Source organism: Salmo salar, chromosome 26, assembly GCF_965601325.2.
Source record: "Salmo salar chromosome 26, fSalSal1, whole genome shotgun sequence".
Lineage (NCBI taxonomy): Eukaryota > Metazoa > Chordata > Actinopteri > Salmoniformes > Salmonidae > Salmo > Salmo salar.
This window is the reverse complement of record NC_138316.1, coordinates 2,282,331-2,552,500: the sequence shown is the minus strand read 5'-3', so window position 1 is coordinate 2,552,500 and position 270,170 is coordinate 2,282,331. Positions and strand designations below refer to the sequence as shown.

At 41.8% G+C, this 270,170-nt stretch overlaps 5 protein-coding genes and 1 long non-coding RNA gene across 16 annotated transcripts in view; 1 reads left to right on the top strand and 5 right to left on the bottom strand.

The window, feature by feature from the left end:
* The window catches only part of ogdha (oxoglutarate dehydrogenase a), a 71,283-nt gene extending 57,190 nt beyond the window's left edge, over positions 1-14,093 (bottom strand). For 3 of the 6 annotated variants that reach the window (XM_082969329.1, XM_014174866.3, XM_014174868.3), the window contains exon 1: positions 10,607-10,721. The gene's annotated coding sequence lies outside the window, so the exon portion shown is untranslated. Of the gene's footprint in view, positions 1-9,551; positions 9,569-10,561; positions 10,579-10,606; positions 10,722-14,075 lie in introns of those variants that run through there. The other 3 variants (XM_014174867.3, XM_045708711.2, XM_082969328.1) reach the window with 3 other exon arrangements.
* A 12,733-nt stretch (positions 14,094-26,826) lies between these two features.
* Positions 26,827-130,913, bottom strand: adam9a (ADAM metallopeptidase domain 9a). 2 transcript variants are annotated; one of them, XM_014174863.3, is made up of 23 exons: positions 130,481-130,913; positions 121,290-121,393; positions 117,477-117,535; positions 103,202-103,280; positions 81,036-81,112; positions 66,159-66,375; positions 65,994-66,059; positions 62,543-62,614; positions 57,763-57,932; positions 57,298-57,379; positions 44,960-45,093; positions 44,532-44,703; positions 43,575-43,667; positions 38,952-39,147; positions 38,630-38,735; positions 38,316-38,499; positions 37,954-38,034; positions 37,753-37,858; positions 37,248-37,389; positions 36,053-36,131; positions 32,207-32,236; positions 29,280-29,347; positions 26,827-29,178 (listed from the first exon to the last, which is right to left on the bottom strand). In XM_014174863.3, exons 1-23 carry the CDS (start codon positions 130,563-130,565, stop codon positions 29,118-29,120), a joined length of 2,463 nt encoding a protein of 820 aa, XP_014030338.1. In that variant the 5' UTR covers positions 130,566-130,913; the 3' UTR covers positions 26,827-29,117. The 2 variants fall into 2 exon arrangements, with proteins under 2 accessions (XP_014030338.1, XP_014030339.1); XM_014174864.3 differs by lacking the exon at positions 32,207-32,236.
* Positions 130,914-139,475: 8,562 nt separating this feature from the next.
* Positions 139,476-152,127, top strand: nudt18 (nudix (nucleoside diphosphate linked moiety X)-type motif 18). Of its 2 annotated transcripts, XM_014174859.3 has the most exons (4): positions 139,476-139,666; positions 142,452-142,635; positions 150,099-150,312; positions 150,677-152,127. In XM_014174859.3, the coding sequence occupies exons 2-4, from the start codon at positions 142,486-142,488 to the stop codon at positions 151,276-151,278; spliced, it is 966 nt and encodes a 321-aa protein (XP_014030334.1). In that variant the 5' UTR covers positions 139,476-139,666; positions 142,452-142,485; the 3' UTR covers positions 151,279-152,127. The 2 variants fall into 2 exon arrangements, with proteins under 2 accessions (XP_014030334.1, XP_014030333.3); XM_014174858.3 differs by lacking the exon at positions 139,476-139,666 and having other exon boundaries at positions 149,927-150,312.
* fhip2b (FHF complex subunit HOOK interacting protein 2B) lies at positions 144,415-165,546 on the bottom strand. Of its 3 annotated transcripts, none has more exons than XM_045708371.2 (17): positions 165,289-165,546; positions 163,806-163,884; positions 163,434-163,603; positions 163,242-163,346; positions 161,783-161,902; positions 161,314-161,529; positions 161,002-161,198; positions 157,537-157,654; positions 157,358-157,434; positions 156,284-156,476; positions 155,903-156,075; positions 155,564-155,704; positions 155,250-155,340; positions 154,997-155,140; positions 154,624-154,764; positions 154,418-154,518; positions 144,415-152,933 (listed from the first exon to the last, which is right to left on the bottom strand). In XM_045708371.2, the coding sequence occupies exons 3-17, from the start codon at positions 163,551-163,553 to the stop codon at positions 152,807-152,809; spliced, it is 2,064 nt and encodes a 687-aa protein (XP_045564327.1). In that variant the 5' UTR covers positions 163,554-163,603; positions 163,806-163,884; positions 165,289-165,546; the 3' UTR covers positions 144,415-152,806. The 3 variants fall into 3 exon arrangements, with proteins under 3 accessions (XP_045564327.1, XP_014030330.1, XP_014030331.1); XM_014174855.3 differs by lacking the exon at positions 165,289-165,546 and adding an exon at positions 164,840-165,055; XM_014174856.3 differs by lacking the exons at positions 157,358-157,434; positions 157,537-157,654; positions 165,289-165,546 and adding an exon at positions 164,840-165,055.
* A 579-nt stretch (positions 165,547-166,125) lies between these two features.
* On the bottom strand, positions 166,126-263,304 carry si:dkey-220o5.5 (actin filament-associated protein 1-like 2). Of its 2 annotated transcripts, XM_014174854.3 has the most exons (17): positions 263,096-263,298; positions 222,677-222,789; positions 211,473-211,601; positions 205,283-205,366; positions 205,064-205,146; positions 188,488-188,584; positions 187,856-188,067; positions 186,569-186,745; positions 185,945-186,037; positions 185,715-185,805; positions 175,197-175,408; positions 173,744-173,853; positions 173,361-173,481; positions 172,817-172,895; positions 168,110-168,276; positions 167,083-167,193; positions 166,126-166,923 (listed from the first exon to the last, which is right to left on the bottom strand). In XM_014174854.3, exons 2-17 carry the CDS (start codon positions 222,708-222,710, stop codon positions 166,897-166,899), a joined length of 1,827 nt encoding a protein of 608 aa, XP_014030329.1. In that variant the 5' UTR covers positions 222,711-222,789; positions 263,096-263,298; the 3' UTR covers positions 166,126-166,896. The 2 variants fall into 2 exon arrangements, with proteins under 2 accessions (XP_014030329.1, XP_045564405.1); XM_045708449.2 differs by lacking the exon at positions 222,677-222,789 and having other exon boundaries at positions 263,096-263,304.
* Positions 263,305-264,311: 1,007 nt separating this feature from the next.
* On the bottom strand, positions 264,312-268,617 carry LOC145864200 (uncharacterized). The gene is made up of 3 exons (XR_014382778.1): positions 268,384-268,617; positions 267,893-267,973; positions 264,312-267,070 (listed from the first exon to the last, which is right to left on the bottom strand). It is a non-coding gene; the product is annotated as an uncharacterized LOC145864200 (long non-coding RNA).
* Positions 268,618-270,170: the final 1,553 nt, after the last annotated feature.

Genomic DNA, 270,170 nt, shown 5'->3' with positions numbered 1-270,170 from the left:
AATTGAGTTTAGAAGTACAACTGAAGCACAAAGAAATTGCAAACATTTAAAATCAACATTTACAAAACTCGGCAAGACAATTCTGCATTAACCTCTTACATCTAGACGTTCCGCTAGCGGAACACCTGCTCCAATATCCAATGATAGGCGTTGCGCGAATTACAAATTCCTCAAAAATACAAAAACTTCAATTTTTCAAACATATGACTATTTTACAGCATTTTAAAAGACAAGACTCTCCTTTATCTAACCACACTGTCCGATTTCAAAAAGGCTTTACAGCGAAAGCAAAACATTAGATTGTCAGCAGAGTACCCAGCCAGAAATAATCAGACACCCATTTTTCAAGCTAGCATATAATGTCACAAAAAACAAAACCACAGCAAAATGCAGCACTAACCTTTGATGATCTTCATCAGATGACACACCTAGGACATTATGTTATACAATACATGCATGTTTTGTTCAATCAAGTTCATATTTATATCAAAAAACAGCTTTTTACATTAGCATGTGACGTTCAGAACTAGCATACCCCCCGCAAACTTCCGGGGAATTTACTAACAATTTAGTAAATTACTCACGATAAACGTTCACAAAAAACATAATTATTTTAAGAATTATAGATACAGAACTCCTCTATGCACTCGATATGTCCGATTTTAAAATAGCTTTTCGGTGAAAGCACATTTTGCAATATTCTCAGTAGATAGCCCAGCCATCACGGCTAGCCATTTAGACACCCACCAAGTTTAGCCCTGACCAAAGTCAGATTTACTATTACAAAAGTTTGATTACCTTTGTTGTCTTCGTCAGAATGCACTCCCAGGACTGCTACTTCAATAACAAATGTTGGTTTGGTTCAAAATAATCCATTGTTATATCCAAATAGCAGCGTTTTGTTCGTGCGTTCAAGAGACTATCCGAAGTGTAAATAAGGGTCACGAGCACAACGCATTTCGTGACAAAAAAATTCTAAATATTCCATTACCGTACTTCGAAGCATGTCAACCGCTGTTTAAAATCAATTTTTATGACATTTTTCTCGTAAAAAAGCGATAATATTCCGACCGGGAAAGCGTGTATACGTACAAAGAGAGAGAAAATAAAAGCATGGGATCCCCTCGTGCACGAGCCTGAGTTTCATAGTACTGTAACTGGCCACTATCCAAACGCGCTACTTTTTTTCAGCCAGAGCCTGCAAAGCCACGATTCAGCTTTCTGAGAGCCCATGGGAGCCGTAGGAAGTGTCACGTAGCAGCAGAGATCCCCTGTATTGGATAGAGATAATCAAGAAGGGCAAGAAATGGTCAGACAGGGCACTTCCTGTAAGGAATCTTCTCAGGTTTTGGCCTGCCAAATGAGTTCTGTTATACTCACAGACACCATTCAAACAGTTTTAGAAACTTTGGAGTGTTTTCTACCCAAAGCTAATAATTATATGCATATTCTAGTTTCTGGGCAGGTGTAATAATCAGATTAAATCGGGTACGTTTTTTATCCGGCCGTGAAAATACTGCCCCCTAGCCATAACAGGTTAACACTGCATTAACACGACATCCCCGTTATTTGCAAGAGGAAGCGACGCAGGTACAGAGGACAAAGAGCCGGATGTCTGGTCAGGACCCGGAGAAGGCGAGTGGGACAGCTGCCGTTACAATACTACTCGCCAACGTGCAATCATTGGACAATAAATTAGACGAGGTACGAACACCCTACCAACGGGACATCAAAAACTGTTATATCCTATGTTTTACGGAATCGTGGCTGAATGACGACATGGATATTTAGCCATCAGGATATACGCTGCACCGGCAAGATAGAACATCACACTCCGGTAAGACGGGGGGAGGGGTGTCTGTGGATATTTGTAAACAGCTGGTGCACGAAATCTAAGGAAGACTCTAGATTTTGCTCACCCGAAATAGAGTAAATTGTGATAAATTGCAGGCCACACTACTTGCCTAGAGAGTTCTCAGCAATACTTTTCGTGGCTGTTTATTTACCACCACAGACAGATGCTGGCACTAAGATCGCACTCAGTCAGCTGTATAAGGAAATAAGCAAACAGGAAACCACTCACCCAGAGGCGGCGCTCCTAGTGGCCGGAGACTTTAATGCAGCGAAAATTAAATCAGTTCTACCAAATCTCTATCAACATGTTAAATGTGCAACCAGAGGGGAAAAAAATTCTAGATCCCCTGTACTCCACACACAGAGACGCGTACAAAGCTCTCATATGCCCTCCATTTGGTAAAGCCGACCACAACTCTATCCTCCTGATTCCTGCTTACAAACAAATATTAAAGCAGGAAGCACCAGCAAAATGGTCAATAAAAAAATGGTCAGATGAAGCAGATGCTAAACTACAGGACTGTTTTGCTATCACAGACTGGAACATGTTCCGGGATTCTTCCGATGGCATTGATGAGTACACCACATCAGTCACTGGCTTTATCAATAAGTGCAACGAGGACGTCGTCCCCACAGTGACAGTACGTTCATACCCCAACCAGAAGCCATGGATTACAGGCAACATTCGCACTGAGCTAAAGGGTAGAGCTGCCGCTTTCAAGGTGCAGGACTCTAAACCGGAAGCTTACAAGAAATCCTGCTATGCCCTGCGATGAACCATCAAACAGGCAAAGCGTCAATACAGGGCTAAGATTGAATCATACTACACCGGCTCCGACGCGCATCTTATGTGGCAGGGCTTGCAAACTATTACAGACTACAAAGGGAAGCACAGCCGCGAGCTGCCCAGTGACACGTGCCTACCAGATTAACTAAATCACTTCTATGCTCGATTCGAGGCAAGAAACACTGAGGCATGCATGAGAGCATAAGCTGTTCCGGACGACTGTGTGATCACGCTCTCCATAGCCGACGTGAGTAAGACCTTTAAACAGATCAACATACACAAGGCTGCGGGGCCAGACGGTTTACCAGGACGTGTGCTCCGGGCATGTGCTGACCAACTGGCAGGTGACTTCACTGACATTTTCAACATGTCCCTGATTGAGTCTGTAATACCAACATGTTTCAAGCAGACCACCATAGTCCCTGTGCCCAGGAACACAAAGGAAACCTGCCTAAATGACTACAGACCCGTAGCACTGACGTCCGTAGCCATGAAGTGCTTTGAAAGGCTGGTAATGGCTCATATCAACATCATTATCCCAGAAACCCTAGACCCACTCCAATTTGCATTACGCCCAAACAGATCCACAGATGATGCAATCTCTATTGCACTCCACACTGCCCTTTTCTACCTGGACAAAGGGAACACCTATGTGAGAATGCTATTCATTGACTACAGCTCAGCGTTCAACACCATAGTGCCCTCAAAGCCCATCACTAAGCTAAGGATCCTGGGACTAAACACCTCCCTCTGCAACTGGATCCTGGACTTCCTGACGGGCCGCCCCCAGGTGGTGAGGGTAGGTAGCAACACATCTTCCACGCTGATCCTCAACACTGGAGCGTGCTCAGTCCCCTCCTGTACTCCCTGTTCACCCACGACTGCATGGCCAGGCACAACCCCAACACCATCAAGTTTGCAGATGACACAACAATGGTAGGCCTGATCACCGACAACGACGAGACAGCCTATAGGGAGGAGGTCAGAGACCTGGCCGGGTGGTGCCAGAATAACAACCTATCTCTCAGTGTAACCAAGACTAAGGAGATGATCGTGGACTACAGGAAAAGGAGGACCGAGCACGCCCCCATTGTCATCGACGGGGCTGTAGTGGAGCAGGTTGAGCGCTTCAAGTTCCTTGGTGTCCACATCAACAACAAACTAGAATGATCCAAACACACCAAAACAGTCGTGAAGAGGGCACGACAAAGCCTATTCCCCTCAGGAAACAAAAGATTTGGCATGGGTCCTGAGATCCTCAAAAGGTTTTACAGCTGCAACATCGAGAGCATCCAGACCGGTTGCATCACTGCCTGGTACGGCAATTGCTCGGCCTCTGACCTCAAGGCACAACAGAGGGTAGTGCGTACGGCCCAGTACATCACTGGGGCTAAGCTGCCTGCCATCCAGGACCTCGATACCAGGCGGTGTCAGGCGAAGGCCCTAAAGATTGTCAAAGACCTCAGCCACCCCAGTCATAGACTGTTCTCTCTACTACCGCATGGCAAGCGGTGCCGGCGTGCCAAGTCTAGGACAAAAAGGCTTCTCAACAGTTTTTACCCCAATGCCATAAGACTCCTGAACAGGTAATCAAATGGCTACCAGGACGATTTGCATTGTGTGCCCCCCCAACCTCTCTTTTTACACTGTTGCTACTCTCTGTTTATCATGTATGCATAGTCACTTTAACTAGACATTCATGTACATACTACCTCAATTGGGCCGACCAACCAGTGCTCCCGCACATTGGCTAACCAGGCTATCTGCATTGTGTTCCACCCACCAACCCCTCTTTTTATGCTACTGCTACTCTCTGTTCATCATATATGCATAGTCACTTCAACCATATCTATATCTTTAACCATATGTACATCCTACCTCACATCAGCCTGACTAACCTGTCTGTATGTAGCCTCGCTACTTTTATAGCCTCGCTACTGTATATAGCCCGTCTTTTCACTGTTGTTTTATTTCTTTACTTACCTTTCTTCACCTAATACGTTTTTTGCACTATTGGTTAGAGTCTGTAAGTAAGCATTTCACTGTTGTACTCGGCGCACATGACAAATAAACTTTGATTTGATAAGTTTAACTTGATATACGTGGAGGAGACTTGATCTAGCTAGACCGATTGTTTAAAAAAGTATTGATAGGAGAGAATGCAATCGGATCATCATCTAATTGGCCTTCACATAACTCATAGAAATTCCACGCGCACGGGGATATTGGACATTTAAAGCAAGTCTACTGGAGGACAATTTATAACTGCATTTTTTCCAGTACAATATAAACTCAGCAAAAAAGAAACGTCCCTTTTTCAGGACCCTGTCTTTCAAAGATAATTCAGAAAAATCCCAAACTTCAGATCTTCATTGTAAAGGGTTTAAACACTGTTTCCCATGCTTGTTCAATGAACCATAAACAATTAAACAATTAATGAACATGCACCTGTGGAACGGTCATAAAGACACTAACAGCTTACAGACGGTAGGCAATTAAGGTCTCAGTTATGAAAACATAGGACACTAAAGAGGCCTTTCTACTGACTCTGGAAAAACACCAAAAGATGCCCAGGGTCCCTGCTCATCTGCGTGAATGTGCCTGAGCCATGCTGCAAGGAGGCATGAGGACTGCAGATGTGGCAAGGGCAATAAATTGCAATGTCCGTACTGTGAGACGCCTAAGACAGAGCTACAGGGAGACAGGACGGAGAGCTGATCATCCTCGCAGTGGCAGACCACGTGTAACACCTGCACAGGATTGGTACATCCCAACATCACACCTGTGGGACAGGAACAGGATGGCAACAACAACTGCCCGAGTAACACCAGGAACGCACAATCCCTCCATCAGTGCTCAGACTGTCCACAATAGGCTGAGGGAGGCTGGACTGAGAGCTTGTAGGCCTGTTGTGAGGCAAGTCTTGATCAGACATCACCGGCAACAACTATGGGCACAAACCCACTGTCGCTGGACCAGACAAGACTGGCAAAAAGCGCTCTTCACTGATGAGAAGCGGTTTTGTCTCACCAGGGGTGATGGCCAGATTCGCGTTTATCGTCGAAGGAATGAGCGTTACACTGAGGCCTGTACTCTGGAGCTAAATTGTTTTGGAGGTGGAGGGTCCGTCATGGTCTGGGGCGGTGTCACAGCATCATCAGACTGAGCCTGTTGTCATTGCAGGCAATCTCAACGCTGTGCGTTACAGGGAAGACATCCTCCTCCCTCATGAGGTACACTTCCTGCAGGCTCATCCTGACATGGCCCTCCAGCATGACAATGGCACGAGCCTTACTGCTCGTTCTGTGCGTGATTTCCTCACTGCCAGTGATTTCCTGCACTGTTACGCACTGCCAGCGAAAAGCCCGGATCTCAATCCCATTGAGCACGTCTGGGACCTGTTGGATCAGAGGGTGAGGGCTAGGGCCATTCCCCCCCCAGAAATGTCCGGGAACTTGCAGGTGCCTTGGTGGAAGAGGGGGGGGGGGGGTAACATCTCACAGCAAGAACTGGCAAATCTGGTGCAGTCCATGAGGAGGAGATGCACTGCAGTACTTAATGCAGCTGGTGGCCACACCAGATACTGACTGTTACTTTCAATTTTGACCTCCCCCCCTTTGTTCAGGGACACATTATTCCATTTCAGTTAGTCACGTCTGTGGAACTTGTTAACCTGTTGGGGCTAGGGGGCAGTATTTGCACGGCCGGATAAAAAAACGTACCCGATTTAAACTGGTTACTACTCCTGCCCAGAAACGAGAATATGCACATTATTAGTAGATTTGGATAGAAAACACCCTAAAGTTTCTAAAACTGTTTGAATGGTGTCTGAGTATAACAGAACTCATATGGCAGGCCAAAGCCTGAGAAGATTCCATACAGGAAGTGCCCTGTCTGACAATTTGTTCTCCTACTGTGGCATCTCTATCGAAAATACAGCATCTCTGCTGTAACGTGACATTTTCTAAGGCTTCCATTGGCTCTCAGAAGGCACCAGAAAGTGTAATGGGGTGTCTGCAGTCTCTGGGCTAAGTACAGCAGCTCTGTACAGTGACACTGGAGATGCGCATTCATGAGAATTCTCCAATTTTTTTTTCTTTCAGCCTTTGAATGAATACAACGTCGCCCGGTTGGAATATTATCTCTATTTTACAAGGAAAATAGCATAAAATTTGATTTTAAACAGCGTTTGACATGCTTCGAAGTACGGTAATGGAATATTTTGAATTTTCTGTCACGAAATGCGCTCGCGCGTCACCCTTCGAATACTGACCTGAACGCACGAACAAAACGGAGGTATTTGAATATAACTATGGATTATTTGGAACCAAAACAACATTTGTTGCTGAAGTAGAAGTCCTGGGAGTGCATTCTGAAGAAGAACAGCAAAGGTAATCCAATTTTTCTTATAGTAATTCTGAGTTTAGTGAGCGCCAAACTTGGTGGGTGTCAAATTAGCTAGCCTGTGATGGCCGAGCTATGTACTCAGAATATTGCAAAATGTGCTTTCGCCGAAAAGCTATTTTAAAATCTGACACCGCGATTGCATAAAGGAGTTCTGTATCTATAATTCTTAAAATAATTATGTTTTTGTGAACGTTTATCGTGAGTAATTTAGTAAATTCACCAGAAGTTTGCGGTGGGTATGCTAGTTTGGAACATCACATGCTAATGTAAAAAGCTGGTTTTTGATATAAATATGAACTTGATTGAACAAAACATGCATGTATTGTATAACAATGTCCTAGGAGTGTCATCTGATGAAGATCATCAAAGGTTAGTGCTGCATTTAGCTGTGGTTTTGGTGACATATATGCTTGCTTTGAAAATGGCTGTGTGATTATTTTTGGCAGGGTACTCTCCTGACATAATCTAATGTTTTGCTTTCGCTGTAAAGCCTTTTTGAAATCGGACAATGTGGTTAGATTAATGAGAGTCGTCTTTAAAATGGTGTAAAATAGTCATATGTTTGAGAAATTGAAGTTATAGCATTTGAGGTATTTGCATTTCGCGCCACGCGATTCCACTGGCTGTTGACTAAACATCCCACCTTGCCCAGGGAGGTTAAATTAGGGTCTAAACCATCTGACACAGATGGCTTTTTGGAGTCAAGTTTAAGGAGCTCCTTCAGCACCTCGGACTCAGTGACCACCTGCAGGGAGAAACTTTGTAGCGGGGCAGGGGAAAAAGAGGGAGGAGCGTCGGGCCTAGTCGCATTAGAAGGGGTGGGAGATGAGGAAATGTTGGACGGGCAAGTAGGCATAGCTGAGTCAAATAGGAATCCTAACTTAATGAAGTGGTTATTTAAAAAGCTCAGCCATGTGCTTCTTGTCAGTAACATCACATCAACTTTAAGGGACATAGGCAGCTGTGAGGAGGAGGGTTTATTCTTCAGCTCTTTACCCGTTTTCCAGAACTTCTTGGGGTTAGACCCACAGAGAGAGAACTGCTCCTTAAAGTAACTAACTTCGGCCTTCTGGATAGCGTGAGCACACTTATTTCTCATTTGCCTGAACGAGAGCCAGTTTGCCTGAGTATGCGTGTGCCGAGCCTTTCAACAAATGCAATTATTGAGGTGGAGTAACTCTGCAAGAACATGGTCGAACCATGGGCTTAATCTGTTTTGAATTTTCTTTATGGGGGCATGTTTGTTAACAATACCACTGAAAATGATTTTTAAAAAGGTCCAAGCTGATCATATACCATTTTACAGAGGCCAGTTCATGACGGAAGGCTTGCTCATTAAAATTTGACAAATCAGGACAGGTTGTTTCACTGAGCAGCCATTACGAACACAGGCTGTAAAACAGTGATCACAAAGGTCATTACAGAAAACACCAGACTGATTATTTGTGAGGATAACATTGAGGAGAGTAGCCTTTTCTGAGTGTTTGGAGTCACACCTTGTGGGATTGGTAAATAATCTGAGAAATATTTAGGGAGTCCCATTGCTTTAGGACTTGGTCAGGTGGTTTAAGCATGTCACAGTTTAAGTCACCAAGCAGGACAAATTCAGACTTAGTGTAGGGGGCCAGTAGAGAGTTTAGGGCATGTAAGGTACAGGCCGGTGCTGATGGAGGACGATAGCACCCAGCAGCAGGTAAGTTATTTGAAAGTTTAATGCATAAAACCAGCTAATCACATTTTTGGTGTACAGACTTGGTGGAGACAACCGAGCACTGAAGGTGATCCTTGGTAAAGATTGCCACTCCCCCACATTTGGAAGCTGTCTTGCCGAAAAACGTTATAAGCAGAAAGGTTAACGTCAGTATTCAAAACACTTGTCTCAGTAATGACCAACACATCTGGATTGGAGCTGTGAACACACTTTCCATTGATCCATTTTAAGTAATACGCTTCTAGTGTTAACGTGCAGGTCCAAAATAAAATACATACTGAACATAGTGTAATACAAATGGGCTAAATAACAACGGGATTTAAAATGTATAAAGTTGATATAATAGCAATATTATTATACATCATGTTTTGTTATTTTAATTACTGTTACCATAACTCCTGTAATCCTTCATTTTAATGCTGTTAAAAAATATATTGTCAATGCTATAATATTATTTGTGCTATTAAGGCTATTCACTTTGATATTGTTAAACAAAATTTAAAGTCTGCTAACATTTCGTAATAAAATGTTGTGTCGGCCATTTGTATATCTTTTATAATCTTTGCGTGACTTATATTTTGAAGGGAAATCGCCAAGGTCAGCGCTTTATTCTTGCAAGGTCTTGCTTATTCTTGCTGGCTTCTCAGAGGTCATAGCAGGTGTAGAATGACGCCTACGCAGAGTCCCTACTTCCGTTTTTCAGGGGAAACGGAAGTTGCAAAATACTTAGAGATATTAGAGAAATGAGATGGACACCACATTGGATATGAATGGAGAACCATAACGCCTCACCAAGCAGACTGTTGATCAATCGCGTTCACATCGTCATGCTGCGTCACTTGGTTGATAAGATAATCGTCAGGCACTCACTTCTCAAAGTCAGGCTATGGATCAAGAAACCTGCCCATTTTCCTCAAAAGTAGGTAATGTCACGCCCAATTGACTCCCATTCCCTCCTTGAAGGAGAGCTCGCTTTGTCTCAAAATCTCCCAGAATGCACCGCTCAGCCCGTGGCCGACGCATAGGCAAAGTACACAATGGGGCGGGGGCTTGTATGATTCAAATGAAGTTTCCCCATCTCCTCAAATGTATCTCTGACAGTAACCCTGAAAACCGGATGTTAGCGCTTTTGTGGAACCGCATAGGTTACCATACTTCAAACATTCTCCACTCCCCTTCATCGCCCAATGCGAACCCGCCCAAGTTATTTTCTGAGGAGCCCACTGGTTCTCTAAACGAAATCCCGGTTAAAAATAGTACCAGACCATGTACCAGTCGTCCTGCAAAACGTCAATCACTTTATCGTTTAAACATTGGTTTCCAAAAATATTTCTAGCTAACTAACAAGCTAGCAAATGTTTTATTCTCACAACTGTTGATCTGTATCTTCATATGAGTTATATAGTCTACTATATAACTTGACTATGTTATTAAACAAAGAGGCGAGGGACCTGCTTCAATTACATTCTCACTCACACCAGATAACTAGCTGGCTAACGATCAAGCTACTACGCTAGCTAACCAACGTCGTTACCTAGCTAACTTGTAGCCACTAACTATTAACGTTAGTTATCTACTATGACTGACCACAAAACATAACGTGTGAATGTTTCTAATTAAAAGATACAATTGGAAAATGTGGGAAAAAATATGACTTGCTAGTCTCTTTTGATTCGCTAGTTTAGCTAACGCTAACTAGCGAGCCAACTCCTCGAGAAACCCTGACGTTAGTTAAGCTAACGTACTTTATGGCAGCGACTGCTGTACCGGGTGTTCCTCGTTCAAACATCAAAAGCACTTACTTCAAATATCCAGTCGTTTAAAGATTTAAATCACGGCTCACCCACCTCTGTTCTGCCGCGTTGCCCTCTGTCTTAATGGAAATGACAGCGAGTAGCAACACCAAAAGCAACTGCGGTGTGAGAGAGACACCTATGTGAAGCTAGCCACAATGAGGATTGGCCACAGTAGTGCAATTTGCGGTGTGCCTTCAAAATAAAAGTTACTCATTGAAAGTGATGCAAATGATTAGAAAAAGTGGAATCATGCCATATTTGGACTAGAATATGCTAAACAAGGTTGGAGTGTTGTATAAATTCAACAAAAGATAATTAGTTAATTTGACAAAAGAAATCACACTGTGGCTGTGACTTCAGAATTGCATTGGGGGCATACTATTTCACTGCACAACCTTACCTATGGATTGTGACTCAATGAAAATAGGTATCATTCTACTCAGTGGCACACACAGAACACAACTGTGAACAATTTACACAAATATTAGCGTTGTAGCTCTTATTGCGGGACCTTTGATGTGGGAAATCATCTCCCCAGTCAGAATATTGTGCATATTGACATTCATATTGCACTGTACAGCATTACCTATGGATTGTGGATCAATGAAATGGGGTATCATTCTACTCAGTGACACCCACAGAACACAACTGTGAACAATTTACACAAATATTAGCATCGCAGCTCTTATTGCGGGACTCTAAAACCACTGTGAAATAAACCACAATCTTACCAGTTCTACCAGTCAACCTACTATTTTCAGTTTTATAGCTAATCTCATGCTATTCTACATATTTTGCGATGAGGTTGAGGGAAAATGTTGCTGTTTTAAAGCTAGAGATCCTATTAAATTACTAAACCCTCAAAGTACCAGAATGGGTTGAAAATGGCAGCCATATTGGTCAGAGAGAAATCCAAACCAGTCTATAAAGAGTTTATACAATGTTCTGTCTAAATAGCCTCTAAAATATATGTAACAGATCATGTCTCAATTTTTGTTTGTTTACTTGGAAAGCTGAGAGTGTTGAGATATGATACAATATCAGTACTTATTGCATTTACAACTTGTCTAAATCCTACAATCTACTGATTTCAGACAGTGTATGGCTGTGGATTGACTGCATTGTTTGAATGTAATGTCATATCGGAGGTTAATGTTATGGAATCATTCCTCTAAAACTGTCTGGCTAGCTAGCTAACAAATGTTACACGCCTCGGACTGAGACGTGGTCAGCAGATAATAAACCTGAATTAACAGGATAAAATGATGAGACAGAGAAACTTTGTTGGTGTTCAGTAGTAGGCACTCTCCAAGATTGATTAAACTATATTTTCTTCATATTTTTGTTGTCAAAATCAATTATAAATTACAACTCTATCGTAGTATTAAATCTTCCCATTCCATATTCCAGTATCCCCAAAAATAAATGGTCACAGGTTCAAAAACAATACTTCTACACATTCAAATTATGCAGTACATTCAGAAAAGATTCAGACCCCTTGACTTTTTCCACATTTAGCTATGTTACAGCCTTATTCTAATTTTTTTTTTTTAAATTGCTCATCAATCTACACACAGTATCCCATAATGACAAAGCAGAAACAGTTTGACATTTTTGCAAATGTATTAAAAACAAAAAAACAGAAATATCACATTTACACAAGTATTCAGCCCTTTACTCAGTACTTTGTTGAAGCACCTTTGGCAGCGATTACAGCCTTGAGTCTTCTTGGGTATAACGCTACAAGCTTGGCACTCCCGTATTTGGAGAGTTTCTTCCATTCTTCTCTGCAGATCCGATCAAGCTCTGTCAGGTTGGATGTGGAGCATCGCTGCACAGCTATTTTCAGGTCTCTCCAGAGATGTTTGATCGGGTTCAAGTCCAGGCTCTGGCTGGGCCACTCAAGGACATTCAGAAACTTGTCTCGAAGCTACTCCTGCATTGTCTTGGCTGTGTGCTTAGGGTCATTGTCCTGTTGGGAGGTGAACCTTTGCCCCAGTCTGAGGTCCTGAGCGCTCTGGAGCAGGTTTTCATCAAGGATCTCTCTGTACTTTGCTCTGTTCATCTTTCCCTTGATCCTGACTCGTCTCCCAGTGGCTGCCGCCGAAAAACATCCCCACAGCATGATGCTGCCACCACCATGCTTCACCGTAGGGATGGTATTGGCCAGGTGATGAGCAGTGCCTGGTTTCCTCCAGATGTGACGATTGGCAGTCAGACAAAAGAGTTCCATCTTGGTTTCATCAGATCAGAGAATCTTGTTTCTCATGGTCAGAGTCCTTTTAGGTGCTTTTTGACAAACTCCAAGCGGGCTGTCACGTGCCTTTTACTGATGAGTGGCTTCAGTCTGGCCACTCTACTGTAAAGTCCTCATTGGTGGAGTGCTGCAGAGATGGTTGAACTTCTGGAAATGTTTTTTTGGTACCCTTCTCCAGATCTGTGCCTCTACAAAATTATGTCTCAGAGCTCTACGGACAATTCCTTCAACCTCATGGCTTGGTTTTTGCTCTGACATGCACTGTCAACTGTGGGACTTTATATATTAACTGAATTTACCACAGGTGGACTCCAATCAAGTTGTAGTAACATTCCAAGGATGATTAATGGAAGCAGGATGCACCTGTGCTCAATTTCGAGTCTCACAGCAAAGGGTCTGAATACTTATGTAAATACGGTATTTATGTTGTTTATTTTTCATACATTTGCCCAAAAATCAAAAAAACTGTTTTCGCTTTGTCATTATGGGGTATTGTGTGTAGATTGATGAGGACATTTTTTTATTTAATCCATTTTAGAATAAGGCTCTAACGTAACAAAATGTGTAAAAGGGAAGGGGTCTGAATACTTTCTGAATGCACTGTATATAACTTACTGTACCATCAGTGTCAATCTCGAAAAAGATGTAAATTACTGGAGGCCTTTGCTACACAATGCTACAACCATTACACTATAAACCCCCAACATGTAAGCTAACATTGACCGAAACCAACTAGCCTAGGGCTAGCTAGAGCCCAGCCAAGCTAAATTCGGTAAGCATCATCTAGCGAACTGTTAAAAGTTATTTCTGTACAAATATCAACACTTTACCACATTTTATTGTCACATCACAAATATGAGCTAAAACGATGTTTTAAAAAAAGTACAAAAAGTTCAGACGCCAGCAGTCTATGGCTGTATCACAACCGGCCGGGATTGGGAATCCCATAGGGCGGTGCACAATTTGCCCAGCGTCGTACGGGTTTGGCCAGTGAAGGCCGTCATTCTAAATAAGAATTTGTTCTTAACTGACTTGCCTAGTTAAATAAAAGTGGGACTTTTTTTTTTAATCCTTTCTTACATATAAACCATTATCAACCTAGCACACCTCCATTACTTACAATGGGGAAAATACCAACAAGTTTTTCACTCAATTAAAACTCTCTCCAGTTGCCTTCAAACATCACCAAACTTATGGACTATGTACTTAACCATGTAACCTCAATATTTTGAGAGTCATATTGCACTTTTGTACATTACATACCTGAATTAACAGAATAAAATGATGAGATGGAGAAAGGTTAGAGGTGTTTAGTAGTAGGCATTCTCCAAGATTGAAGAAGAACCTCCAAGCAGTGTTGCCAACTCCTTAGTAAGGAAAGTAGCTATTGGCTGTCCTAAAAGTCGCTAAATGACGTCATCACACAATTTGCATAATTGGCCATGTGCATGTAATTGTGATGGACGCTGTAGGAGAGAGGAATAACATCGTGGGAGAGACAAAAAGTGAGTAAAAAACACCCTAAATATGTTTATAACTGCAAATGAACTTTCTTCTGTCGATTCTTGTTTTTTTTTTATGTCACAATTCCAACCCTACTCCTTTATCCGGGACTAGCAAAAGTGACCCAAAAGAGACACTCTGGCGGAATTACTTAGTTTTTTATTTTATTGTTTTTTAGTTTAGTTTTCTTAATTTGGTTTGGTTTTTAACCTTATGGTCCACTTAGGAGCCTACAACAAGTCACAGTAAAACATGAACATTTTTAACCATAACATTTTTTACATTTTTTTGTATACAATCTACATTAACAATCTAAATGGACCAAAAAGAGACAATAGAAAAAACAGTCAATGGCAATGTGAGAACATTATGGTAACTAGTCTGGCCGTAATTCAGGTTAATTGTTTTTTTAAAATGTAAACCAGGGCAGGATCAGACAGCAGCGGCTTCCCGCATGCGCGAGGGTGGGGCCCACGGCAGCACCCGCTGCTCGTTGAGAAGAGTAAGAACAATACGTGCTTTCACGTCCGAGTCTCCAAAAGTCTCCAATAACACCAGAAAAAGTCAATTTGTCGCTAGTCGCTTTTTTGAAAATGTGTCGCTAGAGGGGTCTGAATACTAACTAAATATAAGTTGGCAACACTGCCTCCGAGGCCTCACAATCTCACTAACGCTCCCATTTGACGTCACAGCTCCCCCTAGTTGGCAGTAATCATATACATTATACCTAGGAGGCCTAGAAAATGATACAAGGGATGGCCCCATAAAATAACAAACTAAATAAAACATAAAAAATATGACAAACATTCAGTGCAGATATATTCTCCATATGAAGGTTCATGTCCATCCTAGTATTCTAATTTCTATACCTCCAAAATAATACTTTTATGTGGGGAGCTGGGTGCTCCCAAAGCCTGTGGGTTCCACCGCCTCACGGGGGCTGCTGGGGTCTGTGGTACACAAGTGATGACACCCACAGTTAACACAAATATTAGCATCGTAGCGTGTTTAGTATTATCTAGAACCATTTGGTTCACTTTCAATTAAGGACTTTTATTTTATAGGTGCATTGCAAATCCCACTATTGTGGTTAATCCTTATTGTGGCTATTTTAACATAGTGCCACCAACACTTGAGCCAGGCAAGAAATTGCCAAGAATTGGGATTTGTGGGCCCCTGAAAGAGCCTTTTCTTGAGAGTAGTGATTAAACAACACAATTTCACACTCAATTCATGCAAATACAGTACCACTCAAAAGTTTGGACAAACCTACTCATTCAAGTTTTTTTAAATGTGTTTTTACTACACTGCTCAAAAAAATAAAGGCAACACTAAAATAACACATCCTAGATCTGAATGAATTAAATAATCTTATTAAATACTTTTTTCCTTTACATAGTTGAATGTGCTGACAACAAAATCACACAAAAATAATCAATGGAAATCCAATTTATCAACCCATGGAGGTCTGGATTTGGAGTCACACTACAGGCTGATCCAACTTTGATGTAATGTCCTTAAAACAAGTCAAAATGAGGCTCAGTAGTGTGTGTGGCCTCCACGTGCCTGTATGACCTCCCTACAATGCCTGGGCATGCTCCTGATGAGGTGGCGGATGGTCTCCTGAGGGATCTCCTCCCAGACCTGGACTAAAGCATCCGCCAACTCCTGGACAGTCTGTGGTGCAACGTGGCGTTGGTGGATGGAGCGAGACATGATGTCCCAGATGTGCTCAATTGGATTCAAGACTGGGGAACGGGCGGGCCAGTCCATAGCATCAATGCCTTCCTCTTGCAGGAACTGCCGACACACTCCAGCCACATGAGGTCTAGCATTATCTTGCATTAGGAGGAACCCAGGGCCAACCGCACCAGCATATGGTCTCACAAGGGGCATGAGGATCTCATCTCGGTACCTAATGGCAGTCAGGCTACCTCTGGCGAGCACATGGAGGGCTGTGCGGCCCCCCAAAGAAATGCCACCCCACACCATGACTGACCCATCGCCAAACCGGTCATGCTGTAGGATGTTGCAGGCAGCAGAACGTTCTCCACGGCGTCTGCAGACTCTGTCACGTCTGTCACATGTGCTCAGTGTGAACCTGCTTTCATCTGTGAAGAGCACAGGGTGCCAGTGGAGAATTTGCCAATCTTGGTGTTCTCTGGCATTTGCACGGTGTTGGGCTGTAAGCACAACCCCCACCTGTGGACGTCGGGCCCTCATACCACCCGCATGGAGTCTGTTTCTGACTGTTTGAGCAGACACATGCACATTTGTGGCCTGCTGGAGGTCATTTTGCAGGGCTCTGGCAGTGCTCCTCCTTGCACAAAGGCGGAGGGAGCGGTCCTGCTGCTGGGTTTTTGCCCTCCTACGGCCTCCTCCACGTCTCCTGATGTACTGGCCTGTCTCCTGGTAGCGCGTCCATGCTCTGGACACTACGCTGACAGACACAGCAAACCTTCTTGCCACAGCTTGCATTGATGTGCCATCCTGGATGAGCTGCACTACCTGAGCCACTTGTGTGGGTTGTAGACTCCGTCTCATGCTACCACCAGAGTGAAAGCACCGCCAGCATTCAAAAGTGACCAAAACATCAACCAGGAAGCATAGGAACTGAGAAGTGGTCTGTGGTCCCCACCTGCAGAACCACTCATTTATTGGGGGTGTCTTGCTAATTGCCTATAATTTACACCTGCTGTCTATTCCATCTGCACAACAGCATGTGACATTTATTGTCAATCAGTGTTGCTTCCTAAGTGGACAGTTTGATTTCACAGAAGTGTGATTGACTTGGAGTTACATTGTGTTGTTTAAGTGTTCCCTTTATTTTTTTAAGCAGTGTATTTTCAACATTGTAGAATAATAGCATCACAACTATGAAAAAAAACCTATGGAATCTTGTAGTAATCCAAGAAGTGTTAAACAAATCAAAATATATTTAATATTTCAGATTATTCAAAGTAGACACCCTATGCCTTGATGCTTTGCACACTCTTGGCATTCTCTCAACCAGCTTCATGAGGAATGCTTTTCCAACAGTCTTGAAGGAGTTCCCACATATGCTGAGCACTTGTTGGCCGCTTTTCCTTCCCTGCCATCCAACTCATCCCAAACCATCTCAATTTGGTTGAGGTTGGGTGATTGTGGAGGCCAGGTCATCTGATGCAGCACTCCATCACTCTCCTTCTTGGTCAAATAGCCCTTACACAGCCTAGAGGTGTATTTCAGGTCATTGTCCTGTTGAAAAACAAATGATAGTCCCACCAAGCGCAAAAACCAGATGGGATGGCGTATCGCCGCAGAATGCTGTGGTAGCCATGCTGGTTAAGTGTGCCTTGAATTCTATAATAAATCACAGACAGTGTCACCAGCAAAGCAACCCCACACCATCACACCTCCTCCTCCATGCTTCATGGTAGGAACCACACATGCGGAGATAATCCATTCACCTACTCTGTGTCTCACAAAGACATGGTGGCTGGAACCAAAAATCTCATCAGACCAAAGGACAGATTTCCACCGGTCTCGTGTTTCTTGGCCCAAGCAAGTCTTCTTAATATTGGTGTCCTTTAGTAGTGGTTTCTTTGCAGCAATTTGACCATGAAGGCCTGATTCTCGCAGTCTCCTCTGAACAGTTGATGTTGAGATTTGTCTGTTAATTGAACTCTGTGAAGCATTTATTTGGGCTGCAATCTGAGTTGGAGTTAACTCCAATGAACTTATCCTCTGCAGCAGTGTAACTCTGGGTCTTCCATTCCTGTGGTGGTCCTCATGAGAGCCAGTATCATCATAGCGCTTGATGGTTTTTGTGACTGCACTTGAAGAAACTTCCGTGACATTTTCCAGATTGACTGACCTTCATGTCTTAAAGTAATGATAGACTGTCGTTTCTCTTTGCTTATTTGAGCTGTTCTTGCCAAAATATGGACTCAGTCTTTTACCAAATAGGGCTATCTTCTGTATACCACCCCCACCTCGTCACAACACAACTGTTTGGCTCAAATGCATTGAAATTAACTTTTAACAAGGTACACCTGTTAATTGAAATGCATTCCATGACTACCTCATGAAGCTGGTTGAGAGAATGCCAAGAGTGTGCAAAGCTGTCATCAAGACAAAGGGTGGCTACTTTGAATAATCTCAAATATAAAATATATTTTGATTTGTTTAACTTTTTTGCTTACTACATGATTCCATATGTGTTATTTTATAGTTTTGATGTCTTCAATATTATTCTATAATGTAGAAAATAGTAAAAATTATGAAAAACCCTGGAATGAATAGGTGTGTCCAAACTTTTGACTGGTACTGTATGTACAAAAGGTATTTCAGCAGATTTTGTATGGCTTAATTCGTGTGAAATACACACTTTTTTGTGTGACTTAATTCGAAGGAAAATGCAAATTTTTGTGCATTCGTAGGAAAATACTTTTTTGGTTGGCAAACGTAGGAACAATCTTTTGAAAGTTATTGGAGCAATGCATTTTGGGCAATGGTGTTTTCGAAAAATTTTTGTGTGTCCCACCTTTATTTATATATATAAAAAACGTGTTAACAACCCAGTATTATTAATCAACCAGGTCGTCCCCTAATTACTTATAATATAATAGTAGACTTACAGTACGTAAAAAAATATATATATTAAACCCAATGCTGTTTTCTATGCTTGTTTTCGCTTAATACTTTGGGATACTGGTGCTATGTCAGATTTTATGGGTTGTCAGGAAGGAGTAAACAGCTGTATTTCTCCGTTTCTTTGTGTGGTATCAATGAAGGTATTTGATTGGGGAATTGGGATACATTTTCATGATCTGATATTAATTCATAAATAAATATGGGGAAACAGTAGACTTATGATCAATTAAGGCATATCAATGCAGTTAAACAGGTTAATGTAAAATAATGAATTATGTTGGCTTAAATTTATGGCACTTCCAAGGCCGTTTCATGATGATTATTACAGTCGTGTCAATCATATTTTTTACTTAGGCTACTGTAACAAGGCATTTGCCAGCATTGTAGGCCTACTGCCTCTGCCCAGAGACCAACTAGGATTTCATGGCAATGGCTGTTCGAGCCCACTGCGCCACTCGGGAGGCCATCCATCCTGTTCTGATCTAATGAGATGGAAGTAGGATTTTCTACGGCCTAGAATTGAGGCCTTTCCCAGTCATGAAGGACGAAGCTAGGCCCCTCTTAGTTCTCATTGGCGAAGAGTGAACTCAAGTTGGGGTTATGTCAGACTCTCTTATACCACTTTGCCCAACATGTTATACCCCATAAGTTGTAAATAAACCCTTATAAAGGTGCTATAACTTCTATCATTATTATATGGCTTCAGACTGATCATTTCTCACTGGAAATTGCTGCTGACATTTAACATAGCTTAGGGTTAGTGTATTTCATTTATTTCAGACTCTCCTATACCATTATTCCCAACATCCTATACCCCAAAGGTTGTAAATAAACACTTTTTAAGATGATATAACTTGTATCATTAATATTGGTCTATAAAACCCAGGCTGGGCATTTCTCACCACTTATTTACGGAGAGAAATAAGAGCCTTGCTCTCCATAAAGTGTCAATTTATTTACCGTAGTGTGTTGATTAATTATTGCTTTCTTCAGTGAAAATACAAAATATGTATACAAATGCCAAATATACCAAAAGCTAAATCAAGCAGAGATTTATGACTATTTAATCATTATTGAAACATGCAAACTACAAACATTTAACTAGCTAATAATAATGAATACATGAAAACTAGATACAAATATTGTATAAAAAATAATTAATACAAAAGTTGGCTATAACATGAGTATAAACAAAGTGAGTGTGTGTATCTTTATTTTTACTCCAATCTGGCAACCCTCATAAAATTCAACATAGCCTTGTATAAAATGCATAATGAAGAAAATTGTGTAATGTAGACTCCACGAAATATGTAATGCGTTATGAAGAAAATTGTGTAGGCCTACTGTTGCCTACAGGAAAAAAAGGGTCTTTCTGACGACAAGTGCACCAGTTATCCCAAAGTATTAAGCGAAAACAAGCATAGAAAACAGTATTGGCATTAATAAACAAAACAACAATGTAAGGCTACTATTATATCATAGTTATTTTGGTGACAACCTGGTTGATTAACAATATTGTGTTAACACGTTTAAAAATATATATATATAAATAAATGTGGGACACAAAAAAATGCAGTGTAGAACATCATTGCCCATCATGCATTGCTCTAATAACTTTCTAAATATTGTTCCTTAGTTTGCCCCACAAAAATGTATTTTCCTATGAATGAAGTCGCACAAAAATGTGTCTTTTCCTACATATTAAATGGCATAAAGATGTGTGTCTTTTCACATGAATTAAGCCACACAAAAAAGCACAAAATCTGCTGAAATACTTTTTGTACATATTTGCACAAATTGAGTGTGATATTGTGTATATGCTTTTTATATATAGGTTGGAATAATACTGTGAAATCATCATAATGCTCTTTTAGTGTATGAGCTGAAAGACCACCTGAAATTACATGGGTTATCCCAATAAGTTGTATGGACTCACTCTGTGTGCAATAATAATGTTTAACATGATTTTTGAATGACTACCTCATCTCTGTACACCACACATACAGATAAGTGTACCTCAGCCGAGCAGTGAATTTCACATACAGATTCAACCACAAAGACCAGGGAGGTTTTCCAATGCTTCGCGAAGAAGGACAGCTATTGGTAGATTGGTCAAAATTTTTAAAAAGCTGACATTTAATATCCCTTTGAGCATAGTGAAGTTATAAATTACACTTTGGATTGTGAATCAATACACACAGTTACTACAATGATAAAGGCGTCCATTTCCTATTTTTTATATACAGTTGAAGTTGGAAGTTTACATACACCTTAGCCAAATACATTTAAACTCAGTTTATCACAATTCCTGACATTTAATCCCAGTAGAGATTCCCTGTTTTAGGTCAGTTAGGATCATCACTTTATTGTAAGAATGTGAAATGTCAGAATAATAGTAGAGAGAAGGATTTATTTCAGCTTTTATTTATTTCGTCAGAAGTTTACATGCACTCAATTAGTATTTGGTAGTGTTGCCTTTAAATTGTTTACCTTGGGTCAAATGTTTAGGGTAGCCTTCCACAAGCTTCCCACAATAAATTGGGTGAATTTTGGCCCATTCCTCCTGACAGAGCTGGTGGAACTGAGTCACATTTGTAGGCCTCCTTGCATGCACACACTTTTTCAGTTCTGCCCACAAATGTTCTATAGGTTTGAGGTCAGGGCTTTGTGATGGCCACTCCAATACCTTGACTTTGTTGTCCTTAAACCATTTTGCCACAACTTTGGAAGTATGCTTGGGGTCATTGTCCATTTGGAAGATCTATTTGCGACCAAGCTTTAACTTCCTGACTGATGTCTTGAGATGTTGCTTCAATATATCCACATAATTTTCCCTCCTCATGATGTCATCTATTTTGTGAAGTGCACCAGTCCCTCCTGCAGCAAAGCACCCCTACAACATGATGCTGCCACCCCCGTGCTTCATGGTTGGGATGATGTTCTTCGGCTTGCAAGCCTCCCCCTTTTTCCTCCAAACATATTGATGGTCATTATGGCCAAACAGTTCTATTTTTGTTTCATCAGACCAGAGGACATTTCTCCAAAAAGTCCGATCTTTGTGCACATGTGCAGTTGCAAACCGTAGTCTGGCTTATTTATGGCGGTTTGGAGCAGTGGCTTCTTCCTTGTTGAGAGGCCTTTCAAGTTATGTCGATATAGGACTCGTTTTACTGTGAATATAGATACTTTTGTACATGTTTCCTCCAGCATCTTCACAAGGTCCTTTGCTGTTGTTCTGGGATTGATTTGCACTTTTCGCACCAAAGTACATTCATCTCTAGGAGACAGAACACGTCTCCTTCCTGAGCGGCATGATGGCTGCATGGTCCCATGGTGTTTATACTTGTGTACTATTGTTTGTACAGATGAACATGGTACCTTCAGGCATTTGGAAATTGCTCCCAAGTATGAACCAGACTTGTGGAGGTCTACAATTGTTTTTCTGAGGTCTTGGCTGATTTCTTTTGATTTTCCCATGATGTCAAGCAAAGAAGCACTGAGTTTGAAGGTAGGCCTTGAAATACATCCACAGGGACACCTCCAATTGACTCAGAAGCTTCTAAAGCCATGACATCATTTTCTGGAATTTTCCAAGCTGTTTAAAGGCAAAGTCAACTTATTGTATGTAAACTTCTGACCCACTGGAATTGTGATACAGTGAATTATAAGTGAAATAATCTGTCTGTAAACAATTGTTGGAAAAATGACTTGTGTCATGCACAAAGTAGATGTCCTAACTGACTTGACAAAACTATAGTTTGTTAACAAGAAATTTGTGGAGTGGTTGAAAAACGAGTTTTAATGACTCCAACCTAAGTGTATGTAAACTTCCGACTTCAACTGTATATATTTCCTCGCCGAGGTTGGAATAATACTGTAAAATTATCATAATGTACTTTTAGTGTAAGAGCTGTTTGAAAAGACCGCCTGAAATTACAACTTGCTTGGGTGTGTTTTTTTTTTTTTTTTTACCATGAACAAAGAGAGTTTTCCCAATAGGGCACCGACGACCAGTTCCAGTAAGAGAATTCTCAATGTAATCACCCGTTGTGATAATACATATTAACGATAGCGATATTACTGTGCCACAAACATTTCATTTTATCCCGAGATTGCAAGATAATTTGCATGTTGATGTAGTGCCCATCGGTTATGAATATTTCTGCTTCTGTCGAGAATTCATGTTCTTACCATCAGTTACTGGTGCAAAGAGCACCAAAAAACGACGCTAACCATGAGCGGTGGTCTGCATCGTCCAAGTCACGTGATCCGCGAGCGACTGCATACGTGTGCGCCAACAGCACGTCACTTGCATCTGCCCCGTGATCAGATACAGCAGCTTTTGCACCGCATTGTGTGCTCGCCAACAGATCACGTGACTTGCATCTGCACTGTGACTGGACAACAAAGATCTCAATGCAGTGTGAGAGAAGCAGTTTGTTTGCCTCCTAACTCCAGTTATGTGCACTACACAGTCTTGTTGTACCCTATTTTTAAAGGCGATTTCTAATACACAGTCTTGTTGTACCCTATTTTTAAAGGCGATTTCAAATCATTTGAATTAATGATTCACCCGAGACTCGGAAGAGAAAAGGTTGAGAACCCCTGGTCTATGGTCCAGAAGACTGCAGACATTTAATATCCCTTTGAGCAGTTATTACACTTTGGATGGTGTATAAATATACCCAGTTACTACAAAGATACAGGCGTCATTTTCCTAACTCCGCTGCCGGAGAGGAAGGAAACAGCTCAGGGATTTCACGATGAGGCCAACGGTGACTTAAAAAATGAAATAGTTGCAAAACTGCAAACCCAGCCTACAGTGCCTTTAGAAAGTATTCACACCCCTTGACTTTTTCCACATTTTGTTGTGTTACAGCCTAAATTTTAAATGGATTAAATGTAAATTTGTGTCACTGATCTAAACATAATACCCCACAATGTCAAAGGGGAAATATGTTTTTAGAAATGTTTACAAATTAATAAAAAATGAAAAGCTAAAATGTCTTTCTTATGGCAAGCCTAAATAAGTTGAGTAAAATGTGCTTAAGACGTCACATAATACGTTGCATGGACTCACTGTGTGCAATAATAGAGTTTAATTAACATGGTTTTTAAATGACTACCCCATCTCTGTACCCCACACATACAACTATCTGTAAGGTCCCTCAGTCAAGCAGTGAATTTCAAGTACAGATTTAAGACTAGGGAGGCTTTCCAATGGTTCACAAAGAAGGGCACCCATTGGTAGATGGGTTAAAAAAAAAAGCAGACACTGAATATCCCTTTGCGCATGGTGAAATTATTAATTACACTTTGTATGGTGTATCAAAACACTCAAAACAACATTGTAGTAACTCCACAATATTCACCTAATTGACAGAGTGAAAAGGAAACATGTACAGAATATAAATATTCCAAAACATGCATCATGTTTGCAACAAGGCACTGAAGTAATATTTTCCTGAATACAAAGTGTGGTATTTGGGGCAAATCCAATCCAAAACATTACCGACTACCACTCTATATTTTCAAGCATAGTGGTGGCTGCATCATGTTATGGGTGTGGTTGTAATCGTTAAGGACCTGGGAGTTTTTCAGGATAAAAAAGAAACGGAATGGAACTAAACACAGGCAAAATCCTAGAGGAAACCTGGTTCAGTTTGCTTTCCACCAGACACTGGGAGACAAATGAACCTTTCAGCAGGACAATAACCTAAAACAAAGTTGTATGCACAGAATCGTCTAGAATGCCATTGTATGCTGAGGCACTAAGATTTCCCTTCACTGGAACTAAGAGGCCTAGCTCGAACCATGAAAAACCGCCCCCGGACCATCATTTCTCCTCCACCAAACTTTACAAATTGGCACTACGTATTGGAGCAGGTAGAGTTCTCCTGGCATCCGCCAAACCCTGATTCATCCGTCGGGCTACCAGATGGTGAAGTGTGATTCATCACTCCGAAGAACGCGTTTCCACTGCTCCAGAGTCCAATGGCGGCAAGCTCTACACCACTCCAGCTGACGCTTGGCATTGAGCATGGTGATCTTAGGCTTGTATGCGGCTGCTCGGTCATGGAAACCCATTTCTTGAAGCTCCCGACAAACAGTTATTTTGCTTATGTTGCTTCCAGAGGCAGTTTGCAACTCAGAAGCGAGTGTTGCAGCCGAGGATAGGCGATTTTTACGTGCTACAGCACTCGGCGGTCCTGTTCAGTAAGCTCGTGTGGCCTACAGTACCACTTCGCAGCTGAGCTGTTGTTGCTCCTGGACGTTTCCACTTCACAATAACAGCAGTTATAGGTAACCGGGGCTGCTCTAGCAGGGCAGAAATTTGACGAACTGACTTGTTGGAAAGGTGGCATCCTATGACGGTGCCAGGTTGAAAGTCACTGAGCTCTTCTGTAAGGCCATTTTCTCACAATGTTTGTCTATGGAGATTGCATGGTGGTGTGCTCGATTTGATAGAAATCCAGTAATTATTAGGGGTGTCCACATACTTATGTATTCAGGCCACTTCACTTTTCCCACATTTTGTTACACTACAGCCTTGTTCTAAAATGTATCGTTTTCCCCCCTCATAAATCCACACAAAATACCCCCCATAATGACAATGCAAAAAACAGGTTTTTAGACATTTTTGCAAATGTTTATAAAAACATCTGATAAACCATTTACAAAAGTATTCAGACCCTTTACTCAGTACTTTGAACACCTTTGGCAGCGATTATAGCCTGGAGACTTTTTGTCCTTACGGAAGGTTCTCCCATCTCCACAGAGGAACTCTGGAGCTCTTTCAGAGTGACCATTGGGTTCTTGGTCACCTCCCTGACCAAGGCCCTTCTCCCCCGATTGCTCAGTTTGGCCGGGCGGCCAGCTCAAGGAAGAGTGTTGGTGGTTCCAAACTTCTTCCATTTAAGAATGATGGAGGCCGGTGCTCTTGGGGACCTTCAATGTTGCTCCTTCGACCTCATTGCTTGGTTTTTGCTCTAACAACTGTGGGACCTTATATAGACAGGTGTGCGCCTTTCCAAATCATGTCCAATCAATTGCATTTGACACAGATGTACTCTAATCAAGTTGTAGATACATTAAGGACGGTCAATGGAAACAGGATGCACCTGGGCTCAATTTCAAGTCTCATAGCAAAGGGTCTAAATAATTACGTATCAGTTGTTTTTTTATATACATTTGCAAAAATATCAAAAACCTGTTTTCACTTTGTCATTATGGGGTATTGTGTAGATGGGTGAAAAAAACATGTAATACATTTTGAATTCAGGCTGTAACAACAAAATCTGGAATAAGGGGCACGAATACTTTCTGAAGGCACAGTATATGGGGAAATCTTGTTTGATGAGAATGTAGCAGCCTGGATAGGCCTAGTCATCTAAAGTAAGCAAACAAAAATGTACAATATGCATTATCATGGAATAACCGCACACATTCAGCGGTGTGAGAAAGGGCCTTCTCAGTCATTAATATCATAGACATGCTTTTAGTACAAAGCTTAAAAAACATATTATGTTATACATTTAAACGACGGCTGCATTTATGTGAGTATGTGGATTTTTATTTCATATGCATTACAAAAATCACCTCCACCTATTAGTCCAATCAAGGCAGCCATGACTTTCTTTGAATCACAAAGTGTCAGACATTTTCACGATTGCCAGCTATCACATCATCATAATCATATACAGAGAACCTGGAAGATGTAGGAAATGCAGTTCAATCAGGCCAATCAAATCATTTTCACATTCTGCAAACATAAAACGTGAAATGTCAACCACATACGTACATGATCCTCAAACAAACATTTGTTAAAAGTCTACTTCAGCATGTGGCCTACTAAAGTATGACATGATGACATTGGTTCTTGAAGAAGTCAGTCTTTATTGTGGCTAAGGAAGTTGGTTGTTGTATGCAGCATCAAAGAGGTGGGAGGATTGCCATATTGCTATAGGATGCCTCAGTAACGTTTATGCAGGCAGTGTCTTTCAAATGTCTGAGACAGGATGCTTCTAAAGCCACATGACCTGCTTCCTTCCCGTCATTGGAAAATCATCATGTCCGAATATACAGTAAACACATTTCAGAACGTTCACCAGTTTTCAATGCATAGGCCATTGACCTCGATATAGTTTCTCAAAATGCAAACATGGCATGATCACATGAAATGTTACATAGCCCTTAAATATTTACTTATTTTATGTAATAATTTTTTCAAACAAATCAGGGATACAACGAAACCAGTCAAATAAAATGGACACACATTAAAGTGGCAATTAGCAGTTGAAACAATAAAGCGATCAATGGGTATATATCATTAATTCATAATTCAAAAAATGTATGTAGCTTGGGTCTAAGGGAATTCCATAGCGACAGCTTGCGAGATAAGTCATGCACCAATGACGGTACCTGTTGGGGCTCCCAAGTGGCGCAGTGGTCTAAGCCACTGCATCTCAGTATTAGAGGCGTCACTACAGACCCTGGTTCGATTCCAGGCTGTATCGCAATCGGCAGTGATTGGGAGTCCCATAGGGCAGCGCACAATTGGCCCAGCGTCGTCCGGGTTAGGGTTTGTCCAGGGTAGACCGTCATTGTAAATAACAATTTGTTCTTAACTGACTTGCCTAGTTAAATAATGGTTAAATAAAATACATTTAAAAAACCTGCTAGCAGCTTGTGTCCTGCTTCCGAAATGGCATCCGTAATCGGTAGATGGTTCTGATTGATTATTCAGTTTTCTGCGATGCAAACAGTGACCAAACTATTAAATCCAGTTTTTAGATGCTACCTCCCACCTCCTCAAATCAAAACCAATTATGGATTCTATATTGTGTTCTCATTTTGCGTGAACACATGTCTGTGTTTCACACCTGTCTGTCAAGCTAATCAGCCACACAATATAGGCACCATGTGGGAAGTTGAGGGAATGTGCGCGCACAAAGCGAGAACAAAACATTGGCATCCATATTAGATTTTGATTTGGGGAGGAGGGTTAGCATCTAAAAATGTGATTTGCTAGTTTCTTCACTGCTCGGCGATGCAAACGGCAACCTATGAATCAGACCCATCTACCGATTATGGATGTCATTTCGAACACCGTCACGCATGCTGCTAGCATGTACGGTCATTGGACCAGGGTTTATCTCACAAGCTGTCGCAACGGAATGCCCTTAGACCCGGCTTATTAATCAAATGATTAATAAAGGTGTCTAAATTTGGGCAATCCATTGGGGGTAATGGCTAAATTGGAAAATATAAGTATCCAATAAAATGTATTGAATAGAAGAACTGTAACAAAAGGGACAGGCTATGAATATCTGTATTGGGTGACCAAATACAGAAACCATTTATCGGTCAAAAGGTCCAGGCATAGTCTAGCTCATCATCCAATATGTTCACGATATCGTCTTAATTTCCAAAAGGTGAAAAATGAAGATAGAAATCCAGCATGTTTTTTAAGCTAAATTAACGGCAACATAAGATTAAGGTTGTAAGAGCAACATTATTGTACTGTATGGGACACACTTATAAGACAACTAATTCAAACCAGATTTAATACTGCAAAACTTTAAATATCTGCGGGTTCTCAAGTGATGAAAGGCTGCATATTACCATTAACCAAGTGAAAATAAAAAAACGTTTTATGTTAAACTCATGTGGTCTGAATCTGATTAAAGCATCTGAGGAGTCAAAAATGTCTTCATGGAATAAAGTACACAAATCATCATCATACAGTAGGACCAAAGAGAGGGTAAACTGCAGGCAGTATGATCCAAACCAGGTAAATGTCTGCAGTATCAGTTAAGCCGGCGCATGGATTACATTCCCACCAGCACCATCAGGTTTGTCTAAAATGTTAATTAAAATGTTTTACTTAACCAACACAAACTCCCCACTATGATCATCAAGGGCTTGCATGTCATCTTTACATTCCTATGACAGTTGCTCAAGGAGAAGTGAAGTGTATGCAATTGGTAGCAGGGGTCTTATATAGCCAAACATCATCTCTGCTTCTTGCAACAACAACAAAAAAGACCCCTTGGAGTGGATCAGAAACTGGTCCAGTTCGTTTTACAACTCTGTATTGCAGGTGTGCCTCTTATGTCAAGTGACTGCATTTCATGTGTGGATTTTGGCTGACCGCGTTTCCATGGGCTAGACTGGGGGTGGGGGTGCAGGTCTTTGAGGCACAAGTTGTGTTGCAGCAGGTGTTGGTCTAAGAGAAAAATAAACAAACATTTGTAAATTAAGGGCTGACGCTTACATCATATAAAAAGGTAGGCCTAATGAGTAGTAAGTAGCAAGTACAATCTTTACCTTGAATAGGGAGGAGGTGGTCTGACAACATAAGATGGCACAGAGACGGTCCTGCTCGTCTGCACAACCTGCAATGAACATAAATATCACTCTCAGTGGAAGGTAACACCAAAACAACTTCAGCATAACAATTGTGAGCCTATGTATGGGGTGCAGGTAATGGCAGCTGTGGGTGGGTGTGAGTAGGGTTAGGAATCATAACTGAGGAAAGATTGTAATGCAGGGATGAATACACATGAGTAAACTCACTAAATAGTAGGATTCCCCAACTAACGTTCAATAAAAACAACATACCCTCAAAACTCCTATTATTTGTCTATTTCAAGTTTACTAACATATTTGACTCTTATGTGAACAAAAAACTCCATTCCATCATGATGAACAGAAAGTCTGCAATTTATGTGAATAAATGTCTATATCCTGCTTTGAATTTGCCCTGAAAATGTGCTGCCATTTTCCACCACAGACAGAAGAGGTGGCGGAGAAACAAAAATGGTGACAGAGCAGAACACCGATAAACACAAAGTATACACAAAGTAACTTGCTGTGATCTTACCACCAAACCTGGGTCAAATATACTGCTCAAAAAAATAAAGGGAACACTTAAACAACACATCCTAGATCTGAATGAAATAAATAATCTTATTAAATACTTTTTTCTTTACATAGTTGAATGTGCTGACAACAAAATCACACAAAAATAATCAATGGAAATCCAATTTATCAACCCATGGAGGTCTGGATTTGGAGTCACACTCAAAATTAAAGTGGAAAACCACACTACAGGCTGATCCAACTTTGATGTAATGTCCTTAAAACAAGTCAAAATGAGGCTCAGTAGTGTGTGTGGCCTCCACGTGCCTGTATGACCTCCCTACAACGCCTGGGCATGCTCCTGATGAGGTGGCGGATGGTCTCATGAGGGATCTCCTCCCAGACCTGGACTAAAGCATCCGCCAACTCCTGGACAGTCTGTGGTGCAACGTGGCGTTGGTGGATGGAGCGAGACATGATGTCCCAGATATGCTCAATTGGATTCAGGTCTGGGGAACGGGCGGGCCAGTCCATAGCATCAATGCCTTCCTCTTGCAGGAACTGCTGACACACTCCAGCCACATGAGGTCTAGCATTGTCTTGCATTAGGAGGAACCCAGGGCCAACCGCACCAGCATATGGTCTCACAAGGGGTCTGAGGATCTCATCTCGGTACCTAATGGCAGTCAGGCTACCTCTGGCGAGCACATGGAGGGCTGTGCGGCCCCCCAAAGAAATGCCACCCCACACCATGACTGACCCACCGCCAAACCGGTCATGCTGGAGGATGTTGCAGGCAGCAGCACGTTCTCCACGGCGTCTTCAGACTCTGTCACATCTGTCACGTGCTCAGTGTGAACCTGCTTTCATCTGTGAAGAGCACAGGGCGCCAGTGGCGAATTTGCCAATCTTGGTGTTCTCTGGCAAATGCCAAACATCCTGCACGGTGTTGGGCTATAAGCACAACCCCCACCTGTGGACGTCGGGCCCTCATACCACCCTCATGGAGTCTGTTTCTGACCGTTTGAGCAGACACATGCACATTTGTGGCCTGCTGGAGGTCATTTTGCAGGGCTCTGGCAGTGCTTCTCCTGCTCCTCCTTGCACAAAGGCGGAGGTAGCGGTCCTGCTGCTGGGTTGTTGCCCTCCTACGGCCTCTTCCACGTCTCCTGATGTACTGGCCTGTCTCCTGGTAGCTTCTCCATGCTCTGGACACTACGCTGACAGATACAGCAAACCTTCTTGCCACAGATCGCATTGATGTGCCATCCTGGATGAGCTGCACTACCTGAGCCACTTGTGTGGGTTGTAGACTCCGTCTCATGCTACCACTAGAGTGAAAGCATCGACAGCATTCAAAAGTGACAAAAACATCAGCCAGGAAGCATAGGAACTGAGAAGTGGTCTGTGGTCCCCACCTGCAGAACCACTCCTTTATTGGGGGTGTCTTGCTAATTGCCTATAATTTCCACCTGTTGTCTATTCCATTTGCACAACAGCATGTGAAATGTATTGTCAATCAGTGTTGCTTCCTAACTGGACAGTTTGATTTCACAGAAGTGTGATTGACTTGGAGTTACATTGTGTTGTTTAAGTGTTCCCTTTATTTTTTTGAGCAGTGTATAAAAGTCAAATACTTCCAAATGAGGTGCGCTTGTTTTCGCTTTGACTGTACACTTTTGGGACTATTCCATTGGTATAATTGTACCAGGCAAACTAAATCATGTGCAGCTCAAGTACTTTAAAGTATTTTTTATATATTTTTAAGGATTTTCTGTATTTTATTGTACAGAGGAGAGATAGTGGGAAAGATGGATGTAGTGTGTGTCAGAAAGGCTTGGGCCAGATTCGAACCCATGCACATATGCAAACGGGTGTTGGTGGCAGCGGAACTAACTGCTAGGTCACCGCAGACATGATAACTAAAAGTTTTTTACATTTGTACGTGACCTAGGTTTGGTTACAACATTGATTGGTATGGGAGTAAATGACTAAGGTTAGGATAGAATAGGACAGCATGCGCCCTACAGCAGAACAGTGGCAATTAAAAACTCCTCAGTTGAAAAGGCCGTGCTGAGCCATGTTGCATTACTGCTGTGTTGCTGCCACTCCAGTGGGCTGAGAGAGAATCCTCTATTTAAGTTGGGTACAGTAGATGCCAAAACATTTAGCATGTATAGTTACATAAGCACATTCCTCATTTTAAACTTTTCTATAGAAGAAAAGCCCAGAATAACACAGAAAGCCCAGAATGGTGTTCAAATAGTGGTGTTCAAATATTTGTGTTGTGTCTTATTCAGCAGAGCCCCAATGATTGGTAGAAAAGAAGAATAAAAGGGAATACAGAAGCAATGCCCCACAGACCCTCTTAAGAACAAATTAGAGTATTTTACCTCCTCTGGTGGTAATAACTGAGCTTGGTGCTTTACATGGGGAAAGAAGAAGGAGCCTCGTCATTACCAAACAAAGCATCCATCAATACAGGTCTGCATCACAAATGGCACCCCATTTAGTGCATACAATTTGACCAGGGCCCATAGGACTCAACCAAATGTGTGTGTAGGGACCCTGATCAAAAATAGTGCACTATGGTATAGGAATTAGGGTACTATTTGGGACTCAGATTATGTCTATGACTTTCAAGACAGTGAATATCACCAAGACCTGGTCACACACTCAAGTGGCTAAAAACAGAAATAGTGGTTACAGTAAACATGCCTCAACTTAACATAATGTTGCTACAATGGACTCCTCCGTACATGGTAAAAGAGGTTGCTTTCAGCAGGGGTAGGAATCGGTTCAGGGAACAGAACCGAGAAACGGAACAACATTTTTTCAAGTAACAGAACCAGAACGAAAGCGATCTATTCTGTTACGGAACAGAACTTTTATTTTAAAAGAATGGGAACCAGGTAATAACGTTATTTCATGTTCTGCAACAAAGTGCCTATGCAAAGCCCTCACTGTCATTAAGAAACTTATTCCAGTGTCTTCGAAAACTCTAGGCGGCATTATGGTGTAATGTAATCACATCAATTATGTCACATGCGCCGAATACAACAGGTGTAGACCTTACTGTGAAATGCTTACTTACAAGCCCTTAGCCAACAATGTAGAGTTTTCTTAAAAGTAAGGTAATATGTACATATAGGTATAGATACTAAACAGCGAGTAGCATCAGCGTAAAGGGGGGGGGGGGGGGGGGGGGGGTGGGCAAATAGTCTGGGTAGCCATTTGATTAACTGTTTAGCAGTCGTATGGCTTGGTGGTAGAAGCTGTTAATGAGCCTTTTGGACCAAGACTTGGTGCTCCGCTACTGCTTGCCCTGAGGTAGCAGAGAACAGTCGGACTCGGGTGGCTGGAGTCTGACAACTTCTAGGGCCTTCTTCAGATCGCCTGAAATAGAGGTCCTGGATGGCAGGAAGCTTGGCCCCAGTGATGTACTGGGCCGTACGCACTACCCTCTGTAGCGCCTTGCGGTCGGATGCCGAGCAGTTTCCATACCAAGCGGTGATGCAACCAATGAGGATCTTTTCAGTCTCCTGATGGGGAATAGGCATTGTTGTGCCCTCTTCACAACTGTCTTGGAGTGTTTGGACCATGATAGTTTGTTAGTGATGTGGACACTAAGGAACTTGAAGCTCTCGACCCGTTCCACTACAGCCCCGTCGATATGAATGGGGCGTGCTCGGCCCTCCTTTTCCTGTAGTTCACAAACAGCTTCGTCTTGCTCACATTGAGGGAGAGGTTGTTGTCCTGGCACCACACTGCCAGGTCTCTGACCTCATCCCTGTAGGCTGATCGGTGATCAGGCCTACCACTGTTGTTGTCGGCAAACTTGGTTGTGGAGTTGTGCGTGGCCACGCAGTCGTGGGTGAACAGGGAGTACAGGAGGAGACTAAGCACGCACCCAAGGGGCCCCCGTGTTGAGGATCAGCGTAGCAGAAGTGTTGTTGCCTTCCCTTACCACCTGGGGGCAGCCTGGCAGCAAGTACAGGATCCAGTTGCAGAGGGAGGTGTTTAGTCCCAGGGTCCTTAGCTTAGTGATGAGATTTGAGGGCACTATGGTGTTGAACGCTGAGCTGTAGTCAATGAACAGCATTCTCACTTAGGCGTTCCTTTTGTCCAGGTAGGAAAGGGCAGTGTGGCATGCAATAGAGAATGCATCATCTGCGGATCGGTTGGAGTGGTATGCGAATTCTAGTGGGTCTGATGGTGTTGATGTGAGCCATGACCAGCCTTTCAAAGCAATGTTGACCTGTTTAAAGGTCTTACATCGGCTACAGAGAGTATGATCACACAGTCATCCAGAACTGCTGGGGATCTCATCATGCTTGGTTCAGTGTTGCTTGCCTCGGAGCACAGAAGGCACTTAGCTTGTCTGGTAGGCTCGCGTCATTGGGCAGCTCGCGGCTGGGTTCCCCTTTATAATCCGTAATAGTTTGCAAGCCCTGCCACATAAGACAAGCATCAAAGGCGGTATAGTAGGATTCAATCTTCGTCCTGTATTTACGCTTTGCCTGTATGATGGTTCGTCGTGGGGGCATAGCGGGATTTCTTATCAGCGTCCAGATTAGTGTCCCACTCCTTGAAAGCGGCTGCTCTAGCCTTTAGCTTGGTGCGGATGTTGCCTGTAATCCATGGCTTCTGGTTGGGATATGTACGTACGGTCACTGTGGGGACGACGTTGTCGATGCACTTATTGATGAAGCCGGTGACAGATGTGGTATACTACTCAATGCCTCCCAATGAATCCCAGAATACATTCCAGTCTGTTCTACAAAAACAGTCCTGTAGCTTAGCGTCCGCGTCATCTGACCGCTTCCGTATTGAACGAGTCAATGGTACTTTGTGCTTGAGTTTTTGCTTGTAAGCAGGAATCAGGAGTATATAATTATGTTAAGATTTGCCAAATGGAGGGTGAGCGAGAGCTTTGTACGCATCTCCGTGTGAGTATTTTCTCCTCTGGTTGCACTTGACATGCTGTTAGAAATGAGGTAAAACGGATTTAAGTTTTCCTGCATTGAAGTCCCCAGCCACTAGGAGTGCCACTTCTGGGTGAGCATTCTCTTGTTAGCTTATGGCCTTATACAGCTTGTTGAGTACGGTCTTAGTGCCTGCATCAGTTTGTGGTGGTAAATAGCCAGCTTTGAAAAATAGATGAAAACTCTTAGTATATAGTGTGGTGTACAGTTTATCAAGAGACTTCCTTAATATTAGAGATCGCGAACCAGCTGTTATTGACAAATAAACACAGACCACCCCTAGTCTTTCCAGAGGCATGGAAAACCCAGCCAACTGTATATTATCCATGTCCTCACTCAGCCAAGACTTGTTGAAACATAAGATATTACAGTTATTGATGTCCCGTTCGTAGGATAGTCTCAAATGGAGCTCATGCAGTTTACTCTCCAAGTGATTGCACGTTCACCAGTAGGACAGTAGGTAAAGGCGGATTATCCACTCTCCGACAAATTCTCACCAAGCACCCAGATCTGCGGCCCGTGTATCGGCGTCTCTTCTTCATGCGAATGACGAGGATTTGGGCCTGGTCCGGAAGGAGCGGTAAATCTTTCACCTCCGATTCATTAATGGAACTGAGAGTCATGATCAAGGGCTAGCTCTAGTCCAACATTAGTTAAGCCAACGCTCTGAAGTTCAAAGACATTCAAAGTTCCTTCATAGAAGCCGCTCCTCCGTAGGTATAATTCCGTGGGTCTAATTCAGACTTGGCATGTCATAACAAGATGCCCAGCGCTTCATACACAGAGCGCTCCTCACCCGCAAAATTTCAGTCGCACCCTACGCAAAACACTTGTCTGTCCAATGCATGTACATAGCTTTCCCGCTCCATAGCACGCTGATCTATCCATTGGTGAAATAATTGAATGTCATCTAAGTGAAGAAAAAAAATTTTTTAAAAAAGGAACGATATAAACTTACTTTTTTGGTGTTTAAACCATTTCAGAACGGAACAAAAAAAAAGTAATGGTACTGTTCAGAACAAAATGAATGGAAAATTATTTTGGTTGCAACCTCTGCTTTTCAGACAACCTGGGGCACAGCCCGTTTAATGTTTCTCAATCAAAGACAGATAGATGAGATACAGGGAGAGAATCTACTAGCCTCAAGTCTGTCATTTATGGGTTAGAGAATTATTTTAAAATTTTGGTGGTTTTAAAGATTACATCCATGCCACCATGAAACTTTCATGGGAAAGTTTGGTGACTGAGACTCACTCTGTCTTTGACAATGATGTTGGGGTTGGCTCTTGGAGGAGGGCCTCGGCTAGTGTTCGCCTGAGGTCTGCTGTCGGCCCTGTGCACAGGAGGTAAAAAACAAACAAGCATTTCCTATTATTTAGTTTTATGTTCATTTCAGATACAAATGCAAGATCTGTCATTCTCAGTAGCTAGGTTTCCATCCAATTGGCAACAGATTTTCATGCAAATATTCTAGAATCTGCATAAAGAAAATATGACCATTTTCCCACCAGTGGTACTTTTCCACTAAATAGACTTGTTGGGGATAAAAATGTGTGTGATGGCGAAGTTCACACAAAATGTACTTTCTCACTCAGGTTTTCTTCTACAGAATAAACATATAAAGTTCAATGTGTTTCCATCACGTTTTCAACTGTACTGAAAGTTTTGTAACAAAATCTGTTGCGTTAAATAGAAAATGTGCCTACTCTGGTCTTGGCACCTGCGCTCTAGTCAACAGCTTGCAGATACAGTGCGGGTAGGCTGTGAGGGTAGGCTAGTCTACATGACAAGATTATTATGGATAAGAGCAAGAATATTTTTATTTGTCAAACAGCAGTCAAGCATTGATCATCATGTCACCAGTAGAAGACCCTCAATATTTTTAGGAAAGCGGCATTAAGCTCATCACCGTGCCACCATGTCGAACGAACAAATCATCTGTTGGCATTAATAAAATTATACCGAAACTTCCTGTTTCCATCACAGCTGTCGTGATTATGTTTTTAAACGACATGACTTTACTCGCTTCAAAATTGGGGATGGAAACGTGGTTAGTGACATCAAGTCTGACAAGTGGTAGATCTGTTCTATGTGTAATATTTGTATGCTTGGCCTTGCTTCCCCATAACTTTCGTTTTTGTTTCTTTGTACATCAACTTCAAAACAGCTAAAAATATATTTTTTGTTATTGAACACATATTTCACAGTGGTTTAGATGGTACAATGATTCTCTACACTTGCTTGTTGTGTCATATAAGCTGGAATCAGGCAGAAACTTCAAAATTTTTAAAACCAGTAATCGTCAGAGCTAAATTCTACATATCGCGTCTTTAAAGTAAGTCAAGGGCAATCATGAAATAAATATGGTCTATATGGCAAAGGAATTCGGTGTATAGAATAGAATAACATTTGGGACGCAGACTAAGAGAAGTTGATGAAGTGGACTCACTCGTAGCCCTGGGATCTTTTCCTCCTGCAGAAGCGCCTCTGCAGCTCATTCCTCCTGAAGAAGACGAAGAAGCCCAGCGCCATCAGAGGCAGTACCAGAAAGAAGAAAACCAGCAGCCCATCCCTTGTGGAGGTGTCCTTGTCTGTAGGAGGTAGGAACCAACAGTCAGGGGAAGGGACCAACAGTCCAAGTCAACCTGTCTGACAATACTGTACTTGAATGTATCCTAGGAAATAACATAGACTGACACAAGGTCTTGCATCTCAACTGGCTTCAAGTAGCCTCTTATTGTCCTCTTTGAAAAATCTATTTTTAATCTGGAGAGGTAAGACTAAATGAGTAAATTCTCATTAGGCCATATTGCTTACACTCATTTGGTATCCAAAACACACAGATGTCTTCAGATCATAGCAGGTAGATTAGGAGAAGAAGATTCTTCTTTAGACTATGATTCAGATGCGCCCATGGAGTCTGCTCTTAGAGGGCCTTTGTGCTGGTCACTCACCGTTCCACGTAGGGCCGCTGTCCACGCTGCCGCCGTAACCTTTAGCTTCGCAGTAGGGCGGTGCCCAGCCGTTCTCACAGTGGCAGTTCCTGTTACTGTTACACACCTAAAAGCGGAAAAGGCAAGCGTATTAGACAAAGCCCAGACACCTGTAGGACACACCCCGGGAGACGATAAATTTAGTAGTAGTGAATGACCTACCCCGTGACTGTGGCATTTCTTCTGGATGTCACAGTCGTAGTTGAGCACGTCGGCGCTCCGACAGTCGTAATTCAAACAGACCTGTGGAGCGATAACGTGAGAAGTCGCTCAGTGAAACGCTCCTACGAAAATGGAGAACAGCGTACCTAATTCTGTACGCAGACGCAAATAACTGCATCTGGGCTTTGCAACTACTGTATCGCCCGGAAATGGTCTCTAACAAAGATGATAGACTATGGAATTGAATGGAATTTATTTGGGTGAAAAAATTATACAATGTACAATGGCTCCCCAGAGGATAGCTCCTAAAACCAACCCGTTTCCAAAGTGGTCCTGCAACTGGTTCGACTGGCTCCTCTTACCTTGTTCTCCCCACACTTGGTCCCCTCGTTCACCATGCCAGGGTCTGGAACGTCCGACCCCAGCAGAAAGTCAACGCCCCAGCACTTGATTCCGGCGATGGGCGTCTGGATGATGGAGGGCTCGATGCCAAAGACGGTGACCGACTGGACGTTCTCACACTGCAGCTTCCCACACATGGCATTCCTATACAGAGTGACAGACGGGTGCACACACAAGTACACATTTTCCTCATGCCGTCAACATACATTGTTGACAACTGTATTTGCTGTCGATTATACATTGACAAGAATGCAAGTCACAGAATTTGTCTGACCTGCTCTCACACTTCTTGTAGCCATAGTTCTGGTAGCCGCAGTTTCCAAAACGATCCCCCTTGGAGTTGACATCTTTGAAACACACCTCTGGGGCAGCCTTTGCCTCTGTACAACAAGTGGGAAATGGATGAATTTACAGTACAGTGTCTATTGGTTTATTTGCACTGATTTGTCTATAAATATTGTACTACCAGGAGAAAGAGAGTAGGAACAGCAGGGAGAACAATTGTACCACCAGAGGGCACTCATAAGCAATGGTTCTGGACATTGTGATTTAGAAGGCAGCAGAATTCCTCTTATGCAGAGCAAAGGGGAACTCACTTGGGCCAAAGATAGCCCGGCATTGTCCATCGTAGTGCTGGCACTTCCCATTGTAGCAGTAGGCCTTATCCACTTTGCAGGGATGGCCGTTCTGCTTGAAGACGTCGCTTGGACACAGTGCAGATGAGCCGTTGCAGTACTCCGAGAGGTCGCACTCATCATTGCTACCTCTACACACTGAGCCCCCTGGCAAATACTAAGAGAGTAAAGACATCACATGAACAGTGTGAATATTAGACCTGGGTTCAAACTGTTCAAACTAACTTCAGTACTTTAGCTGGGCTTGACTGAGTTTGCCTGCTGCAATGAAAAAAATGTAATAGTTGCAAAACTGCAAACCCAGCCTACAGTGCCATCAGAAAGTACTCACACCCCTTGACTTTTCCCACATTTTGTTGTGTTACAGCCTGAATTTTAAATTGATTAAATTTAGATTTGCGTCACTGGTCGACACATAATACCCCACGATGTCAAAGGGGAAATATGTTATTAGAAAGGTTTACAAATGAATAAAAATGAAAAGCTGAAATGTCTTGAGTCAATAAGTATTCAACACCTTTGATATGGCAAGCCTAAATAAGTTGAGTAAAAATGCGTGTACGAAGTCACATAATACGTTGCATGGACTCTGTGTGCAATAATAGTGTTTAATTAACATGGTTTTTAAATGACTACCCCATCTCTGTACCCCACACATACAACTATCTGTAAGGTCCCTCAGTCAAGCAGTGAATTTCAAACACAGATTCAAGACCAGGGAGGTTTTCTAATGGTTCGCAAAGAAGGGCACCCATTTGTAGATGGGTAAAAAAAAAGCAGACATTGAATATCCCTTTGCGCATGGTGAAATTATTAATTACACTTTGTATGGTGTATCAATACACTCAGTCATTACAAAGATACAGGCTTCCTTCCTAACTCAGTTGCCGGAGAGGAAGGAAACCGCTCAAGGATTTCAACATGAGGCCAATGGTGACCTAAAAACAGTTATTGAGTTTAATGGCTGTGATAGGAGAAAACTGAGGATGGATCAACAACATTGTAGGTACTCCACAACATTAACCTGCAATAAGGCACTAAAGGAATACTGAATTATTTTTAGCAAAGAAATTCACTTTTTCTCCTGAATATTAAGCATTATGCTTGGGGCAAATCCAATACAACACATCACGGTGTACCAGTCTTCATATTTTCATGCATGGTGTTGGCTGCATCATGTTATGGGTATGTTAGTCATCGGCAAGGACAAGGGAGTTTTTAAAAAATATACAAATAAACAGAACAGAGCTAAATACAGGCAAAATCCTACAGGAAAACCTGGTTCAGTCTGCTTCCCAACAGACACTGGGAGACACATTCACCTTTCAGCATGACAATTACCCAAAACACAAGGCCAGATATACACTGGAGTTGCTTACCAAGACAACATTGAATGTTCCTGAGTGGCCTAGTTACAGTTTTGACCTAAATTGGCTTGAAAATCTATGGCAAGACTTGAAAATGGCAATGATCAACACCAACTTCAAAGAGCTTGAAGAAGTTTTTAACGAATAATGGACAACTATTATAAACTCAGCAAAACTCAGGATCCTGTCTTTCAAAGATAATTCGTAAAAATCCAAATAACTTCACAGATCTTCATTGTAAAGGGTTTAAACACTGTTTCCCAACCTTGTTCAATGAACCATAAACAATTAATGAACATGCACCTGTGGAATGGTCGTTAAGACACTAACAGCTTACAGACGGTAGGCAATTAAGGTCACAGTTATGAAAACTTAGGACACTAAAAAGAGGCCTTTCTACTGACTGTGAAAAACTCCAAAAGAAAGATGCCCAGGGTCCCTGCTCATCTGCGTGAACGTGCCTTAGGCATGCTGCAAGGAGGCATGAGGACTGCAGATGTGGCAAGGGCAATAAATTGCAATGTCCGTACTGTGAGACGCCTAAGATAGACTTACAGGGAGACAGGACGGATAGCTGATCGTCCTCGCAGTGGCAGACCATGTGTAACAACACCTGCACAGGATCGGTACATCCGAACATCACACCTGCGGGACAGGTACAAGATGGCAACAACAACTGCCCGAGTTACACCAGGAACGCACAATCCCTCCATCAGTGCTCAGACTGTCCGCAATAGGCTGAGAGAGGCTGGACTGAGGGCTTGTAGGCCTGTTGTAATGCAGGTCCTCACCAGACGTCACCGGCAACAACGTAGCCTATGGGCACAAACCCACCGTCGCTGGACCAGACAGGACTGTCAAAAAGTGCTCTTCACTGATGAGTCGCGGTTTTGTCTCACCAGGGGTGATGGTCGGGGTCACGCTTATCGTCGAAGGAATGAGCGTTACACCGAGGCCTGTACTCAGGAGCGGGATCGATTTGGAGGTGGAGGGTCCGTCATGGTCTGGGGCGGTGTGTCACAGCATCTTCGAACGGAGCTTGTTGTCATTGCAGGCAATCTCAACGCTGTGCATTACAGGGAAGACATCCTCCTCCCTCATGTGGTACTCATTCTGACATAACCCTCCAGCATGACAATGCCACCAGCCATACTGCTTGTTCTGTGCGTGATTTCCTGCAAGACAGGAATGTCAGTGTTCTGCCATGGCCAGCGAAGAGCCCGGATCTCAATCCCATTTAGCACGTCTGGGACCTGTTGAATCAGAGGGTGAGGGCTAGGGCCATTCCCCCCGGATAGTGTTACTTTTGATTTTGACCCCCCCCCCCCTTTGTTCAGGGACACATTATTCCATTTATGCTTGTCACATGTCTGTGGAACTTGTTCAGTTTATGCCTCAGTTGCTGAATCTTATGTTCATACAAATATTTACACTTGTTAAGTTTGCTGAAAATAAACGCAGCTGACAGTGAGAGGAGTTCACAATCCAGGTGTGCAAAGCTCTTAGAGACTTACTTATCCAGAAAGACCCACAGCTGTAATCGCCAAAGGTGATTCTAACATGTATTGACTCAGGGGGTTGAATACTTACCTAATCTAGATTCAGGTGCATCGTAAAGTATTCAGACCCCTTCCCCTTTTCCACATTTTGTTACGTAATAGCCGTATTCTAAAAAAAATGGCCCTCTTCAATCTACACACAATACCCCATAATGACAAAGCCATATTTACATAAGTACTCAGACCCTTTGCTATAAAATAGGAAACTGAGCTCAGGTGCATTCTGTTTCCATTGATCATCCTTGAGATGTTTCTACAACTTGATTGGAGTCCACCTGTGGTAAATTAAATTGATTGGACATGATTTGGAAAGGCACACACTTGTCTATATAAGGTCCCACAGTTGACAGTGCATGTCAGAGCAAAAACCTAGCCACAAGGTCGAAGGAATTGTCCGTAGAGCTCAGGATTGTGTCGAAGCGCAGATCTGGGGAAGGGTACCAAAAAATGTATGCAGCATTGAAGGCCAAGAAAACAGTAGCCTCCATCATTCTTAAATGAAAAAAGTTTAGAACAACCAAGACTCTTCCTAGAGCTGGTTGCCCGCCCAAACTGAGCAATCGGGGGAGAAGGGCCTTGGTCAGGAAGGTGAACAAGTACCCAAAGGTCACTGATAGAGCTCCAGATTTCCTGTGTGGAGATGGGAGAACCTTCAAGAAGGACAACCATCTCTGCAGCACTCCACCAATCAGACAGATATTTAATGAAGTCCTGAGCGCTCTGGAGCAGGTTCTCAGACTGGGGCGAAGGTTCACCTTCCAACAGGACAATGATCCTAAGCACACAGCCAAGACAACACAGGAGTGGCTTCGGGACAAGTCTCTGAATGTCCTTGAGTGGCCCAGCCAGAGCCGGGACTTGAACCCGATCAAACATCTCTGGAGAGACCTGAAAATAGCTGTGCAGCGACGCTCCCCATCCAACCTGACAGAGCTTGAGAGGATCTGCAGAGAAGAATGGGATAAACTCCCCAAATACAGGTGTGCCTAGCTTGTAGCGTCATACCCAAGAAGACTCAAGGGTGTAATTGCTGCCTAAGGTGCATCAACCAAATACTGAGTAAAGACTCTAAATACTTATGTAAATGTGATACACACACACACACACACACATATATATAAAATAGAACAAGTTTTTGCTCCGTCATTATGGGGTATTGTGTGTAGATTGATGAGGGAAAAATAAATGTAATCAATTACAGAAAAGCTTTAATGTAACAAAATGTGGAAAAAGTAAAGGGGTCTGAATACTTTCTGAATAAACTGTATATTAGTGTTTTATTTTCCATAACTAAAAAGTTTAATATTTTCTTCCACTTTGACAGAGTATTTTGTGTAGATCGTAGACCAAAAATTATAATTAAATACATTTTAATCTCACTTTGTAACACAACAAATGGTGGAAAAGTCGAGAGGCATGAATACTTTTTGAAGGCACTGTATCTAGCAAACTAGGTAGACGAAAGCAAACGCTATAAGTATTTGAAAAAAGCTTAATAGTATTTAATTATCCAAGTATGTGGTGAATATTGCTGCTGTTCAAATTCCTTTCTTTCTAGTCTGTCCCTAATTTGTAGTTCATGTAAAAAAAATCTGATGGTTGACTTGGTTTTTAATACCAATAACATAGACAGCAGTGCTACACTAAATGGAAGTTACCTGACAATTTTTACAGCACACTCCATAAGCACACTGTGCTCCACCCTTGAGCTTGCAGGTCTTGGCTTCACAGCACGGGTCCTTCTCACATTCCTGTAGGGGGAGAAACAAACACCATGAACAATCAGTGAGCAGGAGGCCACCATCACAGACTATTATGGCATTCTTCAAAAATACTGCTGTAGTCCGAAACGGCACCCTATTCCCTATATCAGGGATCGTCAACTGGCGGTAGTAGTTCTGAATGGGGTTAAGGAGAAAAAGAGCAAAATGTGGTCTTAATTAGCTGGCTTGCTTAGCTAGCTAGCTTCTCTAGGCTACTCCAGTCAATTCAGGCACTGTTATATGGGATGATAAATAACATTGTGGCTGCTACAAGTTAGCTAGTCTTGGCTGTAGCCGATTAGCGTCTCACTCTCTACGTCTCACTCTCTACATGTTTTTTAAAGTAATCAAAGGTCCCATATTCATAGCACGCCTTGTGACTTTACAAACTTGTTGAATGCATTATGCAGTATGTTTTGTTTGTGTTTTAGATGATGTTGTGACCAGTAGAAATGAATGGTAAATAATGTATTGTGTCATTTTGGAGTAACTTTTATTTTACATAAGAACATGTTTCTGAAAACTTCTATATTAAATGTGGATGCTACCATGATTACAGATAATCATGAATTAATCTTGAATAATGATGAGTGAAAAAGTTAAGAGGTCATACCCCCAAGATATGCTAATCTCTAACCATTGCCAATAACAGGGGAGGTTAGGATTTTTGGAGGGTATGATATTTATCCCTCATCATTCATGATTCTCTGTAATCATGGTAGCACTTTAGAGCCCCGTCTATGGGCTTATCACCATATCAGGGTTGGAGTATATTCCATTTCAATTTAGTCAATTCAGGAAGTAAATGGAAATGATACCAACGTTGCACCATATCACTTTGCAATTCGTCACCTTGTCTGAGCCACAGTCACACTCCTCTCCCATGTCCACCAGTTTGTTGCCACAGTAGGGGGCGCTGTAGGCCTCTTCCGGACGCGGGATGTTAAGCAGGCAGCTGCCCCCCGTGTTCAGGATCATCTTCTCAAAGTCATCGGCGCTGCAGCTGCTGAAGTTCCGCGAACCACTGAGAGGGGGTAAGAGACAGAAGAAGCTGGGTTAGTACCAGGATATGTGATGGTGTAGAGTGAGGTTTCCCCGAGACGACACTGATGCATTTTCCCCACTAATGGTTAAAGCTAGGATTGGGGTTGGGGAAGCTGATCCCAGATATGTTCTTTGGGGAAACTTTGCACCACAGCAATATTTCACCCTCCTTATGTAAGGACAGATCACCATGGGAAAAGTGGTGAAAATAGTCTTGAGGGTTGAGGAAAACTCACGTGGCGCCCGAGTTCATAATACAACTGGTGACCCCGCAGTGGCAGTTACGCCCGTCGTCGTGGTTCATGCCCAGGTTATGGCCCAGCTCGTGGGCCACGATGGACGCAAAGGACGGGATGTTGTTGTTGGTGAACTGAAGGCAGAGAAAGACATAGAACGCTCATTAGAAATCAAATGAGGGCTATAGGCTAAACAGCGTGGACACACAATTAATACATCCCAAATGGCACCCTATTCCCTATATAGTGCACTAAATTTGACCAGGCTCTGGACAAAAGTAGTGCATTACATAGGGAAAAGGGTGCCATTTGCGACACACACCATGCCCATCTTTACTCTAATAGCGTGTAAGACCAGTTCAACTTGACTTGGGTGTTAAGGGCTGTCCACACCAAGGACGATAACTATAACAATAACGAGTGAACAAGAGTGTTCACACTACAACGATAACTACAAAAGCAGTTAAGAATGATAACGAGAGCCAACGTTTGGATCACTTTCAGAGAGATTCTTTCCCTGTCCCTCCGACAATAAAACATTGACAACCAATCAAAAATGCGTTCTATTGAAGTGTTCTTTGTTGTAGGTGCGCGAGGATGCTCGAAGAGGAGAGAAGCAGAGTGCACGGTTAGCTTGCCTGAATAACTGGGCATGTGTGAGCATATTGGTGGCCACATTAATTACAGGACGACTTGGGAGAATGATGATCCACAACAAACAGCGCATATCAGTATGAGAAGGACATATTTTCCAATGTTATCTGTTAACACTGATACAGCCTGACAAAATACACCCTGTCTGGCTTTAGCTAATGTGCCTTCCTATACCTTGTAAACTGTATAGAAAATACCCATTACTGATCCAAATAGTTGCCAAATCAGGCATAGACTAGATCAGTGGTTCCCAACCTTTTTTAGTTAGTGTACCACCAACTGAATTATACTCTGCCCGGAATACCCCCATGTGTGCATTTGACCAGCAAGTCTATGGTCTCATGAGTCTTCTCAACTACCCCCTGTGGACTGGCCAAGTACCCCCTGAAGTCCTAGTACCCCTGGTTGGGAACCACTGGGCTAGATTATTATTTTGAAATGAAACATGCATTCAAAACAGGGCTTTTTTAGCAGTAATTGAAATGATATTTGCTGCAGGTTACAGCCCAGACTAGAATTGTTTTACTCACAAAAAAGTATTAAAAGAAATAGTATTATTGGGGCCTCCCGAGTGGCGCAGCGGTCTAAGCCACTGCATCGCAGTGCTAGAGACATTACTACATACCTGGGTTCATTCCCGGGCTGTGCCACAACCGGCTGTGGGAGTCCCATAGGACGGCGCACAATTGGCCCAGTGTCATCCGGGTTAGGGGACAGTTTGGCCAGGGGGGCTTTATTTGGCTCATCGCGCTTTAGCGAATCCTTGTGGCGGGCCGGGTGCCTGCAGGCTGACCCCGGTCGCCAGTTGAACAGCGTTTCCTCCGACCCATTCGTGCGGCTGGCTTCCGGGTTAAGCTGGTGGGTGTTTTGGAGGACGCATGACTCCACCTTTGCCTCTCCTGAGCCCCTTGGGGAGCTGCAGCAATGTGACAAGATTGACATTTTTGTTGCATTATTTTTGTTGCATTATTGCATTGTTCTAGCCTAGTCCTTTTCTTGTCCCTAAAAAGTTCAATCAATTGGAGAGATTTTTGAGCTGGATGCCCACGGGACTGGGAGCGTAGCCTGGGAAGTGCACAGTCCAGTCTATCCTAGGCTACCTGTCACTTCATCATCTGATTAAAACAAATATTTCACTGTGTAAATTCATTGGGTATAGACTATTCAGTGCAGTATTAGGGCTAATATTTAGCTAATGAATAATGGGTTGCATACGCTTCTAACTAAGGCTACACATCTCTAGTATGTCTTCAAGGTTATCTTTGCGCAATTATGCACCTGGCCTCTCCACTACAGCTTTTCCTCTTTAGTCTTGGAGTCCCAGGAAAAGCCAGACTACAATAGCTTGTTGTACACTGATTTGAAGCATTTTATGTACTACTAATAGTCTATTGAGGAGAAATTCCAGCTTGTTCTTGCTTGCTGAATGTAAAATACAGGAGCCAAAATAACTGGTGGGGAGTTTTGAAAGGAGAGAGAGCGCGCGATAGTGTGATCAAAATACACAACATGTAGCCTGCTAATGTACTGAACCTTTTTGGACCTTGTAAACAGTTGAGAATAGACCCATAACCGATCCAAATGGTTGCATAATCAGGCCTAGGCTGTATGCATTTATTTCAGCAAGAAGCATTAAAAACAGGATGTTCGGGCAGTTATTCAAATGTTCCTACATCACTGCAGTTTATATATAGCCCTAGACAATAATTGTGTACTAACTTGATAACAATAACACATTCCTCACTGAACTGTAGCCTAGGTAGAATAATGTTACTGCCTAAAAACGTAGGCCTAATCAATAGTGGAGCTTTGATTCTTGCACTTTGACAGGTTAATATTTTTAGCACTATTAAGCTTCTTAATTTGGCTACACAACTATAGCCTCCATCTTCCAGCTGTTACAGTGCACAATAGGCTATAAGCTATGGACGCAAGACTCTTTACTATAGTAAGTGCACGTTATTCAAACTGATGCTGTGTATGTATGAATTTCTGTGGGCCAAAAATAGGCCTATTTTAACATTGAAAATGATTTTCTCTATTAAATTGAAATATCCATATGACATTGTTACTTGCAAGGATATACCATGACATTTATAATGATTAATTTAATACAACAAACTTTTCAATGTAGTTTTTAAGACATGCGCCCCATAAAAAAGCCTGGCAGCTGTCCGGCAGCCTTCAAGTGTGTAGCTTGTTGTTTATCTTGGCCAATCAAAGCAGCAAAAAGAGTCTCAATGTGTAACAAGTGTAGTGAGAGTTCATTAATGCAATGCAAGACGGAATAAAATTACAGAGTTAAAGTTAGCGAAATGAGAAAGAGTAGACTACAACGAGCAACCTTCAGGTAGGCTGTTGTTTTATTTGAATGGGGTTAAGGTCTCCATTGGCTACTCCAGTTAATACAGGCACTGTTATATGGGATGATAAATGACACTGTCTGCTACAAGTTAGCTGGTCTTGGCTGTAGCGTCTCACTCTCTGCCTCCGTCTGCTCGCTCCCATCTCACCAGGCACCTTTGCAGCAATAGTGCACCAGGCTCTTCCTCACGTAGTAATGCTCAGGTTAAAAACATACATTAAAAAAACATGTATTTTGAAGATCCGGATATCCAACAAAAATTCATGATACTATTTGAATTGTGAAATTATTTTAAATCCTCATCCCTACTCCGTTCTTGTGAAATTCCAGGAAAAGCTATAGGCTACAAAAGCCATAGGACGTTTATTTCATGTATTTTTTATTCTAGACCTAATAGCCTTCACATGGAGAGAAGCAGGCTTGCTGCTGTTAATTGCTGAATGTAGGCCAAATGAAGTCGGGGATCACTTTTGGCTAGGGATAACATTTTAGCATTGCAAATGGTTGCACAGACAGAGAGATGAGCACAGTGAAAAAGATCCAAAGAAATTGACAACCAGTAGAAAAATAGAAATTACTTGCAAAAACACTTGAGCAACGAGGAAATCAGTAACGTAAAAAAGGTGGAGGCTAAACAGCATTTGTTTTTGAATTGCAAAACTTTCCTATAGTGTGGATGCTCGCCAACGTTTTATAGTTAAATTATACCTATCATTATAGTTATCATCCTTAGTGTGGATGCCTGCAAAAAATAAAGGCGTCAGTTTCTATATAATGAAAGGCTGCTTAGTATCTATCGAACAAGAAGCAACTACGCAGAGACATGCACGGAGTATGAGGTGAGGATATTAAAGGAATACTACACTCAAAAACTATGCTAGTATTTTGTTCATCAGTCCCCCGAAATGTTGCATGTCAGCAGTCAAGATGGAGCACTTTCAGTACAGAGAAATAACAGGTATGAGATGTGTTTTACATGATATGATGCATTTGGGAGAGTAATCAGTGGAGTCCCAAAGGAGCAACTGTTAACTCGAAATGACACAATGACAAGGTTCCAGTTTAACAAAGTTTACTATACCATATGAACACACTACAAGGTAGCCATCGCACTCCAGGCTAGGTCCATCAACAGCAAGGTGCACTCTTGACAGAGTGATAGCCCCGTAATAACAGAAATATAGGGATACTTAAAACATGAATTTAACAATCTCCCACTTTTCTTTAAAGACAAATAAAACAACATAATTAAATGTCCAAGGTTATTCAAGTTCCCCATTACAAATGGGTTGTGTGACAAAGTTTTTATTTGTATTACTCAAGCCTGTAGACAAGACCTGATGCTCCTTTTTCAGTCAGACAGTCAGCAAGCTGTTTCTTTGAGGTTGACCACAGAATCCGCTGGGTTCTCTGTGCTTGAATAAGTTCCTTGTTGCTGCTAATCTCAAGACGAAGTCTTTTCTCTGTGACAGACTTGGTTGACTTCACAGCATCAACTAATGAGTAGTTGTCAGTGACACAAACTACAGGTAGAATGTGCCATTTTGTCTCACCAGTGGTAAGCTCTGAGAACAGAGTTGCAAGAAAGATAGCATTGTCAATTCCATCCGCAAGAGCAAGAGTTTCGAGGAAGTGCGCTTCGGACAACCCTTCTGATCCTTTTTGACTGCCAACAGATAGGTGAGAATCTTCCTCCTTCACCCAGATTAGATGTCCACCTTCTGTGCCTCCATCTGTAAGGTTCCCTAGGAAAGCATCACTGAAGTCAACTAGTTTCAACTCTTTTCCAACAAGCTGAAACTTTAGTCACTTGTTGTAATTTCAGTTTACGAACAACTTTGTTTGTCTCATGAATGGTTTGTACAGTGGCGTGTTGTGTTAGATGCCAAGTTGCAACCAATCAAACATCAGGTCTACTCTGTCTAGCAACCCATAGGACAATTTCTATCTTTGACCTCAATTGATCAGCTTCAATTCCACAGAGGGGGGAATTCCTTTGTACGGCTCTTGAAGAATCTATGTGGATGGGTTGAAGATTCTTGATATAGCTCTCCTGTTGCATCAGTATTGCTCCATCAACTGTAATAAACTCTATGCCAACATAACAAAAATTATCATGCTCCTCATGGCCAACCTGGAAAACAGCTTTGAGGTGTGGAATCACAGTTTTAGCAAAGGTCTGTGAGCCACCCCAGATAAAGTCATCAACATGACAGGCAAGTACTCCAGTCACATTGCAGTCTTGATCAAGCCAATAGAAGACTGCAGGATCCACTTGTGACATTTTTTCACCTGTATTCAGCATTGTTGCCTTGACTTTGTTGTACCAGTAGAGTGATGCATCTGCCAGGCCATTCACACACTTTTTTAGTTTCCACAGTGTTCCTTCGCTCTTAGCTTCAGGCTTTCTTTTTTTGTTTTCTTTTTGCAGTTTGCTGCTCGTCCAATGAGGGTTGCTGTATGTGGAATACCACTTTCTCTGTCCATGTATTTAACAGTTTGTCCAGTTTTCAGATTGGAACAACCATGTTGTCTTAACACATGTGGCTGTTGTTGAATGTTTTCCTCATTTGAACGCTCAACAGTATTATCTGTGGCATGGTTGAAGGTCTCTGCTCCATTTCCTGTGTCAGTTTCAGTATCCATATCATTGGATGCGACATCCGGTAGGTTTGTGTCTGTTACTGTGTCCTTTTTGTCATTTTCATTAGGAGACAGAGGGGCTGTTGCTTGAGAATCAGTCTTGTTGATCATTTACTTTCCGCAATCTTGAGTGATGCACCCTGACAATGGTGCGTCCGTGCCTCACAAATATCACCACACCATCTTGGCCAATGTCTACTCCTGGTCCTTTCCACTCGACAGTCAACTCGTTTATAGTACACTTGGTTTCCAGTTTCGTACATCTCATTTTTACATGGACTCTGTGTGATGTCTTTGTCTAAAATGTTTACACAATAGTGGCCTGAGGTAGTACGTTCAAGAGTCACAGGTTGTTTAAACATCACTGCCTTGTCATTTTTTATGTCTACTACAGCCCCTGCCTTCTTGAGGGAAGCTTTGCTTAATAGTAAGGGGATATCTGTAGGGACCACCTCTGTTTCAATGTGACACTTAGTCTGACCAATTTTTGCTGGTATCTTAACTCTCTTGGTAGAATGGACGATTCTCCCATCTCCAAATTTGAAAGCTCTGTTGCTTGGTGTGTCAAACATATTTTGTACTTCTTTCATATTTAGTTCACTGACATAGCTATCAAGCCATTTTGCACCACACACTGTCAGCATGCATGCAGTATCAATCACAGCAGACTCTTAAGGATTCAACTATAAAAATCTCAGTATCAGAAGCAGATTAGTTTGAAAACAGTGTAATGTTACACTGCTCTTCCTCTGTTAGTTTAACTTGTTCATTTTTATGAGGACAGTCTTTAACCCAATGATAAGTGCTTTGACAAATAGCACATTTTGATCTCCTTTCATATTTGTCCAGTGGATTTGTGCCGGGCAATGGCGCCCCCTTCTGGTTGTCTTGAGAACATGACTTGTTGGCGCCTTTTCTCCGCTGCTGTGTAATATGCTGCGTCACTCACTTGCATTCCATCTGTTATTGGCGCGACAGATGTCTTTTCACCAAAAATAATTTTTGGTGCCGACTTCATTGATGCAAAAGTCAGCACAGTACAAGCAGTCAAAGGCAACTGTTTCTCCCTACCATATAGACAGGCAGTATCTAGCAACTTGAAAGCTAACACTGCATCCGGGAGAACCATGTTGTACTTGCGCATCCTATTGTACCTCTGTTCGAAATCAATGATGTAGTCCGTCATTGTAACCGAAATATCTCTCGTAACACTGTCACTGTTTGAATATGCCTCGTAGGCATGGTCTTTCTCTTCTTTAACCTGTTGGGGGTAGGGGGCAGTATTGACACGGCCGGATAAAAAACGTACCCGATTTAATCTGGTTACTACTCCTGCCCAGTAACTACAATATGCATATAATTATTGGCTTTGGATAGAAAACACCCTAAAGTTTCTAAAACTGTTTGAATGGTGTCTGTGAGTATAACAGAACTCATATGGCAGGCAAAAACCTGAGAGGATTCTATATGGGAAGTGGCCTGTCTGACAAGTTGTTGTTCATCTTGGCTCTTTTTATTGAAGACTGAGGATCTTTGCTCTAACGTGACACTTCCTACGGCTCCCATAGGCTCTCAGAGCCCGGGAAAAAGCTGAACGATATCGAGGCAGCGTCTGGCTGAAACACATTATCGCTTTTGGCAAGTGGCCGATCAGAGTACTATGGGCTTAGGCGCGTGCCCGAGTCGACCCCATGCTTTATTTTCTTTCGTCTGTTTACCTAAATGCAGATTCCCGGTCGGAATATTATCGCTTTTTTACGGTTGACATGCTTCGAAGTACGGTAATGGAATATTTAGAATTTTTTTGTCACGAAATGCGCCATGCTCGTAACCCTTATTTACCCTTTCGGATAGTGTTTTGAACGCACGAACAAAACGCCGCTATTTGGATATAACTAGGGATTATTTGGGACCAAACCAACATTTGTTATTGAAGTAGAAGTCCTGGGAGTGCATTCTGACAAAGAACACCAAAGGTAATAACATTTTTCTTATAGTAAATCTGACTTTGGTGAGTGCTAAACTTGCTGGGTGTCTAAATAGCTAGCCCTGTGATGCCGGGCTATCTACTTAGAATATTGCAAAATGTGCTTTCACCGAAAAGCTATTTTAAAATCGGACATATCGAGTGCATAGAGGAGTTCTGTATCTATAATTCTTAAAATAATTGTTATGTTTTTTTGTGAACGTTTATCGTGAGTAATTTAGTAAATTCACCGGAAGTATGCTAGTTCTGAACGTCACATGCTAATGTAAAAAGCTGGTTTTTGATATAAATATGAACTTGATTGAACAAAACATGCATGTATTGTATAACATAATGTCCTAGGTGTGTCATCTGATGAAGATCATCAAAGGTTAGTGCTGCATTTAGCTGTCTTCTGGGTTTTTGTGACATTATATGCTAGCTTGAAAAATGGGTGTCTGATTATTTCTGGCTAGGTACTCTGCTGACATAATCTAATGTTTTGCTTTCGTTGTAAAGCCTTTTTGAAATCGGACAGTGTGGTTAGATTAACGAGAGTCTTGTCTTTAAAACGGTGTAAAATAGTCATATGTTTGAGAAATTTAAGTAATAGCATTTCTAAGGTATTTGAATAACACACCACAGGATTCCACTGGCTGTTACGTAGGTGGGACGATTTCGTCCCGCCGGCCCTAGAGAGGTTAACCTGTTGGGGACCCCTTCCTGTTCTTATCCCGTTAACGGGATTGATTTTGACAACAGCCTGTGGAAAATCAGAGCGCCAAATTCAAAACAGCTAAAATCTCATAATTCCATTTTCTCAAACAATCAACTATTTTGCACCATTTTAAAGATAAACTTCTCGTAAATCCAACCACATTGTCCAATTTCAAAAAGGCTTTAAGGCGAAAGCAAAACATTAGATTATGTTAGGAGAGTACATAGACACAAATAATCACACAGCCATTTTCCAAGCAACTAGATGCATCACAAAAACCCCAAAACACAGCTACCGTAATTTACTGCAACTTTTTTCCCATGCTTTGAACATCGCGGCTTAAACAATGACGCGGCTAATATATGGATTTTTCCCGCTTAACCTCTTACATCTAGACGTTCCGCTAGCAGAACACCTGCTCCAATATCCAATGATGGGCGTGGCACAAAATACAAAGTCCTCGAAAATCCGAAAACTTCCATTTTTCAAACATATGACTATTTTACACCATTTTAAAGACAAGACTCTCCTTTATCTAACCACACTGTCCGATTTCAAAAAGGCTTTACAATGAAAGAAAAACATTAGATTATGTCAGCAGAGTACCCAGACAGAAATAATCAGACACCCATTTTTCAAGCTAGCATATAATGTCACAAAAAACAAAACCACAGCTAAATGCAGCACTAACCTTTGATGATCTTCATCAGATGACACTCCTAGGACATTATGTTATACAATACATGCATGTTTTGTTCAATCAAGTTCATATTTATATCAAAAACCGAATTTACTAAATTACTCACGATAAACGTTCACAAAAAACATAATTAATTTAAGAATTATAGATACAGAACTCCTTTATGCAATCGCCGTGTCCGATTTTAAAATAGCTTTTCGGTGAAAGCACATTTTGCAATATTCTGAGTAGATAGCTCGGCCATCACAGGCTAGCTATTTTGACACCCACCAAGTTTGGCACTCACCAAACTCAGATTTACTATAAGAAAAATTGGATTACCTTTGCTGTTCTTTGTCAAAATGCACTCCCGGGACTTCTACTTCAATAACAAATGTTGGTTTGGTTCCAAATAATCCATAGTGTTATCCAAATAGCTGCGTTTTGTTGTGTGTTCAAGACACTATCCGAAGGGTAACGAAGGGTGACGCGCCCGGCGCGTTTCGTGACAAAAAATGTCAAAATATTCCATTACTGTACTTCGAAGCATGTCAAACGCTGTTTAAAATCAATTTTTATGCGATTTTTCTCGTAAAAAAAGTGATAATATTCCCGACCGGGAGTCGTTGTTTTTGTTCAAAGACTGAAAATGTAAACATGGAGTCGTCTCGTGCACGCGCGCACCAGTCTCATTGTTCTCAGATCGACCACTTACCAAATGCGCTACTGTTTTTCAGCCATGGCCTGCAAAGTCATCATTCAACGTTCTGGCGCCTTCTGAGAGCCTATGGGAGCGTTAGAAAATGTCACGTTACAGCAGAGATCCCCTGTTTTGGATAGAGATGATCAAGAAGGCCAAGAAATGGTCAGAGGGCGCTTCCTGTTTGGAATCTTCTCAGGTTTTGGCCTGCCAAATGAGTTATGTTATACTCACAGACACCATTCAAACAGCTTTAGAAACTTTGGAGTGTTTTCTATCCAAAGCTAATAATTATATGCATATTCTAGTTTCTGGGCAGGAGTAATAATCAGATTAAATCGGGTACGTTTTTTATCCGGCCGTGAAAATACTGCCCCCTATCCATAAGTTAAAAAAAAAAATTCTTCCAAAAAAACACTGTGACATGCTCAGTTTTTTGGCGGCATGAAGCTTTCATTAGACCAATGAAATTGCCGAACGGGTTAAGGTCAAACAACTTTTTTTTTTACTGTTTAGATTAAATCGAGCGCTCTCAAACTTCCCATCATTCTGATTACGGTAGTCATTTTGTCACCCTCATCATGGCAAAGACACGGAGAAATGCATATGATGCAGCTTTCAAGTTGAAGGCGATTGATCTGGCTGTTGGAAAAGGAAATAGAGCTGCTGCACGGGAGCTTGGTCTTAATGAGTCGATGATAAGACGTTGGAAACAGCAGCGTGAGGAATTGACTCAGTGCAAAAAGACAACTAAAGCTTACTGCTAATTTTTAATTTTTTGTTACAAGCCGTGTTTCGTTAAAGCCTATTTATATTTGTTACAAGCCGTGTTTCGTTAAAGCCTATTTATTTTTGTTACAAGCCGTGTTTCGTTAAAGCCTGTGTAAAGTTAATTTGTTTCAATGTACCGGTAGGTACCTGCGGCTTATAGACTGGTGCGGCTTATTTATGTTCAAAATATAAAAATAAAAAAAATTCAGTGGGTGCGGCTTATATTCAGGTGCGCTCAATAGTCCGGAAGGTACGGTAAATTATGCACTAACCTTTAACGATCATCAGATGACACTCCTAGGACATTATGTTTCACAATACATGTATGTTTTGCTCGATAAAGTTAATATTTATATCCAAAAACAGCATTTTACATTGGCGCGTAATGTTGAGAAATGTTTTCCCTCCAAACCTCCCGATGAATCAGCACAATGAGCACACATATTACAGAAACACTCATGAAAATGTTTGATCAATATAGAAGTGTTATGCACAGAATTATAGATACAATTCTCCTAAATGTAATCGCATTGTCAGATTTCCAAAAAGGTTCACGGTGAAAGCAAATTTGCAATAATCTGAGTACAGCCCAGATGACACTAACAACTAGCAAATAGAAAACCGCCATCTTGGAGTCAATAAAACTAACAAATTACATTATAAATATTCACTTACCTTTGATTATCTTCATCAGAAGGCACTCCCAGGACCCCAGCTCCACAATAAATGTTCGATAAAGTTAATTTATATGTCCAAATAATCAATTTTGTTCGCGCATTAGGTTCACTAACCAAATCCACAACGCGCATGCTTACTTAGTCCAGACAAAAAGTCAAAAAAGTTATACTACAGTTTGTAGAAACATGTCAAACGATGTATAGAATCAATCTTTAGGTTGCTTTTATCATATATCTTGAATAAAATTCCAACCGGACCTATACGTTCTCTTTAGCAGTGAATATGAACTCAGCTCGCTACCAAGTCATTGCGCGTGACTGAGCCCATGCCTTGTAATGGGACACCTACTTCCTAGGGCTGTAATTCCCATCAAATTCACCATAGAATCCTCAAACACTGTTCGAAAGACTGCTGACATCTAGTGGAAGCTTTAGGAAGTGCAAAATGTACTCTAACTCACTGTATACAGTCAAGGCAATCACTTAAAAACTACAACCACAGACTTTCCACTTCCTGCTTGGAATTGTCTCAGGTTTTTGCCAGCCATATGAGTTCTGTTATACTCACAGACACCATTCAAACAGTTTTAGAAACTTGAGTGTTTTCTATCCAAATCTACTAATAATATGCTTATTCTAGTTTCTGGGCCAGAGTATTAACCTGTTCAAATTGGGTACGTTTTTCATCCGGCCGTGAAAATACTGCCCCCTAGCCCCAATTAAGAAATACAGAATCCAGTGCTCTGATCAAAGTTCCCATACAATCATCCTTGTTCAAATCCTCAAATTCCAGTGCTGTATCTCTCGCTCTTCCCTCGAGCGATAATACCACCGCAAGTGCTTGCTTTTTCGCATCCAGATTAGTAATCCGTGTCCAGATTCCAAGTTCATTTTTCCAACTTTCATACGACCTCTTTTCGTCGAAGCGAGGTGGCACATTGTAGTTATTAGCCATCCTCTGCTACCAATGTTAACTTGAAATGACACAACGACAAGGTTCCAAAGTTTAATATACCATATGAACACACTACAAGGTAGCCATCGCACTCCAGGCTAGGTCCATCAACAGCAAGACTTCCTGCGCAGGCGTACACCTGACAGAGTGATAGCCCCATAATAACAGAAATATAGGGATACTTAAAACAAGAACTTGTCAGCAACTTACTGCGTTGATCCCACCCCCGTGACTCCGCGAGCAGACCGTGCTGACAAAGGCCATCCCAGCAGTGCCCCCAAAGCTCTTCTTCCTGGAGAGATGAAAAATACAAAGAGACTATGTTGCGAGAGACATAATAAACCCAGTGATAAATTACTATTTTGTCTCTCCTGGGCCCATGTTCATCAAGTGTCTCAGAGTAAGAGTGCTGATCTAGGATCAGGTCCCCCTGCCCATGTAATCTTACTTATTATGATCGTAAAGGCAAGACTGGTCCTAGATCAGCACTCTGACTCAGAGAAGCTGAATATGAACCCTGTATTCTATGAGGTTAAAGGATAACTACACTCAAAAATGATTAATACAATATTTTTTTTGAAGGCAGCAGTTAAGTTGAAGCACTTTCAGTAGAGAGAAAAAAACTGATGATGATGTATAATGCCTCATATGATGCAAAACTGTACAGGGACTCACAGAATGAGCTGGGCGCTGTCATGGCGTCGCCGTGGCACCAGCTCCTTCTCCCTCCACTGGACAAAGCGGCTGAGCACCTCCCCGGCGCTGCCCTCCATGCTGATGGGGTTCCCGTTGGCCCAGATGTCCAGGCCCACTAACACCACACGAATATTTAGCTCCACGTACATCTGCATGTTACAGAGAAATGGGAAGAACGTCACAAATTGAGACAGATCTATAGACACACCTAGGGTGTCATTTTCGTGCTAAAAATACTGTGTCATGACGTGGCCCTCTTTGGGTATAGCGAGTACCCTCCCCTTCTCTCCCACCACCTCTCTCGCCCTCCTACCCAGGTTCTGTTATCTCAGGTCATAGATTCCTGGAGGAGACTCCTCAGGGCCAGGCAGTATAGAGAGAGAGAGTTTCACAGTAGAACAAAGGAACTTCTTTCTACATCACAGAACTTGAGAACTGAACAATATCCATGTTTTGGAGAATGTGTAAACGGTCGGTGGAGAAGATAGCTACGACCTTTCCGTTTTGTTTCATGTTGTGACCTCATGGAAAACGATACAGCCACATTACCATAACTCTGTTTATACAGGAGCCTCCGTTATGAGGTTTGCATCTAATTATTGTATAAAATGAATGAGTAAAGATGAAACTATTTGTGAAATTAAGTAACGTGATTTTAAACCGTTAATGTGAGAGAATTGTATTCCCTTTAAAGTTTAACTAAGTCATTGGCCAGGCCCCATGAGCACAGACATTGATCTGGCGTCATGGGACAGCCCTTTTCTAGTGTTCTGAATAAAACCCCCACCTGAAGAAATCCTCTTTAGACCACGCGTACCTCAGTAAGCTGAGGGGGCGAAGGTTTGAGTAGAGACCACAAAAAACTTCAGTAGAAGCTAAGGTTGTAATGGTTGTTTAATTCCTAACCATACCACATGGAGCATTGGTGACACTGGTGGAAATGGTTAAACTCTGAGACTATCGATACCGACAGAATAAGAGCAAATCTTCGATACTAATTACTAGTCCGCGGCTAGGAATTATGTACCATGGATTGCGAAGACCGACAACCGCCGAAACATCTATTCTATAAGAACATTTCTGAATGGGACTCTAAAGTATCCATTCTAACCACAAAAGACTTCTTGGAAGCAGATGGAGAGACGAGCGGATTAACTTTCCAACAGAAAGACAGACGATTCCAACAGAGATCTCTGACGACACACTGAGCGTAAATATATATTGATTGCAATGATTCCCGAATGAGTGAGCGTTCATGTGCAAAGGATTAGCATTTCAATTAATGATTATCAACTGTGTAGTGACTCTTGTCTTTCACGCCCTTCTCAGTCCACACCCACTTCCCTTTGTCCACCAAGCCATCATATCAGCTTAGCCCACTAGAGAACCTCCCCTATCATTTCCTTGTAACCATATCTACTGTTTGTTTATGCATTTCTGTGATTACTTAGTTGGTTAGTAAATAAATGATTAAGACAATTGATTTATGGATGATTTATAGTAAAGGCTGGGTTTGTGCAGATCACCAACAATTTATGATGTTTGGAATGAGACTAAAGAATAATTCATTAATTAGAAGACTAATTGACCAGATATTAAAATATCTGAAGTTATATTAGGAAAATTATAACTTTGTAATCTGAAGATTTTCCTTAGTGCCCCGACTTCCTAGTTAATTACATTTACATGATTAGTTTAATCATGTAATAGTAATTACAGAGAATTGATTTGATAAAATAACAGTCCTCACTTTAATGATGCCAAAGACATGACAACTGTTAACCTTTATCTCATAGTGTGATCAAGAATTAAAATGAGGCAATTTTTTACTATACTAGCATTTATTATTTTATTTATTTATTTTATTTCACCTTTATTTAACCAGGTAGGCAAGTTGAGAACAAGTTCTCATTTACAATTGCGACCTGGCCAAGATAAAGCAAAGCAGTTCGACAACATACAAAAACACAGAGTTACACATGGAGTAAAACAACATACAATCAATGATGCAGTAGAAGAAAAAAAATAATAAAATAAGACTATATACAATGTGAGCAAATGATGTGAGATAAGGGAGGTAAAGGCAAAAAAATGCCATGGTGGCAAAGTAAATAAAGTACAGCAAGAAAAACATTGGAATGGTCGATTTGTAGTTTGAAGAAAGTTAAAAGATAAAATATAAATAATATGGTGCAAAGGAGCAAAATAAATAAAATAAATAAATACAGTAGGGGAAGAGGTAGTAGTTTGGGCTAAATTATAGATGGGCTATGTACAGGTGCAGTGATCTGTGAGCTGCTCTGACAGCTGGTGCTTAAAGCTAGTGAGGGAGATAAGTGTTTCCAGTTTCAGAGATTTTTGTAGTTCGTTCCAGTCATTGGCAGCAGAGAACTGGAAGGAGAGACGACCAAAGGAGGAGTTGGCTTTGGGGGTGACCAGAGAGATATACCTGCTGGAGCGCGTGCTACAGGTGGGTGCTGCTATGGTGACCAGTGAGCGGAGATAAGGGGGGACTTTACCTAGCAGGGTCTTGTAGATGATCTGGAGCCAATGTGTTTGGCGACGAATATGAAGCGAAGGCCAGCCAACGAGAGCGTACAGGTCGCAGTGGTGGGTAGTATATGGGGCTTTGGTGACAAAACGGATGGCACTGTGATAGACTGCATCCAGCTTGTTGAGTAGGGTATTGGAAGCTATTTTGTAAATGACATCGCCGAAGTCGAGGATTGGTAGGATGGTCAGTTTTACGAGGGTATGTTTGGCAGCATGAGTGAAGGATGCTTTGTTGCGAAATAGGAAGCCAATTCGAGATTTCACTTTGGATTGGAGATGATTGATGTGAGTCTGGAAGGAGAGTTTACAGTCTAACCAGACACCTAGGTATTTGTAGTTGTCCACAAATTCTAAGTTAGAACCATCCAGAGAAGTGATGCTGGACAGGCGGGCAGGTGCAGGCAGCGATCGGTTGAAGAGCATGCATTTAGTTTTACTTGTGTTTAGGAGCAGTTGGAGACCACGGAAGGAGAGTTGAATGGCATTGAAGCTCGTCTGGAGGGTTGTTAACACAGTGTCCAAAGAAGGGCCAGAAGTGTACAGAATGGTGTCGTCTGCGTAGAGGTGGATCAGAGATTCACCAGCAGCAAGAGCGACATCATTTATGTATACAGAGAAAAGAGTTGGCCCAAGAATTGAACCCTGTGGTACCCCCATAGAGACTGCCAGAGGTCCAGACAGTAGGCCCTCCGATTTGACACACTGAACTCTGTCAGAGAAGTAGTTGGTGAACCAGGCGACGCAATCGTTTGAGAAACCAAGGCTACTGAGTCTGCCGATGAGGATGTGGTGATTAACAGAGTCAAAAGCTTTGGCCAGGTCAATGAATACGGCAGCACAGTATTGTTTCTTATCGATGGCGGTTACGATGTCGTTTAGGACCTTGAGCGTGGCTGAGGTGCACCCATGACCAGCTCTGAAACCAGATTGCATAGCGGAGAGGGTGCGGTGGGATTCGAAATGGTCGGTAATCTGTTTGTTGACTTGGCTTTCGAAGACCTTAGAAAGGCAGGGTAGGATGGATATAGGTCTGTAGCAATTTGGGTCAAGAGTGTCACCTCCTTTGAAGAGGGGGATGACAGCAGCTGCTTTCCAATCTATGGGAATCTCAGACGACACGAAAGAGAGGTTGAACAGGCTAGTAATAGGGGTTGCAATAATTTCGGCAGATAGTTTTAGAAAGAAAGGGTCCAGATTGTCAAGCCCAGCTGATTTGTAGGGGTCCAGATTTTGCAGCTCTTTCAGAACATCAGCTGAATGGATTTGGGAGAAGGAGAAATGGGGGAGGCTTGGGCGAGTAGCTGTGGGGGGTGCAGTGCTGTTGAATGCAGTAGGGGTAGTTAGGTGGAAAGCATGGCCAGCCGTAGAAAAATGCTTATTGAAATTCTCAATTATAGTGGGCTTATCGGTGGTGACAGAGTTTCCTATCCTCAGTGCAGTGGGCAGTTGGGAGGAGGTGTTCTTATTCTCCATGGACTTTACAATGTCCCAGAACTTTTTAGAGTTGGAGTTGCACGAAGCGAATTTCTGTTTGAAAAAGCTAGCCTTGGCGTTTCTAACTGCCTGTGTGTATTGGTTTCTAACTTCCCTAAAAAGTTGCATATCGCGGGGGCAGTTCGATGCTAATGCAGAACGCCACAGGATATTTTTGTGTTGGTTAAGGGCAGTCAGGTCTGGGGAGAACCAAGGGCTATATCTGTTCCTGGTTCTAAATTTCTTGAAAGGGGCATGCTTATTTAAGATGGAGAGGAAGGCATTAACATAAGAGTAAAAAAAAAATACATAAAGCCCCTCTTTATAATGCAGATTGTTAAAGAAAAGTTTCAATCACGCTGCCAGATTATAATGAGGTTTATAGTACGTTTTGCACTATGCACAATTCCTATGCAATATGAATAGGTCCCGTGTGGCTCAGTTGGTAGAGCATGGTGTTTGCAACGCCAGGGTTGTGGGTTCGATTCCCACGGGGGACCAGTACGGGGGGAAAATTTTTTATGAAATGTATGCATTCACTACTGTAAGTCGCTCTGGATAAGAGAGTCTGCTAAATGACTAAAATGTAAAATGTTGCATCTAAACACAATCTTTTCTTGGAATTGGCTTGTTTGGTATTGCAAACGTTGACTGCAACTCATACCATACTGAGTCGGAGGGTATTTCACCCTGATTGAGCACTTGTAGTATGCATTCTTTTTTGTATACTTACACTGTCAATGTAGTTTGCAAGATGAATCATCTCGTCTCGCACTGCAGTCTCATTCCTGTGCATGTAGGTGAACTGTAGAGGGAAAGGACAGAAGTGAGCATTGGCTAGAGTTTCCTGAAGGCCTCATTCAAAAAGTCTAAAACGGATTGGGCCAAAAGTTCTTAAGCCCAATGGATATTTCAACTAGCCTGGGCATCATGTTTGTGCAATCATGCCACTCCTTGTCATATCTTTGGCATATGGCAAAGAGTGGAATGATAGCAAAAATAGGTCTGGTACCCAGGCTAGATTTCACACAGGCCATCAAGAAATGAAAAGATCAAGGGTTTTTTCTTGATCAAAAAGGGGATTAGGTGGTGGACGTGGTAATGGGTGTGGTCAGACAGTCGCAGCCGAGGACGGTCAGCTGTCCGTCCTGTCTCCCTGTAGCGCTGTCTTAAACGTCTCACTGTATGGACATTGCAATTTATTTCCCTGGCCACATCTGCAGTCCTCATGCCTCCTTGCAGCATGCCTAAGGCACATTCACGCAGATGAGCAGGGACCCTGGTTATCTTTCTTTTGATGTTTTTCACAGTCCGTAGAAAGGCCTCTTTAGTGTCCTAAGTTTTCATAACTGTGACCTTAACTTCATCGGGGTAGGGGGCAGTATTTTGACGTCCGGATGAAGAAGGTGCCCAGAGTAAACTGCCTGCTACTCAGTCCCAGAAGCTAAGATATGCAGATTATTAGTAGATTTGGATAGAAAACACTCTGAAGTTTCTAAAACTGTTTGAATGATGTCTGAGTATAACAGAACTCATATGGCAGGCAAAAACCTGAGAAAAAATGGTTTGTAGTTTTTCAAGTGATTCCCTATCCAGTATACAGTGTCAATGGGGTAATTTTGCACTTCCTAAGGCTTCCACTAGATGTCAACAGTCTTTAGAACATTGTTTCATGCTTCTAGTGTGAATGGGGAGACAATAAGAGGTCCTGGAGTCAGATGACAAAGAATGACATCAGTGGCGCGCACTCCCGTGAGAGTAAGCTGTGTTCCTTTTCTTTTTTGAAGACAAAGGAATCGTCCGGTTGGAATATTATGGAAGATTTATGATAAAAACATCCTAAAGATTGATTCTATACATCGTTTGACATGTTTCTACGAATTGTAATAGAACTTTTTTGACTATTCGTCTGAACTAACTGCGCAAGCACAGTGGATTTGGATAACTCGACTGAACGCACAAACAAAAAGGAGGTATTTGGACATAAATATGGACTTTATCGAAACAAATTAACATTTATTGTGGAACTGGGATTCCTGGGAGTGCATTCCGATGAAGATCATCAAAGGTAAGTGAATATTTATAATGCTACTTCTGAGTTTTGTTGACTCCACAAAATGGCGGGTTTGGTTTTGTGACTGAGCGCCGTACTCAAGATTATTTCAAAGTGTGCTTTCGCTGTAAAGCTTTTTTGAAATCTGACACAGCGGTTGCATTAAGGAGAAGTGTATCTATAATTCTTTGAATAACAGTTTAATATTTTATCAACGTTTATGATGAGTATTTCTGTAAATTGATGTGCTCATTTACCGGAAGTTTTGGGAGGCAAAACATTTCTGAACATTACACGCCAATGTAAAATGGGGTTTTTGGATATAAATATGAACTTTATCGAGCAAAACATACATGTATTGTGTAACATGAAGTCCTATGAGTGCCATCTGATGAAGATCATCAAAGGTTAGTGATTAATTTTAGCTGTATTTCTGGTTTTTGTGACACCTCTCCTTGCTTGGAAAATGGCAGTGTGGTTTTTCTTGTCTCGGCGCTGTCCTAACATAATCTAATGTTATGCTTTCGCCGTAAAGGCTTTTTGAAATTGGACAATGTGGTTGGATTAACGAGAAGTCTTTAAAATGGGATATAATCGTTGAATGTTTGAGAAATTTGAATTATGAGATTTCTGTTGTTTTGAATTTGGCGCCCTGCTATTTCACATACCCCAGAGAGGTTAATTGCCTACCGTCTGTAAGCTGTTAGTGTCTTAACAATCGTTCCACAGGTGCATGTTCATTAATTGTTTGTGGTTCATTGAACAAGCATGGGAAACGGTGTTTAAACCCTTCACAATGAAGATCTGTGAAGTTATTTTGATTTTTACGAATCATCTTTGAAAGACGGGGTCCTGAAAAAGGGACATTTCTTTTTTTGCTGAGTTTATTTTTAAACAATACAGATCTCGTACAACGCTGTGTACCACCTCCTTCACAGAACAGAGCAAAATGTCTCTAACCAGATTAGAAAGAGGAGCCGTATCTCAGACTGGCCAATAAAAAGCTAAGATTAAAATGGGCAAAAGAACACAGACACTGGACAGAGGAACTCTGCCCAGGCCAACATCCCCTTCACTGTTGACATTGAGACTGGTGTTTTGCGGGTACTATTTAATGACGCTGCCAGTTGAGGACTTGTGAGACATCTGTTTCTCAAACTAGACCCTCTAATGTACTTGTCCTCTTGCTCAGTTGTGCACCGGAACCTCCCACTCCTCTTTCTATTCTGGTTAGTGCCAGTTTGCGCTGTTCTGTGAAGGGAGTAGTACAGAGCGTTGTACGAGATCTTCAGTTTCTTGGCAATTTCTTGCATGGAATAGCCTTCATTTCTCAGAACAAGAATAGACGGACAAGTTCTAGAAGAAAGTTAATTGTTTCTGGCCATTTTGAGCCTGTATTCGAACACACAAATGCTGATGCTCCAGATTCTCAACTAGTCTAAAGAAGGCCAGTTTTATTGCTTCTTTAAATCAGAACAACAGTTTTCAGCTGAGCTAATACAAATGCAAACGGGTTTTCTAATGATCAACTAGCCTTTACATTTTTTTTAAAACTTGGATTAGCTAACACAACGTGCCATTGGAACACAAGAGTGATGGTTGCTGATAATGGGCCTCTGTACGCCTATGTAGATATTCCATTCAAAAATCAGCCGTTTCCAGCTACAATAGGCATTTACAACATTAACAATGTCTACACAGTATTTCTGATCAATTTGATGTTATTTTAAACGGACAATTTTTTTTGTTGCTTTTCTTTCAAAACAAGGACATTTCTAAGTGACCCCAAACTTTTGAACGGTAGTGTATATAGGTACATTATCTTATCTAAATAATTTGTTAGATTTGAGTAGTTTAAGTTTACACTGAAATCTTTCTTCCATAAAAATTATAATTAAAAAAATAAATTGTTTTGTTTTACACTTTATTGATTAAGACAGCCCGAAAAAACAAGTATGTGTAACTGCAGTCCAATATTGCGACCGGAGTTTGGGCGAGTGGGTGTATGGAAAGCGAATCAGCTAATTGGACAGATTTGTTGTCACTCAAGACCGTTTTGTGTGGTAAGAGATTTTAAATGATGTATAAAACACAGTCGTCTAGGTTTATCAGTCATTGGACATTCACTCACCCTCTCATTATCCACCACCAGGAGCAGCTCTACATAGTGTGGCTGGAGCAGCACTGCCCGCTTTCTCTGAAGGGAGAGAAAGCACATACAGTACCATAAGCAGATAAATCAGCACGAAGGCACAGGCACACTTAGCACGCACACATACACCCTGTGGTAACTCACCCTGAGGAGGTGGCTGACAGGCTGTTTGTGTGTGTCAGAGTGGGTTTGATGGTCTGAGTGGTCCTGTTCAGATGGGGCTAGTTGTTCCGTGTGTGGAGTGCCACACACCAGCGGCTCCGACACCACGTCCTCCAGCCGGTACACTAGGTGCTGGAAGTCCGAGGAAGACACCAGCGGCTCAATCCCATAGCTGGAGTTGTCCATGCGGAGCACCCCTCTGGAGGTTCAAACACAAAAGGCTGATCACACCAGGGTCATAAGGGGTCAATATTATTCATTATAAACTAAATGCTGATTGGTTAAAAGGCTGTGAGATATCAGATTGTATACCATTGGTATGACAAAACATGTATTTTTACTCTTCAAATTATGTTGGTAACAATATTATAATAGCAATAAGGCACCTCGGGGTTTGTGGTATATGGGCAATTTACAACGGCTAAGGACTATTTCCATGTACTCTGTGTTGCATCCTGCACAAGAACAGCCCTTGGCCGTGATATATTACCCATATACCACACTCCCTCTAACCGTATTGCTTAATTACACCATGGCATTGTTGAATACTCATTTCTGATGGGCTTGAATGGCATTCGAGAGCGTCCATTTTGTCCCTATAATGCATGCTATATCAGCATGGTAGAATTCAATGGCTATAGCTCATTGTTACATGTTCAATGTTTGAGCTGTTTTTGAATGCAAAAGTCAAAATGAAAACATTGGCTTTGTTGAAGTAGATGTTCATAATAGCAAACTAGGACTGATACTTTGGTTAGCTAAACTAGCAAGTCTGTTTGTTTGGTTACCAAGGCAACTACTGCAGCTATATAGTAATCTCGCAAGCTACTTCAGTGGATGTTGACAAGTCCGGGTAGTCCAGTAGGGGAATGGCACATACATTTAGAACAGAATAATTGGCCGTTTTAAGAGGAAGGTTAGTACAGGTTCTTTCCTAAAGATAATCAACTAACAATCATTTAAGTAAAACGCAAAATGTTCCACACCCACAAAACATTGCCTAAACTGGCTTGTCCTTGCTGTGATACGAAAGCATGATCATATGTTGTGTGGGAGGTAGGTGAAAAGGACAACAACAAATAACAGCTTGAAAACTGAGCCTGTTAATTACAATTTAGGCCAGGCACTACAAACTGAAATTACATTTTTGCCTCTACCTATACATTATGAGATTTGTTGGTATTCTGGTCCATTAATTAGTATTTTTCAAAAAAGTACACATTAAAAAAGGTCAAACACTTGATGAAAATGTATGTTATCTTTAGTTAATCATACAATCATCAACATTTTAATGAATGTTAAACACTTTAAAATGGACATCAACTCAGCAAAAAAAGAAACGTGCCTTTTTCAGGACCCTGTCTTTCAAAGATAATTCGTAAAAATCCAAATAACTAAACAGATTATTGAAATCTTCAGGATTGACTGACCTTCATGTCTTAAAAGTAATGATGGACTGTCGTTTCTCTTTGCTTATTTGAGCTGTTCTTGCCATAATATGGACTTGGTCTTAAACCAAATAGGGAGATCTTCTGTATACCAACCCTACCTTGTCACAACACAACTGATTGGTTCAAACGCATTGAGGAAAGAAATTCCACAAATGAACTTAACAAGCACACCTGTTAATTGAAATGCATTCCAGGTGACTACCTCATGAAGCTGGTTGAGAGAATGCCAAGCGTGTGCAAAGCTGTCATCAAGGCAAAGGGTGGCTACTTTGAAGAATCTCAAATATTATATGTATTTTGATTTGTTTAACACTTTTTGGTTACTACATGATTCCATGTGTTATTCTCATAGTATGATGTCTTCACTATTATTATTACTACACTAGAACACTAGAAAAACCCTTGAATGAGTAGGTGTGTCCAAGTTTCAACTGGTACACCACACACACACAAAAAATTGGGGTCACTTAGAAAAGTCCTTGTTTTTGAAAGAAAAGCATTTTTTTTGGTAAATGACTATTGTAGCTGGAAACAGAACATTTTTTATGAAACATCTACATAGGCGTAGAGGCCCATTACCAGCAACCATCACTCCTGTGTTCCAATGGCACGTTGTGTTAGCTAATCCAAGTTTATCATTTTAAAAAGGCTAATTGATCATTAGAAAACCCTTTTGCAATTATGTTAGCACAGCTGAAAACTGTTGTGCTGATTAAAGCAGCAATAAAAATGGCCTTCTTTAGACTAGTTGAGTATCTGGAGCATCAGCATTTGTGGGTTCGATTACAGGCTCATAATGTCCAAAAACAAAGACTTTCTTCTGAAACTCATCAGTCTATTCTTGTTCTGAGAAATGAAGGCTATTCCAAGAAAATGCCAAGAAACTGAAAATGTTGTATAACGCTGTATACTATTCCCTTCACAGAACAACGCAAACTGGCTCTAACTAGAATAGAAAGAGGAGTGGGAGGCCTCGGTGTACAACTGAGCAGGAGGACAAGTACAAGTACATTAGTGTCTAGTTTGATTAACAGACGCCACCTCACAAGTCCTCAACTGGCAGCTTCATTAAATAGTACCCGCAAAACACCAGTCTCAACGTCAACAGTGAAGAGGCGACTCCGGGATGCTGGCCTTCTAGGCGAGTTCCTCTGTCCAGTGGCGGTGTCCTTTTGCGTATCTTAATCTCTGATTTTTATTGGCCAGTCTGATATATGGCTTTTTCTTTGCAACTCTGCCAAGAAGGCCAGCATCCCGGAGTCACCTCTTCACTGTTGACGTTGAGACAACATTAACAATGTCTAAACTGTATTTCTGATCAGTTTGATGTTATTTTTATAGACAAGGACATTTCTAAGTGACCCCAAACTTTTGAACGGTAGTGTATATATTCTTATACTAAAATGGATAAAAAAAATATTTTTTCCTCATCAATCTACACACAATACTCCATAATGACAAAAGCAAAAACAGGTAATTATTTTGCGCTAATTTCTTATATAAAAATATTATAATAAAAAAATGAATTTAATATCACATTTACATAAGTATTCAGAGCCTTTACTCTGTACTTTGTTGAAGCACCTTTGGCAGCGATTACAGCCTCACGTCTTCTTGGGTGTAACGTTGCAAGATTGGCACAATTGTGGAGTTTCTCCCATTCTTCTCTGCAGATCCTCTCAAGCTCTGTCAGGTTGGATGGGGAGCATCGCTGCACAACTATTTTCAAGTCTCTCCAGAGATGTCCGATCGGGTTCAAGTCCAGGCTCTGGCTGGGCCACTCAAGGACATTCAGAGACTTGTCCTGAAGCCACTCCTACATTTTCTTGGCTGTGTGCTTAGGATCGTTGTCCTGTTGGAAGGTGAACCTTCGCCTCAGGATGAGGTCCCGAGTGCTCTGGAGCAGATTTTCATCAAGGATCTCTCTGTACATCTTTGCCTCGATCCTGACTTGTCTCCCAGTCCCTGAAAAACATGCTGCTTCCCCGTAAGGATGGTGCCAGGTTTCCTCCAGACGTGACGCTTGGCATTCAGACCAAATAGTTCAATCTTGGTTTCATCAGACCAAAGAATCTTGTTTCTCATGGTCTGAGAGTCCTTTAGGTGCCTTTTGGCAAACTCCAAGCTGGCTGTCATGTGCCTTTTACTGAGGAGTGGCTTCTGTCTGGCCACTTTACCATAAAGGCCTGATGGGTAGAGTACTGCAGAGATGGGAGAACCTTCCAGAAGGACAACCATATCCACAGAGGAACTCTGGAGCTCTGTCAGAGTGACCATTGGGTTCTTGGTCACCTCCCTCACCAAGGCCCTTCTCCCCTAATTGCTCTGTTTGGCCGGGCGGCCAGCTCTAGGAAGATTCTTGGTGGTTCGAAACTTCTTCCATTTAAGAATGAGGGATGCCACTGTGTTCTTGTGGACCTTCAATGCTGCAGACATTTTTTGGTACCCTTCCCCAGACCTGCGCCTCGACACAATCCGGTCTTGGAGCTCCAAGGACAATTCCTTTGACCTCATGGCTTGGGGGGGTGGGGGGGGTGTTTATAACTGCTTTTGCTTCGTCATTATGGGGTTTGAACCCTGCTCTCCGGTGGGGAGGCCTATTTGAGAGCACCTTGTTTTACTACTAAACCACAGGCTTTGAACACCGTCCTGGTAATCTTGACAGCTTAAATCCCCCAACCTCTCAAGTCCAGTGTTGTCACTTTTTATAACCGAACACTAAAAAAAGTAATTGTTCTTGCAAATTTGCTGCAAACTACACTGAAAAATATATGCGCAACATGCAACAATTTCAGTTCATATAAGGAAATCAGTCAATTGAAATAAATTCATATTCATAACGCTATGGATTTCATATGACTGGGAATACAGATATGCATCTGTTGGTCACAGATACCTTAAAAAAAAGGTAAGGATCAGAAAACCAGTCAGTATCTGGTGTGACCTTGTGCAGTGCGACATCTTCACATATAGTTGATTATGGCCTGTGTAATGTTGTCCCACTCAGCTTCAAAGGCTGTGCGAAGTTTCTGGATATTGGTGGGAACTGGAAAACGCTTTCGTACACACCAATCCAGAGCATCCCAAACATGCGCAGTGTGTAACATGCCTGGTGAGTATGCAGGCCATGGAAGAACGAACATTTTCAGCTTCTAGGAATTGCGTACAGATCCTTGCAACATGGGGCTGTGAATTATCATGCTGCAACATGAGATGATGGCGGTGGATGAATGGCACAACAATGAGCCTCAGGATCTTGTCACGTTATCTCTGTGCATTAAAACTGCTATTGATAAAATACAAATTGTATTTTGCAATTGTTGTCCATGGCTTATGCCTGCCCCATACCATAACCCCACCCTGTTCACAACATTGATATCAGCAAACCGCTCGCCCACATGACACCAGACTCTATGTCTGCCATCTGCCCTGTACAGTTGAAACTGTGATTCATCCGTGAAGAGCACACTTCTCCAGCATGCCAGTGTCTATCGAAGGTGAGCATTTGCCCACTGAAGTCGGTTACGACGCCGAACTGTAGTCAGGTCAAGACCCTGGTGAGGACGATGAGCATGCAGATGAGCTTCCCTGCAAGGATTTTTGACAATTTGTCAGAAATTCTGAGGTTATGCAAACCCACAGTTTCCTCAGCTGTCCTGGTGGCTGGTCTCATATAATCCAGCAGGTGAAGGGGCTGGATGTGGAGGTCCTGGGCTGGTTATACATGGTCTGCGGTTGTGAGGCTGGTTGAACATAATGCCAAATTCTCTAAAATTACGTTGGAGGCGGCTTATGGTAGAGAAATGAACATTAAATTCTATGGCAACATCTCTGGTATACATTCCTGCAGGCAACATGCCAATTGCACGCTCCCTCAAAACTTGAGACATCTGTAGCATTGTGTTGTATGACAAAACTGCACCTTTTAGTGTGGGCTTTTATTGTCCCCAGCACAAGGTGCACCTGCGCTTCTTCATATGCCACACTAGTCAGATGAATGGTTTAACTTGTTAATGTGCAATATGTGTATGGAACATTTCTGACATCTTTTATTTCTCCTCACGAAACACTACATGTTGAGTTTATATTTTTGTATAGTATAAATAGTGTGCAACAAAATGTCGGCAGAAGTTTCCAAATGTATGCCACTAGTCGTGAATCTGGGGCACACGTGGCAACAATATGTATTGCCACTTGCAGGAAACATATCCCCAGAAGCCATTTCTTGTGAACACGAGTTTGAAAACCAGTAACTGTTAACGACCAGTCAGGTGGAGAAGAAAAATTTGTTGGAAACTGCAAACCAAGCTAGCTATCTAGCTACCTACCGAAGTTGTCCAAGTTATTCAACTTCCAAACAACTCTTAAATTGTGTTAGCTAATTGATACGTGGCTAGCAATGTCATGTTTTATGGGATAGAGTGCAACACTTTTTGTTGCTATATCAATCTGTCACCACCACTAACTGGCTAGCTAGTGTTAACATATTTGAAGTTTCAAATGTTATTAGTAGTATGTAAAGATATGCATGGTATACATCGTCCAACAAAATGCGTTTTTGCAGGTTCCTCAACAACATAAATTATGAAAAATAAGAATACAAAATGTTGCAAAATGTATGTGATAGCTAGCTTACTCACTAATGATTTGCTTAAACACTGATATTTGTAGGTGTTAAGTTGCTGTCTTTTAGCTAATACCAATAATATGCATGCCAATATGCTAGTGTCACTGTTCAGTAGCATGTTAGCTAGCACAACAGCTAAGGTAGCAACAATATGAGCTGACTTGACATCAAAGCAAACTTTCACTTTTGCAGATGGATACTCTCCCCCTACCTGTGGTGTTGGAAGAGGCTGTATTGGGAAGAGGATGCATCAACACCCTGGAAAAAAGCTTGTGACGCACTTACTCTGAACACGTTTTTGAGTGATACAGAAATGTGTGCACCAGGTCATGGCTTCTTGCATGCTTGGCCAAGCTTGATAATGTAAGTAAATGCAAGTATCTCATAAATGTAGCCCATACATCCATTCTTTGTAACAATTAGATATTTTATTGCTTTAATTAAACTAGTAGCTAGCGCATCTTGATCATGTGTTGTTCCTTCTCTCTTACTCGAAGCAATCAGTTTCAAGGCAAAAATTCAGATTGAGGCCTTCAATCAAACAGAGGACAGAAATGTGTGCACCAGGTCATGGCTTCTTGCATGCTTGGCTTTGAAATGGAAGTCAACAATACATTTTTGAAAAATAATATGAATTGCCAAATTAGGCATAACTCATTGTCAGGAAGAAGAGACAACTAGAAGACAACTGGCTCGTAATGATGAAGTCCCCAGTCTAGATTGAAGATCATAGTAAGTTGATTTGTTTGAATCAATTGTGTTGAGGCTTGGCTGGAGAAAAATCTTGTATACTCTCTAGGAACAGTTGGCCACACATTTAAAGGTAGATTTAGTAGGCCTAAGTCCCAGTTTATGCTAGATACATTGTTTGTTTATATAGCATTCATACAAGGCAGAAACATTATTTACTTGCTGAAAAATATGTAGAATGCCAGTTTCAGTGAGAAGCATAGCAACATCAAGGCAACTTTGTAACAGGTGACCCCGTTTTTCCAAAGCCAAACCCGCCCATTATCCTCTGAGATGCAAAAAATATAAAACGTTTTCAGTAACTGATTTCAGTACCCTAGTGTTGTTTTTGTGTTTTCTGATTGTTTCTCAAGGACTTCCAAAGTTCACTCAAAAAGGCAATAGTTCTGAACTGGGTTTGATTTTGTCAATTTGGTTAATTCTCTTGTAAACATCCATTGGTTGAAAGCTCATTGCTCAGTTATCACTTACAGTGGGGGAAAAAAGTATTTGATCCCCTGCTGATTTTGTACGTTTGCCCACTTACAAAGAAATTATCAGTCTATAATTTTAATGGTAGGTTTATAATGAACAGTGAGAGACAGAATAACAACAAAAAAATCCAGAAAAATGCATGTCTAAATTGTTAGAAATTGATTTGCATTTTAAAATGAGGGAAATAAGTATTTGACCCCTCTGCAAAACATGACTTTGGCAAAACCCTTGTTGGCAATCACAGAGGTCAGACGTTTCTTGTAGTTGGCCACCAGGTTTGCACACATCTCAGGAGGGATTTTGTCACACTCATCTTTGCAGATCTTCTCCAAGTCATTAAGGTTTCGAGGCTGACGTTTGGCAACTCGAACCTTCAGCTCCCTCCACAGATTTTCTATGGGATTAAGGTCTGGAGACTGGCTAGGCCACTCCAGGACCTTAATGTGCTTCTTCTTGAGCCACTCCTTTGTTGCCTTGGCTGTGTGTTTTGGGTCGTTGTCATGCTGGAATACCCATCCTCCTTCCCTGGCTGAGGGAAGGAGGTTCTCACCCAAGATTTGACAGTACATGGCCCTGTCAAATGATGCGGTGAAGTTGTCATGTCCCCTTAGCAGAAAAACACCCCCAAAGCATAATGTTTCCACCTCCATGTTTGACGGTGGAGATGGTGTTCTTGGGGTCATAGGCAGCATTCCTCCTCCTCCAAACACGGCGAGTTGAGTTGATGCCAAAGAGCTCCATTTTGGTCTCATCTGACCACAACACTTTCACCCAGTTGTCCTCTGAATCATTCAGATGTTCATTGGCAAACTTCAGACGGGCATGTATATGTATTCTTCAGCAGGGGGACCTTGCAGGCGCTGCAGGATTTCAGTCCTTCACGGCGTAGTGTGTTACCAATTGTTTTCTTGGTGACTATGGTCCCAGCTTCCTTGAGATCATTGACAAGATCCTCCCGTGTAGTTCTGGGCTGATTCCTCACCGTTCTCATGATCATTGCAACTCCACGAGGTGAGATCTTGCATGGAGCCCCAGGCCGAGGGATATTGACAGTTCTTTAGTGTTTCTTCCATTTGCGAATAATCGTACCAAATGTTGTCACCTTCTCAGCTGCTTGGCGATGGTCTTGTAGCCCATTCCAGCCTTGTGTAGGTCTACAATCTTGTCCCTGACATCCTTGGAGAGCTCTTTGGTCTTGGCCATGGTGGAGAGTTTGGAATCTGATTGATTGATTGCTTCTGTGGACAGGTGTCTTTTTTACAGGTAACAAGCTGCAGTTAGGAGCACTCCCTTTAAGAGTGTGCTCCTAATCTCAGCTTGTTACCTGTATAAAAGACACCTGGGAGCCAGAAATCTTTCTGATTGAGAGGGGGGTCAAATACTTATTTCCCTCATTAAAATGCAAATCAATTTATAACATTTTTGACATGCGTTTTTCTCTATATTTTTGTTGTTATTCTGTCTCTCACTGTTCAAATAAACCTAACATTAAAATTATAGACTGATCATTTCTTTGTCAGTGGGCAAACATACAAAATCAGCAGGGGATCAAATACTTTTTTCCCCCCACTGTAGCTCATGTAAATTCTGTAGTGCCTTTAAACATTCTAAGGTCAACGTTCCCATAAAGTGGTGGGGAGAAGTCTACCGTCTCCAGAAGCGTCTTCACCATTCATTTTGTGTATGCAGGTTCACGTAAACATTTAATATTGATAGTTACAGCTGATTTCGGGATTGTATATAGATTCACTCTCATTAAATATTTGTCATCTAATATATTAGTTTCAGTCTCTGAATTGTTTACTCAAACTTTATAGGGCATAAAAACTACAATCTGTGTCCTGAATTAGCCTAGTGTGCATGTGCGCCCAGCTAGATCTTGTTTCCCCGGTTTTCCCCTCACTAACTTCATTGCCAAACTTAATAAAAACTGCACCCTCAACTTCAAAACTCCTTTGCTAGTTATACAATCGTGTAAGTAAAGAAATGACTGGAAAGAAACTTGAAAATTGTGTATTGTTTTGTTGAATAGTCATGACTGGTTCGAGCTATCTGTCATGTCATAAGACAACAGTTGGGAAGGATATCATTGCTACTTAACACAGATCCAAGTTCAGTGTTGAGATACATTGGCGTAGGGTTAGCTGGACGTTTCTGACTTGTCTTGGAACTGTGGTAACGGGCAGCCTCTCCCCGCTTGGCTCGATGGGACATGTAGTGATTTTCCCAACACAGCCAGATATGTACAGTCTTGTACCCTTAATCCTTTTTAAACTGACTATCGTATTTGTTGATTAAATCAAACTATTACTATAATGAGTAATTCAAGAATGGGTTGGGGTTCGTTCCTTGTTCCTTTTCAATCATTGGCTAATTGGTGAAATTAGCTTTCTGACAATATCTTTAATTAAATCATACAAAAACCTTTATTAATGCAATTGCAGACAGAAGTTGACAACAGAAACATACGCATGTTTCCGAGTAAGTTCTGCATAAAAGAAAAGTTCCCAAGTTATTTTATTAAACCTGAAGTCCAGCCCTAGTGATGTCACTGCCTACGTCATATTTTACTCATGAGACCAAAACCATGCCTACTCAAAACTAAAACTCTTGTTTATATAGCCATCTGCAGGTTTTCCTACTTACAAAGCATGTAGAGGTCTGTAATCTTTATCATAGGTACACTTCAACTGTGAGAGACGGAATCTAAAACGAAAATCCAGAAAATCACATTGTATGATTTTTAAGTAATTAATTTGCATTTTCTTGCATGACATAAGTATTTGATACATCAGAAAAGCAGAACTTAATATTTGGTACAGAAACCTTTGTTTGCAATTACAGAGATCATACGTTTCCTGTAGTTCTTGACCAGGTTTGCACACACTGCAGCAGGGATTTTGGCCCACTCCTCCATACAGACCTTCTCCAGATCCTTCAGGTTTCGGGGCTGTCGCTGTGCAATACGGATTTTCACCTCAGGTCTGGAGACTGGCTAGGCCACTCCAGGACCTTGAGATGCTTCTTACGGAGCCACTCCTTAGTTGCCCTGGCTGTGTGTTTCGGGTTGTTGTCATGCTGGAAGACCCAGCTACGACCCATCTTCAATGCTCTTACTGAGGGAAGGAGGTTGTTGGCCAAGATCTCGTGACACATGGCCCCATCCATCCTCCCCTCAATACGTCGCAGTCGTCCTGTCCCCTTTGCAAAAAAGCATCCCCAAAGAATGATGTTTCCACCTCCATGCTTCACGGTTGGGATGGTGTTCTTGGGGTTGTACTCATCCTTCTTCCTCCATACACGACAAGTGGAGTTTAGACCAAAAAGCTCTATTTTTGTCTCATCAGACCACATGACCTTCTCCCATTCCTCCTCTGGATCATCCAGATGGTCATTGGCAAACTTCAGACGGGCCTGGACATGCGCTGGCTTGAGCAGGGGTACCTTGCGTGCGCTGCAGGATTTTAATCCATGACGGCGTAGTATGTTACTAATGGTTTTCTTTGAGACTGTGGTCCCAGCTCTCTTCAGGTCATTGACCAGGTCCTGCCGTGTAGTTCTGGGCTGATCCCTCACCTTCCTCATGATCATTGATGCCCCACGAGGTGAGATCTTGCATGGAGCCCCAGACCGAGGGTGATTGACCTTCATCTTGAACTTCTTCCATTTTCGAATAATTGCGCCAACAGTTGTTGCCTTCTCACCAAGCTGCTTGCCTATTGTCCTGTAGCCCATCCCAACCTTGTGCAGGTCTACAATTGTATCCCTGATGTCCTTACACAGCTCTCTGGTCTTCTTACTGGTTGGTAGGTGATCAAATACTTATGTCATGCAATAAAATGCTAATTAACTACTTAAAAATCATACAATGTGATTTTCTGGATTTTTGTTTTAGATTCTGTCTCTCACAGTTTAAGTGTACCTATGATACAAATTACAGACCTCTACATGCTTTGTAAGTAGGAAAACCTGCAAAATCGGCAGTGTATCAAATACTTGTTCTCCCCACTGTATATTGTTAATCTATAGTCTAGGACCTTATAACTGTGAGGGCGGGGTCTTATAACCCCTACCCTTCTATTAATACAACATAAGCATAATCAATTATTATAATACATCAAACATATGGACAGCCCCTATCATGACCCCTATGTGAACCCCTTACAAATGTCATGAGTTAATTGACATGATAAAACTCTACAGAGAGCCAAAGACTACAATAAATGGCTAAATTACTTCCAGGAAAGAAGAGCAACAGAGCTACTCCTAACCACTCTATGATGTTCACATTTCTCTCATGTAAATGTTTGCTCGTAAAAAGATCAAACAAACAATTTATTTGGGAAGTATCCAGGCTTTGCTCTTTTCTTCATTAGCATGCTGATGATTTATTTGTATCTGTTAAGACATTGAATACATGGATCCCGAATGGCCCTTCGGTCTAAGGCACTGCATCTCAGTGCTTGAGGCGTCACTACAGACACCTGGATTCGAACCAGGGTATCACAACCAGCCGTGATTGGGAGTCTCATAGGGCGGCGCACAATTGTCCCAACATCGTCCGGGTTTCATTGTAAGTAAGAAATTGTTCTTAACTAACTTGCCTAGTTAACCTGTTAGGTCTAGGGGGCAGTATTGACACGGCCGGATAAAAAACGTACCTGATTTAATCTGGTTACTACTCCTGCCCAGTAACGAGAATATGCATATAATTATTGGCTTTGGATAGAAAACACCCTAAAGTTTCTAAAACTGTTTGAATGGTGTCTGTGAGTATAACAGAACTCATATGGCAGGCAAAAACCTGAGAAGATTCCAAACAGGAAGCGGCCTCTCTGACAAGTTGTTGTTCATCTTGGCTCTTTTTATTGAAGACTGAGGATCTTTGCCGTAACGTGACACTTCCTACGGCTCCCATAGGCTCTCAGAACCCGGGAAAAAGCTGAATGATATCGAGGCAGCCTCTGGCTGAAACACATTATCGCGTTTGGATAGTGGCTGGTCAGAGTACTCTGAGACTCACGCTCGTGCACGAGATGTATTTATTTTCTCTCTCTTTGTACGTATACAGGCTTTCCCGGTCGGAATATTATCGCTTTTTTACGAGAAAAATGGTGTAAAAATTGATTTTAAACAGCGGTTGACATGCTTCGAAGTACGGTAATGGAATATTTAGATTTTTTTTGTCACGAAATGCTCGTCACCCTTATTTACCCTTTCGGATAGTGTCTTGAACGCATGAACAAAACGTCGCTATTTGGATATAACAATGGATTATTTGGGACCAAACCAACATTTGTTATTGAAGTAGAAGTCCTGGGAGTGCATTCTGACGAAGAACAGCAAAGGTAATAACATTTTTCTTATAGTAAATCTGACTTTGGTGAGTGCTAAACTTGCTGGGTGTCTAAATAGCAAGCCCTGTGATGCCGGGCTATCTACTGAGAATATTGCAAAATGTGCTTTCACCGAAAAGCTATTTTAAAATCGGACATATCGAGTGCATAGAGGAGTTCTGTATCTATAATTCTTAAAATAATTGTTATGCTTTTTGTGAACGTTTATCGTGAGTAATTTAGTAAATTCACCGGCAGTGTTGGTGGGAATGCTAGTCACATGCTAGTCACATGCTAATGTAAAAAGCTGGTTTTTGATATAAATATGAACTTGATTGAACAAAACATGCATGTATTGTATAACATAATGTCCTAGGTGTGTCATCTGATGAAGATCATCAAAGGTTAGTGCTGCATTTAGCTGTCTTCTGGGTTTTTGTGACATTATATGCTAGCTTGAAAAATGGGTGTCTGATTTTTTTCTGGCTGGGTACTCTGCTGACATAATCTAATGTTTTGCTTTCGTTGTACAGCCTTTTTGAAATCGGACAGTGTGGTTAGATTAACGAGAGTCTTGTCTTTAAAATGGTGTAAAATAGTCATATGTTTGAAAAATTGAAGTTTTTGTATTTTTGAGGTATTTGAATATTGCGCCACGGGATTACACTGGCTGTTGAGTAGGTGGGACGCAAGCGTCCCACCTAGCCCATAGAAGTTAAATAAAGATTAAAAGAAAATAAAAATAGTTTAGTATATTTACTATGTTTAGTTCTCTGTGAGAAGCAAGTTCATTTAAAATAAAGGTCCATCCATTTTAAATGTTACATTGTTTTTGTGCATCTCTGAGTGATGTTCTATCGATTCCCTGGGTCATTTCATGTATATCCGAGTTATTGGCAATCAAGCAGGCAGAAATCCGTCTCTCACTACACTGGAAGTGAATAGGAACAGCTTTTAGATCGTGAAAAGTCTCAAAAAACATGTCAGATTTCAATACTGGCCAATGTCGTCATTCGGGAGGATGTCTTCTCTCGAATGAACCATTGATCATACTTTTGCAATATTCCTACCTCGAGAAATGTGTAACTTAACGGCGGGTCAAGCTCATTTTTCCTATTTGGTCGGCCTTTTAGTCCAGGGTGCATTGCATGATGCCGTTGCCTGAGATATTATAGAAAGGAGATTGGAGATGAATGAAGGAACGCATAATGCCCCACCCAGAAGACTGTCGACCAATGGAGTTCACATTGTCATGCTGCGTCACGCAGTTGCAAAGCTGCGTCACGCAATCCCTTCTCAAAGTCAGTGTATATGTCGAGAAACTTGCCTATTTTCCTTGAAAGTACATAATGTCAAGATTGCAAAGCTATACGATATTACAGATAGCAAGTTAATTATCTCATGAAAGATTTATAACGTTGTACTTTTTGTTGACAAAATTTGAACTAATGTTGGGTTCTTGAGCTAACGCCCAATAGACTCCCATTCACTCCTTGAAGCTCCTTGTCCCAGAATGCACCGCGTGGCCCATTGACGTAGCATGGGCAACGTTTCCCATCTCCTCAAACATATATCTGCTGTTGCGAATGTTAGACTCCACTCTGAGGCACATTGATATACTGATTGAACATTGTGAGATTGTAGACTTAAATTAATAGTGCAGTTTGTTTAGGCGATTTTACCACTAACTAGCTACTTTACATGTTGATATTGTCTTTGGTATTATTGTGTGTAGCTACATTTGCTAGCTAGCTAGTCACCTAGCCAGCCCATAGAGAGAGCATTGCAGATTTTGTAGTCAACTTGAGCTGCAGATTTCTACAATGATTTTCCATGATGCTACCAACCTTATTATAAAACGGCAAAATGAAAAATTTGTTCACAAAAAACATTGTTCTCACAGTGTTATTTAACACTTCAAGTTAAAGGAATGATTGGTTTTGGGTGGATTTTTCCTTTAAAGTTATGCGAGTTGGTTTGTAGATACGACATTTCAATATTGTTAATACACAAAGTAACCAAAAACCTGATCTAATTTGCATATCCATAATGAGTTTGCAGCAAATTTTCAGCAAACAGAATGTTTGCCACAAGTTTACCCAGAAGTTGCCCACAAATTTGCCGCAAAACTAATTTGCATGTAACAATATGAGCTTACCCCAAATTTGCGGCAAATTGGCCAAAGATTGGCCAGAAGCCTGTTTTTTTTAGTAAGGGTTACCTTAGCCCAAAGCAGATACTCATGGCCACAGATGATCCCTCCACGTCCTCCACATAGCCCCGATAGTGACAGTGATCCTGCGGAAGGGATAAGAGAATGGCGGCTCAGTAATGTCTTAAAGAGTCAAACAACCACATGTATCAAGAGAGGCTATAGGGGAGATGCTAGAAGGCAAAGATGACACCCGGGCCCCTACATGAGGTAATGTCAACCTGGCAAGGACATTGTCAGGTTGACTCAAATTGCGTTGCAAGTTATATCATCGTGTTAGCCACAGTCAATTTAAGAGCCTAATTGCTTGTGAAAGAAAATGTGAAATCTTTGGGCGAGGTGATGAATCTTGATTTGGTGCAGCGCCAGGCAAGCGCGTCACTCAATGTTGACGATTCAAGATGGGGCTTACATTTACATTTTAGTCATTTAGCAGACGTTCTTATCCAGAGCGACTTACAGTAGTGAATACATACATTTCATAAATTTTTTTCATACATACTGGTCCCCCGTGGGAATCGAACCCACAACCCTGGCGTTGCAAACACCATGCTCTACCAACTGAGGTAGAGATTTGGTCCTGAGTTCATGTCGAGCTTGGCAAATAAATTATGAGGCCTACTTCTAACCCATGCACATATTGCTGAGCAATGTCCTTTTCAAGTTAGAAATTATTTTAAAGAAGTCAATTGAAATGGTTTCACGTGGACTGACAGTGTTGTAAGGGTTAATTGAGGTCCAATTTAAATAGCACCATTAAACATGTTTGGCGTTTGTCTGTAATCTCCCCCTGGCTATCTATAGGGAAATGCTGTGTCCTATCCCTTTAAGCATTCTTGGCAGCACCCTGCTCTCTAACAATAGCATGAGCTAATTGTCTTAGCCTTGATGCCTAACATGTAGAGAATTAGAACTATGGGACCTCACTGAAACGAAGTAAAGTAACAAAAGGCTCAGAGAGTTTCCTCTCAGAGTATAGGGCAATCGGATGGTATGGTAGGCTCATCAAGAATTCTGTCCATCCCCTATCCATATAATCTTAAAGGCAAAACGGATCCTAATTCTTACACAGACACTTTAGGAATATACACATGACCAAATGTATCAAGACACCTGCTCGTTGAACATCTCATTACAAAATCATGGGCATTAACATAGAGTTGGTCCCCCCTTTGCTGCTATAACAGCCTCCACTCTTCTGGGAAGGGTTTCCAATAAATAGTGTAACATTGCTGTGGGGACTTGCTTCCATTTAGCCACAAGAGCATTAGTGAGGTCAGGCACTGATGTTGGGCGATTAGGCCTGGCTCGCAGTCGTCGTTCCAATTCATCCCAAAGGTGCTCGATGGGGTTGAGCTTAGGGCTCTGTGCAGGCCAGTCAAGTTCCTCCACACAGATCTCGATAAACCATTTCAGTATGGACCTCGCTTTGCACACAGAGGCATTGTCATGCTGAAACAGGAAAGGGCCTGTTCCCACAAAGTCAGAAGCACAGAATCGTCTAGATTGTCATTGCATGCTGTAGCATTAAGATTGCCCGAACCATGAAAAACAGCCCCAGACCATTTGACCTCCTCCACCAAAATGTACAGATGGCACTTTGCATTCAGGCAGGTAACGTTCTCCTGGCATCCACCAAGCTCAGATTTGTCCATCGGACTGCCAGATGGTGAAGCGTGATTCATCACTCCAGAGAATGTGTTTCCATTGCTCCAGAGTCCAATGGCGGCAAGCTTTACACCACTCCAGCCTGACGCTTGGCTGCTTGGCTTTGGAAACCCATTTCATGAAGTTCCTAATGAACAGTTCTTGTGCTGTCGTTTATTTCAGAGGCAGTTTGGCATTTCGGTAGTGAGTGTTGCAACCGAGGACAGACGATTTTTTACACGCTATGCACTTCAGCACTCGGCAGTCCCGTTCTGTGAGCTTGTGTGGCCTACCACTTTGTGGCTGAGCCGTTGTTGCTCCTTGACGTTTCCACTTCACAATAACAGCACTTACAGTTGACCGGGGAAGCTCTATCAGCACAGACATTTGACGAACTGACTTGTTGGAAAGGTGGCATCCTATGACGATGCCACATTGAAAGTCACTGAGCACCTCAGTAAGGCCAATCTACTGCCAATGTTTGTCTATGGAGATTGCATGGGTGTGCTCGATTTTATACACCAGTCAGCAACAGGTGTGACTGAAATAGCCGAATCCACTAATTTGAAGGGGTGTCCACATACACTATATATTCAAAAGTAGGCCCAGGTCACTAAGTAAACAACACCAACATGACTAACTGAACCACCCCATAAATATCTTAATCTAAAGCACTGATTAGAGCTGACTGACCGGCTGAAATCCTTCTCACACTTTGCCTGCCAATCTTGAGACCTGACCAGAGAGAGGGGGCAAGAAGAGCTGAACCCTCATCCAGCTGCTTTAAAGGGCCATTACAAAAGCAGACTGTGCAGGTCTGGGGCAACGCTACCACATTAAAAGGGATAGTTTGGCGATTTTGTATAGTCACATGTTTTTATTTCGCATTGAGGTCAAGAGACCTCTTTTTACAAGGGAGACCTGAAAGACATGTTAGATATGAAACAACTAATTATGTAAAATTACTAGGAATATCCCTTTAAATGAGCCAAACCCAGGAAGCATGACTGGGGCCCCATCACTCTCAGCCAGGTCACAGTGATAGCTGGCATGTGTAATGCCTAATCCTACCTGAGCATGGCTTTCAATGTAAACATACACACACCCCTGCTGACCTATCCATGTCCAGGTTAAGCGTCCGGGGTGAAAACGTTTGATTAAAAAAAAGTTGTGTGAGGACAAAACTAAGACCTTGGTAAACTTGTTAAATATAGAGTGATTAAATAGTTATTAAAAAGCGAGAAAAAAAACGTGCAGGTAGCAACAAACAGTACTGCAGTGCGGAGACAACGCGGAAGTGCGTTGCTTCACCAGTCACGTGATCCAACAAGACAGTGAGGCTAAGATACATAATATGCACACATATTTATATTGACTCTACACACACATCCACATACGATCATCATATACAGTGCATTCGGAAAGTATTCAGACACCTTGACTTTTTCTTGTTGTTTTGCTTCTTCTCAGCTGCATTGTTTTTTCTACAGGTTATGGTCAAGAATATCAAAAGACTGCACTGAAATCTAACAGTACAGCTCCCACAATCTTCTTATTCATTTCTTTCAACCAATCATTTGTGTCAGTGCATTACATGTAGAGTGCACTTCTCTACAAGCACGCTGAAAGTCTTGTTTACAGAGAAATAGCACTGTATTTCGTCAAACAATTTTTCCCAACAGTTTGCTAAGAGCTGGCAGCAAGCTGATAAGTCTGCTGTTAGAACAAGTAAAGGCCGCTATACCACTCTAGGGTAGGGAATTACTTTGGCTTCCCTCCAGGCCTGAGGACCAAGTCTTTCCTCCAGGGTCAGATGAAATACTTGATGGATAGGAGTGGCTAGAGAGTCAGCTACCATCCTCAGTAGCTTTCTATCTAAATTGTCAATGCCAGGAGGTTTGTCATTATTGATAACGTTACAAAATTGCAATGCTTTTCTTATATTATTAGCTTTTGTATGCATGAATACGATGGCTAACTGTTCGTTGTTGGCACCTCGTGCCTAAGTTTGCCCACTTTGTCAATGATTTTTGAGATGAATAAGCCATCTAATTCGATGAAAGATGGAGTTGAATTATGGAGTTGAATTGTATGTATATATATATGTATATGTATGTATATATATGTATATATATGTATATATATATATATACACATTCATACATGAAGTCAGAAGTTCACATACACCTTAGCCAAATACATTTAAACTCAGTTTTTTACAACTCCTGACATTAAATCCTAGTAAAAATTCCCTGTCTTAGGTCAGTTAGGATCACCACTTTATTTTAAGAATGTGAAATGTCATAATAATAGTAGAGTCATTTTTATTTCAGCTTTAATTTCTTTCATCACATTCCCAGTGGGTCAGAAGTTTACATACACTCAATTAGTATTTGTAAACAATTGTTGGAAAAATGACTTGTGTCATGCACAAAGTAGATGTCCTAACCAACTTGCCAAAACTATAGTTTGTTAACAAGAAATTTGTGGAGTGGTTGAAAACAAGTTTAATGACTCCAACCTAAGTGCACGTAAACTTCCAACTTCAACTGTATACACACACACACACACACACACAGCAAAAAAATAAACGTCCCTTTTCCAGGACACTGTCTTTCAAAGATAATTCGTAAAAATCCAAATAACTTCACAGATCTTCATTGTAAAAGGTTTACACACAGTTTCCCATGCTTGTTCAATGAACCATAAACAATTAATGAACATGCACCTGTGGAACGGTCGTTAAGACACTAACATCTTACAGATGGTAGGCAATTAAGGTCAGTTATGAAAACTTAGGACACTAAAGAGGCCTTTCTACTGACTGAAAAAACACCAAAAGAAAGATTACCAGGGTTCCTGCTCATCTGCGTGAACGTGCCTTTGGCATGCAACATGGAGGCATGAGGACTGCAGATGTGGCCAGGGCAATAAATTGCAATGTCCGTACTGTGAGACGTCTAACACGGAACCCAAACCGGCTGTGCGCGTGCGCCATCGTGCATACATTTATTTTGTCCACGACACGCAAGTTAAAATATCAAACAAACTCTGAACCAATGACATTAATTTGGGGACAGGTTGAAAAGCATTAAGCATTTATGGCAATTTAGCTAGCTAGCTTGCTGTTGCTAGCTAATTTGTCCTGGGATATAAACATTAGGTTGTTATTTTACCTGAACTGCACAAGGTCCTCCACTCCGACAATTAATCCACACATAAAATGGTCAACCGAATCGTTTCTAGTCATCTCTCCTCCTTCCAGGCTTTTTCATCTTTGAACTTATATGGTGATTGGCATCTACACCTTCATAGTATTACCACGACAACTGGCAACAGAGTTCGTCTTTCAATCACCCACGTGGGTATAACTAATGAAGAGATGGCACGTGGGTACCTGCTTCTATAAACCAATGAGGAGATGGGAGAGGCAGGACTTGCAGCGCGATCTGCGTCAGAAATAGGACTTGCAACGCAGACGCTCGTTGACGCGCAATAATTGAATAACATAGATTCCTACATTTATTTTTGCAACACGAGCGGTGTTGTCAGGGTATAAGACAGGGCTACAGGGAGACAGGACGGACAGCTGATTGTCCTCGCAGTGGCAGACCACGTGTAACACCTGCACAGGATCGGTACATCCGAACATCACACCTGCGGGACAGGTACAGAATGGTAACAACTGCCCAAGTTACACTAGGAAAGCACAATCCCTCCGTCGGTGATCAGACTGTCCGCAATAGGCTGAGGGAGGCTGGACTGAGGGCTTGTATGCCTGTTGTAAGGCAGAAAAATATTTGTTTTACATTAAGAACAAAGAAATATTTTTTTTACAGCCTATTTACTGAGGGTGCCATATTTACTGAGGGTGCCAATACTAGTGGAGGGCACTGTATTTCTATTGCTTCTTAAATTCTGTTTGGTGCCTAACGTTTTAAAAGTAAGGAGAAGTGTGTGTATGTGTGTTTGTGCGAGAGAAAGAGTGGTGTTCATGAGCGAGGGCGAGTGTGTTTGTTAACTGAAGAGTAAAGAAGTTTTCATCCAGTGTTTCTCCTTACTGACACAATGACATGCAGATCATTATGCATGTATATCACAGAAGGTTGGTGGCACCTTAATTGGGGAGAACGGGCTTGTGGTAATGGCAGGAGCAGAATGCTGTCTATGTGTTTGATGCCATTCCATTTGCAATGTTCCAGCCATTATTATGAGCCGTCCTTCGTTCAGCGGCCTCCACTGATGTATATTCCTTCCTCCATTCCTCCAGTGAAATCACAGGTAGGCCTTTGCAAATATTAGCAAATCAGCCATTCTACGCAGTATTCTATAATACACTTAACAGTGTGAAGTTAAATTCAATGTGTTGTATCAAGTAGAAATGTGAATTTCAGTGACAGGTTTTTGGAGAACGTTTAGAAAACGTGAACAAGCATCCAGGGGATGGGGTGAAACAAGCCACTGATTTATTTTTCACGGTGGTATCGCGATACTACTCGGTATCGCGATACTACTCGGTATCGCGATACTTGGCCTGATATTGTATCGTTTGATGCAATCACACCTCTAAAAACAAAAAAACATTTGTCACAAGAAATTAGCTCCCCGATATACAGAAAATACCCAAGCCCAGAAGCAATCTTCCAGAAAATTGGAATGAAAATGGCGCTCCACCAAACTGTAAGTCGTCCAACAAGCTTGTAAAGACAATGCCGTGCAATATGGAAGAGCCCTCAATGCTGCTCGATCAGCCTACTCTTTCAACCTGATTGAGGCTCATAAAAAAATAATCCAACATTTATTTTCTATACTGTCGCAAAGCTAACTAAAAAGCAGCATTCCCCAAGTGAGGATGGCCTTCACTTCAGCAGTGAGGAATTTATTAAACTTCGATGAAAAGATCATGAAATCAAATTTTATTGGTCACATACACGTGTTTAGCAGACGTTATTGCGGGTGTGGCGAAATGCTTGTGTTTCTAGCTCCAACAGTGCAGTAATATCTAACTAGTAATATCTAACAATTTCACAACAATACACACAAATCTAAGTAAAGGAATTAAGAATATATAAATATATGGACAAGCAATGTCAGAGCGGCATAGACTAAGATACAGTAGAATAGAATACAGTATATACATATGAGATGAGTAACGCAAAATATGTAAACATTATTAAAGTGAATAGTGTTACATTGTTAAAGTGGCCAATGATTTCAAGTCTATGTATATCGGCAGCAGCCTATATGTGCTAGTAATGGCTACTTAACAGTCTGATGGCCTTGACATAGAAGCTGTTATTCAGTCTCTCGGTCCCAGCTTTGATGCACCTGTACTGACCTCGCCTTCTGGATGATAGCGGGGTGAACAGGCAGTGGCTTGGGTGGTTATTGTCCTTGATGATCTTTTTGGCCTTCCTGTGACATCAGATGCTGTAGGTGTCCTGGAGGGCAGGTAGTTTGCCCCCGATGATGCGTTGGGCAGACCGCACCACCCTCTGGAGAGCCCTGCGGTTGCGGGCGGTGCAGTTGCTGTACCAGACGGTGATGCAGCCCGACAGGATGCTCTCAATTGTGCATCTGTAAAAGTTTGAGGGTTTTAGGTGACAAGCCAAATTTCTTCAGCCTCCTGAGGTTGAAGAGGCGCTATTGCGCCTACTTCACTACACTGTCTGTGTGGGTGGACCATTTCAGTTTGTCCGTGATGTGTACGCCAAGGAACTTGAAGCGTTCCACCTTCTCCATTGCAGTCCTGTCGATGTAGATAGGGGGTGCTCCCTTTGCTGTTTCCTGAAGTCCACAATCATCTCCTTTGTTTTGTTGGCGTTGAGTGAAAGGTTATTTTCCTGGCACCTCACTCCCAGAGCCCTCACCTCCTCCCTGTAGGCTGTCTCGTCATTGTTGGTAATCAAGCCTACTACTGTGGTTTCGTCTGCAAACTTGATGATTGAGTTGGAGGCGTGCGTGGCCAAGCAGTCATGGGTGAACAAGGAGTACAGGAGGGGGCTGAGCACACAGGGGGCCCCAGTGTTGAGGATCAGCGAAGTGGTGGTGTTGTTTCCTTCCTTCACCACCTGGGGGCGGGCCGTCATGAAGTCCAGGATCCAGTTGCACAGGGCGGGGTTCAGACCCAGGGTCTCTTAGCTTATTGATGAGCTTTGAGGGTACTATGGTGTTGAACGCTGAGCTGTAGTCAATGAATAGCATTCTAACATAGGTGTTCCTTTTGTCCAGGTGTGAAAGGGCAGTGTGGAGTGCAATAGAGATTGCATCATCTGTGGATCTGTTTGGGCTGGACGCAAATTGGAGTGGGTCTAGGGTTTCTAGGATAATGGTGTTGATGTGAGCCATTACCAGCCTTTCAAAGCACTTCATGGCTACGGACGTGAGTGCTACGGGTCTGTAGTCATTTAGGCAGGTTGCCTTTGCGTTCTTGGGCACAGGGACTATGGTGGTCTGCTTGAAACATGTTGGTATTACAGACTCAATCAGGGACATGTTGAAAATGTCAGTGAAGACACCTGCCAGTTGGTCAGCACATGCCCGGAGCACACGTCCTGGTAATCCATCTGTCCCTGCAGCCTTGTGTATGTTGACCTGTTTAAAGGTCTTACTCATGTCGGCTACGGAGAGCGTGATCACACAGTCGTCCCGAACAGCTGATGCTCTCATGCATACCTCAGTGTTGCTTGCCTCGAAGCGAGCATAGAAGTGATTTAGATCATCTGGTAGGCTCGTATCACTGGGCAGCTCGCGGCTGTGCTTCCCTTTGTAGTCTGTAATAGTTTGCAAGCCCTGTCACATCCGACGAGCGTCGGAGCCGGTGTAGTATGATTCAATCTTAGCCCTGTATTGACGCTTTGCCTGTTTGATGGTTCATTGCAGGGCATAGCTGGATTTCTTGTAAGCTTCCGGGTTAGAGTCCTGCACAGCTTTACCCTTTAGCTCAGTGCGCATATTGCCTGTAATCCATGGCTTCTGGTTGGAGTATGTACGTACAGTCACTGTGGGGACGACGTCTTTGATGCACTTATTGATAAAGCCAGTGACTGATGTGGTGTATTCCTCAATGTCATCGGAAGAATCCCGGAACATGTTCCAGTCTGTGATAGCAAAACAGTCCTGTAGTTTAGCATCTGCTTCATCTGACCACTTTTTTATAGACCTAGTCACTGGTGCTTCCTGCTTTCATTTTCGCTTGTAAGCCGGAATCAGGAGGATAGAGTTGTGGTCGGATTTACCAAATGGAGGGCGAGGGAGAGCTTTGTACGCGTCTCTGTGTGTGGAGTACAGGCGATCTAGAATTTTTTTCCCCCTCTGGTTGCACATTTTACATGTTGATATAGATTTGGTAGAACTGATTTAAGGGAATAACTGATGAATTTTCAAACACCTGTTAAAATATGGTCGTGTCAGTAAAAAGCGTAATTAAATTGTTGCCAACAGCACAGTTCCAGTCACCAACGCTCTGGATAACATGAAAACAGACTAACCAGCTTTGCTAGGGCGAGTAAAATGGTCAGAGGGAGGTTCTCTCATTTGTGTCTGGAAGTAGCTAGCAAGCTAGCCAATGTTTGCTTGGGTGCTTGACTGCCATTGTGAGGTCAGAACATTCATATCAACCCTACTCATCAGCCAGAGTGTCCGGTGTGCATGCTCAACGGCTCCGAGAGCAAAACACTCTGAATTTACGAACGGACAATATGACAGCACAGTTGCAGTCACCAACGCTCTGGATAACATAACAGTCTAACCAGCTCTGTAAGGGCGAGTAATGTTCAGTGAGCTGTTCGGGCATTTGCGTCTGGAAGTAGCTAGCAAGTTAGCTTGGGTGCTGTTAGTACAGAACGCTCAGATAAACCTTTAAATAGATGGGTGGGACTAAAACTTAAGAGGGTGTGAACGATGCTGAATGGGTGTAGACAAGGAGAGGCTCTCCAGTAGTAGTATCAAAACATTCAAAGGTCATTTTCTCAAAAGTGTGTTTACAAGTTTATCAACTTTCAATCCAAAATTACTTTCCCATTGTTCCTCAACTGTTGTGTATGATATACAATTTCCTAGCTCTGTGTCTCTACTTTTATCCAATGTAAAAAACATCATTTCAAATTTGGTTACTTAAGACCGATTTGAGCCGGATGGTCACATTTCTTACCTCTGTGTAAGGTTTGTTAAAATAACAAAACAATACGAAGTAAACAATCACACGTATAGCAGAATTTTCCCTCTCAATTCTTTGACTTCATTTAAAAATGTTCTCATTTGTCTCGCATTTTCACTAACAAATGTTAAGACTATCAAAAAGAATGAGAGCTGAAATACTATAATTAGGGTGTCCAATCAAAAACACATTTTGACCAATGGGTAAAATAATATGGTCATTGTGTCGATAATCCTCTAAGACTAAATGGTCCAAACCTCATGTCTCGAGCATAATCCGTTCAAAAGTTATTGGAGTTTTTACCCTTGTAGGATGGCCAGAATTATGGTGAATGGATTTCAGAGAAAAAAATTATAATGCACCATGTCAGCTGTGTTGGATTCTGTGCAAGAATTAAAGTCTACTGGCTACCTGACAAGCTCACTTTCCCGTTACACTAATCTTTCTTCTCGAATCCGCAGGACAAACTATAAAAAGGTAAGATGGATATCGATTGAGACATTACATATAGCATTTTAGTATATGCTTTTCATATTAATTAGAAATTCCTGTAATTCTTAGATTTCTCACAAAAACAAGCGTATCTCTGAAATTTCAACGGAGCACTGAGCATATACCAAGCTTTTTAATTATTTTCAAAGCCTTTTGCATTTAATTCAGCTCGTGTCATGCACATTTTTCGACCCCCAAAAACAACTTTGACCACAAAATGTAAAATCCTCAAAAGTTGTTACAAGAAACTTGCACTATGTCAGAGCTTGGTATTTATTATCAGATGGATAAGAAATTAGGTTACGAAATCCGACTTTTTGGATATAATGTTAATGATACAGTATATTAGAGAAAGACCCCACTGAACGATATATGAATAATCATATTTGTCTTGGTAAAATGTATAACAAAAGGAAGTTAAGTTATCACCAAAGTGTGTTTTCACCCACTCTGGGTAGACATCCTACTATAGCACACTGACAGTATCCAACACAAACATCTATTTCTTGATCATGATCAACCTTGTACTAATATTTCGCCCCAGATCCAGTGATGAGAAAATACCCCCTTAACATTCATGACTCTAGTTTGCCGACAACTTAATCGAAATTAGATTCCTTTTTGTGGCACAAAAAAAGTAAGTCGTAGAGCAGGGAGACATTGCTAATTTCTTATGTGCATAGTTATGGAACATATGAGCTATATCAAGGGAAGGTATCCAAGTTAAAGCATTACAGGAAAATCCCTCTTTTCCAGACATCCTCCATTGACTTCTTCCCAGTAATACCAAAACAAAAAGTCCTCCAGCATGGCTGTGGAAAATGTATTGTATAATAAAAAATAGTGTGTCAGAATATAGTAAGTATAGGCCACATTCACATTTTGTTCACAGGAGTATGTCATTTTTAAACTGCCAAAGTGAAAAGGTCAGTATTTAGCACTGTACACTATGTCTAAATCTCTGCGCTTTGAGATGTTTAAACAGAACAGACAACTGAAAAATATCCTTAAAAAAAAAACCTAGTCGTATGTTGCAACTGAGAATGTCTCATTGCCCTGCCCAGTGTCTATAAGGTTCTCCAGATTTTGATAATAGGAACAACAGCCTTCTAGAACAGACAGAAGATGGCCATTTTTGTCATTCTAAGCTCTTGCTAACATTTTCACGACGGTCTGCACAATTAGATTAAATCGCTCATCCTCCGATGCCCTTATGGCTCAGGAATCATAATTTGGTTGCTTTTGAAATGTAGGCAATGGCATTCATGGAGGCATCAAACAGACCAGTTCCAACACAGGCTTGATGTAGAACTGAATGAGATTGGCAATACAAAAAAAATGATAGGCCATTTCTTGCCTCCTGCTGTGAACAAAGGAACATGTGAGACTCCTGATTGTCAATTACAATAACATTTGACTGACTTGATCACAACAGTACTGATTTTAATCTAAATATTGAAGTGTGTTTCCTGTTACTCAGCATTTGTCATTAGACAACGATGTCACAACATGCCAGTATGACCATGATCCTTTAATCCAGATCCACAGACACCATTTCTGATTGGCTCCCTGGGGATCCTGAGTCAGACAACGGGGGATCATGACAACCGGACAGCACAGCCTTCTACAGTCCCACCCTCTAGGGGTCAAACAAATGCCAAAGAATCTACAAACGTCCTGTCTCATCTCTGTAATGTCTTATGATATACTGTTAATGTGGCAAGATTACCATTTCTGTGACCTTCTCAATGTAAAACAAATGCAGAAGATGGACGTCTTCACACACCACCCATATTTCATCTGTCTAGCCAAAAAGGAGAGAAAGTGCTGGGGATGGTCTAGTTCTATTCTATGTCCCTCTCCATCTCAATCACTTCTTCAGTGTATTCATCAATAAAATAGACTACACATTTAAAAAATGTTTTACCGTAAATTCCGGACTATAAGCCGCAACTTTTTTCCCACGCTTTGAACCTCACATCCACAGTGACGTACATGTCATAATGCCAGTATCAAACGTTGGCCCAACGCATCATCGGCGGCTAATATATGGATTTTTCCCGCTTTCAATATTTTTTCTCCCAAAAAAACACATTCTGTGACGTGCTCAGTTTTTTGCCGGCATGAAGCTTTCATTAGACCAACGAAATTGCCGAACGGGGTTAAGGTCAAACAACTTTTTTGTTTACTGTTTAGATTAAATCGAGCGCTCTCAAACTTCCCATCATTCTGATTACAGTAGTCAGTTGTCACCCTCATCATGGCAAAGACACGGAGAAATGCATATGATGCAGCTTTCAAGTTGAAGGCGATTGATCTGGCTGTTGGAAAAGGAAATAGAGCTGCTGCACGGGAGCTTGGTCTTAATGAGTCGATGATAAGACGTTGGAAACAGCAGCGTGAGGAATTGACTCAGTGCAAAAAGACAACTAAAGCTTACTGCTAATTTTGAATTTTTTGTTACAAGCCGTGTTTCGTTAAAGCCTATTTATTTTTGTTACAAGCCGTGTTTCGTTAAAGCCTGTGTAAAGTTCATTTGTTTCAACGTACCGGTAGGCACCTGCGGCTTATAGACATGTGTGGCTAATTTATGTTCAAAATAATATTTTTTTTTTTAATTCAGTGGGTGCGGCTTATATTCAGGTGCGCTTAATAGTCCGGAAATTACGGTATTTAAAATTAAATATTTTAAAGGCATTCCTGACTGTACAGTAGGTCTGTCTGTAAGCCAGATGGTTACATCATCTTCCCAGAACTGCTGCTCTTAGTCATGATTTTTGTGAGCTAAGTCTGGACTCAATATGAATATGCAGAGGGGTTTCCTTGCAGTGCTTAAAGTAAGAACGCGCTATACGCTTTCTTCTGCAAAATGCATACATTTCCACAAAACATAGCTGATACCAGTACTAAAATGTCAGCGTCATACAGGAAGTAAATCAGAGCTGAACGTCAGCAGTAAATAGTGTGGAGGACAACTGAATGATGACGTGATGAATGTGTGTCTTTAACCCAACACAACTCCCTTCCTCCATCAGAATGGGAGTTGCTTCCGCCTGTTCTGGCTCCATCCAGACAAACAAGAAATTAATAGTGATGCACCGATATTACATTTTTGGCCGATACCGATATTTTCCTTGCCAAAAAAAATGATCGCTATAACCGATATTTACAATTTTAGCGTCCTTTTTATGCATTCTAGTACAGTTAAACACACACACACGGATGCAGCGGTCTAAGGCACTGCATCTCAGGGCAAGAGGTGTCACTACAGTCACTGATTCGAATCCAGGCTGTATCACATTTGGCTGTGATTGGGAGTCCCATAGAGCGGCGAACAATTGGCCCAGCGTTGTCCGGGTTTGGCCGGGTTAGGCCATCACTGTAAATAAGAATTTGTTCTTAACTGACTTGCCTAGTGAAATAGAGGTTACACACGCCACACTGACCAAAAAGTTATTTTGTTGGCATTTACGTATGTCCCCATTTCTTTCACTTACTAGCTGTGCTGTTTGGTTGTTCATTTGTTCAGTCGTTTCATTCTCAACCAGGATTTCTATGGAACGCCGTTTGGGTCTTTACATGTCAAAAAAGATATATTAACAATAAGCTTGTTGACCAATCAGGACCTGAAAATGACTGCACATAATAATTGAACACGTTCATACATTGTTTACGTAGTTATTACACATTAATTACACCATCAATCGTATTTTATATGTCACAACGATTCATCGATACGTATGCTATGATGCTGGTAAAGTTCTCTCGCGCACCTACAGTGCTGGTCATAAAAAAAAGCTTGCTAGCTCATGGATGAAAACAATGTTCTTCCCCAAAAACATAGCAAAACGACATCTGTTTCAGTAGGTATATAGTTAGCCAATTTATAAGACAGTTCTTATTTGATTAATGGTGGTCGGACCTATCTACGTGAAGCTAGCCACAATAAGGATTTGCCACAATAGTGGACTTTGCGGTTAGCCTTCAAAATAAAAGTGTGTCATTGACAGTGATGCAAATACATACAAATAGTAGAATTAAGCAATAATTGAATAGATCATGCTAAATGAGGTTGGAATGTTGTTATATAAAAATCAACAAAAGGCAATTTGTTAATTTGACAAAAGTCTTGAAATCATACTGGATGTATTATACTTTAGAATTTCATTGGGGGCATACTTATATCACTGTACAGCCTTACCCATGGATTGTGGATCAATGACATGGGGTTTCAGTCTACACAGTGACACCCAAAGAACATTAGCATTTTAGCTCTCATTGCGGGTCTCTGAAACAACCGTTTATTGAGCCACATTTATTGTCAACCTATGTATATTGAACACTATTCCCGAGGAAAAACAATACTGCGCGGATATTTTGGAGTCCGATAACTCTGAGGACGTTGGGAAAAAAATATCTTGGGTATTGAGTAGAGGTCGACCGATTATGATTTTTCAATACCAATACCGATTATAGGAGGACCAAAAAAGCCGATACCGTTTAATCGGACGAGATATATATATATATATATATATATATAAAATAATGACAATACTGAGTGAACACTAACTTTAACTTAATACATAAATAAAACCAATTTAGTCTCAAAATAAATAATGAAACATGTTCAATTTGGTTTAAATAATGCAAAACACAATGTTGGAGAAGAAAGTAAAAGTGCAATATGTGCCATGTAAAAAAGCTAACATTTAAGTTCCTTGCTCAGAACATATGAAAGCTGGTGGTACCTTTTAACATGAGTCTTCAATATTCCCAGTTAAAAAGTTTTAGGTTGTAGTTATTATAGGACTATTTCTCTCTATACCATACCTTTGACTATTGGATGTTCTTATAGGTACTATAGTTTTGCCAGCCTAATCTTGGGAGTTGATAGGCTTGAAGTCATAAACAGTGCTGCGCTTCAAGCATTGCGAAGAGCTGCTGGCAAACGCAGGAAAGTGCTGTTTGAATGAATGCTTACGAGCCTGCTGCTGCCTACCACCGCTCAGTCAGACTGCTCTATCAAATATAAAATCATAGACTTAATTATAATATAATAAACACAAAGAAATAGGAGCCTAGGTCATTAATATGGTCAAATCCGTAAACTATCATTTCGAAAACAAAATGTTTATTCTTTCAGTGAAATACAGAACCGTTCCGTATTTCATCGAGCGGGTGGCAACCCAAAGTCTAAATATTGCTGTTACATTGCACAACCTTCAATGTTGTCATAATTACGTAAAATTCTGACAAATTAATTACAGATTTTATTAGGAAGAAATGGTCTCCACACAGTTTGTAACGAGCCAGGTGGCCCAAACTGCTGCATATATCCTGACTCTGCTTACACTGAACGCAAGAGAAGTGACACAATTTCCCTAGTTAATATTGCCTGCTAACATTAATTTATTTTAACTAAATATGCAGGTTTAAAAAATATATACTTCTGTGTATTGATTTTAAGAAAGGCATTGATGTTTATGGTTAGGTACATTTGTGGAACGAATGTGCTTTTTTCGCGAATGCACTTTTGTTAAATCACCACACATTTGGCGAGATAGGCTGTGATTCGATGATAAATTAACAGACACCTCATTGATTATATGCAACGCAGGACAAGCTAGTTAAACTAGTAATATCAACCATGTGTTGTTAACTAGTGATTATGTTAAGATTGATTGTTTTTTATAATGCTAGCTAGCAACTTACCTTGGCTCCTTGCTGCACTCGCGTAACAGGTGGTCAGCCTGCCACGCAGTCTCCTCGTGGATTGCAATGTAATCGGCCATAATCGGCATCCAAAATTGAGTAGACTGTTAACCCATTTCATTGATCCCCAATCCTTAAGTAAACCTGTACAATGCAATATGAATGTCAATACACACAATAGGCTGACTGGGGAGGTGATTTACACATTCATGCGAAAAGAGCTACAACGATAATATTTGGGTAAACTCTTCACAGTTGTGTTCTGTGGTTGTCACCGAGTAGACGGATACCCCATTTCATTGCTTCACATTCCAACCTTGTTTAACATTATCTAGTCTAAATATGGCATGATTCCACCAATTGTAACCTTCAGCATCACTTTCAAAGAGGTACTTTTATTTTGAAGGCAAACCACAAATTACACTATTGTGCCTAATCCTTATTGTGGCTAGCTTCACAACACATAACCCGGTCAGGTCGAGCCTCACTAGCCAGATGAAGCTAGCTGCCTGCTTATAACATTAGCTTTGGGCAACAGGGTTAAGTAGCAGGCTAGCTATGTATTTTCATGAACTGAAGTTCATTTGGCGAACAACAAGTGGCTACCTAGCTAATAATTAAATCACAAGGTTCCTAAATCATTGATAAGAATAATGAAAACGAGTGCAGTTTCTACTGGTCATTGTTTTCAGGCTGGTTGTATTGGTGCTAGCTCGGTACCAAGCTAAAGCTAGCTAGCTACCTAGCCCAGAAGTTGCGGACAAACAAATAACGCTTTATTACCAACGCGGTATTGTAAACACATCGTTCGTGGCTGATGTTTGCAGAATTTTTTGTTCAGCGTTGACAGGGCTACTGATAGTAGTGGTGGCACTTGGCTTGCACGTGCAAATAGTTTTGTCGTCAAATAGTGTATTTGACGTGGATCTTTTTTGACACGCAAAGACCCAAACGGCGTTCCATAGTATGTCGTGAAGCTAATAGCATTGACGCTATTACTGTAACTCCGGTAGGGCAACATCTGAAAAATAGCACACTGTGTACCGGTGCTCGACCATTCATGAAAGCCAACTTCACCCACGATAGAGAACGGGTGATTGTCAAGGGCAATGAATTCCATTATCTTGGCGTTAATGGATTTCGCCTTTGAGTTGTCTCGCTGAAATGTTCTTACTCTTCCAAATGACTGCTTGACTGCTCCATCCACACAGCAGACATTGTTGGCTAGGTTAGGAATGCTGTGCTGCAGGTGTAGCGCAACATTTTACGTGGCGTCATTACGTCGTGTATCTACATTATATAGGTATGCACGTCAGCTTTGACATCGGCGTTAAACTAGACATAGGCCGATACCGATGTTGGCATTTTTAGCTAATATAGGCCGATTCTGATATGTTCACCGATATACCGTGCATCCCTAGAAATTAACACCAATTAATTAGTGGATAGAACTATTTAATTGTACCTTCACGATCCTGACAGGAGGGCTGTAACAGTCTTGTAGTGCACAGGAGACCCAAGTTCAACCCAGTCGGTCTCATACAAATAGGACATCCAATCAAAAAGACTAAGAAGTCATTGTGGATGGTTGTACTGAAGTGACTGTTTTTATGGGATAGTAGGATCATTTTAACATGAGTTCCTGTTTCAAAGAAATATAGTTATCCATTAAATCACAAAACAGGTTGGGCAGAAAAGGCCATTTCCACAGCACACGTTTCTATACAAGGCAGTCGCAAAGCAGTCAATAAAAAGCTATGAGAAAGAAGTGCATTTGAGAGACGCTAAATGGGTGATACATTGTCAGTGCCCTGTTGGGTTAGGTGATATGAGCATACCGGTATTATCATATATCCATGATATCTTGATAAATGATAGTCAGGTCCAAAATGATTGGCACCCATTATAAAGATGAACAGAAAAGACTGCATAAAATAAATAAATAAATTCAAATACAACTGCTATGAAAACAGAGCTCTTTGGCCACACATACCAGTGGTGGGTTTTGGGTTGAAAAAAATATGCATATGCAGAAAAGAACCCCATACCTACTATAAAACATGGTGGTGGATCTTTGATGTTATGGGGCTATTTGGCTTCCACTGATCCTGGGGCCCTTGTTAAGGTCAACAACGGCCTAATGAACTTTTCCCAGCATCAGGACATTTTATCCAAAAACCTGGTTGCCTCTGCCAGGAGGCTGAAACTTGGTCATAAGTGGATTTTCCAGCAAGACAATAACCCCAAGCCCACATCAGCATCCACAAAGAAATTATTAATTGACCACATAATCAACATTCTGCAATGGCCATCTCAGTTCATAAGCGCAGACAAAGCATATCAAGGATCTGGTTAGATTATGTTTGGAGGAATGGTCTAAAATCCCTCCCAATGTGTTCTCCAATCTCATAAAACATTATAGAAAAAGGCTCAAGCTATTCAAAACAGAAGTATTAGTTTAAGAATATAATTTCCCAAATTGTTTGAGCATACAATATAGCTCAGCATCTGTATTATATATTTGCGCCAATAATTCTGGACCTGACTGACTATACATGCACACACACACACACACACACACACCCCGAGGAACACTAGGAACGTCTGCTTTTTCCATGACAGACTGACCAGGTAAAAATCTATGATTCCTTATTTGTGTCACTTTTTAAATCCACTTCAAAATCAGTGTAGGTGAAGGGGAGGGGACAGGTTAAAGAAAGATTTTTAAGCCTTGAGACAATTGAGACATGGATTGTGTGCCATGGAAACCCATTTGAAATATAACATTTCCCTTCACTGGAACTAAGGGGCCTTGCCCGAACGAAGAAAAAAACGCCCAAGACCATTATTCCTCCTCCACCAAACAATACAGTTGCCACTATGCATTGGGGCAGGTAGTGTTCTCATGGCATCCACCAAACCCTGATTCAGACTGCCAGATGGTGAAGCGTGATTCATCACTTCAGAGAACCCGTTTCCACTGTATACCTCCACTACACTACTTTGATACACATCAGTAGGGATTAAGGAGTATAAGCAATGCACACTGAAAAAAAAGTGGGTATACGGATTATACCTGCGTCTACAACACTGGCCCTTCGCGTTTTTACAAAAAGTGCACTCTCCTACATGAGTGCGCTGGTATTACGGTTGCTGTCCTTTCAGAATCAAAAACCTGTCACACACTGAAGGCCTATTGGTTCGCCACTGTGCAAACATGTCTATAATAACAGATAGGCTGTTAAGATATTCATGTTTCAAGAAAGGAGTATATACAGTGCCTTCGGCAAGTATTCAGACATTCACTTTTAGCACATTTTGTTACGGTACAGCCTTACTCTAAAATGGATTAAAAAAAAAAATCCTTAGCAATCTGCACACAATACCCCATAATAACAAAGCGAAAACAGGTTGTTCAACATTTTTTCAAATGTTTTAAACAGAAATACCTTATATAAATAAGTATTCAAACCCTTTGCTAAGAGACTCGAAGTTGAGCTCAGGTTCATCCTGTTTCCATTGATCATCCTTCAGATGTTTCTACAACTTGGATTCCACCTGTGGTAAATTCAAATCAAATCAATTTGTCACATACACATGGTTAGCAGATGTTAATGCGAGTGTAGCGAAATGCTTGTGCTTCTAGTTCCGACCATGCAGTAATATCTAACAAGTAATCTAACCTAACAATTTCACAACAACTACCTTATACACACAAGTGTAAAGGAATGAATAAGAATATGTACATAAAAATATATGAATGAGTGATGGCCGAACGGCATAGGCAAGATGCAGTAGATGGTATAGAGTACAGTATATACATATGAGATGAGTAATGTAGGGTATAAAAATATAATATAATTATATTATATAATACATTATATAAAGTGGCATTGTTTAAAGTGGCTAATGATACATTTATTACATCAATGTTTGGCTAGAGTTGAGTCAGTATGTTGGCAGTAGCCACTCAATGTTAGTGATGGCTGTTTAACAGTCTGATGACCTTGAGATAGAAGCTGTTTTTCAGTCTCTCGGTCCCCGCTTTGATGCACCTGTACTGACCTCGCCTTCTGGATGATAGCGGGCTGAACAGGCAGTGGCTCGGGTGGTGGTTGTCCTTGATGATCTTTTTGGCCTTCCTGAGACATCGGGTGGTGTAGGTGTCCTGGAGGGCAGGTAGTTTGCCCTCGGTGATGCGTTGTGCAGACCTCACTACCCTCTGGAGAGCCTTACGGTTATGGGCGGAGCAGTTGCCGTACCAGGCGGTGACACAGCCGGACAGGACGCTCTCGATTGTGCATCTGTAAAAGTTTCTGAGTGTTTTTAGTGATAAGCCGAATTTCTTCAGCCTCCTGAGGTTGAAAAGGCGCTGTGTGGGTGGACCATTCCAGTTTGTCCGTGATGTGTACGCCGAGGAACTTAAAACTTTCCACCCTCTCCACTACTGTCCCGCCGATGTGGATAAGGGGTTGCTCCCTCTGCTGTTTCCTGATCATCTCTTTTGTTTTGTAGACATTGAGTGTGAGGTTATTTTCCTGACACCACACTCCGAGGGCCCTCACCTCCTTCCTGTAGACCGTCTCGCCGTTGTTGGTAATCAAGCCAACCACTGTAGTGTCGTCTGCAAACTTGATGATTGAGTTGGAGGCGTGCATGGCCACGCAGTCGTGGGTGAACAGGGAGTACAGGAGAAGGCTGAGAAGGCACCCTTGTGGGGCCCCAGTGTTGAGGATCAGCGGGGTGGAGATGTTGTTACCTACCCTCAGCACCTGGGGGCAGCCCGTCAGGAAGTCCAGGACCCAGTTGCACAGGGTGGGGTTGAGACCCAGGGTCTCGAGCTTAATGACGCGTTTGGAGGGTACTATGTTGTTAAATGCTGAGCTGTAGTCGATGAACAATATTCTTACAAAGGTATTCCTCTTGTCCAGATGGGTTAGGGCAGTGTGCAGTGTAATTGCGATTGCGTTGTCTGTGGACCTATTGGGGCGGTAAGCAAATTGGAGTGGGTCTAGGGTGTCAGGTAGGGTGGAGGTGATATGGTCCTTGACTAGTCTCTCAAAGCACTTCATGATGACAGAAGTGAGTGCTACGGGGCGGAAGTCATTTATCTCAGTTACCTTAGCTTTCTTGGGAACAGGAACAATGGTGGCTCTCTTGAAGCATGTGGGAACAGCAGACTGGGATAAGGATTGATTGAACATGTCCATAAACACACCAGCCAGCTGGTCTGCGCATGCTCTGAGGACGCGGCTGGGGATGCCGTCTGGGCCTGCAGCCTTGCGAGGGTTAACACGTTTAAATGTTTTACTCACGTTGGCTGCAGTGAAGGAGAGCCAGCAGGTTTTGGTAGCGGGCCGTGTCAGTGGCACTGTATTGTCCGCAAAGCGAGCAAAGAAGTTGTTTAGTCTGTCTGGGAGCAAGACATCCTGGTCCGCGACGGGGCTGGTTTTTCTTTTGTAGTCCATGATTGACTGTAGACCCTGCCACATACTGCTCGTGTCTGAGCCGTTGAATTGCGACTCTACTTTGTCTCTATACTGACGCTTAGCTCGTTTGATTGCCTTGCGGAGGTAATAGCTACACTGTTTGTATTCAGTCATGTTTCTGGTCACCTTGCCCTGATTAAAAGCAGTGGTTCGCGCTTTCAGTTTTGCGCGAATGCTGCCATCAATCCACAGTTTCTGGTTGGGGAATGTTTTAATAGACTGGACATGATTTGGATAAGGCACAAACACGTCTAAGTAGTTAAAAGGCTGTCAGTTACACTTCAAACTTTAGGTCACACTATTACTGCCTGCAGATAATATTCCGCTGAAACTAGGCGGCACGCATGTGAATATATTTCACGTGCTTTGCGATGGTGTAGGGTACTTTATGCATGATTTCACTATGTACTACATAATTGATAAGTCATAAGGCTTAAAAATCCTTCTTTGACTTGTCTCCTCCCCTTCATCTACACTCATTGAAGTGGATTTAACAAGTGACATCAATAAGGGATCTTAGACTGACCAGGTGAAAGCTATGTCATGGAAAGAGCAGGTGTTCCTAATGTTTTGTACACTCAGTGTATACCACAATATTTAACAAGGGCATATCATTGACATGAAAATATGGATATCGCCTAGCCCTAGTACCCTTAGGTTATCTTAAACGGTCTTACCTGCATCGGAGGTCTGTTGGTTATTAGAGATCCATCCTTGGCATGTGTGTACACAGTGAAGTCCTCAGGGAGCAGTAGACTACAAAACAAAACACACGCTAACGTTACACCCTCTGTCAGGAATTACACATCAGAACATAAGTATCAGAGCCGGGCAAATAGTCAACGTCATAAAGTCTGATAAAAAATGTATGGTAATTTTAAATGAAGTAAAATTGTGGGACTTGCTTTACCTGTTATTTTTGTGGTAGTTAAAGCAGTTAAATTACTTTGTTACATTACAGCCTTATTCTAAAATGGATTCAATCATTTTTGCCCCTCAATCTACACACAATACCCCATAATGACAAAGCAAGTTGACATTTTTGCAAATGTATTAAAAATAAAAAAATGTAATATAACATTTACACAAGTATTCAGCCCTTTACTCAGTACTTTGTTGAAGCAACTTTGGCAACGATTACAGTCTCGAGTATGACGCTACAAGCTTGGCACACCTGTACAGTCGTGGCCAAAAGTTTTTTAAATTACACAAATATTAATTTTCACCAAGTCTGCTGCCTCAGTTTGTATGATGGCAATTTGCATATACTCCAGAATGTTATGAAGAGTGATCAGAAGAATTGCAAATAATTGCAAAGCCCCTCTTTGCCATGCAAATGAACTGAATCCCCCCCCAAAAATTCCACTGCATTTCAGCCCTGCCACAAAAGGACCAGCTGACATGTCAGTGATTCTCTCGTTAACACAGGTGTGAGTGTTGACGAGGACAAGGCTGGAGAACACTCCGTCATGCTGATTGAGTTCGAATAACAGACTGGAAGCTTCACAAGGAGGGTGGTGCTTGGAATCTTTGTTCTTCCTCTGTCAACCATGGTTACCTGCAAGGAAACATGAGCCATCATCATTGCTTTGCAGAAAAAGGGCTTCACGGGCAAGGATATTGCTGCCAGTAAGATTGCACCTAAATCAACCATTTATCGGATCATCAAGGACTTCAAGGAGAGCGGTTCAATTGTTGTGAAGAAGGCTTCAGGGCGCCCAAGAAAGTCCAGCAAGTGCCAGGACCGTCTCCTAACGTTGATTCAGCTGCGGGATCGGGGCACCACCAGCACAGAACTTGCTCAGGAATGGCAGCAGGCAGGTGTGAGTGCATCTGCACGCACAGTGAGGCGAAGACTTTTGGATGATGGCCTGGTGTCAAGAAGGAACTTCTCTCCAGGAAAAACATCAGGGACAGACTGATATTCTGCAAAAGGTACAGGGATTGGACTGCTGAGTACTGGGATAAAGTCATTTTCTCTGATTAATCCCCTTTCCGATTGTTTGGGGCATCCGGAAAAAAGCTTGTCCGGAGAAGACAAGGTGATGGCTACCGTCAGTCCTGTGTCATGCCAACAGTAAAGCATCCTGAGACCATTCATGTGTGGGGTTGCTTCTCAGCCAAGGGAGTGGGCTCACTCACAATTTTTCCTAAGAACACAGCCATGAATAAAGAATGGTACCAGCACATCCTCCGAGAGCAACTTCTCCCAACCATCCAGGAACAGTTTGGTGACGAACAACACCTTTTCCAGCATGATGGAGCACCTTGCCATAAGGCAAAAGTGATAACTATGTGACTCGGGGAACAAAACATTGATATTTTGGGTCCATGGCCAGGAAACTCCCCAGACCTTAATCCCATTGAAAACTTGTGGTCAATCCTCAAACAAAAACCCACAAATTCTGACAAACTCCAAGCATTGATTATGCAAGAATGGGCTGCCATCAGTCAGGATGTGGCCCAGAAGTTAATTGACAGCATGCCAGGGCGGATTGTAGAGGTCTTGAAAAAGAAGGGTCAACAATGCACATATTGACTTTTTGCATCGACTTCATGTAATTGCCAATAAAAGCCTTTGACACATGAAATGCTTGTAATTATACTTCAGTATTCCATAGTAACATCTGACAAAAATATCTAAAGACACTGAGGCAGCAGACTATGTGAAAATGAATATTGGTATCATTCTCAAAACTTTTGGCCACGACTGTATTTGGGGAGTTTCTCCCATTTTTCTCTGTAGATCCTCTCAACCTCTGTCAGATTGAATGGGGAGCGTCGCTGCACAGCCATTTTCAGGTCTCTCCAGAGATGTTCAACCGGGTTCAAGTCCGGGCTGTGGCTGGGCCACTCAAGGACATTGAGACTTGTCCAGAAGCCATATATTTGACGACCAAAAGTCCTCGGTTCTTGCAACGTATCGATTGGTTAACAATATAAACGTATATTTTTCCATATATGGACACATCCTATGCGTTTTAATTAAATCAACTAAATTCACTGAGCTTGTCTGATTCTTTAAGCTCAGACATGCGCTATGTAAAATATATATATATTTTTTAAAGACAGCGAGTGACGAGTACTGCAGCGACCACCACAGAACATCAAAGTGTTTAGCGCGCTGTCCGTGTTGCTGAAGCTGGAACCTAATTACAGCAATTTCTGACTGAAAAGTTGTTACCGATATCGCTAATTTGTTTAAAAAATATATTCCTTATTCTCTCAACTCTTGCCCTGTTTACATGATACATGTATGCGTCTCATGCACGTGACCAAAGACGTATAGCATGGGAATAGTATTACTAGAGAATGTTGGTAAGGTAATTACTAGGGATGCACGATATCGGTGAACATATCGGAATCGGACGATATTAGCTAAAAATGCCAACATCAATATCGGCCCGATGTCTAGTTTAACGCCGATGTGCAAATCTGATGTCAAAGCTGACGTGCATACCTATATAAAGTAGGTACATGACATAATGATACCACGTAAAAAATGTTGCACTCGATGTGCAACACAGTATTCCTAACCTAGCCAACAATGTCTGCTGTGTGGATCGAGCAGTCAACAAGTCGAGCAGTCATTTGAAAGAGTAAGAACATTTCAGCGAGACAACTCAAAGGTGAAATCCATTAACGCCAAGATAATGGAATTCATTGCCCTTGACAATCAACCGTTCTCTATCGTGGGTGAAGTTGGCTTTCGCGAATGTTCGAGCACCGGTACACAGTGTGCTATTTTTCAGATGTTGCCCTACCGGAGTTACAGTAATAGCGTCACTGCTATTAGCTTCACGACATACTATGGAACGCCGTTTGGGTCTTTGCGTCTCAAAAAAGATACGTCAAATGATACTATTTGACAAAAACACTATTTGCACGTGCAAGCCAAGCGCCAGCACTACTATCAGTAGCCCTGTCAAAGCTGTACAAAACATTCTGCAAACAAGCAAACACCGGCCACGAACGATGTGTTTACAATACCGCGTTGGTAATAAAGCATTATTTGTTCGACTGCAACTTCTGGGGTAGCTTGCTGGCTTTAGCTTGGTACCTAGATAGCACCAATACAACCAGCCTGAAAACAATGACCAGTAGAAACTGCAGTCGTTTTCATTATTCTTATCAATGATTTAGGAACCTTGTGATTAAGTATTAGCTAGGTAGCCACTTGTTCGCCTACTGAAATTTAACTTCAGTTCATGAAAATACATAGCTAGCCTGCTACTTAACCCTGTTAGGTGTTGTGAAGCTTGCCACAATAAGGATTAGACACAATAGTGGAATTTGCGGTTTGCCTTCAAAATAAAACTACCTCTTTGAAGGTAATGCAGAAGGTTACAATTGGTGGAATCATGCCATATTTAGACTAGATAATGTTAAACAAGGTTGGGATGTAAAGCAATGAAATGGGGTATCAGTCTACTCGGTGACACCCACAGAACACAACTGTGAAGAGTTTACCCAAATATTAGTGTTGTAGCTCTTATCGCGGGACTGTGTGAAATCACCTCCCCAGTCAGCCTATTGTGTGTATTGACATTCAAATGGCACTGTACAGCTTCACCTAAGGATTGGGGATCAATGAAATGGGGGATCAGTCTACTCAATACCCAAGATATTTTTTCCCAACGTCCTCCTCAGAGTTATCAGACTCCAAAACATCCACGCAGTATTGTTTTTCCTTGGGAATAGTGTTCAATACACATAGGTTGACAATAAATGTGGTTCAATTCAGTCCCGCAATAAGAGCTACGACGCTAATGTTCTCCGGGTGTCACTGAGTAGACGGATAACCCACATCATTGATCAACAATCCATAGGTATGTCTGTGCAGTGAAATTAGTATGCCCCCAATGAAATTCTAAAGTATAATACATCCAGTATGATTTCAACAGATATGTCAAATGAACAAATGATGCCTCGTTTGGCATGATCTGTTCAATTATGGCAAAATTCTACTAATTGTGTGCCGTCCTACGGGACTCCCAATCACGGCTGGATGTGATACAGCCTGGATTCGAACCAGGAACTGTAGTGACGCCTCTTGCCCTGAGATGCATTGCCTTAGACCGCTGCGTCCGTGTGTGTGTGTGTAAACTATTTAACTGTACTAGAATGCTTAAAAAGGCCGCTAAAATGTTAAATATCGGTATCAGGGTAAATATTGGTTATCGGTATATCACTAGTAATTATTACTCCAGAATGTCCGTATTCCAGAGGACGAGTCGGACGGGATTAGTTTGTTCCAAAAAACTGCCCCCTGAAATTCATAATTTTTTCCAATAAATGTACAGTTATGAAGGAAGCCTGGAGGTTTTTATTCTAGGTATGAAGATACAGTATTTCAAAATGTCCAGGTGATCAAGTTAAACAGTCTTGGTTCCCAAGTTTCAAAACTATATTTCCTATAGTGTCACCATAATATTTGAATTGAGATAGTGTGATCATAATCATTACGATATTTTAGAGATCCGCAGTACGTCCTAAATGCCCCCCCCCCCCCCCCCCCCAGATGTGAGATAAACAGCGCAATTGCACTTGCAATGCATTTTAAGGCTATGGATGCGAAAGTGAACATTTAGATCAGTTGTATGCTGCTTTGCGATCTATTAACAGCAAGGGTTGTATTAAATAGACTCAATATTTTTTCCTGATGCATTTGGCAGTATTCGATTCATACGAACAAAACATATAAACCAAATCATTCACTGTGAAAGTTGATAGCCTACATGTAAAAAGCATCTGCACAGCACTTCAAATGTTTTTTTTGTTTTTTTTCCCAATTCAGTTCAATTTATCAAATCAGTTATTGTTTTCTTGCACAAACCGCGAGCAACACCTGTCAAACTCAGACATTTCTCTCAAAACAGAGATTTCGATTTGCACCGGATTAATATTAATCGGAGGACATTGGAGTTTTCCAAAAAAACAGTAGGTTATTCTGTCTGGAATTGTTACTCTCCTGCCATGAAAAAATGACTGACATGGCTTATTCGGACAGCACTAAAATTACTGATGTAGGATTTTGTGCTCGTGCACATAATTCCATTACCTGAACTCCCCCAGTAAAACACATCCCATCCGGATAGGGCACAATAGGGCCTGACCTATAGCCAGGGCCGGTCTTTGCCGTTCTGCCGCCATAGGCAAGACCAAAAAATGCCGGCCCTGCAAAACTAGAATAGTGCAGTAGGCAAAATGACGTTGAATAGATGTCTAAAATACGTATTTTCCAGACGTTGAAGTTAAGTTCAATTTATGTTTTGAATTAAAGTTGAAAAGCTATTTTCCCTATATTAAAAATATTTTCCACATGCTTAAAAATACATATTTTCCAGACATTGAAATCAGGTTATTTTAAGTTCTAAATGAAAGTTGAAAATAAGTAATTTATAGATGTCAATGTTTGGACCAAATCAAGGCTGTTCCAGACCGGACAAAATCTGAACCAAACATAAACGTCTATGATTGGTTCTGTTTGGTCAGGACCTAAAACCGGAACAAAAAAAATACAACGACTAGAAAAAAATACAACTCGACTAAAGAAATCTTAGTCAACCAACAGCCTATCGCCCCATGCGACTAAATGGGGTCAGCCCTAGTTGTCTTGACTGTGTGATTACGGTCATTGTCCTGTTGGAAGGTGAACCTTTGCCCCAGTCTGAGGTCCTGAGCGCTCTGGAGCAGGTTTTCATCAAGGATCTCTCTGTACTTTGCTCCGTTCATCTTGCCCTCGATTCTCACTAGTCTCCCCAGTCCCTGCCGCTGAAAAACATCCCCACAGCATAATGCTGCCACCACCATGCGTGGCGCTTGGCATTCAAGCCAGATAATCTTGTTTCTCATGATCTGAGTCCTTTAGGTGCCTTTTGGCAAACTCCAAGTGGGCTGTCAGGTGCCTTTTACTGAGGAATGGCATCCTTCTGGCCACTCTACCATACATGCCTGATTGGTGGAGTGCTGCGGAGATGGTTGTCCTTCTGGAAGGTTCTCCCACCTCCACATAGGAACTCCGGAGATCTGTCAGAGTGACCATTGGGTTCTTGGTTGCCTCCCTGACCAAGGCCCTTCTCACCCGATCGCTCAGTTTGGCCAGCTCTAAGAAGAGTCTTGGTGGTTCCAAACTTCTTACATTTAAATAATGATGGAGGCCACTGTTATTGGAGACCTTCAATGCTGCAGACATTTTTTGGCACCCTTCTCCAGATTTGTGCCTCGACATGCAAAATTTAGGAGCTCTGCGGACAATTCCTTTAGGAGCTCTGCGGACAATTCCTTCAACCTCATGTCTCAGTTTTTGCTTTAACATGTACTGTCAACTGTGGGACCATATATCGACAGGTGTGTGCCTTTCCAAATCATGTCCAATCAATTGAATTTACCACAGGTGTACTTGAATCAAGTTGAGGAAACATCCAGGATGATCAATGGAAACTGGATGCACTTGAGCTCAATTTGAGTCTCATAGCAAAGGGTCTGAATATGTAAATAAAAGGTATGATTTTTAATTTTAAATAAATTTGCTAAAATTAACAACAACAAAAAACTGCTTTCCAGGATGTTTTATTTAGTGAATTATAGAATAAGGCCGTAACGTAACAACATTTGGGAAAAGTTAAGAGGTCCAAACACACTGTATACTGTAGTCAAAGTTACATTTAGTAAAATAATTACTCTGATTACATTGACATACTACTATTTAAACCTTATTACACCGAACAAAAATATAAACGCAATATGTAGTGTTGGTGCCAAGTTTCATGAGCTGAAAGAAAAGATCACAGGAATGTTATATTCGTACAAAAAGCTTATTTCTCTCAAAAGTTGTGCACAAATTAGTTTACGTCGCTGTTAGTGAGCATTTCTCCTTTGCCTCGACAATTCATCCACCTGACAGGTGTGGCATATCAAGAAGCTGATTAACAGCATGATCATTATACAGGTGCACCTTCTGCAAAAGGCAAACTGCTCATTTGGTCAAAAATTTGTTAGTCATTTTTTCAACACTAAATACATGCTTAATCATGTGGAGAAGTATCCTGCCTCGATTGTATTTTGTTTTGGAGAAAATGGGGGTCATGTTTGCAGTAACCGCATAACGTTACTGTGAAACCAAGGTAAATAAAAGCAATTTTTCTCAGTTCCACACTACAGTATGAGCAGTTACTGCCTTTTTGCTTGGCAGAATAAAAAGGCAGAATAAAGTGTCACTAAAATGAGCAGTTTTGTCACAACACAATGCCACAGACGTCTCAAGTTGAGGGAGCGTGCAATTGGCATGCTGACTACAGGAAATGTCCACCAGAGCTGTTGCCAGATAAGCCATCTCCAATGTCATTTTAGAGAATTTGGCAGTACGTCCAACCGGCCTCACAACCGCAGACCACATGTACCCACGCCAGCCCAGGACCTCCACATCCGGCTTCTTCACCTGCGGGATGGTCTGAGACAAGCCACCAGATAGCTGATGAAATTGTGGGTTTGTCAAAAACCGTCTCACGGATACTCATCTGTGTGCTTGTCGTCCTCACCAGGGTCTTGACCTGACTGCAGTTTGGTGTCGTAACCGACTTCAGTGGGGAAATGCTCACATTCGATAGCCACTGGCACGCTGGAGAAGTGTGCTCATCTCAGATGAATCCCGGTTTCAACTGTAACCAGGCAGATGGCGTTGTGTGGACGTTGCGTTGTGTGGATTATAAATGGGAAGAGGGATCCAATGGCTGTAAAGGGGAACCCCTTCCTTGGAGCACTTCTTGGGGGAACACAAAAGTTAACTGAGCAAAGCTTGGTTTTATTTTTTGCCTGATTCCGTTTGCCGTTTTGTTTTACCCGACTTCCGCTCTCACTCTCAAAATCATACTTAGAAAAACAACCAAATTGGATGTGCTTAAACCACATCAGGAGACCACTTTTGAGGTCTGTGAAAAATAGAAGAAATTGCATTTTTGAGTGTAGTTATTACCCTTCAATACAAGTGCGCACCAGCAAGAGAATGTTGTTTGGTTCGCAATGTTTCTGTAGCGCTCATGTGATTGCAGCATTTTCTAAACAAATGGCCACTGGATTTATGCAAATAATCAATACATAATTCTGACAGGAAGGCATAGGATACTTTGTAGTTAACATTTAATTGAGTTTTTTTGGGAAAGCCTTCCCATTTCTACCAGAAGGTTATTATTAGTATCTTCGCTAACGGCTACACAAAGTGTAGACATACGCGGACACGAAGACGGGCATTCCTCTAGCATTTCAGAAATTTGCAGGAAAAAACAAAATCACTAATGTATTTTGTTCATGTCTTATGATTAACTTGGGCAAATGAATTACTTTCCTAATAAGTTCAATACATTTAGTTGACTTCTTGCCAAGTTCAATTCATTTTTTTATATTGTTGAATTCCATTTGCATTATCCGCAACACCGATTTTAGAAGTTGACACACTTACTCATTCAAGGTTTTTTTTCTTCTTTATTTTTACTATTTTCTACTTTGTAGAATAATAGTGAAGACATCAAAACTATGAAATAACACATATGGAATCATGTGAGAAAGTAGCCATCATTCTTGAAAGTAGCCACCCTTTGCCTTGACAGCTTTGCACACTCTTGGCATTCTCTCAACCAGCTTCATGAGGGAGTAACCTGGAATGCAATTCAATTAACAGGTGTGCCATGTTAAAGTTAATTTGTGGAATTTCTTTCCTTCTTAATGCATTTGAGCCAACTAGTTGTGTTGTGACAAGGTGGGGGAGGTATACAGAACATAGCCCTATTTGGTAAAAGACCAAGTCCATATTTGAGCTGTTCTTGCCATAATAAGCAAAGAGAAACGACAGCATCATTACTTTAAGACATGAAGGTCAGTCAATTCGGAAAAAAAATCAAGAACTTTTAAAGTTTCTTCAAGTGCACTTGCAAAAACCATCAAGCGCTACGATGAAACTGGCTCTCATGAGGACCGCTGCAGAGGACAAGTTCCTTAGAGTTAACTGCACCTCAGATTGCAGCCCAAATGAATGCTTCAGAGTTCAAGTAACAGACATCTCAACATCAACTGTTCATGGGAGAATCTGTACATTGGTCTGATGAGTCCAAATGTGAGATTTTTGTTTCCAACCGCTGTGCCTTTGTGAGACAGAGTAGTTGAATGGATGACCTGGCAGGACCATCATGAGACCGTCCTGCCAGTAGTGTGGTTAGTTTTACCCTACTGATGATGTGTTGTTGTAATAGTAAGGTAAGCCTACCACATCAACATCATACATGAGTTCATGTGTGGTTCCCACGTGATGCATGGAGGTGGTGGTGTGATGGTGCTTTGCTGGTGACACCGTCAGTGATTTATTTAGAATTCAAGGCACACTTAACCAGCATGGCTACCACAGCATTCTGCAGCGATATGCCATCCCATCTGGTTTGCGCTTAGTGGGACTATAATCTGTTTTTCAACAGGACAATGACCCAAAATACACCTCTAGGCTGTGTAAGGACTATTTGACCAAGAAGGAGAGTGATGGAGTGCTGCATCAGATGACCTGGCCTCCACAATCACCAGACCTCAACCCAATTGAGATGGTTTGGGATGAGTTGGACCGCAGAGTGAAGGAAAATCAGCCAACAAGTGCTCAGCATGTGGGAACTCATTCAAGACTGTTGGAAAAGCATTCCAGGTGAAGCTGGTTGAGAGAATACCAAGAGTGTGCAAAGCTGTCAAGGCAAAGGGTGGCTACTGAAGAAACTCAAATATAAAATAGATTTTGATTTGTTTTAACACTTTTTTGGTTACTACATGATTCCATATGTGTCATTTCATAGTTTGGATGTCTTCACTATGATTCTACAATGTAGAAAATAGTAAAAATAAAGAAAAACCCTTGAATGAGTAAGTGTGTCCAAACTTTTGACTGGTACTGTATATCTGCCATTAATATGGCAATGTAGGAGGATAGAGTAGTTTGGAGGAGCCAGGAGCGTGTCTTTGGTAATCGGACGAAGGGCACTCTTTGAAAACAAGAAAAGAACAACAACAAGCAAAATGCAGGTACAGTTACGTATGTGAATAATGAAAACGCATTCGGGCAAAAACCTCATATTTCAACGCACGCTCAGTAGACCATTTAAAACCCCTTTATTCATAGGCTACTTTTAGCTGATGACCAGGATAAAAAGACACACCTATGTGATGCTAGTAAACCAGCCTTGGTTAAGGGGAGGGTAGGCTGTGATTGGTTTTTAAATCAATATAAATGAAAATGGGGGGAAAGCAAACATTTTTTAAATGTTTATCAATATTCAAAAGGCACTCACAACTGAGCAATCTTTTTTGCAGGTGCATGGTTGAACAAGATGAAGGAAAAAGGAAACCTCACACTGCTCTTGATAGTATCTCTGATCTTTAATAAGCTTTACGTATCGGGCTCACCGGCCCAAACGGAAGCTTATTAAAGATCAGTGATACTATCAAGAGCAGTGTGATGTTTATCAATATGAAATTCACCGGCCCAAAAGGCACATCTCTCCTTCCATGGGAACTGTGCATCATGGTTGGATAGGCTGCACTTCCTCGCTCAAAATCCATGTCATTAACAACCGCGTTACCGTTAAGACCTGATTTTTGTGGCTCTTAAAAGGTTCACATTCGCGAAGCATAAAATTGTCACTTTTGCGCTCGTTTTTAAAGACACTTTGTCAAATATTGTCACCCCTCCCACCTCGCAATAGCAGCAAATGAGCATACGCTCTTGGGAAAGAATTTAGCAGGGTATTTTTTTATGAACAACATAGCCAATACGAACAGAACTCTTATCATTTAACTGCATCTGTAACGTCTGGCCATGTCCTTGGCTGACAACATTTGAGCTGACAAACTTGGTCTCCTAAGCGAGTAGTGTTAACAACGGGAAAATGTAACTCTGCATTTCTCTGTCAAAGTGCACAATTTTAGAAAACCCTCAAGTTTGCCGTGGGGGCAGCTCTGCAAAAGACAAACTACAAGTGTACCTTTGGATTCCGATATCACTATGAGGAAAGCATCACTGTAGCTTTAACAGACTGGTAGTAGAGCACTGTGCCTCTTAGCCACGCAGATTGCAGGATAACATGGCATAATTGACCTACCCACCGACCAGCCTAACGCTAATTCATTTGGGGGCTGCTCTGCAACTTTTATAGATGGAACAGAAATGCTGCGGTGTATATTTAATTGCTACATAAACCATTCCCTTCGAAAGGTCTAATGGGCTGCAGGCCGAGTTGCCCACGCGTAGAGCCTTGCACTCTGCCTCATCCCTGGTCAGGAACAACCTGTCACATCACTTGACAGGGGTGCTATTGGACAGTTGCTGAATCCCAAAAATCAACCCCTAACCCTTGGTTACTCCTGCAGAAATTATCTGATAGGTATGGTCATTACTTCACCTTACATCTAAATAAGCTAGGTTGAGTTTGACATATTGCTAATACTTACTATGAGAAACACAACAGAACAGTGGCAGAGTGCCTCTGACCAGAATATCATCCACCAAATTCTGTTCATTTTCCAACAAATCCTACATGCAGGGGGGATTGGGGGCTAGAGGTAGATTTGAGTTCAGTGTGTGATACTGCTATACTAAAGCCCTGTCAATAATCATCAGCGTGCCTGTTGTTAAAGATATTTAAGGGACACCATGAAATGTGTGCATTCACTACTGTAAGTCGCTCTGGATAAGAGCGTCTGCTAAATGACTAAAATGTAAAAATGTAAATACACAATATCGACAAGTAGGTTTGGGCTGTATACCGGGGGTTTTGGAAATAGCCACGGGAAGGTATTTTTTTAAATAAATTGTAATATTTGTAGATGCTTTAAGTAAATACCTGCAGTCAATTTGTGCAATATGTTAGGAGATAAAGTTGATCGCGTTCTTCATTTCACCAGTCACATATCTTATACCTATTAAGTTAACTGTAAAAAATGTGCTAAATGCTCTACAGTTGTGCATTTGGTTTGCTAATTTAGTAGCTAGTTAGCTTCTTCCAAAATCAAGCTTATTTTGGTAACAGCAGAGAACCCCCTCCTGGATCAAGAGCCTTGCTGTCTAATATTTGTTTTGTACATGATGCAAATTATGTGTAACATGTTTTAGTTACTTGTATAACTTAATGATGATGCAATCTCTATTGCACTCCACACTGCCCTTTCCCACCTGGACAAAAGGAACACCTATGTGAGAATGCTATTCATTGACTACAGCTCAGCGTTCAACACCATAGTAACCTCAAAGTTCATCACTAAGCTAAGGAACCTGGGACAAAATACCTCCCTCTGCAACTGGATCCTGGACTTCCTGACGGGCCGCCCCCAGGTGGTGAGGGTAGGTAGCAACACATCTACCACGCTGATCCTCAACACTGTGGAGCTCCCCAGGGGTCCGTGCTCAGTCCACCCCGTACTCCTTGTTCACCCACGACTGCATGGCCAGGCACGACTCCAACACCATCATTAAGTTTGCAGACGACACAACAGTGGTAGGCCTGATCACTGACAACGACGAGACAGCCTATAGGGAGGAGGTCAGAGACCTGGCCGGGTGGTGCCAGAATAACAACCTATCCCTCAACGTAACCAAGACTAAGGAGATGATTGTGGACTACAGGAAAAGGAGCAACGAGCACACCCCCATTCTCATCGACTGGGCTGTAGTGGAGCAGGTTGAGAGCTTCAAGTTCCTTGGTCTCCACATCAACAACAAACTAGAATGGTCCAAACACACCAAGACAGTCATGAAGAGGGCACGACAAAGCCTACTCCACCTCAGGAAACTAAAAAGATTTGGCATGGGTCCTGAGATCCTCAAAAGGTTCTACAGCTGCAACATCAAGAGCATCCTGACCGGTTGCATCACTGCCTGGTACGGCAATTGCTCGACCTCCGACCGCAAGGTACTACAGAGGGTAGTGCGTATGGCCCAGTACATCACTGGGGCTAAGCTGCCTGCCATCCAGGACCTCTACCCCAGGCAGTGCCAGATGAAGGCCCTAAAAATTGTCAAAGACCCCAGCTACCCCAGTCATAGACTGTTCTCTCCACTTCCGCATGGAAAGCAGTACCGGAGTGCCAAGTCTAGGACAAAAAGGCTTCTCAACAGTTTTTACCCCCAAGCCATAAGAATCCTGAACAGGTAACCAAATGGTTACCCAGAATATTTGCATTGTGTGCCCCCCCAACCCCTCTTTTACCTGCTGCTACTCTCTGTTTATCATATATGCATAGTCACTTTAACTATACGTTCATGTACATACTACCTCAATTGGCCCGACCAACCCATGCTCCCGCACATTGGCTAACCAGGCTATCTGCATTGTGTCCCACCACCCGCCAACCCCTCTTTTTACGCTACTGCTACTCTCTGTTCATCATATATGCACTGTCACTTTAACCATACCTACATGTACATACTACCTCCAATAAGCCTGACTAATCGGTGTCTGTATATAGCCTTGCTACTCTTATTTTCAAATGTCTTTTTACTGTTGTTTTATTTCTTTACTTACCTACACACACACACCTTTTTTTTTCCGCACTATTGGTTAGAGCCTGTAAGTAAGCATTTCACTGTAAGGTGTACCTGTTGTATTCGGCACATGTGACAAATAAACTTTGATTTGATTTGGGATATCTGCCCTGCAAATACTTGGGTCAGAGGATGGATAAAATGTACGCAAAGCGCTTGTTAGTATTTAGTTAGCATTCTCTATTGGATGTGTACTTGTTAGCATTGCCAAGCTTTGGATTACAAAGGATCAGTGGGGTTTGAAAATAGTGCCCCTTGTATTCAGTGCCAGTATTAACGAATATTCCGGTATGGCACAAGGTCGGAATGAAGGTATGACAATCTGGATACTGCCTAAGCCCATCTACAAGAGAAAATAAAGGAGAACATGGGAGGGCAATACGTACTCATTCTTCTCCAGGACAACAACGTGCTCTTTTCCCATGGCACTGATGATATAGGACACCTGTAAAAGCAAAGACAACTGGAGTCATTTCATTGCTGGATTTGGATGGACAAACAAAGCGGAGTGGCAGGGTAACTCAGTCATTGGGTGCATTCATTAGTGCACACCGTAGCAAAACATTTTGCAATGAGAAACGCACTGCAACAAAAACGAGCGTTTCTTATCGAAAACGTTCAGGCTAGTACCTCCCTGTTTCAGGCCGTTTGCTTTCGTTTGGTTCCTAATGAATGAACCCAGTACTTAGGTGTGTAACCAACAGACCCCAGAGGAATGAAAGCAAGCAAGTAGTACTTGGATGTCTGTCGATGTAGAAACATGGGCTATATGACTCACCAATCAAGGCAAACCAAATAAAAGCAAGACCAAAGCCATTTGTAGATGTCTTAAAGATGCTGTCATTGAAGCTGACAAAATAGAAGGTGGCCAGTCAATGTCCTCGGTCTGGAGTCTGAATCTCTTAATAGGTTAAATGGTGTCTAGCCTAAAAGGACATTGACAGTGCCTCACAGGCGATTGTGTGTTGTGAAACCCTGTGAAGAGGCACAATTTGACACAGTTATTCCAGTGAATCAGAATCGTCTCTTGGTTACAGATTACTCACTTTCGTCAAGGAGCAAACCCTCGAGATGCATTTGAAGGCCGAAAAAAAGTAAACATTGGTCATCTTGAATGCTCCACCAACAATTGAATAGTTTTTTGTTTTTTTTTAAACAGTGTTTTGGTCAATAGACCTTCATCAGGGTTTACAGAGGCTGCGTCCCAAATGGCACCCCATCGTCTACATAGTGCACTACTTTAGACCAGGGCCCATAGGGCTCCGGTAAATAGTAGTGTACTATATAGGGAATAGAGTGTCATTTGGGAAGCAGTCTCAGAGGCATGACAGATGGTTCAACTGTGTAATTGTGCCACTAGTCTCTGACCTTTTAATCATGACATTAGGAGGCTACAGAGGAGACCCAGTTGTGACTAGAGGCAGATTAGTTAGTTTAGTTCTGCTGATGCCAGTCAGTCAGTGTAAGCGTGTGTGCGCGCTCGCACGCTTTCTTGTGTGCTTGTCTGAGTGAGTGAGAGAATTCGTGACAAAAACATATCTTTCCTTGTTGACAGAGGTAGATGATGAGGTTGGGGTAGGGCTGGGCGATTAGGCCAAAATAAAATATGGTATTTTTCAAATGTTATGGTATTTTATGTTTTTGATTGATAAAAGTTCTACATTTGCTTTATGAGTACTGCGTGACCCTAGGGTGGCAACACATATATTCTAAATTATTTCAATGGGTCTTTCTCCATTCGGAATGTTTTATACTGTTCAATTTAACTTCAACCTAAAATTATTTCCTCACTTGAGACCATTTCCACACTGCCACGATATGGGCAAAAATACTAGGCCTTATTTTTAACCAAATGTTGCAATTGCGATTTAGATCACAACACTTGGGTGAACTTTTGTAATCATGGAAATAGAATGTTTATTATAATTCTATAGTTAGAATATAAATAATAGTGGGCACTTTGATTAGTGTTGTTTGACATGACAACAAATGAAAATACCATGGACAAGTTATTGTGACCGGGTAGGAACCAAAGTGATGTTCAGTGTTTCCTAGAGCACCCTATAAATATTTGGCTAAATTAAATCTTTATTTATATAGCCAACATATTCATGCTTCGCCTATTCCTCTTTGATTTAGAAGATACTGTTGCACAAACAACATGCTGATTTATTAAGCCTCCACCAGTACTGGTATCAGGCTGTATTAGCTAGCTATATTTGCTCTGACCCAGTACTTTTATTAGTTAGCTAGCCTGCTAACTAGTGATTAGCATTAGTGGCTAACACAATTTAGCTTAACTTGCTAAGAAAATACAAACTTCTTGTTTGCGGATGTAAGAAAAACAAACTAATATTGTAATTATAGAACGCTTGTGGATTTATATTGTCATCAACATTGTTGCATGTGCTGCAATGACCACGCAGAATGAAAGAATGTGTCTCGTGGTCAAGCAACATCAAATGCGCTCCTTGAATGACGGGGTGGGACTAGGTCTGTGTGGAAAGCGGCATAGAGAGATAGAGAGATGACTCAAGTAGTGAAGTAAACTATAACAATGGACGTTACAAACAGCGTATCACATTTAACAAACCAAACATTCAAATACCGTTATAGAAGGTAAAGTAAAAACCCAAACCGGTCTGTGGATAAATACCGGTATATAGTAAAATACAGTATACTGCCCAGCCCTAGGTTGGGTGTAGGGGAACAATCAAGACAGGGCCAGGTCTGCAGCTGTCAACTTGATTCACTGGCCTTGTATTTACTTGTTAGGCCGTCATTGTAAATAACAATTTGTTCTTAACTGACTCGCCTAATTAAATAAAAATATGTATACATTTTAAAAAATACTCTAGAAAACAGGAGAAAAGCCCTTGTTTGTTTGTGCCATATAGCATGTGTGACACGGGGTGGAGGCTAACCACAGGTGTTGGTGCTTTTTCAGACTCCTCCTACCCCCCCATAGTGTGCGGGCATCTGTTTCTCACAGATGGTTCCTGTGAAAAATCCGCAGCACGGCTGGAGGGAGAAGTTTTAGGATAGGCTAGAGGTGCTCTGGGCTGGTGTTCTAGATGCTGTCAATTCCATTCCTTCAGCCATTTTGAGGCTGACTGACATTCCCCTAGCACTTTCTAGCACTTTTTCCCCACCTAGTGCCTTCTAGTCCCAGGATAACTGAGGCCAACACCCATCAAATCCACACACCACAGCCAAAAACTGATATTCACCCTCTCATCTTCTCCCACCCAGGGTTTATGACTGCAATGCCTTGAGTTAACAAATTCACCATATTTTTTTAGGGAGTGGGAAGAGATAGACAAGATGACAGAGGGTAGAGAGAGAATGTGTCACAAGGCAGTAGGCCAGATTCGAACCCATGCAGACCCATGCCAACCACTAGAGGCTAGACCATCCAAGCCATGCAAATTAATAAACTTCAGTCACTTATGTAAGGGAGCACATACACTACATTTTAGTCATTTTTAAGAGTGACTTACAGGAGGAACTAGGATTGAGGAACTAGGGTTTAGTGCCTTGCTCAAGGGCAGAGATTTTTCACCTAGTCGGCTCGGGGATTCAAAGTCCATTGCAGCACAAAGAAATGACAGAGCTCTTTTTTCTGAACACACCCTCAAAACTTTCACAGTCCTTCATACGGAATTCTCACAATTCACCCACTCCAAGTCTCTACGGAAGGGGGGAAGGGGGCTGTCTGTTTGGAAGGCAACATGCTCCAACACGCTATCCAGGAAGGAAAAACAGCTAAGAATACACAACCAGAGTAAAAGCTGGATCATCCACTGTCTTGAGAGTCTAGAACATAAAACCAGCGACTCCCTGAATTCTCAAAGATGTGACATCATCACAGACAATCTACAAACAAAAAGTGGAGGATGGCTTTTCAGAGTACAAATACTGTAGAGTTCTTTCTTATTCAGGGGTCAGAGTGAATAGGAAGCGGCAGTGGGCTACCTAGAAATATTACCACGCTGACATTTCCTGCCAGAGTTGTTAGAGAGCTGGAGAGGGAGCGAGAGACAAAGAGAGTGGAGAGAGAGGGATCCCAACACAGGGAGGGAAGTCAGGAGGAAACTCACTATCAGCACCACACACTGATAGACGCTGACAGCAAGAAGGACTTTAGAGGTGAACAGCAGCAACAATGGTTTCTGTCTGTATGTATTGCCATGGTTTACCTGGTTAGAATCTGAGCTATCCATGTCTCTTCTCTGCTTCCCAAAGCGCTTGGGTATGGTGACTTCATACGAGGAGAACTGTGAGGTCTGATGCGATGCTGACCCTACAAGAGGAATGACACCATTATGACTGTTATATTGTGCATAGTTATTAAATTAGATCATCAACAGACAGTTACATTAGTCATTTCAGAGGACCATAACAGCAGTCAAGGAGCAGTGTGGTATCAAAGCAGACATACCTTAGAAATACCACTACATTGCCAATGTGAGAAATATTTTTCAGTCTACGCTACCGTATATGGTCATGTTTATAGTAAATCATTTATTTTCATTCAACTGCTACGTAACCTACTGAGGCTGTGTGAGTGAGTGAGTGAGTGAGTGAGTGAGTGAGTGAGTGAGTGAGTGAGTGAGTGAGTGAGTGAGTGAGTGAGTGAGTGAGTGAGTGAGTGAGTGAGTGAGACCACTGTTTCTCTGGAGGCTTGAGGTCAGGGCAAAGAGCAGGTAACAATACAGGCATCTTCCATCCTCCTCACAGTCAGGAAAACTGCTCTCTGAAGATATGAGATAGAAGTGCTGATGATGCTAACCCCACACAGTCTCTCCGGCTGCCCGAGCAAGGCCAACGTCAAGCGTACGTTTGGGCCTGGTTGCCAACACTGCGCTGGTTCACAGCTGACAGCCTGGCCCCTCCTGTGTGAGTGTCCTTGCCAAACATGAAAGGACAACTGACTCTTTCACTTCTTCTCACCTGAGCTGCCTTGTGGGGTGGCCTATAGAGAATGAGTCGTAGAACAAATACTACTGTAAATATTTGCTCAAACTTAACATCTAGCAAATTAATTAATTATTATTTTAGTCAAAAAACAACAGATTATATAGTTGGCAGATGTTCCATGTCTGGTTTTGGGAAAATATTGGTATACCGTCATCTTAGTTCGGGATGAGAGCAATCCTACACGGAGATACACTTTGTGAGAGATGGACAACAAACAATTACAATCTCTTCAAACAGTGGCCAAATAATTTCTGTTGTAGAGATTAGCAAGAAAATAGGCACTCTTTAATTTATTCTGTCACCTGGCTTGTGGGGGTCCTTGCTGTTTCCTGAAAGGCTAAACGGAAGGAAAAGGCCACACAATCCCATAGGGCTACATGATGTACAGTAGAGTCCCAACACTCCGTTCAAGAACAGGCTAAACTCACTGACGGGGAAAGACGTTTGTAATTAAACAGTGGCGCATATAAGCAGCCGAGCCCCTAGGACATTTTGCTCAGTATACAAAAATACTGGTGGATAACAAACATGTGCATAGGGCCTACAAACATGAAATAGGGACTATTATCTGACATATCCTATTAGTTCATGTTAGGCCTAGATGCTGTTTTCCAAAATCTCCAGGTTATATGACAACATAAAAGACAGTGGGTTGTGTGTGAACAGCAAACAGGAATATGATGAGCCTGGTCAACAATAACGTCACTGTCTCTTTGGTTCTTTTGTCTAGTAAGGCCAATGGGTGTGTGGAGATGTAACTGTACGTGAAACTCCGCCTGTCACACTTTCCATGGAGTGTCACCTCGTTGCTTCGTGTGGGTTGGAGCAACGGGCCAACGTTCCGGTCTAGAATCACGATTTTGACAGCTCCTACAGTCTAGCGTAGGTGCTGCACTTTAACTGACGCCCAGTCTAGAAAAACAATTTCCATAGACGGCCACATAGAGAAGTCAGATAAACTGTCTTAATAGGAATTTTCTTATATTTTGTGCACAAAGGTGATGACTAGATTTTTTCCCCATCACTCACAGCCGAAAATATTAACATTTGATAATCAGCCCCAGGCTGTGTCACAACCAGCTGTGATCGGGGGTCCCATAGGCCCAGCGTCGTCCGGGTAAATAAGAAAGCTTTTAACTGACTTCCCTAGCTAAAAAAAAAAAAAGCTAATGTCTGCCTTGTTTTTGGACAACGGAAAGTTATCACTGTTCACAGTGCTCCCTGTGTGCATTGAGTGCTAGTGCATGTTTAGTTTTTTATATGCAACCCGGATATAGCCGGTCCATGAATCGGCATACGCGATCGAGAGTAGACTGTGTTGAAAACAGTCTCCAGTTCTTTATACCTCAGTGGGTTGGAGGGGACGGTGAGGTCTCTGTTGACGAGTAACCATGGCAACCTTGTCACATCCTGTTGGAGTGCACATCTGTGCTGGATTTTGGAACAATCTACATCTCAATTATTCAACATCCTTACAGGTTTTGAAACGATCAAGTTGCCCAGACTGGTCCACTATGGTTGCATCTTGGACACAAAAAAAAAACAACAACCAAGGTCGATGTAACATACAGTAAGGGCTTTGTCCCTGCTCATCAACACACACTTACATAACCACAACATGCCACTAGGCTTGGTTTATTTGTCACAGACAGGGGACCTTCACCATTAAATGAATTTGCCTGGCTACAGCCAAACGCTACGCCACACCCATGAACGTTAGTTTCTTCTCCACAATGAGTCTTGATCTTAGTACCTCCGAACTTTCAAATGTGAATACTTTGGGGCCATCTGGTTGGTTCAGAAACCAATGGGCTAGGCCAGAACACGTGGGTAAAGCGGTGGTTTGAAAATTCGTCATTGGCTTTGATACTCTGATTGGTTAGACAATCCAATCGCTGATTAATTTTTTTATACAACACCCCTCGTCACCACATACAACTTCAATGATGGCAGTCTAACACAGAACCCAAACCGGCTGTGCGTGTGCGCAATCGTGCATAAATGTATTTTGTCCCCCCCACACCAAACGCGATTACGACACGCAGGTTAAAATATCAAAACAAACTCTGAACCAATTATATTAATTTGGAGACAGGTCAAAAAGCATTAAAAAAATTTGGCAATTTAGCTAGTTAGCTTGCACATGCTAGCTAATTTGTCCAATTTAGCTAGCTTGAGGTTGCTAGCTAATTTGTCCTGGGATATAAATATTGAGTTGTTATTTTACCTGAAATACACAAGGTCCTCTACTCTGCCAATTAATCCACACATAAAACGGTCAACCGAATCGTTTCTAGTCATCTCTCTTCCTTCCAGGCTTTTTCTTCGACTTTATATTGCGATTGGCAACTTTCATAAATTAGGTGCATTACCGCCACTGACCTCATTCGTCTTCAGTCACCCACGTGGGTATAACCAATGAGCAGATGGCACGTGGGTACCTGCTTCTATAAACCAATGAGGAGACGGGAGAGGCAGGACTTGCAGCGCGATCTGCATCAGAAATAGAACTGATTTCCCTTGGCAACGCAGACGCTGGTTGGCGCGCGTGAGCATTGTGGGTGCAATAATTGAATAATATAGATTTCAAATTTTATTTTGCAACGCTCGGCAACGCAACAAGAGCAGTGTAGTCACCCTGTAAAACTAAAGTATGCAGCGAACGACAGAGCAGCGGAAGAATAAAGTGTGAGTCGTCAGGCTATAAATGAATGCCCTGCATCTAGGAAATTAACTGCATGGTAGGCCGATTAGCTCTCTATATCATCACAAACACTGTCCCTACACATCTCCAGTCCCTGCTCACGCCGGTGCCCATGCCATCTGTCCATCCAATGATAGAATCTGATTTGATACTTTTAGGAAACACTGTCACAGGAAAAACTGGATCTAATAGCTGAAAACTCCCATGACCCACCACCACTTCCTGTTGAGGATGCATCCAAATGGCACCCCACTCCTTTTAAAGTACAATACTTTTGACCAGAGCCCTATGGACCCTGGTCAAAAGTAGCACACTACATAGGTAATAGAGGGCCATTTGGGACACGTCTTAAGGGGCATAGTCGTGTCTGGCTTTGAAGCAAAATAAGCATTAAGACCGCAACAAGTTTAAACAAAGGTTAGCAAAAATGTATGTCCAAGTCAAGAAAGCTTACCAGCAGCACTTGCCACACTGGTAGCCTATTCGCAGGTGCTTTTTCAAAGCCTATGTCAGATACTCCAGTGAGTAATTGGCTCCAATGAGTGTAATTTGCTCAACATTATTACAGAGAAGATATCCCCTTTTCTACTGTAGGTATGTAACGCAAAATGTGTTTATTCAGTTGTTGCTAGTAATATTCATAAAAAATAAAAAAAACATACACACATTTTCTTCTGGATCCCTAGCCCCCGGTTAAATACCCCTGTTCTAGTGCCATTACAAAATGGCTGCTGTGGCATCTGCTACTTAGCATGAGGACGAAAAGTAGGGTTGGGCGATATGGCCTAAAAATTATCAACATTTTTTCCAACTTATGGGCAAATCACAATATATGTACAGTACCAGTTATTCAATTGTTTCTTTTTACTATTTTCTACATTGTAGAATAGTGAAGACATCAAAACTATGGAAAACACATAGGGAATTATGTAGTAACCAACAACAAAAAATAAGTGTTATATCAAAATATATTTTATATTTGAAATTCCTCAAAGTAGTTACCCTTTGCCATGACAGAATGCCAAGAGTGTGCAAAACTATGTTATTTCATAGTTTTTATGTCTTCACTATTATTCTACAATGTAGAAAATAGTAAAAATAAAGAATACATACTCATTCAAGGATTTAACATTTTTGACCAGCAGTGTGTGTGTGTGTATATAGAACTGCATGGATTTATAAGTATGAATTAGATTGAGCAATAAAAGCCCCACCTTTATTCCATAGGCTTGGATCTGCACTATGCAGCTGTTGCAAGAGCACATTTTTCACTGGCTGTCCACTGTTTTCAAAAACAATGATTAAACTTCTTGAATTCAACCATTATTGGGTTCAAATACACATTTAGATTTGTGAACAGCCATCCACAACAACCACAATCCGTAAGGCACAGAGAGCAGCAGAGTGATTCACATCAATGCGCTATGTAGATATCAATAATAAGTGATATCCATATCGCCGTAGACTACACCACTGCAGTCATCCTTACCTCCAAGAGTTGATTCAAGTTGGATAATCTTTGGATGCCGACAGCAGTCGCACCATTGGAAGACATAGCTTGGACTGTAGCCTACAAAAGCCTATAACTTATTTTCCCGCAATCCATCAAACCCATTTGGTGTCATCATAGTGGTCTCTGACTTGTGGTCAGACTTGCTCAGGTGGAACAAACTTAAACTTGTGCCTTTTTTCAATGCTGATTCGAATGTCATTGAGAAAACAGAATTTAAAAGTAATCCTCTAGTTTTTCAAAAGTATCTGTAATCTTATTACAATATTTTTTGCTGGTAACATAGTTACTGTTCTTTGGTAATCTGTTACTCCCCAACCCTGATCCTCCGAACAGTACTTAGTAGCGCAATGCTGCGCACAACAAGCTGAGCATTCATTTTCCAGAATCAAGGTTCATTGATACTCTCGTTTTAGTAGTATGCTCTGCACGCAATTTGATTTGTGACATAAAAAGGTATCGTTAGAAAGGTTAACTTCTATTTTACAGTAAAATAATGTCTCAATGTGCTTCAGTGTCCATATGACCAATTCTGTTAGACCAAACCTCAAATTGAAACAGCTTGTCAGAGGAAGAATTCCTCTCATCTTTGTTGTTGTGAGTGGCAGGGGCTTGATGTGTGCGTGTAAACAGAGATGAAGAGGCAAAGCGAGAAGTTTCACTCTCCCTAAAATCTGTCCAAAACAATCCCAATGCATTTATATGGGTTTATTTAGGACCTAAGCTTGTCGCCTGCCTTAGGGACAACAACTCCCATTGTTAGGGCGGAGACATATGCATCTCATCATTATATACAGATCTCTCGTGTAAATGGGAAGGTACACACAGCACAGAATGAGCGAAGGAGATAAGACATCAAGAGTGAAAAAAATAAAACTATAACCTTGATTCTTGCGACACAGGCATTTGGAATACTGTGAAAAAACGAATTCTAATGAATCCAAGTAATTCAATATATCACCCAGCCCTAACAAAAAGGGAAGTACATTTTTTTTTAAAGCAGTCTTTCAATCTTCTCTGTGTAACAGTTGGGTTAATGGGACATTTCAACGCCATTTCTCAACCCTGGATAGAGGTATGTTTTCCGACCTATATCTCGCTCCATCTCCACGGTGTGTTAATCTAAACAGGAGGCCTGTCCAACCCTAGTGCAGCTGTAAGCAAGTGGGTTGGATATGCTGGCTAGATGTAAGTCCTTATAGAAGGTGGTAAGATGGTTAAGTGTGTACACAACCACATCCAGTCCAACATAGCAAGCTTGGTAATATAGGCCTGAGTGCTGACAGTGGCCTACAGAAACTATTGAAAGTGGACTAATATCACACCTGACCAAGATACCTGTTGAAAATGTTCACTTGAGGGAGTTTGTTAGCTATATCAGGGGTCTTCAAACTTTTCTTGCCCAGGGACCCCCTCCCAGGCAAACCGGCGACTCAGGGACTGCATCATACTTCAGCAAAAACATGAATGTTCCAGTCTTGTCTAAACAGGTGAATGACAATGGCAAGGAGAAGTAACTAACACTTTAAAATGAATAGATTTGGTAGACAGTTGGAGAAGCAGCTGTAAAATATATATAGTTAACCAAGCTACCAATTACTTTACACTGGAAGAAGATAAGCTACACTATATATAGTTTACTTAAAGTTTCTTTGAAAAAGTAGTTTACTACAAACTACTTTCTGATAAATGATCATATCTAAATCTAAAATAAACTACATAGACTATAAATTGCAATAACAGATCACTCTGGTGTTAGGTGTTAACAGAATGTGTAATTAAACCTATTAAAACACAAAAATGGTTTCAAGTAAGAATTAGGTAGGTATGAAGCCCAAAAAAATTAAAGGAAATTGCCTACTCACCCATATTTTATTTTAGCAAAACAAATAGCATGCAGTTCCAGTATTTAGCTACACCACTACAACATAAAATGTATTAACTACTGAAAACAATTGCAAGATATGAATTTAGTTCAACTAACACCAAGCTACTGCAAAGTGTAGTTAAATTACAAGTTGAACTACATGCAGTTCACTACTACAACACGGGTAGACAGTTTTTCATTATTTTGACCTCCCCCCATAATTGGAATTGGAAATGTAAACTAACATACCTTTCTAACTAATAGACTAAGTCAAAACACATTTTCACTGAGAGCAGCCGTTTAAACCAAGGTTACCCATGTGTTGCCAAAAATGTATGTCCAAGTCAAGAAAGCTTACCAGCAGCCAGCGGCACTTGCCGCACTGGTAGCCTATTCGCAGGTGCTTTTTCAAAGCCTATGTCAGATACTCCAGTGAGTAATTGGCTCCATTGAGCATAATTTGCTCAATATTAGGAGTTGAGAAATAAAGTTGACGTCACTAGAAATAAGATATCCTATTTTCTACTGTATGAACGCAATTCAAAATGTGTTTTTTCTGTTATTGCTAGCGACATTCATAAAAATTTGCAGACCCGCTGCAGTAGCCTACCTTGGCCGCGGACCCCCAGTTGAATACCCCTGGGCGATATGATTGGGTTTATGAGGTTTCAAAGCTTTTCACAGCCTTGGGCTACTATAATTGTACCAATGACACATGACAATACTCATAAGGCCTTGGTGGTTAATTAAGGTGTTACTAATATAAACAGCAGTGTAGTTTAAAATAACTTGATTACACTAATTGGGGACTTTTCTTTTAAAGGTGAAACCAACACAAAGGTAACCAACACACTGGTCAAATAATGACGTCAAGGAAGTGGAAAGCTCATGGTAGTGTAGTTAGCACTTCCATTACTAGACTGGGCCAACTACTTCCATTACTAGACTGGGCCAACTACTTCCATTACTAGACTGGGCCAACTACTTCCATTACTAGACTGGGCCAACTACTTCCATTACTAGACTGGGCCAACTACTTCCATTACTAGACTGGGCCAACTACTTCCATTACTAGACTGGGCCAACTACTTCCATTACTAGACTGGGCCGTGTATCAGTCTGGATTGAGAAAACATTCAAAGCACGTGCAGGGATGTTGTTCAATAGTGTGCAACTGCAGCCCGCAATTCGGGGTGCTCCTGCATGTGGGCATTTATGAATCTGCAGGAACACCCCCCTCGAGCATCCCATTGGTTCCTTCATAACAACCCCCCCCCCCCCCCCCCCCCCTCATGCACAACATCTTCATGCTTGTGTGACACTTTTGAATGTGGATCAAAAGGGAAATAAAAAAAAACATTCACCACCTCCTGACGTGTAACGGAGTCCTCTTTGCTAGGTAGTGGGAGCGATACCGATAGACAGCGTCCTTTGCTCCCGCCTGCCCAGCCCTCACCATCGTTCACAGGACTACTAGAAAACAGTGCCCAAAAGGCGGAGACGAAGGACACTGTCTTCCGGTCGCCCCCCTGCCTCTCGCTAGTACAGCAGGCAGGGGGTTGGAGCTAGCCAGCTTGCTAGTTAACTAGCACACGGTGTCGCCCCCGCTTACCGCTAACTACGCAGGTACACAGGAGGCATGGGCAACACCATTTGCTAGCGACACGTGTGCTAGCTAGCTAGCAGTACTAGCACACAGTGTCGCCCTCGCCTCCCACCTGCTGTGTACCAGTGTCCTCCTTAGGAGTAGCTGGCTAAGCTAGCACAATGTCCTTCACTCCCATCTGCGGGAAACCAGAGCCAGACAGGCAGGGGCACTAGCATGTGTAGTGATATAGCTAGCTACCGTTTTTGCCCCCCTCCCCCTCTTCTTCTGAGGTGTATCAGCGGTTGGCATCCAACATTATGGTGCATTAGCACCATCTACTGTAGTGGAGCGCACCTGTACTGGTGTCATAGCGTAAAAAGTTACCAATATTCGTATAAAAAGGGGGTCCTACAGATGCAGGAACGCCCCTAATAGCGAGCTGCAGTTGCACCCTTCTCATACAGTTAGCCAAATTCTAGAATCCCTCTTGCGACATAGTAGCGGTCGTTACCACATTAACAAAGTAATAAACCACGGCTATTTCCCCTCTTAAAATTGGATTTTAAACCTAACCTTATATTATGACCCAAAAAGCAACATTTTATTTTATACATAAATGTTTACGATATAAACAATTTGGACTTTGACTGTGCTATCGACTGGAAACCTAGAATATCCGAGAAGGAAAGCCGCTCGAGCTATGTTGTAGCTGTTGCTCGCTATAAGGTAACGTTTACTCACCCTCGCTGCAGTCGCCAAGCCCATTGAGTAAAGCAATGACACAAATTGCTTTAAAGCACGGATGGGACAATAATGGCATACCCATGTTTATCTAATTTTCAACAAAATATCTAAGTAGGGATCTTCTTATCCAGGCGTTGCCTTCCAAGCAATTACGAAGTGCCTTCTCCACATTCTGTAAAAAGCCTTTTGACAATTACCTTGCCATATCGTAACAACTATTGCTAGCTCACCAACAAGCAACTGCTTTACCGCTGCTGGCTTTGGCTCTTTTCAGACGATAGATCTAGCAGGATCGCATGATCAGTGAATATAATAGTAAACAATAATGCAGATTTACTAATCTTTTTTAATCGAGTTTCGTTTTAGATCAAACGAGTCCTAATGTCATTCCAGTGAACCCGAATAGAATGGATAAAACAGCGCATGCGTGTTAATGCGTCAGACTTTGTAGTGCAGTCGTCACTAGCTGCCAGTAAGTCATATATCCCTCCCATTTGTTCAATTTCTCTTCTTAAAATGTGATTTTAGACCGAACCCATGACGCTGATCTCAAATGAAGATCAAAAAGCACATTTTTGTTTTTTCTTGAATTTGTACGATACACCATTTTGACTTTGTTCCAACCAAAATAACATAGCTCGTCTGTTTCAGTTGCATGCACTAAATGATGCAGCCCTACGAGCATAATATAACGTTACGAAAAGCACAAACTTAGAACTACTATTACAGGGTTAGGTAACAGTGATCCTGGAGTGTCGCTGGTACTTTATAGTTTTGATATAACCAACCTGAAAAAACAGGTGTGCTGAATTTAGGCAATTACAGAACTGATCAATTAGCCCAGTTTGTCTGCTGCGTTGCTTAGTTGGAAGAAAACTGCAATACCTGCGACACACCAGGAACAGGGATGCCTACCACAGCAATATCTACGTATTTAGTAGGACCAGTTCTTTCTTGCTTGTCCCTTGAACTCAGCCAATGACTGAGCAGAGCAGCTGTCCGAGACATTTTGTGATTCTCCTGCCGGTTTCCACTACATAACACAGCCACAAAGTCAGATTCTACAGCCACAAAGTCTAAATTGGCTACAGAAATGTACTGTTTGGTAAGGTTAGGTTTAAAATCAGATTTTAAGGAGATAATTTGTAGAAATGGGCGGAGTTTAGCCATAATTATGACTTGTGGCAATGTTAACTAGTGACGTCCTTCTCTGCCTCCTTTTTTTGTCTTTATTTACTAACAAACATCAACAAAACAAAAGAGGAATAGTCACATGCAAAAACGCATACATAACATTTTTACATTGCCAGGAATCCTACACAAACAAATCATATTAATTAATAATACTACAGGTTGATTGCCTTGTTTTTCATTTTAGTTAAAGTAGTCCCATATTGTTTAAATTCATTTACAAAGTGAATCAGACCATTTGCATTTGTGAATATGAAATGTACCCATTATTATTAGCAGTTGAAATAAATATACATCCTTATCAATATCAGAATTTCTGAAATAAATCATATCAAAAAAATTAAATTGTACATGTTCTGTTTTCTTTATAACAAAGTTGTGTATATCAATCCAAAAATTGTACTATAAACATATAAAACACACAGTATCAAAATTCAGCTTCAATCTTTCCTAACAGGTTTCACAGGATACATTTTATGTAACATTTTAAATGAAACTTCCTTTACCTTGTTACTGATACAATATTTGTTAGGAATCTTCCATGCTTTAGTCAAGTGTTTTTTGTTATTTATATTTCATCCTTATTTAACCAGGTAGCCAGTTGAGAACAAGTTATCGGTTAATTTGTACATTAGTGGGTTTTGTTATGTGTTTTAACAAACCTTATTTATTTTTGAACTTACATACACTACCGTTCAAAAGTTTGGGGTCACTTAGAAATGTCCTTGTTTTTGAAAGAAGAGCACATTTTTTGTCCATTAAAATAGCATCAAATTTATCAGAAATACAGTGTAGACTTTGTTAATGTTGTAAATGACTATTGTAGCTGGAAACAGCAGATAAAAAAAAAAAATGGAATATCTACATAGGCGTACAGAGGCCATTATCAGCAACCATCACTCCTGTGTTCCAATGGCACATTGTGTTAACTAATCCAAGATGATCATTTTAAAAGGCTAATTGAGCATTAGAAAACCCTCTTGCAATTATGTTAGCACAGCTGAAAACTGTTGTTCTGATTAAAGAAGCAATAAAAATGGCTTTCTTTAGACTAGTTGAGTATCTGGAGCGTCAGCATTTGTGGGTTCGATTACAGGCTCAAAATGGCCGGAAACAAAGAACTTTCTTCTGAAACTCATCAGTCTATTCTTGTTCTGAGAAATGAAGGCTATTCCATGCGAGAAATTGCCAAGACACTGAAGATCTCGTACAATGCTGTGTACTACTCCCTTCACAGAACAGCACAAACTGGCCCTAACCAGAATATAGAGTGGGAGGCCTCGGTGCACAACTTGAGCAAGAGGACAAGTACATTAGAGTGTCTAGTTTGAGAAACAGACGCCTCACAAGTCCTCAACTGGCAGCTTCATTAAATAGTACCTGCAAAAAACAAGTCTCAACAGCAACAGTGAAGAGGTGACTCCGGGATGCTGGCCTTCTAAGCAGAGTTCCTCTGTCCAGTGTCTGTGTTCTTCTGCCCATCTTAATCTTTTCTTTTTATTGGCCAGTCTGATATATGGCTTTTTCTTTGCAACTCTGCCTAAAAGTCCAGCAAGCAATGACATGCAGGAGCTTCCTGCAGGAATTTGTAGTCTTGCTGAGGTCTTCTCTTTTGCTAATTAGCATTTGGAATATTTTTGAGTAAATTGACTATATTGGTAAAACTCACCTTGTCTGAGACAGAATTTGCATGGTTATCAATACGTCACGCCAAGGTAAGCCTACAACAAACACATACTTAGTTTGAAGTGTTTAAAATTCACAATGTGAAATTATTGGTGAAAAAAATTCATGGAACCATTTCCGTGTTTGACTGCTAGGGTTTATGGGTATTATGACATGTCCACGGTGGCGGACTTGGGCTCGTAAAACAAGAGGTTAACTCTAATTTTGAATGACTTTTTGATTGGTTCTCATATGCACGCTATTTGCATGTGCAACGCCCCCCTACATTACATTTACATTTTAGTCATTTAGCAGACGCTCTTATCCAGAGCGACTTACAGTAGTGAATGCATACATTTCATACATTTTTCTTTCTTCTCCGTACTCCATACTGGTCCCCCGTGGGAATCGAACCCACAACCCTGGCGTGGCAAACACCATGCTCTACCAACTGAGCCACACGGGACCACCCTACGAGTCCTCATCAATTTGCTATGCCCCCACTAGAGAGGTAAACAAGCCAACCTAAAGTTAGGTTAGGACTAAGACATTAATGAGCGAGCTAAGACGGACATAGTCAATATAACTACTTGTTCAGCACAGAAATGTACTGCATCAGAATTCAGAACATGGGTCGTTCTTACAGTATTATCCCTGTACACCACGTCAGAACCATAGGATAAATAGAGAGGGCATATAAGCAGACAATGAAAGCTCTTATAATATTCAATGATGACATTTCTCTAAAACACGCTATAGGCTACATGTGCACCAGCAAAGTCAGAACAGTAGGCTAAATTATTAAATTATAAGGGTGAGGCACATGGGCTACTAACAGCTTACTACAAAACATACACTTAGTATTACCTTATTAGCTACAGTATACTGTACATATCTCCCTGGCATATTCCATAATTTATGTAGCAGCATACAAGACATTTTTGGACTCACCGTTGTTGTGCTCAATTGAACAGGAAGGTGGTGCGGCGGTCCTTGCTGTCATCAAACTTTGTCATCAGATCATGACTTCAGTGATCTTTGAGTCGGAGCTCTAGAAAGAGGCCCGAGTTCCCGACTTGGAATTCAATCGCTCAAAACGTGTTTTCAGTCGGAGCTCCCAGTTGTCTTGAACTCACTGAAGTCAGACATTTCCCAGTTCTGAGTTTCCAGTTGTTCTAAAAGCGGCAGAAGTCATGCTGGATTGACAGCATGTCCAATCTATTCAACCTTTTCTGGCCCATGGTGTTGCATGTGAATGTTTATCCTTTTAAAGCTTGGAAAGGAGACCCTTAAACCCAGACTTGGACCACAAACCCTTTCCACTGAATAGCAGGCTAGTGATAGCTTTGCAACACAGTTAGTTACTGATTCCTTCCAAACCCCTCATTGTTAAATTTGCGTTTTCCAACTTGTTGTGTAATGTTTATGTCCAATGGCTGATGAGCAACAATACGTTTTTATCTATAATTTCTCTTCATGTGACAAGGATTGAAAAGGATTTTCCAATAGATTGTCAAATTGATTCATGATGATGGCTTGTCTAGCTTGCTTGCTAGCTAAGATTTTGAAAGTATGATGTTGACATGTTCAGTCAAATCAAAGCAACGGTAGATACGTGATTTGACGTCATTTTATCTGTAGCCATTGACTTTGATCCTTCTTGGATGGGCACTTCTAATGTAACTCTATGGCAGCACCTAAGGGGCTTGAATTTTCGAGCTCTCCCCGTAGATTTTGCAGTGACGTAGTGTCCCTATGAGTGACAGAACACTGAGCCAATCACGGCACAACTAGAGAAGATTACCAACCCCGACGCTCTGGTTTTGCCCCACCTGCCCTGAATGACGGGTCGCCACTGATGGCATGTACTTCGACTGTATAGAATGGCACTGCAATGCATACATGTAATGTTGGAATGGAAATTATAGTGATGACACACCAATGAATGATATACATTTTTGTATTTGTACAAACATAATGAGTAAGAAGTGTTTGTTAGCATGAAATGTTTGCATTATAGTCTTATAAGACATTGAGTAGCCTAAATAAATACATATAACTGCATCATAAATGACTGGGTGACAGGCAGTCTAAGGGCTGAAAGAGGCACTGTTACTGGAATAAACTGTTAAATTCTGGGTTAAACTTGGAACATTATTATACTCAGAAGGATAGTGTCTAACAGTGAACGAGACTGGTTTTTACCTCAAAGTTACTGGTTATCTGTAGGAGTCAGATGGCTTTGGAATGTGTAGGGGAGACGGGTGGAGATCTTAGAACCTAACAATGTCACTGAGGGAGAGAGGGTAATGTATAACGTTTACATTATGTCAGGATATGTTATGGTTAGCCATCAGGGAATCTCTGGGAGGAGGAGAGACACAGTCTGGTATCAATAACCATGACAGCCTTGAGTTGGGGAGGAGTAAGCACTTTGGGGTCGAGGTCAGGTCAGATGAAGTGAGGAAGAACAGATATCACTAAGGTTGTGTCTAGCAACAGAGATGCATTGGCTGTACAGTTGTGGAGGAGGAGACTCAGCCTTTGAGAAAGGGTTAAATATCAGTGCTTGTGTCAAATGTTTTGTCTGAATGCAGCTGTATCGACCCTTTGGGAAGAATTAAACTTGGTTTAGCTTTCCTAGCGTCCGTGGAGTCATTTACTCTTAAAATTAGAACCTAACAAAACTAAGTGAACCCCACACATCGTTTTCTTATGTAAGAACTACTAGCATACTAATCAAACGTGCTTCAATATCTTTATAATGTTACCAATTTCACATTTATTCTGAATGAGGATGGGAATTAAGAATCTATAGCAGTCAGCATTCTAACATCTTTCTGTAGGGATCAGGGCTCAAAATGAAAACCTGCCTTTCTGGAGAGTTTCAGCAAATTTGGAGAACTGCGTTCTTTGGTTAAAGAAGATTATCCATATATATTGGCACATGATGTTAAAAAGTGGTATCAGGCAACATTATTTGAGTGACAGAGAGAGTTACATGAGTAGCCACGTTGAGAAAGCATCCCTTACTACAGATCATAGTCCACTGTCTACTTTACTAGGGGCCATAGAGACTCATAGATAGTGTCTTCAAAGTGAAACACAATGCCTAACAAAAAGCTCTAGGTCTTTTAATGAGATTAATTTTGTAATTTACCAATGCCAGCAAATTATACTGTTGGTAAACAATGTCTTAATGCCAGCATAACCTAGTGACATACACTATATATACACAAAACTGTGGACACCCCTTCAAATTAGTGGATTCGGCTACTTCAGCAATACCCGTTGCTGACAGCTGTATAAAATAGAGCACACAGTCACGTAATCTCCATAGACAAACGTTGGCAGTAGAATGGCCTTTCTGAAGAGCTCAGTGACTTTCAACGTGGCACAGTCATAGGATGCCACATTTCCAACAAGTCAGTTCGTCAACTTTCTACCCTGTTAAAGCTGCCCCGGTCAACTGTATTGTGAAGTGGAAATGTCTAGGCGTAACAACGGCTCAGCTGCGAAGTGGTAGGCCACACAAGCTCACAGAACGCCGAGTGCTGTAGTGCGTAAAAATTGTCTGTCCTCGGTTGAAACACACTACCGAGTTCCAAACTGCCTCTGGAAGGAACATCAGCACAATAACTGTTCATAGGGAACTTCATGAAATGGGTTTCCATTGCTGAGCAGCAAGCCTAAGATCACCATGTGCAACACCAAGTGTCGACTAGAGTGGTGTAAAGCTTGGCGTCATTGGACTCTGAAGCAGTGGAAACGCGTTCTCGGGAGAGATTAATCACAATTCACTATCTGGCAGTCTGATGGACTAATCTGGGTTTGGCGGATGCCTGGAGAACACTACCTGCCCCAAAGCATAGTGCCAACTGTAAAGTTTGGTGGAGGAGGAATAATGCTCTGGGGCTGTTTTTCATGGTTCGGGCTAGGCCCCTTAGTTCCAGTGAAGGGAAATCTTAACGCTACAGTATACAATGACATTCTAGACGATTCTGTGCTTCCAACTTTGTGGCAACAGTTTGGGGAACGGCCTTTCCTGTTTCAGCATGACAGTGCCCCTGTGCACAAAGCGGTGTCCATACAGCAATGATTTGTCAAGATCGGTATGGAAGAACTTGTCTGGTCTGCACAGAGCCCTGACCTCAACCCCATCGAACACCTTTGGAATGAATTGGAATGCCAACTGCAAGCCAGGCCTAATCGCCCAATATCAGTGCCCGACCCTACTAATGTTCTTGTGGCTGAATGGATGCAAGTCCCCGCAGAAATGTTTCCACATCTAGTGGAAAGCCTTCCCAGAAGAGTAGAGGGCTTTTTCCTATAGAGCTCAATTTTTATGTCATGGTCTGCCTATCCATGTGAGAGACACAGACTCAGTCTCAACCTTTAAGTCTTTATTGAAGACTCATCTCTTCAGTAGGTCCTATGATTGAGTGTAGTCTGGCCCAGGGGTGGGAAGGTGAACGGAAAGGCACTGGAGCGACGAACCGCCCTTGCTGTCTCTGCCTGGCCGGTTCCCCTCTCTCCACTGGGATTCTCTGCCTCTAACCCTATTACAGGCGCTGGGTCACTGGCTTACTGGTGCTCTTCCATGCCGTCCATAGGAGGGGTGCGTCACTTGAGTGGGTTGACGTGATCTTCCTGTCCGGGTTGGAGCCCCCCTCGGGTTCGTGCCGTGGGGGAGATCTTCATGGGCTACACTCAGCCTTGTCTCAGGGTTGTAAGTTGGTGGTTTGAAGATATCACTCTAGGGGTGTGGGGCGAGGTAGTACCTGCAAGAGGGTGTTGTGGATGACAATGGAAAAGCTCAGAGACACAAGCCGTCCGCCACTGACATACAAGGTGTGCCACAAATGCGCTGGCTAGGCTACCTAGAGCTTTTCATTCCACATTATTGATGGAAATTATATTTTTAATTACAGGTGCATACTAGATGATGCACCCTGCATAAAGCAAGCTCAGCCCTATTTGTTCTATTGTCCAATTGCAGTTGTTGTCCAACCCCCTGTTCTTTTAGTCTCAAATTCATACGAACAATTACAAGCTTGCTGTAGTTCGACAGGTCTTTCATCTGCCCTCGGGTTTCAAGTTGGAAAAACTCATAGCCCACTGAGTGTTTTACAATGTTATGGTTGGAAAACTGTCCAATAGAGACCTTTCACTATTTACAGGACTTCAGCTATCCATAATCAGAACCAGCATCATGCCACTATGAGGCTGAACAAGAATTGTTCCACTGCACCAGGTTACTGAGTGATGACACATTCACTCAACATCTAGACTGAATACACTTTCACAGACATTCCATGTTTGCTTCATGCATTATCATCCTGTAAAATAAAGTTAATTTTGACATGCTCTCTGTTTTCTTTACTTTACATTAGTAAATGTTGCATTACATATAATTTTTTTGTTGACTTGATGAAAGGTTATTCTTCCCTTTTGGTTTTGTTGGTGATACTTGCTGTAGTCCGATCTTTCTGGGCCAGACTATGATCTTTATTATTAATGTTTAGGGTATTTCATGTACATGCATTGCCTAAATTAGTGGGAAGGGAGGAAAGATGGGTGGTACAGTAGTAGCTAACTAGAATGCATGGATGATTCACATCATTGCTATACTATGTAAACAGAGGAACTCCCAAGAAAGAAAAATGGTTAACTTCAGTGGGGTAAGGAAATGTTAAGCCTATAAATAGCTAACTAGTTCATTTATAACAAAAACATACATTTGATTAGCTAGCCGATTTCGAGTTGATAACAATCAAGTTAAAGGTATTAGCGGGCTGGCTTTCTATGGGCCGAACAATGTTAAATAACGTTAGCTATGCTAACTAACATTAGTTTCTACTTGGTAGCCACAAGATTAACGTTTCACAGGTTACAGTTGTCTAATATGTTACTCGTTTTAGCGTAGAAGGGTTGTTGTGACGTTTTGAAATGTGTGTGATGATTTATGCGCACTATGCATGATGTTAGCGGAAAACGATTTCGGAACTCCAAACGTCTGTGCTAGTTAGCGACTGTGTTGGTTATCCCGGAAGAGCTTGTTGGAACAGAAAGCGCTGGGGCGGTCCTTTGTAAAACAATAGATCATGATTCGTTCAATTCGAAACCGGGATATCCAACCAGTGTAGGGTGCCGCCTTGAAGTCTGAGGCACAGACACAATATTATCCTTGTTTCTTGTAACACATCAAAGCCTCTCAACTAGTCAAGGACTTAAAGAGGCTGATGTTAGTAAGATTAGCTGAGATCACCTGTCAAGTAAACAAGCCAGCCGAGAACGACGATCAAAGTTGATGTCACTTCAGTGAAGGTAATTGGTATAAATACCATGTAATTTCTAATTATTACTTTGGTAATGTCGAGACGTTCATTTGCACACCCATTCAACAGCGACATCAAACCAATGCTGAATGGCTGTCCTAGCTACAGTAGCGCACCTACGATATGTTTTTAAATATACCAGTTAGGTGCAATGTAGTGTTTTTTTATAGGGGCATCCATAGTAAAACGGTTTACCTGGAGAAATTCGAGTGGCATAACTTGCTCAAGCGAAGGTCACGTCGACAGTTTTGACCTTGTCACACATGTATTCGAACCAGTTAACTTTAATTAGGATACTGGCCCACCGCGTCAGGCTGGCTACATGCCGCCGGAAAAGCGATACTTGCATGCGAAATTTTAGCCACTGAATATTAATTAACATGTCATTGGCAATATCTGTCAAAGGGTAAAATCTACTAAACTTAGTCCACTATGTTAGTAACCGATTATAGTTCTGGAAACCGAACTGTATTGAGATCAAATGTTTTGTCGATGAGAAAATTGGCAGAATTTCGGCCAAAATCCATCTTGTCCTGTCCCACTGCCGGACACTGGGCTTCCTCTTACCACCATATTTGGTAGTGAGTGGAAACGCCAACCGGATGCTTCACATTTATACATCCAGTGAAATTTCTCATTATAAACTGGGTGGTTCGAGCCCTGAATGCTGATTGGCTGACAGCCGTGGTATACCACGGGTATGACAAAACATTTATTTTTACCACTTTAATTACATTGGTAACCAGTTTATAATAGCAATAAAGCACCTTGGTGTTTTGTGATATGGCCAATATACCACGGCTAAGGGCTGTATCCGTTGTGGGTAAGAACAGCCCTTAGCCGTGGTATATTGGCCATATCAAACCCCCCAGGATGCCTAATTGCTTAATTGTTTGGTCTGTGCCTACACTATAGGTAAGGGATAATCAACGAGGGGATATGCGGTCTATGGAAAATAATGAACTACATGGAAAGTGTGTTCTAAGACCCACTGGCAGAGTGGAACTGGCCTTCCATGGAGTTGCATTATTTTCCAAAGAACGCATAGAGCCCCGTGTTGTTTATACCCTTTCATACCATGGCTATAATATAACACATTTGCCAGTAGAAATGTGTTCAACATCCACTGAAGTAGATAGCCATCTAGTAAACTTGCTAAAGTAGTTCCCATGGTAACCAAACAGACTTGCTAGTTTAGCTAACCAATCCATCAATCCTAGCTTGCCACTGACAATCAAATTCAACAATGCCAATAATGTTTTCAATTAGACTTTTTCAAAAGCTGCTCAAACATAGAACATTAAGAATGAACTCTAGCCATTCAAGTATACAAATATACCGTGTGTTATAGGATGTTATACCGTGGCATTGTTGAATACTCATTTCTTATTGGCTTGAAGGGCATTCTAGAGCGTGCATTATTTCCCTATAACGCATGGTATATCGGCACAGCAGAATTCAATGGCTATAGTTCATTCTTACATCGTTTAGTTTGAGCTGCTTTTTAAAGCAAAAGTCGAATTGAAAACATTGGTATTGTTGAATTAGATTTTCATAATACCAAGCTAGGACTGATGGTTTGGTTAGCCCAACTAGCAAGTGGTTGGTTACCCGGGCAACTACTGTAGCTATTCATTTAATTTGCCAGCTACTTCAGTGGATGTTGAACAGATTTTCTAGCAGCACTTTTATACCATGGCTATAATTTTAATCAACAAGGGGCTATGCATTCTATGGAAAATAATGAACGACGTGGAAGTTATGTTCCACAACGTGCAAGCTGATGTCAAATGTATTTCTCAACTCCTCCTCCTAATAACAAATTACTAATTGGAGCCAATTACTCACTGGAGCATATGACATAGGCTTTGAAAAAGCACCCGCCGGTAGGCTATCAGTGCAGCTGGTAAGGTTTCTAGATAGGGCCACGCCTCATTCATTAAACATTAGCTTACATTTTGTATCTGACTCTTTCTGCCAACCTGGTGCCAATCGACACACACCTGTCATCAACCTAAACAAAAATGTACCTTTCTTTCTTGAGTTTACACTGAGTATACACCTGATCTTTCCATGAGACTGACCAGGTGAAAGCTATGATCCCTTTTTGATGTCACTCGTTAAATCCACTTCAAATCAGTGTAGATGAACGGGAGGAGACGGGTTAGAAAATATATTGAGACAATTGAGACTGTGGGTCATTCAGGGGGTGAATGGGGCAAGGAAAATATTTAAGTGCCTTTGAACGGGGTAGGGTAGTAGGTGCCAGGTGCACCGGTTTGAGTGTGTCGAACTAACACTGCTGGGTTAACAGTTTCCCTTGTGTATCAAAATGGTCCACCACCCAAAGGACATCCAGCCACCTTGACACAACAGTGGGAAACATTGGGGTCAACATGGGCCAGCATCCCTGTGGAATGCTTTTGACAGCTTGTAGAGTCCATGCCCCAATGAATTGAGGCTGTTCTGAGAGCAAAAGGTGGTGGGGGGTGCACAACTCAATATTATTAAGGTGTTCCTTATGTTTGGTATACTCAGTGGTATACTCCTAATGTTACAATAATTCAGTGAAAAGCATCAGCTGACACACCAAAAAATGTTTGTAGAGTTATTGGTTAACCGAAGATAAACTGCATGAAAATAAAGTCTCACACTAAATGCTCAATTTTATGAATAAACCTCAACCAACATTTTTTAAACGGTGATTGAGATTTAACTATGAAATTGTTGGGGGCATAGATGCAATGTGCAACTTTCTATGCATCTCTTTGCAGGGACCAGGCTTGTCCTGTGGGGTCACCTGCAGTTATGAATGTGAACAATGATGTGGAAAAGCTTTTAAATGGTGAAGGACTAGAAGTGAACGACGAGTTCGATTCGGCACCCGCAGAGGTCCAAGCAGTTGCCTTGAGGAAAACGATAACCTACATCGTCAGCGCTGTCATCTTCAATGAAAAGGTAGTGAGCAATGAACTCTGTAAGGATAAGGGATTAATTCACCAAGCTAAAGAGCTAAGTAAGTTAATTAGGTCACTTACTAACCTAACACGTTACCATTCTATCATGCAGAAGTCCGCATGGCCTAAGGACATTAGACTTCTGTGGCCTTTGTCTAAAATAAATGTACAGTAGGAATTGATGGAACTTACACTTCCAGTTAAACTTAATTCCTGCTATAAAAATGTTTCGAACATGATATAGCTAATTTCTACACTTATAGCCAGAATCATGGCTCTGCTTTCAGCTATAGTGCCTTCAAAGTATTTATACCCCTTGACTTAACACATTTTGTTACAGCTTAAATTCAAAATGGATTTCTCACCCCATCTACACACACACACCACACACACACACACACACACACTACCCCAGAATGACAAAATGAAAACATGTTTAGAAATTAACACATTGAGAATGAAATACAGAAATAATTTACATAGGTTTTGAATTGTGTTCACGCCCCCTTTGCTATGACACTCCATATTCCTTCGATCATCCTTGATGTCACACCAAACTTGGGAGTCCACCTGTGCCAATTCAATTGTTTGGACATGATTTAGAAAGACACACACCTGTCTATATAAGGTCCCACAGTGCACATCAGAGCAGAAACTATACCATGAAGTCCAAGGAATAGAATTGTGATGAGGCATATCTGGGGAAGGGTATAAAATAATTTCTAGAGTGTTAAGTTTAAGAGCACAGTGGTCTCCATCATTGGGGAAAGGAAGAAATGTCAAACTACTCAGACTTTGCCTAGAACTGGCCATCCAACCAAACTAAGCAACTGGGCAAGAAGGACCGTGGTGACCAAGAACCCAATGACCGAACTACAGAGTTCTTTGGCTGAGATGGAAGAACCTGCCAGTAATCATGATTTAGTTAAAATCCAGAAATATTATGATTTGGCACCTAGCCATGCAATCAATATCTTAAGGTACCGCCTTCATTACGAAGCTCATTGGATCCCAGGGCGGGGTAAAATGTACATATGTTTTCCACTTTTGCAGACAGCTACCTTAAGTTTTGGTAGTGGCGCACTGAATAATTAAAGCTAGTCGGCGAAGCTTTGATCAGCATGGATATCCGAAAATGGGCACTGCCAAGAGCAAAAACTGAGGACCACCATGTTGAGACTGATGCCGAGTAGCCTGCTAGCCTGACCAGAGGTTGAGGAGAGCAGCAACTGCAATACCCACCCATCCCCCTCGCCGCCTGCTGACCAACAATATCGAAATGAGCCATGGCCTACCACCAGCAGCATGGGGGTAACATCACAACAAACGCCTGCACCTCCGTTACCCCAGCCACTAGCACCTGACGACATCTGTGAGGAGCCAGCACAGGTTTGTCTCGACACTTACCTGTGCCGCATTTTCAGTGGGAGAAAGCGCCGGGTTCAAGAACAGAGTGGCTTGAATATTCCCGCACGGCGGATGCTGTTATCCTCGGCTCCAATGCTAATTCGGATGGAGCTTCACTCAAACTAGCTACTCAAGTTGGAAACATGCCAATGACAACACTAAAGGGCAGGGAAGCATACCTCTTTAAAAATAATGTGAAATGCATGATTATGAAAAACACGAAGCGCAATGGGGAAAAAAATAAATCCACTCCTGTGAATACTGAGCAGATAAAAGTATTTCAGGGATTGTGGACGTTGGGAGTTTATTGCAGTTGTTGGTGATTGAATGAGTAGAAGGGAGAGTCGGTCAAGGACTGATTCGGACAAGGCGCTAAATTGTATGACAAGCGATAGTTTATTCAGAGTGAAGATATTTGGTACAGCGTGCACGGACTCGTTCCAGTAGCTCTGAGGGAGCCAGCAGAAGAGAGCCCCTAAAACAGTTTGTTTACATGTTTTATACAACACAGAAAGTAGGTTGAGTCTTGAAGTCCCGATCCTCTGGTTGGCTCAGGTCCAGGCGTTGTCACCGTCGATTGGCTCCATCTGTTCATGCGTCTTCCTGCGATCTTGCACAATGTTCTGATGATGTTAGGTTTCTATCAAAGCTTCTAAGTCTGGGTGTGAGTGCCTTGGATAAGCTATGGCTTGTGTGTGTGTGTGTGTGTGTTCCTGTTTTCACAGGGTCAAGCATGCCAGACACTGTTGCTGTTATCACGAGATGGGGCCCCCGCAGGCTTGTGGTTGGGCCAGTTCCTATTATGTGCTGCAAGTGGAAACATCAGTTTGCTTGTGTAAGCTGCATTGAGACATAACTAGCTGGTTAGTGGAAAACATGTGTAATAGCTATAATGCCTGGTAATAACGTAATGTTAGCTTGGTGCATGTTGGAGGCTTACTAAGTAGAAAATCTTACAACACAGTAAATGAGCGTCCTTTGGGAAGGAGTTTGGATGCGATTGACTATGGGGAGAAGGAAGCAGTAACATTGTATGTCTGTTGGAATACACGCTGAGAAAAGGCAAGGAACTTGCAAAAGCATTTAGCACAAATCCACGTAAAACAATACACATCCCATGACCTTCAGAACGAAATCATAGCTCGCAAGATTGTCAGAGGAAATTGGTCAATCGTGGTATACACTGAAAGTCGATGGAACTAAAAGATCCAACTGGATGTGATTAACATTTCTATTGTTATTCGATCTGTAGACACAGTGTGCGAGAGCGGTTGCTGCCAATGGCAACAAGCAAACAATGTGATGCTTTATCACTTACAAACCTTATCTCAGAGCTAACAAATGTTGGCCTCAATACTACGACGGGGTTCGTGTGATGTCCCTGAAACACGGGGCTATGCAGAAAATATTGCAAGATCAATTGAATCGCTTAATGCCAAATGTGATAACTTTAAATCACCAAATGCATTTGAATGGGGTGCACGCTAGGTCGTCTGAGGCGGCAGAATCTTTTTCAATGTGTGTAGCTCCCTGTACAAATTATTTGGGAAACCCACGGTTGCTGCACAGTACACTGGGGAAAAACTTAAAAGACTACTTGATCAGAGATGCTCTGGCCACCTCGCCACAGTAATTTTGAAATCAAGTGACAGATGATGTAAAATCGAGTCTACTCATGTATATGGCACGGATGTGAGATTTGAGGCCAAGGCTTATTTTAAGCAGCGATAGAGCCAAACTTTGAGTTTATTGTTAACATGACTTTCAATTCTGGGGCTCCGACCCTTCTGAACGCAGCAACTTTTTAGAAGCTACTGATCTGCACATCGGTGTCAAACTTGTCCGCACTATGTATGGGTGCGTTGAAAAACACGTTTGATGATGAATTTGAAAACCTTTGGGAGGCATGCCAGCAGGGCATGAGCACCTCAGCTCCAAGTAAACAACGGAGACTCATGAGAAATTCTGGAAGAGTATGTAGTTGAATGCACAGTGGGTCAGCATGATTATGGAGACGAGTGTAAACTTTTTTTCAGCACTTTGGATGTCGTCCTGGGGGAAATGTCATCACGGTCAACTGGTGGAAGATCTGTGCCGTGGATCCCGAGACTTTTTGGATGTGAACAAGGTCAAGCCATTGTTGGATCTAACCAAAACAATACCAGTGGAAGCAGAGTTTGTGGCTCGCACATTCTTGCAAATGTAAATCGCAAATGGACGCCACTAACAGGCCGACCACACCGCTCACGTCGCGTGTGCTGCAAAATATATTTAGAAATCTTTTATTCAATTATTGCACCCACACTGCTCGCGAGCGTCTGCGTTGCCAACTGCTAAAATATAAATCAGTTCTATTTCTCACAGCAGATTGCACTGCAAGTCCTGCCTCTCCCATCTCATTGGTTTGTATAAGTAGGTACCAACGTGCCATCTCATTGGTTATACCCACGTGGGTGACTGAAGACGAACGAGGTCAGTGGCTGTAATGCACCTAATTTATGAAAGTTGCCAATCACAATATAAAGTCAAGAGATGAAAAAGCCTGGGAGGGAGTTGACTAGAAACGATTCGGTTGACCATTTTATGTGTGGATTAATTGCCGGAGTAGAGGACTTTTTGCATTTCAGGTAAAATAACTCAATGTTTATATCCCAGGACAAATTAGCTAGCAACAGCAAGCTAGCTAAATTGGACAAATTAGCTTGCACATGCTAGCTATCTAGCTAAATTGCCATAAATGTTTAATGCTTTTCGACCTGTCCCCAAATTAATATAATTGTTTGAGTTTGTTTTGATATTTTACCTGCGTGTCATGATCGCGTTTGGTGTGGAGGGACAAAATACATTTATGCACGATGCCGCACGAGCGCAGCCGGTTTGGGTTCCGTGTAAGTGTTCTGCATAGATAACAGCGGGCCTTGGTCAGCAATGCCGACTGTGGTGTTGGCACTGAAGCATGGATTAACATTAGTGGCATCTATAGCAATGTACGAACATTCTTTCTCCGTGAAGAATGTATTAGGTGAACAAACACAGCATGTTACATCAATGAAAAACCCAGCTTGTCCAGCTGGCATTTGAGAGGGACTTAAACAAGTACATTTCACCGGGAAATACAATTGAATCAAACTGAGGTTCAACACATAATCAAGGAGGCTGCAGCTCTTCTAAATGGTAAACTAAAACCTTTATGGCATTGGTCGCCATGCCAGAATGATTAATTCAATGGTTTTCTCATGTAAGCCTGGTTGTTTGGCAGATAAAAAAAAAAATGTAATGTACTATTTACTTTAAGCCATTGCTTTTTACTTCAATGCATGTTACATTTGTGATTCTTAATGTCATTGCTTGCTTTTGCGGGTCTAATTCCTATTGATAGATAGAGGGAGGTCGACCAATTAAATCGGAATGGCCGATTTTTAATTTGTGCCGATTTCAAGTTTTCATAATAGGTAATCGGTATTTTTGGACACCGATTTGCCAATTTTTATTTGTATTTTATTTTTTTAAAATATTTTGTAACTAGCAAAGTCAGTTAAGAACACATTCTTATTTTCAATGACGGCCTAGGAACGGGGGTTAACTGTCTTGATTCGGGGATTCGTTTTTGCAACCTTCCGGTTACTAGTCCAACGCTCTAACCACCTGCCTTACATTGCACTCCACGAGGAGCCTGCATTGCAGAGTGACTACCTGTTACGCGAGGGCAGCAAGAAGCCAAGGTAAGTTGCTAGCTAGAATTAAACTTAGTTTTTTTATAAGATATCATAAACCATGTATCTAACGTGTCCTGCGTTGCATATAATCGATGCGGTGCCTGTTAATTTCTCATCGACTCACAGCCTACTTCGACAAACGGGTGATGATTTAACAAGCGCATTTGCGAAAAAAGCACTGTCGTTGCACCAATGTAACTAACCATAAACATCAATGCCTTTCTTTAAAATCAATACAAGTATATTTTTAAACCTGCATATTTAGTTAATATTGCCTGCTAACATGAAATTGTCACTGCTCTTGCGTTCATTGCACACAGAGTCAGGGTATATGCAACCATTTGGGCCGCCTGGCTCGTTGCGAACTAATTTGCCAGAATTTTACGTAATTATGACATACCATTGAAGGTTGTGCAATGTAACAGGAATATTTAGACTTAGGGATGCCACCCGTTAGATAAAATACGGACCGGTTCCGTATTTCACTGAAAGAAAAAAAACTTTTGTTTTCGAGATGATAGGTCATTAATATGGTCGAATCCGGAAACTAAGGCTCATATTTCTGTGTTTATTATAATTAAGTATATGATTTGATAGCAGTCTGACTGAGCCATGGTAGGCACTAGCAGGCTCGTAAGCATTCATTCAAACAGCACTTTTGTGCGTTTTACTAGCAGCTCTTCGCAATGCATTGCGCTGTTTATGACTTCAAGCCTATCAACTCCCAAGATTCTGGTGTAACCGATGAGAAATGGCTAGCTAGTTAGCTCGTGCGCGATAATAACCTTTCAAAAGTCACTCGCTCTGAGACTTGGAGTAGTTGTTCCCCTTGCTCTACATGGGTAACGCTGCTTCGAGGGTGGCTGTTGTTGATGTGTTCCTGGTTCGAGCCCAGGTAGCAGCGAGGAGAGGGACGGAAGCTATACTGTTACACTGGCAATACTAAAGTGCCTATAAGAACATCCAATAGTCAAAAGGTATATGAAATACAAATCGTATAGAGAGAAATAGTCCTATAATAACTACAACTTCTTACCTGGGAATATTGAAGACTCATGTTAAAAGGAACCACCAGCGTTCATATGTTCCCATGTTCTGAGCAAGGCACTTAAACGTTAGCTTTCTTATGTGGCACATATTGCACTTTCTTCTCCAACATTTTGTTTTTGCATTATTTAAACCAAATTGAACATGTTTCATTTTGAGGCTAAATTGTGTTATATTAAGTGTTCATTCAGTATATTGTTGTAATTGTCATTATTACAAATTCTCATTTTTATTAAATCGGCCGATTTAATATCGGTAGCGGCTTTTTTGGTCCTCCAATTATGGGTATCGGTGTAAAATCATAATCGTAACCTCGTAAAATCATAACCTCCAATAGATATACAGCTTTCCCTTAGTTTATGGGTATAGGAAAGTAGCCTGTTGGTTGTGCTCTGAGGTGAGCCCTGGCATGGTGTTCCTGTTGTCCTGGCTGTCCACTTAAGTGGTGTTGAAATTGGCAGTGAATCCTTTCATCGCACTAACTGGCCTTCTGTCTATGGTCCTGAATCAATGGTTATGGTGTGTGTTTTAATTAGCTCATCACTTGGGCTACCAGTCTTCGTGGGGCTTCTCTTCAACATCCCATGCTTTCTTGTGTGCAAAATTGCAGTTGTGTATATGGCTGCATTTCAGATAGGCCTAGATTTTTTGATGTCGCCGTAGTATAGGACTAATAGCGTGGTTACACACTTCGGCACTCAGCAGGCCCGTTCTTTGAGCTTTTGTGGCCTACCAGGCCGTGGCTGAGCAGTTGTTGCTCTTTGACGTTTCCACTTCACAATAACAGCACTTACAGTTGACCGAGGAAGCCCTACCAGGGCAGAAATTTGACCAACTGACTTGTTGAAAAGGTGGCATCCTATGACTGTGCCATGTTGGAAGGCACTGAGCTCTTCAGTAAGGCCATTCTACTGCCAATGTTTGTCTATGGAGTTTGCATGGCAGTGCACTTGATTTTATACACCCGTCAGCAACGGGTGTGACCGAATCCACTCATTTGAAAGGGTGTGTGTGTACACACACACACACACACCTCTTGTTATATAAAATGTTTGTATGGCTGTGTTTCAGAAATGTTTGGTTCTACTGCTGTTCAAATGTACAATCTACCTTGTTTATTAGGGCTCCCCATGGATTTAACATGCCGCCTCAGGAATGTCATCGTGGAGTAAGGTCTGCAAGGGGCATGAATAGTTTCTGGTACTGTTTTTTAATTTTTTTTTTATTTAAAGACATCATTACACTTTTCATCAAAGTGCTTCCTATTGTGTGTGTGTGTGACCTGTATTTGCAGAATGAGGTGCTCATGGTGCAGGAGGCCAAGGAGAATTGCTACAAACAGTGGTACCTTCCAGCTGGCCGTATGGAAGAGGGAGAGAGCATTGTGGAGGCTATGAGAAGGGAAGTGAAGGAAGAGGCTGGATTCGACTGCAAACCAATCACCCTGGTTCTGGTCCAAGAACAGGGGCCACAGTGGATCCGATTTGTTTTCTTGGCGGAGATTACAGGTAAAAGTTTATCCACGTATTTTAGCTTTTCATACAAATGGCAGGCTTAGAGTTGTGCTCAGCTTTTATATTCTTCAAGAATGAGTGGGTGGGTATATACATAAGTATGTGGACACCTTTCAGCCACACCCATTGCATGTGTATAAAATCAAACACACAGCCATGCAATCTCCCTAGCCAAACATTGGCAGAATGGCCTTACTGAAGAGCTCAGTGACTTTCAACGTGGCACTGTCATTGGTTGCCACCTTTCCAACAAGTCAACTTGTCAAGTTTTGTTTTGAACTTCTTGTATTCCTCAGGAGTTGGCAGCATTGATTAGTTACTTTCTTCACTGCTGTTCCCGCATATTTTCCTCCCTTAGGAGGCTCCCTGAAGACGACAGCAGAGGCTGATGCAGAGTCTCTCCAGGCTCAGTGGTGGGACCAAGACTCCCCACTCACCTTGAGGGGTCGTGACATCCTCAGACTCATCGATACCGCCCTGAAATACCGAAAGAAGCCTTGGCATCCTGTGGTTCACCCTATAGACATGTGCTGCCATGTTGTTGTACAGCGACTTCTCCTCACCTTCAGCAGCTCTGATGGGGTGCTTTGGCTCCTTTTGGGCAACATTAAGGACCTGCACCTCCCTGTGGCTGTGTCTGTGAAAACCCACACAGTCACATGGGCGGCCAACACATTGGTACAAGAGGCCATGCCCTCCTCCTACTACGACCTCAACGTCAACACAAGGGGAATCCTGGGACTACAGCACAATGGAAGGGTCCCTGGGAAGACAGATGGACTCTGCTTCAACACAGTGGTGTCTTTAGAACACACTGGGGAGGGGCCACACACCAGTCAACCACCACTGATCGAGAGCCCTCGCTTTCAGTGGTACAAAGTGGAGAATCCTCAGCTAAGAGACAAGATTCAGCAGAGAATAATTACTGAGTCCTTCCTTCCAGTGCATAGTCTCTACTAAGGAGCGGGTGAAATGACATTCCAAAAACAATAGACTTTTTACTTGAAGATGATTTTGGGAATGCATTAGGAATGTGTGGGGCAAGTACCCGTCTATGAGCGGCCAAAAGACATGTACCTTTGAGCAGACATTACTACAGGTGATATTACGTTTATCAATTTGTACACCATTTGTCATTTAGCAAACACTCTAATCCAGAGCGACTGACATAAGTGAGTACATTTTCAGACTTTTTCGTACTGGTCCCACCTGGGAATCGACCCACAACCCTGATGCTCTACCAACAGCCACACAGGACCACCATTCAGAAAACTGCTGGAAAAGATTGAAAAACAATGTGGAAAATGGACTGCAATTCAGAATAGGGTCTACAACCTTTTGATCAAATGTTCAATCAAGTCTTCTATTATTCATCTACCACTCATGATCTAGCTTCATGATATGATCCATTTTAGATAAGCCACATGAAATCTGTAATACCCATGGCAGAAAAATCGAATTACTGTTATGAAAGCATGACGTTAGGGCAAGCACAGGGTGGCTTCTGACAGAGTACGAAGCAAAAATAATCTCTTCAGCTATCACAGTGTAGGAGAGGGACGCAAACTTCAATGCATTATATTTGGTTGCACTGCTGCTCATGTCGCTGTGTCTGTTTTAAAATACAGAAAACCAACTCTTAGTAAGCTAAATAGTTTGAGGCTCATCTCAATTGTTAAGTTGCATGATCATACTTTACAAAGACTGATGTTTAAAACAATGTATTAAGACCCATGTGTATAAAGACCCTGGTCCACATAGGACACCAGACATCACTTCAACACAGAAATAAAATGTGAGAAAAGGTAAGCGTTTTGTCATGAATCTTGTTCTGGAAGCAACTCCATAGAGTGGTCGCTAGCTAGCACAGCCACAAATCTTTAAAAGCCTAACCTTAAATTAATACCAAAAAGCAAATGTTTTAATAGATTGTACCTGGCCCATCTCGCAAAAACCACTCAGTTCTGCCTCCAGGACAGACTCATCCTGCCATGTAAACAGAAAGTATCAATAGTTAAACTGGATAATGCACAGTTTTAGGTTGTTTCAACCAGTCTCACAGCCCAGATGATCATGTATCAAACTTCATTAAAAGTGCTGATCCAGGATCAGTTTTCCCTTTTAGACCATAATGAACATGATCCTACATGAATACCGGCTCAATCATCATTCTAATATCTCAGGAACCAGGGATAGCCTACGCAACTGTTACAAAGACAAGATGGAACGCAACCTTTTACATTGATTTGACCGACTGCATACATTACTTCCAGGTGATAATTTGCATAGTCATTATGTAACAAGCAAAACATTTCAGCATTTACAATAAACTTAAAAATGTTGATGAATCTTACAGATTTGCTATTCTCGCAAGTACCAATGCTTCATCTTTGGAGAACAATTAGTGTCCTTGTACCTCCTGTCGTGCAACCAACAGAAGTAAGCAGCTATGACCGGTGTCTTCTGACTGAGAGTTCCGTTCAAGGATTCACACGGTGTCAGTGTTCTGCAAGTTTGTGTTGTTGGCGGGAAGTTTGACAAAGGCAATGGCTGCCAGCTCCTTACAAAACTCCTCCAGGATGATCACTCCCTTAAGCAGGGGCATGTGATCCACTCTGGGGAGGCAAGATCCACACAAAATCATTGTCATTTCCTGTCTGCTTCTCAGGAGGGTGGTTTTTCTTATTAGGACAAACACATGTATTGTATTGTACTACCAATTGGTGTAGTGGAGGGTCAACGCACATAAATGCCGTTTACATCCTTTTTATATTGCACAAGCATTTACGCACATATTGCATTGAAAATAAGGAACTTCATTCAGCATGCATGGTGACCAGCTTTTAACCACTACATCACTGACCATCACGTTCAGGACGCACACAATTTAAACTATTCAGACCCCTTTTCCACATTGTTACATTAGCCCTATCCTAAAATGGATTTTAAAGTTCTCAATCTACACACAATGACAAAGCGAAAACAGGTTTAGACATTTTTGTAAATGTACTAAAAATTAAACTTATTTACATAAGTATTCAGGTGCTCCGAGACAGGATTGAGGTAAAGATCTGGGGAAGGGTACCAGAAAAAAAAATGTATTCAGCATTGAAGGTCCCCATGAACAGTGGCCTCCATCATTCTTAAATGGAAGACGCTTGGAACCACCAAGACTCTTCTTAGAGCAGGCCTGCCCAGCCTTACTGAGCAATTGGGAATAGGGCCTTGGTCAGGGAGGTGACCAAGAACTCTATGGTCACTCTGACAGAGGTCAGAGTTCCTCTGTGGAGATGGGAGAACCTTCCAGAAGGACAACCATCTCTGCAGCACTCCACCAATCAGGCGTTTTTGGTAGAGTGGCCAGACAGAAGCCACGCCTCAGTAAAAAAGGCACATGGCAGCCCACTTAATTCGCTAAAGGACTGACGATGAGAAACAAGATTCTCTGGCCTGAATGCCAAGCGTCACATTTGGAAGAAACCAGGCACTGCTCATCACCTGGCCAATACCACCCCTACGGTGAAGCATGGTGGTGGCAGCATCATGCTGTGTGGATGTATTTCAGCGGCAGGGACCGGGAGATTAGTCAGGATAAAGGGAAAGATGAACGGTCCAAAGTACAGAGATCCTTGATTGAAAACCTGCCCCTGTGTTCTCACGACCTCAGACTGGGGCGGTCGTTCACCTTCCATCGGTACAACGACCCTAAGCTCACAGTAAAGACAACGCAGGAGTAGCTTCGAGACAAGTCTCTGAATGTCCTTGAGTCCGGACTTGAACATCTCTGGAGAGACCTGAAAATAGCTGTGTAGCGATGCTCCCCATCCAACCTGACAGAGAGGATCTACCTTGAAAAATGGGACAAACTCCCCAAATACATGTGTGCCAAGCTTGTAGCGTCATACCTAAGAAGACTCGAGGGCTGTAATCGCTGCTTCAACAAAGTACTGAGTAAAGGGTCTGAATACTTAAGTAAAATGTTATCAATTTTTATAAATTAGCAAAACATTTCTAAACCCGTTTTTGCTTTGTCATTATGGGTATTGTGTGTAGATGGATGAGGGGAATTTTTTTATTATTATTTTAGAATGGCACTTACCCAGACTCCCCATCCAGGCCCATCAGCTGCCTTCGGACATGCACAAGCTTCTCTGTGAAGTTTGGGATCACCTCGATCCTCTGCATCAGTTCTCCTATCACCTTTCAAACCAGGAGAAACATAATTAGGAATGTATTTGTCAAAACTATAGCTCGGTAAAACCTCCAAAAAAGACAAGGAAGGAGGTTAGTGTAGAGGTCACCCACCCTGATGAGCACAGAGAACAGGGAGCGGACTCCAGGGGCCAGGATGATGTAGGGGTCTAGCAGGTACTCATGGAGGTGCGGGTGAGGGAACACAGCCAGCCTGGACAACACCGATGTCACCTGGAGGTTCAGCTCATAGGGCTAAGAGAGAGAGAGACGTCACAAGTGAGGGGATGTTTGTGACTAAACACAGCACTCATGGTGGTCACTAATGTATTATGATGACTATGCAATAATTGTACTATATACGAAACACAGTTGTACTGAAAGTGCTCCATCTTGAGAGCTTGGTTGCAGACATGCAAAACATTTTGGGATTGAATCAACAGTGGACCAATGAACAAAATACAAAAATAAATCCCTTGAAGGCTACCTGCTCAAGGATCCGGCCTATTCTGTCAAACAGGACTTTGAGGAAGTGGCCTTCGAAGAAGTCAGAACTGGATACAGACAACTCGGTTGGTTTGAGGGACTTCGGCCAATCCCAATCGAGCAAGAATGCAGTGCACTCTTTAAGCTAGATGTAAAAAAATAAAACAAATCTAATGATTTAGATCGGAGACCTCAATTTATGCACTTATGCTACTCTTGGCATTGACTTTCACTGCTTGAAGTTCTCTGCTCACCTGCCCATGAGCGTCATGGACATAAGTTTCATATCGGGCACCTTGGACATGTTGAGAGGTTTTTGCTTCTTGAGGGACCAAACACAGAAAACTGCAAAACAAAACGACAGTGTAAAGTTTAAAAACTGTAAAGCGAGTTATAGATGCTAAAATACAATAAGTAGTTCCTTCATGAGAGATGTCTGATCAGTTTTCTTTATGACTTGAATGAGGGGATGAATGTTGTGCCTAGACTCAATTAACCATCAGTAATACATTTCTCTCTATGCAGTTCACTTTATCAGTGTTCTATTTCATTCTGTGGTTAACGGCACCTGTTTACAATGTCCAATGCTTGAGTTTGTCCACTGCAGCGATGTTCTCTCATGAGCTGGGGTCGATGCAGAAGCTGCTCTGAGCTGTTGAATTCATCCTCACCATACATGTCTGTAAAGAAAGGGTCCTCCTCTAGTTCTCTGTTCAGGTACGGGGAACACAAAAAGATATGGATAGTGCAGAAGCCATTCCTGAATGGTATTGCTGACTGTATACTCCATTTGGTCTGTCATGAACTAGTCATAGTCATGATGGCTCGCAACAACCTTGATTTCTATTAGCCCCTACAGAGAGGTCATCTGTCCATTGGAGCTCTACCTCTGGATGAGTTAACTTACCCGTTCTCCTCCACGGGATCGGTGTCAGTGAAATGCCTGCAATCATCCCCTCCCCCCAGAGTGCGTGTCACGTAGCAGCGGTTCTCCAGGTTCCTCAGGACCAGGTTGAAGAGGATGTCCCTGTGAGGCTTCTGTAGGAGCTCTTCAAACAGGAGCAGAGTAGTGATACTGATCTAGGAGGCAGAGAGAAAGTACAGCACATGTCACCAGCAGTAACGCTGGTACTTCCTTTAGTGTTGTATGCCAAAAGAAGAATAAGGGAATACAAATAGCTTAACTATATTCATAGTAGCAACATGAGAGATGTGAACTCCAGTTCTCTCGTCTTTAGTCATGTTCAGCCTTTTACTGAGGGCTACAGTAGCAGCACCTTCGGCTTACCTCATCGGAGATGTGGTCACAGTGCTCTATAAGTTGATAACGCAGCACATGACTCTCTGTGTCCAAGCGCTGCTCCCTCTCTGTGTGTCTGCCTAGGAGGAACGAGACCAGCTCTTCCAACATGGCAGGGGATTGGATGTGACGCACCGAGCAGCACAGCAGCGCCGTGTTCACCAGCACGCCCATCTCGGACCTAAACACAAACCACTGTTTAATAATACTCCATACATCCCAGGTACAGTGCATTCGGAAAGTATTTAGACCCATTGACTTTTCCCACATTTTGTTACAGCCTTATTCTGAAATGGATTAAATAATTTTTTCCCGTCAATCTTAATACAATAAAAAACTGATACCTTATTTACATAAGTATTCAGACTCTTTGCTATGAGACTCGAAATTGAGCTCAGGTGCATCCTGTTTCCATTGAAGATCCCAGAGATTTTTCTACAACTTCATTGAGTCCACCTGTGGTAAATTCAATTGATTGGACATGATTTGGAAAGGCACACACCTATCTATATACGGTCCCACAGTTGACAGTACATGTCAGAGCAAAAACCAAGCCATGAGGTCGAAGGAATTGTCCGTAGAGCTCTGAGACATGATTGTGTCAAGGCACAGATCTGTGGAAGGGTACGAAATAAATTCTGCCACATTGAAGGTCCCCAAAACCACAGTGGCCTCCATTCTTAAATGGAATAAGTTTAAAACCACCAAGACTATTCCTAGAGCTGACCGCCCAGTAAAAGGCACATGACAGCCCGCTTGGAGTTTTCCAAAAAGGCACCTAAAGACTCTCAGACCATGAGAAACAAAATTCTCTGGTCTGATGAAACCAAGATTGAACAAAGTACTGAGTAAAGGGTCTCAATAGTTGTCAATTTGATGTTATTTTAAATAATGATTTGTCATTATGGGGTATTGTGTGTACATTGATGAGAAAAAAATCCATTTTAGAATATGGCTGTAATGTAACAAAATGTGGAAAACGTGAAAGTGTCTGAATACTTTCCGAATGCACTGTATATGTACAAAACCCCATTGGAGAAAATGTAGGTGGGGGTCACTTACATTTGGAGCAGCTCATGCTGTAGAACACCGACAAGCCAGCAATGGTGAATTTCTTTGGCCAATTTCACAGCGAGGCGCTACAAAAACAGCAAATATACTGCACTCGACATCCTCTCTTGGTGGAAACTCAATTAAATGGTCAAGTATTTCTACTTATTTTTTCTTATTTTTTTTTATACCTTTGGTGCCTCCCTCATCAGATGGTCAAGGAAGTCCAGCCAAGCGAAAAACCTCTCCATGTGCTCACTACCAGGAAACGACTGCCTTTCCTGCATACCGCTCTGAGAGAATGGAACACTGCACAAAACATCACCAGGTCCATTACCAAATCAAAACAAGATGATAACTGTACAAGTAAAGTTGTGGGGCTTGCTTTAGCTCTAAGTATTTTTGTGGTAATGGAAGAAGTTTAAAAGTTTTACTTCACTATTTTAAACAAAGTAGTTACATAGTCAAATTTAGTAAAATAATTGGTCTGATTACTTTGATAGACTATAATCAACCTTGTTACTTAGGATTGTGGGGCAGTTAGACCATAAAAATGTCTAAACTACAGTTGTTGCATGTGAAAACTGCAAGACAGGACAAAGTGATCTGTCAGAAGATGGGAATAAAAGGCAGGATGAAGTGGACAACACTTAGGAAAGCAAAGCAACCGATTCATTCATTATGTGGGTTTCAGATCCACGATTTACTTTTGTAAAACGTTTAGTGTAAATTAAGTTTGATTTTAGTTGAATGATAATTTAATGATTAAAGTTCAGGCTATTATTTGGAGAGAGAAATTATGTTGCATCTAATGATGACAGCTCTTTAAAAGTACTTTTGTGGTAGTTTAAGAACACGTTCGTATGTACAGTCGTGGCCATAAGTTTTGAGAATGAAAAATAATATTTGTGTCACAAAGTCTGCTGCCTCAGTTTGTATGACGGCAATTTGCATATACTCCAGAATGTTATGAAGAGTGATGAGATGAATTGCAAAGTCCCTCTTTGCCATGCAAATGAACTGAATCCCAAAAAACATTTCCACTGCATTTCAGCCCTGCCACAAAAGGACCAGCTTGAGTTTGAATAACAGACTGGAAGCTTCAAAAGGAGGGTGGTGCTTAGAAAAATTGTTCTTCCTCTGTCAACCATGGTTACCTTAAACGAAACACGTGCCGTCATCATGCTTTGCACAAAAAGGGCTCAACAGGCAAGGATATTACTGCCAGTAAGATTTCACCTAAATCAACCATTTATCGGATCATCAAGAACTTCAAGGAGAGCGGTTGAATTGTTGTGAAGAAGGCTTCAGGGCGCCCAAGAAAGTCCAGCAAGCGCCAGGACCGTCTCCTAAAGTTGATTCAACTGCGGGATCGGGGCACCACCAGTACAGAGCTTGCTCAGGAATGGCAGCAGGCAGGTATGAGTGCATCTGCACGCACAGTGAGGCGAAGACTTTTGGAGGATGGCCTGGTGTTAAGAATGGCATCAAAGAAGCCACTTCTCTCCAGGAAAAACATCAGGGACAGACTGATATTCTGCAAAAGGTACAGGGATTGGACTGCTGAGGACTGGGATAAAGTCATTTTCTCTGATTAATCCCCTTTCCGATTGTTTGGGGCATCTGGAAAAAAGCTTGTCCAGAGAAGACAAGGTGAGCGCTACCGTCAGTCCTGTGTCATGCCAACAGTAAAGCATCCTTAGACCATTCATGTGTGGGGTTGCTTCTCAGCCAAGGGAGTGGGCTCACTCACAATTTTGCCAAAGAACACAGCCATGAATAAAGAATGGTACCAGCACATCCTCCGAGAGCAACTCCTCCCAACCATCCAGGAACAGTTTGGTGACGAACAATGCCTTTTCCAGCATGATGGAGCACCTTGCCATAAGACAAAAGTGATAACTAAGTGGCTCGGGGAACAAAACATCGATATTTTGGGTCCATGGCCAGGAAACTCCCCAGACCTTAATCCCATTGAGAACTTGTGGTCAATCCTCAAGAGGAGGGTGGACAAACAAAAACCCACAAATTCTGACAAACTCCAAGCATTGATTATGCAAGAATGGGCTGCCATCAGTCAGGATGTGGCCCAGAATTTCATTGACAGCATGCCAGGGTGGATTGCAGAGGTCTTGAAAAAGAAGAATTATTGTTGCAGGGTATTATATGCTAATTCATGCAAACGTGTGTTACAGATTTTACATTTACATTTTAGTCATTTAGCAGATGCTCTTATCCAGAGCGACTTACAGTAGTGAGGGCATACATTTCATGCATTTTTTTTTTGTACTGACCCCCCGTGGGAATCGAACCCACAACCCTGGCGTTGCACACACCATGCTGGCGTTGCAAACACCATGCTCTACCAACTGAGCCACATTGAAAGCAAGTCTTAGAAGCAATATATTTGTTCTATATGCACCATTTCCATGCTTCCTGTTCTTACGTTTCATTTTGGTTTTGTACAACTGCTTCAAAAACAGCTGAAAATACAATATTTTTGGTTATGGAAAATATATTTTAATGATTCTCTACACTACACTTCCTTCCTTGTTTTGTCAAACTGAAAACCAGGAAATGGGGGGAGCGATTTCTGCATCTTTGAATCAAATTATCTATCTAACATTGCTACATAGCCTGCAAGGATAGACCTTTAAATGCAACATTTTAATAAAAACAGTTCTATAAACAGTTTTATGAGTATGTTGTAGACAAGGACAGGGAGCCCAGCAAAATAGCATAAATTAGCTAGATGGCTGGCTAACTAAGTTGGCTACTGTAGTTAGCTAGCTAGCTTCTTCACAACAATTTGAAGCAGGCACGACCAGATGGTATGATAGACAAACTTGTTGCTGCCATAGCTTATCTAACTAGCGCGAGTCGGTTTGGCTACTGTCCCTCTCTTCGTGCCACACAGACTGTCACACACCGGCCCCTGCTCCTCTTCCATCCCTCCCACACCCTTCTGCTGAAACAAGTGGTAAAGTGCAGTTCGCGAACGATTCATTTTTCTGAGTGACTTGTTTATTTTAACAGTTTGTTTGACCCGTTGGCTGTAATGAATTCTACAGAATGATTAATATGTGCACCTCTGGTTTCTCTGGAGACGTGTTCTGACCAACAACTGTCTGTCCTATATGAGTGCAGGTAAAATAGATCATGCTGCAAACAGCACTTTTTTATTTTATTTTTAAATACCACATTTAGAACTGGTAATTGATCACATGGTGCAAGATTTCATGCAATTAATTGATTATTGAACATTATGAGGGACACAGCTTTGTAGAACCAAAACATAAACAGCCCATCTGCTCAACAAACTCAAACTCAAGAACAAATCATTTGGGGTGCTGCAGTTCGAACGATAATGAACTTTTCACCCTCACGGCACTCAAGCAATGCATTCCGAGTCATTCACAATTTAGTCCGGTTGGGGTCACAACTAGACCTTGTTTCAAATGTACCAAGAAATAATCTTATTTGTATGGCAAATGTACATTGTTTAAAGCACACTTTTACAAGTTTCACAAATTACAGCGCCAATAAGCCCCTTGTGGTGAACTGAACGAGAGGCTTGTAGAATCATGACTATTTTGAGTTTTCAGTACATTGTTAACCAGTAAGGGCTCCTGCATGCTCTGGTCCACTAAACTTACTTCCAGTGGGTCTGGGGGAAACTGTGGATGTCTGCAGGTTCCAGCGTAGCCGGGAGCTGGCTGAAGAGCTCACACAACCTCTCAGCTAGTAGCTGACACAGTGGGGTGCTTTCAGCCAGGCACACTGCAGTATCTTCCTTTGGTATGCTGACAAGGAGCAGCAAGCTCTCAAAGGCTTTCAGTGCAACTCTGCTTTTCTGAACAAGGAGACAAAGAAAAACGTGGCAAATTATTGATAACTTGATGTTCATTTACAAGCCTCAAATTCATGAATTATGTATTGGTTTGTAAAATAGTCCTTGCTGAACACACCTGGCTTCTGCTCAAGTGGACCAAGACATGGATGAGGCCTGCATTGGCTGGGAAAATAGTGGAGGGAGAGTCAGTGGGTGAGTGCTGTTGAGGACTGGAGGTGGAGGCAGGGTTGGAAGCTGTGGGGTAATTGGAAGGCACAGTCTCTCCACTTCTCCCCTTTTCTGTATCCTCAGAGGTAGAAATAGACCTCTTGGAGTGATTATCCTTTTTAATCTACATGACAAGTAAAACAGTGTAAAAAAAATTATAAATACAATCATACATTGACATTACTTCGGATGATGCAATGAAATCAACCACAAAGAGTCAACTACTGTCAAACTAATGACGTGATAAAGTACTACTACCACTACTTTTAATTTTAGAACTTCTACCATTAGCACTACTATTCAGTATGCCCATTGCCTACACATGTTTAGTGCTTGAAAATGCATAACCAAATCAAAAAGGTTGAATTTTAAAGTACCTCTAAAATGTAGTTGAGAACATATGGATCTTGTTTCACCCTGGAGCAAACAACAAACATAAACTGGGCCTCCTCTTTCTCAGTCTGCGATCCCAGAAGACCACACAGACGAACCAGCTTCTGTTGAGAACAATGTCAGGAATTTTGGGAGGACAATTTTACAGTTAAGGAAAGCACATTTAAAATATTACTTTATCTTGGTAAAGAGACAACGATAGATAATAGTATTTTACAGAATGCTGTGGTAGCCATGCTGGTTAAGTGTGCCTTGAATTCTAAATAAATCACAGACAGTGTCACCAGCAAAACACCCCATCACACCACCTCCTCCATGCTTCACGGTGGGAACCACATAGGCGGAGATCATCCGTTCACCTACTCTGCGTCTCACAAAGACACGGTGGTTGGAACCAAAAATCTCAAATTTGTACTCATCAGACCAAAGGAGAGATTTCCACTGGTCTGATGTCCATTGCTGATGTTTCTTGGCCCAAGCAAGTCTCTCCTTCTTTTTGGAGTCCTTTGGTAGAGGTTTCTTTGCAGCAATTCAACCATGAAGGCCTGATTCATGCAGTCTCCTTGGAACAGTTGATTTTGAGATGTGTCTGTTACTTGAACTCTGAAGCATTTATTTGGGCTGCAATTTCTGAGGCTGGTAACTCTAATGAACATATCCTCTGCAGCAGAGGTAACTCTGGGTTTTCCTTTCCTGTGGCGGTCCTCATGAGAGCCAGTTTCATCATTGCACTTGATGGTTTTTGCGACTGCACTTGAAGAAACGTTAAAATGTCTTAATCTTCCGGATTGACTGACCTTCATGTCTTAAAGTAATGGACAGTCGTTTCTCTTTGCTTATTTGAGCTGTTCTTGCCATAATATGGTCTTGGTATTTTACCAAATAGGGCTATCTTCTGTATACCACCCGTACCTTGTCACAACACAACTGATTGGCTCAAACACTTTAAGGAAAGAAATTCCACAAATGAACTTTTAACAAGGCACACCTGTTAATTGAATTGCATTCCAGGTGACTACCCCATGAAACTGGTTGAGCGAATGCTAAGAGAGTTCAAAGCTGGCTACTTTGAAGAATTTCAAATAAAATATATTTTGATTTGTTTAACATTTCTTTTGGATACTACATAATGTCTTCACTATTATTCTACAATGTGGAAAACCGTAAAAACATAAATAAAAACTTTTGACTGGTACTGTATATAAATAAAGGTATTTATTTTTATACATAACCAAAAATGGCAAAGAAACTTGCTTTCACTTAGTCATTATGGGGTATTGTCTGTAGATTGATGAAGGATTTTTTTTTAATCAATTTTAGAATAAGACTGTAATGTAACAAAATGTGGAAAAAGGGGTCTGAATAGTTCCCGAATGCACTGTATATCAAATTTCCAACAGCCATAGACAACATAGTGACGAACAATAACGAATGACTCCTTACCTGGACTGGCCTATACACATTGAGGATGTGAAGCATTGGCTTTTGGATTTGTACCAGGATCTTGGAGAAGAACACCAGGACCTGCTGGTTCATTCCTGGGGGGTACTGGCAGGACGAAGAGATCAGTGTCAAAGAGAGGGTTATCAAAACATACCACATATGACAACATTTCATCTGCTGTGTGTGTGGTACCTGTGCTTTGCCTAGGGTGCAGAGGGTCTCCAGCAGTTTGTGCTGTAGGAGGTACTCCATACAAGGGCCCATCTCCTCGTGCCCCTGTTGGCCCTCTTCGTAAACTAAGATATCCAGCATCTGCTTCAATCGCCATGGGATGTCTGTCTGCTTTACAGGCCTCGTTTGACCTGGAAAAACATCACAGTTGAATGCACTCTCAACATAGGCCATTATGAACACATGCCGAATATGACAGCAGTATTAAAAGGAAATAGACCTACTGCCAACAAGTTAGTTCGCAATGTAACTCAGGCCAAGTTCACTTGGTGGCACATCCGGGGTATTCAACATTTTCTTAATTTCAACATTTCAGCAGTGTCTCAATCTTACCAGTAGTTTCAATGTAATAATTGGTTATCCCTTTCCAGTGGTCCAAGAAAGAGTCCAATAAATTTACTGATGGCTCCCTCTAGAAAATAGAAGAACGGAAACATGAGATGATTCAGCTCAATGAATGTGTGCCTAAACAATTATGTCCTATCCAGCACAAAACATATTCCATTGATCAGTTAAGCTTCTTCCTGTCTTGTATGAGCTTGTCACTCTCCCCATCCCCCAAGAAAGTTGCCTACTGATGGAATGTGGTATCATATGTCTGTGGAATTCCACCTGAGCAAATATGGATTCAGGTCAGTCTAGTCCATAAAGAATGTTAGAGGTCTCCAGTGGTCAAAAAGCTATAATAACATGGCCAAAGCCAATAAGGGCTTCCACTATTTTAATGCAGTTAACTGGTTGGGACTTCCAACTTCATTGGGTGATCTCTCCTGGTGATCATGTTAGAGTCATGTCCAACCAGGTCATCAGGAGGGATCAGACAATCATGAAGAAAATTGCCTACTTGCTTTCACAGGCGTTATAATGTCAGAGATACAAAGATGAGTCATCTATCTCTATGGGATAGCTGGAACTCTTTATCAACAAACATTTCAGACGCCATGGCATATGTAGTTTTAAGGTAGCAAGCTAACGTTAGATACTTGTCCGAATGATTAACACATCTACACAACTTCATAATAACATTGGCATTATTCAAAAAGCATATTACACCAAACAAATGTATCTAGATTGCTTGTCACCATCTTGTTAGCTAGTTTTGACTACTTGGCTAGCTAGCTAACGAGTTGGATTAGGCTGCAACTTGTTATTTGGCGCATCATTTAACCAAATGTAAGGCCTGTAAATATTTAACTTTTAGCTGCTAGCTAACTTTTTTAGCCGTTGGCTAACGTTATATGGGCCAAAGTCAAAGAAGTAAAGTTAGCTAGCTGCTAGCCAATTAGCTTGCATCATACAGTATCTACCCAGCTAGCTAAATCCAGGAAGTGGAATACGAAAAGGTCTTGTCAACAACCATTACTTACGGTCTCCAACGCCTGTTGAAAGAGATGTGTCAGTTTACTGAACATATCCATTATTTTCGTCGAATTAATAAAACGTTTTACAAAATATGGTAAACATTTCTCCGTTTGCTAGCTCCAAATACGATATTGCCACAGATAGAACAACTAGTCAGATGTTTCACCGAATGTATAAATGTGAGGCATCCGGTTGGCGTTTCCACTCACCACCAAATATGGTAATGAGAGTAAGCCCAGTGGCGGGCAGTGGGAGGAGATGGTTTTCGGCCGACATTTTGCTCATTTTCTCTCCAATAATACATTTGATCTCAGTACAGTTCTCTTCCCAAAACTAAGATTTGTTTTTTAGACTTTACCCTTTGCCAAAGTTTAAACATATATGCATTGTTTAGAAGGAGTGCAAAGGGCATTTCAGAGTGGGCGTTCCCTAACGGAAATATGCACATACATACTATAAAACGCCAACAGGATCTCGCGAATGGCTCTGCTCTCCTCCATGCTTGTTCTGCCCACTATGATTAATTTGCTCCCATTGGAAACGACAGGCTGTGGTCTGTATTGGGTTAGTTATAAAAACAAATCTTTGATATTGCTGTTATAACAGTGTAGGTTCCGTTCCGTCCCTCTCTTCGCCCCAACCTGGGCTCGAACCAGGGACCCTTGCACACATCAACAACTGACACCCCACGAAGCATCGTTACCCATCGCGCCACAAAAGCCACGGCCGTTGCAACGCAAGGGAAAACCCTACTTCAAGTCTCAGAGCGAGTGACGTCACTGATTAAAACTCTAACTAGCCATTTCACATCGGTTACACTGACTTGACTGAGATTCCCTAATAACACTCCACTTCTATAAAGCTATGACTTTTTCATATCAGGTTAGAAGAACTGTTAAATGTTTAGGGTCACTTGTATCAAAATGGCGTGTTTTTAGGGAGTCCTGACCCATGTTGTTGTTCTTGTCAGTCATTTGCTCGCCTTGACTAGGGGGTAATGTGTACTCCCAAAGGTACTTGCCTCAGAAGATGATTTCCAGACAAATCACACTTTCTTTTACCTGGCATTAACACATTGTTAAGCAGAATCATAATATACAGTGTTTACAGATGGTTTATACACACTTATTTTTCTCATTACCAGTTTACTACATGAAGTCATCTGATAGTCAACTAACTGTTAACAGTTTTTTTATGATTGCCTTCAACACTGAGAAACCATCAACTACACTTCCACAATGTACATTTATCCAAAACATTTCCCCCCAGAAACACTTTGAGCAAACACAGATGCTTTAATTACTGTTTTATTACCACAGTTATCAGTTTACAGCAAATAGTAGGCCAACCTAAAATTTAATACACAAAGTCTATTAATAAAAACATGGGAACATTACAATAGATGTCACTGTATCACAACATATTTCAGGAATGTAAAACATCTCAGTGATACTAAGTAAAAATGTAATGGTAAAAACACTTTATAAAAAGATATGTTTAAATTATACCACAGGACTGTATACGGTGAACATGACTTCAATTCATATCCATATATAATGTATTTTTCATGACTTCAACATTGTGTATTTATTGTAACTCAATTAGTGATGAAAACAGTGCAAAGTTAAGTCTGATGAATTGCAATACATACATAGACAAATTAGACAATACAAATTGTTCTTTAAGAAATGAAAGACAGAAAAACAATGAAAGTGTTACACCTCAAACTGAGAGACAATCCTGAATTCCTGAGTCAGGCTTTACAAGGTTTTCAATTGAATTACCCTCACAGGAATCTCTTATTAATGCCTCTGTTTTAATGGAGAAACAAGCCTGTTTATCTAAGGGCCTGTCGCAAATGGCACCCTATTCCCTATATAGTGCACTACTTTTCACCAGACCCTTATGGGCTAAATAGAGAAAGGGGTGCCATTTGGGAAGCAAGTATAGTGTATTGTATTGTATTATCATCAAGATGGATGACATTTCTGATGACAAAAATGTTTGGTAGAAAATAGGAAACGTATACAAGATAATTGTTACCGAAACAACCAGTATAGTATTAAGTAGAAGGCATTGTCTCCCACTCCTACAAAAATAATGAGAAAAAAAGAACACATGGTACATTTAATTGAACAATTATACTTACTTATATTCCTTAATTTAATTGTCTTGATATGATTATCTCAATGGGGCAGAGTGATGATTCCTTTTCTCTGATTTTCAGACCATTTAGGCCAAAACTTACCTTCTTTCTCTGAAACACCTTGCCATGCTCAATAAATAGGGCAGAGGGGGCTCTTTTCAGTGAGTTTTTAGCAGAGGCAGTCCTTCGCAGTAGTGGAGTGAAAAACCCACCCTGTGGAGACAAAGCCAATAAAATGAGCACAGACCTTAGAAAAGACCCATGGTGGCAGGAGCATGGGGGCCACAGTAGCCAACTCCACCACAATATCAAAGTGACCCAGCCAAGAGGATATAAAACACATACTCCAATACAATGACATGCTGGTAAGAAGAGTAGTAGCAGGTGATTCATTTTTCTTCTTCCTAGAGCTTACCAAGTTCTGATATGCAGATTGGTATTGTTGAGTCGGATTTGTTTACAATGTGTCAAACAACTTTGGTCAGCCAAAGAACCCTTTCAAGCTCTGTAGGAAAATGATTTATTTGAGGCTAATGATTGCAAAGGCCTCATCTTTGAACTGGCCCTCTGGTCATTGTATCTAAAGAGGGGGATAGCCTATTGATGTGCACTGTAGGCTAATTGCTTCTCAACACACAGGCATCTGTACAAATGAGGGGGAAAGGCATTTTACACAGACATTATGTTAGACAAGAATGGAATAAAGGGAGAAAATGTGTCCAACCTACAACTGGAGAAAAGATTAAACATTTCCTTGAAGTTTTCCCCCTGATTTATTAATGAGTCACCTTAATAATTAGACAAATTCTGTTTGGATACCATGTCACATTATGAAGCCTTTTGTATTTTCACTTTAACACACTAGTGTTGTGTTGAGCATTCTGAACAGTAAGTGGCAGCATTGTGCCACAAACCTTCTCAGAGAAGGAGTGCTGATCTCAGATATTTTTCTTCTTCATTTTAGATCATAATGAATAAGATTACATGGACATGTGGAAATGTGGGACCAGATCCTAGATCAGCACTTCTACTCTGAGACACTTTATGAATATGGGCCCTGGATATTTTCAGGGATAAGACCTCTGGATGGCATAACAGGGTTGTGGGTGGCAGCGTAGAGTTGTGTTACCTGTGCCCGTTCTGTACAGAATGCCAGAGACTGTCTGAAGGAGGTACATTTGGCGGTCTTCCCTGCAGTGATGAGGTTCATCTCTGACCCAGCTCTCAGCTGTACCCTTCTCTTCCCGGTCAAGTCCAGTTTCTGAACCCCCCGCTCCACCTCACACGATTTCCTACCTGTTACAGAGCAGTCACTGTCACAAATCTGCAGTAAATACCTACGTTAAAGACAATTTTTTTTTTTTTTACTAACAATGAATGAAGTTAGTTATAGCACCAAATTTTAAGATGGAACTCAACTTTGTCCCAAAGACTCGAATTATGGCAGTTTTGTTGAGAGGAAAACATGATATGTGTTTTTAAGAGGCCCTTGCCTTGACCTTCTGCCATGAGGCTAGATCCTGCTTCCATGACCAAACCACCAGAAACGATGGCTTAGCATCAGCACTCTCCAAAATCCGAGCACATGGGAGCATTTCCCTCCACAACTCCAAGAAGGAATCCAAGCTCACTTCTTAACAGTGAGTAAGAGCTGGAGTAACTGTGGCTGTACATTCCCTCCTGGCCTGCACACTCTTTTCAGCAGTGTTCACATGTCCCAGCAGCCTTGTCTTCAGCAGCCTTGTCCTAGATCTGTTTGTGCTACCATGTCAACTCCTTGTGATGTTTGGCCTGAAAGCACAAACAGATCTGGTAACAGGCTATATCTTCAGGCCTCAGCACTTCAATAACCCATAGCCTGGGGGTGTTATATGAAGTAGTCCCAGACTTTTCTACTTTAACTAAACTGCTCAAACTTAACAAAAACGGGGGGGGGGGGGGGGGGGGGAGTAGACCAGAGTAACCGTGTTCCCACCACTATAATTATAAAGCGTTATGCATTTGTGTCTGTGTAGTGTTTTACATTGATGCAACAGCACGCAACTGCAACATAAAACTATGGGATGATGGAAAATTCTGTTCAGAGAATCTGTTATAACATATCATTATGTAGACACGTTTATAATGCAAGCCAGATGTAGTGGAATTGTTTCACTTAAAAGTCAAAAACTTTAATGCAGGAGAATGATAATAATATCCAAAGTTACATATTCTTCCCTAATCATATTTTTTGCACAGATTTGGGGAATAAACTCCTACAAACATCTTTAATTCTCTATTTGGCTCCCGGTCTGAATAACAGATGGAGTGGCAAAGAGATTGGACAGAAATTGGTCTTAAAGTACATATTGATGTGAAATCTAGGCAAACCCTCATGTCTCTTTGCATTTGAAATGTGGAATACTATATGTGTTCGGTACCAGCTAGTAGCCGGCTACCACCAAGTACTCTACCTTGCACGTTAGAGACTGCTGCCTTATGTACATAGAGTCATTAAACACTGGTTCACTTGAATAATTTTTGCATACTGTTTTACCCACTTTATTTGTAAAAACTGTATTCCAGTCAAACCTCATCCTATATAACTACTGCTATACACATTTTCTATTCAGATAGCATTCACTCTAGTCCGGAAGCTAATTTCCTGCAATTCTATCCATTTTGACATGGGGTTTTGTACTGTGTATTGAAATCAAATCCAATTTTATTGGTTACATACACATGGTTAGCAGATGTTAATGCCAGTGTAGCAAAATGCTTGTGCTTCTAGTTCCGACTATGCATTAATATCTAACAAGTAATCTAACAATTTCACAACAACTACCTTATACACACAAGTGTAAAGGAATGAATAAGAATATGTACATATATATATATATATATGGATGAGCGATGGCTGAACGGCATAGGCAAGATGCAGTAGATGGTATAGAGTACAGTATATACATATGAGATGAGTAATGTAGGGTATGTAAACATTATATAAAATGGCATTGTTTAAATTGACTAGTGATACATTTATTACATCCAATTTTTTATTATTAAGTGGCTAGAGATTTGAGTCAGTATGTTGGCAGCAGCCACTCAATGTTAGTGACGGCTGTTTAACAGTCTGATGGCCTTTTTCAGTCTCTCGTTCCCAGCTTTGATGCACCTGTACTGACCTCGCCTTCTGGATGATAGCGGGCTGAACAGGCAGTGGCTCGGGTGGTTGTTGTCCTTGATGATATTTTTGGCCTTCCTGAGACATCGAGTGGTGTAGGTGTCCTGGAGGGCAGGTAGTTTGCCCCCGGTGGTGCGTTGTGCAGACCTCTCTACCCTCTGGAGGGCCTTACAGTTGTGGGCGGAGCAGTTGCCGTACCAGGCGGTGATACAGCCCGACAGGATGCTCTTGATTGTGCATCTGTAAAAGTTTGAGAGTGTTTTTGGTGACAAGCCAAATTTCTTCAGCCTCCTGAGGTTGAAGAGGCGCTGTTGCGCCTTCTTCACCACGCTGTCTGTGTGGGTGGACCATTTCAGTTTGCCTGTGATGTGTACACCGAGGAACTTAAAACTTTCCACCTTCTCCACTACTGTCCCATCGATGTAGATAGGGGGGTGCTCCCTCTGCTGTTTCCTGAAGTCCACGATCATCTCCTTTGTTTTGTTGACGTTGAGTGTGAGGTTATTTTCCTGACACCACACTCCGAGGGCCCTCACCTCCTGCCTGTAGGCCGTCTCGTCGTTGTTGGTAATCAAGCCTACCACTGTAGTGTCATCTGCAAACTTGATGATTGAGTTGGAGGCGTGCATGGCCACGCAGTCATGGGTGAACAGGGAGTACAGGAGAGGGCTGAGAACGCACCCTTGTGGCGCCCCAGTATTGAGGATCAGCGGGGTGGAAATGTTGTTTCATACCCTCACCACCTGGGGGCGTCCCGTCAGAAAGTCCAGCACCCAGTTGCACAGGGCGGGGTCGAGACCCAGGGTCTCGAGCTTAATGACGAGTTTGGAGGGTACTATGTTGTTAAATGCTGAGCTGTAGTCGATGAACAGCATTCTTACATAGGTATTCCTCTTGTCCAGATGGGTTAGGGCAGTGTGCAGTGTGATAGCGATTGCGTCATCTGTGGACCTATTGGGACGGTAAGCAAATTGGAGTGGGTCTAGGATGTCAGGTAGGGTGGAAGTGATATGATCCTTGACTAGTCTCTCAAAGTACTTCATGATGACGGAAGTGAGTGCTACGGGGCGGTAGTCATTTAGCTCAGTTACCTTAGCTTTCTTGGGAACAGGAACAATGGTGGCCCTTTTGAAGCATGTGGGAACAGCAGACTGGGGTAGGGATTGATTGAATATGTCCGTAACACACCAGCCAGCTGGTCTGCGCATGCTCTGAGGACGCAGCTAGGGATGCCGTCTGGGCTGGCAGCCTTGCGAAGGTTAACACATTTAAATGTTTTAGTCAAATACTGTATTCTCGACATTGCCCATTCTAATATTTCTGCATTGCATTTTAGTTACTGTTTATACACACCAAATATTATTTATTACTGGACACAGCTCAATCTAATATATCTACTGCTGTACATATCATTCTTAGCATATCTTGTCTAAATTAATCCGGTGTATATACGTATAGATTGCATTTGGATTTCTGTTACAGTGCTATTTGGTTTGTTAATTGGATTCGTTCTGACATTTCTTGATTTCTTGTTGTGTTTTTTAATTTGTATTTTATTATTTGTGTACTTTTACTACATTGTTAAGAGCTAAGAATTTCACTGCAACCGCTATAACATCTGCTGAACTGTGTGCGTGACCAATAAATGTTTATTTGATTTGACTATAGTCTAGTGCAGGGATGGGCAACTGGCGGCCCGCCCCCCTTTTGAAGGCCCTCAGTCGAGGTCTCAACTTACTGTTGCAAGTTAGAATAGTAGAATACACAAGGTGCAATTTCAAAATTTGGTTGTGTATCATCAGTTTTTCTCTTGTTATGTCAGTCACTGATAGTCAATTAGCCCATGTCAGCAAACATTTTTTAGATTGCTAAATTAGTTTAGTGGCCAGCTACCCTTCATGATGAGTTCAGTTTTTTTGTGGCCCCCAGCCCCATCAAAGTTGCCTATCCCTGGTCTAGTGCCTGATCAATTGCAGGATATGTCCAAATGGCCAAATGCAACATCGAGAGCATCCTGACCTGTTGCATCACTGCCTGGTACGGCAATTGCTCGGCCTCTGACCGCGGGGCACTGTGCATCACCCAGTGAATCACTCCTGAACAGGTAATCAAATGGCTACCCGGACTATTTGCATTGTGTCCCCACCAACCCCCTCTCCCCCCAACCCCTCTTTTTACGTTGCTGCTACTCTCTGTTTATCATATATGCATAGTCACTTTAACTATACATTCATGTACATACTACCTCAATTGGGACGACCAACCAGTGCTCCAGCACATTGGCTAACCGGGCTATGCATTGTGTCCCACCCAACACCCGCCAACCTCTCTTTTACGCTACTGCTGCTCTCTGTTCATCATATATGCATAGTCACTTTAACCATACCTACATGTACATACTACCTCAATCAGCCTGACTAACCGGTGTCTGTATGTAGCCTCGCTACTGTATGTAGCCTGTCTTTTTACTGTTGTTTTATTTCTTTACTTACCTTTGTTCACCTAATACCTCTTTTGCACTATTGGTGAGAGCCTGTAAGTAAGCATTTCACTGTAAGGTCTACACCTGCTGTATTCGGCGCACGTGACAAATAAACTTTGATTTGATTTGGTATGTCTGTGGTGTCTCCTACAGAGGAACATCTGAAGGGGTGAACATTGAATCTGACTTACTGTGGTTGTTAAAGATATCAGTGTTGCTGTAGTTCGATGACACTGAGTCTCCCCTGGCGACGTTATTGGAATTCTGGAACTGATGAGAGCAAAACAAAGGAAATCCGTTGAAATATCAACAGCTAACATTAGGTCCATCAAAATCACATTGGCTTCTTTTGACTGTTGTCAACTGTACAGTTTACGACAAACAGAAATGTACGCCTATGACCATCACCTGACTGTGTCCTTATTCAAGTCTGAAGGTACAAATTCTCTCTTGACCCTGGACACACAATGTTTTAGGCTAGAATTCAAACCAACAAAGAATAACAAACTGTGCACTACAATTGACTTCTAAAGGCAATTTCCCAGACATTTGTGGAGATCGCATTCATAAAATCAAGATTCAAGCATAAAGCACCTTTAAAAGTTCATTAACCTGCATTGGTTTGAATCCCAATCTCACACAAGAGAACAGGAGCAAAAGAGTTAAGTCAGAACATCATTTAAAAAAAAATCCATATACAACATATCACCCCCCCACCCCGAGAATGGGCCGTACCATGTGCTCCAGTATGGCCGTGTTGGAGTAGATGGGTTGTGAGCGGCCGCTTCCACTGTGCTGGTGAAAGGGGTCATCTATGTACATGTTTGAGGTTGGGAACCTTTGCTCCTTCAAACCACTGATGGTAGGGGAAAAAAAACTTTAACCAAGTAGCCCTATATAGGCATTAAAAAACATAGTTCTGGGTCCGTATGTATCAAGTGTCTCAGAATAGGAGTGCTGATTTAGGATCAGTTTAGCCTTTTAGATCACAATTAATAAGATTAAATGGACAGGGGAGAGCTGATCCTAGATCAGCGCTCCTACTCTGAGGAGCTTGATACATACTGTTTTGTAGATCCAAACCAAGGGATCTAGTGATCATCATAAACATTTATTACCTGAGGGCTCCAGCGGGCTTTGAGTCATATAGAGAGTCAGCCTGATTCTGGCTTACACTCCCGTCCTGTAGGAGCTGCAACCACTGCTCTTTCTCATCTGCACAGCTGGCCTGGACAGAGACATGGACGAACACAGAAAGAGAGGGATAGAGAAAGAAGACGGAGAAGGGGAGTTTCAACAACACACAATGCTCTGTTCCAGGAATGAATTGGTCAATTTTGATCCTGCACAGCTCCCTTTTGGAGTTTTGACTTGTTTCATGTTGAATATGAACCTGTGGGAAATAACTGGATCGCTTTTGGTAGTGATCGCATAATAACAAGCTTTTCTTTTGAGTTTTTGAAGAGTGTGAAATGTCTTTCCACCATGATCTAAATTAACCACACTAGGGTAAATGAATTGGCATGTAGCCTAGCGGTTAAGAGTGTTGGGCCAATAACTGAAAGGTTGCTGGTTCGAATCCCCGAGCTGACTAGGTGAAACATCTGTTGATTTGCCCTTGAGCAAGGCACAACCCTAATTTCACCTGTCACAACATACCCAAACCTGCCATGCAAATTGATTTTGTCCCCCCACGCTAAGCGTGATCACGACACAACCAATTATATTAATTTGAGGACAGGTCAAAAATAATAAAAAAATGTATGGCAATTTTTCTAGCTAGCATGCAGTTGCTAGCTAATTTGTCCTATTTAGCTAGCTTGCTGTTGCTAGCTAATTTGTCCTGGGATATAAACGTTGAGTTGTTGTTTTACCTGAAATGCACAAGGTCCTCTACTCTGACAATTAATCCACACATAAAATGGTCAACCAAATCGTTTCTAGTCATCTCTCCTCCTTCCAGGCTTTTTCTTCTTTGGACTTTATATGGCGATTGGCATCTAACTTTCATAGTTACCACGACGACCGACCAAACTCAGTTCATCTTTCAATCACCCATGTGGGTATAACCAATGAGAAGCTGGCACGTGAGTATCTGCTCCTATAAACCAATGAGGAGATGGAAGAGGCAGGACTTGCACCACGTTCAGCGTCACAAATAGAAATGACTTATATTTTAGCGCTTGGCAATGCAGACACTCGTTGGCGCGTGCGAGCAGTGTGGGTGCAATAATTGAATAACATGTATGTTTAAATTTATTTTGCATGCGTGCGACGCCAGCGGTGTGGTCAGCATGTAAGTCGCTCTGGCTAAGAGCATCTGCTAAATTACTATAAAATAAATATAATAAAGTCATAGTGATCCATGAACTATTCCTGACCCCTTATTTCTGCATAGAGTCTAGTCTGTCTATATCCTTACCAGGGAGAAAGGGTGACGTTACCCATAGTCACTGATTTTTGGTCAGTTTTGCATTTCCCCAACTAATAGTTAAGGTTAAGATAGGGGGAGGGGAAGCTGATCCTTGATCTGTCTGTACCTAGGGGGAACTTCACCCCCGGAGCCCTTACCTCCAGTACTGCCACCTGGTCTCCGTGTTGGACCACAGTGATGCGGTAGGCCTGAGGTGTGTCGGGGCCCGGTCGAACCTGGGAGCCTTTCAGCTGTACCGTGTACTGAGGGCACTCTTCACAGCCCTCGTCTCGGAACATTTTCAGCACCCCGTCCTGTACTTGGCACAACAGGCTCTGCCACTGGCAGTTCATCAGCACATTCAGGAACCCTGCAGCCCAAACAGGGATGGGGTCAAAGGTCACGAGAGTCTTGAGATCATGCCAGACCAGGCTATCATCTAACTATTATGGACAAGACTGTCTGGCACTAATGCCTATGGTCAGGACTGTCTGGCACTAATGCCTATGTTCAGGACTGTCTGGCACTAACACCTATGGTCAGGACTGTCTGGCACTAAGGCCTATGGTCAGGAGTTAGCAAGACAGCACAAACAGATCCAGCGCAGGCTACCAGACAGAGCAGGCTACCAGACAGAGGGCGGAAAAAGAACACATTGACAACAGAAATAAACTGTTTGGTGGGCAATTTCAACCTGGTCTGAAGTCAAACGCTTACACAAAGATGACAATATCATACGGTTTGTACACTTCTTTGGCCATTATGCGTTCTCTAGTCATGAAGTTCAAACCCAAATCAATGGACATTGAAAATAAGTCACCATGAAAAGGTAGCTTTGCATGTATGTGGTGTGACTTCCATCACCTTCTCTATCCCCAGTTATTTAATTATACAATCAAGGCTACAAACAAGCTGGGCAGGGCCTATGGCTGTTTCTGAAATGGCTCCACATTCCTTATAGAGTCCACTACTTGTCACGCTGGAATAAAGGATTTGGAGACAGGCGCAGGAATACATAATAGGGGTTTTTAATACACCCAAAACAAACATGTATACAAAACACTGGGATGTACCCAAACAAAAGAGCGAGGGTAAACCTCATAGAATGACACGGGTCCCGTAATACACAAATGATGCAGCACAAACCTGAAACAACTCACAATACCAACAGAAATGGGAACAATAATTGACAATACAAAGGTGAAGAAAAGGCACACTTATACAATTACTAATCAGGGAGAATGTGTACCAGGTGTGCGTAATCAAACAGTTCAGTGACACCTAGAGGGCAGTGACATAGACCTCCGGAACTAGTGCACAGAATGAGCAGCAGTACCGGGGGGATCCGTGACACTACTGTTGACCAGGGCCCATAGGGCTCTGTTCAAATGTAGTGCACTATGTAGGGAATAGGGTGTCACTTCAGACATAGCCTATTGTAATGTGTGCGCTGAGAGTGAGTGTTTTAAGGGAGTGAGTGTTTTAATAAATAAACATAACGTAATACAAAACAAGATACCACGAACAACACACAGACATGACACTGGAACAGAAACAATAATGCCTGGGGAAGAAACCAAAGGGAGTGAGATATATCGGGCAGGTAATCAAAGAAGTGATGGAGTCCAGGTGTGTGATGACGCGCAGGTGCGTGTAACGATGGTGACAGGTGTGCGCCATAACGAGCAGCCTGGTGACCTAGAAGCCGGAGAGGGAGCACACGTGACACCTATATCTAAAACCACCAAATTTGTACCCCCAAAAAACTGCAAAAAAATATATAATAATATAATTAAATATAATTAGCATCTCTTTTCTCCCCTTATGTTGGCCTAGCACAGATCATGGAGTTTGCTAACCTGTTGAGGACACCTTCAGACTCTAATGGTGCAAAAGTTGACAATCCAATTCCCCAGGAACCCCCTGTTCACAATGAGCCAGTATTACACCAACAACGTGCCTGTTATGACTTAAAGCTAGACCAAACAAGGTTAACAATACCACACTATCTTCACAGCAGTGACGTGCGGTAAGGTCTGAGGCCGGGTAGGCACTTTCGGTGTTTATCGGTATGACACGATCACAAAGATAAGCTATAAAAATAGAGTCGCACGCTCAATATATAAACTCCCAGTAATTTATTGGGTAAATCACCAACGTTTCGGGAAATCACTGTGCACAGTGATGCAAAAACGCTGCACAATGATGCCGAAACATTGGTGATTTACCCAATAAATTACTGGGAGTTTATATATAGAGAATGCAACTCTTTATTTTTATAGCTTATAGTTTATTCGCCGTTAGTCAGCACCTCTACATCAAATTATTTTCTCTGGGTGTGCGCCAGCTCATGTTTTTTACATGATCATAAAGACAACAAACAATCACAACCAACCATCAAACAGGAGCAAGCAGGCAGCGCAACCATTAGACACACATTCGCAGGCCCTAATAGCTTGTGCCCCACGCAACTGCCATGCACGAACAGGCGACTTTCAACACCACAGACAGCGACTCAAATGCCAGCGAGTAGGCCTACTTTTAAACAGTGCTACATACACAAAATTCCTGGTAGTCAGCGCTACCATAGGCGGCTGAGCAAACGGATCCGCTGCATCACCACTTTCAAAATAAGGGTGCAAACGTATGTTTTTGCACCCCCACTTTTTTTTAACCAAAAAAGTATCATGATCCATTGGGTAATTTTACATTTCGAATGAATAGTAATGTTTTGAGCTTGTCTGTATTAAATAGATATGTCCATTTTATAAACTCAAAAAAAGAAACGTCCCTTTTTCAGGACCCTGTCTTTCAAAGGTAATTCGTAAAAATCCAAATAACTTCACAGATCTTCATTGTTTCCCATGCTTGTTCAATGAACCATAAACAATTAATGACACTAACAGCTTACAGACGGTAGGCAATTAAGGTCACAGTTATGAAAACTTAGGACACTAAAGAGGCCTTTCTACTGACTCTGAAAAACACCAAAAGAAAGATGCCTGCTCATCTGCGTGAACGTGACTTAGGCATGCTGCAAGGAGGCATGAGGACTGCAGATGTGGCCAGGGCAATAAATTGCAATGTTCGTACTGTGAGACGCCTAAGACAGCACTACAGGGAGACATCGGTACATCCGAACATCACACCTGCGGGACAGGTACAGGATGGCAACAACAACTGCCCGAGTTACACCAGGAACGCACAATCCCTCCATCAGTGCTCAGACTGTCCGCAATAGGCTGAGAGAGGCTGGACTGAGGGCTTGTAGGCCTGTTGTAAGGCAGGTCCTCACCAGACATCACGGCAACAACAATGTCACCTATGGGCACAAACCCACCATCGCTGGACCAGACAGGACTGGAAAAAAGTGCTCTTCACTGACGAGTCGCGGTTTTGTCTCACCAGAGGTGATGGTCGGATTTGAGTTTATCGTCAAAGGAATGTGCATCACACCGAGGCCTGTACTCTGGAACGGGATCAATTTGGAAGTGGAGGGTCCATCATGGTCTGGGGCGGTGTGTCACAGCATCATTGGACTGAGCTTGTTGTCATTGCAGGCAATCTCAACACTGTGCGTTACAGGGAAGACATCCTCCTCCCTCATGTAGTTCATCCTGACATGACCTTCCAGCATGACAATGCCACCAGCCATACTGCTCGTTCTGTGCATGATTTCCTGCAAGACAGGAATGTCAGTGTTCCGCCATGGCCAGCAAAGAGCCCGGATCTCAATCCCATTGAGCACGTCTGGGACCTGTTGGAACGGAGGTTGAGGGCTAGGGCCATTCCCCCCAGAAATGTCCGGGAACTTGCAGGTGCGTTGGTAAAAGAGTGGGGTAACATCTCACATCAAGAACTGGCAAATCTGGTGCAGTCCATGAGGAGGAGATGCACTGAGGGGGATGTCACATATAATTTGAGCTGCGTGCACTACGAGAACATGTTTTAATTTCACTTTACCTTTCAAAACCATGGCTTAATACTACATGATTCAATCTGTGAATTTGTCTTCTCCCCAAGCTGTTTTAATTCCATTTAGCATTTTTGCCATATATTTTCCCAACATCAATCGGATAAATCACTTACAAAAAGTAACAGTCCTGGCTGAGCCCCATATGCAAGCACAGCCATGGCCACTTTTTTATTTTATTTAACTAGGCAAGTCAGTTAAGAACAAATTGTTATTTATAATGACAGCCTAGGAATAGGGAGTTAACTGTTCAGGGGCAGAACAGAGTTGTACCTTGTCAGCTCTGGGATTTGATCTCACAACTTTTTGGTTGCTCTAACCACGAGGCTACCTGCTGCCCCACTTCTGTCACACCCTGATCTGTTTCACCTGTCTTTGGGATTGTCTCTTCCCCCCTCCAGGTGTCACACATCTTCCCCATTATCACGTGTATTTATACCTGTGTTTTCTGTTTGTCTGTTGCCAGTTCATTTTGTTTGTCAAATCTACCAGCATTTGTTTCCCTGCTCCTGCCTGTTTTTCTGCTCCTGTTTTCAGCCAGAAAAAAATTTAATAAATTTGATTTGAAATTTGATTTAGTACTTCATAGTTTTGACCGTTCTGCCTGCCCTGACCCTGAGACTGCCTGCCGTTCTGGACACTTTATACCTTCTCTGGATTATTGACTCCTGCCAGCCTTGAGCTGTTGTTTGCCTGCTCCTATTAGGAATAAACTTTTGTGTCTTCAACTCTGTCTGCATCTGGGTCATACCTCAAACGTGATAACTTCGTAGTTACAATGTAGCTAAGCTGTGTCTGTATGCCTATACTCAAAATTAAAAAGCACAGGATATTTGTACCTTGATAAAACAGCTCTGCTTGGTAATTAATATTGTCCAAATAAGCTATTTCTACGCTTGTTGCATCACATATGTATGCTGCTGAGACAAGTTGTAAAAATGTTCAAACATGTCAGAGGTAGGGATGGGCATGAATCTCAACAGATGTCAAAACTCGATCTTTAACCAGAGATCATAAACATTTCTGGTGAATTGTGCTTAGAACAAAAATTGACATTTTGTCTTGAAGACAACGTACATTTGCTTTGACTCTAGTGTTCCATAGGCCTGTATTTGCCAGACATAAGAATGAAACCAAGCCAAGCATCACGCAGTTCTTTTTCCTAAATTCCTTTCACCTCTGTCTCACTCAATTGGGTTCTGACTGCTCCCTCAACAAAAGCGTCCTGAGTGTGCACACAAGCTCCCATTAGGCCTACAGAAATACATGTCTAACTGATGAGCTACCCGTGTGGCTCAGTTGGTAGAGCATGGTGTTTGCAACGCCAGGGTTGTGGGTTCGATTCCCACGGGGGACCAGTACGGAGAAAACATTTATGAAATGTATGCATTCACTACTGTAAGTTGCTCTGGATAAGAGTGTCTGCTAAATGACTAAAATGTAACATTCCTTGCCAGATGATGACAGTTTTATCACATTCAAAATGTGTTCCAACAACAAGCTGCAGTTTTGGAATAATTGTGTGTCGTCTATTTTCCGCTTAGGCTACTTTGCTACTCAGAATCATTAAGCCTAGGCCTACTCACCAAACAGATGTGGTGGCTGTAATATATCCCCATGCAGTGTTCAATGTGGAATTGCCCATTTAGAAAAGAACAGGAAGAATAAACTGTACCGAACATGTGTATATTAAAAAGAAGACAGATTTTTGATTGTCACCCTGACATTTTTTTATTCAACTCGTCAAATTGAGTCCCGTTTCAAATTATCACTCTGAGAATAACTGTTCCAGGCATGAGATGCGCATCACTTCGCACTGCCAACTTTTACAATTTGGAAAAATATTCTGTTCTATTTTATTTTGTTGCATTACATCATTTTTTTTACTATAAAATAGTTGTGTCTTGACTGTGATAAGGGCTCGGGAAATAAGAGTCTTGTCTGCTAAAGCAAGTGCCACTACTGAGGTTTCTGCCTTTTTGAAGATTGTGTTCCACGATATAATATAACAAGTTTATATTACGGTTTCAATAAATCAATCTTAAATGGCACTTGTTTTTCTATTGACCGGCTATTTTGAAAATATGATTATATTAAATGAATGCACAATTAATTATGAGAATATTTATTTGTAGATTACAATTGTAATAGTGTGAATATGTATTTTTAGATTTTCATGGATAACATCGGCATAATGTTTTCTGTTAGTGAGTGGAAAGGAAGGAGAGGATGAAGACTGGATAGGAAGAACTGTGAAGGAGATATTTTCATTTTTATTTATATTAATTTGAATTTATCCTTTATTTAACTAGGCAAGTCAGATAGAGGAGGAAATGTAAAGATATGATTACAGAGCCTGCCAATTTATTATTCCAAACAATGTTTTTGAGAGAAAATACAAAAATGAGGCAACCAATGGGAATCTGTTAACCAAAGTATTTTGTCTAATAGTGTACTATTTATTATTAAAGATTGGAGAGGAAGGAGAAGATAGTGAAAAGGAAAAATTAAGGGAGTAAAAAGAGTGAAGCGAGGAGAGTGTAGAAGAGTGAGGTGGAAAGGTAAAGAGAAAGAAAGGAAGATAGAGAAGGAAGACGAGTGAAGAAAAGAGGAGGAGAAAGATTGGAGGAGAAGAAAAAGTTAAGAGTGCAAGGATCAAGGAGAGTGACTCAAGGGGAGTGACTCAAGGGGAGTGACTCAAGGGGAGTGACTCAAGGGGAGTGACTCAAGGGGAGTGAAGAAGAGCAGACAGAGGAGGTACAATGGCTCTTTCCAAGAAACAGAAATTACATTTTACTGGCAGCATGATGAGAGAATTTCCATTTATACACTCAGGTCAAGACGATAGTATGGTTCACTGCACCCTTTGTAATTCCTCTTTTTCAATTGGCAGCGGGGGAGGAACGACAGTGGTAGAACATCAACAGACGAAAAAGCATAAAGCCTCTCTGATTGCTCATGTTGGTATGCCCTCTGTCACCACATTCTTCAAGGTAGAGCCTTCCCAAGAAGAATATGATTTAGCTGTGCAGGAGGGTGTCTTTGCATACCACACTATGCGACACAATCATAGTTACAGATCTATGGACAGCACAGCAAAACTGACACGGAAGCTTTATGAGCCAAAGTCTACATGTGCTAGGACAAAATGTGACGCCATAGTGAGTAACGTGTTAGCACCATGGGCAACTACTTTGGTAACACAGGACCTAGACCAGGTTGAATGTGTGTCCCTGTCCATTGATGCGTCCAATCATGGACATGTAAAACTGCTGCCAATAGTAGTCAGATATTGTAAGATATATGATGGAAGCATATCTGTGTAAACAAAACTGCTTGATTCTGTTGAATTGAAAGGAGAAACAGCAGAGGAAATTGCAGCTGAGGTCCTGGTGGTGAGGTCCTGGTGGTCATCCAAAATGTTTACCTGGAAAACAAAGTCGTAGCATTCTCTGCCGACAACACAAATACCAACTTTGGAGGACTGAATAGGCTGGGGAGGGTCAATGTCCATACCAAAGTTAAAAATGCTCTGCAGCGGGAGGTGATTGGCTTAGGTTGTCCTGCCCACACCATTCATAACACGGCCAGAACAGCTTTGGATATGATTCCCCTTGATGTTGAGTACCTGCTCACAAAGATATTTGGATATTTTAATATTTTCACCGTGAGAGTAGAAAGACCGAAGAGCTTTTGTGAGTTTGTTGGCCAGGAGTACCATAACATTTTAGGACACAGCAATGTTCGCTGGCTGTCCATGCTCCCTGCTCTAGAAAGAGTGCTGAAAATGTACGTGCCATTGAAATCTTTTTTTCTTTCTGAAGACAAAAGCCCTGTTGTCCAGCGAACAATGTTCGAAGATCCACTGACTGAACTTTGGCTGGCCTTTGTCCATGGAAACCTGACCGTATTCAGTGACACGATCAAGATGCTTGAAGGCCAGGACCGCTGTGCTGTGGAGACAGCTGCAATTCTGGGAAATGTTGAGGCAAAATTTACTGCAAGACGTGATGACAACTTCATTCCAGTTTTGGTCAGAGGACTTCTGAAAGAGCTAGAGGAAAATGGAGCAATGTCTAAAGAGAGCTTTCTCAAAACATCCCAAAGCACACAGATAATCTAAAAGATTTACATTGTCTCCTTTAAAAAGGCAACCTCAGTGTGAAGAGATCCAGAAGGCAGCAGCCACACTGCAGAAAAAATGCTCCAATGTGACCATCAATGACGATGCATTGTTTGATGAGGTTACTGGCCTGCAAGAGTTCCTAAAGGGGGGATCGCTTGAAGAATGGAAAACATCTGAGACACCGCTTAGTCAGAGATGGAGCACGGTGGTTACCCACTTCAAAGAGAATGACATCCCACACACTAACCTGGTTAGATTAGCGTCTGTTGTCATGTGCTTACCTGGAAGTAATGCACCAGTCGAGAGTGTGTTCTCCCAAATGAATGATATATGGACAGCAGCAAGAAATAGGTTCACTGTTCCTTCCATCAAGGCCATGCTTATTGTGAAGGAAAACTTCAACCTCCCCTGCCAGGAGTTCAAGGAGAAGCTGGTTAAGACAGAGCAATCCTGAAGAAAATACATTCTTCTGAGAAATATACAGATTAGGTTGGTATAAGTATATTATATAGTTACCAATCTCATCATCATCTTATTTCTTTATTATTTTGTAAAGTATTTCACATATACTATTGTTTCTGTTTTTTCAATTTTGCTCATGTTCTCTTCTGCTCTTATTCTTCCCAGACTACCAGGACCATTGAATGGCTGTTCAGATCGGTCAGTTCTGTCTTGTCTGTAGTGTTTCTGTAATATAGTTGTTTTCTCTGTCTATCACAGTGTGCCTGTTAGACTAAATACATGAAACCGGAATTGTCCCCCATTTTTATTTCAGAGATAATAACATTGGATATTTGAATGATATATTGACCGCCGAACTGGAAACGTCCCCGGTTTTAATTCCAGAAATCTGGTCACCTTATTGTTGAATGCTATAGGTAAGTTGTTCAAGTCGCAGTAACCGGCTTTTGTCCACCGCTTTTACTGATGGAGAACAGCAGGCAGGGGAAGCAGTAGAGTCGGCTGCTAGCAGCGAAGCCACAGAGCCAGCTTATCCGGTGATACCACTCAGATTGAAATGATCGTGTATCTTCTGTCCCTTCCTTTGATGTAGGTCAGGTGTTGATCTTCCATCTCTTATCACACTCTGTTTCGCTAGAAAGACAACTTTGAAAACTGTTTCAGATGCAATATGTTATCCATCCTGTTCAGCTTACAGTACCATAGCTATCAGCAAAACTAACGTAACCGTCAAAAGGCAACAGATGACTTGTGATGTCCATAGGCAGGAGCGAGCTCTGCCTATCCTCCTGCCTGTCCTCCTGCCTGTCCCATTACGTTGTTCACACCAACACGCATGCATGCAATATGCATGTATTATTTGAGTGCAATGAAAATTAATGAGACATATTGACACATGAAAAGGAAGCGAAGCTCTCTGCCTGCCTTTAAGCGTCCGTTAGTTGTCAGTATAAGGTAGACACACATGCGCAAGTCATGTCAATGCCTTGCATTGAGTTTGAAGGGCTGGAGAAAGGCACACGGCGAGGCTGCCTTTCCCTGGCCTCCTTACACATTCTGTACCAGATCACCGCAAATTTGGGAAGTACTGTACACAACATGCAACGATTTCAACGATTTTAATGAGTTACAGTCAATTGAAATAAATAAATTAGGTCCTAATCTATGGATTTCACATGACTGAGCAGGGGCACAGCCATGGGTTGGCCTGGGAGGGCATAGGCCCATTCATTTGGGAGACAGGCCCACCCACTGGGGAGCCAGGCCCAGCCAATCAGAATGAGTTTTTCCCCACAAAAAGGGCTTTATTACAGACAGAAATACTCCTCAGTTTCATCAGCCGTCCGGGTGGCTGGTCTCAGACGATCCCGCAGGTAAAGAAGCCGGATGTGGAGGTCCTGGGCTGGTGTGCTTACACTTGGTCCGCGGTTGTGAGGCCGGTTGGACGTACTGCAAAATTCTCTAAAACAACGTTGGAGGCGGCTTATGGTAGAGAAGTTAACATTCAATTCTCTGGCAACAGTTCTGGTGGACATTCCTGCAGTCAGCATGCCAACTGCACGCTCCCTCAAAACTTGAGACATCTGTGGCATTGTGTTGTGTGATAAAACTGCAAATTTTAGAGTGGCCATTTATTGTCCCCCAACACAAGGTGCAACTGTGTAATGATCGTGCTGTTTAATAATCTTTTTGATATGCTACACATGTCAGGTGGATGTATTATCTTTGCAAAGGAGAAATATTTGTGCACAAAATTTGAGAGAAATAAGCTTTTTGTGCATATGGAACATTTCTATGATCTTTTATTTCAGTTCGTGAAACATGGGACTAACACTTTATATGATACGTTTATAATTGTGTTCAGTATAGTTCAGAAATCGATATTATCATGCAGAAAAAACATACAATTATTATTGATAAAATGTATATTTACTTACTTTTCATTACAGTTCTTTTTTCATTCATTTTCACATTTATTACTGAACGCACTTCACTGCTTCACGGAGTCCTCAGTGACTCATTCAGTCCCTACGAAGCAACTTAAGATGGAGCTATTGATAGTCTTTGAAACAGAGCAGCATTTGTTAATGTTGACAAACGAGGGAATAGGCTTACCTTTATCCTTCATTTCCACACTGCTGGGAGCAGAGGGCAGCGCCGACATTTTCTCTTCATCCGAGTCTGAAGTGTGAATGACTGTGCTTGACTGCGAGGGAAACAACACATGAAAGGGCATCATTGAGAGAAAATCTGAGCCACCTTATTCAGTCAAATTGAGTTAATTGAATGTTAATGTTAACTAGGGGCAGGCGTAGCTTTAATTCTTATAGTGGCAGAAGACTTACCCTGCAAGAGTCCAGTCTGTCACACTTGAGTAACAAGGGGAACCTTTGGGACTCTGGCTCATAGTAGGAGGAGCCCTTCACCTCCTCAATGACCTAGGGGACCAGTCGGACAACCAGTAAGAATTGAAAACACATCACACACAACATTTTTTGGTACAGTTTCCTAAACACAGATTAAGTCTAGTCCTGGGCTAAAAAGATTAATCTTTCTTTTTAGTCTAGGACTATGCTTAATCTGTGTCCGGGAAACCGCCCCATAACACCTACAGCCATACCCCATATCTCCCAATCCTACTGTCCATTTCTCCTATCCTGATAATAACCTGTTAACAACCGCCATTTATCTCAGATAGGCTAGGCATGCCTGTTTGGACAATCATGGGCATTACACATCCAAAAAGGCATTTCCTCTTACCCCTCCCTTTGCTCTCTTTCAGTCAATTGCTGTGTCAAACCGTGAGACTATAGTTGCCATGTCTGAGCCAGAACGGCCCATAGGGCAGGAGCCTATCTCCTGTTTCTATAGTGTGAGGCAATTTCATGTACAAGTACACCCCATGGACAGGACGCTAGTCTATCGCAGTCCTCTGTGGGACTATGCTGTAATGACAAACGCCTCCAAACCTTCCTCCATTCTTCCGCCTGCTGGCAGCTCTGGAAGCCCATCACCACTGTATCGGAACCAGCCACAACCTTGAGCTCGTGCTGCATCTTCTTGTTGTGCTTGGACTTGTAAACCACCTGGCAGCCCCGCAGGTTGAGCTCCAGCAGCGGGTAGAGGTCCTTGGCACATTTGTAGCACTGTGATTCAAAATACGAAAAGGACATCTGAGCTTGTTGCAGGTGTGTGGGAGTAATTCGATGATATCTTCAAAGAAAAGGAAAACCCACACAACGCTCTTGCCAGTATCACTTTGTCTAACATTTTACTAATTTAGCAGCCACTCTTATCCAGAGTGACTTACAGGCACAATTAGGGTTAAGTGCCTTGCTCAAGGGAACTTCGACAGGTTTTTCACCTCAGCAACATTTTGGTTACTGACCCAACACCCTTAAGCACTAGGCTACCTGCCCCTCCACTTGTAGAACTAGAAGCAATTTGAAACAGGCAAATAGGATGAACAATTTATGGGCTATTCTGTAAATAAAAAGCATGAGCTGGCGCACATCCAGAGAAAATGATTTAGCGTAGAGGTGCTGACTAACGGTGAATAAACTGTAAGCTATAAATTATTGGGTAAAAAAACACCAACGTTACAGCATCACTGTGCCTTTTTCAGGGTAATGTCATGAATGCTTGAACCAAGTTATGTTATGTTGCAATTAGTGCACCAAATGACAATAGTGAGGGATGTGTCGTAATTGCTAGGTTGATCAGAATAAATTGAGCGAAACTGTTAAGACAACAGCCCACAGCATACTGAATATATTATGCCATTGTTATCATTAGTATTAGCATAACTTCAGCATCAACATGCATCAACATTCATTGTTTCATTTAATTTCACCTATATATTTAAATATTTCCAATTTCATTTAATGTTTTTGTTACAGTTAATCTTTCGGTTCAATCATAATGCATAATAAGCATCATCAACAGGGGGAACATAAGCTGTAGAAAGAATACATGAATTTACAAGACCTGTTTACAGAAAATACAATTGGTCATAAGAAGGGCCTGAAATCAAAGTCAATGTTCAGACCACTAGGGGTCAATGTTTTTTATTCTGTGAATACTACATAAAACAGAGCTATACAAACCCTTCCTTCCTTTATATAACAGACATTTCAAGGTTAATGCCTTTTTTTTACGGCTATAGTAAGCTACATGGATGAAACATGTTCAAAACACGTTTGTCGACACCTAGCTGATGATCGTACAGTGTGTTTTGTCCTTAGGAATGTGCTTACCAACAGCAGATTGTTGCGGATGAGAAAGAGTTGTTTGGTCCATTGGCCCAGCCATTTCTTCCTCCACAGGTAGCCACAGATGCGTGACTCAGAAGTGGGCCGCAGACAGGTCTGGGAGGCACTCCACTGGATGTAGTGGGCCCGGTCCTTCACAAACTCCTCATCTTCCTCACCGTATGACTCGTAGTGACTGCTGTCTGAGTCACCTTTGTCTGGAGAAAACACAGACGCTCACGCGAGCACACATGTACACACAGAGGATGCATTTCAGTATTTATTTTTTTGACAAACCTGTTTGACGCCACTTTTCAGAATGTGGTAAAAAGAGATACGCTGGGTTTTTATGTAGATTAAAATCCACAGTACACAACTTTGGAAGTTTGAAGGTTTGAGGATGAAAAATAGCACAAATACATGTATAACACATGAATGGAACTTTCTAATGTAATTCTTTGACTGTAGAAACGGCACAAGGTTACATCTATCCCATTGTGAAAGTAACCCAAGTTGCTGGCAATGGCTCTTGACAGAGAGAGAGAGAGAGAGAGAGGAGAGAGAGAGAGAGAGAGAGAGAGAGAGAGAGAGAGAGAGAGAGAGAGAGACTGCTGTATCTAATGACTTGTTGAGCATACCTGTGGAGGGATTGTCTGGAACAAAAGGCTCAGCCTCCTCATAGCAGTCCTCATCTAAACCTTCTGGAGGTTGGGGGGGTACCGCCGGCTCCTGGCTCTGAGGTAGGAAAACAACAAGTGGTAATGACAGGGAGCCTTCATGACTCACAGGACTGTAGTAGGGCAGTGAGACATGACCTGATCAATGGTTAAGTCCCAAATGGCACCCTATTCCCTATATAGTGCACTTCTTTGGACCAGGGCCCATGGTATTGCACTATGTAGGGAATAGGGTGCCATTTGAGACACAGACGAGATCTATCTATGCTTCAAAGCCTTCGCACTAGGGCTGTTGATTGGTCTACATTTTTAAATGTGTATTTTTCCATATATGTTTGAATAAGATCAACTATATGTAGGTTACTTTGCCTGATGCTTTAAGCACTGCACTTCAAAATCAAGACACACAAATGAATAAAGAGGGAGCCAGAGATTAATATATCCTAACCAGAAGAAAAATATCTGTTCCCGACCCTCCTCCCGCTGCCTGCTGCTGCTAGCCTTCACAGATTCTGCCATTAAGCTCCTGAAGTTGCAGGTAATACGCTACACCAGCAGTCTGCAACCTTTTCCATTTGGAGTGCCAAGTTATGGTACCATTTCTACTAATCTGCGTGCCAGTTATGATTTTCATATGCACATTTTTTGTGGAACAGTTTCATTTAATTTATAATAAAGTCTTCATATCTCAAAATCAATATCATGTGGTTAAATACAAATTCAATCTAAATGAAAATGATACAAATCTAAAAGTAACTTATTTTGCCATTGCCAATATGTAAAAATAGTCTACATAAAGCCAAAAAATAAAAACATTGCAGCCAGCAGGTAGAAAATATCCAGATAAAAATAAATATCTTATAAATTACATTGGCTATGCATAGCCTGTCTGCAAGAAACTTGAAATATTGTATCAACTGGGTCTGGCCTGCTAGCAAACTTGCAACATTGTATAAACTATTCTGGGCCTTTAGTTCTTGTGCCAGTGAGCTCCGGACAGACAGACACAGCTGTATGCTATTTACGCAAGGATAAAAAATAAATCAGGTGACCTTTTTTATGACATTTCCAATGGATCAGAGCATTACATTTTTTCACCATTCATGCTGAGTGGTTATTGAAAGGGAGAGAGATGGATTTTTTTTCTCAAATAGGCTACGTTGAGGAACTATTGTCATTCTCAATGAATCTAAAAACAGACTTTGTTTACTTGCTTTTTGAGGCGAAGAAAACATTACTTTGAGAAGCTAAGTTAAGACAATCAGAAATAGTATCAGATCCCCAAATGGGCACTTTATAAGCCTACATTTGCACACAGGCCAGGTAGCCTAGACCTAGTTCTATGTGTAATCAGGAGCATGTCCTTACTCAAGATTGACAGCCAAACAAAAGACAATGAATAAATTGACAACTCGTAAATGGAATGAAATAAACCAAAACTTTTTCCTCACAAGTGTATCATAGGTTGTGCGCTCTACAAACATGTCCAGTCCTACAATGACAACGCTAAGACTGTGTCATGACTTTACTTTCATTAGTCTGATGACTGTTATTTATCAAATCAACTAACTATGTTTAATTGTTACCCGATTAAATTAATCATGTAACAATGAACTCATTAGGAATTTGGGGCACCACGAGGGCGGTTGTTTAAAAAGTTACCTATCATATCCATAAAACAGTCAATGTATTAATTCATAACCTCTTATCATTCTGAACAGTCATAACCTTCTTGGATCTGCAAAAACCCCAGCCTTACCTATGATTCAGTACTACACAAATTGGTTTCATTATTTATTTACTAGATAACTAAATAATAACACAGAATAAACATACACACTTAATACATGAGAAAAGGTCCCTAGTGGACTGACACAACATAAGGCGGCTTGTTACAGAGAAAATTAAGAGGGGGGGACACTTATCGGAAAATAGACACTTATCGATGATACATTTTGAAACTACTTTGTACACGACCGCTGCCCGGTTTGAGTAAGAAATCATGAATGTATTTACGTGTGAATGCTGTTCGCTGTTTATCTTACTGTTGTTCACTCTGGAAGATGCTCCTTGGAAGTGGTTAGCCAGCCGTGTTGACGGTTCCAATTGGTGATGAGATTAGGAGAATACGGTAATTTGAGAAGAGTAGTAGGATAGTTTGAAGAGTTTTCTCAATATTTGACTTAGGACAGCTAATCAGCCGTACCAGTGATTGTCTGAGAGGGGAGTTTTCTCCTCTCATCACCTCGTGTTGATAGTCAGAGTTTGAACCACTTTACACGTGCAGCTGCAGCGTGGCAATGTTCTGGTCTAGTCTGGGAGTTGAGTTCATTTTCTTCACCTCGTGTAGAGGTTCCAAGTTCCAACATGTAGCGACCAGTCTATGCTTTTCTGGTCAAATGTTAATTTCAATACCAATTTTTTTATGCACTCTCTCGAAATGGACGGTTCCGTCAGGCTGACATGCTCGTTGAACTCACTCGGGGCTTGGCAACTTACTGTGCACAGTTTATAGAAGACATATTCTCTTATGGCTCCTAAAATCACATTCGTAAAGTAACAAAAATACTTTCATCATTTGTCATATTTCATATACAACGTTAAGGATGGAAACTTGACAGATAAAGGGGATATACTTTCCAAGTTACAGTATTTCCTTTATAACCTTTTTAATGACATCACAAAATAAAAACCAATATGACATTAGTTTTCTAGAGATCATCTCTGACCATTCCCCATGTTCTTATGTTAGAAGACCTCTCTGGATCTTCTCTCCTTTAATTTAGGACAGGGTGCGAGCTGTCAAAACCGGCCCAGTTACCTCCTCCCCTCTTCTGTGGGTGAGAGAAGGTCTGGTTACTGTCATCCATTGCCAAGCTGATCTGACCCATTCTGATCCTCACAGGACAATGATGACAACTGTAATAATAATAAATTCAATGCATTAAAAAATTACCGCAACCAACCACATTGTAGATGAGAAATGATGGTAATTATCGATAAATGTACAACTGGTGATACTGGTATGCCATCCCCGCGGACTCCGCAATGGATTAGTCCACTCAGACAGGCGTGAATCAGACAGGTGTCTTTTGTGCCATATTTTTTAAAATATATATTTGCCACTGCTTGACTAAAAATCTTGGTGGGCCAACAGCTTATCAACCAAACAATCGACCAGTCGACTAAATGGGGTCAGCCCTACTTCGCACACTAATAGAATACATACAAGTAATAGCCATAATAAAGGAAACACGTGAGTTGTTTGAGCTGTTATGGTGTGGGGTGCATTTTCCTGGCATGGTTTAGGTCCACTCAACCCCTTAAAACCCGTGTAGACTATACAGTGGTAACTCGCCGCGTGCCACTTCGGCCCCCCAGGGTGGTTCACTTGTGGGATGCTGACAGCATATAGCAGAACATTCGGTTGTGCATCAAGAATTGATCAGAGCAAGTTTGTATGAAGATCTGGTTATTAAAATGGGTCAATACACTGAACAAAAATATAAATGCAACATTGACAGTTATGTGAAATCCATAGATTGGGGCCGAGTGAATTTCATTTCAATTGACTGATTTCCGTATTTGAACTGTAACTCAGAAAAATATTTGAAATTGTTGCATGTTGCATTTATATTTTTGTTCAGTATAGTTTAATCCATCTGCATTTCATTAATTTATTCACAGGTAAATGCTAATTGAAGCTCTTTTTAAATTATTAATACAATTTAAGTTTAAAATCAGAAAATGTATTTAATTGTTTATTTGCATGTGATAGCCACATTTTTTAAAATACAACATTATTGACACCTTGACACTGAAATGTTCCTGCTGATATTTATATTCTTGGAGGGAAAATATTTGCCTATAAATATTGATTTCATTCACATATCTCCATTCCCATCAAGATTCGGAAACTGAGGAAACTCCTGGCTATTGTGGCGATTTATCAATTGTGGAACCTACAGCGATGGCGCTCCATGTGGGTTCAACCCATCCTGATATCCTGTAGCCGGTATGGAGAAAACCCTCATCTGGTGCAGCAGCTGCGGTTTGACGATGTGTTGTTCCAGGGCTATTTCAGGCTTGATAAAGCCCAGTTTGATGACCTGCTGTCCAGGATGGGACCTCGCAATGCAGGCACAGACACGACATTTGCAAGAGCAGACACGACAATGGTGAGCTGAACATCTCGCCATTTGTCTGAGGTAAATTTGTCAATCAATTCTAGAATCCTGACATGTTATTATCAATTGATAAATATATAATGAGTGAGACAATAGCCTCTATGAATAGATCAGAACAATAACAAAAAGCATTGTAAAGCAAAATGTTTCATAGCCTACATTGAACACATTCTTTATGGGCATTACAGTGCATTCGGAAAGTATTCAGACCCCTTGACTTTTTTCACATTTTCTTATGTCACATCCTTGTTCTAAAATGGATTTAAATAAAAACATGTCCTCATTAATTTACACACAATACCCCATAATGACAAAGCGAAAACAGGTTTTTAGATTTTTTTGCAAATGAGAAACAGAAATACCTTATTTACATAATTATTCAGACCCTTTACTATGAGACTTTTCAGCGGCAGGGACTGGGAGACTCTTCAGGATTGGGGTAAAGATGAACGGAGCAAAGTACAGAGACCCTTGATGAAAACCTGCTCCCCTTGAATGCTCAGGACCTCAGACTGGGGCAAAGTTTCACCTTCCAACAGGGAACAACCCTAAGCACACAGCCAAGACAATGCAGGAGTGGCTTTGGGACAAGTCTCTGAATATCCTTGAGTGTCCCAGCCAGAGCCCGGACTTTAACCCGATCAAACATCTCTGGAGAGACCTGAAAATAGCTGTGCAGCGACGTTCCCCATCCAACCTGACAGAGCTTGAGAAGACCGCCAGAGAAGAATGGGAGAAACTCCCCAAATACAGGTGTGCCAAGCCTGTAGCGTCATACCCAAGAAGAAGACTCGAGGCTGTAATCGCTGCCAAAGGTGCTTCAACAAACATTCGCACTGAGCTCAAGGGTAGAGCTACCACTTTCAAGGAGCGGGACTCTAACCCAGAAGCTTATAAGAAATCCCGCTATGCCCTCCGATGAACCATCAAACAGGCAAAGCGTCAATACAGGACCAAAATCGAATCGTACTACACCGGCTCAGACGCTCGTCAGATGTGGCAGGGCTTGCAAACCATTACAGACTACAAAGGGATGCACAGCCGCGAGCTGCCCAGTGACACAAGCCTATCAGACGAGCTAAATTACTTCTATACTCGCTTTGAGGCAAGTAACGCTGAAACATGCATGAGAGCATCGGCTGTTTTGGATGACTGTGTGATCACGCTCTCCATAGCCGATGTGAGTAAGACCTTTAAACAGGTCAACATTCACAAGGCCGAAGGGCCAGACAGATTACCAGGACGTGTACTCCAAGCATGCACTACCCAACTGGCACTGACATTTTCAACCTCTCCCTGTCTGAGTCTGTAATAACAACATGTTTCAAGCAGACCACCATAGTCCATGTGCCCAAGAACACTAAGGTAACCTGCCTAAATGACTACCGACCTGTAGTACTCATGTCTGTAGCCATGAAGTGCTTTGAAAGGCTGGTCATGGCCCACATCAACACCATTATCCCAGAAACCCTAGACCCACTCCAAGTTGCATACCGCCCCAACAGATCCACAGATGAAGCAATCTCTATTGCTCCCCACACTTCCCTTTCACACCTGGACAAAAGGAACACCTATGTGAGAATGCTATTAAATGACTACAGCTCAGTGTTCAACATCATAGTGCCCTCAAAGCTCATCACTAAGCTAAGGACCCTGTGACTAAACACCTCCCTCTGCAACTGGATCCTGGACTTCCTGACGGGCCGCCCCCAGGTGGTAAGGGTAGGTAACAACACATCCGCCATGCAGATTCTCAACATGGGGGCCCCTCAGGGGTGCGAGCTCAGTCCCCTCCTGTATTCCCTGTTCACTCATGACTGGATGGCCAGGCACAACTCCAACACCATCATTAAGTTTGCTGATGACACAACAGTGGTAGGCCTGATCACCGACAACGATGAGACAGCCTATAGGGAGGTCAGATACCTGGCCGTGTGGTGCCAGGACAACAACGTCTCCCTCAACGAGATCAAGACAAAGGAGATGATTGTGGACTACAGAAAAAGGAGGACCGAGCAAGGCTCATTCTCATCTACGGGGCTGTAGTGGAGCAGGTTGAGAGCTTCAAGTTTCTTGGTGTCCACATCACCAACAAGCTATCATGTTCCAAGCACACCAAGACAGTCGTGAAAAGGCCACGACAAAACCTATTCCCCCTCAGGAGACTGAAAAGATTTGGCATTGGTCCTCAGATCCTCAAAAAGTTTTACAGCTGCACCATCGAGAGCATCCTGACTGGTTGCATTACTGCTTGGTATGGCAACTGCTCGGCCTCCGATCACAAGGCACTACAGAGGATAGTGCGTCCAGTATATCACTGGGGCCAAGCTTCCTGCCATCCAGGATCTCTATACCAGGCGGTGTCAGAGGAAGGCTCTAAAAATTGTCAAAGACTCCAGCCACCCTAGTCATAGACTGTTCTATCTCCTACCGCATGGCATGCTATACCAGAGCGCCAAGTCTAGGTCCAAAAGGCTTCTAAACAGCTTCTACTCTCAAGCCATAAGACTCCTGAACACCTGAACATCTAATCAAATGGCTACCCAGACTATTTGCATTGCCCCCCTCCTCTTTTACACTGCTGCTATTCTGTTTATTATCTATGCATAGTCACTTTAACTCGACCTACCGGTGCATCCGCACATTGACTCTGTACCGGTTCACCCTGTATATAGCCTCGCTATTGTTATTTTGCTGCTGCTCTTTAATTATTTATTACTTTTATTTCTTATTTTTTACTTAACACATATTTTTCTTTAAACTGCATGGTTGGTTAAGGGCTTGTAAGTAAGCATTACTGAGGTGAATGTGACAAATAAAATTTGATTTGATTTGATTTGATTGGAAAAGTTGCCTTGTGGTCTGATTGTGTTCAGACCATAAGAGGTGGTCAGGGACACATTGTGTGTGGATTTTCTCTCAGACACAATCAGGCTGCTGAAAGCACATGGTGGGTGACATCATCAGCACTCCGCCCACAAGTCTCCAGAACACTTGTGTACTTTTTATTTTCTCAATTTAAAGTTTTATTATGTTTTCTTGTTTTTCAATCAACCAACAAAACCCATTCCAAATTCACTGATGTGACAGACTTAAAAAAAATAACAATTATAATAATAATCATTTAAAAAACACCATAAAAAATTATTATAAAAAAAACAAAAAAAAATAAAACTTGCTGCAGCTGTCACGACACCGACGGAAGGTGGCGCCCCTCCTCGCCCGGGCGGCGCTCGGCGGTCGTCGTCGCCGGCCTACTAGCTGCCACCGATCCTGTTTCACTTTCTGTTGGTTAGGTCTAGGTTAGGCACGCACCTGTTTTGTATTAGTTGTTAGTGGGGGGGTATTTAGTCTAGCTAGGTAGGTTTGTGTTTTGTGCGTGATTGTTCTGTGTCAGGACTTATGTCTTTTGAGGAACGAGTGTTTCCCTCTGCCTGTGTTTTTTTTGCCGCAGAGGTTATTGTGGGCTGCGTCCCTGCTTAGTGTTTGAGCTGGGGTTTTTGGAGCATTTGTTTTTATGCGCCCTGCCCTACCGTGCTCGTACGTTGTGGATGCTCATTAAAAGTGTATTCACGGATTTTCTGTCTCCTGCGCTTGACTCTGCCTCTCCTGCTTCCTTGAGCCAACCTTGACAGCAGCACTATCAAGGTTCTTATTAGCTTTTTCCAGCCTTAGCTTGAGACGACGAGCAAATAATTAGTTTTTACAGCACCTTACACAACATGTATCTGCTCATTTCCCTAATCACCTCATTCACTCTGTCCAATTTGAAATATAGTTGAGTAGTGGAGACCAGACTCTATCAAACTTTGGCTGTCTCTTGCAGAGGTCATAAGTGAGCTTTTCAAGAGGAAGAAAGTCAACAATCTGGTCAATCCACATTTGAAATGTAGGAGAAGTATTAGCCCACAATAGAAGAATATATTTCTTAGCAATGTATGTGATAATCATAAACACATTTTCTCTGTCAGGATCAAGAACAAAGTCCTGCTGGGGATTACGAACATAGATACATGGGGTCATATGAAACTGTACATCTAGTATTTTCTGTGCAGCAGTATGTATAGATTGACAGATTTTGGCAATCTCTCTACAGCTCCAAAATACATGCATATAGGTTCCAATTTCAGAGGTACATCTTTTACAGTTAGGAGAAATGTCTGTTTTCATTCTATGGAGTCTCATTGGGGTGTAATAAAATTTGTACAAAAATGTGTAATTACATTCTTTCATTAGTAGAGGAGCAGTATACCCTGTCGCAAACCTCCGCCCATAACTCAGACCAAGGTCCTTTTCCCAGATTATTTTCAAAGGAGTAAAGGAGGAGCCCCCTTTCTCAGAAAGGAGTCTATAGATATAGGAGATTTTGCCTTTAATGGATTGTGCTGTAGCAAAAAGGGGTTCCACTTCATTCAGCTGAGCTCTAAACCTCCTCTTGGAAGTAAATGAGGAAATGAAATGTCTAATTTGAAGATATATATTTTTTAAATGGATCTTGGCACATTGAATTCACTGCAGAGCTCTTGAAAGGATTTCAGTGTAGTGGTTTTCTGATGAAATAGGTCTGAAAATGTCCTGATTCCTAGAGTATGCCAAAGATTAAAGTTGGCATCACTCAGGGCTTTTGGCAAGTCTGGGTTGCATACTATAGGCGAGTGAGAACATATTTGGGAGGAAATGCCCAGGTATTTCTTACAGTCCCTCCACGCTAGTAGGGTGCTGTAAATCACAAAGGTTTTGGCTATGTTGCCCACTTCACTAAAGTTATTAATGAATATAATTGAGCTTAGGGGCAATGAACCACGGGATTGGGCTTCTATTTGAATCCACGTTGAGTCTTGTCTTTTTGTGATCCATGTTAGCATGTTGCGGATTTGGCCAGACCAATAGTACAATTGAAGGGATGGAAGGGCAAGACCACCCTTAGATTCAGGTTCCGATAGAGGGGAGAACTTGATCCTAGGTTTTTTATTGCCCCATATAAATTTGGCTGATGATTTAGTTAGTTGTTTTGAAAAAGGAAACCGGGAGATAGCATGGGAGCATCTGAAATAAATAGTTCAATCGAGGGAGGATGTTCGTACGGATGACATTAATTCTTCCGACTAAGCTAATTGGGAGGGAGATCCAGGTTTGGAGATCGTTCTTGATTCAATCCAGGAGTGGAAGATAATTTTCCTTGAAAAGGCTATTCAGATCTGGTGTTACGAATATCCCAAGGTATTGAAACCCCTGTGTCTTCCATTGGAATGGACAGAGTGTCTTCATAGAGCTGGTGAGTGTAAGATTAAGAGGGCAAACAGTGGATTTGTTAAAATGTATCTTATATCCTGAAAACTTGGCATACTGAGCAATTGTGTCTAAAATGGGAGGGATTTCTCAGGGTTGGATACGTAGAGCAAGACATCATCCGCATAGAGCGAAATCTGCAGAAACACCCAAAATACTTGGATTGCTCCTTATCAATTCTGCCAGAGGCTCCACCCCCAACAAGTAGAGCAGGGGGGACAGCGAGCACCCTTGTCTTGTGCCCCGTCCCAAAGGGAATCTGTCAGAGTTCAGTCCGTTAGTAGTCACCATGGCATTTGGATGAGAGTATAGGGACTTAATCCATTTAATAAAGTTTGGGCCCATATTGAACTTTTCTAAGACTGAGAACAGAAAGCTCCACTCCATCCTGTCAAACACCTTCTCAGCATCCAGTGAAGCCAGCAGGACAGGGGTCTTCTGTGCATTTACTTGATAAAAAATATCAAAAAGACAGCGAATGTTATCAGAAGAGTACCTGTCTCTAATAAATCCAGTTTGGTCCGCTTTTATTATTTTGGGAAGAAGAATGTTTAGTCTTTTGGCGAGCAATTTGGTAAATATTTTGTAGTCGAATTCCAACAAGCTTATGGGCCGGAAGGACGAGCAGGATAGAGGGTCCTTGTCTTTTTTGAGCAACACTGTGTGCATAGAGTCTGGGAGAGCTCCGTTTTTGCAAAAATCATCCAGCATTGGCATGAAAATAGGGCTAAACTGGGGCTAAAAAGCTTTGTAGAACTCTGGGGAATCCAACTGGGCCAGAGGACTTATTAGGTGGCATGGAGGTAATTGCCTCCAGGACCTCCTCAGGAGTGAAGGGGGAGATGAGATCTTCTTGGTCGGTCTCTGATAGATTAGGTTGCGAGATTCCCTCTAGGAAAGAATGGAGTTCTGCCTCCGTATGTTTTCTCTCAGAAGTATATAGTTTGCAGTAAAAATCATAAAAAGTTACATTTATCTTTTTTGGGTCATATGTGACCTGCTGTTCGGATAGCCATGATTGTATGCTCTGACTGTGTTACGGCTCTCGTTGGTGGTAGGAAGAGTAGACCAAAGCGCAGCGTGGTAAGTGTTCATGATTCGTTTATTCAAGAAACACTAAAACAAAATAACTACAGCAACAAAACAAAAGCGAACAGCTCTGTCAGACACAGACACTAAACAGAAAATAAGATCCCACAAAACTCAAAAGGAAAATGACAACTTATATATGATCCCCAATCAGAGACAACGATAGACAGTTGCCTCTGATTGGGAACCACACTCGGCCAAAACCAAAGAAATAGAAAACATAGACTTTCCCACCCTGACCTAACCAAACATAGAGAAAAATAAGGATCTCAAAGGTCAGGGCGTGACAGACTGATCTTTTTTTAATTGGTAAGCAAGAAATCTACACGGCATATTGCTAAACTCATGGTCTTTCTGTTTAGTAAAGAAAACTTTTTTTTATCTCCCGAGTATAGTCCAAGTTCAGTTTGGCTTTGGCTGCTTTAAGTTGATACCAGGAGGTGCTGTCTGGGGATTGTTTATGTACTTTCTTTTACAGCGTTCCAGCTCCCTCTCAAGATCTAGCCTGTGTGGTTTCATTGCTTTTTTCTTAGAGGAAGCATATGCAATTACATGACCCCTTAGTATGGCTTTGGCAGCATCCCACATTGTGGCCGGAGAAACAGGAGAGTCTTTGTTGTCTTGTGTGTAGTTGTCTATCCATGTAGTTACCAATGTATGGAATGCTTCGTTTGATAACATGGAGGTGTTGAATTTCCAGCTCTTTGACCTCTGGAATGTTTTTGCAGAGGTCAAAGCGGAGGTGGACAAAGGCGTGATCTCAAAGTGCTATGGGTCCGATTGTACACATGGCTGAATTTATGAAAATCTTTGGGATAAAAATGTAATCTATACGGGAGTAGGTGTTATGGACATTAGAGTAGTATGTATATTCCATAGATGAGCTATTAGTCTCTATCCAGATATCTATCAGTCCCATCTCTTTAGTAAGAGAGTTCAACATCTTTGCAGATCTATGATTTGTGGAGGGGACTTGAGATTATTTGTCCAGGGTTGGGTTGAGGCTACAAATAAAATCTCCAGCCAGCACTCCAAAGGAAACACAATGCTCATTGAACAGGGATATCATTTTTGACATGAAAGCAGTAGTATCTGTGTTAGTGGTATATATGTTTAAGATAGTAATTGGTTGCCCATACAGTGACCCATACAGTGACCCAGTTATCAAAATAAATCTCCCCTCCGGATCAGATATGATTTTGTCAATTATGAATGGAACATTCTTATGGATAATTATGGCTGTACCTCTACTGTTTGATTTGAAAGATGAGAAATACACCTGTCCCACCCAAGCTCTGCGGAGTTTGGCATGTTCGGCATCACAGAGGTGTGTCTCTTGTAATAGCACAATGTCTGCTTTTTCCTTTTTTAGAGCACATAGTATCTTTTTCCATTGTATTGCATGACCTAGACCATGGCAGTTCCATGTCAGTAGATTTAAGGTACTAGTCATCGTCATCGAACAGTAATCGGACTCTAGTGCAAGTCATCTCTGGGTAAAGGTGGATAATAGTTACAGCTGCGATCACATAAAATAAAAATAAATGGTGTACATAAAAGAACAATCTCTGAACACCCCAGCCGAGTTCCCAAACAACTCGACACATCCCGTTGGATCTATTACCCCCACGCTCAGTCTCAATTCTGTGTTCTGAAAAAAAAATGGGAACAGTAAGCAACGCACAACGTCTCCCCCTCCCCACCAAAGAAATGCCTCATCCTCTCCACCCTGCATTGAGTAAGTGACAACGTAGCCCCCATCCAGACCACATTAAAAAAGAGGAAGAAAATAAAATCAATAGCCCAGCCTACATATACCTCCCCCAAAGGGCATAGGGCTAATTTGTCATTTGGACCAAATAAAATAAAAATGTTAGGGCAAATCCTTAAGAGGGATCTATAGGATAAGTTGTTCGTTTTTATTAAAATGTAATATCAGCAGGATAAGGCCATAGGCATAAAATTGACACATTGAGCTTCTCATTAGGTCTGTAAATGTGTCGTAATCGACAGCCTATGAATGGTGGAGGCCTATGTGAAAATGATAACTACAAATAATGATAATAATAAAAAAAAGGGAAATAAAAGTAGGCTGAAACGTTAGTAGACCTAGGTTAGGCTATAGAGCCTATCCCTCTCAGCTAAAAGAAAATAAATATAAATTAGACGGCTATAATGGCATTTAGAGGGGCGGGTGGGTCTTTGGATGGCGGCTATTTGTTGTCTTACCTTCTTTAGTAATAACAGTAATTGCTTTTAGTCATTAGTCCATTTCTCAGTAACCAGGATTGTCCTTCAAAAAACGTTTTGCCTCTTCAGGAGTTTTGAAGTGTTGCAAGGTTCCTTGGTGAAGAATCCTGAGCTCGTTTGGGTATTTGAATCCCTTAAAGATGCTTCGGTCAATGGAGTATTTCTCCACCTCGTCAAACTCTCTGCGCTTTTGACGTATTCCAGCTGACAGGTCCTGCTGTAAAGTGAGTTTGGCATTTCCCACTGTAATGGTGTTGATTTTTGCCGCCTGTAGGACTCATTCCTTGTCGGTGAATCTCAGGAAACGTATGGTGATTGGGTGCGGTGGTTGTCTGGCTGCTGGTGGGGGCCTCAGTGCTCGGGGAGCTCTCTCGAGTTCTATCGGCCTGTCAGTGGACAGGTGGAGCCACTCGGGAAGTTTGTCTTGCAGGTATAATGTTATAATCTCCACCCGGCACAGCCAGAAGAGGACTGGCCACCCGTCATAGCCTGGTTCCTCTCTTGGTTTCTTCCTAGGTTTTGGCCTTTCTAGGGAGTTTTTCCTAGCCACGTGCTTCTACACCTGCATTGCTTGCTGTTTGGGGTTTTAGGCTGGGTTTCTGTACAGCACTTTGAGATATCAGCTGATGTAAGAAGGGCTATATAAATACATTTGATTTGATTTGAGGTAGTGGGTCAGTGGCATGTTTCCCTCTTCTTTTTCGCCCAGATTTAATAGAACACAATTATTCCTTTGCCCCCTGTTTTCCAGGTCCTCTGTTTTCTCTTCCAGATGCTCTAGTTTATTTTTAGCATATGCTATTGTTTCCATGGTGTCTGTCAGTGAGTTTTCCATGGATAGGATTCGCCCCCCTGTCTCATCCAGGCGCCCCGCGTTGATGGTTATCTTGTTGTTGATGTCAGGCAAAGCATTTCAGGGTTGTCACCTTGCCCCCTATCACACTGAGCTGAGAGTTAATGCCATCTAATTTGATGTTGAGTTCTGTACGTTGGGATCTCAGTTCAGAAAGGATGTCTTCGACAGAGTGCGAGGTTGGCATTTGTTGGGCCTAGCACCATTGCTCCTGGCTAATGGCGCTAGCTTTTTCTGAAGCTAGCTGTTTCTTGGAGGCTTTTTCCACCGCTAATGCTTGAGTCCAGGTAAAAATGTCACCTTTAATGTCGCTTTTTGTAGCCGCCATGACTTTTTGACTAAAGCTAAAGGAGTTTTAACTTGAAGTGGAGGTAAGATTAAGAATTGGAAACTACTTGTGTGGAGCTCTTAGTTCATGCGGCCATCTCGTTCAAGGGTCACGTGATCCCCTTTCCTTTTTTAAAGTAATTTTTTTAAATAATAGCACATTTATTTTAAATTGTATTTTTTTACCCCTTTTTCTCCGCAATTTCGTTGTATCCAATTTGGTAGTTACAGTCTTGTCTCATCGCTGCAACTCCTGTACGGACTCGGGAGAGGCGAAGGTCGAGAGCCGTGCGTCCCCCGAAACAACCCAACCAAGCCGCACTGCTTCTTGACACAATGCCCACTTAACACGGAAGCCAGCCGCACCAATGGGTCGGAGGAAACACCGTACACCTGGTGACTGTGTCAGCGTGCACTGCACCTGGCTCGCCACAGGAGTCACTAGTGCACGATGGGACAAGGGTATCCCTGCCGGCCAAACCCTCCCCTATCCCGGACGATGCTGGGCCAATTGTGCACTGCCCATCGGGTCTCCCGGTTGCGGCCGGCTGCGACAAAGCCTGGACTCGAACCCAGAATCTGTAGTGGCATAGCTAGCACTGCGATGCTGTGCCTTAGACCACTGCGCCACTCGGGATGCCCTCACCTTTTCATTATAACGTTGGAGGAAATATGTTCCTATATTATATTCCTATTCTTTTTTTTATGGGGTAGATCAGCTTTAATATTGCAGGTAGATTGTAGCTTCCATCAATGTAATTGTCTGCATCACTTCTAATCCCCCATATATTATTTTGCAAATACGTTCCTATAGTGTTTGAGGAACTTGTTTGCTGGCCTTATAAATGCTAGCTAATATTTCTCTATGGAAGTGAAAGAGAGTCTTAAGTGGATTTGCGAGAGAATTATGGGCAGAGTTTGATGGTAAACACAGCAGCCTCCTATGGGTTCTTCAAAAGTGCTCCTTCTCTTGGCTTCTGGCCCTACTTCCTGCCTGTGTGCGTGCATGTGTGCATGAGTGTGTCTGTGTTTGTTTATGTAGCCTGGTCATTTTAGTGTGTGTGTGTGTGTGTGTGTGTGTGTGTGCGTGCGTGCGTGCGTGCGTGCGTGCGTGCGTGCGTCCACAGAACGGAAGGCTACCTCTGAGCTCATGGTCTCCGGGGGGTTCTGACTCGAACCGTCAGACTTCCTCCTCTCCTCTTCTGTGTGGGTATTCTATCACTCCATCATGTAGACAAATGTAATTGCGACATGAACATCCACTTCCTCTACTCTGGCTCCATCTCCACCAATGGCATCATTGATGAAGAGGAGATGGCCTCTCGCATAAACAGAGCATTTCCTCTTTCGCTGATACTACCCCTGGTTCCCTCAACCGTTCATTCCCACTTTGATCCTCAGCATAAACCCTGATTATGAATCCCCATGCTGGGATTCTCTGTGACCCTGTCAATAGGCCGGAGGAGGCCGTAGGAACAGAGTTCCATACAGCAGAGGAGAAGGGAGGCTCAGTTTACAGTGGCTGAGCTGATTATCTCTGGAGTAGGCTACACCCTTTTTGTTGTCTATTTTGGGTCGCTCCCCCTGCCAACTTGAAAAAGCCCCCGTTCGAGGCAGTAGCGTGCCCTCTGACCTTTTGTACTCCTCAACCCTCGACGAGACGTGCCTGGACCTCACCAAACCTCAGCAGGGCCAGGGACTCTCTCATTAGCAGCCCACATCACAGACTGCCACCCCTTCCTCCCCCTCTTGCCCCTCAGCTACTAGTGCTGCATGGCCTAGCACTTTCCCTTGTCATTATGTTCACAGGCTCTAGCAAAGGCCCTGCAAATAAATGCTGTCACTGGATCTTCACCTCCCTGCTGCAACTTTCTCTCCCAGTCATCTGAAGAGGAGCACAGGACCCAGAGTATCTTCATCCCACCTGAATTTTCTCCCAACATTCAAAAATGTCTGCCGCATCACATAATCAAAACGGTTAACTAGTGCTGCAGATATTTTTTTGTGACACAATAACAGTCTTCTCTGAATTTAGAAAGCAAACCTATTCTCACAATGTCGCACAGGCATGTGTTTACCTTTTAGTTGAAACATTTAATAAAGCAGGCCAAATGAGTCCTGTGAATGTTCGTCTCACATTCTTGTGTGATAAAAGCACACTAAATTGTACCTGAGGCAGCTAATTACAACATCTCAGGACTCCAACAGCAAGACACCCCTTTTCACATATCTGTCCCACCACAGTTGAGCAGCCCTATCTTAAATGGCCAAATGTCCAACTGATTTCAAATGCAATGGAAAAAAATATCAAAGATACACATCATCAACTATAATGTATCACATATACCCAAAATATCATGGCAACTGTGTAGCTCTGGCCAAGCTCATTAGTGCACGTTTTTGTATTGAATCCAGTCACTAAACAAATTGGAGAATAACTTTGTCCATGGAGTTCAATACAGGGAGTTAGTGGAGGAATGTGCACTAACGCCCTGGACTAGAGCTAGCAACAGCCATGGCAGGTGTTATGATAAGCAATTACCCCTTTCCGTAGCCATTCGGTAGAGGCAGAGGACAAAGTCTCCTCGGCTGAGTCCGGGTCTGGTCCTGACTGGAACAGACCAACTGGGGGTAAAGGTCACAGCCAGGTCACAGGTTAAATGTCAGATGTCACAGGAAATTGCACCTGTATCACCTCCACCTCAATAAACCAGTGACAAAATCAAATGCACATACTGGCGAGAGAAATGCATTCATGTACCTGTGCCTGACAGCTGGGTTTCCCTGAGATCATTGCTTGGGGACCCTGATGGACAGCTCATGATCATATACTCAGCATCCTCAACTGGAACACAGGAATACAGACACACAAAATATCTCAATGGTTGGGTCATCAGATCTATGTCCTACTTCTGGTCAGATGTTTCCAAAATATGTCAGTATCCAGAATTCCAGCTGTTCAAGACTATTTGACAGTTTGTTAAAACCTGTTGGGGCTAGGGGGCAGTATTTACACGGCCGGATAAAAAACGTACCCGATTTAAACTGGTTACTACTCTTGCCCAGAAATGAGAATATGCATATAATTAATAGATTTGGATAGAAAACTCTAAAGTTTCTAAAACTTTTTGAATGGTGTCTGAGAGTTTAATGAAGCTGCCAGTTGAGGACTTGTGAGGCGTCTGTTTCTCAAACTAGACAGTCTAATGCACTAGTCCTCTTGCTCAGTTATGCACCGGGGCCTCCCACTCCTCTTTCTATTCTGGTTAGTGCCAGTGTGTGCTGTTCTGTGAAGGGAGTAGTACACAGCGTTGTACAAGATCTTCAGTTTCTTGGCAATTTCTCGCATGGAATAGCCTTCATTTCTCAGAACAAGAATAGACTGACGAGTTCCAGAAGAAAGTTCTTTGTTTCTGGCAATTTTGAGCCTGTAATTTAACACACACATTTCTAATGATCAATTAGCCTTTTAAAATTATAAACTTGGATTAGCTAATACAACGTGCCATTGGAACACAGGAGTGATGGTTGCTGATAATGGGCCTCAGTACACCTATGTAGATATTCCATTAAAAGAAAATCTGCCGTTTCCAGCTACAATAGTCATTTAACAATGTCTACACTGTATTTCTGATCAATTTGATGTTACTTAAATGGACAACAAAATCTGCTTTTCTTTCAAAAACAAGGACATTTCTAAGTGACCCCAAACTTTTGAACAGTAGTGTACATATGGTTAGCAGATGTTATTGCGAGTGTAGCGAAATGCTTGTGCTTCTAGTTCTGACAGTGCAGTAATATCTAACAATTAATCTAACAATTTCCCTAACAACTACCTAATACTCACAAATCTAAAGGGATGGAATAAGAATATGTACATATAGATATATGGATGGGCGATGGCCGAGCGTCATAGTCAAGATGCAATAGATGGTATAAGATGCGGTACATATAGTTGAAGTCGGAAGTTTACATACACCTTAGCCAAATACATTTAAACTCAGTTTTTCACAATTCGTGACATTTAATCCTAGTAAAAATTCCCTGTCTTAGGTCAGTTAGGATCACCACTTTATTTTATGAAGGTGAAATTTCAGAATAATAGTACAGAGAATTATATTTTTCAGCTTTTATGTCTTTCATCACATTCCCAGTGGGTCAGAATTTTTCATACACTCAATTAGTATTTGGTAGCATTACCTTTAAATTGTTTAACTTGGGTCAAACGTTTTGGGTAGTCTTCCACAAGCTTCCCACAATAAGTTGGGTGAATTTTGGCCCATTCCTCCTGGCAGCTAGTGTAACTGAGTCAGGTTTGTAGGCCTCCTTGCTCGGACACGCTTTTTGAGTTCTGCCCACAAATGTTCTATGGGATTGAGGTCAGGGCTTTGTGATGGCCACTCCAATACATTGACTTTGTTGTCCTTTGGATGTATGCTTGGGGTCATTGTCCATTTGGAAGACCCATTTGCAACCAAGCTTTAACTTCCTGACTCATGTCTTGAGATGTTGCTTCAATATATCCACATACATTTCTTTCCTCATGATGCCATCTATTTTGTGAAGTGCACCAGCCCCTCCTGCAGCAAAGCACCCCACAACATGATGCTGCCACCTCTGTGCTTCACGGTTGGGATGGTGTTCTTCGCCTTGCAATCCTCTCCCTTTTTCCTCCAAACATAACGATGGTCATTATGGCCAAACAGTTCTATTTTTGTTTCATCAGACCAGAGGACATTTTTCCAAAAAGTCCGATCTTTGTCCGCTTGTGCAGTTGCAAACCGTAGTCTGGCTTATTTATGGCGGTTTTGGAGCAGTGGCTTCTTCCTTGCTGAGTGGTCTTTCAGGTTATGTTGATATAGGACTTGTTTTACTGTGGATACAGATACTTTTGTACCTGTTTCCTCCAGCATCTTCACAAGGTCCTTTGCTGTTGTTCTGGGATTGATTTGCACTTTTCGCACCAAAATACGTTCATCTCTAGGAGACAGAATGCGTCTCCTTCCTGAGAGGTATGACGGCTGCGTGGTCCCATGGTGTTTATACTTGCGTATTATTGTTTGTACAGATGAACTTGGTACCTTCAGGCATTTGGAAATTGCTCCCAAGGATGAACCAGAATTGTGGAGGTCTACAATTCTTTTTCTGAGGTCTTGGCTGATTTCTTTTGATTTTCCCATGATGTCAAGCAAAGAGGCACAGAGTTTGAAGGTAGGCCTTGAAATACATCCACAGGTACACGTCCAATTGCCTCAAATTATGTCAATTAGCCTATCAAAAGCTTCTAAAGCCATGACATCATTTTCTGGAATTTTCCAAGCTGTTTAGAGGCACAGTCATTTTAGTGTATGTAAACTTCTGACCCACTGGAATTGTGATACAGTGAATTATAAGTGAAATAATCTGTCTGTAAACAATTGTTGGAAAAATTACTTGTGTCATGCACAAAGTAGATGTCGTAACCGACTTGCCAAAACTATAGTTTGTTAACAAGAAATTTGTGGAGTGGTTGAAAAACGAGTTTTAATGACTCCGACCTAAGTGTATGTAAACTTCAACTGTATGTCTTGGTTTATCTTGTACACTTTTTTTATTATGTTTTATTTCATTAGTTGTGGTATTTACAATTTGACTTTTGAACACTTGTTTTTCTTTTTGATAAATAAAAGCATGTTAAAGGGAAGATAAGGTAAGATATGAGTATCAGGATAACTACATAAAGCCAAAGATAGTGGATAAATGAAGATACTTTAGTTCACTCAGGCCGTTTACCATTGCCGATTGAAGGGGGTGGCTCTCCCATAGACACCAATGTGATAGCAGCTGCGTCTGGTCTACTTACACTAAACACAAATATAAACGTCTCATGTTACATGAGATGAAATCAAACATCCCAGAAATTGTCCATACGCACAAAAGGCTTATTTCTCTCAAATGTTGTGCTCACATTTTTTTCTATCCCTGTTAGTGAGCATTTCTCCTTTGCCAAGATAATCCCTTCACCTGACAGGTGTGGCATATCAAGAATCTGATTAAACAGCATGATCATTACACAGTTGCACCGTGTGCTGGGGACAATAAAAAAAACACTAAAATGTGTAGTTTTGTCACACAACACAATTGCACAAATGTCTCAACTGTAAAATCTTTGAAGTTGTTGCATGTAGCATTTATATTGTTGTTCGGGGTAAAGGAAACGGGTATATGTTGTCAGTTTTACAACTGAATGTATTAAACTGAAATTTGTCTTCCACATTTAACCCAACCCCTCTGAATCAGAGAGGTACGGAGGGCTGCCTTAATTGACATCCACGTCTTCGGTGCCCAGGGAAAAGGACAGCAGGGGTTTAGTCTAAATTACATTTCTAAAGTAGGCAAATGTTTAGTAGGACACAACTTTGCCATTGTTATCATGTCATCAAATTTACCTTAGACAGATGGCAATGTTGTCATTAGCTAGCATAGTTTGTCAAAAATAGCTAGCAAGGCTAACATTAGGTAGCTAAAATCCAGTGGTCTTCTGTCAATCTTAGCTAGCTAGCTAGCATTACACAGCATCTAAAGTCAATCTGGCGACATCAAAATGATGACAAAAGGTTTTCCTACACTCTTAGAAAAGAAGGCTCCATCTAGATCCTAAAATGGTTCATCGGCTGTCCCCACAGAAGAACCCTTTCCACAGAGGGGTCTACATGGAACCCAAAAGGGTTCTCCTATGGGGACAGCCAAAGAACCATTTGGAACCCTTTTTTAAAGAGTGTACTAATTATTTGCCTCCTTTTTAAATGTAATTGTACTTCCAAATCACTGTTAAACCTCTTGAGGATACCCTAGGTATCACAGCGCATTTTGAAAAAAAATCGTTCCCATTTTCAACGGCCTACTAATCAAACTCAGAAGCTAGGGCATGCATATACTTATTATATATGGATAGAAAACACCCTAAAGTTTCTAAAACTGTTTGAATGGTGTCTGTGAGTATAACAGAACTCAAATGGCAGTCAAAACCCCGAGACCGATTGAAACAGGAAGTGGAATTCAGAATTGTGGACACGACTTCTCATCTTTCCCTATAAATCACACCGTTAACCATGGTTCAGTGAGCACTTCCTATTGCTTCCACTAGATGTCGCCAGTCTTTTCACAGTGGTTTGAGCCTTATACAGTCGAAACTCAGTGAATGATACTCTTTGGAAATTGGTCACAGGGGATGGGCCATCACCATTATGACGCCGGCGGCCATGTCTACCCCCACCTTTGGAATGGGTTTGAAAGACAATTAAATCATCCCCCTCGAATCTTATTGGCTCTCTTGGTGTTACAGGCCCTGAAGATTAATGTTTTACAACGTTTGACATGTTTGAACGAACCTACAGGCGGGAGAATCATTTTATCCGAAACTTCAGCCCTGCGCACATCGGAGAATTTGGAGAGAGCCCAAGGACGCGCTACCAACAGCAGGCTAATGGAACGTGAAGTATGGACTTTTTCGACCGAAAATACATCTGTTGTGGACCTGGGATGCTTTCTGATGAAGACAACTAAAGGTAGGCGATTATTGACAATATTATACAAGATGAGATGTGACATGCGATTGTGCCAAGATGGCGCCGAGCTCTGTCTATTAGCTCATTTTCTGAGTATCGCATCTCCTTTTATCGCAAAGTGTGATTACCCAGTAAAGTTAATTTAAAATCTGGTATGACAGGTGTTCTCAAGAGATATTCATCTATAAATGTTAGATTGACAATATAAATTTAAAAAATCGTTATCGGATAGTAATTTAGGGAAATGTAGCATTGTTTACCGGGACGCATTTGAGGGGAAATTATTTAGTCAACGTTACGCGCCGATGTAAAATGCTGTTTTTATATATAAATATGACCTTTATTGAACAAAAGAATGCATGCATTGTATAACATGATGTCCTAGGGGTGCCATCTGATGAAGTTTGTAAAAGGTTAGTGCTGCATTTAGCTGTTTTTTGATTATATGTGATGCAAGTGGTTGGTCGGAAAATGGCTATGAAGCTGCTTTTTACGATGGACTCATCTAACATAATCTAATGATTTGCTTTTCCTGTAAAACCTTTTTGAAATCGGACGACGTGGGTCGATTCAGGAGAGGTGTATCTATAAAAAAAAATAAAAAAAAATAATGATTTTTTTTAATGCTAATTGGCGATATGATTTTTCGCTGGATTTTGATCCCGCTGACGGGATCAGACGCTGGAGAGGTTAATGCACTTTTGATTAAATCAGCGCTCCTTCAAAATGCATTGAATAGAATGCTCGATCAATCGGACTTGTTCCTCAGATAAGGGTTTGCTTGTTCTTGAGAATAGCCATAGCTATTAGTCAGTACATCATTCATATTGTTAGCTTGCTAGCTAGATAGTTGGCTGAGCTAGAAATGATATAATCATGCTAGCTAATTGTTTCAATGCACCTTCCAAATTGAAATTATAAGACAAAAAGGCTGTTCCTTAATGTCCTCTTCGTTTTGAAGGTTGCTAGCTAGCTAGCTAATCTCGTTCCCAGAGACTTCCGCCCAAATACGTTGTGCGCAATAGCCTGTGGACGAGGTTACTAGCTAACAAACTTTTTGCAAGGGAACGCAAAGCATTTTACGAGGGAACGCTAAATAATGAGCTTTTTTTGTTGTGTCCCTTCAGGTGTTCTGTAGTAATGGCTGCCAAAGGTGCTTCCACCAAGTATTCTCTGGGGGTGTGAAGACATACGCAATCAAGACTTCTTCTCTTTTTTTTTAAACTAATTTGGAAGATATTTTTCACTTGAAAATGTGGAGTAGGTTGTGTAGATCTGCAGGGAAAAAAATCGAATTGAATCTCCTTTTAAATGTTATGTTAAGGCACCAACATGTGAAGACTGTGCAAGGGGTGTTGTAGACTCACTAGGCACTGTAAGTAAGTAACAACAACAGTGACCTACCAGGGGTGTCTTGCAGCTTGGACAGCAGCTCTGAGATAGACTTCTTTTGGGCCTGAGCGATGTAGCTGAGGTTCTCACTGTCCAGCACCACCAGGAAGGAGTGCAGATCTGTGATCAGCCGGTTCAGCACTGCGGACACAATAAAGGTGTATTCATTAGTGCAAAGGAAAACGTTTTGCAATGAAAATTTGTGTTTCTTGTTGGACAAGTTCATGTTAGTCCCTCCCCATTTCGTCTGTTTGCTTCCATTTGGTTCCTGGTTTTTACACCCCAGATGTCAACAATGGCTCAATCCCAATACTCCCCCTTAGCCCTCCACCTCTGGTTGCGCGATCCTGTGAGCCGCATCGACTCGGAGTGGTGTTCCAATTCAACTTTGATCGAGTAGTAGTACCATTTCAGCCCTCTAGTTGGCCCTCCAAACCAAGCGAATCGAGATGCAGACTTCCTATCGAGTGGTTATCAAAACACCCATGAAGCTCTACGACCTAAGGTTCTATAGTTGCTTCAGGAAGATGGCTGACAAAGAAATTAGGATGTAAGTAAATGTAAGTAAGTATAACATAACGAATCATGTACAAAAAAATAATACAGTTAAGAGGAATATGTTAGTTAATATAAAGACAAATGATTCTCCATATTGTTTGGTAATAAAGTTAATTTACGAAAATAGCTATTTAACAAGCAAGCTAAATAGCTAACATTTGCCAACTAGCTATACATTTATCTTCAAACAGTTGAAGTTGGAAGTTTACATACTGTCACGGTCGTCGTAATAGATGGACCAAGGCGCAGCGGATACGTGAATGCTCATTTTTATTAAACCAAAACAAACACGAAAAACGGACGACAAAACAGTCTTGTAGGCAACACACAGCAATACAAGAAACAAAATCCCATGACAAACACATTCCTATTTATAGGACCTTCAATCAGAGGCAACGATAAACAGCTGCCTCCAACTGAAGGCCCCAACACCAATTAGCTAAACATAGAAATACAAACGACCAGACTGAACATAGAAATAAACTAACATAGAACAATAACCAAAACCCTGGACTAATAAATCAAATACCCCCTCTACATGAACACATACACAAACACACCCTGAACCACATAAAACAAATACCCCCTGCCACGTCCTGACCAAACTATAAGAACAAATAACCCCTTTACTGGTCAGGACGTGACACATACACCTTAGCCAAATACATTTAAACTCAGTTTTTCCACAATTCCTGACGTTTAATCCTAGTAAAGATTCCCGGTCTTAGGTCAGTTAGGATCACCACTTTATTTTACATGTCAAACTGCTATGGAGTGAAAGTCCTGCTTCCGTAGGCTACTACTCCACATGAACCATAGCCAGAGGATGGGTACATTACAGGCACATTGTTGTTCTGCTGTTCTCATTTGTTACTCATATGGTGAGTATGTATTTGTTGCATGAGAAATATAAAGGAAAGATATTACTGCCTCCAGTACAGGCATTGTGAAAAACACAAGGCTCGTTGTCAAAGAATTGCGTGGTATCTGTTGGAAGTTTCTGATGTGCGCGAGTGATGTAGTGATGTCCCATTCCCTAGGCCAGGGGTTCCCAAACTTTTTTGGCCTACGACCTTATTTTGATATAGGAAAATTCTCACGACCCCAACCATGTGAAAATCACATAATTAACAGCCAATGTTACTTTTTTATTTGGGGCTATGGCAGTCAATTGAAAAACATTCTAACAGTATTTCAGATTTACTCAACTCACCATCACATACTTTTAATGTGGGGCTATAACAGTCAATTTCAAATTAGTCTGACATAATTTCCCTTATCTCACCACCACTACTGAGACGGGTGTGCTTGATGCATGTCGCGTACTAGCTCTCAAAGTCAGGGGGCATGGTCGACAGTACATACTTCATCTCTGCTGTCACATCCATATTTTATCGATATTTGGTTTTAATGCAGACGAGAGCACTGAATCCAGCTTTACACAGATATGAGCTGGCAAAGGTTACCATGAGTTTTAATGCTCAGATGGAGACAGCAGGGTATTCCCTTTGAATCAGGAACCAAAACTCCTCTGTAGTGACCCATAAATGCGTTGTCTGCAGCATTCGGTCACATGACAGATCGATCAGCTGTTCGGTGTCACTTACCGGCATGTCAACTGAGCCATGATCACAGTCAAATGGATTGGAAAGTAGGTCCCAAAGTGCTCTTCCAAGCATTGGAGGTGAGCAGTCATCACTTGTGTGGGACAGTTACTGATGCTGTCAGAAACATGCACAGACGAGGGAAAGGGGCATGGTTCACTTTTAAAAGATTCTCTCCAATAACAATTATTTCCTTTGAATCCACTAATTCGGTCTCTCATTTGTAGAATGTTTTTGTATTTCCCCTGTATGCTTGCATTCAGTTCATTCAGTTTCCCAAATATCTCTGTTACATAGGCAAGGAGACACATTTTCTTGTCATTACACAGAAAGTTAAGCAAATCAGTTTTTTTGCATCCATCATTTGTGAATGACAACAGTTCCTCTCTTTAATGCGAAAAATCTTTCCAGCATTCCCCCTCGATAACCATCAAGCCTCGGCCTGCATCTTGGTAAGCGTGAAATAGAACATTGTCATGCTCTGATCCTAAATTTACACATAGTTTTGCGAGCAGGTGTGCGGGCAGTGGATTTGCAATCAAAGTTACCTGCTGCAGTATACTTTATCTGTGCTCAGCTCTTTTGCAGGCAGTTTTTCTCAGTGTATCATACAATGCGTCCATATGGCAGAGGGAGACACATTCATAACTAGAGTGCAGAGGCCTGCATGCCGTCCCAACATAGGTGCAAAAGCCCACCATTCGATCCCATGGAATCTGTTTTTTGTCAATATAGCCACACAACACACTGAACATCCCCTGTGCCGTTTAATGCTTGGGAATCGTGAGACAGAACAATTTGTCCTCGGGAATAGCATCCCCTGACATGTATAGCGAATTTTTATAGCGAGTTTTTTAGTCGTTCAGTCAGTTTCCTCTTGATTGTTAGCAATAGCATAAATGATTTGTTTAACAGTGTTATCTGACAAAGAAACTGATGTGAGTTTCTGTGCCTCTGCCTCCCCACACATCAATTTTATTTCGATTTTTAAGGTTAACCCATTTCAATGATTTGAGATACAAAGACGATATTAAATATATATTTTTGTATATTTTTAGTTGTTTTCAGGATTTTGCTAATTCTCTCGCGACCCCAGTTTCATATCAGGTGACTCCACATGGGGTTGCGATCCCCGTTTGGGAACCACTGCCCCAGGCCTTATTTCTCTACCACTAGTTGCTCCGTTTTCGATTGCCACTCCCCCACCGAGGGACACTCAAAAACGAGGGGGAGGGCTAAGTAGGAGGTATTAGGGTTGCACCATTAATGACTAGGACCTTCTGAAGGCAAGGGCCCAGTTACATCTTAAGTGGGCTCGAGGTCAGTATTCATAAAGGGCGCAGCCTCAGCTCCATTTAAAAGCGCATGCGTTGATTTTTTATTTGTACTTGTACGCTGATTTGTCCTGCATGGTTTGCATTCACCGGGTAGCTGTTAATGCACCGGTGACTTTAGTACTTTTATGTCAGCGTTTGAAGTCGGCCTGGTTATGCCTTGTAGCCTGTATTTAGAGGCTCTAATATGTCTTTATATTTCTTAAAGTTGTCTCAGGATGTTAATGGTTTCGATTTATAAGCAATTATCCTTTCATGTAGTTGATTTATCTAAAGACAATTTCATTGTGGTGATACACTTTTTCTTTGACATATAACTTGCATTTGTTTGTTTGTTTAGGAATTTCGTCAGAACCCTCTTGTAATATTATTTATGCATGTTTATCACAATGTCTATAAATTCATTGCTTGAATATTAATTGCTTATTGGTTTAAATATTGTTGATAAAATATAATTTACTGGCCTTTTTGTCCCTTTTAGGAACCATGGCTGAAAATGTTGTTGAAAATAAAACAATGGTTCCTCTAAAACTCCTGGCTCCTGCATGTGATTGTGTGGCTCTATTTCAACCGCAAATCTATTTTAAATGGCCCTTCGAGACAGATAGAGCGAGCAATCACAGAGTACCTATGGAGATCAGGAGTTCGGACCCCAATGATGTGCTCCAAAGTACCATAGACATGGCTGGACAGGTACACCAGTACGCCAAGATGACCCCATTCCTCCTGGAAGCTTGTCTCACTTAGCACATGGGGGACTCCAACAGCACCCCCTGGCTCTATGGGATAGGAAGTCAGCGTCTAACAGCACCCAATACTGAATGAAGCCGCACTACAAAGAGTAAAAATTAAATTGTGACAAGGACTTAAACTTCACAGAGCATGCCTCAGTCACAGGACACTCCACTTGCAGTCGTGCCTCCCCGAGAGACCTACAAACTAGTATTCTGGAGGAGAAACAAAATAGGGATAAAGTTGAGGAAATTTAAAGACAAATGGAGGAGGAAAAATTGCATGCACAATGCCTTCAGATTGATGCTTACGCCAAAGCAGCTCAAATACTATAGGAGGCAGCAACAACGGAAAGGAAAAGGATTGCTAGGAAACTAAAACTTGAGAGGTGAATCCGCCTAGCAGAACTTGACCTCTCGTCACCTGAGCTTGTTTGCAGCTTCATTCAACAGAACCTCTTGGAGGATGAAGTAGCCTCTGCTCCTAGACTGTCCACATGTCAATCCAGCTATCCGGCTAGCCCTCACTAACCCCCCCCCACTAGCTCCTGCTCAAGATGCTACACTAACTCATCCTCAACCTCTGCTAGCCGCTAACCATGCTACGCTAGCTCCTCAACCTATGCTAGCTCCATCTGACAATGAGCTAGCTCCCCTCAACCTCTGCTAGCTCCTGGCAATGCAACTCTAGCCCATCTCCAACCTCTGCTAGGCCCTGGCCATGCTAGCCCTTCTCCAACTTCTGCTAGCCCCTGGCCATGCTAGCTCCTCATCCGCTAGACCCAGGTCAAGCCGTGCTAGCTCCCCGTCAACAGCTAGCACCTTGTCAAGCTCTGCTAGCTCATGGACAAGCCCGCTAGCTCCCCCCTCAACCGTTAGCCCCTGGTCAAGATGCGCTGGGAAACACCATAGTCCACTTCAAGCTCATCACCAAGCTCAGGACCCTGGGACTGAACATCTCCATCTACAACTGGATCCTGGACTACCAGACTGGCCGCCCTCAGGTGGTGAGGGTAGGCAACAACACTTTTGCTATGCTGACCATCAACACGGGGTCCGCTCATGGGTGTTTGCTTAGTTCCCTCCTGTACTCCTTGGCCGCGCATGACTCCAACACTATCATCAATTTTGCTGACGACACGACAGTGGTAGGAAGATGAGGCAGCCTATAGGGAGGACGTCCGAGACCTGGCAGTGTGGTGCCAGGACAATAACCTCTCCCTCAAGACAAAGGAGATGATCGTGGACTACAGGAAACGGAGAGGCAAGCACGCCCCCATCCACATCAATTGGGCTATAGTAGGGCTGTCCCCGACCCAAAAATTCTTGATCGACCGAGAGTTGTCCTGTTCTTTGGGCCAATCGATTGGTCAAAATGTTTAAACTTATTTTTCCATATATAGACAGACACAACTTATGTGTTTGTATAAAATCAACCACATTTGCACTGAGGTTGTCTGATGCTTTAAGCAAACTGTTTGATTCAATAATTAAGACACACAAATGACTCAAGAAAGAGCTTGATAGTCAGACTGTGCAAAAAAAATGACAGCGAGTGCCTGTGTGATGGGTGCAAGTTTTCTTGCACTCCTCCCTACTGCAGCGAGAAGGCACCACAGCACAGCAAGTGTTTATGGCGCTGTCCGTGCTGAAGCTGCAACATAATTTTTGCCAATTCGTTTCTTACTTGTTTCTGACTGAAAAGTTCTGTTAACGAAATCACTAATTTGTTTAGGAAGAACATTCCCTATTCCCTCAACCCTTGCTCTCTTTATGTGAAACATGTAAGCATTGCATGTGACCAATTGGGCCTGACCTATAGCCTATCATAATCACATCAATAAATTGGTTATAACAAACTCCAAACACAGTCATGTCGACAGCAAAATGGATGCGGAGGATGTGAAAAAGAAACTCGAAATGGGTGAATGTTTATTGGTTGCTCAGGAGGGAAAGGGGAAGTCAGATCTGTGAAAGACATTTGAATTAGTTGTGGAAACTACTGGAGATCAAGAAAAATAAGGGTATAGGAGCACACGTTGCGTGAGTATTATGTGTGCCAAACAGTTGTTGTTAGATTACAATATTATAATATTTTTCTGACCATTTGGAACAGTGTAAACAACACTAAATAAATAAGTGTACTAAAGAGTCTTTTCTAATGGAAAAATATATAAAATCTTTATTACAGCAGACGAAGAACACGTTTGCAGTTTATTTATTGTTTAGGCTAATTATTCAAAGCTACCTTTGTTATTTCATTTTAAACCTAAAACGCTTGATTGCATTTCAAAGCATGAATGTATGTGATGGCATGAACAAATTAATGATTGATTGATACAATAGCCTATAATGAAATATAGGCCTAAGTAAGTTACAGTATTAAGACTTAGCAGGATGCACTCTTAGGCCTACAGCTTGATGGTGGTGATACAAGGCTACTATACAAAGCCTACTAATGATAGCGACATGACTTACTTTTATAACGATGATGATAATAATAATTGTAACAATAACAATAACAATAAGAAGATCACGAAAAAGTAGGGTATAGGAGCGAGAGCTGTGTGCATATTATGTGACAAACAGGTGCTATTAGATTCCAATATGACTTTTCTGCCTGTTTGGAGCAGTGTAAACAACACTAAACAAATTATAAGTAATATAGCTGTTCTAACGAGAAAACAAGATGTAACGCCTTTATTACAGCAAAGATTTAAAACAGACAAATCTGTGAAATTGCTTTATCCAATATTTTGCCATTGCATGAGGAATGGTGCTCATGGAATCATTAGGCTTTTAAGCGAACATTCAAACAGGCAACAGAAGCAATATCTGTCTTTTTTCTGTGGATATATACATTGCATTCGGAAAGTATTCAGACCCCTTGACTTTTTACACATTTTGTTAGGTTACAGCCTTATTCTAAAATCATAAATCTACACACAATACCCCATAATGACAAAGCGAAAACAGGTCTCAGTATTCAGACCCTTTGCTATAAGACTCAAAATGAGGTCAGGTGCATCCTGTTTCCATTGATCATCCTTGAGAAATTTCTACAACTTGATTGGAGTCCACCTGTGGTAAATTCAATTGATTGGACATGATTTGGAAAGGCACACACCGGTCTATATAAGATCCCACAGTTGACAGTGCATGTCAGAGCAAAAACCAAGCCATGAGGTTGAAGGAATTGTCTGTAGAGCTCCGAGACAGGATTGTGTCGAGGCACAGATCTGGGGAAGGGTACCAAAAAATGTCTGCAGCATTGAAGGTCCCCAAGAACACAGTGGCCTCCTTCATTCTTAAATGGAAGACTCTACCAAGAGCTGGCCGCCCGGCCAAACTGAGCAATAGGGGGAGAAGTGCCTTGGTCAGGGAGGTGACAAAGAACCTGATGGTCAATCTGACAGAGCGCCAGAGTTCCTCTGTGGAGATGGGAGAACCTTCCAGAAGGACAAAAGGTACTGCAGTGTGTTAAGTGTAGACTTTACCATGAAATGCTTACTTACAAGCCCTTAACCAACAATGCAGTTCAAGAAGAAAATATTTACCAAGTACTAAAATAAAAAAGTAATAATAAAAGTAACACAATAAGAATAACGAGGCTATATACACGGGGCACCGGTACCGAGTTAGTGTGCGAGCGTAGTTGAGGTAATCTGTACATGTAGGTGGGGACGAAGTGACTATGCATGGGTAACAAACAAACAGCGAGTAGCAGCAGTGAACAAAAGCGAGGGGAGGGAGGGGTCAATGTAAATTGTCCGGTGGCGATTTTATGAATTGTTCAGCAGTCTTACATTTTGGGGGTAGAAGCTGTTGCGGAGCCTTTTGGTCCTAGACTTGGCGCTCCGGTACGAGAGAAAACAGTCTAGAACTTGGATGACTGGAGTATCTGACAATTTTATGGGCTTTCCTCTGACACCACCTATTATGTAGGTCCTGGATGGCAGGAAGCTTGGCCCCAGTGAAGTACTGGGCCGTGCGCACTACCCTCTGTAGCGCCTTACGGTCAGATGCCGAGCAGTTGCCATACCAGGCGGTGATGCAACCAGTCAGGATGCTCTCGATGGTGCAGCTGTAGAACCTTTTGAAGATCTGGGGACCCATGCCAAATCTTTTGTCTCCTGAGGGGGAAAAGGTTTTGTCGTGCCCTCTTCGCGACTGTCTTGGTATGTTTGGACCATGATAGTTTGTTGGTGATGTGGACACCAAGGAACTTGAAACTCTCGACCCGCTCCACTACAGCCCTGTCAATGTTAATGGGGGCCTGTTCGTGACCTCTTGTGGTCACGAACAGGCCCCCATTGTGACCTTTATGGACAATCAGAGCCTTACGTGAGACCCAACCAAACCCTTTTCCAAGAAGGCTTGGTTTTCGACAGAGATAGACGACCGAAGGCACTCACACGTAAATACAGTCATGATTTCTTACTCCAAACGGGCGGTGGTTCGTGTGCAAAGTAAATGATAACTGTGAGAGTAGTTTCCAAATGTATCAAGAATCAGTCTCTTTCTCTCTCTACCCCTCTCTCTTTTGGTAAACAAGCAGTCATGTTAGTCCGCTAGGGACTTTTTCCTCATGTATTAGGTGTGTATGTTTGTTCTGTGTTATTTAGTTAACTAGTAAATAAATAGTTAAACCAATGTGTAGTACTGAATCATGAGTAAGGCTGGGGTTTTTACAGATCCAAGAAGGTTGACCGTTCAGAATAAGGTTATGATTAATATGTTTTATGGACGTTATAGGTAAAGACCTTAGAGTTTAATTTGGGATTGGTAACTCTTTAAATAACTTAATCCGTGGTGCCCCAAATCCTAATGAGTTAATTGTTACATGATACCATTAAATTGGGTTTCAATCAAACATAGTTAGTGGATTAAATAAGTACTCAGATTAATGGAAGTAAAGCCACGACAGTAGGTTTTACTATAATTTGTGCATGGCTACAGAAGTCTATAGCTTGGGTCTCCAAATGTTATCCCTACAAGTTATAAGGTCAGCATTTCATAAACTTCACTGTGGAAAAGGTGATATGTTAATATGCTTCACTTTGCTGCCATATGACTGGTTTCACATTTGTCTCCAGAGATCTTAAGCTAAAATCTAAAGATCTAAGATCTAAAACAATTCATTTATATTTAAATTCCCCTTATCCAAACAACTCTCATTTACAGTGGGGGAAAAAAGTATTTGATCCCCTGCTGATTTTGTACGTTTGCCCACTGATAAAGAAAGGATCAGTCTATAATTTTAATGGTAGGTTTATTTGGACAGTGAGAGACAGAATAACAACAAAAATATCCCGAAAAACGCATGTCCAAAATGTTATAAATTGATTTGCATTTTAATGAGGGAAATAAGTATTTGACCCCCTCTCAATCAGAAAGATTTATGGCTCCCAGGTGTCTTTTATACAGGTAATGAGCTGAGATTAGGAGCACACTCTTAAAGGGAGTGCTCCTAACTGCAGCTTGTTACCTGTAAAAAAGACACCTGTCCACAGAAGCAATCAATCAATCAGATTCCAAACTATCCACCATGGCCAAGACCAAAGAGCTCTCCAAAGATGTCAGGGACAAGATTGTAGACCTACACAAGGCTGGAATGGGCTACAAGACCATTGCCAAGCAGCTTGCTGAGAAGGTGACAACATTTGGTGCGATTATTCGCAAATGGAAGAAACACAAAAGAACTGTAAATATCCCTCGGCCTGGGGCTCCATGCAAGATCTCACCTCGTGGGGTTGCAATGATCATGAAAACAGTGAGGAATCAGCCCAGAACTACACGGGAGAATCTTGTCAATGATCTCAAGGCAGCTGGGACCATAGTCACCAAGAAAACAATTGGTAACACACTACGCCGTGAAGGACTGAAATCCTGCAGCGCCCGCAAGGTCCCCCTGCTCAAGAATACATATACATGCCCGTCTGAAGTTTGCCAATGAACATCTGAATGATTCAGAGGACAACTGGGTGAAAGTGTTGTGGTCAGATGAGACCAAAATGGAGCTCTTTGGCATCAACTCAACTCGCCGTGTTTGGAGGAGGAGGAATGTTCCCTATGACCCCAAGAACACCATCTCCACCGTCAAACATGGAGGTGGAAACATTATGCTTTGGGGGTGTTTTTCTGCTAAGGGGACAGGACAACTTCACCGCATCAAAGGGACGATGGACGGGGCCATGTACCGTCAAATCTTGGGTGAGAACATCCTTCCCTCAGCCAGGGCATTGAAAATGGGTCGTGGATGGGTATTCCAGCATGACAATGACCCAAAACACACGGTCAAGGCAACAAAGGAGTGGCTCAAGAAGAAGCACATTAAGGTCCTGGAGTGGCCTAGCCAGTCTCCAGACCTTAATCCCATAGAAAATCTGTGGAGGGAGCTGAAGGTTCGAGTTGCCAAACGTCAGCCTCGAAACCTTAATGACTTGAAGAAGATCTGCAAAGAGGAGTGGGACAAAATCCCTCCTGAGATGTGTGCAAACCTGGTGGCCAACTACAAGAAACGTCTGACCTCTGTGATTGCCAACAATGGTTTTGCCAAAGTCATGTTTTGCAGAGGGGTCAAATACTTATTTCCCTCATTAAAATGCAAATCAATTTATAACATTTTTGACATGCGTTTTTCTGGATTTTTTTGTTGTTATTCTGTCTCTCACTGTTCAAATAAACCTACCATTAAAATTATAGACTGATAATTTCTTTGTAAGTGGGCAAACATACAAAATCAGCAGGGGATCAAATACTCCCCCCCCCCACTGTACCTAGTTCTTATCAATCAATAGTGCTTATCAATTTCTAAATTACAGTGAATGGTGTGGTGGTTTCAGCGCCATGATCTTGGTAAGGCAGGATTTACACATTCAAACACAGACCACCAGTCCACGTGAAGTGTTAAGAGTTTATTCTTTATCAGGTACTGGCAGTGTTCCTGGTATACACAACTCAAACAAACAAAGTAAATATGTCGTCACCAGTGGAAGGTCCTCCACTCTTGGTCTTTGGCATTCACTCCATGCTGTAATCTTCAGTTCAGTTATACCTCCTTCTCCACCATATGCTCAGTCTCTCCAATAGCCTCCTTCACCTGCCGGGGTCAAAGGAAAGACAAAGAAAGCAAACCCAGGGCGCGGTTAAGTAGAGGCCCTGAGTGGTTTCACCTGTCTGCAGTTTAGTCTCTAATTACAACTGGAGACAGGTGTGGCTGTTCTGCTGCAGTCTGGAAGTTTCCCCTGAGCTGTCGCTGGTCTTGCCTCTGGGGAATACTTCCCATTGCTGTCCGTGGTCCTGGCAGCCAGAAAACACAGAAACCTCACAGGCACATACCGTCCATCCACCACACAACCCCTGAAACCGCTACAATGAATATAAGTTTATTTCTATCGAAAAAAATAATGTAGATGTTGTTCCACTTGGAACCGACAGGTTGCTCGACCTTATTCATTGTTTCATCGCATGTAAAATTGGTGGAATTATGAGGGATTTAAGTCAAGGTTAGAATACGGTGGACCTGTAGACACACCTCCACCACACCTTAATTTCTTTAATCTCCACCCCAAACTAATAGCAGGTGAATAGCATGCGATTTTAAATGCTTAAGTTCAAGCTAAGAATACGGGTAGAGAGAAAAGTGCATAAAAAGGGAACAACATTCCATTTATGCATGCTTAACTCGGGTTGAAATTCCCCCCCTAAGAGACTTACCTAAAAAGATTCATGGCTGTAATCGCTGCCAAAGATGTTTCTAATATGTATTGACTTAGGGGGGTGGATACTTATCTAATCAAGATATACAGTGCCCTCCTTGATTGTTGGCACAATGAATATTTTTTGGGACTGATACAATGACGATAAGGTTAATGTACCATTTGTCTGCTTTAATTTGAAGGTATTTTCATCCACATTGGGAAAACTGTTTAGAAATTACAGATATGTGTCTGTCTGTAACTTTCTGACTCATAAATATTCACGATGACTTATCTGTAATCAAGGTAGCATCCAGATGAATGTAGAAGTGTTTAGAAACATATTATATTCTTATTTACAATAAAAGTGACTCCAAAATGACAAATTATTTACCATTCAATTCTATTTGGGCAGAAAATAATCTGAAACAACCAAAACAAACAGAAAAGGCATCCAACAAGTTTGTAGAGTCACAAACTTGATGTAATCATTGCGTGCTAGGAATATGGTATGAAATACTAAACTTTTGACTATTTTAATACACATAAACTCAGCAAAAAAAGAAACGTCCATTTTTCAGGACCCTGTCTTTCAAACATAACTCGTAAAAATCCGAATAAATTCACAGATCTTCATTGTAAAAGGTTTAAACACTGTTTCCCATGCTTGTTCAATGAACCATAAACAGTTAATGAACATTCTTACAGACGGTAGGCAATTAAGGTCACAGTTATGAAAACTTAGGACACTAAAGAGGCCTTTCTACTGACTCTGACAAACACCAAAAGAAAGATGCCCAGGGTCCCTGCTCATCTGCGTGAATGTGCCTTAGCCATGCTGCAAGGAGATGGCCAGGGCAATAAATTGCAATGTCCGTACTGTGAGACGCCTAAGACAGTGCTACAGGGAGACAGGACGGACAGCTGATCGTCCTCGCAGTGGCAGACCACGTGTAACAACACCTGCACAGGATCGGTACATCCGAACATCACACCTGCGGGACAGGTACAGGATGGCAACAACAACTGCCCGAGTTACACCAGGAACGCACAATCCCTCCATCAGTGCTTAGACTGTCCGCCATAGGCTGAGAGAGGCTGGATTGAGGGCTTGTAGGCTTGTTGTAAGGCAGGTCCTCACCATGAGTATTTTGTATAGATCGTTGACAAAAAAAATGGCAATTAAATTCATTTTAATCTCCACAATAAACTGTGGAGAAATCCAAGGGGGTTGAATACTTACGATATGCACTGTATGTGGCCAAAAATAACTAGACTCAAGAATATAGACGAGCTATGTGACTATGTGCTGATACTGTATGTGTGATGATGACAATTTATTTTTATGTAGAAAATAATCAAAGGGAATGGATCAGTGCTTCTGTTCTAGCCCAACAGTGAGGGCCCAGTTCTGCCACCACAGAGCTGGAGCCTGCAGTATGTGGGCGCTGCAATCAGAGGCCCTTTGTGCTGCAGTAGTCCCATTATCTCTCTACGTGTTAACAAAAAGAGAAAAGTACGTGAGGGGTTCGGGTCTTTCTACTCTGAACTGCCACTGCAACATGGACCACATAAAACAAGTCCCTTGTTATGTCCTCAATAGTTTTTAAACGGCTTCATGAAAAGAATGCCTTAGTGCCTGGGCGGCATTGAGGATTATTAGTCTTGAATGAAGCCATCTCACTCACTAGCTCAGTTGTTTTGATTCATAATTCATGCATCACTCCAGGCAGGCACACAGTGAAAAAACAAAGTCAAAGAGTTCCTCTCATAGTGGGAATTACATAGAGACCAAATACATGCAGGGCAATCATCATATTTCACAATGTCCTCCAACTATGTCACTCTCTCTTTAACTCCTCTGTGTTTGTTTTCCTGTAGGAATCAATGCTTTACAATGATGCTTTGTTTCATGATGCCCCCCACCTTTGCCAGCAGCTCTTTGTTCAAAAACATAGTTCTTTCATATACAAGGTCACGTGCACAGTCAATTATTATTGAGAAAACATACATTAATAATCTAGTAATCTTAATCTAGTAAATCTTAATTGCCAGCAGAGAAATTGACCCTTCAATGTGGTATTATACTAACCCTTTGAGATAAAGGGCTTCTACTGTTACCTCATTGGTGTGAACTGCACATAGTGACCTTCAGACAAGACAGATTTGACAAGAAAGCACTAAAACCAAGTCACTAAACAAATACTGTCTGTTAACCTGGTGGCAATGTTTAGCTGGTAGGGCAAACAAAGATTAAAGATGTACTGTGTGACAGCCTCTGGCTCTTTTGGAGCTGATCCTAGGCAGCAGGCTCTGCGGGCCTATATAGTGCACTACTTTTGACCAGGGACCATGGGGCAAGTCTCCCTAATGACGTCTTCTCATATACCCCCCGCGCCTGCGGTTCTTCCCTCATAGCCTAAACTTTCTATTACCGCAGTACCCTACCCTATGTAAAGGAATAGAAGAGTGATTACTTTGAGTCTTTGCATGGAGACTAAGGGGATCTCAGAGTAAACAAAACTGAGTATACAAAACATTAAGAACATTGCTCTTTCCATGACATAGACGGACCAGGTGAATCCAAGTGAAAGCTATAATCCCTTATCAGTATCACTTGTTAAATCCACTTAAATCAGTGTAGATGAAGGGGAGGAGACAGGTTAAAGAAGGATTTTTAAGCCTTGAAACAATTGAGATATGGATTGTGTATGTGTGCCATTTAGAGGGTGAATGGGCAACACAAAAGATTTAAGTGCCTTTGAACGGGGTATGGTAGTAGGTGCCAGGCTGTTCTGAGGGCAATAGAAGGTTTGCAACCGCACCAAGAGCCATGTTGGAAGACCAAACTCAGTCTGTTGAAAGTCCTCCAATCGTCCACATGGCAAGCTGCGTTTTGCTACCACCAGAAAGACTGACCATTATTTAGTTTGTCTAAGGACAAAGAATGGAGGCTGTAGGAGAACCTATTCAAGTAAGTAAATATATGTTTAAAGTTATCAAAAACGATGTATTATTAGCTAGCATGCTACAAAAACGTAGTGTGCAGCCTTACTAAAATAAGCTGATAACGTAATGTTTGCTAGATAGCTAACTTACATACTGTATTGCAGATGTTCGCTTTATTCGCTACCGAGCCACACAGAAAGGATAAATATTTATTTAACCTCTCTTGGGTATGTGGGACGTGACCGTCCCACCTGCGGGACACACTCCCAACAGCCAGTGAAATAGCAGGGCGGCAAATTCAAAACGACCAAAATCTCATAATTCAAATTTCTCAAACATACGACTATTTTACACCATTTTAAAGATACACTTCTCCTTAATGCAACCACATTGTTCGATTTCAAAAAGGCTTTACAGCGAAAGCAAAACATTAGATTATGTTAGGACACCACCTAAACAAAAAAAGCCACACAGCCATTTTCCTAGCATGGAGAGGCGTCACAAAAAACAGAAATACAGCTAAAATTAAGCACTAACCTTTGACAATCTTCATCAGATGACACTCATAGGACATCATGTTACACAATACATGTCTGTTTTGTTCAATCAAGTTCATATTTATATCCAAAAACAGCATTTTACATTGGCACGTGATGTTCAGAAAATATTTGCCTCCCAAAACTTCCGGTGAATGTGCACATTAATTTACAGATATACTCATCATAAACGTTGACAAAATATATAACAATTATTTAAAGAATTATAGACATACTACTTCTTAATGCAACCGCTGTGGCAGATTTCAAAATAACTTTACGGAGAAAGCACATTGTTCAATATTCTGAGTACAGAGTTCAGCCATCAATGCAAGCTATACAGTTACCCGCCAAGTTCTGGCATCAACAAAACTCTAAATTAGTGTTATCTTTCTTTACCTTTGCTGATCCTCGGCGGAATGCACTCGCAGGACTCGTACTTCCACAAGAAATGTTAATTTGTTCGATAAAGTCCATAATTTATGTCCAAATACCTCAATTTTGTTGGCGCGTCCAGAACAATATTCCAAAGGCACGATGCGGGAGCGCAAATCAATAGAATAAATTTCCGTTTGTAGAAACATGTCAAACGATGTTTACAATCAAACCTTAGGGTGCTTTTAACATAAATAATTGATAATATTCCAACCGGACAATAGCGTATTCATTACAGAAAAAAAAAAAAAATGCTTGCCATGCGTGAACACGCATGAAGTAACTACATGACTTCAGACAGTCCACTGCTTGAACCGGCTGTTATTCCCTCAAAATTCACCATAGAAGCCTCAAGCAACTTTCTAAAGACTGTTGACATCTAGTGGAAGCCTTAGGAAGTGCAAAATGACCCCTAAGTCACTGTAGTTTGGAAAGGGAATTAATTAACCTGTTGGGGATAGGGGGCAGTATTTGCACGGCTGGATAAAAAACGTACCGATTTAATCTGGTTACTACTCCTGCCCAGAAACTAGAATATGCATATAATTATTAGCTTTGGATAGAAAACACCCTACAGTTTCTAAAACTGTTTGAATGGTGTCTGTGAGTATAACAGAACTCATATGGCAGGCAAAAACCTGAGAAGATTCCAAACAGGAAGTACCCTCTCTGACCATTCCTTGGGCTTCTTGCCTCTGTTTATTGAACATTTAGGATCTTTGCTGTAACGTGACACTTCCTACGGCTCCCATAGGCTCTCAGAACCCGGGAAAAAGCTGAATGATATCGAGGCAGCCCCTGGCTGAAACACATTAGCGCGTTTGGATAGTGGCCTGTCAGAGGACCATCAGACTGGGGCTCGTGCACGAGATGTTTTTATTTTCTCTCTTTGAACGAAAACCACCACTCCCGGTCGGAATATTATCGCTTTTTTACGAGAAAAATGGCATAAAAATTGATTTTAAACAGCGGTTGACATGCTTCGAAGTACGGTAATGGAATATTTAGAAATGTTTTGTCACGAAATACGTCATGCTTGTCACCCTTCTTTACTATTCGGATAGTGTCTTGAACGCATGAACAAAACGCCGCTATTTGGATATAACTATGGATTATTTGGGACCAAACCAACATTTGTTATTGAAGTAGAAGTCCTGGGAGTGCATTCTGATGAAGAACAGCAAAGGTAATAACATTTTTCTTATAGTAAATCTGACTTTGGTGAGCGCTAAACTTGCTGGGTGTCTAAATAGCTAGCCCTGTGAGCTATTTTAAAATCGGACATAGCGAGTGCATAGAGGAGTTCTGTATCTATAATTCTTAAAATAATTGTTATGTTTTTTGTGAACGTTTATCGTGAGTAATTTAGTAAATTCACCGGAAGTGTTCGGTGGGAATGCTAGTCACATGCTAGTCACATGCTAATGTAAAAAGCTGTTTTTTGATATAAATATGAACTTGATTGAACAAAACATGCATGTATTGTATAACATAATGTCCTAGGGGTGTCATCTGATGAAGATCATCAAAGGTTAGTGCTGCATTTAGCTGTGGTTTGGGTTTATGTGACATTATATGCTAGCTTGAAAAAGGGGTGTCTGATTATTTCTGGCTGGGTACTCTGCTGACATAATCTAATGTTTTGCTTTCGTTGTAAAGCCTTTTTGAAATCGGACAGTGTGGTTAGATTAACGAGAGTCTTGTCTTTAAAATGGTGTAAAATAGTCATATGTTTGAGAAATTGAAGTAATAGCATTTCTAAGGTATTTGAAAATCGCGGCACGGGATTACACTGGCTGTTGAGTAGGTGGGACGCAAGCGTCCCACCTAGCCCATAGAGGTAGAAAAAAACTACAGCCTCAGATTTTCAACTTCCTGATGGGATTTTTCTCAGGTTTTTGCCTGCCATATGAGTTCTGTTATAGTCACAGACATCATTCAAACAGTTTCAGAAACTTCAGGGTGTTTTCTATAAAAACCTACTAATAATATGCATATTCTAGTTTCTGGGCCCGAGTAGTAGCCAGTTTAATTTGGGTACGTTTATCATCCGGCAGTGAAAATACTGCCCCCTACCCAAGAGAAGTTCATCGGTAAAATAAAATAAAAATTTGATACAATTTTAGGCTATTTGTGCAGTCATTACATTGAACTTGGTGGAGTCTGTTGGTCCTTTTCTCACCACTCTAATATCTCTGTCACACCCACAACAGTTTACAGATTTTGAACTCGAGTAATGCGCGCACGGTGAGTTCATCACGGTCTGCGTGAGCGGTGTTGCCCGCCAACTTTGTACTAGCTAGCTACGTTAGCTGACATGAATAAAAACAAACAAACGTCGCTGGAGAGCTCGGAAGGGGTAAGGGAGATAAAAGGCCCAACGACAATGTCGATAATGCAGAGACAGCAGAGCCCGAGACTGCAAAAAAAGAAAGCCTCATTCAATAGAAAATACCTTACCTGTGCGACATATTCGACCTGCTTAACATCTTGGCGTTCCCCTAGGATAGGGGGCGCTAAAGCGTTTTTTGAAAAAGATTTGTGCCCATTTTAAACGGCCTCCTACTCAAACTCAGAAGCTAGGATATGCATATAATTAATACTTGTGGATAGAAAACACCCTAAAGTTTCTAAAACTGTTTGAATGGTGTCTGTGAGTATAACAGAACTCATATGGCAGTCAAAACCCCGAGACAGATGGAAACAGGAAGTGGAATTCTGAATTGCGAACTCAACTTCATCACGTTGCCTATTAATCACACCGTGAGCTATGGTTCATTGAGCGCTTCCTATTGCTTCCACTAGATGTCCCCAGTCTCCACAAAGTGGTTTGAGCCTTCTACTGTTAAAACTGAATGAATGAAACGCTGTGGAACGTGGTCACACGGAGAGGTCCATCACCATTATGACGCCGGCGCCCCTGGTTACCCTCCCCTTTGGAAACGTTTTGAAACACAATGCAATCGTCCCCCTCGAATCTTATTGGCTCTCGTGTTGAAAAACGCCCTGAAGATTTATGTTATACAACGTTTGACATGTTTGAACGAACCTAAATGGGAAAAAAATGCTTTTTCTCGAAATGGCTGTCCCGCGGCCAACGGAGCATTTGGATCAGCCTTCAGACGCGCTAACAAGAACAAGCTCTTGGAACATAAAGGAGTCATTTTTTCGAACGAAAATACATTTGTTGTGGACCTGGGATTCCTGGAAGTGCTTTCTGATGAAGACAACCAAAGGTAAGGGATTATTGACAATAGTATACAAGACTAGATGTGATATGCGATTGTTCCAAGATGGTGCTGACCTGTAACGTTAGCCTATTTTTCAGAGTATCGCATCCCCTTTCATCGCAAAGTGTGATTACCCAGTAAAGTTAATTTTAAATCTGGCATTACAGGTGCTTTCAAGAGATATTCATCTATAAATCTTAGAATGACAATATTACATTTTAAAAATGTTTTCGAATAGTAATTTAGTAAATTTTAGCTCTGTTTCATCGGATGCATTTGAGGGAAAATAGTTAGTCAACGTTACGCACCGATGTAAAATGCTGTTTTTATATATCAATATGAACTTTATCGAACAAAAGAATGCATGTATTGTGTAACATGATGTCCTAGGTGTGTCATCTGATGAAGATTGTCAAAGGTTAGTGCTGCATTTAGCTGTTTTTTGGTTATTTGTGATGCATGTGGTTGGTCGGAAAATGGCTATGTGGCTACTTTTACGATATACTCCTCTAACATAATCTAATGTTTTGCTTTTGCTGTAAAGCCTTTTTGAAATCTGACAACGTGGTTCGATTCAGGAGAGGGATATCTATAAAACGATATAATTTGAAAAAAAAAAAAAAAAAAAAAAATGATTACATTTTGTTATGCTAATGGTAATATGATTTTTCTCTGGATGTCCGTCCCGTAGGCCGCACAGGGGTTAATGAACTCAATCTGTCACTTCAGGGGAGAATGACAACTGTCTTTAAGTTGCCAGATAAAGTGGCTACATTCAAAGCCAAACTGGAACTGTGGGGACGGCAAGTGGACAGGGGTATATTTGACATGTACCAAACATTAGCGGTGATTTTGGCAGACTGACACTGGGCCATTCCTTCTCCCAGCTGGTGCGCAATTTTTATTTTTTTATTTCACCTTTATTGAACCAGGTAAGCCAGTTGAGAACAAATTCTCATTTACAGCTGCGACCTGGCCAAGATAAAGCAAAGCAGTGCGACAAAAACAACACTGAGTTACACATGGGATAAACAAACCTACAGTCAATAACACAATAGAAAAATCTGTATACAGTGTGTGCAAATGTAATAAGATTAGGGAGGTATGGCAATAAATAGGCCATAGTGGCAAAATAATTACAATTTAGCAATTAAACACTGGAGTGATAGATGTGCAGAAGATGAATGTACAAGTATAGATACTGGGGTGCAAAGGAGCAAAAAAATAAATAACAATATGGGGATGAGGTAGTTGGGTGGGCTATTTACAGATGGGCTGTATACAGGTGCAATAATCGGAAAGCTGCTCTGACAGCTGATGCTTAAAGTTAGTGAGGGAGATATAAAACTCCAGCTTCAGTTATTTTTGCAATTAGTTCCAGTCATTGGCAGCAGAGAACTGGAAGGAAAGGTGGCCAAATGAGGAGTTGGCTTTGGGGATGACCAGTGAAATATACCTGCTGGACCACGTGCTACGGGTGGGTGCTGCTATGGTGACCAGTGAGCTGAGATAAGGCGGGGCTTTACCTAGCAAAGACTTATAGATGACCTGGAGCCAGTGGGTTTGGTGACGAATATGAAGCAAGGGCCAGCCAACGAGAGCATACAGGTCGCAGTGGTGGGTAGTATATGGGGCTTTGGTGACAAAACAGATGGCACTGTGATAGACTACATCCAATTTGCTGAGTAGAGTGTTGGAGGCTATTTTGTAAATGACATCGCCGAAGTCAAGGATCGGTAGGATAGTCAGTTTTACGAGGGTATGTTTGGCAGCATGAGTATAGGATGCTTTGTTGTGAAATAGGAAGCCGCTTCAATATTTAATTTTGGATTGGAGATGCTTAATATGAGTCTGGAAGGAGAGTTTACAGTCTGACCAGACACCTAGGTATTTGTAGTTGTCCACATATTCTAAGTCAGAACCGTCCAGAGTAGTGATGCTAGACAGGCGGGCGGTTGACGGCAGCGATCGGTTGAAGAGCATGCATTTAGTTTTACTTGCATTTAAGAGCAGTTGGAGGACACGGAAGGAGTGTTGTATGGCATTGAAGCTCGTCTGTAGGTTTATTAACACAGTGTCCAAAGAAGGGCCAGAAGCATACAGAATGGTGTCGTCTGCGTAGAGGTGGATCAGAGAATCACCAGCAGAAAGAGCGACATCATTGATATATAGAGAGAAAAGAGTCGGCCCGACAATTGAACCCTGTGGCACCCCCATAGAGACTGCCAGAGGTCCGGACAACAGGCCCTCCGATTTTACACACTGAACTCCATCTGAGAAGAAGTTGGTGAACCAGGTGAGGCAGTCATTTGAGAAACCAAGGCTGTTGAGTATGCCAATAAGAATACAGTGATTGACAGAGTCGAAAGCCTTGGCCAGGTCGATGAAGACGACTGCACAGTACTGTCTTTTATCGATGGTGGTTATGATATCATTTAGGACCTTGAGCGTGGCTGAGGTGCACCCATCACCAGCTCGGAAACCAGATTGCATAGCGGAGAAGGTACGGTGGGATTCTAAATGGTAGGTGATCTGTTTGTTAACTTGGCTTTCGAAGACTTTAGAAAGGCAGGGTAGGATAGATATAGGTCTATAACATTTTGGGTCTTTGAAGAGGGGGATGACCGCGGCAGCTTTCCAATCTTTAGGGATCTCAGACAATACAAAAGAGAGGTTGAACAGGCTAGTAATAGGGGTTGCAACAATTGCGGCGGATAATTTTAGAATGAGAGGGTCCAGATTGTCTAGCCCAGCTGATTTGTAGGGGTCCAGATTTTGCAGCTCTTTCAGATCATCAGCTATCTGTATTTGGGTGAAGGAGAAATGGGGGAGGCTTGGGCAAGTTTCTGTAAGGGGTGCAGAGCTGTTGACCGGGGTAGGGGTAGCCAGGTGGAAAGCATGTCCAGTCGTTGAAAAATGCTTATCGAAATTCTCGATTATCGTAGATTTATCGGTGGTGTCAGTGTCGCCTAGCCTCAGTGCAGTGGGCAGCTGGGAGGAGGTGCTCTTATTCTCCATGGACTTTACAGTGTCCCAGAACTTTTTGGAGTTTGTGCTACAGGATGCACATTTCTGTTTGAAAAAGATAGCCTTTGCTTTCCTAACTGCCTGTGTATATTGGTTCCTAACTTCCCTGAAAAGTTGCATATCGCGGAGGCTATTCGATGCTAATGCAGTACGCCACGGGATGTTTTTGTGCTGGTCAAGGACAGTCAAGTCTGGAGTGAACCAAGGGCTATATCTGTTCTTAGTTCTACATTTTTTTGAATGGGGCATGCTTATTTAAGATGGTGAGGAAAGCAATTTCAAAGAATAACCAGGCATCCTCTACTGATGGAATGAGGTCAATATCCTTCCAGGATATCCGTTGACAGCGATCACCTAGCTTCGCTGTCAACGGAGTTCGAGCGTAACTTCCCAACCACCAAAGACCTACGAAGTGCGAAGGAATGGATCCGCGACCCATTTGTGAATGTCCCAGGTGAATCGTCCATGTCCGTGCAGGAAGATCAACTCCTTGAGGTTGCAAATGATGGTGGCCTTAAAAGTATGTTTGAGAACTTAATCTCTGCCGACATTCTGGATTAAAATCAAGGCTGAATATCCTGAGATAGCCACAAAAGCACTGAAAACATTGCTTCCATTTCCAACATCCTATCTCTGCGAAACAATGTTTTCCGCAATGACGGCAACAAAAACGAAATTAAGGTGTAGACTGGACATAAGGAACATGTCACTGTCTCCCATCACCCCTAGATGGGACTGTCTTGTTGCCGGGAAACAAGCTCAGGGCTCCCACTGATTCAGTGACATGGTGAGTTGCAATGTTTTTATTATATGGTCTCTAGAGAAAAATATGCACTGTTTTGTAATATCATCACGTTAGACCTACTTAAACTAAAATGTTATGAAAAGCAGCTATACTAAACGTATAGGTCTAATTGTCTATATGAGACCGGTCCGTGGTGCAAAAAAGGTTGGGGACCGCTGCTGTATAGCTCACCAGCTTACTAACTTCATATTATCTAGTTTACTATCTTGATGTATTTATCGTTGTAACTCCAAATGTATTTGTAGCTAGATAGCAAACAGCCATGGAAGAGGGTGAAAGGATTAGCTAGCACTTCCAGCTGTCAGAGAAGCGAGAGTATAGGAGTATAGTATAGACTCTTGATAGGGCAGGTAACTGCGTGGGACATTATGAAACTATTCTCTAGTTCAAGTCCCTAGCGAGGAAAAACTGAGGACAGAGAAATCGAGCAACATAATATTCAGTGCTGTCTAATTTGAGTATAGTACAGCCTGTTTCTTTGTTATGTTTTATGTTGTTATATACAGAGATCTGTCAAACCCTGTCTGTAGAAGAAGAGGTCCCAATGAATGTCCCAAGAGAGTAAGGGTACACCCTTGTATACCATGGCTTATATATTTGCAAATTTTGTGAACAAAAATACAGTTTAAAAGACACACAATGTATAAAGTTAGTACAACTGGAGCAGGCCAGCCCTGCTGGGTGTGCAGGCTTCTGTTCCAACCCAGCACTAACACACCTGATTCAATGTAGCAAACCTAATTAGTTAATTTTCAAGTGTTCTATTGCTGGGCTGGAACAGATGTCTGCCGCCCCACCTTTTACATATGAGTTAGCTTACTTGTACACTTTGAAATTATATGAAAGCAACTCAAGTTAACTATTATTCAATATGAACTAGTGTTGATTAATCACAGATCACAATCCTGCAATAAAGAGGGGAAGGGGATCTGTTTCAATTTGTCTGTTTCTGTGTTTTATGTTCAGTCATTAGCTCTCCAATTAGTTTTATTTGATTGTCACAATCAGAGGCCAAATTGAGCTCCATACTGCATTGCCTTGCGCCTCTCAAATGTTGTAACAATACGGAGGGCTCCGTATAGCTCCGCAGTGACTTGATTGGATGACGGTAGGTGGGGGCAGGAGGTCCTGTATAAACACAAACTCACTTCCTTGACAACTTCCTTCACAACAGCTCTGCGCTGCTCCGTGAAACACAACAAGCATAAATGCCCTGACTTCTGCAGAGGCCGTATCACCGTAAATGCTGCATGGCCAATGCAGACGTTGGATTGACCATGCAGCGCCTTTAAGCCTTATGGGCATTTGCAATGCACCCCTTGACATTGTGCATCTGAAGCAGAGAATAACTTAACTCGCACACTATTTACATATTGTTCAGCTATATGTTCTCAATTTAAAAACGATACCGGTAGACAATGTATATGAGGCTAATCATTATACTAGATGTTGTACATGCCTTGAGCTGACATGAAATTGTTTAGTGCTAATCCAACCCTTGTAATCTAGATGGTGAAATGTCTGGAAGCAGGAGATGATGGGATCCTTAGCTTAAAACATAATACTACTACTACTACTACTACTACTACTACTACTACTACTACTACTACTACTACTACTACTACTACTACTACTACTACTACTACTACTACTACTACTACTACTACTACTACTACTACTACTACTACTACTACTACTACTACTACTACTACTACTACTACTACTACTACTACTACTACTACTACTACTACTACTACTACTACTACTACTACTACTACTACTACTACTACTACTACTACTACTACTACTACTACTACTACTACTACTACTACTACTACTACTACTACTACGTGGTGAAATGTATGGAAGCAGGATATGATGGGATCCTTAGCTTAAAACATACACACAACTACTATTACCAAGTCCAATGCCAGATACTTTTTTCCAGAAGGTCTGAGTGGCACTTGGAGGTGCTACTGTGATAACGAAGATGGTTTGCCTAAGACTACCACAACAATTACATTGTCTATCCTAAATGAAATAGTTGGGCTATGACAAAATACTTTTCATTTCACCCATAAAATAATATAGCCTATTCGATATAGCCAATTATTAAAGTACAGTATGTTTACAATATCATAAAATAAAAGTAATTTACATGTTCCAAATTACATTTGATATATTCATACGGTTTAAGGGGGCACTTTTATCATGATGATAAGGTGAGGGTGCTCTACTCAAATGGCACAATAGAATTGTTCAGATTGACCAAAGCACAGGACACTGTATAACAACCATCTCGTATAACTGAGGGATGTCTCCTTTCATATCTGGAAAAGGACAAAGTAGTAGAAGTAGAAACTGATGCTGCTGCAGCATTGCTCATCTTCACAGTGGGAATCCTGTCACGTCTACTCCTGCTCCTCCCCTCCGGCGTTCGACGTCGCTGGTATTCTAACCACCAGTCCTGGGATCTGTCATTACGCACACCTGGCATCAGTCATTACGCGCACCTGCACGCCATGAGGCACACCTGGACTCCATTACCTCACTTATTACCTCCCCTATATCTGGTATTCCCTTAGGTCCCTTCCCCAGTCAGTATTTTTCCTGTGTTTATGCATAGACACTGCTGTTATGTTGTCTAGGTCCATGTTTGTTGCTTTATTCAATGTTTCACCTACTTCTCAACTTCGTTACAAATCCAGTCTACATAGAGGTTAGCTAGTGTCTTGATAGAGGTTAGCTAGTGAACCTACAGTAGTAAACGAGCAAATGAAAAGCACACCTGATGTTAGAATATCAATTGTTTAGGTCACCTATACCATCTTAATTGTTTGGTTGTGTTCAATTAATTCAGGTGTTTTAGTGTCATATAAAGATCAAATCTATTGTTGGGCTTGAACAACCAATAGTAAACACAGCAGGTTGTCCTATCCCATTTAAGCCTTTGTACTTTGCTGTAATGTCCATACATTTTCCCTCTTATGAATAAAGTTCTAATCAAATTATCATATGAATATATAATAACCACAAGTTTTTTTGGACAATAATGTCCTCCAGGCTATATGGACGTCATATTGTACAATTTGTGTCTACCCTTTTCATGGTCATGGCTAGCCTTTTCCAAATATCTGTAACGGTTGCCCCAGCATTCGTTTTTTTTACTCAACAACAGTTAACTGGTGCTGCCCTCAAACCAAGACACACACTACCTACTAATTATCTATAGGTTATATTTACTCTTGTCAATTTCAAATGATTTTCTAGCTAATTTTATTTTCTTATAACAGTTTGAATTGAGGCGTGTTCTGCTTCCTTAATTCATATAGTAGAGCCAATTTCACTGTTGCGGACAATTCATGTTTGAGGCTTTGCTGAACCAGACAAACTTCTCTCTTCCATGAGAGCCCAAGCACCTCCCCAGTGTTTCCCCAGATCAAGTATGCAGACATTTGTGCAGTCTAGCACAAACTTTTCCCCCCTGGCACATTTTCTGTCTGGCGCTCGCATTGCCTTAATTGTTGTTTTCTTACAAATAATAACTTTGGACATGTGTGCGTTCAAATCAACGCACATGTGTGCGTTTCTACTGTAGCATACCATATGCATATATGGAGCATAAAATATTTACTATTTTATTCAAATGTTTTCAAGTACAGGTGACTAATCATGCATTCCGATTCTTGCATGGATTGTAATGGACACATATACCTTTTTTGACGGTTGTACTGATTATGATGAGCTAATGCTAAGCTATTTGTCAGCTGTGTGTGGCTCCATGTTTGTTGACATTATACAATGCATTCTGGGTGTCACGTAAACATCTAGCAGACCAAAGATGTTATAACAAACTACCCATCATACCACCCTGCATCCCACTGCTGGCTTGCTTCTGAAGCTAAGCAGGGTTGGTCCTGGTCAGTCCCTGGATTGGAGACCAGATGCTGCTGGAAGTGGTGTTGGAGGGCCAGTAGGAGGCACTCTTTCCTCAGGTCTAAAAAACATATCCCAATGCCCCAGGGCAGTAGGGTATCTTCTTTCGGATGGGACGTTAAACGGGTGTCCTGACTCTCTGAGGTCATTAAAGATCCAATGGCACTTATCATAAGAGTAGGGGCGTTAACCCCGGTGTCCAGGCTAAATTCCCAATCTGGCCTTCATACCTTCACGGTCACCTAATAATCCCCAGTTTACAATTGGCTCATTCATCCCCCTCCTCTCCCCTGTAACTATTCCCCAGGTCGTTGCTGTAAATGAGAACGTGTTCTCAGCCAACTTACCGGGTAAAATAATGGTTAAAATTTGTAGTGTTTTTTAGTCATTTTAGTATTAGTAGTAATTTTAGTAATTTCTATTAGATAATAAATCTTATGGTTCCTGTCAGCCAAGAGTTAGATAAATATGACCACTTGTGTTAGATCAATCTTTCCTCAGGGCTAGAACTAATCATCCAAGATGGCGTAGCAGTAAGACGTCTTTGTTTTTGTCCCATGTAAATATTCTTTTTTTTTTCTTTTTTTTCTTGTATATATTTCAATCTCTTTTATTCAATTTCTGATTAAATATACCTTCCTGCAACCCGCCTCACCCAATGTGGTACGGATCTGCTATTTTTCAGACTTTATAACTGGAACCTCCATCAGAAGCTAGCCAGCTAATTAGCTACTAGCTATTTAGTCATTGTTAGCCACTGCTAGCGGTCTTTACCTTTAGCTCAGACACCAGCTGCTTTAGCCCGGATAATACCTGCCAGTCTGCACAGCGCGATATCAGTCCTGAGCATATCGGACTGCTTTTTTCCACTACATCACCGGATTCCTGCCGCAAGCTCTGGACCATTACACTGGATCATCGCAGCTAGCTAGCTGCTACCGTGTGGCAATTGTCCAGAAGCAAGCACCAGTTAGCCTCGAGCTAGCATCAAGCTAGTCCCATCTCTCGGCTAGCAAAAGAAGTACACCAACTACAATACCTCTCTTGCCAATTGGCCTGGACCCTTTGTCGACACGGAGCCCCGCCGATCCATCACAACTGGTCTTCTGACGTAATTCGACCAATGTGCTCTCAACCGGCCTCTGCGGCGTGGATGTCGGTGAAGATCCATCTGCTAGCCCCGGCCCACTAGCTCCCTGAACACCGTGTCTCCTGCTCACCTAGCATAGTAACGACTACTGAATGGCTCCCTGTTTCATCTATTGCAGCTCACTCGGCTACACAGCTGATGCCTGCTGGACTGTTCATTAACACGGTACTTCATTTTGCCTTCAGAGATGAAACCTCTCTCGTCGTGACTCAATGCCTAGGTTTTTTCCACTGTACTCACACCCTATTATACCCTTGTCTGTACAGTTGTGGCCAAAAGTTTTGAGAATGACACAAATATTAATTTCCACAAAGTTTGCTGCTTTAGATATTTCTCCGCTGCTTTAGATAGTTGTCTTTAGATATTTTTTATCAGATGTTACTATGGAATACTGAAGTATAATTACAAGCATTTCATAAGTGTCAAAAACTTTTATTGACAATTACATGAAGTTGATGCAAAGAGTCAATATTTGCAGTGTTGACCCTTCTTTTTCAAGACCTCTGCAATCCGCCCTGGCATGCTGTCAATTAACTTCTGGGCCACATCCTGACTGACCACAACTGACCACAGCCTATTCTTGCATAATCAATGCTTGGAGTTTGTCAGAATTTGTGGGTTTTTGTTTGTCCACCCGCCTCTTGAGGATTGACCACAAGTTCTCAATGGAATTAAGGTCTGGGGAATTTCCTGGCCATGGACCCAAAATATTGATGTTTTGTTCCCCAATCCACTTAGTTATCACTTTTGCCTTACGGCAAGGTGCTCCATCATGCTGGAAAAGGCATTGTTCATCACCAAATTGTTCCTGGATGGTTGGGAGGAGTTGCTCTCGGAGGATGTGTTGGAACCATTCTTTATTCATGGCTGTGTTCTTAGGCAAAATTGTGAGTGAGCCCACTCCCTTGGCTGAGAAGCAACCCCACACATGAATGTTCTCAGGATGCTTTACTGTTGGCATGACACAGGACTGATGGTAGCGCTCACCTTGTCTTCACCGGACAAGCTTTTTTCCGGATGCCCCAAACAACTGGAAAGGGGATTCATGTACCTTTTGCAGAATATCAGTCTGTCCCTGATGTTTTTCCTGGAGAGAAGTGGATTCTTTGCTGCCATTCTTAACACCTGGCCATCCTCCAAAAGTATTCGCCTCACTGTGCATACAGATGCACTCACACCTGCCTGCTGAGCAAGTTCTGTGCTGGTGGTGCCCCGATCCCGCAGCTGAATCAACTTTAGGAGACGGTCCTGGCACTTGCTGTACTTTCTTGGATGCCCTGAAGCCTTTTTCACAACAATTGAACCGCTCTCCTTGAAGTCCTTGATGATCCAATAAATGGTTGATTTAGGTGCAATCTTACTGGCAGCAATATCCTTGCCTGTGAAGCCCTTTTTGTGCAAAGCAATGATGACGGCACGTGTTTCCTTTTAGGTAATAATGGTTGACAGAGGAAGAACAATGATTCCAAGCACCACCCTCCTTTTGACGCTTCCAGTCTGTTATTTGAACTCAATCAGCATGACAGAGTGATCTCCAGCCTTGTCCTCGTCAACACTCACACCTGTGTTAACGAGAGAATCACTGACATGATGTCAGCTGGTCCTTTTGTGGCAGGGCTGAAATGCAGTGGAAATGTTTTTATGGGATTCAGTTCATTTGCTTGGCAAAGAGGGACTTTGCAATTAATTGCAATTCATCTGATCACTCTTCATAACATTCTGGAGTATATGCAAATTGCCATCATACAAACTGAGGCAGCAGACTTTGTGAAAATGAATATTTGTGTCATTCTCAAAACTTTTGGCCACGACTGTACATTATGCCCTGAATCTATCCTACCACGCCCAGAAATTTGCTCCTTTTTTTCTTTGTTCCCAACGCACTAGATGACCAGTTCTTATAGCCTTTAGCCGTACCCTCATCCTACTCCTCCTCTGTTCCTCTGGTGATGTAGAGGTTAACCAAAGGCCCAGGCGCTCTCATCTGTTTTCTTATGTAACCGTAAAAGACTTGGGTTCATGCATGTTGACATCAGAAGCCTCCTCCCTAAGTTTGCTGTATTCACTGCTTTAGCACACTCCGCCAACCCTGATGTCCTAGCTGTGTCTGAATCCTGGCTTAGGAAGGCCACCAAAAAGTCTGAAATTTCCATCCCCAATTACAACATTTTCCATCAAGATAGAACTGCTAAAGGGGGCGGAGTTGCAATCTACTGTAGAGATAGCCTGTTGAGCTCTGTCATACTATCCAGGTCTATGCCGAAACAGTTCGACCTTCTACTTTTAAACATCCATCTCTCCAGAAATAAGTCCCTCATTGTTGCCGCTTGTTATAGACCCCCCTCAGCTCCCAGCTGTGCCCTGGACACCATATGTGAATTGATTGCCCCCCATCTATCATCAGAGTTCGTACTGTTAGGTGACCTAAACTGGGATATGCTTAACACCCCGGCCGTCCTACAACCTAACCCACATGCCCTCAATCTCACACAAATTATCAAGGAACCTACCAGGTACAACTCCAAATCTGTAAACATGAGCACCCTGATAGATCTCATCCTGACCAACTTGCCCTCTAAATACACCTCTGCTGTTTTCAACCAGGATCTCAGCGATCACTGCCTCATTGCATGCGTCCGTTATGGGTCCGCGGTCAAACGACCACCCCTCATCATTGTCAAATGCTCCCTAAAACACTTCTGCAAGAAGGCCTTTCTAATTGACCTGGCCTGGAAGAATATTGACCTCATCCCGTCAGTAGAAGATGCCTGCTTGTTCTTTAAAAGTGCTTTCCTCACCATCTGAAATAAGTATGCCCCATTCAAAAAATGTAGAACTAAGAACAGATATAGCCCTTGGTTCACTCCAGACATGACTGAACTTGACCAGCACAAAAACATCCCGTGGCGTACAGCGCTAGAATCGAATAGTCCCCGCGATATGCAACGTTTTAGGGAAGTCAAGAACCAATACACACAGTCAGTTAGGAAAGCAAGGGCTAGCATTTTCAAACAGAAATGTGCATCCTGCAGCACTAATTCCCAAAAGTTTTGGGACACAGTAAAGTCCATGGAGAAAAAGAATGCCTCCTCCCAGCTTCCCACTGCACTGAGACTAGGAAACACTGACACCACTGATAAATCCACGATAATCGAGAATTTCAAGAAGCATTTCTCTACGGCTCTCCATGCTTTCCACCTGGCTACCCCAACCCCGGCCAACAGCTCTGCACCCCCCACAGCAACTGGCCCAAGCCCCCCCCCCCCGCTTCTCCTTCACCTAAACACCTAAATCCAGACAGCTGATGTTCTAATAGAGCCGCAATATGTGGATCCCTACAACTCAGCTGGGCTAGACAATCTGGACCCTCTCTTCCTAAAATTATTACACTGTGTTAGCAAACTTCCAAACAAGCTTTAATGCCATACAGTACGATCTTGTCACGGGTGTCGTAGGGTTTAGACCAAGACGCAGCGGGAAAATGTATACTCATCTTCTTTTATTAACGGACAAAGAAGGAAAACCAAAATAAACACGTATACAAAAAAAACACGACAACAAAGAACAGGCCGGTAAGGCACAAAGCTATACACAGCAACAATCTCCCACAAAATCCCATGACAAACACCCTCCTAAATATAGGACCTTCAATCAGAGGCAACGATATACAGCTGCCTCCTATTGAATGCCCCAATCCCCATTACCAAAACATAGAAATACAAACACCTAGACAGAACATAGAAATAAACGAACATAGAACGATAACCAAAACCCTGGACTAATAAATCAAATACCCCTCTACATACATAACCACCCCGAACCATATAAATCAAATACCCCCTCTACATGAACACATACACATACAAAAACACACCCTGAACCACATAAAACAAATACCCCCTGCCATGTCCTGACCAAACTATAAGAACACATAACCCCTTTTACTGGTCAGGACGTCACAGATCTTTGTCCCAATGTGCAGTTGCAAACCGTGGTCTGGCTTATTTATGGCGGTTTTGGAGCACTGGCTTCTTCCTTGCTGAGCGGCCTTTCAGGTTATGTCGATATAGGACTCATTTTACTGTGGATACAGATACTTTTGTACCTGTTTCCTCCAGCATCTTCACAAGGTCCTTTGCTGTTGTTCTGGGATTGATTTGCACTTCTCGCACCAAAGTACGTTCATCTCTAGGAAACAGAATGCGTCTCCTTCCTGAGCGGTATGAGGGCTGCGTGGTCCCATGGTGTTTATAATGGCATACTATTGTTTTTACAGATGAACGTGGTACCTTCAGGCGTTTGGAAATTGCTCACAAGGATGAACCAGAATTGTGGAGGTCTACAATTTTTTTCCTGAGGTCTTGGCTGATTTCTTTTGATTTTCCCATGATGTCAAGCAAAGAGGCACTGAGTTTGAAGGTAGGCCTTGAAATACATCCACTCAAATGATGTCAATTAGCCTATCAAAAGCTTCTAAAGCGATGACATCATTTTCTGGAATTTTCCAAGTTGTTTAGAGGCACAGTGAATTATAAGTGAAATAATCTGTCTGTAAACAATTGTTGGAAAAATTACTTGTGTCATGCACAAAGTAGATGCCCTAACCGACTTGCCAAAACTATAGTTTGTTAAAACCTGTTGTGGTATAGGGGGCAGTATTTTCACGGCCAGATAAAAAACGTACCCGATTTAATCTGGTTACTACTCCTGCCCAGAAACTAGAATATGCATATAATTAGTGGATTTGGATAGAAAACACTCTAAAGTTTCTAAAACTGTTTGAATGGTGTCTGTGAGTATAACAGAACTCATATGGCAGGCCAAAACCTGAGAAGATTCCATACCGGAAGTGCCCTGTCTGACAATTTGTTGTCCTTCTGTTGCATCTCTATCGAAAATACAGCATCTGTGCTGTAACGTGACACTTTCTAAGGCTTCCATTGGCTCTCTAAAGCCGCCAGAAAATGGAATGGGGTGTCTGCTGTCTCTGGGCAAAGTACAGCAGCTCTGTTTGTGAGTGGTCAGCCTGGGGACAGTGAGACTGAGATGCGCGTTCACGAGACTTCTCCATGTTTTTCTTTCAGCCTTTGAATGAATACAACGTTGCCCGGTTGGAATATTATCGCTATTTTACGAGAAAAGTAGCATAAAAATTGATTTTAAACAGCGTTTGACATGCTTCTAAGTACGGTAATGGAATATTTTGAAATGTTTTGTCACGAAATGTGCTCGCGCATCACCGTTTGGATAGTTTCCTGAACGCATGAACAAAACGGCGGTATTTGGATATAACTATGGATTATTTGGAACTAAAACAACATTTGTTGTTGAAGTAGAAGTCCTGGGAGTGCATTCTGACGAAGAACAGCAAAGGTAATCCAATTTTTCTAATAGTAATTCTGAGTTTAGGTGACCCCGAAGTTGATGGATGTCAAAATAGCTAGCCGTGATGGCCGAGCTATGTACTCAGAATATTGCAAAATGTGCTTTCGCCGAAAACCTATTTTAAAATCGGACATAGCGATTGCATAAAGGAGTTCTGTATCTATAATTCTTACAATAATTGTTATATATTTTGTCAACGTTTATCGTGAGTAATTTAGTAAATTCACCGGAAGTTTTCGGTGGGTATGCTAGTTCTGAACATCACATGCTAATGTAAAAAGCTGGTTTTTGATATAAATATGAACTTGATTGAACAAAACATGCATGTATTGTATAACATAATGTCCTAGGAGTGTCATCTGATGAAGATCATCAAAGGTTAGTGCTGCATTTAGCTGTGGTTTGGATTTATGTGACATATATGCTTGCTTGGAAAATGGCTGTGTGATTATTTGTGTCTATGTACTCTCCTAACATAATCCAATGTTTTGCTTTCGCTGTAAAGCCTTTTGGAAATCGGACAACGTGGTTCTATTCAGGAGAAGTTTATCTATAAAATGGTGTAAAATAGTCCTATGTTTGAAAACTTTGAATGATGACATTTTGTGGTTTTAAATTTGGCGCTCTGATTTGTCACTGGCTGTTGAATAGTGTGGGACGATTTCGTCCCACCTCCCCTAGAGAGGTTAACAAGAAATTTGTGGAGTGGTTGAAAACGAGTTTTTATGACTTAATGACTAAATGACTTTAATGACTAAAGTTTTAATGACTCCAACCTACGTCCGACTTCAACTGTAGCTAATTTTGGCTAACTTAGTGTTGTTGTTAACACCTGGTTAGCATAACAGCTAAACTAAACACAAAATCGATCAGATTTAACTTACCAGTGATGAATTGATCGTAGCAGACCCATTACTGACAGCTGTCTGGATTCAGGTTTTGACGGGCAAAAAGGTTTATTCGCTTTTCTGACAGTTCTTGAGTCTTATCTTGGTTTCATGATTGTGGGGAATCTGTAAACATATTTTTTCCCGTTGTCTTTCCTGCCTTGTTAGAGCAGCCAAATACTCTACAGAAAATGACTGTGGTGATGAATCAACTAGTTTTAGGCACTGTTATCATGCAGTTTTGGGTAGCCACTAGGCTGTTGTTGTCATAAGAATTAATGTGGTTGTCTTCCAACATGGCCGCCAGGAGGAATCATACATCAACTGCAACCCCTCTATATTAGGAAGGTGGACTAATGTTTGGTATATATGTCTCTGTCTGGGCGATCACATTTATCCTTACAGAAAAAAATAACAATTGCAGTTTCACATGTGAAATAGCTGTTTTCACCTGTTATGCTTAACGCTTTCATGCGAGAGTTCCAAATATCTCTAACGGTCGCCCCAGCGTGAGTTTTTTTATGCACCTGATGTTAGAACGTTCTCTCCATTCCAGAATGTGATTGTTACACAACAGTACATTTAATCCGCGCTGCCCTCAAACCAAGGCACGCAGCCTGTTTTTATTTATAGGCTGTTTTCAATTTGTCAATTTAAAAATATTTTCTAACAAGTTTTTGATTTTCTAAGAACAGTTTGAATTGAGGTGTGTTCCGCCTCATTCATTCACATAAAAGTAGTAATTTTTACTTTTGCGGACCAATACATTTTTTGGACATTTCTGACAAAATTCCCCAAACACTTCCCAATTGTTTGTGCAGTTCAAGTCTGCAGACATTTGCTCATCTCCTGTCCTGCACCCACGTGTTCACATTTTGAGTCTGTTGCCTACATCGCAGTCATAGTTGTTTTCGTTACCAATAATAACTTTGGAAATGTGTGCATTTCTATCAAAGTAAGTGCCTTATTACGTTATAATACACTGCTCAAAAAAATAAAGGGAACACTAAAATAACACATCCTAGATCTGAATGAATGGAATAATCTTATTAAATACTTTTTTCTTTACATAGTTGAATGTGCTGACAACAAAATCACACAAAAAAATAATCAATGGAAATCCAATTTATCAACCCATGGAGGTCTGGATTTGGAGTCACACTCAAAATTAAAGTGGAAAACCACACTACAGGCTGATCCAACTTTGATGTAATGTCCTTAAAACAAGTCAAAATGAGGCTCAGTAGTGTGTGTGGCCTCCACGTGCCTGTATGACCTCCCTACAACGCCTGGGCATGCTCCTGATGAGGTGGCGGATGGTCTCCTGAGGGATCTCCTCCCAGACCTGGACTAAAGCATCCGCCAACTCCTGGACAGTCTGTGGTGCAACGTGGCGTTGGTGGATGGAGCAAGACATGATGTCCCAGATGTGCTCAATTGGATTCAGGTCTGGGGAACGGGCGGGGCCAGTCCATAGCATCAATGCCTTCCTCTTGCAGGAACTGCTGACACACTCCAGCCACATGAGGTCTAGCATTGTCTTGCATTAGGAGGAACCCAGGGCCAACCGCACCAGCATATGGTCTCACAAGGGGTCTGAGGATCTCATCTCAGTACCTAATGGCAGTCAGGCTACCTCTGGCGAGCACATGGAGGGCTGTGCAGCCCCCCAAAGAAATGCCACCCCACACCATGACTGACCCACCGCCAAACCGGTCATGCTGGAGGATGTTGCAGGCAGCAGAACGTTCTCCACGGCGTCTCCAGACTCTGTCACGTCTGTCACATGTGCTCAGTGTGAACCTGCTTTCATCTGTAAAAAGCACAGGACGCCAGTGGCGAATTTGCCAATCTTGGTGTTCTCTGGCAAATGCCAAACATCCTGCATGGTGTCCCAGCCACTCCTGGCTCTCTCTTCTCCTGTAGCTCCAAGGCATAGCGATTGGTCTCTGCTATGTCTCCCACCAGCTTCTCTGTCAGAAACAACCTGAAGCACTGTGCCTCAGATGGAAATGGCAAGGGGCATTGCACTCCAGACTGGGACTCATCAAAGCAAACAGCAGGGCCAGGAGGGGTGAAATGGCTGGCAGCCTTCCAGCTACCACAGAACTCCTGTACTTCATCCACTGTCGGTCGGTCTGCCTCCATCACCACCAGCATCTTCAAAGGGAACTGGGACTTTGCCAGTGGACAAGGGGTCCTCAGATTCAGGGTTCTCAGTGGCTCAGTGGCTGACAACTCCTCACTGTCACTGTCAGAATCTGATTCCTGACTTTCAGAATCATTGTCAGAATTGTAAAAAATCTCCAGAATTTCTGCATTTGTGAGTTGTGTCCTTTTGAAAGACATTGCTAATGCTACAGCTTAGCTCACTACCTACATACATAAACAACAACACTGAATGGCTCAGAGTGGGAGTGAGAGGTTATGTGATTGACTGCCTGCACGTGCCATTTGTATCAATAAATCACTATCAGAAACTGTTTTGTATGGTAATTGATATATTTACTTTATTTTCACGTTTTTCAAGTACCGGTGATAAATCATGCATTCTGATTCTTGCATAGATTGTAATGGGCACATATTATGTTTGTAAAATACTTTTTTGAAGGTTGTACTGATTATGATGAGCTAAGCTAATTCCAGCTATGTGTGTGGAGTCATGTTTGTTGACATACAATGCATTCTGGGTTTCACGTAATCGTCTGTCGGACCAAAGATGCTATAACAAAATGAGGTGAGTAAGGGTTCACTAATTTTTTGAGAACTTCAGGAAGTGAATGGTGGGATGTGAACGATGGTAGATGACACACCCCTTCAAAATGAATACTATAAACAGACCAAACATATCGTCTTCTCTTATTATCTTTGGTTTCTGTGAGGAAAGAAAGCATGGCGGCGCACTGAAACTAATTGTCGGATTTCTTTTGACTTCTAGAAAGTGTTTTATTCAATTATTTCGATCAATGGTGAGCTCACCCGTGATGTGATTAATTATAAATAGTAATTGCGATTAGCTAATTCATATTGTAGTTTGTCAGCCGAGAGTTATATAAATATGACCGCTTGTGTTGCTTCAATCTTTCCTCAGTTAGCGCAAGGACAAATGTAGCCTACATTTTTCTGGTTTGGATGATTGTGTTATGCTATAGATAATTCTGTGAATATCTTAACATTGCATCCAAAAATAAACTGCTCACATTCTGGACTTAACTTTGTAAGGACTGTGTTTGCGTAAATAGCTTCTGAAAAAAGTGTGGCCAGCTCAAATGCAGATTGTTGCGCCATTCGAAACTGGCTGTCCTAAATAAGCGTTCTAAATAAGCGTTCTAATCACATGGGTGTGATCGTACGCTTCAGGGACCACTGTAGAATGATCACACCCGTGTGATGGTACGTGTGAAAGGGTTAAATGTCACACATGAAACCATATTTTCACATGTATTAAATGTTGAGTTCACATGTTAACACCACCTTTTCACATGTGAGGAGAATAACATGTTTTCACCTCACATGTGAATTGCAGTTTCACATGTGAGATTTGCGGTTTCACATGTTAAACGTTATGCATGGGAAAATCAGATATGCAGTTTCACATGCGAAAAACATTCACATGTGAAAATCTCACAATCTCACAAATTCAATCACGTGAAAATCTAGTTTCAAATTTTCAGGTTGACACGTAAGAAAACATTCAGTGCATTTGGAAAGTATTCAGACTCCGTCACTTTTCCCACATTTTGGTACGTTACAGCCTTACTCTAAAATGATTTTTTTTTAATTATCTCAATCTACACACAATACCCCTTATTGACAAAGCAAAAACTGGTTTTAGAAATGTTTACAAAATATTATATTTACATAAGTATTCAGACCCTTTACTCAGTACTTTGTTGAAGCACCTTTGGCAGGGATTACAGCCTTGAGTCTTCTTGGGTATGATGCTACAAGCTTAGCACACCTGTATCTGGGGAGTTTTCTCACATTCTTCTCTGCAGATCCTCTCAATGTAAGTACTGACGCTGGAGAAGAGAAGCAGGTACGGGGATTTGAACATTTAATGTTGAACATACATAGGACAGGAACAGCGTCACAACCAGGTAACAAAATGACAAACGAACATTGATCCTGAAGCGGGGAACAGAGCTAGGGAACAGACAGATGTAAGGGAGGAAATAAACACAGGTGATTGAGTCCAGGTGAGTGCAAGGAATTGCTGACGAGGGGAGCAGGTGTGCGTAATGACGGTGGCAGGAGTGCATAATGCTGGGGAGACTGGTGCCTTCGAGCGCCAGGGAGGGAGCGCGGGAGCAGGAGTGACACTCAAGCTCTGTCAGGTTGGATGGGGCTAGTCGCTGCACAGCTATTTTTAGGTCTCTCCAGAGATGTTTGATTGGGTTCAAGTCCGGGCTCTGGCTGGGCCACTTAAGGACATTCAGAGACTTGTCCTGAAGCCACTCCTGCGTTTTCTTGGCTGTGTGTTTAGGGTCTTTGTCCTGTTGGAGGGTGACCTTTCACCCCCTGTCTGAGGTCCTGAGCGATCTGGAGCAGGTTTTCATGAAGAATCTCTATGTACTTTGCTCTGTTCATCTTTCCCTCGATCCTGACTAGTCTCCCAGTCCCTGCTGCTGAAAAACATCCCGACAGCCTGATGCTGCCACCGTCATGCTTCACCGTTGGGATAGTGCCAGGTTTCCTCCAGACGTGACAGTTGGCATTCAGGCCAAAGAATTCCATCTTGGTTTCATTAGACCAAATAATCTCTTTTCTCACGGTCTGAGAGTGTTTTTGGTGCCTTATGGCAAACTCCAAGCGGGCTGTCATGTGCCTTTTACTGAGGCCTGATTGCTGGAGTGCTGCAGATATGGATGTCCTTCTGGAAGGTTCTCCCATCTCCACAGAGGAACTCTAGAGCTCTGTCAGAGTGACTATCGGGTTCTTGGTCACGCCCTTCTCCCCTGATTGCTCAGTTTGGCCGATGGTTCCAAACTTCTTCCATTGAAGAATGATGGAGGCCACTATGTTCTTGGTGACCATCAATGCTCAATACATTTTTGGGTACCCTTCCCCAGATCTGTGCTTCGACACAATCCTTTCTCGGAGCTCTACGGATAATTCCTTCGACCTCACGGCTTGGTTTTTGCTCTCGTGTGTGCTCTTCCAAATCATGTCCAATCAATTAAAATTCCCAAAGGTGGACTCCAATGAAGTTGTAGAAACATCAAGGATAATCAATGGAAACAGGATGCACCTGAGCTCAATTTCGAGTCTCATAGCAAAGGGTTTGAATACTTATGTAAATAAGGTAGCAAAAAAAATTGAAAAACCTTTTCTCTTTGTCATTATGGGGTATTGTGTGTAGATTGATGGAGAAAAACACTCTAAGCACACACCCAAGACAACGCAGGAGTGGCTTTGTGACAAGTCCCTGAATGTCCTTGAGTGGCTTCCTTCTTTTCACTCTGTCATTTAGGTTAGTATTATGGAGTAACTACAATGTTGTTGATCCATCCTCAGTTTTCGTCTATCACAGCCATTCAACTCTGGAACTGTTTTAAAGACAACATTGGCTTTATATTTATCCCATTTTAAATTCAGGCTGCAACATAACAAAATGTGGAAAAAGTCAAGGTGTGTGAATACTTTCTGAAGGCACTGTATGTGAGCTTAGTTCAACTGTCGTACCCCATCAGAACCCAAAATATAAGCTTGTTTTACTCCGTCTTTAAACAAATTAAATGCAAACAGCCTAAAAATATGGTTAAAACTATACTTTTGATATCATGGATAGTCAGTACTTGCATCCATAGCAACTAACTGTGGCAGGGAGTACACTTTTAATGTTTCAATGAAGGATTTCCGCTTCCAACACCTTTAATAGAGTAATAGTGTTATTATATGGTAATAGTGTTATTTTATGGTGTAACAATAATGATTGTACGAACTTGAACCCAGGAGCAGAGAAACTCAGCAAGCAGAGGTAAGTGTAAATCCATATATTTGACTTAGTCTTGACAGAAACAAGGCAACCGTACAAGAGCACACTAATAAAACATGAGAGCTAAGCACAGATACAGGCCAATTGAGGAACCTAAATAACAAGGCAACCAGGTGCACAGAGAAGGTAATTAAACACAGGTGAATCCAATAAGTAATAAACAGAGTAACCTGGAAACTAGAAAACAAGGTAAGAGTGCCCTCCAGTGGTAACCTAAGGAAACAACAATCAAATAAAACAAAAACTGTGACAGGACCCCCCCCCCCCCCCCCCCCCCCCCCCCCCAAGGAACGGCTCCTGACATTCCACCAGGGGTAGCTGAACGGCGACGGAAATCCCAAATGAGTCCGGGGTCCAGAATGTCCCGAGCCGGAACCCAAGATCGCTCCTCAGGCCCGTAACCTTCCCAGTCCACGAGATACTGAGTCCCACGGCGGAACTGGTGACTGGAGAGGATGTGTCGCACAGTGTAGGCTGGCTGCCCCGCTACCATGTGAGGCGGAGGTGGAGGCTGAGTGGCCGGAACCAGAGGACTGAACGCCACAGGCATGATGGCCCTAGCCCTAACCCTCCGATCCAACAGGTCCCAGGCGTGCTCAATGGGATTGAGATCCAGGACCTTCGCTGGCCATGGCAGAACACTGACATTCCTGTCTTGCAGGAAATCACGCACAGAACGAGCAGTATGGCTGGTGGCATTGCCATGCTGGATGGCCATGTCAGTATGAGTCTGCAGGAAGGGTACCACATGAGGGAGGAGGATGTCTTCCCTGTAACGCACAGCGTTGAGATTGCCTGCAATGACAACAAGCTCAGTCCGATGATGCTGTGACACACCGTTCCAGACCATGACGGACACTCCACCTCTAAATCGATCCCGCTCCAGAGTACAGGCCTCAGTGTAACGCTCATTCCTTCGACGATAAACGAGAATCCGACCATCACCCCTGGTGAGACTAAACCGTGACTCGTCAGTGAAGAGCACTTTTTGACAGTCCTGTCTGGTCCAGCGACGGTGGGTCTGTGCCCATAGGTGACGTTGTTGCTGGTGATGTCTGGTGAGGACCTGCCTTACAACAGGCTTACAAGCCCTCAAGTCCAGCCTCTCTCAGCCTATTGTGGACAGTCTGAGCACTGATGGAGGGATTGTGCGTTCCTGGTGTAACTCGGGCAGTTGTTGTTGCCATCTTGTACCTGTCCTGCAGGTGTGATTTTCGGATGTACCGATCCTGTGCAGGTGTTGTTACACGTGGTCTGCCACTGCAAGGATGATCAGCTGTCCGTCCTGTCTCCTTGTAGCGCTGTCTTAGAGTCTCACAATACAGACATTGCAATTTATTGCCCTGGTCACATCTGCAGTCCTCATGACTCCTTGCAGCATGCATAAGGCACGTTCATGCAGATGAGCAGGGACCCTGGGCATCTTTCTTTTGGTGTTTTTCAGAGTCAGTAGAAAGGCCTCTTTAGTGTCCTAAGTTTTCATAACTGTGACCTTAATTGCCTACCGTCTGTAAGCTGTTAGTGTTTTAACGACCGTTCCACAGGTGCATGTTCATTAATTGTTTATGGTTCATTGATCAAGCATGGGAAACAGTGTTTATGGGCAGCGTCCCACTTGGCCAACATCCGGTGAAATTGCAGAACGCGAAATTCAAATTACAGAAATATAAATATTTAACATTCATGAAAATACAAGTATTATACATCAAAGTAAAGCTTAACTTCTTGTTAATCCAGCCGCTGTGTCAGATTTCAAAAAGGCTTTACGGCTAAAGCACACCATGCGATTATCTGAGGACAGCGCCCGCATACAAAAGCATGGAAAAAAAATTCAACCAGGCAAGTGCGACACAAAAGTCAGAAATAGCGATATAATAAATGCCTTACCTTTTGAAGATCTTCTTCTGTTGGCACTCCAAAAGGTCCCAGTTACATCACAAATGGTCCTTTTGTTCAATAAAGTCCTTCTTTATATCCATAAAAACTGGCGCGCTTCATTCAATAATCCACTGGTTTCCCTCCTTCAAAATGCATACAAAATGAATCCCAAACGTTACCAATAAACTTATCCATACAAGTCAAACAACATTTATAATCAAACCTCAGGTACCCTAATACGTAAATAAATGATAAAATTTAAGACGGAGAATAGTATGTTCATTACCGGAGATAAATAACAAAGAACACGCTTTCATCCACGCGCATGGAAACACTTCAGCCAAAATGGTAGCCACTTAGAAAAACTACAACTTCTAGCTAATTTTTCCAAAAACCCGCCTGAAACTCTTTCGAAAGACTGTTGACATCTAGTGGAAGCCCTAGGAACTGCAATCTGGTAGGACATGAAAGCCATTGGAAACAGTGGTAGGCTGTTTGGATGGTTTGTCCTCGGGGTGTCGCCTGCCATATCAGTTCTGTTATACTCACAGACATTATTTTAACAGTTTTAGAAACTTTAGAGTGTTTTCTATCCAAATCTAGCAATTATATGCATATCCTAGCTTCTGGGCCTGAGTAACAGGCAGTTTACTTTGGGCACGCTTTTCATCCGGAGGTGAAAATACTGCCCCCTACCCAAGAGAGGTTAAACCCTTTGCAATAAGGATCTGTGAAGTTATTTGGATTTTTACAAATTATCTTTGAAAGACAGGGTCCTGAAAAAGGGATGTTTATTTTTTTACTGAGTTTCGTCTCTCAGTCAAGTTTTGCTCTGGACAACTCTGGACTAATGCATGATGGAAAGCAATGGATTGACATTGAGTACTGATTTATATATTGATTATATATTGATTTACTGGGCAATATGGATGCACATCTCTCAGTAAATAATAACCATCAAGTATTCAGCCAAGCCATAGCATAAATAGTATTTTATATTTGAAAATGTATTAAAAGGAAATCTGGGGGAGCCAGTTTGAATGGGCCTGATGCAGCTGATAAAATTAATAATAGTATTGTTATCTATAATTTACAGGTGCTATACTTAAATTTGTCAGTAGAGGAGATGCTGGATCATCAGCCAGTACAAGCAGAGACTCAGTTGATCCACATCCAGCCTCAGCCAGTACTAACACAGACCCAGTACTTGCAACTTCAGCAAGTACTAACACAGACCCAATACAGCCATCTTCAGCAAGTACTAACACAGACACAGGTGAAGTACAGGCAGCCTCAGCCAGTACTAGCACAACCAGATGTGTACAGCCAGCATCAGATACAAGCAGCTCAGACCCTAATAGAACAGTTGCTGCTCCACCAAATTACCCAGCAGATTGGCCTCCAGTCTTAAAATACTTTATGAGGACCGAGTTAGTGCGCAGAGATCCATTCAAACCAGGACTGGATTGTTCTTACCCTAAAGACAAGTCTAGAAGAGGTTTCCATTCAGGCTTATTACAGAGACTTACCAGGAGCTGGCTTTCATACTCAATAAAAAACAACGCTGTGTATTGTTTTTGTTGAAAGCTCTTTTCTAAGAAAGTGCAGAAGATGAATATTTTGATGGTATGATTTTAATTCAAACATTCAAATGTTTATACACTTAGTAACATTTAAGATTGTATGGCAGAAGTGCATTTGTGTAAATGACTGCTTAACTATGTGACATACTTTCTCAATCTCTTCCAGACAGTCCAGATAGACTGGTGCCCATGCTGATGCTGAAAATGCCCAGGCTGTAGAGGGAACCAAAGTTAATCACACAGCTGTATAGGTTTTATTTTACCATTTTGAGACATATAGCTGCAGGCATAGCCTAAAGGCTTATGTTTACATTATATAGCCAAAGCTAATCATATAGCTGTATAGGTATTATTTTACTATTTTAAGACATATATCTGCAGCTATTTCCTATAGGCTTTAGTTTGTATTGTATAGACAAAGCTTATTGTATAATATTGTGAGGACTAGACTAGGGATGCACGATATATTGGTGAACAAATCGGAATCAAACGATATTAGCTAAAAATGCCAACATTGGCACTTGACGATGTCTAGTTTTACGCCGATGTCAAAGTTGACATGCATACCTATATAACGTAGGTACATGACATAATGACGCCACGTAAAATGTGCTACACGTGCAATACAGCATTCCTAACCTAGCCCACAATGTCTGCTGTGTGGATCGAGCAGTCAACAAGTCGATCAAACTCAAAGGCGATATCTATTAACGCCAAGATAATGGAATTCATTGCCCTTGACAATCAACCGTTCTCTGTCATGAGTGATGTTGGCTTTCACGACTGGTCGAGCACCGGCAGAACACACTAATGTTACCAAGTGTGCTGTTGTTCAGATGTTGCCCTACCGGAGTTACACAGTAATAGCGTCACTGCCATTAGCTTCACAACATACTATGGAACGCCGTTTGGGTCTTTGCGTGTCAAAAAAGATACACGTCAAATAACACTATTTGACAGTAACACTATTTGACGCGTTAAATAAGCTTTTAATTTGACACGTCAAATAAAACCGTTCTATTATAGAATTTGTGAATTTGCACATGCAAACCAAGCGCCACCACTACTATCAGTAGCACTGTCAAAGCTGTACAAAAAAGGCTGCAAACAAGCAAACACCGGCCACGAACAATGTGTTTACAATACCGCGTTGGTAATAAAGCATAATTTGTTCGACCACAACTTCTGGGGTAGCTAGCTAGCTTTAGCTTGGTACCTAGCTAGCACCAATACAGCCAGGCTTAAAACAATGATCAGTAGAAACTGCAGTCATTTTCCCTATTCTTAGCAATGATTTAGGAATCCTTGAGAGTATTAGCTAGGTAGCCACTTCTTGTTCGCCTATTGAAATTGAACTTCAGTTCATGAAAATAAATATCTAGCCAGCTACTTAACCCTACTTAACCCTAACCCAAAGCTAACGTTATAAGCAGCCAGCTAGCTTCATCTGGCGAGTGAGGCTCGACCTGACCGGGTTATGTGTTGTGAAGCTAGCCACAATAAGGATTTTGCACAATAGTGGAATTTGCAGTTTGCCTTCAAAATAAAGGTACCTATTTGAAAGTGATGAAGGTTACAATTGGTGGAATCATGCCATATTTAGACTAGATAATGTTAGACAAGGTTGGAATGTGAAGCAATGAAATGGGGTATGTCTATTCTGTGACACCCACAGAACACAACTGTGAAGAGTTGACCCAAATATTAGCATTGTAGCTCTTATCGTGGGACTGTGACTGTGTGAAATCACCTCCCCAGTCAGCCTATTGTGTGTATTGACATTCATATTGCACTGTACAGCTTTACCTAAGGATTTGGGATCAATGAAATGGGGTAACAGTCTACTCAATACCCAAGATATTTTTTCCTAACATCCTCCTCAGAGTTATCTGACTCCAAAACATCCACACAGTATTGTATTTCCTCAGGAATAGTGTTCAATACACATAGGTTGACAATAAATGTGGCTCAATTCACAGTCCCGCAATAAGAGCTACAATGGTAATGTTCTCTGGGTGTCACTGAGTAGACTGATACCCAATGTCATTGATTCACAATCCATAGGTAAGGCTGTACAGTGAATAAGTATGCCCCCAATGCAATTCTAAAGTACAAAACATCCAATTTGATTTCAACAGATTTTTGTCAAATGAAAAAATTATTGTCTTGTGTTGATTTTATATAACAACATTCCAACCTCATTTTGCATGATCTATTCAATTATGGCATAAATCTTCTATTTGTATTCATTTGCAACAGTGTCAATGACATACTTTTATTTTGAAGGCTAACCGCAAAGTACACTATTGTGGCTAATCCTTATTGTTGCTAGCTTCACATAGATGGGTCCAACCACCATTAATCAAATAAGAACTGTCTTATAAATTAAGGTTATTTTAGATGATGACACCTAGCTATATAGTTGCTATGCTTTTAGGGAAAAACATTGTTTGCATTCATGAACTAGCTAGCTTTTATTTTATGACCAGCACTGTAGGTACGCAAGACAACTTTACCAGTATCATAGCATACGTATCGATGAATCGCTGTGACATATGAAATACGAGTGATAGTGTAGTCAATGTGTAATAACTACGTAAAAAAAATATGAATGCGTTAAATTATTATGTGACGTGCAGTCATATTCAGGTCCTGATTGGTCAAGAAGCTTATTTGACACGTCAAATAGTGTTATTTGACATGTATCTTTTTTGACATACAAAGACCCAAACGGCGTTCCATAGAAATCCTGGTTGAGAATGAAACCACTGAACAAATGAACAACCAAACAGCACAGCAAGTAAGTGAAAGAAATAGGTTTTGATTATGTTTGACTGGTAATGGGGACATACGTAAATGCCAACAAAATAACTTTTTGGTCAGTGTGGTGTGTGTAAGCTTTATTTAACTTGGAAAGTCAGTTAAGAACAAATTCTTATTTACAATGACGGCCTACCCCGGCCAAACCCGGACGATGCTGGGCCAATTGTGTGCCACCCTATGGCACTCGCAATCACGGCCGAATGTGATACAGCCTGGATTCGAACCAGGGACTGTAGTGACGCCTCTTGCACTGAGATGCAGTGCCTTAGACCGTTGAGTCCATGTGTGTGTGTGTTAACTATTTAACTGTAATAGAATGCTTTAAAAGGCCGCAAAAAGGTTTAATATCGGTTATCGGTATCGGTATTTTTTCTTTCTTCTTTTTGCAAGGAAAATATTGGATATCGGTATCGGCCAAAAATGTCATATCGGTGCATCATTACCAGGCAGCAGAGCCAAAGCTCAGTGTTATATTTTATTATTTTCTACATTTTATATTTAACACAATTTCTTATTTATGTTAATGTTAATATTAACTTATCTTAAGATTCTATAGAAAATATTATATTCAATAAATATTGGTTGTTTATACCTCATTCTGTTCTGTATACACTACCGGTCAAAGATTTAGAACACCTACTCATTCAAGGGTTTTTCTTTATTTTGACTATTTTCTACACTGTAGAATAATAGTGAAGACATCAAAACTATGAAATAACACATATGGAATCATGTAGTAACCAAAAAAGTGTTAAACAAATCAAAATATATTTTATATTTGAGATTCTTCAAACAGCCACCCTTTGCCTTGATGACAGCTTTGCACACTCTTGGCATTCTCTCAACCAGCTTCACCTGGAATGCTTTTCCAACAGTTTTGAAGGAATTCCTACATATGCTGAGGACTTGTTGGCTGCTTTTCCTTCACTCTGCGGTCCGACTCATCCCAAACCATCTCAATTTGGTTGAGGTCGGGTGATTGTGGAGGACAGGTCATCTGATGCAGCACTTTCTTTCTTGGTAAAATAGCCCTTACACAGCCTGGAGGTGTGTTGGGTCATTGTCCTGTTGAAAAACAAATGCTAGTCCCACTAAGCCCAAACCAGATGGGATGGCGTATCGCTGCAGAATGCTGCGGGAGCCATGCTGGTTAAGTCTGCCTTGAATTCTAAATCAATCACAGACAGTGTCACCAGCAAAGCACCCCCACTCCATAACACCTACACTACGGTGGGAAATACACATGCGGAGATCGTCCGTTCACCCACACGCGTCTCTCAAAGACACTCCAGACCAAAGGACACATTTCCACCGGTCTAATGTCCATTGCTTGTGTTTCTTGGCCCAAGCAAGTGTCTTCTTATTATTGGTGTCCTTTAGTAGTGGTTTCTTTGCAGCAATTTGACCATGAAGGCCTGATTCACAGTGTCTTCTGAACAGTTGATGTTGAGATGTGTCTGTTACTTGAACTCTGTGAAGCATTCATTTGGGCTGCAATTTCTGAGGCTGGTAACTCTAATGAACTTGTCCTCTGCAGAAGAGTTAACTCTGGGTCTTCCATTCCTGTGGCGGTCCTCATGAGAGCCAGTTTCATCATAGCACTTGATGGATTTTGCGACTGCACTTGAAGAAACTTTCATAGTTCCTGACATGTTCCGTATTGACTGACCTTCATGTCTTAAAACCTGTTAGGGACAGACGTTCAGTGACACCCAACTACACACGTGTCTGAAAACCACGTTATTTTCAAATGTGGTGTTTTTTGGAAGGGGAAACCTGGGCCTGTATTCATAAAGTATCTGAGTAGGAGTGCTGATCTAGAATCAGTTCCCCCTTATCCATGTAATCATATATATTATGATCTAAAAGGCAAAACTGTTCCTAGATCAGCACTCCCACTATAAATACAGGCCCTGAAGGATTGTTCACCGAAACCATCCCAGAGGTGTACAAGGCTTGAGGAAAACTTCTTTAATTTGCATTGAGATCACTGGCCCTGTTGTTTCTGGTCTTCAAAGTAGGTGACCATTCATTTCAAACCACATAGAGAGACCATTGACAGAATATGCTAAATCAGTGGACTTTGGAGTTCATTATACATAAGTCACGTTTTCAAGTGGGAGCTTTTCAACTATATATTTACAAAACTAATGCTGCTTTAAATCGGTAGCATTTTCCACATTTAAAAATGCTTGAGACCTCAACTCCACAATGTAAAATAAGGGACTAAAGCAATGGTAGTCACAAACATTTCTGAGGGAATCACTTTTCTAAAGCAAAATCACTGGGCGAGTTACCATACCCATCAAAGAACGGGGTCTGGGGTGGTCACAAAGTCAAATTGATTCAGACGTTATATTAAATGGGTTTATACATGATATTTAAGATTCTATTAACATGGACCATCAAGCTATTTCATTATCCAATTCTCTATTTTAGGACACTTGGGCATCAAAAACAAATGTCCAATATAATTTGATGAATCTTTAGAATTTGACCTTATTGCCATTATTTCAATCAAAGTTATAGCACAAGATACACTACCGGTCAAAAGTTTTAGAACACCTAGGTGAAGCTGTTTGAGAGAATGCCAAGAGTGTGCAAAGCTGTCATCAAGGCAAAGGGTGGCTATTTGAATAATCTCAAATATAAAATATATTTTGATTTGTTTAACACTTTTTTGGTTACTACATGATTCCATATGTTATTTCATAGTTTTGATGTCTTCACTATTATGCTACAATGTAGAAAATAGTACAAATTAAGAAAAAACATTGAATTAGTAGGTGTTCTAAAACTATTAACCGGTTGTGTGTGTCTAATCAGGCAATGGCAAATTTCTGTCTGAAGGAAGTTTGGTTTGGAGTGATTGAAATACATCAGAAAGCTATTGGAAAGTTCAGAAAAACATCATCAATCTTATTTATGATCGTTTGTGGAGAATCTGTTAATTTCCCTGAGTTATTCTGCACAGCTTGTGTCATAGGTGGAAACAGAAGACATGTATGTGTTCCTGAGAGTCCTGGCTTTCAGGGATGTGGTTATAGTTGCTAATAGCTCCAAGAATTCCAGAGCCAAATTCATAGGAAGGAAACGATTTTGAGATGCGCTAGAATCCGCTTTTCCCGCTTCGTTTTTCCCAGCCGCTAATAAGGCTACTCTGGGGTTACTCACATAACCACGGTTCTATGAACTAAGCGGCACATTCAGCTGACTGAGGAAAACACAACACATTGTTTTTGATTATTGGCGAGAGCCACCTAGAGACACGCAGTGACTATGCCTGGGCTAAAGCTATGGTAGGATATTTAATGTGTTGTTGATGTAAAGCTATGAAAAGTCTTCAATGGTGACAGAAGAGTTCCTGCTCTGTTGTGCCTAGTCTCTAAATGAGGGACTCTGTAATGGGGTCAGTGGAGTGGGTTGAGGTGTGTGTGTGTGTGTGTGTGTGTGTGTGTGTGTGTGTGTGTGTGTGTGTGTGTGTGTGTGTGTGTGTGTGTGTACGTACATGCATGGTGTGTGTGTGTGTGTGCGTGCTCTTAGAAGCGGCAAGATGGTGAAAAGTAGATGTGTCTTAATGAGGAATGTTGATCTCCTAAATTAAAGAGGTCTCTATCCTACCATCAACAGAACATCCTGTTCCTGGGCTGCTATGGGCTTGGCACTGCAGCCTTTGAAGTTGCTGTGTGTTTGCCACACATATGTACACATGATCAAAACTGAGATCAGCAATATACACAACCTGTGGCAATGTCTGACAGACTGTCAGCTTTGGCATGATGGCTTTAAGCTGTACACAATCGCCTACCTTAAGAACAATTCACTCAAGTTGTGTGAATGTTGAATTTCATGGATAAAGTCTATTTCTGGTCAAGAATGAAGAAAGGCTGAAGTGTTTGATGCCACCCAAATGCAATTTGTGTGTGCGAGAGAGAGAGAGAGGGGGACAGAGAGAAGACAGAATGTGAGTGGGTGAGTGTGTCTGTCTGTCTGTCTGTCTTGCAGCTTGTCTGTTTTGGGTGGAGAGCCTGCGCTTGTTTTCCTTTTCATCCAGTGGTGACCAGATAATGACAGCAATGGGGTAGAAGGAAAGCGGTGAAGAGAAAAAGCTGCTCTGATTAGCATTTGTGGAGCAGTGAAAGAGATGCAGGCCATGTGTCTGGTCAGGATGTAATATTATCCATGATGTCATTTTGTTTCCAAACAGGGTGAGTTTTGGGGCACTGAAAGCTAAATAAAAAGCCTGTTAATTCAAGCTAAAACAAGTTGCTTCAGTGCTTCTGAGAACTCCTTTAACTCCTTGAGAATTTAAATGGGCCAGACGTTACCCTTAAAATAAACAATCCTACTGGTTTTTGTCTCTGGAGATTTCGTAGTTGTTGGGAAAACAGAGGAGGGTATTTCCGATTGCTTTTCTTCCGCTATTACATACATTCCATGATAGAAACCACTGAGTCACAAAATCTCACTGAAAAACACGATGGACTCAGGATCACTCACATGAGCTCTTTTTTTGGACTTCCATGGCGTCAATAAAACTTCCTGCATTAGCCAATGAGTGAAGTGTCACTAAATTCCAAATAGCTAAAATCATGGACTGATTATTAACTGTTGGCCTAATTAAACCCGGCAGGTGGTGCGCACTGATGTTAAACAGGAAGAAGAGCGGGGCTCTACTATCACATTTCTCTTCGCTACATTTTGTAGCATTGCGGCTGCACTGTTGCGCGCAAAGAAAATGCTACAACGTGGAAAAAATGTATATGCATTTATGTAATATCATAGTAATAGCCTATGTATCAATAATAGGTAATATATAGGCTAGTAGCCTGCGTTATATCCCAATCAGTTAACCTACTTGAAGACCTAATGGTTATGCATATAAGAAAGTGATAGCCCCTAAGTCATGTCAGGTAGGCTAGATGTTGATAAAATGAACACAACTTGAAGAGAATTTACTAGAACGTTTAAGCCTCATACAATGAAGTATGCCGTGTGACGTTTCCTGGTAGCCTACTTAACAAAAACAAATCGGTGCAATGAATAAATGGATAGTCCCCTTGCATCCCACTGATGTTCAGCCTACCTTTTTGTTTGTCCATCCCTGGAAATGCTCAAAGCGTCCCTGGGAAGTTTATTTCCCCCCCGATATCATAGCTGTGTCCAATATGAGCCACAGTTCTCTCCGACGACAATATCTTAGCTTGAGGTTCTATAGGTTGAGGTGATGAGACTAGGCTAGTCAACAGTGAAACTCCAGTCAGCTCAACTCGTCGCCCAGCAAAAACCATAAGAAAAGTCACTCCCCTTCTCACTATTGCAAAAATCTACATAGAGCGACCACTAGGGGCGGGTGGGGGGGGGGGGGGGGGGGGGGGGGGCAGGGCAAAATATGCTTCTCTACATCTCTGCTAAAATCTGGGTAAAAGATTGAAAGGAATGTTATGCTTATTCAGTACATTTAGTAATTGCTTGCTTTTCTAAAGTCTACCACTTTCGCCAGCAGGTTTGCCAGCTAAAATAGTTAGACAAGCTATCTACTCTAACTTTATTGATAGCCTTAAATGGCTTATTGGTACCTAGTTATGAGGTTGGAAGATTGGAAACCTATCTGGGCTAGCTAAAGCCAACTTCATAAAATGTAAAGGTGGCTAGTGGTATTACAGAGAAACAACAACAACAACATGTAACAAATTACAAATCGAGGGGGCAGGTGCCCCCTATGGACATGACGCGTGTGTGCGTGTGCATGTGTGTGTTAAGATAAATGGATAGTTCACCCAAATTACAAAATTACATATTGGTTTCCTTATCCTGTAAGCATTCTATGGACAAGGTATGACAGCAATCCTTGCTTTGGTTTGGTTTACCTGGGTTTTTTTTTGTGCATTTGTGGCACAAATCCAATAAAAGTCAATGGGAACAACATAAGCATTTTCACACTTCATGTCCAAATCATTGCTAAGTAACTTAATTGAGTTACAAAAATCATGTTATTTTTAATACTTTAGGATGATTTGGACATGAAGTGTGAAAATGTGAATATTTTTCCCATTGACTTCCATTGGATATGTGCCACGAATGCTACAAAGTTAGCATTTGAAACAGTGGCCAGGTAAACAAAACCAAAGCATGGATTGCTGTCATACATTGTCCATAGACTGCTAACAGGGTAAGGAAATTAATGTAATTTTGTCATTTGGGTAAACTCTCCTTTTAAGCTAAGGCCAGACAGAGAAAAAATGTTTCAATCACCCTTACTGGAGATGCCAACGACCAACAATATATAGCCTACACAAAGATGGAAAATACATTTTCCTCAAACCAAAAAATGCATTTTATTTCCACTCACCATTGATCATTTCAGTCCTCTTTCACCTTAGTTTAAATGAGAAAATATGCTTGTGTGCATTCATTGCTGTGTATGTTTTGCACCCTAGTTGCATCAGAATACACAAAATAATGTACAATATCTGAGCTCCAACTTGCAGTGGAACTAATCAATCATATCAATTTTTGTCATTATATTAGTTATCAAATCAGGTTAATCTAAAACTACATAAAAAAAACTCAGTATTTTAATGACTTACAGATTCAAAAAACCTAGGAAGTGAGGTACAAACCAATCACTCCAACTCAATATTTTCTTAAATGTTTTCCCCAGCCCACTTTCATATACAAAGCATGAAGACAATCTTAGATGATGCTGCAACAGTGACAGTGTCTTAACTACCATGAGAGTGCTTGATACAGTGAGAGCATTTGAAAGCGTTATGAATAGGGTGTATCCTCAATCAGGTATCCCATTGGTGAAGATAATGTCATCAATATTATATACTGGAGCATGGAATCTAGAGGATTGTCTATTACCCTCACCATTGAGTGAACAATTTCCAGCTCAAGGGCTTGTTCATAATGCAATCCTTCCGGCCCCTTGCCTTTCAAAAAACACAGGCAGAACTAAAATCTAAAGCAAAGCAGTCACAAAGTGGATATGTGCAATGACCACTCAAAAATATTCTTAGATAGAATACACTGATGCTCCATGGTTGACTTTCATACATCTCTACTTGGGGCTCTAGAGGCACATCAGATGTGTGCCAACTCAAAACATTTTGTGACAGTGTCTTTGCTACCACCTCACCTGATGATAAGAAAAATGACTGGAGTGAGGCCTGACCAGGACCTTAACAGGCTCCACACTGTAACTATGTCCCAAATGGCACAATATTCCCTAAATAGTGCACTACTTTTGACCAGAGGCCTATTGGCCCTGGTCAAAAATAGTGCACTATATACCAAATAGGGTGCCATTTGGGAAGTAGCCCCTGACTGTAGCATTCAAGGCACAGGGAAAGTGGACAGAAAGGCTGGCCCTGAGTCCTTTAGCCTGCATCCATCCAAGATTTGGTTTTGTTTTTTGAGCCATGACATTGTCAGTTAGGGGGTACAAGAGGCTACACCTCCACCAGGCCACTACTTCAGTCCAATATGGAGGTTGATGTGGTCATAGCGGAACACAGGAAGCAGCCCCTTGTCTCTTGCTCTCAACTCCTTGTTCCCTCAGTGGTGACCCTCCTAGTCCATTGTCCTCCTGTCCTCGTTCCAATGTAGTGCATTTGTAAGGGAGGTGGTTATCTTCCTTCTTCTTTTTAATGATGAATGTGTTTATTTACCCTACATTCTTGTATTGATACATGAAAGGATTTTTTTTCTAATAAAAAATAGCTGTACATTATTTGGTCACAAAAGCAACATGTCTAAAACCCCTCTGGAGTGGTGTACAAACTTGATATATATAAACAGGGCAGTGGCCAGTGTTGTAAAGGTAAGCGTCCCACAAGATTTTGAAGCTAACTTAGCCTAAGCCTCCTTAATGTTCTCACCTTTTAAAACAGGAAAACTGCACTTCATCCAACATACCAGTAGTAAAATAATAAGAGCACACTTTTTTTTCAAGTGGGCAATATGTACTGTTTAGACAATCATTCAGTAATAAACCTATATTGGCTATAAGTTGTGGATGACTTTGATCATTTGTATGTTTGCATGTCTGGATAGGGTTAAGATGCAGACATCTTGGAGATAAGGTTTTATGTTCTATAAATCTACACCTGATGTGTAGAGCGACTGAGTCTAACAGATTGTATTGTACATCACAAATGGCACCCTCTTCACTACGTAGTTCACTACTTTTGACCAGAGCCTTATGGGAGCCTTATGGGCCCTGGTCAAAAATATTGCACTACATGAGAATAAAGTACCATTTGGGACACAATCTTAATTGTCTCTAAACCAGCACACCTTAAAAACTTTAACTATTGATTTACAAATTATTGATTTACACTTCAAATTGTTATTTATTTAAAAAAATATGATATGTAGACTATTCAGCTTAGTGCAATGTTTGTGTTTTGAAATAGAGAATTTTTCGAGGTGTATTGAAATTGAGGCATCCATCTAGTGCTCCAATTCTATAAACTAAAACATTTTATTGGTATTTTAGTGGTTTAATTAATAAATCGATATGGCTTCACATGTGGCAGTGATCTAGTAACTGAGAATTAGCCATCCATAACTTTGATTAGCAGTAAAATAGCCTACTGTAGGTATATCAGTGGTCAGTCCAATCTAACTCTATTGGTGAGCCTGTCAGTACGGACCAAATGCAAAGACTTCATGAAATCTCTACTTGGCCCAAGCCTCTGTCCTCTTATTAGGTTTCTTCTCTGCAACTACAATTCAAGAGTATATGAAGGCTCTGACCCTTTATAGAGTTGTTATAGAGTTGATATAAGGAATGGGGATTCAAAGCAGCCGATTTGGCAAAGATATGACAGATATTAATTTAATCTCCCTTCCTGGGTTGTTGCATTGGACAGTTTATGTTCATCAAATTTCCCAAGGGAGTGTGGTGGCTTTTGATGTGTAGGTAGGTCTCCTCACTCTAGAAAAGGGAAACCCTCTTCTTCAAGTCATTCCGCTTCCAGAGGGAGAGGCGATCAAACTCCTCAATGGGCATCCCAAATAGATTCTGGAATTCCTCCACGGACAGATGCCTCTACAAAGGAGATGGCCAGATCATATATCAGACAGACTTCACAATCTACAGGTAACTGCCAAAATAATGGAAATGCAAGTAAATGATGATACTAAGTATTTTGAAAGCAGGTGCTTCCACACAGGTGTGGTTCCTGAGTTAATTAAGCAATTAACATCACATCATACTTAGGTTAATGTATAAAAATGCTGGGCAGGACATTATTTTGTCTACCATGACTATGCCCCCATAGGATGACAATGGCTCCATCCACAGGGCATGGGTGGTCACTGAATGGTTTGATGAGCATGAAAATAATGTAAACCATATGCCATGGCCTTCTCAGTCACCAGATCTCAACCCAATTTAACACTTATGGAAGATTCTGGAGCGACCCTTGAGACAGTGTTTCCCACCACCATCAACAAAACACCAAATGATGGCATTTTTCCTGGAAGAAAGGTGTTGCATCCCTCCAATAGCTTTTCAATCACTTGTAGAATCTATGCCAAGATACATTGAAGCTGTTCTGGCTCGTGGTGGCCCACTTCTTAAGACACTATGTTGGTGTTTTCTTTATTTTGGCAGTTACCTGTACATGCTCCACATCACAAAACCTGCTCTGGGGTTAAGTTTCCCCAAGGTACAGATCTAGCATAATCTTCCCCTCCAATCCAAACCTTAACCATTAGTGAAGAAAAGGCAAAACTGACCCAAGATTAGCAACTAGAGGTAACCCTACATCCAAAACCCTAACTGTAACTAATGTGATAAACGACATGGCCAGCGGTTTGCACAATTAAGTTATTCTAGAGATTTAAAGCAAGGGAATACTGATCCTACCTCCAGTCTCATCCTGTCTACTCCTGGTGGGAGTTTATTCCTTCTCCTGTGGGTCACTAGGAGCATTTCATATGGATATATCTATGGAAAAAAAACAGTCAGCCATCTCAGAAGGAAGGTCAAAGCCATAACTCTGCATCTATAGAGGCTTATACTGTCAGCACAAAGCTTGCCATTGGATGTGTCCCAAATGGCACCCTATTCCCTATATAGTCCACTACTTTTGACCAGGGCCCATAGGGCTCTGGTCAAAAGAAGTGCACTATATAGGGAATAGAGTGCCATTTGGGATGTAAACATTAATGTACAGTATCTACAGATGTCCTCCTGAATTGTAAAGATATGGATAGGTTTGTAGCTGACATTAAAGACTGCTTATTGTACTTATGCAATTATAAGAATAGTGGAATAACAGAGAAACATTAGGGAAAACACATTTCTAGCATTTCAAGTCTGATCAGAAATGGATGTCAAACAGCAGACGTCCTGACCTTCTCAGCCAGCATACTTGGCAGTGAGTTTCCCCTGTCCATTCTTCCTCTCTGAGAATCTCCATTCTAAATTACAACAGCCAAAACAGCACCACTGTTAACATGTTACACACAACGAACTAACCATACACAGTATTCACATCAGTGTAAATCAAGATGGCAAAATGTTTTGATCCAAATGTAGACAAATGGCGCTTGACACAAGATTAATATAATTTTTCAGATGACATTGGTACAAACATTCTTACCTGGAGGCCTGTGGAGAAAGAGAAATGCTGCGTTAGAATGTGCTTGACATACTGTTTCATGCTTTAAATGCTTACATACAGATGCCGGATAATAATATGATCACTCTTTCTTGTGGAGAATTGTCCTGCTGCATCAGGACATTCAAATGAGCCTCATGATTGCATAAAAATGATCGGTTCTCTTTATCTCCATGCGGGGGTAGTCGAGTCATTGGGATCAGGCCTGCTATAAAATAATATTCTCTCTCACTCGCTCAAACGCTAGGCCTAGGTCCTATTACTGCATCATTCAAATGTACAGTGCATTCTGAAAGTATTTCGACCCCCTTCACTTTTTACACATTTTGTTACGTTAAAGCCTTATTCTAAAATGTATAAAATAGTTTTTTCCTCATCAAACTACACACAAAAGGTTTTTCGAAATGTTATTAAATGTATTACAAATAAAACCCAAAAATATTACTAAAGTATTCAGACCCTTTACTCAAGTAAAATTTTATTGGTTACATACACATGGTTAGCAGATGTTATTGCGAATGTAGCGAAATGCTTGTGAAGAACCTTTGGCACCGATTACAGCATCGAGTCCTCTTGGGTATGACACCACAAGCTTGGCACACCTATATTTGGGGAGCATCTCCCATTCTTCTCTGCAGATCCTCTCAAGCTCTGTCAGGTTGGATGGGGAGCTGCACAGCTATTTTCAGGTCTCTCCAGAGATGTGCGATCGGGTTCAAGACTGGGCTCTGGCTGGGCCACTCAAGGACATTCAGAGACTTGTCCCAAAGCACTCCTGCGTTGTCTTGGCTGTGTTCTTTTGGAAGGTGAACCTTCGCCCCCTGTCTGAAGTCCTGAGCGCACTGCAGCAGGTTTTCATCAAGGAGCTTTCTGTACTTTGCGCCGTTCATCTTTCCGTCGATCCTGACTTGTCTCCCAGTCCCTGCCGCTGAATAACATCCCCACAGCATGATGCTGCCACCACCATGCTTCACAGTAGGGATGGTGCCAGGTTTCCTCCAGACGTGACTCTTGGCATTCAGGCCAAAGAGTTCAATCTTGGTTTCATCAGACCAGAGAATCTTGTTTCTCATGGTCTGAGAGTCTTTAGGTGCCTATCATATGCCTTTTACTGAGGAGTGGCTTCCGTCTGGCCACTCTACCATAAAGGCCTAATTGGTTCTCCCATCTCCACAGAGGAACTGTGGAACTCTGTCAGAGTGACCATCGGGTTCTTGGTCACCTCTCTGACCAAGGCCCTTCTCCCCCAATTGCTCAGTTTGGTGGGGAGGCCAGCTCTAGGAAGTGTCTTAGTGGTTCCAAACTTCTTCCATTTAAAAATGGAGGCCACTGTGTTCATGGGGACCTTCAGTGCCACAGATCTTTGCTTTGACACAATCCTGTCTCGGAGCTCTACAGACAATTTTTTCAACCTAATAGCTTGGTTTTTGCTCTGACACGCACTGTCAACTGTGGGACCTTATATAGACAGCTGTGTGCTTTTGCAAATCATGTCCAATCAATTGAATTTACCACAGGTGG

Coding starts and splice junctions, on each gene's coding strand:
- nudt18 (XM_014174858.3), top strand. Junction 150,313..150,676: donor TTTCTTGGCGGAGATTACAG/GTAAAAGTTTAT, acceptor TTCCTCCCTTAG/GAGGCTCCCTGAAGACGACA.
- fhip2b (XM_014174855.3), bottom strand. CDS start 164,890: ATGGATATGTTCAGTAAACTGACACATCTCTTTCAACAGGCGTTGGAG. Junction 163,604..163,805: donor TTATTACATTGAAACTACTG/GTAAGATTGAGA, acceptor ATGTTTTTCCAG/GTCAAACGAGGCCTGTAAAG. Junction 154,765..154,996: donor TAGGCCGGATCCTTGAGCAG/GTAGCCTTCAAG, acceptor TCTCTCTCTTAG/CCCTATGAGCTGAACCTCCA.
- si:dkey-220o5.5 (XM_014174854.3), bottom strand. CDS start 222,710: ATGCCAAAGACCAAGAGTGGAGGACCTTCCACTG. Junction 188,585..205,063: donor CCGAATGGCTACGGAAAGGG/GTAATTGCTTAT, acceptor TTCCTACCTCAG/AGCCAGGAGCCGGCGGTACC. Junction 175,409..185,714: donor TGTGGAAATGAAGGATAAAG/GTAAGCCTATTC, acceptor TTTGGGCTGCAG/GGTTCCTGAATGTGCTGATG.
- adam9a (XM_014174863.3), bottom strand. CDS start 130,565: ATGGGTATGCCATTATTGTCCCATCCGTGCTTTAAAGCAATTTGTGTC. Junction 66,376..81,035: donor AGTATCTGCTTTGGGCTAAG/GTAACCCTTACT, acceptor TTGAACCTCCAG/AGGGGTGCTCCGCATGGACA. Junction 39,148..43,574: donor TGTGCTGTAAAAATTGTCAG/GTAACTTCCATT, acceptor TTACTCTCTTAG/TATTTGCCAGGGGGCTCAGT.